At 40.1% G+C, this 271,126-nt stretch overlaps 11 protein-coding genes across 26 annotated transcripts; 7 read left to right on the top strand and 4 right to left on the bottom strand.

Moving 5' to 3' along the window:
* Window positions 1-10,996: 10,996 nt before the first annotated feature.
* On the bottom strand, window positions 10,997-37,631 carry LOC124271054 (lysosomal thioesterase PPT2-A-like). 6 transcript variants are annotated; one of them, XR_006896932.1, is made up of 12 exons: window positions 28,006-28,575; window positions 25,353-26,107; window positions 24,634-24,787; window positions 23,527-23,619; window positions 21,343-21,397; window positions 21,018-21,070; window positions 15,520-15,603; window positions 14,795-14,879; window positions 13,954-14,008; window positions 13,096-13,235; window positions 12,279-13,011; window positions 10,997-12,244 (listed from the first exon to the last, which is right to left on the bottom strand). XR_006896932.1 is itself a non-coding variant. In XM_046706118.1 (10 exons), exons 2-10 carry the CDS (start codon window positions 25,500-25,502, stop codon window positions 13,092-13,094), a joined length of 873 nt encoding a protein of 290 aa, XP_046562074.1. In that variant the 5' UTR covers window positions 25,503-26,107; window positions 28,006-28,574; the 3' UTR covers window positions 10,997-13,091. The 6 variants fall into 6 exon arrangements, 1 of the variants encoding a protein (XP_046562074.1); XR_006896934.1 differs by lacking the exon at window positions 28,006-28,575 and adding an exon at window positions 37,506-37,631 and having other exon boundaries at window positions 12,279-13,235; XR_006896931.1 differs by lacking the exon at window positions 28,006-28,575 and adding an exon at window positions 37,222-37,307 and having other exon boundaries at window positions 12,279-13,235.
* On the bottom strand, window positions 18,548-19,751 carry LOC124271055 (putative nuclease HARBI1). 2 transcript variants are annotated; one of them, XM_046706119.1, is made up of 3 exons: window positions 19,628-19,751; window positions 19,076-19,184; window positions 18,548-18,719 (listed from the first exon to the last, which is right to left on the bottom strand). In XM_046706119.1, the coding sequence occupies exons 1-3, from the start codon at window positions 19,726-19,728 to the stop codon at window positions 18,570-18,572; spliced, it is 360 nt and encodes a 119-aa protein (XP_046562075.1). In that variant the 5' UTR covers window positions 19,729-19,751; the 3' UTR covers window positions 18,548-18,569. The 2 variants fall into 2 exon arrangements, with proteins under 2 accessions (XP_046562075.1, XP_046562076.1); XM_046706120.1 differs by having other exon boundaries at window positions 19,076-19,172.
* Window positions 37,632-51,631: 14,000 nt separating the features above from the next.
* On the bottom strand, window positions 51,632-93,916 carry LOC124271052. Of its 3 annotated transcripts, none has more exons than XM_046706116.1 (15): window positions 93,744-93,916; window positions 77,303-77,496; window positions 74,478-74,666; window positions 72,509-72,670; window positions 71,727-71,826; window positions 70,779-70,901; window positions 69,131-70,229; window positions 68,230-68,355; window positions 67,839-67,979; window positions 66,448-66,518; window positions 65,278-65,342; window positions 55,570-55,759; window positions 54,439-54,513; window positions 53,660-53,730; window positions 51,632-52,119 (listed from the first exon to the last, which is right to left on the bottom strand). In XM_046706116.1, the coding sequence occupies exons 4-15, from the start codon at window positions 72,561-72,563 to the stop codon at window positions 51,896-51,898; spliced, it is 2,340 nt and encodes a 779-aa protein (XP_046562072.1). In that variant the 5' UTR covers window positions 72,564-72,670; window positions 74,478-74,666; window positions 77,303-77,496; window positions 93,744-93,916; the 3' UTR covers window positions 51,632-51,895. The 3 variants fall into 3 exon arrangements, with proteins under 3 accessions (XP_046562072.1, XP_046562070.1, XP_046562071.1); XM_046706114.1 differs by lacking the exon at window positions 65,278-65,342 and adding an exon at window positions 57,467-57,531; XM_046706115.1 differs by lacking the exons at window positions 65,278-65,342; window positions 93,744-93,916 and adding exons at window positions 57,467-57,531; window positions 80,422-80,614.
* LOC124271031 (extensin-3-like) lies at window positions 81,107-81,481 on the top strand. The gene has a single exon (XM_046706091.1). The coding sequence runs from the start codon at window positions 81,107-81,109 to the stop codon at window positions 81,479-81,481; it is 375 nt and encodes a 124-aa protein (XP_046562047.1).
* A 300-nt stretch (window positions 93,917-94,216) lies between the features above and the next one.
* Window positions 94,217-116,545, top strand: LOC124271051 (tetratricopeptide repeat protein 16-like). Its single transcript, XM_046706113.1, is given in 15 exon segments — window positions 94,217-94,319; window positions 96,113-96,536; window positions 98,389-98,415; window positions 101,279-101,448; window positions 102,048-102,282; window positions 105,749-105,849; window positions 106,309-106,438; window positions 106,795-107,009; window positions 107,179-107,426; window positions 107,955-108,106; window positions 109,080-109,118; window positions 109,120-109,173; window positions 111,032-111,234; window positions 112,316-112,490; window positions 113,815-116,545. Coding segments are annotated over 14 exon segments (2,322 nt in total). The 5' UTR covers window positions 94,217-94,319; window positions 96,113-96,170; the 3' UTR covers window positions 114,022-116,545.
* A 6,147-nt stretch (window positions 116,546-122,692) lies between these two features.
* LOC124271050 (zinc finger CCCH-type with G patch domain-containing protein-like) lies at window positions 122,693-210,453 on the bottom strand. Its single transcript, XM_046706112.1, is given in 14 exon segments — window positions 122,693-124,161; window positions 125,092-125,174; window positions 126,149-126,261; window positions 188,879-189,067; window positions 190,127-190,213; window positions 190,216-190,234; window positions 196,730-196,905; window positions 197,012-197,166; window positions 198,717-198,779; window positions 200,291-200,385; window positions 204,981-205,247; window positions 206,997-207,121; window positions 209,112-209,208; window positions 210,288-210,453. Coding segments are annotated over 14 exon segments (1,656 nt in total). The 5' UTR covers window positions 210,336-210,453; the 3' UTR covers window positions 122,693-124,022.
* On the top strand, window positions 131,730-182,883 carry LOC124271048. 8 transcript variants are annotated; one of them, XM_046706109.1, is made up of 3 exons: window positions 138,622-138,841; window positions 179,529-179,671; window positions 179,739-182,883. In XM_046706109.1, the coding sequence occupies exon 3, from the start codon at window positions 179,797-179,799 to the stop codon at window positions 181,918-181,920; it is 2,124 nt and encodes a 707-aa protein (XP_046562065.1). In that variant the 5' UTR covers window positions 138,622-138,841; window positions 179,529-179,671; window positions 179,739-179,796; the 3' UTR covers window positions 181,921-182,883. The 8 variants fall into 8 exon arrangements, with proteins under 8 accessions (XP_046562064.1, XP_046562065.1, XP_046562062.1 ...); XM_046706106.1 differs by having other exon boundaries at window positions 179,529-179,682; window positions 179,750-182,883; XM_046706107.1 differs by lacking the exon at window positions 138,622-138,841 and adding exons at window positions 162,376-162,387; window positions 178,922-178,925 and having other exon boundaries at window positions 179,529-182,883.
* Window positions 210,454-211,066: 613 nt separating the features above from the next.
* On the top strand, window positions 211,067-213,147 carry LOC124271047 (ladderlectin-like). Its single transcript, XM_046706103.1, has 4 exons — window positions 211,067-211,216; window positions 211,927-212,012; window positions 212,345-212,435; window positions 212,890-213,147. The coding sequence occupies exons 1-4, from the start codon at window positions 211,174-211,176 to the stop codon at window positions 213,117-213,119; spliced, it is 450 nt and encodes a 149-aa protein (XP_046562059.1). The 5' UTR covers window positions 211,067-211,173; the 3' UTR covers window positions 213,120-213,147.
* Window positions 213,148-218,099: 4,952 nt separating this feature from the next.
* LOC124271046 (ladderlectin-like) lies at window positions 218,100-221,674 on the top strand. The gene is made up of 5 exons (XM_046706102.1): window positions 218,100-218,255; window positions 218,476-218,561; window positions 218,814-218,904; window positions 220,027-220,252; window positions 221,602-221,674. The coding sequence occupies exons 1-5, from the start codon at window positions 218,213-218,215 to the stop codon at window positions 221,624-221,626; spliced, it is 471 nt and encodes a 156-aa protein (XP_046562058.1). The 5' UTR covers window positions 218,100-218,212; the 3' UTR covers window positions 221,627-221,674.
* Window positions 221,675-226,135: 4,461 nt separating this feature from the next.
* LOC124271025 (perlucin-like) lies at window positions 226,136-233,347 on the top strand. The gene is made up of 5 exons (XM_046706086.1): window positions 226,136-226,239; window positions 227,757-227,851; window positions 228,790-228,880; window positions 229,149-229,368; window positions 233,228-233,347. Exons 1-5 carry the CDS (start codon window positions 226,194-226,196, stop codon window positions 233,259-233,261), a joined length of 486 nt encoding a protein of 161 aa, XP_046562042.1. The 5' UTR covers window positions 226,136-226,193; the 3' UTR covers window positions 233,262-233,347.
* A 2,286-nt stretch (window positions 233,348-235,633) lies between these two features.
* Window positions 235,634-245,066, top strand: LOC124271024 (estradiol 17-beta-dehydrogenase 11-like). The gene is made up of 6 exons (XM_046706085.1): window positions 235,634-236,236; window positions 239,700-239,939; window positions 240,735-240,841; window positions 241,617-241,754; window positions 242,885-243,001; window positions 244,299-245,066. Exons 1-6 carry the CDS (start codon window positions 236,024-236,026, stop codon window positions 244,465-244,467), a joined length of 984 nt encoding a protein of 327 aa, XP_046562041.1. The 5' UTR covers window positions 235,634-236,023; the 3' UTR covers window positions 244,468-245,066.
* Window positions 245,067-271,126: the final 26,060 nt, after the last annotated feature.

The raw sequence follows: 271,126 nt of genomic DNA, 5'->3' as shown, positions 1-271,126 counted from the left end.
TTTATTTTTCTACACATTATCTGTCAACCTGAAGCAAATTGGTTTTGCTATGTTCCAGCCCTACGGTCCCCTTTTTGTTTGACTTTTCATCTTGTTTGACTTTTCATCTTGGTACCCCCCAAAAACGCAAAATCTGCAATAAATGCATCACAAACTTCAGGAAACAAAATATGCAAGGACATTTTGTGTTTTTGAGATAGGCAGAAGTCCGCTAGAATTTTAGGTATCTTAGGTGCATAAAAAGCAATATGTTAAAGTGACTCCCCCTTCATGTTTACTGAAAGAGCTTGTTTTGGAGACACTACCCATCCGCCTTTCAGAAGACGTAATGATAAGGACATAACTTATTCTAATGTTTTCACTTATTCATACATGAGGCCAAAGGTTAAAGCTAAATACTGAATGGTCACACAAGTGTCAGCTCTCGATATATTGTAAACAGTGCCAGCTTAAATATCTGGACACAATGTTCTTGAAAGATTAAAATGAGTCTGTCCTTAAAAAAACTGCCCCCGTCTAACTGTAAGTCAAGCAATCCAATTGTTTGAATGTCGATTTTGACGGGAAGTCATCCAATACTATACTGAACATATTTTATATGATACTATCTGAGGGCCATAATGATTATCTAAGAAGTACCAAATGACAGATCGTTTTTAATTATCTGCAATTTTTAAAGAAATATTATACCCCAATGTGTTGTGATGACTAATATCTAGTTAACCACATTACCCACATATGAAATTTTGGATACGGCTTTGCTAATGATTCCTTCAAAATAAAATGAAACGGTCTAATTGTTGATATATTCGGGACACTATTTAATTGGTAAAATCATTCATTTTATGTTTTCTCTAAACAGCCGAGACCTTTTATACAATTAATGGAAATTAGGTAAGATATATACTAATCAGTAAACCAATGTCGCAAAATGCATAAAACAAGTCATGACGTCAACTAAAATGTTATATTATTTTCAGTAATTTCATTACATTTGAAGATATGGCTAGTACTCCGTTAATAATGATGCAAAATTAGTCATAATACATCTACACAAACAGGAGAACATGGGAATCTAAGAACTAACTTACATATCGGATAGGGCCATCTAAATCGCTATTACGTGATTTCTCAAGTAGTACATTGCCATCTTTTCTTATAAATTGTGAAACTACCAAAACGTATCTGCTCACATTGTTGAACTTTGAATTGGAATAGTTTGGTTTACCGTGAACACAACATAACGAAAATATAGCGTCCGTATCCACAACAACTTTTCTCCAAGTGATCTGAGTTACATTGACCTAGTGTTAAGCATAGCGGAGTTATGCCCCGTTATCTTTATACGTGTATGACCTCTCTGTCGTCGGTTGACGTCACAGAAGAAAATCCATTATTGGCACTTATCGCGAGTCATTTTTAATGTTGAGGGTGTACCGTTAACGATTAGCACATAAACCCATTTCATATACACTTATGTCGTTCAGATATCAGGTTGTATTTTCTTTGCTCACACTTTCTGTAAAGATGCCAAATTAATAAATTCGTAGCAGTTTGCTTTTATCGGTGCACGACAAAAAGTGGAGAAATTGAGAGTTTTTTAACGCGTAGCAAAATTTTGGACAACATTTAACAGTACAGTGTCTATTTCTAAAACCGCCGAGGTAGTCGCACTTATATTTATACCAACGGATAGGAAATTAAATATTCTACATTTCTGTGTAATTTTATAGCCGTACGCAGATCCAGGACCACAAGAGCGCAATTCTCGCACTACGTTCACGTTTCAAACCTTTTGAAAATGTGCGGCTGAAAAAAAACCCTCGGCATCCAGTGCCGCCATTACAGGGCTACGCCTGGGACTCGTTTCACAAAGCCCTCGTAAGCCTAAGATCTCGTAACTTTCCTCGTAGCATTCGTACCTCCTATACTGTAACATAGGAGGGACGACGCTACGAGAAAAGTTACGAGAACTTAGGCTTACGAGAGCTTCGTGAAACGGGGCCCAGGCTTACGCCTGCTGGGTAGGTGGCGTAAATATAGAGCGCTACGACTGGCGTAACTTTAACTATGTCTAATATGTGCATACTGGTTTATGTTTCGTCCGGGCGCACATTTTACTTACGCCCGGACTAGAATTTACGCCCGACATATACATACGGCCAATGGAGTACGCTAGGAATCCCAGCTGGGTCGAGTGGTCCGCTACGTGAACAATATGTATGTGACTTAATCGGTCATCTAATCCCTGGGGGCCAGTGGGGTAGCCTAGTAGTTAATGCGTTGGCTCGTCACACCGAAGACCCGGGTTCGATTCCCCACATGGGTACAATGTGTGAAGCCCATTTCTGGTGTCCCCCGCCGTGATGTTGCTGTAATATTGCTAAAAGCGGCGTAAAACCAAACTCAGTCAGTCTAATCCCTGCAGTAAAGTCCTCACTGGGCACCATTACACAAAGCGCTATGGTCGTCGTAAGTAATTTTAGCACGTTAAAGTACAGAGGAAGGATCTCCTGAGTACTGAGATCTTGATGTTGCTGTAATATTGCTAAAAGCGGCGTAAAACCAAACTCAGTCAGTCTAATCCCTGCAGTAAAGTCCTCACTGGGCACCATTACACAAAGCGCTATGGTCGTCGTAAGTAATTTTAGCACGTTAAAGTACAGAGGAAGGATCTCCTGAGTACTGAGATCTTCCGTGGATTGGGACCCAGGGCCCCGTTCCACAAAGCGATCGTAGCGCTAAGATGTTCGTAACTCCCATACTTTAACATAGACTTACGACAGTCGTAGCGCTAAGATGTTCGTAACTCCCATACTTTAACATAGACTTACGAAAGACGAATAACCGTCTTAAATCTATGTTAATGTGAGTCAGTTTAGTTTGGAGCTGCCTTTAGCAACATTTCTGCAATATCACCAGAAATGGGATTCACACATTGTACCCATGTGGGGAATCGAACCCGGGTCTTCAGCGTGACGAGCGGACGCTTTAACCATTAGGCTACCCCCAACGCCCTGTTGTTAATGTACAAAGGCAGGATCACCTGACTGCTAAGATCTTTCGGTGGATTGGGACCCTGGACATCATTCCACAAAACAATCGTAGTGCAACAACCATCGTAAGTCTATGCTGAAGTACGCTGGATCACCTGAGTACTAAGATCGCTATTGGAAATGAGACTCTGGTGACTACGTGGCTAGTAGACATTCCTTTGTAACCATGGCTGAACTAACTGTCACGCCACCCTCGCCTTCCCTCCCTCAAATCCACAACAGATGTCACGGTGATATGCCAACAGGCCACCCCTTTCCCAGAATGGTTACTTGGCTATTGGGTTACAGAAGACAAAAAACCAGATTATAAGTATCAATAATTTATATTCTTCCTGTGTTGTGTCAGGGTGACATTTGGGTTCACTCAAATATCAAACAATCTAATCAGCTGCATACAAACAGAGAAAATATTCATGTCATGCAACATGAATAAGTCACACTTACTCATTTCACAAAGATTTAGTTTGGGTCATGTAACCAAACACTATTTGCAATCAATTATTGGGCAAACAGTGAATAAAATGAGTAGTTATGTAAATAAGCATTTACATCATTCCTACAACAGTGCAGACTTAATTTGTAACAAAAATATATCTTTGATGGTTTCATATTGAAAAACGAATTCACCAGGTTTCACATTGATGTTGATTCAAGGATTAAACTCTCTGTACATATTGTACTCTCGTGAAGAATAAAACCTGGGCCTTCAGTGATACAAGTGAACACCTTAACCACAAGTAAAAACACACACACACACACACACACACACACACACACACACACACACACACACACACACAACACTTTACACACACACACACACTACACCCACACACACACACTAATCAGAAGGGCGGTGGGATACACCTTTGTGGTTAAAGTGGGTAGCCTTGGTTTATCACAATTTATCAGACCCAGGTTCGATTACCCACATGGGTGCAATAAGAGAAGCCTGTTTCTGGTGTCCTTGTGATATTGCTGGAATATTGCTAAAAGTGAAGTGAAACTAAACTCACTCATTCTAACCAGGAGAGAGAGTAGGGTTGACACCAATTTTTATACAATTTTGGCAAGATTACCCAAGGCTTCACTCTTTGAACTCATGTGAAGAATAGAACCTGTGACAAGAGAACAATTTTACATAAGGCTACCCTGCTATCACCCAAAAGTGGAATACGTAATGAGGTCAAGCACTGACCCATTGGATGATAGCATGAGCAGGTGCTCTATTGGGATATCAGGCCACACAATCATGTGACAGTGACAAGCTGAGGACCAATTATTATACTGAATCCCTCATCAATTATGAATGGTCAAACAGGCGATGCTAAGCTTGTTTTTGACTAGTGATGAAAACAAAAGTATTGCTTCAAAAATGCAACGGTTTCTCAAATGCTTTTGGAGTTACCTCCACTGTCAAATAAAAATAAATATATATGAAACACACACAACAGACAAAATGGGAAGCCAGAGAGTCCATTGACCATGAAATACATTAAATTTCATTTCCGACAAATCTACAGTGGTACTCAATGTTGTTATTTTTCAAACCTGTGGCAGTTTCATATTCATGTCAGAAGTGAAAAGACCCCACACTTTCCTCCATGGACTATCATGCCCAGGTTCTTTTTGAGGTAGGCTTGATGAATAACACGATGCTAAGCCCTGAATACCCTCTAAACAGACCCAGAATCCCATGTACCACACTGCTAAGTCCAGAATACATTCTTAACATACCCCGAATTCCATGTACCACACTGCTAAACCCAGAATGCCCTCTAAACAGACCCTGAATCCCATGTACCACACTGCTAAGCCCTGAATACCCTCTAAACAGACCCCCAAACCCATGTAACTCACTACTGACTCTTGAATCCCTCTGAACAGACCCCGAATCACATGTAACACACTACTGAGTCCTAAATACCCCCTAAACAGACCCCGAATCCCATGTACCACACTACCGAGGCCTGAATCCCTCTAAACAGACCCCGAATCCAATGTAACACACTAATGAGTCCTGAATCCCTCTAAACAGACCCCGAATCCCATGTAACACACTGCTAAGCCCTGAATACCCTCTAAACAGACCCCGAATCCTATGTAACACACTGCTAAGCCCTGAATACCCTCTAAACAGACCCCGAATCCCATGTACCACACTACCGAGGCCTGAATACCCTTTAAACAGACCCAAATCCAATGTACCACACTGCTAAGCCCTGAATACCCTCTAAACAGACCCCGAATCCCATGTAACACACTGCTAAGCCCTGAATACCCTCTAAACAGACCCTGAATCCCATGTAACACACTGCTAAGCCCTGAATACCCTCTAAACAGACCCCGAATCCCATGTACCACACTACCGAGGCCTGAATCCCTCTAAACAGACCCCGAATCCCATGTAACACACTAATGAGTCCTGAATCCCTCTAAACAGACCCCGAATCCCATGTAACACACTGCTAAGCCCTGAATACCCTCTAAACAGACCCAGAATCCCATGTAACACACTGCTAAGCCCTGAATACCCTCTAAACAGACCCTGAATCCCATGTAACACACTGCTAAGCCCTGAATACCCTCTAAACAGACCCTGAATCCCATGTAACACACTGCTAAGCCCTGAATACCCTCTAAACAGACCCAGAATCCCATGTAACACACTGCTAAGCCCTGAATACCCTCTAAACAGACCCCGAATCCCATGTAACACACTGCTAAGCCCTGAACTGCTAAGCCCTGAATACCCTCTAAACAGACCCTGAATCCCATGTAACACACTGCTAAGCCCTGAATACCCTCTAAACAGACCCTGAATCCCATGTAACACACTGCTAAGCCCTGAATACCCTCTAAACAGACCCCGAATCCCATGTACCACACTACCGAGGCCTGAATACCCTTTAAACAGACTGGACACAGTTCCTACAGCAGAAACAAAAGACACTAGAACACAATTATGTAAACATAAAATAAATAAGCAAATGCAAATCCATGTAAAGCAATAAACACTCCTATATCATGCTCCAAGCACCTGCAAGTATCACTGTCAGTAAGCACACAGCTGACAGTGTTTGCTGATACAGAATGCAGTTTGTTGAGCTGTCATACAGAAATTGTGAACATGTCTCTTGGACACATGGTGAATATCATACCATAACAGACAATACTGCGCGATTCCAGAACTGTTCTAGCTTCCATCCAACCTCTGTCCATTACATCATTGCTGAGTGGTTGGCATCTGTGCTTGTGGTTACATTGTTTGCTCGTCACACTGAAGACCCAGGTTTGAGTCCCCATGGTTACAATGTGTTAAGCCGATTTCTGCTGTCCACCACTGTGATGTTGCTGGCGTAAAACCATACTCAATCACTCACTCATTCAAATGGTATTAGAGTTCACTCACTCACACACTCACTGAACCACAGTATGACATAAACTGGACCATAAATGTTCAAGGATTGACACATTTCCTTCTGTGCAGGCTTACACTGTTCCCAAAGGTCTGTAAAAGAATCAAAATGTTCCGTAGTCCTTATGCTTAAAGAATACTGAATGGTATGACACCTCAACACAAACCCTGTATCTCACAGCAACAAGAGACTTGGACATACCTACACTTCCGAGCATCACAAATGTAATTCATTGCAATACAGTCAACCAATGCCAGGTACAAAAATAAGTTAAGAAACCCCAAATGTTCAAAGATGAACTTCTCTGTATAATCTGACACTGAGCACCAGATAATTGCACCACCGGAAGGAAATGACACACGCTGTTAGACAATGTGGCAATATTAATGCCATAGATCTAAAACCACCATACAGAAAGACTTAGCATGTTACGAAAGCCATATTAGTGCCCGAAAGCCCTGTCATATCATTCGCCATCTCGAGCATATTGACTGCAACACTTTAAACAAAAGTTTCTTCTTAAAAAGTAGTTGTTGCAAAATATAAATTGAAGATATCAACATTCTTGTTTTACAAATTCTTTGAAACATAATGATATGATCCACTTGGGTATCAAGAGTCATCATAAGGATAGTGAATTAAAAAGAAGTTCTCAGAAACAAAATTTAAATTCCATTTAAATTGAAAAGGAGCCCCAGTGAGATGGGAGATTCAGAAAGAGTTTTAAAAAATCTAGACTTATACATTTTGGGTTTTCACACAGCAGAAAGGGATCGGCAGGATGGAAAATAATATGGTTCAGGAACCGTGAGACAGGTACACAGTGTACTAGTGTACTAACATACTGGTCACAGGTATGTACAGCTGATTTATACATACTACAGGGCAAATATTGGTGAAAAGTGGAGGTAATTATCACAGTTTGGTCCTCCACCAATCAGTGCTGACAACAATCAATGAATACATTTTGTAAAGTCGTCACGACGTTATTGAAACAGGATTGCATATTCAGTTTGACATAAATACAAAGTTCATGTTGATCTCAAACAATGTAGTCACAAACACAAAATGTAGATGATATAACCTAGAATCATGGGGAGATATAGCTCCAGAAATATAGCTGATATAACCTAGAATCATGGGAGATATAGCTCCAGAAATATAGCTGATATAACCTAGAATCATGGGAGATATAGCTCCAGAAATATAGCTGATATAACCTAGAATCATGGGGAGATATAGCTCCAGAAATATAGCTGATATAACCTAGAATCATGGGGAGATATAGCTCCAGAAATATAGCTGATATAACCTAGAATCATGGGAGATATAGCTCCAGAAATATAGCTGATATAACCTAGAATCATGGGAGATATAGCTCCAGAAATATAGCTGATATAACCTAGAATCATGGGGAGATATAGCTCCAGAAATATAGCTGATATAACCTAGAATCATGGGAGATATAGCTCCAGAAATATAGCTGATATAACCTAGAATCATGGGAGATATAGCTCCAGAAAATATAGCTGATATAACCTAGAATCATGGGAGATATAGCTCCAGAAATATAGCTGATATAACCTAGAATCATGGGAGATATAGCTCCAGAAATATAGCTGATATAACCTAGAATCATGGGGAGATATAGCTCCAGAAATATAGCTGATATAACCTAGAATCATGGGGAGATATAGCTCCAGAAATATAGCTGATATAACCTAGAATCATGGGAGCAGAAATATAGCTGATATAACCTAGAATCATGGGGAGATATAGCTCCAGAAATATAGCTGATATAACCTAGAATCATGGGAGATATAGCTCCAGAAATATAGCTGATATAACCTAGAATCATGGGGAGATATAGCTCCAGAAATATAGCTGATATAACCTAGAATCATGGGGAGATATAGCTCCAGAAATATAGCTGATATAACCTAGAATCATGGGAGATATAGCTCCAGAAATATACCTGATATAACCTAGAATCATGGGAGATATAGCTCCAGAAATATAGCTGATATAACCTAGAATCATGGGAGATATAGCTAACCAGAAATATACCTGATATAGCTCCAGAAATATAGCCTAGAACCTCATGGGGAGATATAGCTCCAGAAATATAGCTGATATAACCTAGAATCATGGGGAGATATAGCTCCAGAAATATAGCTGATATAACCTAGAATCATGGGGAGATATAGCTCCAGAAATATAGCTGATATAACCTAGAATCATGGGGAGATATAGCTCCAGAAATATAGCTGATATAACCTAGCTGAATCATGGGAGATATAGCTCCAGAAATATACCTAGCTGATATAACCTAGAATCATCATGGGGAGATATAGCTCCAGAAATATAGCTGATATAACCTAGAATCATGGGGAGATATAGCTCCAGAAATATAGCTGATATAACCTAGAATCATGGGGAGATAGCTCCAGAAATATAGCTGATATAACCTAGAATCATGGGGAGATATAGCTCCAGAAATATAGCTGATATAACCTAGAATCATGGGGAGATATAGCTCCAGAAATATATAACCTGATATAACCTAGAATCATGGGGAGATATAGCTCCAGAAATATAGCTGATATAACCTAGAATCATGGGAGATATAGCTCCAGAAATATAGCTGATATAACCTAGAATCATGGGAGATATAGCTCCAGAAATATAGCTGATATAACCTAGAATCATGGGGAGATATAGCTCCAGAAATATAGCTGATATAACCTAGAATCATGGGGAGATATAGCTCCAGAAATATACCTGATATAACCTAGAATCATGGGGAGATATAGCTCCAGAAATATACCTGATATAACCTAGAATCATGGGGAGATATAGCTCCAGAAATATAGCTGATATAACCTAGAATCATGGGGAGATATAGCTCCAGAAATATAGCTGATATAACCTAGAATCATGGGGAGATATAGCTCCAGAAATGATATAGCTGATATAACCTAGAATCATGGGGAGATATAGCTCCAGAAATATAGCTGATATAACCTAGAATCATGGGGAGATATAGCTCCAGAAATATAGCTGATATAACCTAGAATCATGGGGAGATATAGCTCCAGAAATATAGCTGATATAACCTAGAATCATGGGGAGAAGCTCATGGGGAGATATAGCTCCAGAAATATAGCTGATATAACCTAGAATCATGGGGAGATATAGCTGATATAACCCAGAAATATAGCTGATATAACCTAGAATCATGGGAGATATAGCCCAGAAATATAGCTGATATAACCTAGAATCATGGGGAGATATAGCTCCAGAAATATAGCTGATATAACCTAGAATCATGGGGAGATATAGCTCCAGAAATATAGCTGATATAACCTAGAATCATGGGGAGATATAGCTCCAGAAATGTAGCTGATATAACCTAGAATCATGGGGAGATATAGCTCCAGAAATATAGCTGATATAACCTAGAATCATGGGGAGATATAGCTCCAGAAATATAGCTGATATAACCTAGAATCATGGGGAGATATAGCTCCAGAAATATAGCTGATATAACCTAGAATCATGGGGAGATATAGCTCCAGAAATATAGCTGATATAACCTAGAATCATGGGGAGATATAGCTCCAGAAATATAGCTGATATAACCTAGAATCATGGGAGATATAGCTCCAGAAATATAGCTGATATAACCTAGAATCATGGGGAGATATAGCTCCAGAAATATAGCTGATATAACCTAGAATCATGGGGAGATATAGCTCCAGAAATATAGCTGATATAACCTAGAATCATGGGGGAGATATAGCTCCAGAAATATAGCTGATATAACCTAGAATCATGGGGAGATATAGCTCCAGAAATATAGCTGATATAACCTAGAATCATGGGGAGATATAGCTCCAGAAATCATATATAGATGATATAACCTAGAATCATGGGGAGATATAGCTCCAGAAATGTAGCTGATATAACCTAGAATCATGGGGAGATATAGCTCCAGAAATATAGACCTAGAATGATATAACCTAGAGAATCATGGGGAGATATAGCTCCAGAAATATAGCTGATATAACCTAGAATCATGGGGAGATATAGCTCCAGAAATATAGCTGATATAACCTAGAATCATGGGAGATATAGCTCCAGAAATATAGCTGATATAACCTAGAATCATGGGGAGATATAGCTCCAGAAATATATATGATATAACCTAGAATCATGGGAGATATAGCTCCAGAAATATATATGATATAACCTAGAATCATGGGGAGATATAGCTCCAGAAATGTAGATGATATCACCTAGAATCATGGGGAGATATAGCTCCAGAAATATAGCTGATATAACCTAGAATCATGGGGAGATATAGTTCCAGAAATGTAGATGATATAACCTAGAATCATGGGGAGATATAGCCTTGAGCAGCTCCAGACACAGCTGGAATAACCTAGAAATATACCAGGAATGTAACTCATGTAACTAGAAATATATACTCATGGAAATGAATAAGGGAACATATGAAAGTACAAGTGTTCCTTTATTCTTTTCCAGGTTTCTTTACAAGGCATGTATTGCACTGTGGATGAAATTCTGGAAATAACTAAAGGAACACTTGTATTTTCATGTGTTCCCTTATTCATTTCTATGAGTATGTATAGCAGAAACCTATACAACTTGCTATATAGTTGACCTAGTAACCTAGATATGTACCAGAAACCTAGCTGATATAACAGAGATATATATCACAAACCTAGCTGATATATCCTAGATATATACCAGAAACATTGCTGATATATCCTAGATATATACCAGAAACATTGCTGATATATCCTCCAAACATACCAGAAACATGTTGAAGCACAGGACCTATACTCTGCTTGGTAAAATTGGTTGATATTCTCTGCTCTTCAAAACTCTCCTTGGCCCCTGAGACAAATCTGCATGTTGTCCTGGCTAGCTGACACAAGTGATGTCCCTTGGATTGCATAGTACCGGTATTCATATCACATAAAGCCCACCACTTGGAAGACACATCTTTTGACACTGAAGTACCTCTTACTTTCCAAGGATGAAACCCTTTCTACAGTGAAGCTCTATTTGTTTTGATCCTATTATTCAGAATATCTTCTTTCTGGATGGTGCCCGTTGGAAATGTGTTCATTTTACTAACACTGTTTACTAACTTTCTGATTTAAACGAGCTTCTCTGTAGCAGGAAAACATTCTTTAAATGTCGACAAAAACCCATAATAATTAGGCAACAAAGCTTCACATCAAATTATTGTAAAAACATCAGAGGAAAAATTCAACAATCGACAATCAATAACTTTGCATGTATAACACCAATGTAGAAATCTCTTTTTAAAAGAGTGTTCTGCATTGGATTAATGCATGAACATTATAAATGTCATAGTTATACTATTGATCTGAATTCAGTGACTACCACAGGTATGATTAAAACAAACTCTTAAATTCTCAATTAAATTCAAACAAAAAATCAACAGCTTTAGACTGAATATATCTCATGAAACATGCTACTTGTCAATTCCTGTACACATTAAAAATATTGACAAATTATGATTAAAATCAACTTACTACAAACGTGTAAAAGCAACATTCACAGTATAAATAAAATACACTAAAACATGCTATGATATGAAAAATATCTCAGTTCCAGAAAACACAATAAAATAATTTACGCTTGTCAAGTTAATTCTTCTTAATACATGCAGTCTCCAGGGATTTTCAACACATTTACTACTTGACTGAAAACCTTGTTTTAAAGTGCAAAAACAGCCCACCAAAACAGTGTGCAAGCACTTTAATTCAACTGTTTGAAATTGAGCTGTATTTTTTATTAGTATGAAAATGTCCCTTAAACACGAAAAAATGTTTCATTTTGCACACATCAAAATATCGTAACCTTAGATAAAATGGTTTAGCTGTAACAAAATCACAGTATAAAACAATCAAATAGAAGCAAAGTAAAAACATGTGATGCAGAGAATACCTCTTGAAAATCAATATCCGACACGTCCCTTACGTGACAACATATTTTCCTAGTTTCATATTTCAACTGCAATAAATATAGACACAGTACCAATAGGTCGTCAGATCCCATACACTGACTATGTGAGGTATTGTTACACACTCAACTTGTACATATTGACATACAAGGTAAAGGCAATGATAAAACTCCACACACTGTCCATGTGAGGAAAGGTTCCACATTCTTCTTGTAGAAATCGATACACATGGTGAAGATTGCTGTCAAACTCCACACACTGTCCATGTGAGGAAAGGTTCCACATTCTTCTTGTAGAAATCGATACACATGGTGAAGATTGCTGTCAAACTCCTCACACTATCCATGTGAGGAATGGTTCCACAGTCACTGTTTTTGTAGACATCAAGACACAAGGCGCAGACAACAATCACACTCCCCACACAGTCTATGTGAGGAATGGTTCCACACTCACTGTTTTTGTAGACATCAAGACACAAGGCGCAGGCAACAATCACACTCCCCACACAGTCTATGTGAGGAATGGTTCCACACTCACTGTTTTTGAAGACATCAAGACACAAGGCGCAGGCAACAATCACGCTCCCCACACAGTCTATGTGAGGAATGGTTCCACACTCTTCTTGTAGACATCCATGTTGGTGTGCCACTTGATATGTGGAATCCCGCTGTAGGTGAAGGTCGTAATTGCCTTCCGTTCGTACAGTGTGCGCAGTCCAAAGCTGTCCTCTCTGTACCACTGGAAGAGGAACAGCGTGTGCCAGAATGGCATCAGTAAGGTGAGGTGAGGTGAGGTGAAATTGGGCTTTACGTCGTGCTTGAGAATATTTCGCTCATATGACGACATGCATGCATGTGTATGTGTATGTGCGGCTGCTTGTACTAGCCCAGACTTAAGCTGGTTTTATAGTGCCCACTGAGATACCATGCCGCAGTGAAGCATGAATACCCCACTCAGACACATTATACTGACTCCGAGCCGACCAGTCCTTGTTGTACCCATTAATGCCGAGCGCCAGGCAGGGACCAACAAGTACCATATTTTAACGTCTTTTTGGTATGATGCGGTCGGGGATCGAACCCGCGACCTTCCGCTCTCCGGGCGGACGCTCTAACCACTACACCACGGAGGCGGTCGGCATCAGTAAGTAATGTGTTGGTGTGGATGTATGGGTGTGTGCCTGTAAAGGTTGAGTCTGGTGTAACACCGCTTTTAACAATATTCCAATATTATCGTGGCAGGGGACACCAGATATGGGCTTCACACATTGCATTCATGTGGGGAATCAAACCCAGGTTGTCAGTGTGGCGAGCAAACGCTCTAACCACTAGACCACCCAGCGCTCTATGTAAGGGTCACTGAACACTACCCCTCATTTTTTTTAATGAAGTCTCATTGCATTTGAAGGTGTGATAATGTCTTTATGTCATATGGAGTGTAAAGGCTAGACACATACCCTCTGTTCTTGCATTGGGAGGACCACATCACTGCCGTTGTACATTCCAAAATGACTAAAATAAAAAAATATATATATATTTTGTACAAATGACAAGAGCTTGATCTTGTTTGTTGTGTAACACAGCACTTAGCAATATTTCTGATGTATGAACGCGGACGGTAAATAGGTCTGGACCAGAAAATCCAGTGATTGAGATCATGAGCATCGATCTACGCAATTGGGAACCGATGACATGTGTCAACCAAGGCAGTGAGCCTGACCACTTGTTCCCGTTAGTCGCCTCTTACAACAAGCATGGGTTGCTGAAGACCAATTCTTACCCAGATCTTCATGGGATCTTCACAAAGGAAGACGCCTATGATAATATCATGCAAAGATTAATTGTGGTGATCACATACTATTTGACAAAAACACATATATTCCTAGTCTGATCTCAAAATATACACCACTGACTTGAGTTACTATAACTAGAATGGGTATTGTCTATTTTATACCCCCATTTGATTAACTTTTGTCTCAATATAGAACAATTTTTTTATGGATAACAACTTCTTTATTTCGTGAGTTCGACGTTTCGATACAGATTCTTGTACCATTGTCAGGCAGGAGTTAGTTAACTTTTGTCTCTTTTAAAGCAAAGACAGACTTTACATGATGTCACTATCTATTATTGTGGCCACCCCAAAGAGCAATACTGACCTCAGGCAAGGTAAAAACAGGTACTCATGTCATGGAAGTCTACAATTGTTCAAGAGTTCTTAAAGACACATTGGGGGCACATTCGCAATGACATTCTACTTCAATAGAACATAACTGTAGGATGATGGTAGGTACCTACCTAGATTGCCAGGGGGTGATCACACCGTCATCTGGACCCCCAACAAGCACCATCTTCTTCAAACGAGAGAAGTTCTCCTTGAAAGCTGGAGATTCAAACACACAAAGGTTTAAAATATTGGCACCTGAAGGTTACATCTTAAAATTTCTCTCTTATCATGCCTGGATCAAGTCTTAGCTACAACCTTGATAATATTTAACTTTATTAAAAGCTAAAATGTTAACAAAAGCTTTCGTAAATTTCGTAACTTCCTCACATACTTTTTAAATACATATAGTTAAAAGCTTTCGTAAATTCATAATTTCATAATTACATATAGTTCAAAGGTTTTAGAACCTATCAATGTTGTTAATAGAAACTGTTGTAGTGGTAATCCCAAAGATGAATTTATTGACATTTTGTTAAACATATATCTTGTATAAGATGAAATTGTCTCACAAATTCATGTGATTGAGTGAGTGTGTTTGGTTTTACGCCTCTTTCTAGCAATATTCCAGCAATATCGCAGCAAGGGACACCAGAAATTGGCTTCAGACATTTTATCCATGTAGGGAATCGAACCTGGGTTTTTGGCGTCGTGAGCGACCCAACACCCCAGTTCATGTGAGTAACTCATATATCCAAGACAGTACTATAGGACATATGGACGGAAATACTGCATATAAATCTGTATCTGATAAAACAAGAGGCACTACTCATACATAAGAAAACATATAGAGACTTACTTTGACTTTGTCCATTAATAGTGTCATTGTTGAGGACGGCCAGATATTCGGAGAACTTGCGGTATTCATCTTGATGATGTGGATCTAGAAATATTTATCATGGAGTGAGTGAGTGAGTGAGTGAGTGAGTGAGTGAGTGAGAGAGAGACCCCATGGGGGACCTGGGACAACTTGCAATATTAGCGCTTTGACTATCTTAAGTTTATGTTGGTGTACATTACGATCATGTTAAGATTGCTTTGCGCCAAATGTGCCCTGTGCCACAATACACAAATCGACCACAGAGCTAAGACTATTCTAACTCATCACCATAGACTTACGACAGACATAGCACTATGATTACTTTATGAATAGCAACTTAAGACTCAGACTTAGCTAAGTCAGTTTTTAAAAACTTAAGTTTGGACTTAGGAAAAATCTTAGTTTCTTTATGAATACCACCCCTGGGGCGGTATTCATAAAGAAACTAAGATTTTCCTAAGTCCAAACATAAGTTTTTAAAACTGACTTATCTAAGTCTGAGTCTTAAGATGCTATTCATAAAGCTACTAAGTCAGAAACTTAGCTAAGTTTCCAAAGACAAACTAAGTTTTTTCAGAGTGCATACCAGCGTGATCACTAGGGTGAATCCGAAGTTATTTTTAGACTTCCGGCGGAACTCTTTTATAAAAAGGTGTGAAAATGGCTTTTCGTTGGGATCTCCCTTTGCTATTTACGCAGACAGGCGACACATTGCGATACCGCGGTAATACATTGTGAAAAATATGTCGGAGTCTGAGATAAAGAAGAGAAAACCTAATTGGACTAAAGGCGAGGTCCTGCTTTTGACCGAACTCTTGAAAACAAACGCCAGAGTGTTGGAAGGAAGTTTGGTCCGGCGTGACGTCGGGCGGCGGCAAGAGGCGTGGCAGGTAATGTAAACATTGGGTCCGACTGTCAAGGTGTAGTCAAGAATACAGAAATGTCTTAGACTACGTGCCACACATAGTTTTTATTTGTTTTGAATAAGTACGATTTTCTGTTCTCTTTTCTGAATTACATTGGTACGCCTATGAAACAGCCCAAAATGCATCAAACACTGGAAAAATGTAGTAGGTGTAGGTGATGATTAGCCGAGGTCACACGACGAAGGAAAGGAACATGTATGAACGAAAAAGTTTTTTAAGCGTTTAACATGACCTCATACAAATAAAGTTTGATGAGGCTGCAGCATGAAGTGTCAGGAATATTTGTAAAATTTCCTGTGTTTTGTTAACTAACAATGGAAAATTTAAAAAAATAGGAAATCCTACTTTATAATTTTTTTTAGGAAATCCTAGTTTATAAATATATGACTAAATATGAAAGCTTTGAGTGATATCTATTTAAGGTATTATCATCATAAGTGTAATCAACTTTAGAACAATTGATTTCAAGAATATATGGAAAATTAAAAAAATAGGAAATCCTACTTTTTATAAAAAAAATTAGGAAATCCTATTTTATAAAAATATCCTTTCTCCCAAATGCTCTGCCTCTTATTTGTCCACAATCATAATACATATAGTTGATTTCTAACAAGTTATGGTCATGACATAGTAATTCATAAGCAGATAGTAACATATGTATATCAAAATAAAGGTTGACAGTTTTCATTCAACTCAACAGGTTATTACAGCAACCATCAACTCCGCTGGTCTGCATCCCAGATCTAAAGAAGAGGTAGAGAAAAAGTGGAAGAACATAAAGAGTCAATCAAAACAGAAGTATTCTGAGTTCAGCAGATTGACTAGAGGAACAGGCAAGTACTTTTCTTCAGTTCATATATCTTGTATATGAGTCACGGGTATTAAATGACATCTATCAGTCTTCTGTCAATTGTCTTAACAAATAAGTTATAACTGATGGATCAATAATCAGTAACAATCGTCCTTGTGTTTTTGTTGTTGTATTTCTTGTATGAAGGGTAATATTTAAAAAATGTGATCCTGAATGGAATAGTGATTGTCCTATTCCCTATTCCAATGAACATATATATATGAAGTTATTTTAAATAAAAGAAATCAAATTAATGATTGTGATTAAATTTTAATGCAGGAGGTGGACCAGCACCAACACCAATCAGCCCAGTGACCGATGCTGTCATTGACATTTTAGGCCAGGACAATGTGGCACTGACAGGTGTGCCTGGGTCAGTCGACTCAACAATGCTGCAGGTACTTGACTTGGTACCAACCGATGACAGGTAAATATGAATGATATGAGGTACCTTTTGGTTAGAATATCATCACCTCACTTGTGCATAAATGTGTTCATACATACATGTATTTTTGGTATGCTTTAACTGCACTGTCTGTTATGATAAATATATGTAATGAACAACTGTTATTGGTTTTTTATATCTAATTGTAATAACACAAAACAACAGGCTTGTTAAAATTGAAAGAACATTTATATTAAAAATTACATGCACATTTCTATCATTTTATTTTTAGACAGATTTATGAAGCCATGTGTGACCCCCATCCACAGCCAGAGGGAGCCAGAATGGGTCCTGAGGAGCCACCAGTCCATCCAGATGCTCCAAGATGCCACACAGTGGAAGCTCTGTTAAAACAGAAATTGCAGCTGGAAATAGAATGCCTCACATTGAAAAAAGGAGTACCTAAAACATAAAATCATGAAACTGAATTAGCTTAAACTGCCATAAATGTACTTGCTGAAAATCAGAAATATTTACATATTTGGGTATTAGGTGTATCATTCTCTGTCTAATATAAGGATAAAACAGATTCTGTTAGAAAAACTATTGTGGGGCCTTTAGCCAAACAGAAATTAAATTGTCAATACTACACATGAAGATAAGGGAATATACAATATTACAAATAAATAAAGCTATCGTGTAGAATGTATTAATAGTATGAGTGATAAAACTTAATTTTGTTTTGGAGAGGATTGTCTGTATTAAATGTAATAACATAATCTACCATTTATAGTTCTAACTCTGACACTATGATAGAAGATCCTAAAATCATCTTACATGGAAAGTTTGTATTGGCGAAGTGCTCTCTTTATCTCAGTGCAGCCACTGGTGTAGTGATTGCTAGTAGACCTCCACTCTGCCCATCATGCCTTCCAAATCCATCATGCCCATCTGTGGGTGGTAATGGAATGTTCCTGTCCTTGCATATGTTGTGAAGGACAGCACATGCTATGATCACCTGAAATATGGAATAATTAGTGATAAATGGAAAATAATAAATTTAGATACAAAAGTCAGTATAGACATGGCCATGCAGTGTACATTTTGAGATGATGAACTACTGTATTGCCTTTTACATATTTTCAATAGCATCAGTAAATAGAAATTCATGACAACCCATATCATATTCGTGATATATAGTAATATATATATGTATATAGTTTCATATTTTCAGTGATTCATACATCTTGCAAAATTGTAATTTATTAATCATATTGCCATTTAGCTTTGTTACCTTGTCAATTTATTTGTATTATTTATGTGGCAAGTAAACAGTGCTAAAGAAATAACTGTTGTTGATTATATTTTTCTTACCTTGCAAGCCTTCTCAGGTTTTAACCTGATTTCCCCATGAAGAACAGGAAATCTGCGCTTGAATTGGCCAAAGGCCCTTTCAACACTGCTCCTTGTTCTTTTATGCGATCTGGGTTAAGAAATAAAATATCATAAACCTCCAGCACAGTAAAAACTGTTTGTGTTGTCATTGTAAACTGTCACTTATTCAGTAAATAACTCTGAAAAAAACCTAATAATACAGTAACACTTACATAGATTATTTACATTCTACATTGAACTCCTGTCACTGGGTTGCCTACTAGAGGGCGCCTATTACAGTGGTTTATGATGTTTTAAGAAAATAATTTCTAGTCATATTCAGCATACTCATAAAATGTCTACAACCTGATTACAGAATTCGTATTTTATGAAAACTGTATTTTGCTTCGGTTATCCAGACTAATGTAATAACGTTTGTGATCTATAATGTGTAATGAGTACGATTGCTCAATGTTTATTCGAGGTAAATACAAGGGACACCACTCTATGTTGCTGATCACAATTGGCAACTTTACACGGAAGTTTACATACCTGTTGTAGTTTGTTTGTGGTCCTGCCAATGGCCTTAGGAAAGGGGTTAGTAGCCACTTCTTACAGGGGTAACCGCTGTCACCGAGAAGGTGGCATCCCATGGGGACAACATTTGAGACCGCTGTTGGTCAATATGCGTGAATCGTGTGTCGATCCAGGCCACCGAGCGTCAATTATCCTGTCTTCGCTATCGAAAGCGATCTGTGTATTGATGCTGTGGTAGTGATGCCGGTTTACAAATTCATTTTCATTTACTGTTGGGGCTTGAATCTGAACGTGCGTTCCGTCGATCACCCCCACAACTCCGGGAAAGTTTGCAACCTGATAAAAGTTGGTCTGGTGACGCCTGATGTCACGAAGTTGTAGGGGGAAGCGAACGAACTGTTTGACAATCCTGTCAGATGACAAACTTCGTATGCAGTCATTCACAGCTCTGGAAATGGTTGGCTGGCTGACACCTTGATCGTCCGCATTGCACAATTGAAATTTTATGGTGGCAAAGTACCTCAATGTGATGAGCGTCTTTTGTGAGGCATCCAGTGCGTGGTTACAGGTGGTTGTGGGCTCAACGTCTGGCTATTAGACTGGCGGCGAATCTAATGCCATTCCCATCTAGGCGGTATCGCGAATTAATTCTTCATCGCTGTATTCAACGAGACTTTGTCTTCTTTGGTGAAATGAACGACGCCTCAGCGCTACGGCAGCCATATTGTTTACTGACTTAAGTCAAACACCTTCCAGTTAAGCCTACCCCTGCCCAGTCTTAAGATTTAAGTCGGAAATCGCCAAAACTTAAGCCTAAGTTGCTTTATGAATATGACTTGAGTAAAATCTGAAAACTTAAGTCAGAAAAAGTGAAAAACTTAGTTTTTTCAAAAACTTAAGTCATATTTCAGACTTAAGTTCTTTTATGAATACAGCCCCTGGAGTAGAGTCTATCAAGAACCCAGAAACTACTCATAAGATACCCGTGAAGATCCGAGTTAGAATTGATCTTCAGTAACCCATGCTTGTCGTAAGAGGCGACTAACGGAATCGGGTGGTCATCGTATCCCAATTGTGCAGATCGATGCTCATGCTGTTGGTCAGTGGACTGTCTGGTCCAGACTGGATTATTTAAAGACCGCCACCATATAGCTAGAATTTTGCTGAGTGTGGCGTAAAACTAAACTCACTCACTCACAATACGGATACTGGGTTAGAACTGATCCTTTGCAACCTATACTCCTTATCAGAGGTGACTTAATGGGTTACGTGTTCAGGCTCAGTGACTTGGTTGATAGCGATTTAGTATGACAATTGCTCATAATATCAATCACTGGATTGTTGATTCTTTACAGCACACAATCGAACAGCTGGAATATTGTGGTGGTGAACACAAACTACTTACCATACCAATAGTTTGCAACAGACCATCTTTGCCCCATGTCAGTGTAGAAATATCTGAAAGGGAACCACAGGTTAAATCTTAACACCTGACTGCTATATAATGATAACTGTCTAAACTTTTAATTTTACACATAAGAATTGTAAAATATCTTCAGCATATATTCTTAAAGAGTGCAATGCTGTTGCTTTGATTATTCATGTTAATAAGTACAGAATTATTCAAGACAAATTAATTTTCAAGAATACATGTGTTCTTTTTTTATTTAATTGACATATCAGACATATCTTTATTAGTAATAATTAGAACCTGACGCTCAATCACCCACCTGTAAATATTTGACTTGACATAGTTTGGGAAAAGGTACTTGAGGTAGTCGGTGTCTGGAACAACAAAAACTAGGTGTGACAGTGATTGTAACTGTATTCCAGCTCTATAACTAGAGGGAACACAAAGCATCTCTGTGCATGACTGACTGATTGAGTTTGTTTTTACGCCGCTTTAAGCAATATTCCAGCAATATCACGGCGGGGGACACCAGAAATAGGCTTCACATATTGTACCCATGTGGGGATTCGAACCCGGGTCTTCGGCGTGACGAGCCAACGCTTTAACCATTAGACTACCCCACCGCCCCCTCTGTGCATGAGTAGGATGGGATGCAAGCATGATGCAAGCCAGCATGACCAAATGATACCGAGCCTAGCATGATACAGGAAAACAAGGCGCTGCGCTTCGCATCAGCAGCTTACAGATGCCAAAGGAAGGAATTCAGTGAAATCTGCATTCAGTAAGGTATATTAAAGTATGATCAAGGATGCCAAAAGCCCACACAGACACAGTCAATGATGACACATGCACAATGGAACACGATCAGCCTGTCAGGTCCTACTATCTCCCATTCGTCTGTCAGTAAACCAAGAAGAGGGTGGCCTCTTTCTTAACCAGAATCATGGTTCTGTTTCTGGGGCCATAGAAGAATGATTGAGTTGGCCCAACATTCCAGTCATATCACGGAATGTCGTCTTAATGTGGTACTGAAGTACTGCAGGCCACTTTGGTGACCCCATGATCTCGGGTATGGTGCTGAGGACAGCTGGCTATTGATTTTGATCATATAGACTAATAATCATTAAGTAAATATCGTAAGCGATAAATATCGGAGAACTTTGAGCAAAAATGACCAAAAATATCTGAAAGAAATCAACCTATTGTTAGTGAGTGATGACATATTTAGGTTTGGATTACTAACAAAACACTGTCATGAACATAATTTAGAAGCAGTCAAAGAGGTGAGGTGAAATTGGGTTTTACGTCGTGCTTGAGAATATTTCGCTCATATGACGACATGCATGCGTGTGTGTGTGTATGTGCGGCTGCTTGTACTAGCCCAGACTGAAGCTGGTTTTATAGTGCTAGCCCACTGAGATAACATGCCGCAGTGAAGCATGAATACCCCACTCAGACACATTATACTGACTCTGATCTGACCAGTCCTTGTTGTACCCATTAATGCCGAGCGCCAGGCAGGGACCAACAAGTACCATATTTTAAAATCCGGGCGGACGCTCTAACCGCTACACCACGGAGGCGTTTGTAGCAGTGAAAGAATAAAGACCTCTAACTTGGTGTATTGTCCAAGTATAACTTCATTCCATCACAACAGTTTATGATATTGTCATTGACATCATATTCAGCCGTAGTGCTGCCAAACCTAGTGACATGATCAGGGCAAAGTGGGATATAAACCCAGGATCAAAGATTTCTGACTCTCTGTAAAGCTATATGCTGATCCATACTTAGGGTTGGGTATTGCCAAAATTTTTGTATTGCGATATATTGCGATATGTGTTGGCGTATTGCAATATGTATTGCAATATATTGTGAAAGTGTAACATATGGGTTTAAGGTAATGACATTACTGTTTCCTTTCTTTTGAAACGATGCCACTGGCCACTGTCAGGACTCAGATGTGATTGTGCAAAAATGACCAATTGAAAATGTTTCCAAATTGAAGACTTCGCTCTAAATTTGGAACTTGCGAAAAAGCGTACGCAGCGACGTCCGCCATTTTGGTTTGTGTATCATTGCAACGAGTACCGGTACCAATCTATTTGTTTTTATTTATATGGTTTAAAAGTCTTTATTTATATGGTTTAAAAGTCATGCAAATACAACTATATGACCAACAAATATTCTCAAAACTATTAATGTATAATAATATAAAGGAAATACAAACGGTGTTAGTAGTTTGACTACATGAAGAAAATCACCGATCATATCGGGTGAACCGTTTCACGAAAAGTGCACCGCAAATAACGTATTGTGAAGTTCGAATTGCAATATACCGGTTAACCAGTATTATCGCCCACCCCTATCCATACTGTACACAACTTAATTCTCAGTAGTCCCTCAGTAGTATGGGGTGTCCCCTGCTGTGATATTGCTGGAATATTGCTTAAAACGGCGTAAAACTAAACTCACTCACTCACTCACTCAGTAGTATGCTCACCTCCATACTGGCCAGCCAAGGGGCAGCTGAGACCGATGAAGGTGTCCACATTGTGTTGCAGCATGGACATCAGACCACGACACACCAAGCCACCTACAACATCAGCAACATCTACAACAGCGGCACTTCACATCATATATACAGAAAATCATTTTGTTAAAGACTAGGTGAAACTAGTACTATAATATCAATTGTCCTCAGAGTTTTGACTTATTCCTGCCTGAATGAAACAAATATGCTTTCTATGTTACTATTTTCTATCATTTTTATTTCGACCATGACTACCATATGTGAAATGCAGGAATTTGATTGGACAGTCAATAAAATTAGACACTACCAATTTGGACTAGATATGCGTTCAGTTTCAAATTAAACTTAGTGACTATGAATTGGGTCTGACATTCCTTTGATTTGAAGAAAATCCAGGAAACAGTTCTTGAGATAGCTTATCTGTGACATGCAGGTTAACATGCTGAAATCTTCAAAGTGTCGCCATGACCTTGGAAATTATGTGAAGGTCACCAAAATCGACTGGGCCCTGCACCTTCCCTAGATAAAGCTTGGTAATGAATATGAAGACAATCCAGTGAACAGTTCTTGAGATAGCTAATCTGTGACATGCAGGTTAACATGCTGAAATCTTCAAAGTGTCGCCATGACCTTGGAAATTATGTGAAGGTCACCAAAATCGACTGGGCCCTGCACCTTCCCTAGATAAAGCTTAGTAATGAATATGAAGACAATCCAGTGAACAGTTCTTGAGATAGCTTAATATGCAGGTAAAACATGAAAGTCCCCTTGTGACCTTGAAATGAAGGTCAAGGTCACCAAACCTGACTTGGACCTTTCTTATAGTGTGATGAACCTAGGTACCAAATATGAAAAGAATCTAGAGAACGGTTCTTAAGATATTCTAATTCGTACGTACGTACAGACGGACGGAGCCTAATACTATATCTCCCGCTAATAAAAATATGGGTTGTGGTAGGTCATTCAGGACCTGGCAGTAGAAATTATTTACCCGACCCAAGTACTCAGGGACCCGTTCCAGCCCACACTCATCCCATCGTATCCATGACAACAGTTATGTCACATGCCCTCACTCACCCTGAGAGAAACAGACAAGATGGATGCCATCAGGGTTGTCTGCCATAATCTGAGTGAACAAGATTTGAATCTTCTCCACCTGGTTCCACATCGGTTCCAGACTGTACACGTCCACAAAAGCATTGATCTGTGTTGTGTTGGTACCAGGGTGATCCTGAAACAGAGTGAGTGGGTCAGTTTAGTTTTACACCGCTTTTAGCGATACTCCAGCAATATCACGTCAGGGGACACCAGAAATGGGCTTCACACATTGTGCCCATGTGGGGAATCAAACCTGGGTCTTTGGCATGACGACCGAACACTTTAACCACTAGGCTACCCCACCGCCCTCCTGAAATCGAGATGTGCCAGAAATATACTAACAAGAAGTACTCTTATAGTGTTCATATATTCATTTAGAAACAGTAGTATATTCTTATCTCTGGGATTGTTTCTCTGAACACATATGTTTATTTCATTGTGTCTTCAACTCATGTCAAAAAGGGGCGGTGGGGTAGCCTAGTGGTTAAAGCATTGGCTCGTCACGCAGAAGACCCGGGTTCGATTCCCCACATGGGCACAATGTGTTAAACCCATTTCTGGTGTCCCCCGCCGTGATATTGCTGGAATATTGCTAAAAGCGGCGTAAAAATAAACTCAGTCAGTCAGTCAGTCAGTCATGTCAAAAAGAGATTATCAACTACCTGAATATATTTACATTGTTTTTTGTTATTACTTACGATTTTGATCTGCTGTGCAAACTTGTCAAATTCGGAAGGTCCAGCCAAAATGCCATGCATGAAGACGACATGTTTGTAGCCTGACACCATTGTCAGCATCATCAACACACACACCAACACAACCAAATTCATCATGGAAACAGTTTGCATAATATAAACCGGTCCTTTAACAAACTAGAACTAGGTTCTTTGATGACAAATTTGACAGGTCAAAAGTGCAGTTAACAATTCATTGATGAAAAGTCAAAATAATTCAAACCCTTATTATAATTTAGCATCAATGGAATCACAATCAGTCTCTCAAAGACATAAAGCTGCACCACAGAACTAAACTGTGAAACTTCCTTGTTTACTGCTGAATACAGAACTTTGGTACTTGAGCAACAATTACACAAAGAGAATCTGAATGACTATTATTCCGTCCACTTGATATAATTCCTCTAAAAAAGTCAGAAAAAACTACTTCCTCATCACGATGTTTTCCTTTTGTGTCTACTTATAAAACAAATGGCTAGTTGGACTTTCATAGCTCTATGAAAAACAAAACGCTAGTGACTTCATCCTTGAGGGACTAGTTTCCATGACAATTGGAAGTAGAAGGTGAAACCAGGCATGTGAAACAAGGCAGCTGAAGGAAGGCACAATGGCTGTTGGGACTCTTTCAGCAACGTCCAAATATCACAGTCTCTTTTCAGACAGGAAATATGTCCCCCAGTCCTGCAGTGGGATTTGTCTTCTCAGCTTTGTACTTGTCACTATGAAAGAAACAAAATTCATTTTATACTTAGGGTTATACAGTTTTTACATCATGATGAGGCCACCCATTGTTCTTGCAGATGAATCTGCACCACTCAATCAGTCACTCCTCACTCACCATGTTGAGTGAGTGAGTGAGTGAGTTTAGTTTTACGCCACACTCAGCAATATTCCAGCTATATGGCGGCAGTCTGTAAATAATCGAAGTCTGGACCAGACAATCCAGTGATCAACAGCATAAGCATTGACCTGCGCAATTGGGAACCGATGACATGTGTCAACCAAGCCAACGAGCCTGACCACCTGATCCTGTTAGTCGCCTCTTACGACAAGCATGGGTTACCGAAGGTTCATTCTAACCCGAACCTTCACGGGTTCACCATGTTGAAGTTTAAAATGGATAATACCAATATCAGTCAACATATTATACCAACTTAAGTCCTTGTTTTTGTTCCACTAATACAAGGCGGCAGGCAGGGTAATAACAAGTACCATCTTTTATCGTTATATGGTATGGTCTGCAAAAACAATCTGCACCCCGGACAGAAAATCTGTGCTCAACACCAAGAGGCATATTAACAGAACACAAACATATTGTGTCCAAAATATATATTAACTGAGAATGGAAGCAAGAGAAGATGACTGACTGAATTATCAAAACTACCAAGGTAATCAATTTTTTTTAAGTTGCAAATGTGACAAAAAATAACCCAGTGCTCAAACTTACAACGCTCTGTAACACTCCTTGTCTAAATCCTAACCACATTGATACAACATACAGATCCAGGGATGGAAAAAACTTTACAATTGATAGTGTACTCCTGTAATTTTTCCACTATACTGACTGTTTTCTTGCTGAAGTTTTAAATAAACAACATAATTAACATTGGAAAGTCAACTGGACACCGGTGCAGTGTGATATACAAATTTGCTTGCCTGACAGAAAAAAACACTGGACTCGGATCGGGCAATGGGTTATTTCCACCCCTGAGATCATGTACAAATATATCCCAAAGTATCTGTGAGTGAGTATGGTTTTACACTGCATATAGGTTTTCTATACCCGTGAAGATTCAGGTTGAACTGATCTTCAGCAACCCATACTTGTCTTGAGTGAGTGAGTGAGTGAGTATGGTTTAACGCTGCTTTTAGCAATATTCCAGCAATATCACAGTGTGTGTGTGTGGGGGGGGACACACTTGTCGTAAGAGACAGCGACAGCTAATGGGATCAGGTGGTCAGGCTCACTGACTTGGTTAACATGTCATTGTATACCAATTGATGCTCAAGCTGTTGTTCACTGGATTGTCTGGTCCAGACTTCGATTATTTACAGGCCGCCGCCATATAGCTGGAATAGTGTTGAATGTTGGGTTTTCAACATACAAACAAAACCAATCTTCAAGGAATATCATAGCCACGGACACCAGAAAGGGGCTGCACATACTATATGTACCCATGTAAAGCATTAAACCTGGGTCTTCAGCATGATGAGGGAATACTTAATTACCCCACTGTCCCCAAATGTATTTGTGTTTAGTTGGCATAAAAATAATTGATGCATGTGTGCAAACCAAACTGATATGAGTTGAATAGGGCTTCGTTATAAATGGTGCTCACATCAAACTGCAATAACATCACAACATAATTAAAACTACATCACAGCACTGTGACCTTGCAACAGAAGGCTCCACTGTATTGAAAGCACAACTCCCATATTTTACCATTTTGACAGTTTGATTAAAATCATCTCAGTGTTTAATATTCCTATCAACTTGATTACAAAAAAGTTAACTAAACTGAATGCAGAACAACAAACACATTCAAAAATGCTCAACGAGGAGGGTGTATATAAGTACAGTGATACAAAATTAACAAATCTCCTCCCTCCCTCCTACCTGATGTGCTGCAGGTGCCTGTAGACAGCAATCTGTGTACTAACACAGTATCACACGTGTGTCCATGTGATACTGTTATCATCCAGCACACATTGGTCCACATACAGAGATAACCATGATAGCTAACACCTGTTATCATAATGCTGTATTCTCCATGTTCAGCTGCCTGCTTATTCATCAGTTCAAGTTATTTCGCCTTTCAACATGTTGCGTTCATCGAAGCATGATAACAGTGGTGAACAATAAGTGTATGGCAGAAAGACTCATGCGTGGTATCGGGGGTTTCTAAACATGTTTATGTTGGAAAATAAACAAAATGCATGTCACAGGCAAATTGAGAGAAAACAATGATATTATTTATATTAATTAACTCATGAATAAGGTTATTTCCAAAGTTTAAACTTAACCATAATTATGACAGCTCTTACTTCCTACATTTAAATGTTAAAACATTTTGCTGTAGAAACGACCAAATATCTGCTTCTGGGAAGAGCTAGATAAATCCCTGGATGTTTTTTTATTTAAGTTTATATCACGGCAGGGGACACCAGAAATGGGCTTCACACATTGTACCCATGTGGGGAATCGAACCCCGGTCTTCGGCATGACGAGCCAACGCTTTAACCACATAGCTACCCCACAGCCCAATCCCTGGATGTAATACAGTACCTGGACAATCTTGATGGGCACTAATTCCAGCTTGTCCAACTTGGACTGTGTGACTCTCCCCAAACACTGACCAGCCTGACTGATGCGTGGTCATAGGTGGAGTAATTGGGTTATAAATAGAACAATAGAGATGCAGTTTATGTTATACGAGCCCTGTTATATACCACTGCTGTGACTTTCATTGACTGGAGTGATAATTGTAATTATAAAGGTGAGGTCAGTTGGGTGTGGCAGACAATGGGATAGCAGGAGGCAGAAGTGTTGGAGTGAGAAGTGTTGGGATGGAGATATTGTGGGGTGTAGGAGCGGAAGATTGTTGGGTGTAGGGGCTGGAGATTGTTGGGTGTAGGGGCTGGAGATTGTTGGGGCTGGAGATTGTGGGGTGTAGGAGCGGAAGATTGTCGGAAGTAGGGGCTGGAGATTGTTGGGTGTAGGGGCTGCAGGTTGTTGGGTGTAGGGGCTGCATATTGTGGGGTGTAGGGACTGGAGATTTTTGGGTGTAGGGACTGGAGATTGTTGGGGCTGGAGATTGTTAGGGCTGGAGATTTGTTGGATGTATGGGCTGGAGATTGTTGGGTGGAGGGGCTGAGATTGTGGGGTGTAGGGCCTGGAGATTGTTGGGTGTAGGGACTGGAGATTGTGGGGTGTAGGGACTGGAGATTGTGGGGTGTAGGGACTGGAGAGCGTTGGGGCTGGAGATTTGTTGGATGTAGGGGCTGGAGATTATTGGGTGTAGGGGCTGGAGATTATTGGGTGCATGGGCTGGAGATATTTGGGTGTAGTGGCTGGAGATTGTTGGGTGTAGGGACTGGACATTTTTGGGTGTAGGGGCTGGAGATTGTGGGGTGTAGGGACTGGACATTGTTGGGTGTAGGGGCTGGAGATTGTAAGAAGTAAGGAGATTGTAGGGGCAGTAAGGATGTAAGGGAGATACCTCTAGTGTGCTGGGGTGATTCCTATATTGCCATGTTTAACAGTGTAACAGTGACCACAGTGAAAACCCAGTAACAGTGCTGGAGTGATTCCTATATTGCCATGTTTAACAGTGTAACAGTAACAGTGCTGGGGTGATTCCTATATTGCCATGTTTAACAGTGTAACAGTAACAGTGCTGGGGTGATTCCTATATTGCCATGTTTAACAGTGTAACAGTAACAGTGCTGGGGTGATTCCTATATTGCCATGTTTAACAGTGTAACAGTAACAGTAACAGTGCTGGGGTGATTCCTATATTGCCATGTTTAACAGTGTAACAGTAACAGTGCTGGGGTGATTCCTATATTGCCATCTTTGTAACAGTTAACAGTGTAACAGTAACAGTGCTGGGGTGATTCCTATATTGCCATGTTTAACAGTGTAACAGTAACAGTGCTGGGGTGATTCCTATATTGCCATGTTTAACAGTGTAACAGTAACAGTGCTGGGGTGATTCCTATATTGCCATGTTTAACAGTGTAACAGTAACAGTGCTGGGGTGATTCCTATATTGCCATGTTTAACAGTGTAACAGTAACAGTGCTGGGGTGATTCCTATATTGCCATGTTTAACACTGTAACAGTAACCACAGTGAAACCCAGTCACAGTGCAATCATTATATAACATTCTACAATACAATGACCTCTATAACACATCAAGGGATGACGGGGTAGACTGTTTGATGAAAGGGTTATTTGTTATGCTGAAGATCCGGGTTTCATTCCTCGCATGGGTACAATGTGTGAAGTCCATTTCTGGTGTCCCATGCAATGACATTGCTGGAATATTGCTAAAAGTTGTGTAAAACCATACTCACTCACTTATAACACAATGAAATCCCTGTAACATTGAAACCATTATGTTTATAACACAATGAAACGTTTATCATCTTTATGAAACCCTGGTAACAGTGCAGCCTTTAAAAGATTAATACAGTGAAGTGCATGAGTGAGTTAAGACTTAAAGTCACATCGGCAATATTTCAACCATGTCGTGACTTTAACAAATTACAAATTCATAATAAATGCAATTAAATGATAAAAACCCTGTCGATGAAGGACCGTAAAGTAACTAGATTATCACAGATAGATAATTAAAAATAGCATGTAACAGTAAAATTAATCAAATTTTATGAGCAATACAGTGAAACCATGTCAACTCACCTCAATGTTAACTTATATAAGACAACGTACATAAGCTTTTGGCCCTTACCAGCACTGTGGGTGATAATGTACAACACACTGCTGGTGATGAATGTAGAATAACTTTACCCCACTCTTCCACTGTGTAGGGATAAACATGATAACTAGAATTGTGACCATATATCGTAGTATCGATAATCGTGATACTTTATCTGACGATAAATATATCAATACGTTTTTTCGTATCGCGATATGTTTTGTCGACCTTAAAATTGTTAATTTTCATTAGATATTGATGGTAACTAAAGAAAGCATATCGTGATCGTATCATTTAAAGATATCGCGATATGTATCGTATCGTGAAATTTCTGTATCGTCACACCTCTAATGATAACAACCTACTTTCCCAGTAGAAATGGAAAATAACAACACAACAAACATACTAGTCACCAAAAGGACAGCTTTAGCACTAGTTAAATTGCCTCAGGTGAGTTCTAGATGTTTTCTTTACAAACTGCAGTTTACAAGACTAAGAGTTTCAACTGTCTAGATTGCTTGGAGTCAGTCTGCTGGCAATGACAACCTTCAACAACAGCTCCAGGCTGTCCAATTATAGTTGATGTGGACCCCTTCTATTGTGTTCCACTGACCTGAGCCAAATAATATAGCACAGTACACGTGGAATACAGTGGTATTGTGGGGATTTAAGGTTTGTTTTTATATTGGAATCTAGACACCTCCATATTGTCAGCATTCCATAGTGTTAGCACTGCTCCCAGGCCATAAATTATACATGACACACAGAGGTTGAAACTAAACACAGTAAAGAGATGTTGTTAGGTTTCTCTCACATCATAATCTGGAAACCAACTGGATTTCAAAATTAATATTATCCATTAAACAACTGGACCTCTTAACTCCATGCTTAATTTAAAAAAACAAAACATACAAAGGTGATATTCAGAATTATATTATGTTAATCACTGTTAATTTTAGTTTAATATCAGTTAGTAATTTGAGACTGCATCAAACCCTGCCAACTCATAACAAGCATCAGTTTCTACAGGTCTATTATAACTGGGAATCTCCATGTTGTCATGCTTTTTGAGCTTTGTATAGGGATGTGGATTCTTTAGTTAATGCATATAATAAGCAGTCAATAGTTAAGAGTGGGTGAGTGAGTGAGTAAGGTTTTACGCCGCTTTTAATAATATTCCTGCAGGAACATGGCAGTGGACACCAGAAATGGGCTTCACACATAAAGTATCCATGTGGGGAATCAAACCCAGGCCTTCGGTGTGACAAGCGGACGCTTTAACCATTAGGATACCCCACCTCCCCCAATTATGATGTCTACTCAGACAATCTTTCACATCAATACTACTGACTGAGTTTGGTTTTACGCCGCTTTTAGCAATATTCCAGCAACATCACAGCGGGGAACACCAGAAATGGGTTTCACACATTGTGCCCATTCACATCAATAACAATATATGATGAAGAATTACTGTTATCACATCACACTGACTAAATACAAGACAAGACAGAGAGGATTGTTCATTGATCAGATTTATTTCTGTCAACTAGGATTATTTGCCTGCATTGGCCAGTATTAGTGTCAGAGCTAACTCTTATCATGCTTGTGAAAGCCTCCACTTACAAAATAGAACATACCATGAACAACAAGGTCAAGGGTATAGTGTGGTAGTTAGGGTACTGTTGTACAAAACCCCATGAAGATCTGGGTTAGAATCGGTCTTCAGCAACCAATGCTTTGTCAAAAAAGGTGACTAACGGGATCGGGTGGTCAGGCTCGCTGACTTCATTGACACATGTCCTTATATCCAAACTGAGTGTCATTGCTCGATGCTCATGCTGTTGCTTATGCTGTTGATCACTGGATTGTCTGGTCCAGACTCAATTATTTACAGACCGCCGACATATAGCTGGAATATTGCTGAAAGCAGTGTTAAACAACCAACCAACCTTTGTGCAAAATCATCTTAGTGCTGAGGTGCTTGTATATGAAATTTGCATTCTCAGATAAGTAGTTCAAAACTAGAACTTGAAAATATAATAACATTATAATGACATTATTAAGTTATAATTACAAACATTTGTGAATTCCCATCAGCTTAAATTATTAGATTCAGCAGTTTGGAGTTTTCAACCGGCTGCTTCCCTCTATATGTTTTGCATGGACTTATCAAAGCTTTTTGCGAGAACCATAATACTGAACCCCATTTCTGCCCAAATATATTAAATTAAATAAAACATTCTAAATTCACGTCATTATAATTTTATACTTATAGTTTTCCAAAGATCAGTTGTTTTTTCCTGATTTCAGGACTAATAATAAGCAAAAAGGTTTTGAACTTAGTTTTACATGATCAATAATTTGACAAAAAGGACCTAAGAAAATCTAATTTCAGACAAACTGAGGTTTTTCAGTTTGTCTGCCCGGGTCTCCTATATTTGAAAATCTCAGAAAAATCTCTAGGTCATGTATGAATTATTCAGATTTCCAGATTTGTGAAAGTATTGATTTTAACTATTATAATCAGTTTGATCATGTTGATATGAAGATCTGCCTACCTGTGCTACCATGGTTACCACAGTCATTACAAAAGTGGTATTACATTCTCACACGCCTTACAGTATGGGTAAAAACTTTAGCCTGGTCACAATAGCATCCATCTAACGATATGTGTCACAATACTATACTATCACGCTACACATATCCATGCCAAATCGTTAGGAAACTCCATTAAGCCAGACCAATTTATTTCCTGTTTTACGGATCCGCCAGTCGTATTTTTACAAGAATAAGAAAAGAAACAAAAATTAATTGTCCCCGCTCAAAAAATAAAATCCTAATGTTTGTATTGGCCAAAAATGTAAACTTACAAGATAGTATTTTTTAGATTGTTTTTTTTTGCCCCATATAGACTTCAAAAATAGCCAAAAAGTAAAATACTTTTAGGATTGATAAGGAATATTACTTTGAAGTTTGAATGGTGATTTTTATATTTTTATTTTTCCCTCCTGCCTTTAGGTTTTCTGAAGACAAAAGTCTGTAATACAAGAAATAAAATTGGTCTTGCCTTACTATAAATATTTCAGAGCAGGTTCCAAAGGAAATGTTTACTCTAGAACCACGTTTAACAATATCTGACACACCAAATATGGACGTGGAGTGTCACTTAAATAGTAATAAGTACTTTTATTAAGTGTATTGCCTTGTTTTGATACAGGGGGTAAAATCATTGGTTCGTATCACTGCATGAAAACTCACGATGTACCGTCACACTTGAGAATCATTTCTCCCCTACCAATAATTAAACCTACTGGAAAGATTTAAAGAATGGAATACATAGAATGTACACAGCTGGTACACAGTAATCAATACTGCACACAATGTGTTTGATTTCTCAGTCCAAACATGCAACATGGCCATGTTTGTGCAGCCAGTTTTGACATGACTATTTTGTTTGTTTGCACTTTAACGTTGGTTGGTTGGTTGGTGTTTAACACAACATTCCAGCTATATGGTAGCAGCCTGTAAATAATCATGTCTGGACCACACAATCCAGTGATCAACTGCATGAGCATCAATCTATGCAATTGGGATACGATGACATGTGTGAACAAAGTCCGCAAGCTTATCCACCCGATCCCATTAGTTGCCTCTTACGACAAGCATGGGTTGCAGAAGACTTTTTATTAGCAATATTCCAGCTCGGGGACAGTGGACAAGAGTCCGGACCAGACAATCCAGTGAGCAACATTATGACCATCAATCTTCTTCTTCTTAAATCCAAGTTTATTTGCAGTTTGAAACCATAGTGGAAATTATCTCGTAGCCCACGGACAAGTACGATACCATTATTTGATTGCCTGAAATGAAAACTGACTTGTCCCGGGCGTCGGGCGATGGGATTTTTGAACCCCTGAAAGTGTCATACTTAGATAGCAAAGTGCATGTACCTGTATTTTGTACATATGTATTTGTTAGGGCTGGGAAGATTTCAAATTCCCTACCCGGTAGCAGACACCTTGACACAGGACCCTGCCGTAGGTCTCAAGAGATGGGTACAAAGTGTCTGATTGAGAACTGTCTTAACCGGCCTTCACACGGCAAACTTAAGTTTGACTACCTGTTGTTAAAATTTGAAAAGTTGTCAAACTTGTGTTTTCACACGTCAAACACATGTTGTCAAATTTTCGTGCCATTTAAGCCATGCCATTTTGTAGGCTGAGTTGACCAGACGACCAAAATATCACGTGACAATTTAGATGACTGCGATTTGTTGTTTCTGAAGAACAAGAGTTTGACAACACTTCACATGTCAAACTTGAGTCTGAGAACGCTGAAAGTTTGATGGAAAAGATGGTAGGAATACTCTGAGACCGATCCTATTTCTTGACAACTGTTTGACAACTCTGAAATTGGTGTTGGTGGCGAGTTGTTGGAATGTTCACACTCTCAAACTCGAGTTTGACAACATGTGTTGTGTAACTTTAGTTTGCTGTGTGAAGAACGCTGTACTGGAGCCCTTCCAAAAACATTCTACAGACACGCCTAAAAACAATCTGGGCCAGTCTAAGTAAACTTAGCCTCAGTATTATTCGTTACACTGCTATACTGAGTCTAACCAAACCTTGTGGAAGGTCGAGTCAGGTAACCTTTTCAATTGACCAAGCAGAACACAGCTTACCAGATCGCGAAAGTTGACATTCGACATACCTTTTGAACTGTTACCTCGAAAAAGTTTTGTACCCGAACGATTCCGATGCTATTTTCCGTACGATCGCTTTCGAGTGATGCACATGGAGCATGCCACAACCGTGAGTAAACTATCTCTGTTTTATGCAGGTTTTCATTTGTTGTGAGATCAGTGTTGGCGACCGGGCAAAAGTAAATCCATTTTGTAAGTCCCGCCGAACCCTAAATAATAGCCTTTGTCTGATTGGTTAAATCCGTTCTGTCGTCTCGCATTTGATTGGATGGTCATAGGTCGCTCAAAGGTTACCTGACGTGACCTTCCAAACGGTTTTGTTAGACTCAGTCAGGGGTGGAAATAACCCATTGCCCGAGTCCAGTGTTATTTTCTGTCGGGCAAGCAAATTTGTATATCACACTGTACCGGTGTCCAGTTGACTTTCCAATGTTAATTATGTTGTTTATTTGAAAAAATCAACAAGAAAATCGGCCAGTATAGTGGAAAAATTATCAGGGCAAGTGATTTTACTTGTGCCACTGTACCGGAGTATACTAGCAATTTTAAAGTTATTTCCAGCCCTGTCAGTATAGCAGTGTAACGAATAATGCTAAGGCTAAGTTTACTTAGACTGTATCTGAGCCTGAAGTTGACTGAGGATCTCTTGTAACTCAAACTTATAAAAGTCAGTATAAAATGTGTGCATAGTCAAGAAGAAATGTGAACCAGTAGACTCATATAGCTGTTGTCATTAACAATATATATCACTTCAGTAACCATGGCAACCAAGGGTCCAGATAGTCTTGTTGGAAGTCTGGTCTCGCTCATGACCAATCTGAACCAAGTAGGCAGATCCAACACTAGTGTGTGTCTACACCCCTATAGTGCAATACTTTCTGGCGACCGGTTTTCACTATTTATTAGATGTAATTTCTGAAGCATTCAGAACTAAACTATCATTTTTTAAGGAAATAGTGGAGTTCGAGTTTATATAATTGTTTATTGATTAACATTTTCATTGGTTTTATGTCATGTCACATTAAGTAGTACTATTAAACCTTGAATGCCTATGACAGGGCACTTGACCTACTTGTGAAGTAGTGGTTTCCCCAGACAGCTACACCAGGCTTGTGGCCAATGACTTCCTCTTGAACTTTTTATATTATTATTCTAAATATAGCCACAATCACTAATACTGTAGATACATAAATATAACCGGGGATACATATATGTCACAAGATGTCACAAGAACATCCACCTCAAGGTTCATAATGTGCAAAATCTGACTTCCAAAGTTGCCTTTCTCCGAAACTCCATGTATTTTTTTGCTTGTTTTGTTTTCTGAATCAAGTTATCGATATATATTACAAATTAGCGAGAAGTTATGGAGGTCAACTTCTTCTTTATCGTGAGAAACATGTTCCGGAAAATAATATACTATTTTGGTCGTCAGATAAAAACATATACTCCGAAACCGTGTGTTTCTTATAATAAGAAGTTGCCATTGTTAAATTCTCTCCGTTATGTGAATCACTTCTAACTGCCATTCAAAAACTTGAAACATCAACTTGTTGACAGCTTCGAAGTTGTTTTGTTTTGTTTTGATTTTTCAAGTTTCCCTGCGAGGCTTACGCGTAAAAAGAATAATTTAAGAACGCAAACCCTGATTAGATTAATCATCCTCCAAAAAGGAAACGTTTCACTTTACCTGTCACTTGTCTGTGTAAAAAATCAAACAAACATTGCTTTCATTTTCGTGTCGTGTAGGGACATTTTATCTTACGCGGATGTGATTTTCAAGGGAGCTAACTCTATTTGCTTTTTCAAGGGAGGTGATTTTGAAAATCGCAACAAACGATTACACAGTTTTCAAGACAAATACACACAGTAATCTTAATCCCTGCATATAATACAAAGTTGAAAGATGATTCCAAGAAATAATCCTAATAAACAGAATACATTTTACGCGGGGGTTACGGGCGGAACTCTTACCTCATATTTTACCAGTGACTTGTGAAATGAAATGTATTGAAATTGCCGAGAATGCTGGAGAGTTGTGGAGTTGCTGAGAATGGGGGCGTCCTGCGAGGACTAATAGACATGCAGAGAGGTGCGCCAGGCCGACTTGCCGATGTTCTTTGAAGTAATTAACGCCAATTATCATTGTTGTGACAGTATGGGGTCGTCTCACCATTTCATTGAATTTAGCTCACCATTTCATTGAATTTAGCTCACCACTTCCATAGTTTGAGTTTGAGTTCACCACTTAAGTTTTAAAAAAAAGTTCACCACTAACTGAATTTACTTTGGAAATTAGTTGACGTTCGTTTTTCACAAAGAGTATAAATAAAGCAATGACACATTTACTAAACCATGCATTTGCAATCATGGCTCATGTGCAGACAGATCATCAGTTCATTCCACCCCACCACAATCTTGAATATTAGTGCATCAAGGTAACATGTTTAGAGCAATAAGAAGAGACATTCCTGGCAATCGTGGGGGAATGTATGGGATTTACAGGTAATTGATGGGAAAATATGTGCGTTAAGTTTGCTCAAAGTGTGTTTGTATCTTTGATTTAGATTGAAATGAGTTGAGTGTGTGTGTGTCTGTGTGTATATATATGTCAGGGTTGACACTGCGATCTGGTAGAATCGGAGATCTACCAGTAGAGATTGCGATCTGAGTCTGCTACTGGTAGAATCTCCTATCCTACTGGTAGAGACTCTGATTATATAGAATAACCTATACAATCGCAATCTCTACCAGTAGAAGCTCAAATGTGATCCTGCTAGTAGAATTGCAATCTAAGTGAATATTTAGAAAAACAAAATTTACTTTCATATATTGTAAAATGACATCTTCCATTGAAAAGTGCACACTGTTTGTCCAAATTAATGTTTACAAACAAAATGAAAATAAAACATTGTTACTTTGTTTTCATTTATGATTGTTATTGTAAATAAATGTTAACTCTAAAATGAAAAAAATTAAAAATTAAATGTTTATTTTAGAAAATCTCACACTTTATTGTGAGTGCTAATGACAGCTATGTCCATCAATAAATGACATTAGCAACGTTTAGGTCCATCATAAATGTGACATTGTTCGTTATCAATAATCACTGATGTGTGCACTTTTCAATGGAAGATATCGAATATAAACATAAAACATGTCACAATAGTGAGTTTTGTCAGATCCATGTCACCTAAGGATTCTTAACATGTCTCTGATCTCACCTCTCTGACCAGTAACTGGCTGGTGTAATTGTTCATCTCCCAGGAATCCAGTCATTCCCCCACCTGGTCAATTCTTCACCTACCATTTCCCCACCCGGACAATACCCCACCCAAATATATATCTAGCCGGTCATTTCCCCACCTTCCTGTTTTTTTGTTGTTGTTATTTCACTCAAATATAAGAATGAATGAACAAAAAAAGTGAATGAACAAGAAGTAGTGTAAAATACATTTCATTCTTTAATATTCAGGTCCCATCCGGGTTTAAGGTAAGGCTTCCAAAGTACTGACAATATTTTTGTGTTGGACACTATAAATCTCTAAATATTTAGCACTTCATTATTAAGGGTAGAATTTTTCGATTGTTTAAAAACATATATTTTAATGTAAAGTCTTGTGTCTCACTAAGTGAAGGCTTTACTGATTTCTTTGAGTGTATGTATGGCATTTGACAGGGCTGTCAGTTGTCACCCTAATCGAGGAAGGAGGAAAGATCGGCCTAGCACGGAGCGAAAGATTATGCCACTTTTGTATTGTACCCATTATTGAGTCTGAACATCACTTCTGCTTAGAATGTAATTTTTATAATAATCTTTGTCAGGCCCTGCTCCCTAAGTATTATTACACTTCTCCATCTCTCCATTAATTTGTACAATTGTTGACATCTTATAATGCTTCTCTTCTTAATAATCTAGCTAAATATGTATTTCTAGCTTTGAAGAAACATTCACAATTTCTCAACTGAATTGATGCAATGTGGTATTTTACCTTATTTTATCTCATCTCTTTTACATCATGTTCTATGTACCTGTATAATGGGCTGGTGGCCCCTGTACTGAAATAAACACAGTTTCACTGGAAACAGTCTAGTGTTACACAATGGAAATGCATATTAGTGTTATAAATCTTTGTTGTTTGAGATGAATCGGAATACCATGGAAACTGTACTGGTGAATTCATTGTACCAATAGAGACTCAATTGCAAAAGTGATCTTTGAATCTTGTTTGTAGCAACAGATGAATACCCTGACATATATATAAGAGAGTTTTTAAAAGAGTTCCAGCAGTGGTAGTAGTAGTAGCAGCAGTAGTAGTAGTAGTAGTAGCAGGAGTACTTAATAGTAGTAAAATGTTTATTAAAGTGTCACCCACATAACGTGTACTTTAAAATACAGAATCACATAAAACTTTTTTAAGCAAGTACGTCCAGCCATACACAGAGAATACTACACGAGGTCTCATTATACATACGAATTATATGAAACGAGTGTCCTTCCTATGGTATCTGACCGAGCGAAAGCGAGATCAGAAACCACAGGAAGGTCACGAGTTTTGTATAATTCATATGTTATGAGACCGAGTGTGGTATTTTATTTATTATCCACGTCTTACATGCATTAAATTGACAAAATAGCATATTTTTGTTATTGTGTTTCATAAAGAGGTTGCGGAAGAATTTTGTTCTGTAGTACACTTTTTGCATGACGTCACACTGTAATGACGTCACTACGCCTTGCTCATCTGCCCCCTTGGTAACCGAGTCAGTTGTCATGGCCTCGTACAGCCTCCTACATTAAACTACTCCGTAGCACTCTGTTTCTTAGTTTGCAGTTGCTTCACTCGGCTAACCTCACTCGTTGAAACTTTGCGTTTATGTTTTTTTAAGTATATAATGTCTCAGTTCGACTCACAATTAAACAGCGATACAGCAACGTTCGCAATGTTTACATATACGTTGTAGAATGAATGAATTCACGTTTTTGTTAGGAATGAAAAAGTAGTTCCTTCACAACGTGACCTAACTGAGAGGTCATCGGTTATCCAATCAAATAGCTAAAATCTCAGGTCAAGTCGTTACGACACAGGTCAATGCGATATGACACTCGTGTGGCGTACGAGATCAGTATGCAACTACCCATACATTGACCACGTGGTTAATAAATGGGCTTACGAGACACTATATAAATACATTATAACTAGGTTAATGATACACACATGATAGAATATAATATGGGAGATAGAAATTTAGGCAGATTGTAAATATGACACACTGATAACAACCGACTCCTCGATGAAGCAACAAAAGAGAAAGAATAACAGGAGATTCTTAAAATAATCATAATAAATTCAGTCCAAAAATGAAAAAGCATAAATAATATGTTAGATATACATTGCAATTATAAAATTAACATTATTATGTGTAAGACATTCTCCTAAAATAATTAGAGAGCGATTTTTTCATTATGTGTACAGTTGCTAAAGAAATAGTGGGTAGTTACTCGTAACGTTCTTGAAATATACAGCGATATATTTTGTGCATATTTTTTCAATATTATTTCATGTCTCTCCTTGACGTCTTATCAGTCGGTAGATTTCAATGTTAAATGTGCCTGTCACTGTTCAGGATTTAACAAAAATATGTGTTTCATAGACAGAAAGTCAGACTCATATATGGGTCAGTCTGAAAATACTGATTCTGGACAGACAATCCAATCAGTTATGGCAATTTTCCGCTGATCCACATATTTCCACTGATCAAATTGATCAATTCCTTTGATTGGGTCCTATTCTATTTCTCTGGAAGATTCCCCAGATGGGTACAATGTGTGAAGCCCACTAATCTGGTGCCCCCGCTGTGATATTGCTGGAATATTGCTGAAAGCGGCGTAAAACTAAACTCACACACTCACTCTGGAAGATTCCAGTCAGTGAAGATCAGCGATAGTATTTCCAGCAAAGTTCCTCTTAAAGTATGGCGTCCCTCAAGGCTCTCTGTTAGTACCCATTCTTTTTACCATTTACACAGCCACTCTTGGAGACATTGCAAGGGTACAATTTCATCTGTCATTCCACTTTTATACTGACGACACTCAACTTTATCTAGCATTTAAACCATCACAGAGGTTATCAGTCCAGAATGCTTTTGATCGCATGGTGCTATGTGTGGAAGATATCAAGGTGTGAATGACAACAAACTTTCTCCAGTTGAACAGTGAAAAGACTGAACTGCTCGTCATCTGTTCCAAGTCTGTCAGAAGCATGTAAACCCTCCAGACATCATGATTGGAGAGTGTGTTGTTCCTCCACATGACAAAGCATGCAACCTCGTTTTTGTCTTTGACTCATCTCTATGTGCAGAATCTCACATCAGAAACATCAGCCAAGTAAGAAGATTCCTGAATACAAAGACTGCTACCAGTAACTGTCTCTAGTCCAGTCCTGTGTGTTGTTGCACCTGGACTACTGCAATGCATTGCACTACGGTATCCCGAAACACCTTACCAACAAGTTTCAGCAATGTCAAAATGGAGCCACCCGACACATGACCAGGGCCTAGATTTTCTAAGCTCTCTTAGAGCTAAGATAGTCGTAAGTTAATGTTAATGTATGGCACTTACGGCTATCTTAGAGCTAAGAGAGCTTCAATAATCTAGGCCAAGGACAAGATAAGGACCTTACACTGGCTCAAGGTTGCAGAGAGAATCAAGTACAAGATTCTGGTACTAGTGTTCAAGGCGAGGCAAGAACTGGCACCACCCTATATCTACAAGACCTCATTAACGAGTATGAACCACCCAGAGCCTTGTGATCTGGAGAGAACATCTCCGTGTTCCAACATCCAGCAAAACACACTTTGGCCACCGCAGCTTCTCCAGAGCAGCCCGTTCTCTGGAACAGTCTTCCACAGGTGATCCGATCCATCACAGAACTGACTACTTTTCAGTCAAAGTTGAAAACCTATTTTTCACTGAAACCAGAGACCATATAATAGATTATATATCATCTCTGCTGAAACATATTGTTAGCTATTTGCAGTTTCTTGCAGGCTCCAAAAAGCGCTTCTGAACAGTTACTAAACTCGATACTAGCTATAGAAATATCTAGTTATTATTATTACTTCTGTCGTCTGAACCCTCCATTCAATGACACAATATTAAGTTTTCAGCTGGAAATATATTTTCCTGTTGCCATCCCTGTCCAAAGAACATCATGAGCATCGATATTCCCAACAGGGATATGATGACGCGTAAATGAAGTCAGTGAGCCTGACCACCTGATACCGTTGGTTGCCATTACAACAACCATGGGTTGCTGAAAACCAGTTCTAGCCCGGATCTTCAGGGGTGTATAGACAAAGAGGTATCCTTCATTCTGGTTATTATCCCATGAAGGATTCACTACATGGAGACTTCTTTGGATATTCCAATATCGCTAAAAGTGAGTGAGCGAGTTTAGTTTTACGCCGCACTCAGCAATATTCCAGCTATATGGCAGTGGTCTGTAAATAATCGAGTCTGGACCAGACAATCCAGTGATCAACAGCATGAGCATCGATCTACGCAATTGGGATATGATGACATGTGTCAACCAATTCAGCGAGCCCGACCACCTGATCCTGTTAGTTGCCTCTTATGACAAGCATGGCTTACTGAAGATTAATTCTAACCTGGATCTTCACAGGTCAAATATTGCTAAAAGCAGCTCAACAGACAATATAACAGACTATAGATCATGATTTTATTTTTCTGCATATTACATTATCTCCTTGATATAAAGCAAAAGTGTCAACATAGCAATAAACCTAACAACAGTGGATGGAATAATCACATTGTTTACACTGTATACAGCAACAATGATCTGCTCATAAACAGCATAAAAGCAACAAAATATGCTATATATGTACAAAACCGTATATTAAAAAATCATCTACTTTGTCTAAAGTATTGTCTCAAAACAACCCAGAGAATCTACTTTATAATAAGTTTTGTCACATCAGCAGAAAATATGGAATTAACATTTATAAGACATTGACCCCTTTGATCCTGAGAGGACAAGTCCGAGATACCTAGACATATGATATAGTACTCAAAACAAATGGAGGAACACTTATGATTGGAAGGCTGTGTCTTGCAATACCCATCAGCCGTGACAGATTAAATTAGTCCAATGAAAACATGTTCTTAACTTCTTTTGAGTACAATACATAACAATGTTTGACCTTACATGAAAATGTTGCACGAGTGAGTATGGTTTTGCACAGCTTTTAGCAATATTACAGCAATATCACGGCGGGGGACACCAGAAATGGGCTTCACACATTGTACCCATTGTGGGGAATCGAACCCGGGGCTTCAGCATGCCGAGTAAATGCTTTAACCATTAGGCTATCCCACTGTCCAAATGTTGCATGAAGGATCTTTTGTGTATACAAACATTTGACGAATGTCAACTCACAAGGAATACCGTATTCGCTGTATTAAATGCTATGCTCTTACTAACACATACTGAACAACTTCTAGACCAATCTCTGAGTAATCTTCAAAAGTACCACCTACTTAGACAGAAAATTTATATACCAGTCCACATTTTCATGTGTATTTTTACAGAAAACAGAAGCATGCAATGAGTATAAACTTAGGGATGAGATATTTTATTATTGGTACGGAACCACGGGAAAACGGAACCAATGAGTTTAGGAAATTCTCATCCCTGTGAACTTGTTTTGTATTTTTTTTGTAATTTTTAGTTTCATTGTAGTACTGCTCAATCTATGAAATCATTTTTAACGTGTGTATAGTTTTATTACCTCTTGTCGGTTTCTAGGTACCCAGGGCGTTTATTATGAGTCTTCAGAGGTGTGGACATGAAACATAACTTAAGACATTTGGCCTGTTGTTTTTTAAATGGACATAACATAGTTGGCATAAGTTTCACAGATATTACCAGTAATACAATTCACATACATATCAGATTGTTTACTGGACGGAAATTGATGCAGACTGTATTCCTACAGACCAAAACAAATTCACAACATAATTATTTTATGATTCATGTAAACATCAAGAATTGGCTTTGTCAACTTTATAATAATAATGATAATTGGTAATGCACCATAATCTACACATGTTTGCATGCTCATGCTAAGTTAATATGTAAAACATTTCAACTGTTATAAAATGTTCACCTGGTGAAACCTTGTAAAGAGAAACTTGAAGTTATCGATAGAAGTGAAACATCATCATATTCTTGAAACTAGTCTGTCATTACATCAGCAGTCTGTCCTCACGTCAGCCTGCCGTTACGTCAGCAGTATCAGTGTATACAAACATCACTGTGACGTCCGCCAAATCAGTGTTACCGTGGTAACACAGTCCCATTACTATACTGACAAAACAAAAATTAATATAAATACTACAAACAAAAAGTAGGGGAACAACCTAAACTTTGATAGTCATATAAAAACTTAATTCAACTTTTTGTGTGCTTAATAGGCACTTTAAATGACACGTTGGAACATGCAGTGAAGCAACTGATTCACTATTTGTTGAGTTTGAGTGAAATGAAACATTATTAAAAAGAGCAAAAAAAAGAGTGAAGCACACCAGCACCATGTTTGATTCAAATGTTGCCACAAGCTGCAACCATTGCCACAAGCTGTATGGAAAGTCTGTCTTCCACATGCACTAGGCTGTTGTGTTTGGACGTTTGAATCAAACATGGTGCAGGTGTGTTTCAGCACACTTGTGTTTCGCTGTTTTTGACAATGTTTCATTTCACTCAAACTCAACGAGTATTGATATCAGTTTATTCACTGCATGTTCTCACATGTCGTTTAAAGTGCCCATTAAGCCCACAAAAAGTTGCATTTACCTTAGAGTATAAATGACCTCACCACGTTTAAGTCTATATATGACTGTCAAATTTAGGGTGTTCCCAAACCTTTTGTTTGAAGTATATAATGTAGCTGTAATTAAAACCATATTATGTACCAGTCACAGATTAGGTTATTGATTATGGAGAGTAACAGGCAAACATATTGCCTGATGTTTCATGACAGTAACGATGCTACTCTCCTAACAAACAATTATATTAATACATCCAGGAACAGGCAATACTGACAAGGGTATAATACAAGGTCATGAACGCTCACTTATTGGTAACGTGGTTGTAATTACTACTACCTGTTTCAAATGTCCAATTATTAATGTAAATCAGATCAATATATATAAAATATCATATCATCGATAATGGACATTTACAAAGCAATTTGTATCAATTAAGCACATCGCTTTACTGATCAGCAGGCTCAATATTTCTCAATAGTGACATGAAATTAAAACTGTGGGTAGTCTGAAAAATAATTTTAATCATACAACATAGCTTTGACTGACTGAGTTTAGTTTTACGCCGCTTTTAGCAATATTCCAGCAATATCACGGCGGGGGACACCAGAAAATGGACTTAACACATTGTGCCCATGTGGGGAATCGAACCCGGGTTTTCGGCGTGACGAGCGAACGCTTTAACCACTAGGCTACCCCACCGCCCCCACATAGCTTTGATGTAAAGGTAGTTCAATAGAGAAAACTAACTTTATCCCATCAAATGTCAGTCCAATATGTATGTGTGTGTGTGTGTGTGTGTGTGTGTGTGTGTGTGTGTGTGTGTGTGTTTAGTGTCATCTGACTGTAAATTGAAGCAGTCAGTAAAAGATCATATCCTTAAAATTACATGATGAGCTCTAGCCCTCTTGTTTAGAATGAATGATACATGTAAACCAAATAATAACGATGCCTTAATAATGACTATACATTACATTTGTATCACACTACTGTTCAGCAGCTAAATAAAGCAATGCCACGTTCCAGGTAAATGAGAAAATGCAGCACTTCTGTAAAATGTATGGACGGAACAATATTAGAAGGCATACAAAATAGCATGATCAATAATGAATACTGAATTTCAAAACAGCAGTAATATAATTATCACAGCTGTGGACAAACATGAATGTCAATGTAAAACGTTTACGTATAATGACTCTTAAACATAATGTTTCCACCCATCATGACCACACAACATTTGTTGCAGTTAAAACACATTAGGTTCATCATCATCATCATCATCATCATCATCATCATCATCATGCCATGAGATTAAGTAGCTTCACAGTTACAGAAGCAATCCTCTCTTTCTCTGAAAAGAACAAATCTGACCTATCTGATGTATTCACATTTTACTTGCTTATCTGACAAACTGTAACCATGGCAACCAGTTTGTAACCATGGCAACCAAACAATAAATCAGCACGTTAATCAGCAGAAAGTGATGTGTTTTGGGTTCTGTCCATAGTCTTTGAAATAAAAGAAATGCAGTGAAAAGCTAACCATACAAAATATAGGAACATTCAACAAACTACCATGGCGAAATCCGCCAACTGAAGCAACCTTACGGTGGCGGAATGTTGGGAGTGAGTGGATGTTGAGTCACGGCATGGTCAGCAACATTCCAGCTTAATGACAATGGCCTCACACAATTATCAGTGACGGCTTGTTAATAAAGTGAGTAAGTGAATGAGTTTAGTTTTACGCCGCACTCAGCAATATTCCAGCTACATGTCGGCGGTCTGTAAATAATTGGGTCTTACTAATGAAACTTGATAAGGGTTTGATAGTATGATACAAGGAGACAGTCAGCAGTGACCCAAAATGTCATGGTGCTAAACTAGGTTCTGGTCTTGAGACAATAGCACTATCCATACAATGTTCATATATCACATGTGGCTTCAGAGGCCAATAAGCAGTCATGGTTGAACCAGCAGACAGGTTAAACAATAAGCCCTGTGTTACCAACAGCCTGTATACAGCTCAAGGTTAAATCAAGAGACAGTTTAACAATAAGGTATGTGCTACCTACAGTCTGTACAAACAGAGACCATAATATAATATCTATTATATGGTCTCTGGTACAAACCAGGAGACAGTTAAACAATAGCTCTGTATTAAATATAGCCTGTATCCACATCATGGTTGAACAAGGAGATCCTTAAATAATAAGCTCTGTATTAACTACAGGCTGCTCTGGGTTAACTACAGCTTGTATACAGCTAATGGTTGAACCAGGAGATCGTTAAACAATAAGCTAGCTCTGTATTAACAACATTAACTTGATTACAGCTGATAGTGGAACTAGGAGATCATTAAACAAAAAGCTCTGTATTATTGCTGCTCTGGGTTAACTACAGCTTGTATACAGCTAATGGTTGAACCAGGAGATCGATTACAGCTGATTAACTAGATTACAGCTGATAGTGGAACTAGGAGATCATTAAACAAAAAGCTCTGTATTATTGCTGCTCTGGGTTAACTACAGCTTGTATACAGCTAATGGTTGAACCAGGAGATCATTAAACAATAAGCTAGCTCTGTATTAACTACATTAACTTGATTACAGCTGATAGTGGAACCAGGAGATCATTAAACAAAAAGCTCTGTATTAACTACAGCCTTTATACAGGCTGCTCTGGGTTAACTTATATAGTAACAGCTCATACACTGTCTGTACTAACTAAAGCCTGTTTCTAACTTACATCAGGAGACAGGTTAAATAATACACTCTGTATTAACTCCAGGCTCATCTAATACAGAACCATAAAACTATAGTCATGGGGGAAGAAAAAAACAGAAAGTGAGTGAAAATCAAGTACCAATAATCTAATATCTCAGCATAACAACCTCAAGCTCTATCAACTTCTTCCAGTGCCTTCCACTGTCTCCTGCACTAGATTACAGATATTGTACCTTTGTCAGGCTAGGCAATGAGTGTGAACTCCACTGATCCCAGGTTATTGATAATCTTACAGTTCTATTACAAGTCAAAGATCCTTCCTAAACGCATTACAGTGTATGGATGTAAACTTCCTTATATTGAGGAACAGAGTTTTTTCTTATTAAACGCCGTGTTCCTCAGATTAAGAAGTTAACATCCATCAATTCTTGCCTTTACTTGTATCACTTCTATCATGCCATTCAAAGAAGATGCTTCCAGTCAGGGACATTTGCTGCAAATTGCACAGGAGTACTATTGTCACAAAATAATGCCTTGATAGTCATCCCAACAGACAGCCATTCTATAGATTGCACAAAGTATAAGTTTTCTTCCTACTTTTTTCTTCCCCTCTATATTTGAAACTGAAACTTCTTCCCCTTTCCTAAATATCTGAAACTGCTGATACAGCATAATGATGAACTTACACATTTCAACATTGTGTGACATATGTCCCTATCACAAGCTGAGTACTATATATTCCATCCTCGATAATCTCCAGGGTATATGTTACGATCACTCTCCACTATACCCTGGATGCATCCACGGCTTGGGGCGATGATTTTATTACCTCCCTTGGCTGGCTCCGCATTCTCACATTAGCCAATCAGCTAAGCCGCCGTTACAACCGAGCTTGCCAGTGTCAACAAAGATTGCGGTCGCAGTTGCAATTTTAGGTTTGTTCGCAGTGCCACTCAGATTTTTTGGGAAATAATAAAGACAAATTCACAGATCTGAAACTTTAAAAAGAATATATGAAAGAACTCCTTCTACTGCTTTCAGAGTACCTCTGCATCAATTGTGTTGCCAAATTTAAACGGTTAGATAATTTAAGACGTGAAAGTGAGTAGTGATTGCTACGCTCAACTTCCCAGCGTTGGCACCTGACTGGATAAAAAGCCAGCCAAGGGAGGTAATAAAATCATCGCCCCAAGCCGTGGATACATCCAGGGTATATAGGAGAGTGATCGTAACGTATACCCTGGAGATTATCGAGGATGTATATATTCATGGTTATTTTAATCTAAGTCTTAACAAAATCTGCAAACATGTTTGAATACAAGCTGTTACTGTGACCTAAATAGATGTGTATCTATGAGGAACTGGTCACTTGACATCATATTGGTCCGGCCATTACCTCCCCCCACCGATGAATGAATGTCCTCCCCTCTTGGCGATGACAGATCATTATGGTTCCTGATCCACGAAGTGTTCGTAACGTAAAGAGCTATTGCAACTGTATAGTTTGTCTGAGGCTTAGGAATGACACAGAGCTACGAATGCTTTGAGGATTAGGCCCCAGGAATCTTGAATATTTGACACAATTTTTATCCTTAATACGCCTGATCACATTTTAATGATTCCTATTTGACAACACATTTTTCTGTTGGCACTACTTACAAGTGAGTAAACTGGATTTAATATTGCTTTCAACTGTATATCAGTCATCTCACAGTGTGTCAACTATGGGAGAAAGTCCACAGTGATGAGTGAGTGAGGGAGTGAGTTTAGTTTTACGCCACACTCAGCAATATTCCAGCTATATGGCAGCGGTCTGTAAATATTCGAGTCTGGACCAGACAATCCAGTGATCAACAGCATGAGCATTGATCTGCCCAATTGGGAACCGATGACATGTGTCAACCAAGCCAGCGAGTCTGACCACCCGATCCCGTTAGTCGTCTCTTACGACAACCATGGGTTACTGAAGGTTCATTCTAACCCGGACCTTCTTGGGTCCCACAGTGATGAAGTACATAAGTGTTCACCATCTTGGTGAAACCCATGAGTACAGCAAGCCGAGAAACATTATTGGGGCAAACTGGGATTTGAATGCATGATCACTGGTTTCTGGCACGCCGGGAGACAAATATCAGCACCTTAGACAAGTGGGCCATTCATATCCCCCCCACTTCCAATAAATGCACACAAGGGTCTAACAGAACTTTTATCTTTATTACAACATGTCTTCATCAACAGAATGTTTGATGTAGACTATGACTAGCTTTCCTCATTCTCATGTCAGGTGATCTAAAAATCACCCTGGAAAAGTATACAACTCAGACATTACTGAGGACAAACTTATTCCTTTAATAATTAATAAATAGTAACTTGATAATGGGAATAATACTTAGTAACAGCCACTACGTGAGATCAATCATGGTCTGAGTCTGACACTCGCGTCATGCAAGGATTGCTCTCACCGACAAGTTTTCCATCACCAAAATACTGGGTTTAGGAATCATAAACAAACAAATCTTCTCTCAATACTGAAAAATGTAGTTTTTTGGTTCAAAAATACTGATTGTTGTTTTGACAAGCAAGGTTTGAGATCTGCAAATTCACATAAAAATACCTGTGGATAGAAACTCTATCATGCTGAAGGGTGAAAATCTATGGAATATATATGAGAAATATGCTTCGAGAGTACATTCTTACTCCTCCACTTGAGTGACTAATGATTTGTCTCTGGATATATATAAAGGTGACAGAAACAAATAATTCCTTTTAAGAATAAAACAATCCGTTGATTGGTTTGTGTATTTTGATTTAAAGGAGCTGCAGTCAAAATGTTGGAGATTCAGACACAGTGTGAACCTGAGGAAGTCTAGTCACTTAACCAAGATAAATCTAATCACTGTATAATTCAGACTTTTTAATTGGTCCCAAGCTGGTCCGAATTAGACAAAGAGCACTGTATATATAATTGTGACAGAAACAAATAATTCCTTTTAAATTGAAAAGGAGCTGCAGTGTTATGGGAGATTCAGAACCTGAGGAAGTCTAGACTTGTTCATATAGCGCTTTAGCATTGCAGAGAGGGTTGGGCGGACAGAAAATAGTGGGATTCAGGGACTGTGAGACAGACTCTCATCGGGTGGTGAAGGAGTAAGACTAATACCCTGAAATGTTGTGTCCTCATATTACACAAGTTGACGTGCATAAAGTTTCACCCTTAATCAGTGTGCGAAATAGCCACTGACCCACTAGCCCATTGCAAGTAAAAATCCAGTCGGGCCAGTAAATCTCCACAGTAACTGGCCCGACTGGCTGGTGAATTTTCAAGGGGCCATTTTGTAAATATATCACTCTCTCCGACTTGTTAAGTTAGAATACACTTTTAAATCATGCAAAATTATGATAAAAATGTTCATCATATTAGCAGCTTAATGATGAAACCCATGTCTACATTCAATTTTTTTTAGTTTAGTTTTACGCCGCACTCAGCAATATTCCAGCTATATGGTGGTCTACATTCAAAGTTCGGGCTAGTGAATTATCTTGTGGGCTAGTAACTTTCAGGCATAGCTTGCCCGACTGAATAGCAAGATTTGGAAACTATTTCAGACACTGCCCTTAATGTGTATCACTTTTATATGCTGGTCCAAGACTCCATCATGCCAGCCAACCTTAATACTACTGGTCAAATATATACTCTACTCAGTGGCTGTAACCAATCTATGCAAGTACAAATACCACTAACAGCACCTGATGAGGCTTTGAACTACGGCCATCACCAAGTACTGGACCGGAGTCTTAGGGTGCCATGTTTATATTTCTTCTCCCTCTACTGTTGGAGTGAGGTGCTGTGATCCAGGTACTGCTAACAAATGCTATTACTCCTGGATGATTTTCCCTTCTTTTTCCCTTTGGTTTTCCCTTTCTTTTTCTTCTTTTCCCTGGTGTCTTCAGCTCCATGGCACTCTTGGTGCGCCTGTCTTCGTCTCGCTTCTGTAACCACAGGAGGTGGTCAGCCCTCGCTGTTAACAAACCAAGGCAAGAACATGTTAGACGGGAAGAAAACTTACAGCATGTCAAACAAGGAAACAGTTACAAAATGTCAGACGGTCAAATACAGTTGTAACATGTCAGTTATAACATGTCAGCTGGTCATCTACTGTCAAACAGTTACATCATGTCTGGAGGTCAACTATTGTTATAACATATCTGATGGGAGAAACACAGTCATTACAGGTCAAACAGTTATAACATGTCAGAAGGGAAAATACAGTAATTACAGGTCAAACAGTTATAACATGTCAGAAGGGGAAATACAGTCATTACAGGTCAAACAGTTATAACATGTCAGAAGGGGAAATACAGTCATTACATGTCAAACAGTTATAACATGTCAGAAGGGGAAATACAGTCACTACATGTCAAACAGTTATAACATGTCAAAGGGGAACATCTTCTTAACATGTCAAACAGTTATAACATGTCAGAAGGGGGGAACATCTTCTTAACATGTCAAACAGTTATAACATGTCAGAAGGGAAACATCTTCTTAACAGGTCAAACAGTTATAACATGTCAGAAGGGGAAACATTTTCTTAACATGTCAAACAGTTATAACATGTCAGAAGGGGAAACATGTTCTTAACAGGTCAGACAGTTATAACATGTCAGAAGGGGAAACATGTTCTTAACAGGTCAGACAGTTATAACATGTCAGAAGGGGAAACATCTTCTTAACATGTCAAACAGTTATAACATGTCAGAAGGGGAAACATGTTCTTAACATGTCAAACAGTTATAACATGTCAGAAGGGGAAATACACTCACTACATGTCAAACAGTTATAACATGTCAGAAGGGGAAACATCTTCTTAACATGTGAAACAGTTATAACATGTCAGAAGGGAAATACAGTCACATGTCAAACAGTTTATAACACGTCAGAAGGGGAAATACACTCACTACATGTCAAACAGTTTATAACATGTCAGAAGGGGAAATATCTTCATAACATGTCAAACAGTTATAACATGTCAGAAGAGGAAATACAGTCATAACATGTCAAACAGTTATAACATGTCAGAAGGGAAATAGTCACTACATGCCAAACAGTTATAACATGTCAGCAGGGGAAACACAGTCATTACAGGTCAAACAGTTATAACATGTCAGAAGGGGAAACACAGTCATTACAGGTCAAACAGTTATAACATGTCAGAAGGGGAAACACAGTCATTACATGTCAAACAGTTATAACATGTCAGAAGGGGAAATACAGTCATTACATGTCAAACAGTTATAACATGTCAGAAGGGGAAAAACAGTCACTACATGTCAAACAGTTATAACATGTCAGAAGGGGAAACATATTCATAACATGTCAAACAGTTATAACATGTCAGAAGGGGAAACATCTTCATAACATGTCAAACAGTAAGAAAACTGTACAGGCCAGATGACAAAGTTGTTAAGTTCTGGGACCAACATCGTTAACATGAAGTGACTATTACAAAGATGTCCAGCTCTGTCAGAAGACCACAAGGGGGATGGACACTGACTCACCTAATTGTTTTTCTGCTAGTTTGAACTTATTATATTCTTTAGGCAGCCAGAATCTTGGGTGACTTAAAAGCCTGAAATCATCAAAACAATAAGTGAATTAGTGAGTGAGTTATAATACTTTTAGCAATATTCCAGCATTGTAACAGAATTGGTTTACACGCCCGCCATTGGTTCTTTACTTTGTAACCATATTGGGAATTGAACATGTGTCTTTGGCGTGATAAGCAGGTGCTTTAACACTAAGCCTCCCCACCTCTCCTCACAAGGAAAAGTCACAACCTTCAGAATGGTGTACCATATTTTCTTTGGGAAAATATGAACTTGAACACGATGTGCAAATCCCTTCTTCGTGTACAAGTAAATCAGTCATAAATTTTTCACAATTCAACTTGATGGCATAGATGCCCCAAAATATAGATGTCACTGCAGCAAATATCAAGCTTCTTACAATGCCTGCTGCCACACGGTGGTCTGGATGATGCAAGGTGACGGACCTTCATCTCCCACTCTTACTTTCTGTATCATTTTTCATGGCACCCTCAAATAGATGTGACATTCTGCCCCACCACTCCCCACCATAATGATCTTTGCAATGAATGGGTACCGCTTGGGATAAGTCAAATGACTATTGACCTTCTAGAACCTCACAGGCAGCTTGGGTTATCCGGGATAATAATGTCCATTTTGTTGTCAGAGCATGCCGATGTGGCGTGGAGTTCTGTGACATGTAAGTCGCCTTATTATAGTCACTAATAATGAACCTTCTGCTGTCAACTTACCCATCAGATGGTGACATGGGCAGCTCGGACGGGAGATCGTAGTACAGGGTCTTTCCTGTAGGTGGGAACAGCGCTCTGCAGAAACAATGAATGTTCAAATCATATGAAGAACTCTGTGATCTGTTTCACAGTCACATCTCATCACTATGGTGACGATAAATCCATTTTCTGTCACAGATATAAAAGTGTAAGCACTATTCATACACAGGGGTGGAAATAACCCATTGCCCGACGCCCGAGTCCAGTGTTTTTTTCTGTCGGGCAAGCAAATTTGTATATCACACTGTACCGGTGTCCAGTTGACTTTCCAATTTGAATTATGTTGTTTATTTAAAAAATCAACAAGAAAAGGGCCGGTATAGTGGAAAAATTATCAGGGCAAGTGATTTTACATGTGCCACTGTACCGGAGTACACTAGCAATTTTAAAGTTATTTCCACCCCTGATACACAGAGTTTATCTAATACAGTACATGATTACACAATGCCATTTAGAAAGCGGACAAATGTAACATATGTTATATTTGGGACTACAGTTTCTTAGTAAAGTACAGATTCTAGTACTTTTCTTGGGTCGAGGTCCACTGTGGAAGTCACAGTGGCTGAGTGGGTTAGGCGGCTGACTTTGTGTCCTGGCGATTAAGTGCCTGACTCTGAGGGTGTGGGTTCAAATCCCGGATGGGACTCAACCCAACAAAAGTACTAGAATCTGTACTTTACTGAGAAAGTGTAATCCTAAATATAACACATGTTAATACAGTCCACACTGACAGATCATAGTGATCAAAATACAGTCAGAGTAACAAGAGTTGCTTCCCTTGGTATGCCAAGCAATTGTTGATTTAGCTGAATCTTCCTGACAATATAATGTGTGGGTGGGTGGGTTTTTTTGTTTGTTTTTGAACAAGGCAAGATCACATGACCAGGTGATATGATGATCGTAACTCCCATACTCTGGCAGAGATATACGATACAATCGCGAATTCCCATACTCTTGAAGATATATACAACAGGTATGATAGTAACTTCCATATATACATTCATGTTGGCCTCGGCATTATGATCTCTAAGGATCAAGGTCTAAAGTAGATGACGACTTGGTGTGCAAGGTCCAAACAGTGACAACACCCACCTCTCAAGCGTCTCCGGCTTGACATTGCAGCCCAGCTCTGCCATTCGTGTGTGCATCTCCTGGCACGCCAGGTTCTCCTCCGTCTCTAGGTCATGTGACGGCTTCTTGGTGTTGATGTAGATGACGCTGTCTGGGTCCCAGCTCTCCTTCTTCCGGGACAGGTTGGTCTGTGAGTAGTTGGCGTACCGCTCTGAAACAGAGAGAGTAAGGTTTAAAGCCAGGCCACTCTTTTAGCAATATTCCAGCAATATCACTGCGGGGGACACCAGAAATGGGCTTCATACATTGTGCCCATCTGGTGAATTGAATCAGGGTCTTTGGCATGATGGCAAACACCTTAACCACAAGTTTACCCCACTGTCCTTCTCTGTAACACAAGGTTATCATACTATGGAGAACACAAGGTTATCATAGTATGGAGAACACAAGGTTATCATACTATGGAGAACACAAGGTTATCATAGTATGGAGAACACAAGGTTATCATACTATGGAGAACACAAGGTTATCATAGTATGGAGAACACAAGGTTATCATACTTATGGAGAACACAAGGTTATCATAGTATGGAGAACACAAGGTTATCATACTATGGAGAACACAAGGTTATCATAGTATGGAGAACACAAGGTTATCATGCTGTGGAGTTGGAGTTTTAGCATTGTGTCTGTACAACCAGTACCTTGTGTTGCAGCCAGCCAGTAAGGGAGTGGTTTGGCTGGGTGGTGGTGGTGGCGGTGGTGGAATTGGGTTTAAAAACGCCGTGCTTGAGAATATTTCGCTCATATGACGACGTGCATGCGTGTGTATGTGTATGTGCGGCTGCTTGTACTAGCCCAGACTGAAGCTGGTTTTATAGTGCTAGCCCACTGAGATACCATGCCGCAGTGAAGCATGAATACCCCACTCAGACACATTATACTGACTCGTACCCATGAACCAGTCCGTGTTGTACCCATGAATGCTCAGTTGTTTTCCATGGGATGTCGGTATATTACTTGTCTTCTTTGTTGCTTAATCTCTGTGGTTCGTGAAACCATCAGTCAAGACCAAACAAACCAGTGATTGATATTATGAGCAGTATGCCATGATGTAACGAGAACAGGAAGGCACCAAGCAACAAAGTCTGACTACTAGTGGTGGTCCGATTAATTGTAATAATGGAATTTGGTCGCGCAGCGTCTAACCGACCAAGCAATCGATCATGTTTTCTCATAATCAAAGAAAGTCAATTTTGGGACACTTGTTTGCATTAACAATATTTTTCACAAAGTTGGTTTTGTCTGTTTTCATAAGCACTACAAGCTTGTTCCAAGTCATGATTGAATTTATCTGAAAGACTCCAGAAAATTTATGTTCCTAACATGCTAGTCATCCTTTAAAGATGTGATATTTGCAAATGCATTTTGTGCAGTTTGAAAGAAAACAAACCCCCAAAACTGCATGTTTTTTTTCTTTATTTTTTAGTGCATTAACAAACAAAACCAGGGAAATTTGATAAACGACGCTAACCAATTATTTTCTATGATTGAATCGGTTGTAATGAACCAATCATCAATTATGAGATTTGAACCAGTTCCCAACACTACTGACTACCCATTCCATTTAGCTGACTAACAACCAATAAGTATCACAATCATGACATCATGATCAAATTTGATTTAAAGAGTATTTACCAAATGGAATGCCCACAGCGATGCTGTCTTGTGTTGACCACAGATCATTAGAGACTTCTAATACATTGAGAATGTATGTGTTAAAGATAATTAGTAATCATTCTATTTCAAGCGATTGATAACTATATATAACTTGGTTCGAAGTGATATTTTGGGCAATGCGCTTCAAGACAGTGTCCATTATTTATATACATAAGTCTGTTCTAGATTTGAATACTTACTTTTACTGGAGCGAGGACCTCTCTCTGCTGTAGCGGCAGACTGGATCCTGCGAGTGTCAGCATTCCTGTAATATTAAGACAGCATAAGGGTGGTTGTTGTTGAGTCAGGAGTTGTCTGCCCAGGGGAGGAGTCAGGGGGTATGGATACAGGAGTAAGGAGAGGACGTGTGTGTTTCCTTGGGAGTAAGGAGTCCCCAGAAATTCAGAGAGGTTGAAATAAGGGGAAATGTCAGTAGGATCAGGAAAGAGGGGCGAATTGAAGAGGGCCTGGAATCAGGGGGGACGGCAAGAAGGTCTGCAATTAGGCCAGGAGTCAAGAGGGTTTGGAATACAGGGGAGGGATCGTGTGGATTATAGAATATAGGGGATGTCAAGAGAGTTTGGGGCATAGTCATCAGGGATGGATACAGAATGGAAAGGTCATTGAGGTTTTAGATTAAGGAGGGAAAGTTGTAGGGTCTAGAAATTTGGCAGATGTCAGTAAGAGTTGGAAATGGTGAGTGAGTTATGTTTTAAGCTGCTTTTAGCAATATTCCAGTAATAGCATGGTGGGGACACTAGAAATGGGCTTCACACATTGTACACATCGGGGAATTGATGCTGGGGCTTTAACCATTATGCTGCCCCACCGCCCTGATCTGGAAATTATAGGGGCAGAGATAGGAGGGTGTGGATGTAGGGCATGGAAATATGGCAGGAGTCAAGACAGGATATAGGGAGGTCAGGAGGGTTTGGAGTGAGTGAGTGAGTGAGTGTGGATTTCACGCTGTTTTAGCAATATTCAAGCAATATCACGCAGGGGAACACCAGAAATGGGCTTCACACATTGTCCCCATGTGGGGAATAGAACCGGGTCTTGGTGTGTGAGCCGAACACTTTAACCACTAGGCTACCCCACACGCCCTCAGGAGGGTTTGGAAATAAGGGAACGGGTCATTAGGGTTACAGAACAAGGGAGGGTTCACAAATGGGGGATGGGTCTAGAGGGTTTAGAAACAGGGGAGGAAACAAAAGGGTCTGAACAAAACAAACAAGGTCACATGTGGTACCATTAAACAAAGGCTGAGAGATAGAAGTATGATTAATAAATTTTCAATAGGGTGGCATGGAATTGTCAGAGTATTGCAGCAGTGAAAAAGCACTACATCAATCTTGTATTTTGACAACTAGTGAAATATGCTGAGACTCACAGTTTCCTGTCCGAGGTGACAAGGCAGGAGGTCGGCCGGAGCATCGTCGTGTTGTCCTCTGCATCTGTCTGCATCTGCAGAAACCAAGTAGAAGTGTCCTCATTGCAGTAGGTCTCCATATCAGTGTTTCCGCTGGCTTTTTCACAGCTGGACATTGTGACCGGCTAGTATTTCAAATACCAGTCATTTGTAAATTTAACCAGTCAAGTGATCACGCTTTTCATTGTGCGTGAGACCTTGCACCCTAACAACCAATCAGAAATGTAGAGGGTATGTGTCAATGCCACTATTTTTAGCCTGTTTTTTCGCCAAAACTGCTACTTTTTATTTGACACGACCTTGATGTCATTGTGAAAACATAATCTTTTTCGAGGAGAAATAAAATTGACAGAGGTAATTAGAAAATTTATTTTAAAATTTGCGGACCACGATGACATTCTAACTTTGTACCAGTCAAAGTACGGTATATACCAGTTAAAGGAAACACTGCATACAACATACAAACTGAACAACCTGGGTCACTTTAGGAAACAATACATCCCCTGGTCAGGCTAGAACAGACTTCAGCAGAATGGCCGAAACAAGGGAATAATTTGATCACATGTATTGAAGTACAGTCGAACACTGCTGAATGGACCTATGTAAATACTTTATGTTATCCAAAGTTCAATACAACTGAACAATAATCGAATGAAGAAAGAATACAAAGAGAACAAGCATTTACATGGAGACAACAATATGTCTGACACATCAAAGTTTGATAAGATAGTGTTGATTGTATCTGCCATTTACTACATAGAGAACATGTTTGCTCTCTCTCTGTAAGCCAAATCACTTGCCTGACAAAGATTAATTTCTGAATAATTTCACAAACTCTTTGGAGCTTATCCAAAAATTTGGCACAAAACCTAAGGCAAAAATTCAAGCTTTGATTTAAGATATTCCCAATATGTTAATCATGTTAATATAGCTATAACTAATATATCAGTTTGAACGCATTGACTTGCTTGTCACTGATAACAGAACCAATATATAGGACAATAGTAAGGCCCATTATTGTTTTGGATACAGTGCTGTAACACCTCTGAATTACCTCAAACATAATTCTAAAATTTGTAATTATTGGCTATTTGTTAGATAAATCCCTGTAATTGTCAGTAAACATAAAATATGAGTCTAGTAAACATAAAATAAGACCAGGCCAATTTGATTTCTTGTTTTACACATTTTCTTTGTCAATTACAAAAAGATATGTGCATAAATACAGAGAAAATTATCAGCCAGGATGATTCCAGCCAGCATTTTAGACATTTTTGATAAATACACATATTTCTAGTTTTATAAGACATGTCTGTAACAGTAAAATAAATCGACAATTATCCGGGCTATTCAATAAATTTGAGTGATCATATTTTTAAGTTTATACTGACGCGTTGGAGGAGAGATGACGCTTGAGGGAGATGGCTCTCTGTGTGAACCTTGATGATATTTTCATCAGCTGTGGGTTCTGGCTTGTGTTTTACTCAGCTTTGTGTTGGCTGACCTTCCACGGCGCTGGGGAGCCGGAGGCGCCAGGAACATACTGTTGAACTGGAACCAGTCAAACAAACCACCTCAAAATAAATCCTGGCTCCGATTTCTCTAAATAAACTTAAGTTTTTACTCAAATGTCAAACTGACATATGAAGCATAAAACATTTTGAATAACAACTTTTTCTTCACTGCTTAAAGCAAGAAGTAGTTATCCTAAAGTCATATGCCTCATTTTTTGACTCACCGACTTCTAGAATAACGATTAAAACAATTTGTTTGAAAGTCCTAAAATAGGACAGTCTGTGTACCTTTTCTTCTGACTTGGCTGCAGCCTTAGCAAGGATCTCGAGGTCCTCTGGGGACAGAGAGGCTTAACCCAAGACTCGGGCTGGGTGGTTCTGGTTCAGGTTCCGCTCCTTAGGCTTGGCGGGAACCTGGATGAGAGTGAGTGAACATGCTGTAATGCCTCTCTTTAGCAATATTCCAGCAATATGATGGTGGGAGATGCCTGAAATAGGCTTCACACATTGTACAAAGGGGTAATCGAACTCGGATCTTGATTGTGAAGAGCGGACACTTTAACCCTCCACCCTGGATTAATAATAACTTTCAGTGGTGTTAGTCCAAAACAAGAGAGAATGAGTTTTACACCACTTTCAGCAATATTCCAGCAACAACAGGAAGCATCAGAGCTTCACACATTGCAGGACTGACTGACTGACTGAGTTTGGTTTTACCGCTTTTTTAGCAATATTCCAGCAACATCAATGCATGGGGGACACCAGAAATGGGCTTCACACATTGTGCCCATGTGGGGATTCAACCCGGTCTTTACGGCATGACGAGCCATACGCTTTTAACCATTAGGCTTCCCCACCCCACACATTGCAGGAGAGTCAATCGCGAGGATTTTAGGGCTTAAAACAACCACGTTAACCAGTAGGTTAACCACCACTACTTTATGAGCTTGTGTGTAACGTGTTTTATCTCTTACAGATGTTTGTGGAAGCATTAGGTTTTCAGTGCAATTTGAACACAACAGCTTAAGTCTTATCAAAGCAAGAAATATAACATTGTATCATGTGTTGGTAAAACAACCTTAGCTTGATATGTTTACTTGTCTGCTAAAATGACAGTTGTTGCTTCCAATATCCAGTTAAGCTCTATTTCATCAGCAGCAGATCCTGAGCATCAGTAAGGGAGGCAAATCCTCACCTTGATAGATACAGCACTGTTCCTGGGAGACATCCTCTTCTGTTCCAGATAGTCAACGCCACGGCCAGCTTCTCCCGGTTTTGGTGCTGGTGATGAGGAGTTCCAGGAATGATACTGCGCTCAGTCTTCCACTGGCATATTGTCGCCGAACTCAAATGTCTTGATGGTTTTGTAGACAAAATTCTCCTTCTCCTCACTGCAGTTCCGCTCTGGAGATTTACGGTCGGTTCTCATCGCCACTTCATAGTAATTCTTTTCCGTTTGAGATTTGTATAGCTTTGGGTTAGATGGTGGATGTAGAAATTTAGTGATGTTTTTACGTAGATGTGAATTATTGGTATTGTTCACGGAGAGAATGCTTGATTTCTCGTCCGCGTCATCTTCATTGTTGTCTTCACTCTGTCAAACTGACTTGAGATACCATGGTAATTAAATCAATTTCTTTACTTAATCTTTTTCTTTTTCCTGTGTTTCTTGGGTGCTGCTTTTATCGCTTTCTCGTGTCATCATGAGCTTAACTGTTACTGTGGGGACAACAGGAGGAGCTGGGACATGGTTTTTTCGAGCCACTGGTCTCATCATCGTTCAAGGCCAAGTTTGTCGTGAATCATGAGTGACAGTATCACCCTGCACCATCTTTTCTCGACTAGCATCAGAGACGAATCAATACCGAATTAATCCGACTTCTCACATGACTGTAATCAACGCACTTGAAAATTTCTTTTAGCCATTCCTCCTGCCCGCAGAAAGACTTGCCACCTTCCGTCCAGCGCTCCTTGGGGTGATGTCAAGCGGTGACGTTACGATCCTCCCCTAATGAGCACTCCAGCGCGACCTGCACTCCGCGACGCGAAGCCGACTCATGTGCTGCACGGGAGTGGCTGTCGGTGGAGACACACTGGCAGAGTCGCGGCATTCACATCATACAAACTTGGACTCTTTTCTCCCAGAAACCTGTTCCTCGCCATGAGGTGACAGGTTCGAAAGGTTCTCTGCGGGCTGCGTGTTGATGTAAGAAATTCCCGCCTTCGTTATACTTGACGTGTCGGGTTTGGTTTGGTGGTAGTGGTGTTTGTGTGACTCTCAGCCTCACGGAGCAGTCTGGAATGAGATAAAGTATCACACATTCAAAATCAGTGGGACACAGCTGGGATTACCCAGTTTCAGAAATATCACATGGAGGTGTTGCAAAACAAAAAGAAGGATCAACCAGATGATGTATTTTATCACTTTTGGTGTCAGAGGCGGGGTGGGTAACGAATTGTTGACTTTGTGTGCTTGTGCACAGACATGTGTCCATGTATTCATACACAGAGAGACCCGTGAAGATCCGGGTTAGAATTGATCTTCAGTAACCCATGCTTGTCGTAAGAGGCGACTAACGGGATCAGGTGGTCAGGCTCGCTGACTTGGTTGACACATGTCATCCGGTTCCCAATTGCGCCAGATCGATGCCCATGCTGTTGATCACTGGATTTGTGTGGTCCAGACTCGATCATTTAGAGACGTCTGCCATATAGCTGGAATATTGCTGAGTGTGGCGTGAAACTAAACTCACTCACTCACTCATACACAGAAAGACAGACAGAAACCTACATGGTGACACACACAGGATACACTCACACTCATGGAGGCACATACACACACATCCCCTTACCTCTCAGTGTCCAGCTCATCCATGTCTGCCTCCTCATCTTCAGCTTTAGGCAGAGACAAATGGATGGGTTCCGTGTTGGCTTTAAGAGCAGGTAGGACTTCTGACTCTCACATTGCAGAGACCTGGTCAAAGGTTAGAAAATGGAGAACACAAGGTAATGGAGAACAAGGTTATCATAGTATGGAGAACACAAGGGAGTATGGACACAAGGTTACCATAGTATGGAGAACACAAGGTGATCATAGTATGGAGAACAAGGTTATCATAGTATGGAGAACACAAGGTTATCATAGGAGAACACAAGGTTATCATAGTATGGAGAACACAAGGTTATCATAGTATGGAGAACACAAGGTTATCATAGTATGGAGAACACAAGGTTATCATAGTATGGAGAACACAAGGTGATCATAGTACGGAGAACAAGGTTATCATAGTATGGAGAACACAAGGTGATCATAGTATGGAGAACACAAGGTTATCATACTATGGAGAACACAAGGTTATCATAGTATGGAGAACACAAGGTTATCATCGTATGGAGAACACAAGGTTATCATAGTATGGAGAACACAAGGTTATCATGCTGAGGAGTTGGAGTTTTAGCATTGTGACTGTACAACCAGTAGCTTGTGTTGCAGCCAGCCAGTAAGGGAGTGGTTTTGCTGGGTGGTGGTGGTGGTGGAATTAGGTTTAACGCCGTGCTTGAGAATATTTCGCTCATATGACGACATGCATGCGCGTGTATGTGTATGTGCGGCTGCTTGTACTAGCCCAGACTGAAGCCGATTTTATGGTGCTAGCCCACTGAGATACCATGCCGCAGTGAAGCATGAATACCCCACTCAGACACATTATACTGACTCCGAGCCGACCAGTCCTTGTTGTACCCATGAATGCCGAGTGCCATGAATGTCGTAAACCATGAGTCAAGACCAAACAAACCAGTGATTGATATAATGAGCAGTATGCCATGATGTACGAGAACAGGACGGCCACCAAGCAACCGAGCCTGACTACTAGTGGTGGTCCGATTAATTGTAATAATGGAAGATTGGTCGCAGTGCCTAACCAACCAAGCAATCGATCATGTTTTCTCATAATCAAAGAAAGACAATTTTGGGACACTTGTTAGCATTAACAATATTTTTCACAAAGTTGGTTTTGTCCGTTACATTTCATAAGCACTACAAGCTCGTTCCAAGTCATGATTGAATTTATCTGAAAGACTCCAGAAAATTTATGTTCCTAACATGCTAGTCATCCTTTAAAGGTGTGATTTTTGCAAATGCATTTTGAGCAGTTTGAAAGGAAACAAACCCAAAGAACTGCATGTTTTTTTCCTTTATTTTTTAGTGCATAAACAAACAAAACCAGGAAAATTTTATAAACGACACTAACCAATTATTTTCGATGACTGAATTGGTTGTAATGAACCAATCATCAATTATGAGATTTTAACCAGTTCCCAACACTACTGACTACTAGGGGTGGGTATTGCAGAGAATTTTCATATTGCGATATATTGCGATGCAAAAGCATGTATTGCGATGTGTATTGCAATATATTGCAAGATGTTTTTATTAACAAAAAACTACTTATAATCGAGTTAATGTTTGATTTATAAAGCAAAACCACAACAAAATCACTATGCTTGATTCACCTTACTAAAAACTTTTAATGACAAAGTACAAAGGTAAATAATATTTGGCACAAATGAAACAAGGAAAAGAACTTAACAATCCAGTTAAATGTAAATTTCACCACGATCATTCCCACCACCCTTACCACAATCATCAAGATTACAGAGTGTTACGAAGTTCTCCGAATGCATGTCAAAATACCGGTTTTCGATCAGCGCATCGCAATATGTATCGTTTTCATGTGTGAACCGGTTATATTGCGCAGCACTACTGACTACCCATTCCATTTAGCTGACTAACAACCAATAAGTATCACAATCACGACATCATGATCAAATTTGATTTAAAGAGTATTTACCAAATGGAATGCCCACAGTGATGCTGTCTTGTGTTGACCACAGATCATTAGAGACTTCTAATACATTGAGAATGTATGTGTTAAAGATAATAGTGATCTCTCTGTTTCAAGCGATTGATAACTATATATTAGTTTGAAGTTATATTTCGGGCAATGTCCTTCAAGACAGTGTCCATTATTTAAATACTTAAGTCTGTTCTAGATTCAATACTTACTTTTACTGGAGCGAGGACCTCTCTCTGCCGTAGCGGCAGACTGGATCCTCCGAGTGTCAGCATTCCTGTAATATTAAGACAGCATAAGGGTGGTTGTTCAGGAGTTGTCTGCCAAGGGAAGGAGTCAGGGGGGTATGGATACAGGAGTAAGGAGAGGACGGTGTGTTTCCTTAAGAGTAAGGAGTCCCCAGAAATTCAGAGAGGTGGAAACAAGGGGAAATGTCAGCAGGATCAGGAAAGAGGGGCAAATTCAGGAGGGTCTGGAATCAGGGGGGAGGTAGGAAGGTCTGCAATTAGGCCAGGAGTCAAGGGGGTTTGGAATACAGGGGAGGGATCGTGTGGATTATAGAATATAGGGGGATGTCAAGAGGGTTTGGGGCATAGTCATCAGGGATGGATACAGAATGGAAAGGTCATTGAGGTTTTAGATAGGAGGGGAAAGCAGTAGGGTCTAGAAATTTGGCAGATGTCAGCAAGATTTGGAAATGGTGAGTGAGTTATGTTTTAAGCTGCTTTTAGCAGTATTCCAGTAATAGCATGGTGGGGGACACCAGAAATAGGCTTCACACATTGTACACATCGTGGGGAATTGATGCTGGGGCTTTAACCATTAGGCTGCCCCATCGCCCTGATCTGGAAATAGGGGGCAGAGATAGGAGGGTGTGGATTTAGGGCATGGAAATATGGCAGGAGTCAAGACAGGATATAGGGGAGGTCAGGAGGGTTTGGAGTGAGTGAGTGTGGTTTTACGCTGTTTTTAGCAATATTCCAGCAATATCACGGTGGGGGACACCAGAAATGGGCTTCACACATTGTACCCGTGTGGGGAATAGAACCCAGGTCTTCGACGTGACGAGGCTTTAACCACTAGGCTACCCCAGCGTCTCAGGAGGGTTTGGAAATAAGGGAACGGGTCATTAGGGTTACAGAACAAGGGAGGGTTCACAAATGGGGGATGGGTGTAGAGGGTTTAGAAACAGGGGAGGAAACAAAAGGGTCTGAACAAAACAAACAAGGTCACATGTGGTACCGTTAAACAAAGGCTGAGAGATAAAAGTATGATTCATAAATTTTCAATAGGGTGGCATGGAATTGTCAAGAATTGCAGCAGTGAAAAAGCACTATGTCAATCTTGTATTTTGACAACTTGTGAACAATTCTGAGACTCACAGTTTCCTGTCCGAGGTGACAAGGCAGGAGGTCGGCCGGAGCATCGTGTTGTCCTCTGCATCTGTCTGCATCTGCAGAAACCAAGTAGAAGTGTCCTCATTGCAGTAGGTCTCCATATCAGTGTTTCCGCTGGCTTTTTTCACAGCTGGACATTGTGACCGGCTAGTATTTCAAATACCAGTCATTTGTAAATTTAACCAGTCAAGTGATCACGCTTTTCATTGTCCGTGAGACCTGGCACCCTAACAACCAATCAGAATGTAGAGGGTATGTGTCAATGCAACTATTTTTAGCTTGGGTTTTTCCAAAACTGCTAGTTTTTATTTGACAACACCTTGATGTCATTGTGAAAACATAATCTTTTTCGAGGAGAAATGTAACTGACAGAGGTAATTAGAAAATTTATTTTAAAATTTGCCGGACACGATGACATTCTAACTTTGTACCAGTCAAAGTACGGTATATACCAGTTAAAGGAAACACTGCATAAAACATACAAAGAGAACAACCTGGGTCACTTTAGGAAACAATACCTCTCCTGGTCAGGCTAGAACAGACTTGAGCAGAATGGCCGAAACAAGGGAATAATTTGATCACATTTATTGAAGTACAGTCGAACACTGGTGAATGGACCTATGTAAATACTTTATGTTATCCAAAGTTCAATACAACTGAAAAATATACGAATGAAGAAAGAATACAAAGAGAACAAGCATTTACATGGAGACAACAATATGTCTGACACATCAAAGTTTGACATGACAGTGTTTGATTGTATCTGCCATTTACTACATAGAGAACATGTTTGCTCTCTCTCTGTAAGCCGTCACTTGCCTGACAAAGATTAATTTCTGAATAATTTCACAAACTCTTTGGAGCTTATCCAAAAATTGGCACAAAACCTAAGGCAAAGTTCAAGCTTTGATTTAAGATATTCCCAATATGTTAATCATGTTAATATAGCTATAACTAATATATCAGTTTGAACGCGTGACTTGCTTGTCACTGATAACAGAACCAATATATAGGACAATAGTAAGGCCCATTATTGTTTTGGATACAGAGCTGTAACACCTCTGAATTACCTCAAACATAATTCTAAAATTTGTAATTATTGGCTATTTGTTAGATAAATCCCTGTAATTGTCAGAGTCTAGTAAACATAAAATAAGACCAGGCCAATTTGATTTCTTGTTTTACACATTTTCTTTGTCAATTACAAAAAGATATGTGCATAAATACAGAGAAAATTATCAGCCAGGATGATTCCAGCCAGCATTTTAGACATTTCTGATAAATACACATATTTTTAGTTTTATAAGACATGTCTGTAACAGTAAAATAAATCGTCGGCTATTCAATAAATTTGAGTGATCTAAGTTTATACTGACGCTGAGGGAGATGACGCTCTCTGTGTGAACCTTGATGATATTTTCATCAGCTGTGGGTTCTGGCTTGTGTTTTACTCGCTTTGTGTTGGCTGACCTTCCACGACGTTGGGGAGCCGGAGGCGCCAGGAACATACTGTTGAACTGGAACCAGTCAAACAAACCACCTCAAAATAAATCCTGGCTCCGATTTCTCGAAATAAACTTAAGTTTTTACTCAAATGTCAAACTGACATATGAAGCATAAAACATTTTTGAATAACAACTTTTTCTTCACTGCTTAAAGCAAGAAGTTGTTATCCTAAAGTCATATGCCTCATTTTTGACTCACCGACTTCTAGAATAACGATTAAACAATTTGTTTGAAAGTCCTAAAATAAGACAGTCTGTGTACCTTTTCTTCTGACTTGGCTGCAGCCTTAGCAAGGATCTCGAGGTCCTCTGGGGACAGAGAGGCGAACCCAAGACTCGGGGCGGGTGGCTCTGGTTCAGGTTCCGGCTCCTTAGGCTTGGCGGGAACCTGGATGAGAGTGAGTGAACATGCTGTAATGCCTCTTTTAGCAATATTCCAGCAATATGATGGTGGGAGATGCCTGAAATAGGCTTCACACATTGTACAAAGGGGGTAATCGAACTCGGATCTTCGGTGTGAAGAGCGGACACTTTAACCCTCCACCCTGGATTAATAATAACTTGTCAGTGGTGTTAGTCCAAAACAAGAGAGAATGAGTTTTACACCACTTTCAGCAATATTCCAGCAACAACAGGAAGCATCAGAGCTTCACACATTGCAGGACTGACCGACTGACTGAGTTTGGTTTTACGCCGCTTTTAGCAATATTCCAGCAACATCACGGCGGGGGACACCAGAAATGGGCTTCACACATTGTGCCCATGTGGGGATTCGAACCCGGGTCTTCGGCGTGACAAGCCAACGCTTTAACCATTAGGCTTCCCCACCGCCCCACACATTGCAGGAGAGTCAATCGCAGGATTTTAGGGCAAAAAACAACCACGTTAACCAGTAGGTTAACCACCACTACTTTATGAGCTTGTGTGTACGTGTTTTATCTCTTACAGATGTTTGTGGAAGCATTAGGTTTTCAGTGCATGAACACAACAGCTTAAGTCTTATCAAAGCAAGAAATATAACATTGTATCATGTGTTGGTAAAACAACCTTAGCTTGATATGTTTACTTGTCTGCTAAAATGACAGTTGTTGCTTCCAATATCCAGTTAAGTCTATTCCATCAGCAGCAGATCCTGAGCATCAGTAAGGGAGGCAAATCCTCACCTTGATAGATACAGCACTGTTCCTGGGAGACATCCTCTTCTGTTCCAGATAGTCAACGGCCACGGCCAGCTTCTCCCTCGGTTTGGTGCTGGTGATGAGAGTTCCAGGAATGATACTGCGTTCAGTCTTCTCCACTGGCATATTGTCGTCGAACTCAAATGTCTTGATGGTTTTGTAGACAAAATTCTCCTTCTCCTCACTGCAGTTCCGCTCTGGAGATTTACCCCGGTCGGTTCTCATCGCCACTTCATAGTAATTCTTTTCCGTTTGAGATTTGTATAGCTTTGGGTTAGATGGTGGATGTAGAAATTTAGTGATGTTTTTACGTAGATGTGAATTATTGGTATTGTTCACGGAGAGAATGCTTGATTTCTCGTCCGCGTCATCTTCATTGTTGTCTTCACTCTCTGTCAAACTGACTTGAGATACCATGGTAATTAAATCAATTTCTTTACGAATCTTTTTCTTTTTTTCCTGTGTTTCTTGGGTGCTGCTTTTATCGCTTTCGGTGTCATCGTAGCGAACTGTTACCGTGGGGACAACAGGAGGAGCTGGGACATGGTTTCGAGCCACTGGTCTCACATCAAGTTCAAGGCCAAGTTTGTCGTAATCATGAGTGACAGTATCACCCTGCACCATCTTTTTCTCGACTAGCATCGTAGACGAATCAATACCGGAATTAATCCGACTTCTCACATGACTGTAATCAGCACGTGAAAATTTCTTTTTAGCCATTCCCCTCCTGCCCGCAGAAAGACTTGCCACCTTCCGTCCCGCGTTCCTTGGGGTGATGTCAACGGTGACGTTACGATCCTCCCTAATGAGCACTCCAGCACGACCTGCACTCCGCACGTTTAGCCGACTCATGTGCTGCACGGGAGTGGCTGTCGTTGGAGACGCTGGCAGAGTGCGGGCATTCACATCATACAAACTTGGACTCCTTCTCCCAGAAACCTGTTCCTCGTCATGAGGTGACAGGTTCGAGTTGTCTGCGGGCTGCGTGTTGATGTAAGAAATTCCCGAGCGCTCGTTATACTTGACGTGTCGGTTTGGTTTGGTGGTAGTGGTGTTTGTGTGACTCTCAGCCTCACGGAGCAGTCTGGAATGAGATAAAGTATCACACATTCAAAATCAGTGGGACACAGCTGGGATTACCCAGTTTCAGAAATATCACATGGAGGTGTTGCACAACAAAAGAAGGATCAACCAGATGATGTATTTTATCACTTTTGGTGTCAGAGGCAGGGTGGGTAACGAATTGTTGACTTTGTGTGCTTGTGCACAGACATGTGTCCATGTTTTCATACACAGAGAGACCCGTGAAGGTCAGGGTTAGAATATTGATCATCAGTAACCCATGCTTGTCGTAAGAGGCGACTAACGGGATCGGGTGGTCAGGCTCACTGACTTGGTTGACACATGTCATCGGTTCCCAATTGCGCAGATCGATGCTCATGCTGTTGATCACTGGATTGTGTGGTCCAGACTTGATTATTTAGAGACCGCTGCCATATAGCTGGAATATTGCTGAGTGCGGCGTAAAACTAAACTCACTCACTCACTCATACACAGAAAGACAGACAGAAACCTACACAGACACACAGATACACTCACACTCATGGAGGCACATACACACACATCCCCTCACCTCTCAGTGTCCAGCTCATCCATGTCTGCCTCCTCATCTTCAGCTTTAGGCAGAGACAAATGGATGGGTTCCGGTGTTGGCTTTCGCAGCAGGTAGGATTTCTGACTCTCACATTGCAGAGACCTGGTCAAAGGTTAGAAAATAGGTCAGAAAAGTATAATTTTGATCCAACAAACAGAACTTTGCTCCCACTTGGGCCTTGACCTTCCTGGTGGAATAGTGTTCGGTAAGTCAATGTTAAAGAAGTACATTTGTACTCATGAAACAGTTGGTGCTTATAATGGTTTTTCTAGTTTCATCAGAGACCATCTGGTCTCTGGTTCCATGACATTTATGTGGCAATAGAGGTGTCATCATTGGAAAAACTATTTTCTGTAGGTGTTTTATATCATTGGAAGGATTTGAAGCTCTCAGAATATTTTAGAACTAAACCTGAATTGAAATTTGAGTCAGTGCAGAGAAATCAGACCAAAGAGTTATTGAAAATCATATTGGACTTTATCTTACCTCACACATAAATGTCGCTTTCTGATTGGCTGAGCTCTTCTATTATTTTCAATGTACCCCGCTTACAAGCGAGTAACATTTCAATGTACCCCGCAGTCAATGGCAACTCATTTGGTACTTCGTGGTAGTAATTCTTTATCTCGAATAACATTGAATCACTTATGATGTATGGAAATTACCGATCTTTTGCGAATGCAAATCAATGGAAGGGAGATAACTCTAAGTCTGTTTTTCTTGTCAGCAAAATCTAGTGATGGTTACAAAAAGATTTGTTCCCTTGCTTCAAGCAATTCAAAATTAACATTGAGGTGTTCGGTAAGATAAATAGGTTGTTCACTGGTCCCTAGGGGCCCATGGGCTGATGTACCCTCGATGTTTGTTAATGTTCCCTGAGCCCGAAGGGAACCAGTGAACAAATTATAATGTAAACTTTGGACTCACTCGACATCACTGACATTATCCAGAGTGCCCTCCCCTGGTTCTGGTGACACACATGGGGCAGGGGGCGCTCCACTGTTGGAGAACTCATAGTGACCATATTCTGAAAAGGAAGAGAGTTTTCATGGATGTCAACTTGTTTATTATGAGGAACACAACATTTCGGAGTATATCCTTACTCCTTCATCAGGTGAATGAATTGTATGGGGCAGAGAGCATATATATATACACATGTAAGGGATACATAAGTCCCAAAACATTCAAAGTAAATTTAAACGCTCCACTTTTTTAATCGTAGAATATGTGTATTTGTCTCAATTGCTAACATCTGAAGAGATGATGTAAATCCAGCTTGAGCCAATGCAGGAAGCAAATGTACTGTAAGTCCCCATGGTCCCTAGTATGGTGATCTATCTTCAGTTGTTGGCAATCTATAGCCTGTTTTTATATTGTATTGTCATGCATAAATAAAATATTTTAGATTTAATTACTAGTTTTAAATTTCTATCTGTGATAATATAGTTGTTTTACCTTTAATTATTATTAATCTATAACTTGATTTAGTCATGATATGGCTGAAATATTGCCAAAGTGACTTTAAATTTTAACTCACTCACTCACTATACATGTAAGAATAACAAAAGTTATAAGACAACAAAGATGCAGGTTAAACAATGGAAGCCAACAGTTAACTGGCGTTGATGTGACTGGCAAAGGACAAATGGAAACCAGCACTTAATTGTTAATTAGTGCTGAACGTTAGCCTAACAACAGAGAATACTAACCTGACTCAATGGTTGTGTGTGAATCTGCAGCGATGTTGGGGTTGATCATGTCCATGTCGATGCGCAGTCCGGCAGGTGGGCCAACCCATCCAATCCCGGTCGCCGACCCCACAGCCGGTCTGCGTGGGGGGCGCCCGTTTGGATCATACTTAGACCCTTTCACTACAAGATAAGTGTTCACATGCAATTAATTTCAATTTTCAATGACTTTTCTGTGACTTCAGCATATGAACACTCTTAATTCACATAACACAAATTTGATTTTGATTTTGAAATGGCTATCATCTGTCACAGTTAAAAACAAAAACACAGCAAACTTTCAGATATAAATTAGTTATTATCCAGCTTAAGGTGGAATATTGCTGCGTTGCGTAGTATATAAACCCAGCAATAAGATGATGGCCTGTACATAATCGATCCTACACCAGACAATCTAGTGATTATCTGTTTGATGGGCATCATACTTTCTTAATCTAGTGATTGACCTTTCATTGATCGCATGTTTCAACTGTGATCATAACACGCATCAACCAATCAATCAGTGAGCATGATTAGCTGATCCCATTTGTTGCCTGTTACAACATGTGTGGTCTTCTGACCAATTCTAGCCAGCATTTTCAAAAAGGATTCTTCCTTTTGTAACTGACATTTTCATTCAAAACAACCCTGTTACAGAGAAAGTTTTTGTTGCAAAACAACCCTAAAAGTTTTTGTTGGAACACAAAGATTCCAAAGGGCACATCTTTAACAAGTTGTCAACACTTGAAAACCAACACATTTCTATCCTCATCATGTGAGCCAGGATGTATTGCCCATTATCTTGATTATAGCAATTATGAAATAACATAGCGACATGATGTGATGATGGTATCTTCATCCTGACAACCAAGAAGTATGAGTGAGTGAGTGAGTGAGTGAGTGAGTTTAGTTTTATGCCGCACTCAGCAATATTCCAGCTATATGGCGGCGGTCTGTAAATAATCGAGTCTGGACCAGATAATCCAGTGATCAACAGCATGAGCATCGATCTGTGCAATTGGGAACCGATGACATGTGTCAACCAAGTCAGTGAGCCTGACCACCCGATTCCCGCTAGTCGCCGTTTACGACAAGCATAGTCACCTTTTATGACAAGAATGGGTTGCTGAAGACCTATTCTACCCTGGATCTTCATGGGTCCCAGGAAGTATGACGATTAAGAACCAATGTCAATACTTTTTGCATTTTGGGAGGTATGGAAGTAAACATCCATTTGCATACTTGGCATAAAATCTGTTGGGAGTTTGTTTTAGCTAAATAACTCCATAAGCACAAAAACATCATGCAATCAATTCTTACGCATTTTATAGATCAACAATAACAAATATATACAACACCATGGACAACAACACATAATTGGTTTTCAGTGCAATACTACAACACAAGCCCCACCCATTCTGTTATCATCCAATCAGAAAACAGTAGTCGGTTGGTAGATGTGGTCATATTTCCTTATGGAAACATGGAAAAAATTGTTGGGTTGGACAATCAAATGCCAATGAAACACTTGCATTGTATTTTTTAATATGTGAGATCTAACAACTTATCAGAGGGGTACACAAAGTCTGCAGTCTAGACTACCAGTTGTCCGACTTCCATTTGTGGAAGCCGCAGTGGTTGAGCGGTCTAGGCGTCTGACTTTGTGTGCTGGCGATAAGGTGCCTGACTCTGAGGGTGTGGGTTTGAATCCCGGATGGATCTCAACCCCAAAAGTACTAGAATCTGTACTTTACTAAGAAAGTGTAATCCCAAATGCAAGATATGTTACATGTGAGATCTAGTCATAAATGTTACCATAAACCCTCCTTCAGTGGGATTGATAACCATCTGACTATACTTGTGAAATTAGTAATTCAGAATGATTTAAAGTGATATCCCTAAACTGAATCTGATTCCTTCTAGAAGTGGAGTGATATGATGACTGCCTCACCTGCAATGGTTGTTGGTTCACTGGCGGTGCCGTCGGCGGCAAGTCTTTGGCACTCTGTGGTCGGTTCTTCCTGCCGCTAGGGGGCGAGTACATCCAGTGGTCTTGGCGCTGGCGGGACGTTTCCTGGTCGGGGCTTTTGTGGCCTCGCTATGATGTTTGATCAGATCTGGGATGGATGAGTTACTTCCCCTGAAGACAGAATGTTAAACATTTTTGAGTTCTGGACTGACTGACTGAGTTTAGTTTTACGCCGCTTTTAGCAATATTCCAGCAATATCATGGCGGGGACACCAGAAATGGGCTTCACACATTGTGCCCATGTGGGGAATCGAACCCAGGTCATCGGCGTGACGAGCCAACGCTTTAACCACTAGGCTACCCCACCGCCCTTTGAGTTCTGGAGTTGTGAGAGAGATAGGTTTCACACTACTTTTAACAGTATTTCAGTTTTATCATGGCGTATGACCTTGATATTAAAGGAAAGCCAAAAGTAATACAGGTCATAGCCATTTACCACTTTGGTGAAATCCATGAGGACAACACTTAACCTGGAAACAGTCATGGCCAATTAGGTTTCTGAGACCCATGAACCCTTCAACTCATTCTTCATTTCAAAGATTGATACCATTCGACAAGGACTTTCAGCCAAGGAAGTCGATAGGTGTTTCAGTGAGCCTCTCTTGACAGGCAATCCACTAACGCAGTTTGCGCCCTTCATCCTCAAGGACATTGAATCAATTTTCTGCTCTTCAAAGCCTACCACCTGTGACTCCGACCCCTATTACCAACTAAACTTCTGTTTCAATATCTTGACTTGTTGCTGCCAAGCATTACCAAAATTGTAGTGTATTTCCAAACAGATTCATGCATGCTGTAGTCAAACCTCTGCTAAAGAAACCTGATCTTGACTCTCAGAATCTTCAGAACTTTCGACCTGTCTCTAATTTATCCTTCATTTCCAAGATAATTGAGAAGGCTGTGCATGTCAGACTCAAAGACCATCTCTCTAAACATCTTCTGCTTGATGAATTCCAGTCAGCGTATCGGCAATACTATAGTACGGAGACTGCCTTACTGCAAGTGACGAATGAGCTTCGTTGTCATGTCGATGATGGTAGGATTGCTGCTCTAGTGTTGTTGGACCTCCCTGCAGACTTCGACACAATCGGCCACCATAGACTCTTGTCCAGGCTCAAACAACAGTACAGACTTGAAGGTCAAGGTCATTCCTTTCAATGGGTGACGTCTTATCTATCTGACCGACAGCAATCTGTTGTCGTTGGTACTGAGAGAGCAAAAGGCCCTGTAATCACATGTGGAGTGCCACAGGGATCAGTCCTTGGTCCCGTCCTGTTTGTGTTGTATACCGGATATGTCGGAAGGATTACTACAGACCACACAGTTTCTCACCATGGCTACGCTGACGACACCCAGCTCCTGAAAGCATTTCATCTGTCAGATCTCTCCATGTCTCTTCAGTGCATCGCTGAATGTACGCAGGACATTAAGTGCTGGATGACAGCAAACATGCTTAAACTTAATGACACAAAAACAGAAGCAGTTCTCATTGATACAAATCAACAATTTAGCAAGGTCAAAACTGACTTCCTTACAGTCGCAGACGCAGACGTAAGTTTTTCTGACGTTAAGGATTTGGGTGTCCACATCGACTCTTCCTTGACTCTGGATGCTCATGTTAACAGCCTGAGCAGGACCTGCTACTTTCACCTAAGATCCATTGGTAACATTCAGAAATATCTGACAACTGCTGCAACTCAAGCCCTTGTTCAAGCTCTTGTTACATCGAGGCTTGACTACTGTAACAGCATCCTTTCAGGCCTCAGTTCTAAACTCCTTGTTAAGCTTCAGAAGATCCAAAACACTTCCGCCCGCATCATCAGCAAGACTTCTAAACGTTCCCATATAACATCGGTGTTGAAAGAACTGCATTGGCTACCAGTTAGGGCCAGAATTGACTTTAAGATCCTCTGTCTGACATACAAGTGCCTCCATGGTTTGGCTCCCTCCTACTTGTCTGAACTCCTACATCCGTATGTCCCTGCACGCAACTTGCGCTCAAACACACAAAATCGACTGGTCATCCCATCCTACAAACTGAAATCCTTTGGACACGATCGTTCTCTTACTCTGCACCTGTGCTTTGGAACTCTCTCCCATGTGCCATTAAAAGCTCTGACACAATTGACATTTTTAAGTCCAGACTTAAAACCCACCTTTTCTCAGTATATTACGTATAATTTCAGCTGTAAATACTCCAGTGTAAATATTCTGTAGCGCTTTGAGCATGACTTAGGGTGTGGAAAGGGCGCATTATAAATATGCATTTATTATTATTATTATGAACATAGGTTTCTTGCATGCCCAAGAAACGTTATATACAGCTAATTGTACAAATAGGGCACAAATCCTGGAATAAAACATAAGTTTTAAGTTTCATTCCCACACAAGCTGGAGAAAAAACATTTATCAATTCTGGTGGGAAATGAATTGTTTTCCTTGGAGACAAAACATATAAAGATCAGATACTTGATGGGCATGTAGAAGTTGGAAGGTAACATAACAATGAATGGTATGGATGACCTGATGAAGGGGCAAGAAGTAGCCCAGAAACGTCAGGTTGTAAATATTAAAGAAGTTGTAAATCCATACCATACCTTGTTATGATTAGTTCTTTCAACTAGTGTTAAATATGTCATTTGAAATCCATCAAATCTGAAATTATTGAAATCTTAAAAATACAACTAAACTTTCAGTCCTAAATGGGTCCAGTGCAGAAATTTCTATGTTTGGGATGTATTTCTTACCATGCATTCTTCTGTAGGTTTACTGTTGACAACGGCGGGTCTGTCCCGATTTCTGACAGGAACTGGTTTCTACGGTTACGATCATACACAGATGGAGCCTTGAGGTCACGCGGGTCAGCAAGGCCAAGGTTATAGACAGTGGTCTTCACCTGGTCAAGACGGGCCAAGGACACACTTGCAGGATGGGTCCAGTTCTGTGGGACAGCGAACAGGAAGTGTACATTAGTGTTGGAAATTGGTTGAAATCTCACAGTTGATGACTGGTTCATTACCAATGAGCAATGAAAAAGAATTGGTTAGCATCATTTTTCAGATTTTCCTATTCTGGTTGTTTTCGCAGATAAGTATAACATGGTTCTCTGGTTTTTTGTTTTGTTTTTGTTATTAATTTTTAGTTAGAAACTTGCAAATTGCATTTGCAAATGTCACATCCAATGTAAAATGATGCAACTTGCTACTTTATGTACTGTACTTTATTGAGTGATGACTAATATATCATGAACATAAACTTCCTGGAGTCTTCAAGAAGTATTCAGTCATGACTTTTCAGTAAGTGAAGTGAGTTTTCTAAGAATTAAACACGTTTTCAGGCCCTGACAGTTTCTAAGATATGTTCCATCATGAAGTGTTTCCAACACTAAAAGAGCAGTTCCAAAATTGTTTGTGTTTGATTATGAGAAAATGCGATTGATTGCTTGGTCGTTTGGTCACTGTGACCAATCTTTGATTATTTCAATTAATCGGACCACCACTAATGGACATGCCAACTCATTGATGTGCTACATCAGATACAGGGTCAATGAGATTCTTTGTTTGTTTATTTGTTTGTTTGTTTGTTCATTCATTTCATGAGTGTGTGAGAGTGATTTTGCGAGTGGAGAGGAATGATTTCAAGATTGAGTGAGTGAGTGAGATGAGTGAAAGTGGAGAGGAATGATTTTGTGAGAGTTTGTGAGTGATTTTGTGGGAGTTTGTGAGTGATTTTGTGAGAGTTTGTGAGTGATTTTGTGAGAGTTTGTGAGTGAGAGATTGCTAGAGAGTTTTTGAGTGAGAGATTCATAGTGGAGTTCATGAGTGATTTCATGAGTGATTTTTGAAGTGATTTCATGAGTGAGCACATATAGGTTGCTGATGACCAAATCTAACATACATGATATACCCAGTATGGGTGACATGATACACTGAGGCACCACAAAACAATTCCTTGATACATATGGATGTGTATTTTTTTTTTTAAACTCAACTGGAGTTTCACTTGACGACAATTAACAATCTGGTAGCAATTGTACTTTTATTTCATCATCAAAATGCATACATCAAATAAGGCTGTAACGATTCACTCGCATATTTGGTGAATCGAACCATAGCCCTTCATGAATTCAATTCGTTATTGGTGGTCACCAGAACCGAATATTAACGAATATTTACGATTTTTTTAAGGGAGCATGTTTTACTTGAACCCTTATGTCCTTTCCAAAGTGAGATATGCAAGAATAAAACATGTACTAGCATTGCAGTAGTGCAAGTCATGTTTGTTTGCCAAGACTGCACATGGTACTGTCGATTATAACTATTACATACCAAATTTGAGTGTCATGAGATCACTGGTTATGGCTGACAAATTAACACTGTCAACATGTCCATTCGATACTGTACATCAATCACTTAACTACAATATTGTATTCGTGAATAATTATTTGTATTCATTATCCAATATTCATGATACGCAACATATTTGCCACATAGTGTATTCATTGCAGCCATAATATCAAAGCATTTCACTATTTTCAGTAGTTTAGCACTGCTGTACCATGGTAAAGTTTAATGTGGATATTTACTTGACCAGCCGGAGAATTCCACTCGACCCGGATGTCGGGCAATGGTATTTTTCAACCCCTGCTAAGAGCTAAGAGAATCTGTTAGCTCACCAAAACACAGGGATGGAATTTATCGCCCACATGATCGCCAAGACCAGATTTCTTAATGTTAAAGGTATCCTATGGGTCAACAGAATTTCAAACATATTTCTCTTTCACATGATATATTTATGCTATTGTCTTTCTAAATATTGAACCAGTAAGATAAGCTGCACACGCCATAGATTTCATAATGGTGACCACAAACAAATTCCAACAAGTCTTAGATCAACAAGAAATGAGGTGAAAGAGGCGTCTTGACTAATGCCACTTTTATAATGCAAGCTTACAAAGATACTATACCACAGTTTAACAATGAACATCCTACTCAGAAATTGTATACTGACCCGACCAGTCCTGGTTTTATCCCTTTAATGTCTAGCACAAGGCAGAGTAACAACAAGTACCGTCTTTTAACATCATTATGTATGGCAAGCTAGCAATGAACCATCAACAGTCAGCATTCTGGCCAGATGTTCTACCAGGGATTGGGAAAGCTGGGGCCATGGGCCATTTTGCACGTTAGAATAAAATATGGCCCATTAAAATTTTTAAGTTTACAAGGGTTGATACAAGGGTTTTGGCCCATTCTAAATTCAGAAAATGGCTAATAATCCTGAAAATGACCCATTATCAAAGTTCTCTATCCCGATCAGTGTTCTACCCAAACGACGACAGCGGTAACTGACCAATAACAGAATGTGTCCACATAATTCAAGTAAAGCTTTGGTATGTGGTTGCTATTCTAGACCCTCAATGGTATCAGCAGGTCAGGGACAAGTAATGGCATCTATCATCTTCAACTGATGAGAACATTCACACATTACCGGTAAATCAGTAACATGAGAAAATGTATCAATTTTTTACTGGAAATTGATATTTAGAAGAAAGACATAAAAATCCATATTTGTAAATAATATGTCTCAAACAGGACCATTAAAATGAACATTCATTCTGACATCACAGCATCAAATCAGAATTGCTGAATAAATTCCTGAACACAAATAACGACGATCATCAAACACCACCCACCTCATTCAGATATTTCCCCATAGAACAGCCCTAGAACCATTGTCACCACATCCAACAGTACATCACCTGACACCACCAAAATCCACGACTCCGACTCTCTATGAGACGGAGTGTATATAAATGACCCTGTACACAATCAGTTGCTAAGACAAGGCCTCGCAATGAACTCACGCTGTTTATATGTATGGGAGAGAAGATCCTCAACGGAGGCCCACATTCATAATTAATCTGCTGTTTCCGCGTAACTTTGCTTGTGAATAATAAATGCTCCCTGATTGAGCGGGCTCCACAGTCAGTTGAGAATCAGATGAGATACAACTCAGTGGAATATACAATACTTAGCAGGTGCTGCCTTGTTGTAACGACATCATAACATCCATTATGACATGTCAAGCCGACACAGTTGACTCTTAGTCTTACTTTCTGTCCTATGTTATGTGATGATAAATATTTACTTGTCAACTGTATCTACATGGGATGGAACCATCAATGCCTGCATCAGGCCAGTTTCAAACAGGTTTTATGTTTGTGAGAAGTTCACATGCAGATATAGTGTGGGTGGGTTTAAGAAGGCCGTGGCCTGCCCAAATTACATCTTTTCCATTTTTATTTAAATGTGTAGTTGGGGTAAAATTGAGTCGATTTAAGCAGGAGAATCATCTAAAAATAATGTAATGTACATTTCACAAAATGGACCAGATAAATTCACAAATGACGCTGTGCTCTCAAACAGTACATCTAAACCTGCATATCTCACAATACAAAGAACCATCCCCACTAAAAAAATGTAATGTACATTCACTCACAAAGAACACTGGACCACTGGCATAAAACCAGTGAACCAACATCTCACAATATGGACCACCCCCACTGCCACTGGAACCAGTACATCTCACAATATGGACCACCCCCACTGAACCAGTACATATCACAATATGGACCACCCTCACTGAACCAGTACATCTCACAATATGGACCACCTCCACTGAACCAGTACATCTCACAATATGGACCACCTCCACTGAACCAGTACATCTCACAATATGGACCACCTCCACTGAACCAGTACATCTCACAATATGGACCACCCCCACTGAACCAGTACATCTCACAATATGGACCACCCCCACTGAACCAGTACATCTCACAATATGGACCACTGCACAAAATGGACAAAACCAGTAAATCTCACAATATGGACCACCCATCTCACAATATGGACCACCACTAAACCAGTACATCTCACAATATGGACCACCCCCACTGAACCAGTACATCTCACAATATGGACCACCCCACTGAACCAGTACATCTCACAATATGGACCACCCCCACTGAACCAGTACATCTCACAATATGGACCAGTACATCTCACAATATGGACCACCCCACACCACCCCCACTGAACCAGTAAATCTCACAATAGTACCCCATGAACCTCACAATATGGACCACCCCCACTGAACCAGTACATCTCACAATATGGACCACCCCCACTGAACCAGTACATCTCACAATATGGACCACCCCCACTGAACCAGTACATCTCACAATATGGACCCCCTCACTGTACCAGTAAATCTCACAATATGGACCACCTCCACTGAACCAGTAAATCTCACAATATGGACCACCTTCACTCCCCATCCCTTATATCAGTACACCACACAAAATGGACTACCCCTTTAATAAACCTGTTCATTCATTTGATGATAAAAGTACTTTCTACAGTTTGACCACATACTTAGTTTCCATGTATAATAAGGTGATCTTTAATTAGTGAGTGAATGAGTTTTAGTTTTACGCCGATTTCAGCAATATTCCAGCAGTATCATCACAGGGGACACCAGAATTGGGCTTCACACATTGTACCCATGTGGTGGATCGAACCTAGGTCTTCTGTGTGGAGAGCGAACGCTTTAACCACTAGGCTATTCCACTGCCTCAATCTTTAATTAACACTGTAACATAAAATGCATAGAAATATCACTCAGTCCTTCTAACTATCTGCCATGACAAGCCATTGATCACAAAAAATTTTTTTTTAAATTGTCACTGAAATGATAGGTAGTTTTTCTGGGAAGGGTTTTACATTTCACTAAGAATGTTTTCATGAAAAACACTGGCAATCAAGCCATGTCTACCTCCATGCTTGTCATGCCACACATATCACAAGTTGTCATCATTTATTCATAACTAGTTAAGGTGCACCCTGTACATATGGCTGGGAAATCAATTGACATTGTGGCCATCAGAGAAATGCTTTCTCAACACTTTCTTTTGCTATGATGACAATTAAGCAAAATTAAGCATCAAAGTCAAGTGGTCCAGGAATTAATCCTAACATAGTTCAGATTCAGAAATATCAAACGACTTAAATTATGCACATTTATTAAGTTTATGACGTGGATCACTAATTTTTTGCATTCTCAATTTCAAACACTATTTTTGCAAGTGTAAATCCACATTTTTGATAGTACACAGATACAGCTGGAATATTGCTAAAAGCTGAGTAAAACTAAAACTCACTATTATTTTCAGGGTACTATTATGATAAGGGTCTTGGGTCCAAGAGAGGGTTCCAGTGAAACCCCTTATCTAACTGGCGTGCTGGTCTGCTTGGGGGAATTAACTTAATTAATAATGAATTTTCGTATGAATTATTATTCCATGATAGTACCAAGCTAACATGGAAGGTACATTATTTTTATGTACTCTTCTCAAATTGCCTAAATGCTGGCACCATGATTACCATAGTTTCTTGTGCACATTACTTTCCAAAACAAACACCTCTGTATAGGCGTGTGTAAATTATACATGCAACAATGAATTTGGATCATTTTTTAACTAAACACAATCTTTACCGTGTGAACTTTACACTGGAAATACCATGTGAATAAATCTAAAATCCAGTGTGCAACTTAATCAAGAAATTATACTGTCTGGTTATACTCTATAGTAAACACAGATCAATCATCCTAAACACTCTAAAACAGTATTTTTTTACCTTGCAACAAGAGTATTCAACCACCAAAGAGTCTGAAGTGTCATCTGATATTCTTAGAACTGAGACAACCCACCTTCTACTCTATTATTTCCCTGAGTGTATCAACAGCTCGTTAAGCCTCCCCAGCTTACGAACACAATTAATTATCCATAAAAGCTGGACATCAGAAAGTACCAGTATATTATACTGAGGACTACCAGTAGTAAATATCCAATGATTTAGCCCTTGTATCAGGTACCTTTGAGGGTTGGAATCTGGAAACATTTCTCAATGTTTAAATTTTAAATTTAAATTAGAACTGAGTAAAACTGGAGGTGATGCAGGGAGTGAGTGAGGGTTGGGGTGTGGGAGGAGGGGGATAGGGTGGGGAAGCAGGGGGGTGGGAAGTGGTGGTGTGTTTGCATGGTAGAGAGGATGCAGGTTATACTGCACCAAATCAGATACCGTACGCTTGTCGTTAGGAGCCTTCAGCGCAGGCAGAATCATCTGGCAGCAGTGATTGGATCATATTGGGTACGATTTTTGTGTTTGTTAAATGTACATCCATCCAGTAATTAAAACTGACCACAATTTTCAAAATTTAGTGCTGTCTAATGCTGAATGTGTGCAGATATATTTTCAAGTAGGTTTCAACTTTGGTGTTCAACTTCCTGTACTCGGAAAAATTTGTGTTTTTATTGTGGCTCTAAGGCCATACTGTGCATATTATACATTTAATGGCTACTAACAACCTGGGCCCTTATTCTTGAAATATTTGTAGCCCTAAGAATTCTTAACTTTGATCGTAGCCAATGTGTTAAGAATGGGCTTAAGAAGTTCGTAGGGCTATGAATGTTTCGAGAATAGCTAGTCTGGTTATGTTTTTAAGACATTGTAACTTTACTATGAAAGTCTATGAGAAAACATTTGGTATTGTGTAACTGGTAAGGCAAGGGACTTTTAGGGAGTATGGGAGTGTTGAGGGGAAGGAAGAAGCGGCTGGGATTTGAACCAGAATATCTATGGTTCAAAACATACAACTGTTTTATCCCAAAAAAAGGAGATAAACAATTCTTTTGTTCCAACATATCATTTTTGACAGACTCTCAACAAGCAAGTTCTTTTTTGGGGTGTAGATCTAAACCCAAAGGCAAAATAATGTTTTCTTGTATTTTCCAAAACAAATTGTTTTAAATTTAACCCCAAGTGCCTCCTTACCCCTAGATTATCAAATGGTAAGTCATTTGGCTCTGTGGGGTAGCCTTGTGGTTAAAGCATTTGCTCGTCATGCCTAAGGCTCAGGTTCTATTCCCCAAATGAGCAAAATGTGTGAAGCCCATTTCTGGTGTCCCCCGCAGTGATATTGCTGGAATATTGCTAAAAGCGGCGTAAAACCATACTCACGCATTTGGGTCTGTGGGGTAGTCTAGTGGTTAAAACGTCTGCTCATTATGCCGATGGCCCGGTGTAACAGCCCAGAGTATACCCCTGTCCCAGACTATACCCGGGGTTAAACTGGGCTAGCCCAGACTATACCCCAGGTATAATCTGGGCTAGCCTAGTTTATACCCCAGGGTATATTCTGAACTAGGCCATAGTATACCCCCCTAGCCCAGATTATACCCCTACAGAAAACAAGTGATTAAGGATACTACTATAATTTTATTGTACTTCTCACAATTAAACACTGGTTACAACATTGAAATGGTCCGATTCATTTTCCAGATACAGAGCATAATCAGTGTGAGTTTTCAAGCTGAAGCTGGCAGGGTTCGTTGCTTCGAATCACTGGGGCTTTCGGCGTTGTCGCTAGTGGGTGGGTCATTGGAGTAGATTTTGAGGTTACTGGCGTGGTATGTGTTGTTCAGGATCTTGTTGGTTTTCACGTTCTGTCGCTTCACACGACCTTTGGTCAATGTCTGGACGACGGAGTATGGTCCAGTCCAGCATGGCTCCATCTTGGCTCCCATCCTCTGGACTCGTTGGTTATTGTTGATGTACACTCCAACAGCTATCTCCTTGTTGCTGGTGTGTCGTCGATCATAAGTTTCTTTCTGGCGATCCTGTGCATTGGAGATATTGTTGGAAACAGTGGAACAGATGCCTTTGTGTAGATCGATGATGGTTTCCAGCACTTCTGGGCATGCCGTATTAGGTGAAGATGCTGTAGCTGTGCTGTCATTCCCCTCGGTCGGTTTCAGGTCTATCGGTAGCTTGGCTTGGCGGCCTTACATCACCTCGAATGGTGTGCATTTCGTCGAAGCATGGACTGATGTGTGGTATGCGAACAAGACGCCAGGAATGTATTGGTCCCAATCATCAACTTGGTCATTGACGAGTTTACTCAGAGCCGCCTTTAAAGTCCTGTTGTCATGTTCCCGCTGGCCGGTTGACTGAGGATGGTACGCCGAGGTTATGCGATGATCCGTCTGGAAATGGTCCATGAGTGAGTCAATCACTTTGTTAACGAATTTACGTCCTTGATCACTGATCAATGTGATCCAGGTCATAGATGTGCTGAGGAGACTTCTTATCAGAGTTGGTGTAGAAGTTCAAGATCTGGGTATAGAGGTTGTCATCCATGTTGAAGGTTGAATGCGATATAGGATGTGAAATGAAATGCACTTTTAAATACCTTTACATGACACCGAGATCAGTCTCCAGAGTCACTTATTCATATTAATAAATAAATACCAGCCCCTACTCACACCATCACCAGCCCCTACTCACACCAGCCCCTTCTCACACCGGTTATCTCCCATTAGTTAGACAGCCAGTTGTTAGACAGTGGAGTAGGGTATTAATTAAGACAACACCCACCTCCATAATGGTAGAGCTCTAATTAGATTGATGAGTAGAGTGTGCCCGTAGTTAATCTGTTCATGTTGTACTACCCTGTTGCCGAAATACCTTAGTTGTGTGTGCGACGCTAAATAAAGCAAATAACTAACTACTAACTAACTACTACTAAATTTTGTATTATGCAGTAATGTAAATGAAATGCACCTACAAATTCCTTTAAATGACACCAAGACCATTGCCCGAGTCACACACTCATATTGAGTGAACTGTCAACATAATTTTTTAGGGGTATAGTCTGGGTTGGAGGGGTATACTTTGGCCTGGTCCAGAATTTACCCCCGGGGTATAAACTGGGCTAGCCTATTGTTTACCCTGGGGTATAATCTGGTGGGGGGTATTCTGGGCTGCTACACCGGGTTTGATTCCCCACATGAGTACAATGTGTGAAGCCTATTTCTGGTGTCCCGAGCTGTGATATTGCTGGAATATTGCTAAAAGCTGTGTAAAACCCAACTCACTCACTCACCGGTGAGTCATTTAGTACATTCAGGAGTTTCAAGGAAATGCACAAGTCCCTGTTGACGGCTTGTATTCAATCAAACGTCACTCCCTCCCCTCAGCCCCATTACCCTCCATGCACCTAACTGAGAATCTCCATGGTGTGTGTGAACTTTTTCTCCTCCGAATCAAACCCTCATCAAATATTCACCCATCAGCTAATGAAGACTTTAACCAAAGCTCTAAGCTTCATCGCAGATCACTGAACCTTTGTATAACAAGCACGCTCAATCATTTTGTGTATAACATTATTCACTTGCTATAGTAAGGAACTGAAGCCCAGCTATGATGCGATCATGGACTGACTGACTGAGTTTAGTTTTACGCCGCTTTTAGCAATATTCCAGCAATATCACGGCGGGGGACACCAGAAATAGGCTTAACACATTGTGCCCATGTGGGGAATCGAACCCGGGCCTTCGGCGACTGACGAGCGAAAGCTTTAACCACCAGGCTACCCCACCGCCCCTGCGATCATGGAAACATCACTGGACATCAGAGTACATAACCAAGGAAGCTGGAAGGTGAGTACCTAAAACGTTTCAGAGTTATCAGTGATTATTTTTATCATTTATGAGTGAAATTTTTAATCAATATATATAAAAGCCATCCATTCATAGATTACATTCACTTCAGCCTATATTAGTTGAAGTAGAGGAGATTTGTGTGGCTAAATTGTTTTACTTCATGTGAAATTAAGTTGTTTTGGTTTGTCCAATGGGATAAAATAAATGCTAAAACATGTACTATTTACAAAAGAGGGAAAATGAATACTTAGTATTATGCTTATCAGTGGGGAATAGCTGCCATATAGTTGGAATATTGCTGAGGGTGGCGTTAAACAACTAACAACAGTGTCAAATAAATAACGGGTAATACTTGTACTATTTGCTTAAGAGAGCATGACAGTATATTCACTATGCTCTCTCTGTGTCTCACTCATGAACTCACAAACTGTCACACATTTTTTTGGAGCGATGGGGTAGCCTTGTGGTTAAAGCGTTCGCTCGGCACGCCGAAGACCCGGTTCGATTCCCCACATGGATACAATGTCTGAAGCCCATTTCTGGTGTCCCCTGCCGTGATATTACTGGAATATTGCTAAAAGAGGGCTAAAACTAACTCACTCACTCACACATTTTTTTACTAATGAGTAGCTTTGGTCTGTGTTTAATATGACTTCAACAACAAGAAATAAACATATACATATGATACATAAATCATTTTAATTTTGCTCTGATTCTGGCTTAATTTTGCTCTAGTGAATCAAATCTAAAAACCAAGAAATTAGGGCTGGGACGGGATACCCGGGACGGGCGGGTAATGAGTTGGACCCGGATACCCGTCTCAATACCTGGACCCGTTATGAATATGATCATGTGACTAATAGATTAAACAATGTAATATGTTATTCTTTCATGATTAAAAGGTTGTATTGTCTTTGAAGATTTAGACATAATTTATAGTCACTTCTTGTGAATATAACACATGGTTAATATATTGAAAAAATTCGAAATTTTAACCTCCGAGCTGAAGAATATATTGCCATTTCTTTCAAATTTGATGTCAGGAATTAACATAGCGGGTATCCGGGTATGGTAGGGTAATAGGGGGTGCCGGGTAGAACATTTGGACCCATCCCAGCCCTACAAGAAATATGTATTATAAGTACTGTATCATGGGACATTTTAAAATCACTATTTTATACTAGGCGCTGTGAGCGGAATTACGTAGAAATAAGCCTATAAGGTACCCTGTAATAGAAACCCCATTATATAACTACTACCGCGGTATTTTGCCTTCGGTTCGATATACCAATCGATATACCAATCCAAAAATTCGGTATTTTCGGTTTTCATACCGTCATTTATTAACCTTTTAAAACCTTTTCTAAAATGTCTACAAATCGAATCATTTTGTCAAAATCTATGCATTTCTTTGCCAGACGGACGCTATTTTCTTGGAAGTAAATTCTCATATACCGAACCGAAACGGACCAAACCAAAGGTCCTGTACCGCAATACGTACCGTACCGTGGTAAGAGTGTACTAATTCACCCATATTACATAGTCTAATCTTATACAAATTAAGATTTCTTACATTTAAAATTTTTTGTCGGTGGGGCGGGTTGGAGTGGGGTGAGATTAATCAATTCCTAAAAGGATGAATTTATAGAAATACATCAACAGGGTCCCAATCCACAAAGCATTAATAATGTTACAAGCTATCATAAATGTATAGTTTGTACTGTATAAACGTTTTGTGGATCAGGCCCCAGGTCTTTTAAATGTTTACACGTAACCTATCCTTTATCAAACATGATGTGGAATTTCAAGAAACAAGGCATTTAATAGAAAAACTTTATGAGAAAACTGTAGCAGCTCTGGGAAATGTTAATGGAAACTGGAATGTTGAAAATGTTGAGTGAGATTAAATTATTTACAACAATCACATTTTCTTAGAACCAAGTCCTGTTTGCTCATGTCAGGAATGAAACTGTTCTAAAGAAAAACAATATGGAAACGGAAGTAACTAATTGGCTTGCTGGAAATTCTTATGAGATGAAATGTTTGATTTTTGCTTTATACATACAAGGCATATTTTGTCTTATATATTAAAAACATGAATTTACAAGTACAACCCAAACACCCAGTAACCATGGTAACAATGAAAAAGATGCTAAAGCCCTCCATGCCATGAAAGTTTGCAATTCATGAAGCAGCTATGATAGTGAGTGAGTGAGCATGAGTAACAGAGTGAGTGACAGCGTGAGTTTAATGCTGCGCTCAACAGTATTCCAGAGCCATTTCCATGTGAGTGGCAGTCAGTGACAGAAGTCATGTAAGTCTGAGACAGTTAACAGTTTGGTAAAAGCAGCACCATGGATATGGTACTGGCAAACCTTAAACCACAATGGGGGTAAACAGGGAATCAAGGTTTCTGGTGTGTCCAAGGCCCACAACTCTGCACAGTGAATTGTTGCACTACAGATGACTGGGCCACCTGTGTCCCCATGCATGGCAGAATATAAATGTACAATATAGAATATAATTTGTCTGACCACTTTTGCTGGAGAGGAAAGAAAACATGATGTTTTAATGATGTGCATTGCAACTGCCTTTAACCATGAAATAAACCTAGTAAACAGATTGGTCAAACAAAAATAATACAGCTTTGGAACACAACAACCATTTTGCTCAATACACTTTTAAAATAGTAATTGATTAGCATGATTACACAAAGGCATGTATGTATATATATAAAGCTTAGATTCTTTAGCCACATCACTTTGTAACCATAATAAAATGAAAGAATGTGACTGACGGTACAATGCCAACCCGAGACGTTATCAAGCATGGTTACATCATGACAAATACTTAACAATGATTAATGCAATTGGCAACAAATGAAAACAGTCAACCTTGATAACATCTTATGCACCAATACAATTGAAGTGCTCGAGATAACTTTAAAAAATTTTGAGGTGAGGTGAGGTGAGGTGAAATTGGGTTTTACGCCGTACTTGAGAATATTTCGCTCTTAGTCATATGACGACGTGCATGCATGTGTATGTGTATGTGCGGCTGCTTGTACTAGCCCAGACTGAAACTGGTTTTATAGTGCTAGCTCACTGAGATACCATGCCACAGTGAAGCATGAATACCCCACTCAGACACATTATACTGACTCCGAGCTGACCAGTCCTTGTTGTACCCATTAATGCCGAGCGCCAGACAGAGACCAACAAGTACCATATTTTAGCGTGTTTTGGTATGACGTAACCGGGGATAGAACCAGCGACCTTCCGCTCTCCGGGCGGACGCTCTAACCACTACACCACGGAGGCGGTCTTAAAAAATTTGAGTACAGTGCTGGTCATTATCAGTCCTGATGAGTACCAGACATAGTTTTTCAAACCAATATGTGCGATATTGCTTTGTAAAATAGACGAGTACTAGTTTGGTTGGTTGGTTTGTTGTTTGACGCTGCACTCTGCAATATTCCAGCTATAAGATGCCAGTCTGTAAAATAATCGAGTTTGGACAAGACAATCCAGTGATCAACAGAATAAGCATTGATCTAGCAACTGAGACATGTGTCAACCAAGTAAGTGTGCCTGACCCTCCAATCCTGTTAGTCACCTCTTACGACAAGTATGGTTAGCTAAAGACCAATTGTAACCTGTGTATCTTCATGGGTAGATGAGTACTGGCGGGACATTGGCCTGACATCATTTATAATCTTTGTGTTGTAGTTCTGATTTAGTGCCAAACTAACTTATATACATAACAGAAATGACAGATGCTGAGAGATTACCTCGCGTACTCAATATTCGCGCACCTAACACGTTTCGGCACAGTATGCGGAATTAAGAAGGTACATGAAAATCAACAATTATACAAACCTTCATCAATATAAAATGTTTACAAAAACATAAGTTTCAGCCTTTGACACATCGCTATCGTAGCGGGACGAAGCCATCATCCACACCACAGTATCTAGGTCAGTTGCGCGCAACGTCACCAATATTCGTGATAGCTAAAATCCGGACAAACAGTATGGTGAATAGTTTACGCCAAAAGCTGATACCAATGTAATATTGAAGCTCATGCCTCACATTGCTGATAAGAAGGTTTTTGTCAGGAAATGTTCAGAATTTGTCTAATTTTGTCTATTTTTATAAAAAGGAGCACTTAAACAAGTAAAAATTCGAGTAATCTTGAATGAAAATTTAAAAAATATTCTACATCACTTAGGTGACTTTTACTGAATAAACACAAGCATATTTTCTTAATTCATTAATAAAAACTATTTGATTTGATCATATAAAGTCATTATAATTCCTTTAACTTAGTAACATTTCATGAAAATTCTGTTGTAAAGTTTTATAGCTAAAATACATGGAATTATCATGAAACGGCCCTCTCGCTATCAGAAATTTGCGGTCCGCTGCAAATGATATTGGACCGCCAACCTTAATGACAGGCCACTATCAGTTCTGTTGTCAAGTGACGTCATAGTTTGACATTAGTGGCCTTCGTCGGGCAGTTAATGGAAGACCTCGGGCTTCTGCAAATGATAATGCCCTCAAAAATAGCATTACCCTTATAATAAGGATTGTGTCTAAAATGGGCTTCCATAATTATTTTTCCCGGGCAACACCCCACCTTTTGGGGTCATGACCTTTCAGCGTTACCATTCACCAATGCAGACGACCGGTAGATCGGTGCTGTCATAAATGAAAACTATTTTTTAGGGCTCATTTTCGTCTCGATGTTTTTGCATTAGTGCAGAAGCATAAAAATATGTTTGCTAGAAAACTTCGGTTAAAAAAGATTTCCGAATCGTGACAGCAGGAAAACGAAGACGACTTCTTGTTTACAAACACGAAATCTGACATCACAACTTTGTATGTAGCGACCGCGTAAACCCGGAAATGATAGGTGCGCGAGAATAGATGTCCGCGAATTTACATTATGCCAAGATATATTATCAGACAATTACAATGCTGCATTTGCTGACAGGATTTGTGGAGCACTTGATTATTTATTGTTTAAGCCACTAATTACAACTCAAATGTGTTGTTGTGAAGTGTATCCCAAAGCGAGCTGAATTCGACGTTCTGGTGATTTCGACGATTGCATTGCTCGCGCTATATCGGGGGAGTACGTGCGCGATTGGAGAGCACAAGCAATTTCATCGTCGTGAGAAGTTTTATTGACAATTCTAAGATGCCTAGCTGTTAGAACAATCGAAAAAAAAATACATTATGAGACAATAAAGGTATAGTTTTTTGATGACGTAACAATTGAAGGACGTTATCCCCTCACTGCGCCATTCTAGTGTGCCCCCTCGTAATCGAATTATTTTACATTACGTCACAATGTAAGTGATGTCACGATGCATGTCAGTTGTCATCGCCTCGTACGGCCTCCTACAGTAAACTACTCCGTTGCATCCCGTTTCTTGGTTTGCAGTTGCTTCATGCAGCTAACATCACTGGTGGAAACATTACGTTTATGTTTCACGACGGTTAAAATGTGTCAATTCGACTCACAAGTTTTCAGCGACACTGTAACGTTTCGCAATGTTTACATTCCCACAATGCAATCGTGGAATGTCGCTTGACTACTCCGCTTCATCTGGATGTACTGATCTAAACTTACGTTGGTAGAAGAAATGCGGCGTTGATATTGCCCCATATGGTTTACGTTAATGACAGATGTAATTAAAATAATTCAGAAGATATTTAATCGAGCGTAAACCGTCATCAAACTGTTATCATTTGTTTTTCTGGTAACGTTAGATCTTAACCTTAGGGGGCAGACACATCAATAGAACAGCACACCAGTTAGCCCTGTCGCGAGGATTCTTAATTTAGGTCTATACTTTATTACAAAAACAGAAGTTTTACTTGACAATTGAAAACCGGAAGTTAAGTTTTAAAAAGCAAACAACATCAATATTATTTAGCCGAGATTGTTAATACCACTTCAGATACAAAATCAATTGCCTTTATAACAAAAAATAGCAAGCGAAAATTCAGTAAGATCAGTCGTCTGCTCGTCACAGGCAATGTATAAATAGAAAGCCACGTTATCACAACACTCCCTCGTAATGCGGAGCGAAAAATATGGCTCATTGTCGAAAACCCATACAAAATACCTGGATGTGGCGAACGGCAATAGTTTCGCCGATACGATGTCATCAACCTTATTTTTGTAGGAAACACTTGATATTTTTGTGTGAAATAGATGAATATATCCTTTATCACCCAAGGTTAGTAAAATTAAAACTTCAAATGATATTACAGATAAAAATTACGTTTTTGTCTTACACCGTCGAAAACCCCTAATACCGGGATACTGTTATCTGATGACATACAAAAAGGCACGACTAGTAATATATAGTTTGATCACACTGACACAATCCCCATCATAGTTCCACCTCCGATAAACAGTGATGGATCTCTCAGATCACTATTTTGTCACGTAAAGACATTAGTAAATAATCTCAACTGTGCAATTACCAGCTGAGAAACCTGTATCGAGTTTTTAAATATTTGACATTTCCTCAGTGATCATGAACTGATCGGCATAGACACATACAATGTTTTGATCGAAAACAGAACAAAATGTAAGCCTACCTTTGCAGCAATAGCCCTGATTTCATCACATTGGTCTATCAGGTCATCACCTAGGCCTAAATCCCCGTCATCTTCAACGTCTTCCATGTCAGCGGCCAAACACTGAAGACCAATCTCTTTACAACCAAACCCAACACCGATTAAGTTTACATCGGAACATGTTATCCGCCATGATAGCGCTTCACGCACTAATTCCTCAGCCCATTAGTAACGACACATTTCATTGGCCAACTGAATTCATAGGTAACACGTCCCAATAAATTCTTGTAGTTTTGCAAATGTATTTTCCATTTTCTATTCGCATTTGTTTGCAACAGTAGCAATAATTATATTTAATCTGAACTGAAACGAACGAGTTCAAAGCTAGTCTTATTTTAGAAAACAGATATAAAGGATTGACCCAAATCTCTGATTAGCCAATCAAATTGTATTTTACATCGTGTCCGTTTCAAAGAAACCGGAAGCTCCTTCTCCATGGAAATATGTAAACAACAAGGCGTCAAGACGGAACTGTATCGTGACTTCTGAACTTGTTCAACCATGTAGCAATCGTATGGAAATAATGAAAAAATAAAGGTACAGGAAATACACTTTACATTTTCTGATCGTGTTGATATTGTGGAGAATACATTTGCTTGATGTGTAATTGTTGAACCGTAAATTTGATTATCAATCTCTGGATTTGAAGATTTATTTTGTTTCTCTGACGGAGATCTTGTGAACTCATAATTTCTGACGTAACTGTCATTTGACGAACTGTTCCTTGATTGGTGACTGTTCAGGTAATTTACCAAAGTACGACAGACAAAGTCAGATTTAGTTAACATTCACCTGCCTCCATGATGATTTTTATGGAGATCGTGTACAATTTAACATTAACTTAAAACCTAAAATGGACAAAACCCAAAAAAACCAAATGTACAATGCAAAATTAAAATGTTCTTGTTTCATAACACACCTTTCCAAAAAATGAAATGTACAGTGATCAATAATTTGGATTCCTGTTAGTCTAGATGCTATATCATTTGTTTGTCTGCATTATGACAATTTTTTCTTCGATTAATAACAGTTTAACGTCAATCCAGGTAGGAATATATATCAAATGATTTTTAGGCAGAATTTCTGCAGAGTATGAAAAATATGTGTTATTCTAATTATCATTTTCATAGATCAGCACCTTCTCTTCCCACAGAGGTTACTTGTCATATCTTCCTACGAACCTCTGTTCTAATACAGCCCTTTCATGGTGCGAGTGTTCAGGATTCGTGATTGGTTGCAATCAGATTTAGTTGTGCAATCAGCGACGTTGTTTCAAATGTGATCAATCGCAAGGCCTCGGTAATTTCCGTATGCTTCGGGAAAACTAGAACCTCTTCCCCTGTGCGATGCCCAAACGTTTCTTCTAGACAGAACTTAGTCGTGTAATGGCGGATCAATGGCGTCTCCATCGCCCTCGTTGACAACGGACAAGCTAGCCATTAGATGTCTTGTGTGTCACATTAACATATGTCCCCGGCAGAGGAGGGATATTTGTGGCCCCATATTTACTTGCATTAGTCCAGTTAGATCTAAGTCGATGTAACACGTGTTCTGATTGGATAGAAAGAAGGGAGATAATTTGTGTTGCGATTTTTTTTGCAGCTAGGGAGAGGTTTTATATGAGAACTGTGGGAAATATGTCCAGCAGGAAAAGAGATCCGTATTAGAACAGAGGTTCGTAGGAAGATATGATAAGTAACCTCTGTGGGAAGAGAATGAGATCAGCAGGAAAAGAGATGATTATTTGTCATCTAGATTGGGGCTACCGGGTATTGGTGCTACACAAGATCTGAAATAACATAAGAAAGCTATTAATAACATGGAAAAAGGACTAGTAACATTTCCTTGTAGACTTTTGCTCAATGGCAACAACTCTTTAGTTTGATGTATTTTTTAAGTCTGTTAAGTATAAATTCAATATGACAGTTTTTAGTTCACTATCAAACAGTCTGGAGGGACTAGTTCATTTCTGATATAGGTTAACACAATAAAGTACATTTGTAATGTAACATATGTTATATTTAGGATTACCATCTCTCAGTAAAGTACTTTTGCTGGGTTGAGTCCCATCTGGGATTCCACCCCACACCCTCAGAGTCAGGCACCTAACTGCCAGCACACAAAGTCAGCAGCCTGACCCGCCATCTCTTGTTCATTATATCACAGCAGATTTTGTGTCATGAATTCAGATGAGCTAAAGCAATATCACTTTATGTGACTTTATTGAAATATATTTTGCAAAAGAAGAACTAAAATATTAACTCATTTGAGATCGATAATCCATAATTTCACTTTGCACAAACTTAGTGTTTATATTATCTTGTTTTCAGTGAGAGGAATGGAAGTCTCAGGAGGCGAGAGTGTTCATCATCAGAGGCACGCTTGAAGATGTCGACCACCAAGAAACCTGGTGAATTAGAGAAGGTGGCCCCAGGGTCTGGCTTCCCAAGTAAGAGCACTCATGAGAAGTCGGAATCAGGTGGCGGGGAAATGCAGCCTTACGTACACGAACCCAAAAATGTCAATGTCCACCAGTTCTACCCGATATTGGAGCACACCTTCACGAAGACTGCGAGCAAGTTTGCTGAGGAACAGCAGCATCAGATGGAAGTTGCTATTAAACAGTTCGTGGAGGAGGAGGACGAGGACAGGGGAGGCCTGAGGGCTATCACAAGTGGCGGGGATGATGGGGATGGTGCTGATGGAGGGGAGCTCCAGGCTGATGCCAACAACTGTGCTGAAAATGATCCCCAGGTAATTGTGATGATTATTGCCCGAAACTAATTTAAATACACTGAACCCCTGACAATCTAGGTTAGAATTGGTCTTCAGCAACCCATGCTTGTGTTAAGAGGCAACTAACGAGATCGGATGGTCATGCTCACTGACCTGATTGACACATGTCATTGTATCCCAGTTGTGTAGATCGATGCTAATGGTGTCAGTCATTCGATTGTCTGGTTCACCCGTGACTACCGATTATCGGTATTTACAGGCTACCTTCATATAGCTGGAATATTGCCAAGTGCAGCCTTAAACAACAACCAAACAAACAAATGTAAACACACTAAGAAATTTCACCAGGTAAATGATGTCCTTGTGTCTAAAATTCATTCAAAGATGCCATGCCTCAAGGTTTGAAAAATTGTTAGGAGCCATCAGCTCCTAATGTTTGTTTCTTTTAGCAGTTTTACTGGGGCCAACATAGTTTCACTAATCATCACAAGAAGCCAAATTATGAATGAAATGATAAGTCTTTCCATAAGGACCCGTGAAGATCCGGGATAGAATTGATCTTCAGTAACCCATGCTTGTCGTAAGAGGCGACCAACAGGATCAGGGGGTCAGACTCGCTGACTTGGTTGACACATGTCATGGTATCCCAATTGTATATATATCAATGATCATGCTGTTGATCGCTGGATTGTCTGGTCCAGACTTCATTATTTACAGACTGCAGCCATATAGCTGGAATAATTGCTGAGTGTGGCGTAAAACTAAACTCACTCACTCACTTTCCATAAGGTTCATTTCACATTCATAACAGTGAAGGAATATAATTATTTGGTCAAACTGAAAAAGCAAGAATGTTACAATTTGAACCCCATTATGCTATGTAGAGCCATGACAAGTCTTCAGGGCTTACACGTCCAAGTCCAAATTATTATTTCATTGCAAAACCAAGGGCCTTGTGAAGTTTGTATTAGACATGTTAGTGTTTGAAAGTGTTGAAACTTGAATTAACAAATAGCTGTCATCGTTTTGAAAAAGTGGTCTATATTTAAAAATAATGGTGAAAGAATATTTGTACTCAGGTTTTTACTAATCATTTGAGTTGTTGGGAAGAGTAAGAGTGGTTTTAGTAGATTGAGTTGAATTAATTGATCTTCTTTGTAGAGAAACAAAATGAACGTCTTGAGGTGAACTGAAAAATATTCTTCCACAAAATATCCTGATACTCCTCCCCCCAAAACGTGAAAAACATAGTCAATCCCCAAACCTAATTGTATCTGAAGGACATGAGGCAAAGATGTGCAACATGCCACAATTTGCTGTGCAGAGTTGCTTCCCTTGGGCAGCATGGCAGAAACCTGTGATCATGAGTTTGAATCCTAAAGTTGGTAAATGCCAGACACCTACATCACTAATGCTTATCTTCACACATTAAGGGGCAGTTTGGTAGCCTAGTGGTTAAAGCATCCAGTCGTCACACTGAGGACTCGGGTTCGATTCCCCACATGGGTACAATGTGTGAAGCCCATTTCTGGTGTCCCCCGCTGTGATATTGCTGGAATATTACTAAAAGCAGCATAGAACCATATTCACTCACTCACTCTTCCCACGCTAAGCTGTCTCTTGGTGATCTGTTTGGTATTTTAGAAGTTGATGAGTAGCCATGAAGACAAAATACTTTATTAATGGCAATTTCTTTATCATGTTGTGATGGGAAACATCGATATAGATTCTTATAACATTATCAAGCACTCTTGTTTTCATTGCCTTCATTTTGACTCTCTGAAGTAACTGAGACACTTTTAAAGTGGAATAAAAACCCAACTCACTCACTCGTTGTCTGTGAAGGTTTAAGTTATTGAACTGATTGCAGCTGTTCCGTGCTATTTGGGGCAAGAAGGTAGGTACTGTAGGCAGCCAAGCGTACAGACATCCATTGGCCAAATTAAGCAATTTCACTAAATGTATTTCTCCATGTTGGTTTTCATCATTTGAAGAAGTGAAAACAATTTATTTCCAAAGTTATTTCACTTATTTTTGTAATGTTTTTCATATTTCAAACAACAGGTTCCACAGGAATATTATAAATTGGTGCTTTAATACAGGGCACTAGAGATTTACTGAAATGGTGTAAAATTTAAACTAGTCTGAGGTTTTGGACTGATAATGATGTTCTCAATAGAAGATCACAGGATGGGTCAAATTTTGAATGGCATTCTTTGAGAAGAAATGCAGTGGAAAAATAATTATGAATATTGAATTTTCATACATGCAAGAAGTTCTGAAAGTTGGATGGAAATGAAATATTGAAAACAGTTTGTGGAGTATTGACTGGAGAAGTATGGTTTGAGAACTTGCTTATGGCCAATGACAATTTATGTTGAAACGTGTGTTTTGTAGTAGACTGTGTTTATAGATGTGCTGAAATATATATAGCATGTGAACAATGTGTGTGTAGATAGATGATGCTGAAATATATATAGCATGTGAACAATGTAGTGTGTAGAATGATACTAGAATGATAATGATGATGATGATGATGATATTCATATTAAGATACATCAATTCAATATCTACAATCCTGGCGTTGTCCGAAAGCATCATTTTCTGATGTTATCTATGTTTAATCAATATATTTATCTGTGTCCTGAAACCTGTGAATGTAGTTAAACTGTATGCAGCATGTAGCAATGCCTGTTTAGTGATTGAAATAGTTTGCCCTAGATGTGACCTGTAGCCAGTACTCATCTGTGTGATATGTCTAGAAGTGGTAGCCATTATTTTTCAGAAAATAATGTATGTTTTGGGGACCGATCATAATTCATGGCTAGGGGGTGATGATGATTTTAAATGGGGGTCACCCATTTTTTTCTGGGGTGGTAGGGGGTTCATCAATTTAGTACACATGTACTAGGGGGGATCATCAATTTTGTACATAAAAATATTAAAAAAATTATGCTTAAAAAATGTGGGAAGGGGGAGGGGGGGTCATTGATTTTGTACATGACATGCGGGGAGAGGGGTCACTTACTTTGTCCTTAAATTTTAGGTGGGGAGGGGGTCCACTCACATTGTACATGCTTCTCCATAAAAAAATCATCATTCCCCTAGCCATAAATTATTAACGATCCCTTACGTATAAATGATCGTTGAAGAAATGTTTTTGTTTCTTATGATCCTTTTAAGTCAAAGTTCATTTTTGTACCAGGTTCAGTTTTCAGCTTTTCGTACACATCATGCCATTCATACTGTATACAGATTAGCAGGGGAGAACCTAGGAGCAGTCACCACAGATCTCCCACAAATAGTCATGCTGTACATTAGAGCCAAGCTTTCTTTTACAGATTTGTAACCTACTGAGGGACCGTGTATAATTTATGGCTGGGGGTGGGAAATGATGACTTTTATGATGAAGCATGTACAATGTGAATACCCCAACCCCAACCCCCACCCCACGACCACCCCATGTCATGTACAAAACAAAAGCAATTACCACCCCCACCCCTCCCATAATTTTTAAGCATGGTATTTAAATATCTATATGTACAAAATTTATGACCCCCTACCTCCCCAGAACAAAATGTGTGACTCCCCCCTTAAAATCATCATATCACACACACACACACACACACATGCACACGCACGCACGCACACGCACGCACACATGCACGTTTGTACGTGCACACACACATACACAGCCATAAATTATGAACTGAACGGTCCCTAAAATAATTGTAAAAAACACTCTCCCTACCCTGTAAGTTTTGAAAAAATCTTGAAAAATAATGTATGTTTCAGAACTGTACAATATTATTACATGTTTAGTCAGATGGCCCCTCAACACATAACCAGAATGGCTGTATTCAGTTGGAAAAACAAATTGAAATGTAATCAAACAATAATGTCTACATGTTTGATATGGTTTTCAAGTGAAGATAGTTCTGGATCTAGAGTTTGAAGTAGCTTTGGCAGGCCAATGGGAAATTTTGGGAATTTTTAATGACATTTGCCCGAGACTTAAGGCAAAATGCCTCTGAGCAGGTTTAAATTAATGCCTGAAGAGACTGTTCTTTTGTGTATAACTGTTGTGATGTCTATGAAATGGTACATGTTGTATGTGACATAATCAGTATGATGAATGTTTCCAGCGTTTGAACTGTTCATAAGCCTAAGTGATATCAACAAGAATTGGTGGGCTAAATCAATGTTATTTATTGTATTTTACTGACATAATGCAAAGTCCATTCCATAACAGTACACATTGTAAACACATGGTTTCAGTATCTGTTATGGTCAGATGTTAGTTTGTGGACTTACGGATTTCATAGTGAAGGATATAGTTGGTTGTAAGGTCTAAAAGGAATTTTTAAAGAATATTGGGTCCTTATAAATAAAAGTATGATCAATCTGAAATCTGAGTTATTTTTGGAAAGATATCTGTTTTAGTAATACAAAAACCTTTGGATTGTTTCTTTTGTCAGTGATATATACTCTGGGTGGTATAAATAACCCTTGTCAATTTGATTTATGTTGCTTTATGAATTTTCAACTTTTAAGGTTAGTGGATCTGTGAACCAAGCAGGGTGATTTTGTTGAAGAATATGCATGAGTTTCACTGTGAGGTCATGTGGTCCAGAAAACAAGAAAGTATTACTGGTCCACTGCACCATTCCACTTAGTGATGTTGACAGAAAGACAATTAACCTGTTGGGTGTAATCCACCCCTGTACTTAGTGTCTATGTTGCCTTTGTTCCCTGTCCAGCCGGAGCACCAGCCAGAGCCAGGTGTGTTCTCCACGGCGGTGGATGAGGAGACACTGGAGGCAGCCATGGCCAGGAACAAAAGTATCTACACCACAGAAGAGTGGGAGACAGAGTCCAAACCCGCCATGCCCAGTGCCGGACAAATCATCACTGATAGGGTCATTGAACAGTGAGTTGGTTGGGGTTGGAAGCCATGTTTTAATGAATTTCTTGTCAAGTTTTGAAAAAGTTGTTCCTTTTTGAGAGGTGTTTTGACGAGAGTAATTGATCTGTTGGACCAGTCAAAATTGATGGTATAAGTATCCATTTATGGAAATGCTAAACAAAAAGCATTTTCCATCCATATAAACTTTGAAACTATTATCATTAGCATTGTTGTCTAACAATAAGTCATCATCGAAGTACTTTCTGAAATGGACATTTTAGAAATGTCACTCTTTAGCCCCATTTAGAAAGAAACTGGTTTAAAATTGTGCTTAGTTTAAAATGATAGAAAAGGACAAAGTTTTCAATTAGCTCCTGATAACTAGTTCTGTGTTGTATGGAGAACAAAATTGACAAATTCCTAAATTACCTCCCTTTGTGAGTGTTAAATTGTTGTATACACATTCCGACTGGAGGAGAAATAGATCTAAATAGATCAAAACTATTTTAAGTGTTATGAATAAAGGAAACTCATACATAAATGACTCTGTGTATTTTCAATGGATTTGACAAATCTGGTTCCACTCATGTCCTGTTTATCACTGCAGTATTCCACTTGTGCAGCATTGACATGGCCGAGGAGTTGAAGAAGTCTGGGAAGTATGTGGCTGCCATCAAGTGTCTGACCAGGGCGATTGGCCTGAAGACCGATGACCCACTGTTGTACATGGAGCGAGGCGAGTGCTACGTCCAGCTGTGCGACTTCCAGTCTGCTGTGCTCAACTACAAGAAAGCGTGTCTCCTGGGACCAAGCAATGAGGTGTTCTATATTCGGCTGGCGTTCCTCTACTATTTCCAGGTGAGCAATAAAAGTTTCTAAACCCTTCAATTAGGCTTCTGCTGTGGGATAGTATTCCACAACTACTTTTAGTTCAGCTATAATTGTTCTGGACCCTGCACAATAAGGCATTCTACTGTTGGCTGGTGTTCCACAACTACCTTTAGTTGAAGGTACAACTTGTTCTGGACCCTGCACAATAAGGTGTTCTACTGTTGGCTTGTGTTCCACAACTACCTTTAGTTCAGCTATAATTGTTCTGGACCCTGCACAATAAGGCATTCTACTGTTGACTGGTGTTCCACAACTACCTTTAGTTGAGCTACAACTTGTTCTGGACCCTGCAGTAAGGCATTCTACTGTTGACTGGTGTTCCACAACTACCTTTAGTTGAGCTGTTATTGTTCTAGACCCTGCAGTAAGGTGTTCTACTGTTGGCTTGTGTTCCACAACTACCTTTAGTTGAGCTGTTATTGTTCTGGACCCTGCACAATAAGGCATTCTACTGTTGGCTTGTGTTCCACAACTACCTTTAGTTCAGCTATAATTGTTCTGGACCCTGCACAATAAGGCATTCTACTGTTGACTGGTGTTCCACAACTACCTTTAGTTGAGCTACAACTTGTTCTGGACCCTGCACAATAAGGCATTCTACTGTTGGCTTGTGTTCCACAACTACCTTTAGTTGAGCTGTTATTGTTCTAGACCCTGCAGTAAGGTGTTCTACTGTTGGCTTGTGTTCCACAACTACCTTTAGTTGAGCTGTTATTGTTCTGGACCCTGCACAATAAGGCATTCTACTGTTGGCTTGTGTTCCACAACTACCTTTAGTTGAGCTGTTATTGTTCTGGACCCTGCACAATAAGGCATTCTACTGTTGACTGGTGTTCCACAACTACCTTTAGTTGAGCTACAACTTGTTCTGGACCCTGCACAATAAGGCATTCTACTGTTGGCTTGTGTTCCACAACTACCTAGTTCAGCTATAATTGTTCTGGACCCTGCACAATAAGGCATTCTGTTGACTGGTGTTCCTGCACCTTTAGTTGAGCTACAACTTGCTGGACCCTGCACATAAGGCATTCTACTGTTGGCTTGTGTTCCACAACTACCTTTAGTTGAGCTGTTATTGTTCTAGACCCTGCAGTAAGGTGTTCTACTGTTGGCTTGTGTTCCACAACTACCTTTAGTTCAGCTATAATTGTTCTGGACCCTACAATAAGGCATTCTACTGTTGGACTGGTGTTCCACAACTACCTTTAGTTCAGCTACTGTTCTGGACCCTGCACAATGGGCATTCTACTGTTGACTGGTGTTCCACAACTACCTTTAGTTGAGCTACAACTTGTTCTGGACCCTGCACAATAAGGCATTCTACTGTTGGCTTGTGTTCCACAACTACCTTTAGTTGAGCTGTTATTGTTCTGGACCCTGCACAATAAGGCATTCTACTGTTGGCTGGTGTTCCACAACTACCTTTAGTTGAGCTACAACTTGTTCTGGACCCTGCACAATAAGGCATTCTACTGTTGGCTTGTGTTCCACAACTACCTTTAGTTGAGCTACAACTTGTTCTGTACCCTGCACAATAAGGCATTCTACTGTTGACTGGTGTTCCACAACTACCTTTAGTTGAGCTACAACTTGTTCTGGACCCTGCACAATATGACATTCTACTGTTGGCTTGTGTTCCACAACTACCTTTAGTTGAGCTGTTATTGTTCTAGACCCTGCAGTAAGGTGTTCTACTGTTGGCTTGTGTTCCACAACTACCTTTAGTTCAGCTATAATTGTTCTGGACCCTGCACAATAAGGCATTCTACTGTTGACTGGTGTTCCACAACTACCTTTAGTTCAGCTATAATTGTTCTGGACCCTGCACAATAAGGCATTCTACTGTTGACTGGTGTTCCACAACTACCTTTAGTTCAGCTATAATTGTTCTGGACCCTGCACAATAAGGCATTCTACTGTTGGCTTGTGTTCCACAACTACCTTTAGTTGAGCTACAACTTGTTCTGGACCCTGCACAATAAGGCATTCTACTGTTGGCTTGTGTTCCACAACTACCTTTAGTTGAGCTACAACTTGTTCTGGACCCTGCACAATAAGGCATTCTACTGTTGGCTTGTGTTCCACAACTACCTTTAGTTGAGCTGTTATTGTTCTAGACCCTGCAGTAAGGCGTTCTACTGTTGGCTTGTGTTCCACAACTACCTTTAGTTGAGCTGTTATTGTTCTGGACCCTGCACAATAAGGCATTCTACTGTTGGCTTGTGTTCCACAACTACCTTTAGTTGAGCTGTTATTGTTCTAGACCCTGCAGTAAGGCGTTCTACTGTTGGCTTGTGTTCCACAACTACCTTTAGTTGAGCTGTACTTGTTCTGTACCCTGCACAATAAGGTGTTCTACTGTTGGCTTGTGTTCCACAACTACCTTTAGTTGAGCTACAACTTGTTCTGGACCCTGCACAATAAGGTGTTCTACTGTTGACTGGTGTTCCACAACTACCTTTAGTTGAGCTACAACTTGTTCTGGACCCTGCACAATAAGGCATTCTACTGTTGGCTTGTGTTCCACAACTACCTTTAGTTGAGCTACAACTTGTTCTGGACCCTGCACAATAAGGCATTCTACTGTTGGCTTGTGTTCCACAACTACCTTTAGTTGAGCTGTTATTGTTCTGGACCCTGCAGTAAGGCGTTCTACTGTTGACTGGTGTTCCACAACTACCTTTAGTTGAGCTACAACTTGTTCTGGACCCTGCACAATAAGGCGTTCTACTGTTGGCTTGTGTTCCACAACTACCTTTAGTTGAGCTACAACTTGTTCTGGACCCTGCACAATAAGGCATTCTACTGTTGGCTTGTGTTCCACAACTACCTTTAGTTGAGCTACAACTTGTTCTGGACCCTGCACAATAAGGCGTTCTACTGTTGGCTTGTGTTCCACAACTACCTTTAGTTGAGCTACAACTTGTTCTGGACCCTGCACAATAAGGCATTCTACTGTTGACTGGTGTTCCACAACTACCTTTAGTTGAGCTACAACTTGTTCTGTACCCTGCACAATAAGGCATTCTACTGTTGGCTTGTGTTCCACAACTACCTTTTAGTTCAGCTGTAATTGTTCTAGACCCTGCATTAAGGCGTTCTACTGTTGGCTGGTGTTCCACAACAACCTTTAGTTGAGCTGTACTTGTTCTGTACCCTGCACAGTAAGGTGTTCTACTGTTGGCTAGTGTTCCACAACTACCTTTAGTTGAGGTACAACTTGTTCTGGACCCTGCAGTAAGGTGTTCTACTGTTGGCTGGTGTTCCACAACTACCTTTAGTTGAGGTACAACTTGTTCTGGACCCTGCAGTAAGGTGTTCTACTGTTGGCTGGTGTTCCACAACTATGTTTAGTTGAGCAATGATACTTCTGGAGTTGTCAATACCTGAGAAGAATTCCTCAGTGACAACCCACTACTGTCCACTGTTTCAGGGTCAGATGTTGTTTGACCAGCACCTGTACGCCGAGGCCCTTGAGTCCTTCTCCAGGGCGGCCGAGATGAAGCCTGACAACATCAGCTACCACATCAGAAGGTGAGTACATCAACTGGCACGAACCTCAGCAACTAGGGCAGAGACTGGGGCCTCTAGCATATACTGTACACGATATGGACCTAAAGTTAATGTCTACTTATGTTCCATTACTACATTAGACTTGAAAAATTTAGTCTATCAAAAATTCCCAGTTAAGTATGAATAGCCAGATGTTTGGTTTTTACTTTTTAGTTTATTTTGTCTGGAGTCAGAGAATAACATTACTTTCAATCCAGTCATGATCAACCAGTAAAAGGTTTTGAGAAATGATGCCAGGAGACATATGGCTCAGGGGCTCCTTTCGCTAAAGCAACCTTTACTAAGGTTAACCTTAACTCCCATTCTTGAACATTGCACTAAGGCTACCTTAGTGACTTACGATCACCTTAGTGCTTTGTGAAAGGAGGCCCAGATCTTGAGACAGCAGTTTTAGGAGCAGTCTTCTTTGATGTGTTGCAGTATCTCGTGTCTGGCAGCGCTACAGCGGCATGGGGAATGTCTGGCTTTGGTCAACAAACGGCTGGAGATAGACAACACCAACGCAGATCTCTACATCATGAGGGCCAGGCTGCACGAGATGTTCAGAAATGTGAGTAGTACTATGAATGGCCAGGAGGTAAAATTATGGCCATTACCTATATTTTCAGACAACATTGTGCCCCTGTGATGTGAATGATGTGTATGTTTCAAACAACATTGTGTTACTTCAGTGTGAAGAGTGTTTATGTGTCAGATGTTTTGCTACCATGACATGAAGGTAAGTTATGTTTCAGGCAACGTTGTGTTAATTCAATGTGAAGGATGTTATTGTTTCAGACAACCTTGTGTTACAGCGATGTGACAGGTGTTTATGTCTCAGACAACATTGTGTTACTACAATATGAAGGATGTCTATGTTTCAGACAATGTTGTGTTATTACAATGTTACGGGTGTTTATGTTTCAGACAACATTGTGTTACTATGATGTGAAAGATGCCCTGGCCCTGGACGGAGAGCATTCTGAAGCCCAGATGATGATGGCGGCATTGGAACGTCGAGCAGACGACAACAAGAAACAAGCCATGCATCTGAACGTGCTCAGCAAACACAGAGAGGCTCTGCAAAAGATTTCCATCGCCATAGAAACAAACCCCTCAATTGCAGGCTACCATGTTCTGAGGTAATATTACAGCTATATCTCAAGAAACTTAAAATAACCCTCGCGAGTTGAGAAGCATGGGGTACTTGGGACCTCATTCTATTCTGTCAAAGCTGGTGAGATTGACACAGAACTGACATGCTGTTTCGTTTATGTTAGTTTCATACCATGCTTTCAATCCTGCTTTCAGAGGAGCCCTGCACAGAAAGCTTCATGACTTCAACGCGGCGATAGATGACTTCCTGTTGGCTCTGGACAAGTGTGATCATGATGAAAGCAATCCAGTGTATGCCGACTCACAGCGACAGCTGCTGTTGACGTACAACGACTTTGCTGTGGAGTGCTTCTCCAAGTGTTTCTATGATGAGGCCATCATTCTGCTAAACAAGGCCATCAAGGGAGAGAAGCATGAAAAGGGACTCTACATCAACAGGGGAGGTAAGCAAGGACTTCAAACTGAAACAAAAGACCTCTAAGGTCTGATTTTCATGTGCCGGAGACAAATATCATCCATTGTTATATCAGTCAGTACTGAAACAACATCTATAGTGATGTATAGAAGACTGTGGTTACAACATACTCAATGGGACCATTAATTTTTGTTCATTAAAAACCATAGTTTGTAAATGCAAATTGTCTGTCCCAGCTGAATTCATTTTGTAAATTATGAGCCATGGCAAGATGTTGCAAGAAGAATATTTTTTTCTGAAAAAAATGTGAAGGAGAGTTGGCTTCTTGTTCAAGTTCAGGCATTAAATTGGTTAAATTTGTGTTTGGACCTAAAAAGATTCTTACCTGTGTCAGGATCCAAGGTCAAACCTTTGTCTGTCATGCCACTTACATTCTACATGCAGGCAGAAAAATATGTTATTACCAGACAGTTCTCTGTTGAAGTAATGTTGGAACTCCATCAACCTTTACTGCTTGGTAGATTGGAAATATATGAAAGTATTCTCCACATTTCAGACTGTTTCTTCAAGCAGAACGAGTTGAACTTTGCCCTCCAGGACTATCACCAAGCCATGGAACTGGATGCTGGTGACCAGGCAACCAAGTCACGTATTGCTGTCATACACAACGAGTTTGGGGTCGGCGCCTACCAGGATAAAAACTATGCTGTAAGTTGTCACCTCAATTAATATACATCCAGTTTGGTGTATGACTTGACTGGTTGTTTGTGTTTTTGTTTGTTCTTTGATGCTACACTTAGCAATATTCCAGCTTTGATATCGTTTTCTGTAAATGAATGAGTCTTTACTGCACAATCCAGTGATGGACATGGCAATAGGGCTGTAACGATGCATCAAACTATCGATGGATTGCAATTGTTGAGTCTTCTATAGCAATAAATCGATGGTTGAAACAAACATCTATAAATGCTTCGATAGTATGTGTGACTATCGATAGATTAGTAATTGATTTCCGTTGATAAATGCACAGCGCAAACTACAGGAAGTACCAGATACATTCACTTTGATTTAGAGTTATCCACCCCTGTTACCTCTTAAACAAACTTGATCTGGGTGTCAAGTTTCTTGTCAGTTATTAAAAGAGACTGAAACTACTTCAGCTTGTTTTTATTTCATATAAACTATACATTCATTTGGGAAATGACTTCAAATGTGACAATTCAAGGAGAAGGTCTGTTGCGACCAACTATGTCAATAGAATTGCAATAGTTGGTCGCACTAGACTATCGCTATTTCAATAGTATGTTGCAATAGACTATCGTTATCGCAATAGTATGTTGCAATAGACTATGGCTATCACAATAGTATGTTGCAATAGACTGTCGTTATCGCAATAGTTGTTTCCCCCTCAATAGTCAGCCCTACATGACAAGAATCAAATTTAGCGATTGAGATATGATGACATACATCGATCAAGTCAGCAAGCCTGATCACCCGATCCCATCAGCCATCTCTTGTAGGAAGAACAAATTTACAGTGGATCTTTGTATGAGAAGAGTTGACCGAGTAAAGGTTGAGGTGATAGCAAACTTGGTGGAGTGGTTGCCATCTTGAAACAGTCCTGTAGCTAAAAAGAATACAGATATTTCATGATCGTTTTGACCCTACATTTACCTTACAGGAATCGGAGGTGAAATTCACGATGGCTATCCAGTACAACCCCCCATGTCGGTCAGTACTACATTGCTCGGGCACGCTCCAGGTACATGCTGGAGGTGAGTAAAGGAGCCTGCATGGTTACAGGGAGGTAACTCTATTTGATTGATTAAAGGGAGACAACTCTAGTACATGTACTGTGGGAAGCAGTTGAGTGGTGATTTTATAAACCATGTACAGCCAGATCATATCACATGCAAAATGGATTCCAGCCAGTGATTGGATTTAAATGAACCAAGAAAGGTGGAGTACAGGGAGATAACTCCTGTTTAGGCCTTCTGGCACATTTGTCAATGTTTGGGGTGTGTGTGATGATTTTTATGGAGAAGCATGTATGATGTGAATGACAGCCCAACCCCACCAAAAAAGAAAAGAAAAAAATTATGTACAAAGTAAGTGCGCCTACCCCATCCCCTGCATGTCATGTACAAAATCAATGTCTCTTCCTCCCCCTCCCCTCCCATGTTTAGTATTTTTATGTACAAAATTGCTGACCCACCTAGTTTACGTGTACAAAATTTCTGTTTTCATGGCAACAATTTGTACTTTTGAAGGGTAAAGTTTGGTACCGGAGCAAAATTCTGAAACTGTTAACCCATTTTCACCATATTTGCTATAGTGCCTCTCCATATCATGTAGATTTGCCTTTTGTGGGTTTGAGGGTTTTTTTCTAAATTTTATTTTTTTCCTGTTTTCATTGCAACAATTTGGACTTTGTCTTTTTGAAGGTTAAAGTTTGTTTCTGGAGCATAATTCTGAAACTAAATGACCCATCTTCACCAACTTTGCTATACTGCCTCTCCATATCATATAGATGTGCCTTTTGGAGGTTTGAACTTTTCTTTCAATTTTATTTTTTGCTGTTTCAATGGCAACAAATTTGGACTTGGTCTTTTTCAAGGGTAGGGTTTGTGTATGAGCATAACTCTAAAACCACTTCACCCATCTTCACCAAATTTGTATACTTAATACCAATTATTGGTAAGCTTAGAAGCATCAACCATATACATGTACTACTATAAAACACCATGAACTTTCACTCAACGTTGAATATGGGGAACGGGGAGACATGTTTTTACAAGTAAAAACACTTTCTAGTTTAATCTCCCATTTAATTTTCTTAACCAATTGTTTCAGTTCTATCTCAGATAAGACAAACCAATGAAATTCCTTTAATCTGAATAATCATGTTGAAAATAGTTCCCATCTCGAGAAGGGTGGAGATGAAAGAGTTGTCTCCAGAAGTGTAATGGTAACAAACCTATCTAGTTAAATATAGGACAGTTCATGAACAATTTAATAACCACATGTTTCAATACCTTTGTAAAGTTGGAAAATATGATTCATATTTATCAGTCCTTTTCAAAGTAGTAATATGAACTTAGACCTGATAATTATGTTGTGGAACCTTGTCGCCATAGTTGTTCTTTTTTTCAAGATGATGCATATATTTCTAGCCAGTTTAGTAGCAGACAATTTGTGTTGTACCAAGATCATGACTTAAATGTGTCATGAGTGGAGTATATATTCTTTCAGAAGCGGAATTTACTTGTACATAATGATATCAAAGAATAAGTGGTTTAAACAGCACATCTCGTAAAGTCATGTACACTACACTTGTAATGTAACACAATTTGTCATATTTTGTTCAAGAGGTATTTATTGTTGAAATATTAGTGCAACTGATGTTAGGCTTTTAGAATGGTAACTTGTAGTACAAAGTGACATCCCTACAAAATTTGTGATGACATGATATCGATACTGGCCAAACATTTAGCAGGATTTTGATGACAGATGCACATTAAGATTAAGATTAAGATTTATTATTGACAGAGCTGTTAACCAATTTCTGTATGATTCCTATATTTTGTCACCATGACAACACAGCATCCCTACACACTAGTCATCTGTCTTCAGAACTCGACTGGAGCCCGCCAGGATCTCATCCTAGGCCTTCTGCTCGACCCCACCAATGAGGACGTAATCTCCATTCTGTCTCGCCTCTTCCCAGGCAAGTCTGTGGCTCACGTCGTAAACAGCCCAGTTGCTGATGCTGCCCGCCAAACTTTGGAAAATCTCGTGGCCACAGCTTCACCCATTAAACTCCAGCCACTGGACAGGCAAGTGATGGACAGTGATGCCCTAGCTCTTATCAGTAGTAGCCATTCATCCATGGTTGCCCAGTTGACATGGTCATCCCAATTTGCTGAGCAGACTTTTGTCACTTATCTTAATGGAAAGAAATTGGATATTAGGGCTGCAATGAATACACTATGTGGTGAATATGATACGTATCATGAATATTGGGTAACAAATACGAAAATATATTCATGAATACAATATTGTAGTTAAGTGATTGATGTACAGTATGGAACGCCCATGTTGACAGTTTTGATTTGTCACAGCAATAACCAGTGATCTCATGACACTCAAATTTGGTATGTAATAGTTATAATCGACAGTACCATGTGCAGCCTTGGCAAACTAACATGACTTGCACTACTGCAATGCTAGTACATGTTCCATTCTTGCATATCTCACTTTGGAAAAGTAAGGGTTCAAGTTAAACATGCTCCCTTAAAAAAATTGTAAATATTCGTTAATATTCGGTTCTGGTGACCACGAATAACGAATTGAATTCATGAAGGGCTATGGTTCGATTCACCGAATATGCGAGTGAATGATTACAGCCTTATTGGATATGTATCTCACTTTGTCCTGATAATGTTCCTACAAAAACGAAGAGACAAATGCAGAGTTTGAATGAAAATGTGCCTATTTTGAATATCTTGTAGTTAATCTTGTTTCATATTTTATCGATAGTTCAACTTCTCAAATCACTTCTGACAATTGTGTATGTCTGTCTTGCCTTCTGACAGATTTGTTCAGTGAAGGTCCCATTCAACAAAGTGATCTTAATGCTAGGGTTATCATAACTCCTGTACTTTTAATTCCAACATTGACTTATGATGATCATAGCACTGAAGAGTACTGTTGCTGAATGTGGCCCTGACAATTCTTCATGAAATCAACTTTTGAATACTATGAGTTTAGTTTGAACAGATCACCATAGAATCCACATGTAGCACAGCTGTACATTGTCGACGGTATGTTTGTTTATTCAATAGTGTTCGATGAAGCATTAAACCCAACTCACTCACTCACCCACTCAATTCATCAGTGATGTAATTCCCGTTGCAGGTTGGTGGGTGGCAAGGCACTGGGTCACGATGACTCCAGGCCAGACACAGGGGAGGAACGAGGGTTGTCTCCCCCTGACATCCAGGTCTGGCGGCCAGGAGGTGGAATCCCAGCCCTGGCACTGTGTATTGAGGAGAGAGACTTCAACTTGAAGTTTGCCCACAAGAAGAAGAAGGTGAGATCTGTGATGTCTGTAGTTGCAACAAGGTTTGATTCCCACACAGGCAGTCTGTAAGTTTACTTGCCCAACAGTGGAGAACATTCCCAGTTGATTTCTGTGTTTATGGTCAACTTCTTAGAGAGAATATTCTGCTAGACCAAGGCTCCAGATTAGCGGCCAAGGTACAGGTTAAATGTTAGACTTTGTATCCCTTGCTGTGAAATGGATACAATAATGGCAAATGAAGCACTGAACCCTCTTTTCTCAGTTGTACTTGGAAGGGTTTGATTTTGAGAGACATTTCAGCATCACTGCAAAATTAAATGCAGGTTCACATAATTGCTTAGTCACAAAGCTAATGACTGACTGACTGAGTTTGGTTTTACGCCGCTTTTAGCAATATTCCAGCAACATCACGGCGGGGGACACCAGAAATGGGCTTCACACATTGTACCCATGTGGTACTTATGGGTTACCCTGCCTGCTGCTTTAACCATTAAGGTGATAAAGCTAAAGAATGTGCTGGATAAAGCATTTTCTCAGTGGCAGTGAGCAGAAGCTGAAGGTTAAGTGCCTTGCTGCAATTCATACCTAAACACATTGACAGATGGAACTTATTGTTACCCTGCCTGTGTTTGGCATTAAGGTGATAGAGCAAAGACTGGCTGGCACTCAGTGGGCTGGCATCCATATGCACCCTCAACACACATGTGCATACATGTGGGGCGGTGGGGTAGCCTAGTGGTTAAAGCGTTGACTCGACGCTGAAGACCCGGGTTGGAATTTCCCCACATGGGTACAATTTGTGAAGCCCATTTCTGGTGTCTCCAGCCATGATATTGCTGGAATATTGCTAAAAGCGGAGTAAAACTGAACTCAGTCAGTCAGTCAGGCATACATGTAAGCGCATTAATCTTGAACTTGACGTTAAACCAATGTTTACCCCAATAGTAATATAGTTATATGCTCTTGTAAAATTATTAGTTAGCCAGCTACCTGTGAGGATCTGGGATAGAATAGGTCTTCAGCAACCCATGCTTGTTTCCACCCGTGAAGATCCAGGTTAGAATTGGTCTTCAGCAACCCATGCTTGTGGTAAGAGGCATCTGGCAGGATTGGGTAGTCAGGCTCGCTGACTTGGTCAACACATGTCATCGTATCCCAGCTGTATAGATTGATGCTCCTGCTGTTGATCACTGGATTGTCTGGTCCAGACTCAATTTTTAACTCACAGCAGCCATATGGCTGGAATATTGCTGAATGCAGCATTAAACAACAAACAAACAAACAAACAAAGTAAGCCCGCTTGTAAACTCATGATTTTTTATTTCCTCTACAGGCAAACACACGAGTGAAAGATGCAATGTTCAACCGGAAGACCCTCAAGTACAATGGCCCCCGCATGGCCCCAATGCCTCCTCCCTCCACCCAGCCCCGCTATGGCAGTCTCTCTATGAGGAAGCATCATGTAGTCACACCGGAACTCGGTCAACAGAAGGGGTACTCGTGGCGGACATTTAGTCTGGGTGTTGGAACCCAGATCTGATGTTACAATAATGGATATGTGCCTTCATCATCAAAACCAATTTCTGTGTGATTTTATGAGGGGTCTTGTTACAACTGTTGAAAGAATCTGACAAAAACATTTTTGGTAAAGATGTTATTTTGATGCCCCATGTTCCTTCTAGCCTAAATTTGGAAACCTTGAAAATTGTTGAACTACATATGAAGTAACAAAACTGGCCAAAAAAGGAATGATGTTTTGTTGTTTCTGAAATATTTACACTTTAAATACAATAGAATCATTTGTTTTGTTGTGACATGATTCTGAATCCTCAATCAGTGTTTTTCGAGTGAGATGAGTTACAGTGGTTTCAGCTGCTGCATCTTCCTTAGATACCATCCTCAGCATCATGGGGTGTAATCACAGAGATTCACATGTTGATGGTTCAGTGGGATTTTTTACTCTGTTTTACTGTTGATTATTGATCATATGCAAAATATGAACTGTGCATTGAGTAATGTCTGTCTGCAGAAATATACAATCAGTACACCACAAATATACAACCAGTACACCACAAGTAGAACACCAATGCATGACACAAGTACATCACAGATACACGAGTACACCAAAGCACCACCATTACAACACCAATGTACAGCACCAACAGAACGCCATTCTTTGTGGATCACAAACAAGGTACATACTAGTAGTGTTCATGCTGATGTTGAAGGTTCTAGGGTTTTACGAGTTATATAAATACTTGTATTATTTGTCAACAGTTTTGACAGCAAAACTTTCTGATCAACAACAAGAAGTCCCTATATGCTGTACTTCTGCCATGTTGAACAGCTCTTGCCAAAATAATCCATTCAGCATTCAGAACACAGATTAATTTACACAAACAGTATTAAACTTCCAAATGGTAAATATTAGCTGAATTTTTCATATCATATTAAGAATTCTGCAGTTGTTGCTTTTTTATAGTCACCTTGGCTTCCATGTTAAAGCTTTACAGTTGTCTTGTGGCTGGAGAATCGTGCCCTGTAGGATCTGTATACATGGTGTTGATTGTCATAGGTGTGTGTTTTGTTATACATCATTGGTTATAAGGACCTCATAGTTGTTTCTTTATCATAAATCCAACATTGCCAAACTGTGAAGATTTGTATTGCTCAATTTGGGTGAAATAAGAGAGCAGACTTAATGGATTGGGGTTGTCAGTTGGTGACGGGAGAGCAGAAAATTATGTTATCTTCTCCCTGGTCTATCTCATACTACATCCCAATCTAATGCACATGATCCCCCCTTTTGGGACTTCTGTGCATCAGATGCACCGCTGCACAGCTGATACGAACTCATTCCAATTGCATAGATCGATGCTCATGCTGTTGATCACTGAATTATCTGGTCCAGACTTGATTAACTACAGGCTGCTAAACTGTCCAATATTCCACCCCCTCCTGAAATGTATCCTATCCCCAATCTGCAGCATCATGTGTTACCTCAATACTGTGATATTACTGTGAGTATACCACTCAATATGGATGAAGGTGTCCAACTGCACATCTTTTCAGTAATTGTAAATAGTAGAACATATGTTCATATCAGCAGTAGAGTAGTACATAAATAATGTATGTAGACATTCATACTAGGGCTGCTACAATTCACTTGTGTATTCAGTGATTTGAACAATATTCCTTCATGAATTTAATTAATTAATTACATTATTTACAACCACTTGAATCAAACGTTCATGATCTGTTTAAAGAGTCTTTTTCACTTGAATCGGTTATTTATCACAGTGAGACATGCAATATGTCCGAGGCAGGCAGGATAATAGTCACCACTCATATGTAAAAAAAAATTGATTTGATGGCTGTGTTGTCACTGTTGTGACATATTAACACTGTCATCATGGTCAAAACATGTCAAATAATGTATTTTGTTATCATTTGACTGAATGTGTAATGGTATTCGGGAGAAATATTTGTATTTGTGACCCTATATTTGTGAAATGTATTGTAGTTGCCACATAGTGGACTCATTGCAGCCCTAGTGTATGTTCCAGAGAAGAATAGAGCGGTAGGGTAGCCAAGTGGTTAAAGCATTCGCTCGTCACGCCGAAAACCCAGGTTCGATTCCCCACATGGGTACAATGTGTGAAGCTCATTTCTGGTGTCCACCATCGTGATATTGCTGGAATATTGCTAAAAGCAGCGTAAAACTATACTCACATACTCACTCCACAGTAGAATGACTGGGACAGTGTCCAGGTTGTGGACATATAGGGTGTACCTGGTTTATTCATGTTTGTTTTGTTTCATAACTGACAAGTATCGTTTTGGTTATCCTGACATTCAGGTGATCTTGTATACACTGCTTAAGTTAGATATGTAAAATTTGGCGTGCATGATTGTACACCAGAGTTTATATTTATTATTTATTATGGTATATTCATCAAATCTTGTTACACTATAAGCCAAATATGACATCACAATTGCACTGTCGATGTTTGAAATTTATGTGATTGAGCTGTGTGATTGAATAAAGACATTTCAAATTGTTAGTGTCCGTTTATACCTTGTAGTCCTTTAGAACTGTTATATGTGGCAATGTGTTTTGTGCTTTAGAAGGAATGGTAGGAGTGTAGTAGTGATAAAAGTCCTTGTGTGGAATCTGAAGTAGAATAAAGAATTAATGCTACTGCTATCAGTCACTATTTTTCCTGTCCAAATGCAGTTATTATGGGGGGCGGTGGGGTAGCCTAGTGGTTAAAGCGTTTGCTTGTCACGTCGAAGACCCGGGTTCGATTCCCCACATGGGTACAATGTGTGAAACCCATTTCTGGTGTTCCCCGACGTGATGTGTGGAATATTGCTAAAAGCGGATAAAACCCTCACGTGATGTTGCTGGAATATTGCTAAAAGCAGTGTAAAACTACATTCACTCACTCACTCAGTTATTATTGACCTCTGTGATCTATATATTCCTGACACAAATATTCATTCATCTAATGTCCCAGTTGGCATTGTGCACTTTTAACAGTATTGATCTTAAAAACACTACTCATATTTTGATAAGGATAGTCAGATGTATTCTATTTCAATATACACTATCAGACATATACATATCTGAATCAATTTTGTACATCATAGACAAAGTTATCCCTATCAAAATTGGAGCTGTATATGTCAACTGGAGGAAAGCCACAAGTGATGCAGGAATTTAACAAAATTGTCGCAACTATGCAATAAAGACGTCTATCCATAAAATTTATTCTGGTTCATGTGAAACTTCTCACAACCGTCAACCCATTTTACCAGATCCTGTTTCTCCCATGACCCTCAGTATGCAACATATAAGCTCATCACTCTCCTGTTGAACCCAGGTTCACAATGTCACTGTTAACTCCACCAGACAATGCTCAGGTTGTCTAATATCAACTGTGGGAAGAATCCCGGAGACAGGGACACAATGTCTGTTTTTCATTGGGCCAGTGTTTATGACTGTCAGGGTCTATTTCCGATCATAAATCATGCACATACCATGGCTGATGCAGTAACAGCAGCCTCGTCTTGTGCACACATTTACATAATTACCTCAGTAAAGCATTAGTTTTTTGGGGTGTTGAGGATATCTTTTCTGCACATGTGAGATAAAATTTCTTTTGCATTGAAGCTCATGCATACATTGTGTCAAGTAAATGATATGCTGTAGTGGTTCTTAAACAAATGATTTATATCATTTGAGCACATAATTAGGCATTGTCAGTGTCACAGAACGTCATTGTCAGTTTCAGTGTTAATGTCACAGTGTCATTGTCAGTTTCAGTGTTAATGTCGCAGTGTCATTGTTAGTTTCAGTGTCAATAACAGTGTCATTGTCAGTTTCAATGTCAATAACAGTGTCATTGTCAGTTTCAGTGTTAATGTCACAGTGTCATTGTCAGTTTCAGTGTCAATAACTGTCATTGTCAGTTTCAGTGTTCATGTCACAGTGTCATTGTCAGTTTCAGTGTCAATAACAGTTTCATTGTCAATAACAGTGTCATTGTCAGTTTCAGTGTTCATGTCACAGTGTCATTGTCAGTTTTCAGTATCATTGCCAGTTTCATTGTCATTGTCAGTTTCAGTTTCAATAACAGTGTCATTGTCAGTTTCAGTGTCAATAACATTATCATTGTCAGTTTCAATATCAATAACTGTCATTGTCAGTTTCAGTGTTCATGTCACAGTGTAATTGTCAGTTAAGTGTTAATGCCACAGTATCATTGCCAGTTTCAGTGTTAGTGTCAGTTTCCGTGTTAATGTCACAGTGTCATTGTCAGTTTCACATAGTGTCAACACAGAGTGTCACATTGTTAAAAACAGAGACAGTGTTAACGTCACTGAGCCACATATTCACAAACAAAATATGTCATTATAACAATCAACCACTCATTCACCGGATGTTAAGGTGAGCTAAGTGGGGGCAGTGCTTTAAGACCCCTCATTATATACAGCTTACAACATTCCAAGGATCAATTTGTCAGTGTGAATGTACTTTCCCCAGTTAGCCTCTGCTCCTGGTCAATCCAACCAACTAATACCCCTGTACATGTCCAGTGTTACAGAACGTCCACACAATGCAGCTCAAACTGGCCCAGGGCGGTCAGTTATTCCTGATCAATCGTCCGTGTAATACTCTGACCTTCAACTTGCTCGTCCAAAACATTAACACAGGTACAGCCCTGTATTCATGAATAAACTGTTCAACATTGCTGTCTTGTTGATAATCATAACTCAGTTTCTATAACTAGGAAAAATCTGGCTCTCTTGAAACGAGTGTTGGACTCATATTTGGACAGAATGAATGTCATGTATGATGTATAGCCAGATCAAGTTCCTATATCAAGATTGTAAACATGGAAATATAAATTGTCAGGTGAATCAACATACATGACCAAGATAACCTTGTGTCTAAATGCATGCACGCAGAGAGAGGGTAATAAATGTAAGAGTGCGTGAGTGAGTGAGCGAGGTTTTATGCCGCATTAGCAATATTCCAGCAATGACAGCAGAAGACACATGAAATTGGTCACAAAAATGAAATTTAAATTATTCAATTACATTTTCCTTTTGAAACTGGGCCAGCTGTTCACAAAAACAAGAAACACATTTATTTTGGACTGTCACTGTACACTGAATTAAGAACCTGTTCGGCTCACTACTTCAGGCGGAGGGGTAGAAAAGTGCTTAAATCAAAGCACATCCATCCCAAACACCTGGGTTTGAATCCCATATGGATGCAATGTGGATCCCTCACTGTGTCCCACTGAACCTTTGAATGGATGGCGTAGGACAACAGAGTTACTTTCATGTTTGTATTACAAAAATATTGACATGAGAGTTAATATCCAATTTATTATTTTCTAAAATTAGTTTACTGTATGAAAACAATAAGCTACTGTCAGAATGATGTCGGAATGCCAGTCCCTAGACCTTGTAGTTATGAAAGGACACCCTTCTTTCATGGAACCATCCGCAAAATGTGATCAAAAACACACCACCAACGACCACGTTTATGGATAAGCTCCCCACAATGCACCAGTGTCTAGAATTATGCTATGTCTAGGCTGCCCAACAAAGCCATCCTTTCATGACAATTATCACTCATATTACCTAAACTTTTCAACAGAGTTTTATTATCTCTTAATGTACGTTTATACCACGCCTGACTTCACAGGCTGATCACTGGAGCGTGTTGAGTGGACCGATATATTCGCTATACATCCCTCATGAAATCCCGCCACGAGGACTGCGACACAGACGAGGTAAGTGCATGTCACAAGCGTGAAGTGAACAAGTTTTTATCTTTGTGAAATAAAGTTATGACGCAGGTTGAAATTAGATACTGGTAAACACGGGATGCTCTGGTGACTGTACAGTTTACATACATCATGATCAGTCTACTTGATATATATCTTGAATCTACTTTACATATACTTCTTCTTCATCAACACCATTGAATATAATCAGGCTTTTGCAGAAAACAGAATTCTGTATTTTCATTCACATCTTTACGTCAGGCTTTTGTATAACACAGAATTCCGTATTTCTCGCTAACTTAGACCTACCAGTACATCTTGATAAAAGTACTTCAAAGACATCTTTGTACACTGCATTGTAGTGGTGGTCCGATTAATTGAAATAATTGGAGATTGGTCGCAGTGACTAAACGACCAAGCAATTGATCATGTTTTCTCATAATCGAACACAAACAATTCTGGAACACTTGTTTTCATCAACAATATTTTTCACAAGGTTGGTTTTGTCTGTTACATTTCATAAGCACTACAAGCTTGTTCGGAAGTCATCAATGAATTTATCTTAAAGACATCAAGAAATTTATGTTCCTAACATACTAGTCATCCTTTAAAGATGTGAAATTTTGCCAAAAAAACCCCCAAAATAAGTACATGTTAATTCCTTATATTTTTGTGCATTAACAAATTTCATAAATGATGCTAACCAATTATTTTCAATGATTGATCGGTGGTAATGAACCAATCATCAATTATGACATTTTAACCAATTCCCAACACTACTGCATTGTTATCAACATCATTGTACATGCTACTGAAAATAATTGAAAGAACACTTTAATTTCTTTAGAGTATGTATAACAGATTAACTATTGTATAGGGTAATATCAAAGTGAGTGAGTGAGTTTAGTTTTATGTCGGTAATGTCAAAGAATCCAGTGCTTTTTCATTTCTATTGAGTGGTATATTCAGAATTCTGCTTTTCATACTAACTTAAAACCTGCCTGCATCCCAGATATTCTGCAGTTTCCAATCACAAATATTAGATCGTCATTTAATTTTCTAAAAAATGATGAGAGAATTGATATATTCAAAATTAACTGATCAAAGCATCAGTGAATTTTCCAGTTGATGGAGGTGTTTCATTTTGAAGCATGAATGTTTTGGAAGTCTTGGTATATTAAAGTATGTCATGAAGTGAAACAAGCAAGAAGAGAGCTCACAGCCGGATGTTCTTTGTGGACATTTCAGGCTAACAGCATGGGGTCTGGCAGCAAGGCAGGCCGAGATGAACCTCATTTATTTTGGGCATGACTAAAATTGATGAGGGTGTAGAGTGTACGCTGACAACATCTACTTGTATCGTGTGACCTTTTGTCAAAATATGAAAATGCTCATGGGTACAAGGTCAGGTGAACTTCCCGTCTCCTACTACATTCAGCCTGCCCTACATTTGTGAGGAGTGAGTGAGTGAGTGAGTGAGTGAGTGAGTGAGTTATTTCATGATGATAGATGTTCTCATTGCATAGGTACAAGTAATAGAAGAGATAGAAGCGTAATTGTATAATTATAAAACATGGTTGTTTACCGAGAAAGACCTTGATCTCGTCAATTTGTATGACCCTCTGTTAACCAAGCAGAACCCATGCTGAATACAGACACTAGAACATGAAAATATTCTTTCTGAAACACACTTTGCATGATTGTTGCTGTGTGTGAAGAACCGTTGTTTTGGGAGTGAGTGAGTTTAGTTTTACGCCGCACTCAGCAATATTCCAGCTATATGGCGGCAGTCTGTAAATAATCGAGTCTGGACCAGACAATCCAGTGATCAACAGCATGAGCATCGATCAGCACAATTGGGAACTGATGACATGTGTCAACCAGGTCAGCGAGCCTGACCACCCGATCCTGTTAGTCGCCTCTTACGACAAGCATGGGTTACTGAAGGCACATTCTAACCCAGACCTTCACGGGTCCCGTTGTTTTGGAGGTATATCCAAAAATAGGTGCACTTATAGAATACACGTTGTTAAGGCTACTCTATTCTCAGTCTACTACTACATTCAGCCTGCCCTACATTTGTGAGTGAGTGAGTGAGGGAGAGAGCGAGCAAGGTGAGTGAGTGAGTGAGTGAGTGAGTGAGTGAGTGAGTGAGTGAGTGAGTGAGTGAGTGAGTGAGTGAGTGAGTGAGTGAGTGAGTGAGTGAGTGAGTGAGTGAGTGAGTGAGTGAGTGAGTGAGTGAGTGAGTGAGTGAGTGAGTGAGTGAGTGAGTGAGTGAGTGAGTGAGTGAGTGAGTGAGTGAGTGAGTGAGTGAGTGAGTGAGTGAGTGAGTGAGTGAGTGAGTGAGTGAGTGAGTGAGTGAGTGAGTGAGTGAGTGAGTGAGTGAGTGAGTGAGTGAGTGAGTGAGTGAGTGAGTGAGTGAGTGAGTGAGTGAGTGAGTGAGTGAGTGAGTGAGTGAGTGAGTGAGTGAGTGAGTGAGTGAGTGAGTGAGTGAGTGAGTGAGTGAGTGAGTGAGTGAGTGAGTGAGTGAGTGAGTGAGTGAGTGAGTGAGTGAGTGAGTGAGTGAGTGAGTGAGCTAGGGACACCAACGTACTTACGTGTACACATTGCTTGATGCCGAAAGCCAGACAGGGACCAACAAGTACCATATTTTAACGTCTTTTGGTATGACGCGGTCGGGGATCGAACCTGCGACCTTCCGCTCTCCGGGCGGACGCTCTAACCACTACACCACGGAGGCGGTCGCTGCCCCAGTGAAGAAACAATGCCAAAATGTGCCTTTGAAAATGTGTACTCTCAACATGTTAACTGAAGTCTAGAAGTCAATGAGTAAACAATAGTCTTCAGAATGATATAGGACTCTACATTAAACATCGCTAATGAAATAAACCAGTTGTTACCCATAAAGTTATTTGATATTTTTTATTTTCTTTCAGTGGTACATTGCTGAAAACTTCTATTTCCCTTCAATTTATAAAATTAACTTCAAAACCAACCTGATATTCCATTTATTTAAAATAGTCTGCCTCTTAGCATATTGATGTAGAACAGAAGATGAACTTGGCATGTACAGTGGCACCATTATATTGTGGCTATTTCATATTTCATACATCCTGTAATTTCTGAGTGCCATGGCATGTACACCCAAATGGAATACTGTCTAAGGTACGAATGGACAAGAATTTGTGTAGGTTTTCATTGGTTGCGATGACAATTTGCAAACTGAGGTTGCAATCAGCAGTTTTCAAGTTATCTGACAGTGGCCTGTACATGATGAAGTCTGGACCAGACAATCTAATGATTGATATTATGAGTAATGATATATACCAGGATGAATTTGACCATCCAATCCACGTTACTTCTTACAGGTGAGTATAGGTTGCACGGAACAAGTCCTAACCCGGAACCCACATGGGCTCATTTTGTATAATCACAAATCACAAATTATGGTATCAAGTTGAACATATATTTTCTTCCCATGAAAATACTGTGCATAAGTTATCATAGCTTTTATAGCTTCATCCACAACCTGACACCATCTATGACAACTCTTGATCATTCAACACCAGATACTCCTCTGTACAGTTGACCAATCATAGGGTATTCTCTTACTTTAGGGAACAGGTTGATATTTGCAATTGGGATACAATGATATTTGGGATTTTATGTACTCTATATCTGCGGGTACATATATTCTTGTCACGGACAGTACTGGATCTTTGACACAGGCCACACTGGATATGGGGTAACACATTCTTGTTATGGACAGTACTGGATCTGTGATGAAACATTCTTGTGACAGACAGTCCTGGATCTGTGATACTACATTCTTGTCACAACAGTACTGGATCTGTGACACCACAATCTTGTCACAAACAGCATTGGATCTGTGACACCACAATCAGTATTGGATCTGTGATGACACATTCTTATCACAGACGGTACTGGATCTGTGATACCACATTCTTGTCACCAACAGTACTGGATCTGTGATACCACATTCTTGTCACCAACAGTACTGGATCTGTGATACCACATTCTTGTCACCAACAGTACTGGATCTGTGATACCACATTCTTGTCACCAACAGTACTGGATCTGTGATACAACATTCTTGTCACCAGCAGCACTGAATCTGTGATACCACATTCTTGTCACCAACAGCACTGGATCTGTGATAGCACATTCTTGTCACTAATAGCCTTGCAGCAGTTTGTCGAGCAAGTAGAAGCAGACGTCAAAACACCATGAGTTTCTTGCTGTCACTCCGACTCTGCTTGTGTTTTTCCAGGGTGACCTCAGATGACCTCAGTTTTGCAAGGTAGGTTTCTGCAGAGGAAATCTTTTGCCGAACTTGTTCTGCAACCCTTTTGTCCCTGGGTAAAGACAGAACAGAAGTTCAAGATAATTTTCTGACAGCTAAAAACCCTATTATATCCTTTGTCATATTTATCTGGCTGTGAATGTAAGCCATGTTAGCACTTGAAGATGGACTTAACACTCTAGTAAGTTTAATTCAATTCATTCTAACATTAATATGAGTTGGATGACATATCTCCGTCTGGTGCAATTTGCCACTGGAGTTTGGCTACTTACACCTCATTTTTGGTAATCATTGTCATTTGAAAGCTTCAGTTCAGTGGAGAAACAAATAATGCAGTTCAGCACTTTTCAACATCCCAAATCATCAAAAGGCACCAGTTCACAGTTATACCAATCCCTACAGCAAGTTTCATCAAGGTAATATTCCCAGGAAATATACAGATTTGGAGTTATGGTCCGGACATGAGCACAAACCTTATTTTAAGTGTATGTCAAAGTCATCAAAGCCAAAAATGTTTAAAAAATAAAAATCTCAAATCAAATGGCTCCAGTTCACTGCTACACTGATCTGTATCACAAGTTTCAGCAAGAAACATTCAACAGTTCAGGAGTTCTGATCCAGAAAGGTAAAAACAGACCATTTATCAACAGAGAGGATAATAATACAGGAAATGATGGCCACTGGAGCACAGTCAAAAACATAACCACAAAAGTAACTAGTACTAGTACTTCACAGAATTTTCTCCACAAACTTTCATTTTTTGCAGTAAATATCCTGCTTAAATTTAAAATTACTGATGAAATTCATGTAACTGTCAGTCAAAGGAAATATCCAAGTTGAATTTATGTCAAAATGTAGCTAAGTTTATTTCTCACTGAGTGTTTTAGATATCACGAACAGATATCTCTGCATGTTTGTCATAAATTAGTTTTTCAACCATCAAAATATTTAAAACCAATAACTGAGAAAAAACTCTTCTCACCTGTCTTGGTTGCGTGCAAGAGAAGCACGTAGCCGTGTCAATTCCTTTTCCACTTTACGAATCTCTTCATATGTTTGGAAAGCCTGCAACATACATATGCCATGAATTACACTTGACTTCTGGCCCGGTGGTACAAGCCACTTCAATGTACTGAATTGTATCCCTTAGTCATGCCAGGATCTGCTAATTGGTGTTTCAGATATTACATTTGTCATGACCAGGATCCTCCACTACCTCTGTTTGTGGCTTTCACCAAAGCCATAAATGTCTCAGGCTTTCTTCTAAAAATATAACCAAACCAAATTCACTCCCTCACTGACAGATCACAGAGAGACTGCTGGAAGCACAAACCCTTTCTCCATCCAGGTGATTTGTTTGTTTGTTTGTCATTTTATTGTTGAATGCCACACTCAGCAGTATTTCACCTGAATGGAATAAAAGTCGGGACCAGTCAGTCTAGTCCCTGACATCATGAGCATTGATCAACACATTTTTGTCAACTAAGTCAACAACATGATCCCATTAGTGACCATTTCTGGTGTCCCCCGCCGTGATATTGCCGAAATATTGCTAAAAGCGGCATTAAACCAAAGTCACTCACTCACTCACCCATTAGTGACCAATTACTACAAGTATGAGTTGTTGAAGATCCATTGTAACGCTGATCTGCATGGGCAAGGAACAAGATCCACAATGGCAACAAACAAGCTTGAGTCAGCTGAAGACCGATTTCAACCTGTATCTTCATGGGTTGGTTGGTTTGTTGTTTAACACCGCACTCAGCAATATTCCAGCTATAAGGCAGTGGTCTGTAAATAATCAATTCTGGACCAGACAATCCAGTGATCAACAGTGTGAGCATCGATCTGCACAATTGGGATACCAAGTCAGCGAGCCTTACCACTGATCCTGTTAGTCGCCTCTTATGACAAGCATGGGTTGTTGAAGACCCATTTTACCCCGGATCTTCACAGGTTATCTTCATGGGATACATTTAAGCTGGCTCTATAAACTGTATTCATACAGATGTATCAGCTGTCAAGCTCCACACTCTCACCTGTATGTTGAGGTGCTTGTCCGACTTCTTGCGGAGTTCTGATTCCGGGATGTGCTGACTTGTCTTGGACTTGTTGCCACTTGCATGATGGGATACAAGCTCACTCAGATTACCTGAAAACAAAATTCATTTATTAGAAGAACATCCAGTTTATCCCAATCATCTTTGAACAGATGATAAACAACATTCACACATGAAGGCATTCCTTATGACAGGAGCAAGCCAATGTTCATAACACATGAACAAGAGAATTTTGTTTTCTTAAGAGGAGAAAGTTATGGCGAACTAGGGGTTGTTAGACTAAACATCCCATGGAGGAAACCAAGGGACCTATTCTGCCCTGTAATCTCCACATGGAGACAGTATCAGGTAAAAGGAAGTGTGCCCTAACATTCCCATTAGAGACAAGAATAGGACACTGTATGAGGACCTATTCTGCCCTGTAATGCCTACAGAGAGACAACCATTAGGTACTGGGAGGTGAGGTTTGGCTTAACAGCTCCCTGCATTACAAGACAAGAATGGAATACTGCATGAGGACCTATTCTGCCCTGGAATCTCCAGAGACAACCATTGGGCACAAGGAGCCCAGTCTGCCCTAACATCCTCATGTACAGAATAGCATAGGGCACTGAATGGGGATCTACTTTGTCCCACAATCCTCACAGGGAGTCTGGGTACTGAGGACATATTCAGAGTGTCCTGGAATCTCCACAGTGATACAAGAATTGGCTACAATTGGTTGAAGTCTAGCCTAACATCCCCATGACAGACAAGTATATGACACTGCATGGGGACATGATGTCTACTCAGAATGCCCACAGGGAGACTGGGTACTGACGGCTTATTCTGCATTGGAATCCCCACAGTGAGACAAGAATTAGGTACAAGGGAGAGAAGTCTGCCCTAACAACTTATTATGCTTGAACAGATAAGATTAGCATACCAGAAGACATTTTATTATTATTATTGTTATTGGATATTTATATAGCGCACATATCCACGCACTAGTGCATGCTCAAGGTGCTGGTATTTCTTTCCTCGATCATTGGATGTCAATCTCAACAGCACATCTTCTTATCAATCTCAACTCCCTGGGGGAGCATACAACTCTTGCTGCCACAAGGTGCACCGAGTTATTGCAGCTTTCACATCCTTACGAGGTACCCACTCACAGCTGGGTGGACTGGGACACATAGTCACAGTACTTTGTCCACGTTTACTGCACGTTGCTGTACCAGCAACTAGGTGTTTGCACGAATTCATGGGGCCACTATCTGGTCATATACTAACATTTTCTGCCCTGGAATCCATGCAAGGAGACAAGAATTGGGTAATGAAATCTGGTATAACATGCCCATGAACATGCCCATGAATTACAAGACAGGAATGGAACACTGCATGACAGCCTATTCTGCCTTGGAAACCCCAGAGAGAGAGGTGAGGTGAAGTGAGGTGAAATTGGGTTTAACATCGTGCTTGAGAATATTTCGCTCATATGACGACGTGCATGCGTGTGTATGTGTATATGCGGCTGCTTGTACTAGCCCAGACTGAAGCTGGTTTTATAGTGCTAGCTCACTGAGATACCATGCCGCAGTGAAGCATGAATACCCCACTCAGACACATTATACTGACTCCGAGCCGACCAGTCCTTGTTGTACCCATTAATGCCCAGCGCCAGGCAGGGACCAACAAGTACCATATTTTAACGTCGTTTGGTATGACGCGGTCGGGGATCGAACCCACGACCTTCCGCTCTCCGGGCGGACGCTCTAACCACTACACCACGGAGGCGGTCACACCAGAGAGAGACAACCATTGGGTACTTATAAGGGGCTGAAAATCTGACCTAACATCCCCATGAAGACACAAGAATGGGAAACTGCATGATGACCTACTGTGCCCCAGAATTGTCACTGTAGAAAGATTACCATGAGGTACTGAGATCCCACGTGTTCTGCACCAGAATCCCCACAGAGCGACAAACATTATGTGTCAGCTTAATACTGTGTGCCTATCACAGAGACATATTTTTTACATGAAATCTCATCTCCAACTTACAGCCCCTTAGATGATATAATCAAATCTAAACATGTCACCTGCGGCTCCAGATAATTTTCAGGATAATTACAACCATATTTCAAGGATGCTTCATCTGAAAATTTCAAACCAAATCCTTTCAGAAATAACAGAAGTTTAACTTTAGATTACAAAGCCTTTTTTGTCATGGCATATGAGAGCCCCATCTCTCTAGTCGCACATAAATCTTGATGTCAGGATATCATATAAGCCTTCAATTCACCCTGTCATGCCCACAGCGTGGTCTGTGTGTCTGTCTGCTGAGCCATGGACTCTATAGAGCTGGCAAAACATGCGAGTCAGCAGTTTTAGCCAACACAGCAGGTACAGGGTTTGACAAGCACACACTACACAATGAACATGTACAGTACAAACAGTGGCCGGGTGCATGTAAATCTTCTGATTTTATTATGCAAAAAAATATCTATTAAATCCATCAAGTGGCTCCTCATTCGATTGTTTGCCATGTTATATAAGGCTGAATGGTACATTATAATTTGTGAAGATCGTATCTGCAGGTCCATGTTTAAGATATGCTGTAATATCTTATGCTGATGTTAAAGTGTCACAACATTATGGGGCTGGTTGTGTAGGAGTGGTCTCGCTTTTCACATGTTGGTTTGTGGGTTTGCTGGTTGGTTGGTTGGTTGGTTGGTTGTTTAATGCTGCACTCAGCAAAATTCAAGCTATATGGCAGTGGTCTGTAAATAATCGAGTCAGGATCAGACAATCCAGTGATCAACATCATGAGCCTTAATTTACGCAATTGTGATACAATGACATGTGTCAACCAAATCAGCAAGCCTGACAACTCGATCCCATTTGTCACCTCTTACGACAAGCATTTTTCATGTTGGGACGAGTGAGTGAGTTGAACTGTTTAATGTAACTTCAGGCTATATTTCAGCAAAGTCATAGAATGGTGAAAGACAAATTACACAAGAGAAACTGCTCACATGTAGGGATGAATCTTGGCCATCAGGGTGCCTATTCTCGAATGTGTCCCAGCTAAGACATATCCTAACCAGTTAGGACAGGAGTTAGGACATCCTACCGTTAGGATAAGACCCATTCTCGAAACGATCCTATCCCTGTCCTAACTTGAGCTACTGATCCTAGCTAGGATAGCGAGCTCTTCAGGTGAAACAGAAAAACCTTCATTAAGTTGGGGAATCCCCTGAATATTACCCAAGATTCATTGCATGAAAAACACATATAAGGGCAACTACAATCTCGTTTACAAGGTAATGAAAGACTAAAAGTCAAAGTAAAGAGCTTGAAAGCGGTGAAATTCAGCTTTTGATGGACTTAGTAGATCTAGAAGAAATTATAAATTATTATAGTTATAACTAAATTTCATATCTTGTATGAAAAATACTCGAATAGATTTAAAATATTGAATGAGATTTTTTTAATATCTATTTGTTCAAATTACCATACTTCCAGAAAACAAATATTGTTATACGTTAATATATATGCGATATTTTCATCACTTTATATTAGTTAATGAAGTTTTTGAAAATTCATTTATTGAACAAGGAGATAACATTTTTCTTCAGAGTTTGAAAGTGTGCCAAAAAAGCAATCAGATTTGTGCAAAAAATATTTTCATTTTATTTTTTTAATGAAAATCATTATTTGAACTCCCATTATGCGTCATCTCACAAAGTGAAAATTCACTTCTTAAATAAACAGGAGTTACTTCCCTTATCAAGTTGGCCTTGACATTGAAATTTTACAGCAATGTGACAGAAAAGAGCAATGTTGTGAATAAAAAGGGTTAGAATAGGTAAGAATTGAACAAATCTCTTTTGTAGATCTAAAGAATATGTGTATTGCAATAAGTATGTCTATTCACTACCGATACATTCATAACATAAATTAAAATAAAGTTTTCTTAAAACTGATCAAAACTGTGTGCTGTTATTTGTTTGACGTCAAAATTGGTGATCAAACAAGTACCACACCATATTGATTTCTATGAAGATAGACTTAGGACAAGTCAGAACCTATCCTAGTATTTGTCCTAAGTTAGGATATCCTAGGGCTAGGATCCTTTCGAGAATTTGGGCCCAGTTTGATACGTAAACACTTCAAACACTGCCTCAGCTTGGGATCAGTATTGGCAGATGACACAGTAACAGATTACAATACATTTAGAATTACTGAAAGCAAATTCTGTAATATGATCAAGTAATGTGTTAAATCATGCAACCCCTCTCATCCACTAGTATGCCATGTGTATTTGTTTTGTGTTTGTACCATATATGCCATATTTCACCTGAGACAAAAACAGTTCCGTGCCAATTGTACAAAGCGATCTTAACTTTAAGGTGATGGCAACTCACATACCTTAACATAGACTTATGACTGTCAGAGCTCTATGCTACTTTGTATAATGGCACCCTGTTCTGTTCCGAACAATTATTGTGCTCATAATGCTTTGTTAAAAAAGGAACTACACACCTCTGACACTCTGAATGAGAATCATCACTATTAAATGCACACATTATTTTTAAGCAAATATTTATCTCTTCTTATGTTATTAATTTCATATTTTATGTTGTTAATTATTTGTATTTTTGTCAAGCTCTGTGATCCAAAACGAAATCCTTTTAAGGCAATAAAGTATTGTCTGTCATATACACAATAATGGTGAGTGAGTTTAGTTTTAGGCCCCATTCAGCAATATTCCAGCTATATGGCAGCGGTGTGTAAATAATCAGGTCTGGACCAGACAATCCAGTGATCAACAGCATGAGCATCGACCAACACAATTGGGATGCGATGACATGTGTCAACCAAGTCAGCGAGCCTGACCCCGATCCCGTTAGTGGCCTCTTATGACAAGCATGGGTTACTGAAGATCAATTCTAACCTGGATCTTCATAGGTTACACAATAATGGAGCAAGCTGACAAAGTCTGCCTATATCAATGAACTTAGCAGCACTGCAACAGCCTATCCCTGGACATGACTGTTTTAATCAAAGCAGCTTGATCTCCGGAAAATTCAGCCTTTAGTCTTCAGGTGTTTTTAACTGGTTTTATGAGCTTAAACTGTGCCAAATCAATCTGAACGAATTGAGATCATGCAAGAGCTCTCCTAAACCTGGCATGTCAGCTCTCCCAGACTTCAAGTACAAATTCAAAGAGAAACATTAATGGCCAGTACCATAGTTACCAGAATCAATTGTGTTAGCGGAACTTTCCCTCTATAACATCAACAACAGCAATATACAGACAAAACAAAAATAGAAACCGGACTGGAGCCCTCGAGATCAATAACATGCACATGAACAAGATCCTCACTGTGTATTACATCACTGACCAGAAAAACATATTGATTATCGAGTTTCTTTATAATGAAAAGGATTAGGATAACGTCAGTCTCCCCGTTTGATATAAACATCAGAGCGGAGCGTGCACAATTATGGAACTGTACTCGATCATGTGGAAACTGTTCTGTCCCGATACACTCTGACGGACACAGCTGATCGACTGACGTTGTGTAGATGGGGATGCTGTGAGCTGGTTAGCAGATCAGGGGATGTTACAATATGTGGCATAATGCTGACAGATGGGATATATGACACTGAGATGTGATATCACGCTGGAAGAAAGGACTTATAAGACAAAGATGTGATATAATGCTGAGAAAAGGGATATAACAGACAGATGTGATCTTATGCCCGAGAGAAGGGATATATAACACAGATATATGTTATAATGCTGAGAAATTGTATATGTATGACACACAGATGTGATACCGCTGACAGAATGGTTTTATAAGACAAACATGTGACATAACGCTGAGAAAAGAGATATAACAGACAGATGTGATCTAATGTGGAGAGAAGGGATATATAACACAGAGATGACAGTTCTCAGAAGGGAATATGTGAGAAGTTATTTGTATAAACACAAAAATGTGACGTAAATCTTAGAGCAGGAATATGATTGAATGCTAAGAGATGACATCCATGACAGAGACGTGTCATAACAATCAATAAATGGCTATAACAGACAGAGGTGTGAGGTAACAGCAAGACAACGGATATAACACAGTATATTACAATGCTGAGACAGAGATTAGATATTCCACTCAGCGAAGGAGCAGCAGAGAACGTGAGACACCACTGAATGAAAGGATATAACAGATGTGGTATAACACTGAAAGAACAGATATAACAGATGTGGTATAACACTGAAAGAATGGATATAACAAAGGAAAGAAGAATATATACAGATGTATGCAGAGACAGACAAGGTCTATCACTCCATCACTTCACAGTAAGTAATGTTTTTTTCTTGATTAACATTGCACTCAGCGATATTCCTTGGTGGAACTTGGATAGAATGATATGTGTCAACCAAGTCAGACAACCTGACCACCCGATACCGATCCCGTTAGTTGCCTCTTATGACAAGCACTGGTTACTGAAGACTAATTCTAACCCAGCTCTTCACGGGGGCGGCGGTTCAGTAAGTAAACAATAGCTGGCAACTGACGCGCAGTCGAAACCAGGCCAGATGTACAATGAAGGATAGATGTTATGTAGTCCATTATATAATGTACAAGTAGGATAAATGTGACCTTTGAGCTCACAGCATGCTACGAGAAGGTGTTTTTAAACTAAGACTCTAACCACTCATTGCCTGAACAACTGGATACTAGATTCTTCAGAAGTGACCACTTTCATGCACCTGCACACTGACAAGCACCTCAGCACCTTCACACTGACAAACACCTGCATACTGACATGTAACTTCACATTTTCAAGCACCTCAGTCCATTCACAGCAACAAACATCTTCACACTAACAAGCACCTTTGCACTGAGAAACACCTTCAAACTGACAAGCACCTGCACAACACACATTTACACACACCACCTGTCTGTACATAGCAATCAGAGACAATATCTGACCCAGTTCTACTGACAGCAGTATTCCCAACAGCTAGAACATAGCAAATCAATAAATACGTAAATACCAACACACCAGCCTGAATTCCACAGACTGCTGACACTGCTGACACAAAACCAGGAACCTGATACATACTAGTCTACCAATCACAAGATTGCACCAGTATTTTCTACTCTGACCTACATAGTGATGGTCAATACCTGTGCTCTGCATTGAACCGAGGCAGTGGGGTAGCCCAGCAGTTAAAGCGTTCACTCGGCACGCCGAAGACCCGGGGTTCGATTCCCCACATGGGTACAATGTGTGAAGCCCTGATTTCTGGTGTTCCCTGTCATGATATTGCTGGAATATTGCTAAAAGCGGCGTAAAACCATACTCACTCACCCCTCATTGTTCCAGACATTTACAGCACTGAATTTCCACAAATAATCAGAGGTTTCAAATTACCATTATTATAGCCATATCATTTTTGTACCTTTTTTCAAGGTCTTGGTTGTTTATTTCACTGTTTGAGGTATTACCAGACATTTATACAAACTTATACTATGATTCAGAAGTTTTCAATCGCAGTGGTGATGTGATGTGAGTTTGGTTTCATGCCACTTTTAGCAATATTCCAGCAACATCACAGCTACCCCACTACACCTTCAAATCACAGTAAACACATCTACTCTGTACCTATTTTCAAGATGTCGGCATTATCTTGTGTTAATTGTTTGAGGTACAAACACTCATGTATTACTGAAATTTCTAATACAAATCGGAAGCTTCAAATCTGGGTAACCACCTCTATTTTGAACCTTTGTTCAAAGTGTCAACATAATCCTGTGTTGTTCATTTAGTTGTTTTAGGCATTAAAGAAAATTCTACCACGAATCTAGACTAACGCTTAGTCTCTGAAGATATATAATTTTGATAGTAACAAACAAACCCATTTAAATTGAAAAGGAGCTCCAGAGAGAACCTGAGGAATTCTAGAGTTGCTTCATTTACAGCTTTAGCATTGCAGGGAAGACTAGACAGTAGGGGAAATAATATGGTTCAGGGACTGTGAGACAGACTACCACAGATCAAACAGTAACCATCTCTATTTTGACAGCTGCATGTTTGGTCCCAAAATCAATCTAACATGGCTGAATTGTGTTTGAGTGGCATTTTAGAAGTTGGGACGCACAATATTCAACAAATTCCTGCTTGACAACGGTACAAGAATCTGTTTCAAAATGTTGCACTAACGAAATAGTAGAAGTTGTTATCTATAAAGTTTGTTCAATATGGTTGAATATGCATGTAACCTAGCTGTAAGTAGAAGGCACAGTCTGACCCAGTCTGCAGATCCCTGGCTTCCATGTCAGAGTCACCTTCTGGTGCTGTATTCTCTACATCAATATTTGCCTCGTTACATATCAACACCATCCTTCATAATGGAAGGTGACTGTAAGATGTCTGACATAAACATCACCAACATCAGAACTGATCATCGATACAAGTGATTTTATGTAACCTAAGCATTTTGCTTGTGCATCATTTACAACCTGTTCACATTTGTCTTTCAGGACCTAGATCTTTTAGCATTTGTATTTTAACACCAAACATATCACCATCAACAGAGTTGATCATCCATATGGGAGATTTTATGTAACCTAAGCATTTTGCTTGTGCATCATTACAACCTATTTACATTTGTTTTCTATGACCTAGATCTTTCTGCAGTTTTAATTTAACACCAAACATACCCAGTCGTTAATTCAAATCTGATTCTGTTTGAACACTGACGTATTGATCGCAACAAGGATTCTCTGTGACCAAGGTTGCCTAACTTTAAGAGCAAGACCAAATACCACCACCAATTTCCTACACCCTTTTTTTTTTAAAGAGACAGTTCCAGACAGATGGTGTACAACTGTGGACATTACCAATGGTTTAGTTCATGATGAATCTCAGGGGTGTGTGGGTAGCCTAGTGGTTAAGCGTTTGCTTGTCATGCCGAGAACCTGTTTTCGATTCCCCACCTGGGTATATTGTGTGAAACCCATTCCTGGTGTCCATCGACGTGCTATTGCTGGAATATTACTAAAAGCCACGTAAAACTCACTAACTGAATCTTTTTCCACAAAGAAGGGAACTGGGAAAGGGATTTTTGTTCATTTTTGGATAAGTTGTGGTGATGTGACACATTATTACGGCCTTAATGCAAATGTTCAAAACCAATAATAACCATTCCACGAATATTTGAAACAATTTTTAAGAGGACGAAGGATTGTGTTGAAAACCAGTATTGTCCATTCTGTGAACATTTGCAACAAATTTTAGGTGTATGTCACATTGCATTCTAGCTTTCTGTGATATCGCTCACTGAAGCATGCTTCTTATGTTAACAATAACAAAGATTTAAAAAGATTATTCACTTAATCTTAACTGTATCACTTTTTTTCCTTACTTTCAGAGCTTATCATTATTTTACCAATAAACAAATAATGATCTGGTCTGAATATCACCCCCATATATCACCCCCATAGTTCTACATTTAAGCAAAGCCTTTGAACACCATGAGACATGACCACATACCCTCTGCTGTGACTTTAGACTGTGTATAACAGACAGACATGAGATCCACCACACCCCTTCTTCACACACGCCCCCCGGCCTGTGTCAGTCTTTGATGCATCATGTACATGTGTACACATAAGGCGTTATCCATTCTGGGTATGCAGTTCACAGTGAGTGAGTGATCTGGGGTTTTAGCAAACATAGAGGAAAGATAAGATTGATACACTGCGTGTTAGTCGGTCTCATAGTGCCTGAGGTTATTTTCCCTTCTGCTTAGCCCTCTCTGCCATGTTTCAGCCCTAAATGAAGCAAGTCTAGATTTCCTCAGGTTCTCAATCTCCCTTTTCACTTGGGCTCCTTTGTCAAAATTATATATAGTCAGAGACTAACTGCATGTTAATGGACAACATTCTCAACCAAGGTTCTTTTTTCAAATATACCACTTTGGCATCAATTTCACATCTGTAAGGCCTGGGATTTTGCCCAATCCATTAAAAAAATATAAAGAAAGGGGTGGGGATTTTGCTCAATCCAGAGAGAGAGAGAGAGAGAGAGAGAAACAAAGTAAGAGAGAGAGAGAGAGAGAGAGAGAGAGAGAGAGAGAGAGAGAGAGAGAGAGAGAGAGAGAGAGAGAGAGAGAGAGAGAGAGGGAGGGAGGCTCACCAGAACTGCATACATTGTACCCATGTGGGGAATTGAACCCGGGTCATCAGCGTCACGAGCCAACACTGTAACCACTAGGCTACCTCACCGCCTCCATATGGCATGACAGATTAACAATAACGATATAAAAGTATGAAGTGTTCCTTAACCCTTTTGCCAGCATTGCAGATCAACTACATTAACATGACAGAATCTTTAAATTCAATTGAGTAGTATAGATCCTAGCCATTATCTATATTACTGATTTAACTTTATTAAATCACTTTCTCTGCTGATGGAACATGACTTTCTGTGCCATGACCTCAATATCGAGATCACAGTGATTTTCCAATCAACCACAACCTGTAACCTCAAATGTGGAATTTGGTATGATGAACTAGGGGGATAGTTCTATATATGTGTACAACTTTTTTTTTATTACAATATGCGATGATTTGTGTTTCACCTGCTTGATAATGGCGTTAGCATCTACACTGAAATGTCGCAAATATTGTCATATAGAAGTTGTATATCCATAGTACTCTTCCTTGTTAACCACAACCTGTGCTTTAGCTTTCACAGAGGGCGATAGAAAAGGTCATGAACCGTTGAGTATTAACTCACAAATAATCATTAAGGTTGGATATTGATAGTTTTCTTTGGGTGTTCAACAGGTTTCTACTCCCTTGGGTTAAGATTAAGATTAACTGAGTATACATTTTTATACACCTCTGCCTTTAAAGGCACACTCTCATGCCACACTTCTCTAAAAATCAGTATTGCATTTCTCTCATTAATACTAAGTATCAGCCCCTAGCGAAAATACAATATTATTTATTCGGAAAAAAGGATTACAATGTGAAATTAAAAAGTTTGAATGAATTAATACAACATTGCATTAAATCAACTCTCGCGCCCTCTACTTACTGAACTTTATTTCAAGCGAACCCCATAGAGTTATGTCCCTTGGAACGCTTTTACGACTATCCTATAACGCAACTTGTGATTGAGACCACTTCGGCAAACACCGACAACACCAACAGTTTTCGATGTACGGAACAATCGTTTACATTCCATATATGGCAAGTGTTATCTGTTTGGGAGCTGTTCACCTCGACGTTTCAATTATCGATTTCAGGCAAGTCGTAAAGGATAATAAGTCTTTTATTATATCAATAGGAAGCTAAAGTGAGTCCATATGCCCCAATATATATATATAATAGACCAAAATATTGTCAAAAGAGCATGACATTGTGCCTTTAAAATTGCATCTGTTCATGTCCTGCATTATGTAACGTTGCATAAACACACATCAATATATCTCTAATTAACAATAACCTTTTCATGCATGGTTTACTCCTGCAGCAGAATTCATATATGTGTGATGTGTGATGCTTTGAAAATATAGATCTGCGAAGAAATACAGGTACGCATGTTGAAAAGGAAATTATGGGTAATCCTGCATAGTGTTGAGATTCCACTGGGTTGACATATTTCATGCATTTGTAATTTTGTATTTGTATGCAAACAATTCATAATTTGTTATGTAATGTACCTTTTTGTGTGTTTTACACAAATAAGCTGTTTATCTCGAGCAGGTTGTCTTCACAAAAGAATATGTTCGATATTTATTACCTGAAAGTCATTGTAATTATCAAAATATCATTATTATATCTATCAAAGATGACCTGATAGTGAGTGAGTGAGTGAGTATGGTTTTACGCCACTTTTAGCAATATTCCAGCAATATCATGGCGGGGGACTCCAGAAATGGGCTTCACACATTATGTCGATATGGGTAATCGAAGCTGGGTCTTTGGCGTGAGGAGCACACACTTAAACCACTAGGCTACCCCACCGCCCATGACCTGATAGTATACATTTCATTACATTGTTACATAAAGGTACATAACATCAGATTTATTTATAGACACATTATTTGTCCTGGAATGTCACATTCATTAAACAACAACTATTGTAAAAATATGTTATTTCATGACAGATCAATGTCAAAGAAAAACAAAAAATAAATAAATACATGTCAATCAGTAACCAGGGTTGTACAATGATTAGTTTTAATCACAGATGGGGACAAACCTCGTACTCTAGTGAGATCGGCAGCTTCAGGTGAATAGGCTCACAGCATCCTGTATTGTTGTTTATCAAGCGTGCCTAGCCGTGGGGGGTGTATTGTGAGGGGTGGCAATGGAGGATGGGGTGCATTGTGAGGGGGACAGGGGGAAAGGAGGATGTATACAGACACTATCAGCTGACTGGGTAGGGCAGTATAAGTGTCGGGTTTCACGTCATGAGGTGGAGATGGATAAGCTGTTTAAGATTCTGTTGACATTAACTCTGACAGCCAGGATATAGACAGCAACATAACACTACACAAGTGACGATTGATAAGAGAGTCCAAGTAGTATTTGACACTGTAAAATTGGATATAACATGATAACTATTATGTAAAAGAATTTCAGGGCTAAAGTGGAGGTAAGTGTTTAAGTTGCTTTATTGTTAACTGTTAAATGATACATGAGATATTTGCCAATAATACATTGTAATATATTCACAAAATAAACTATTGATGTCATGTCATGGACAAGTTCAGGCCATATGAAAAGTTTGATTTAGTCTAGACTAATGCTTAGTCTCAGAGTATATATAATTTTGATAGAAACAACTAATTCCTGTTGAATTGAAAAGGAGTCCATTTAGAGCTTTAGCAATGCAGGAAGGGGCCGTGGACGGGAAGGAAAATAATGTGGTTCAGGGACTGAGACAGACTTCAAGGAGAGTCATGTCAACATATCTACTGAATGCCGCAAACCTTTGTGGGTCAGATGTACATGTGTATCATTCATTGGACAGTGTACATATGATGAACGCCAGTTAAACCACATCGTGAACATTGTTATACCATACAATGTGTCCTTGTTAAGAGATACCATGTGCCACCATATCATGTACCTTGTTATGACATACCATGAACCTAGTAAATTATGACCTACCATGGCCTCTTGTCATACATGGGCCTTGTCATGACATATCATGGATCCTTGTCATACCATTATGTGGACCTTGTCATGACATACCATGGATCCTTGTCATCTTGTCATACCATTATGTGGACCATGTCATGACATACCATGGATCCTTGTCATACCCTTACATGGACCTTGTCATGACATATCATGGATCATTGTCATACCATTATGTGGACCTTGTCATGACATACCATGGACACTTGTTATACCATTACATGACCTTGTCATGACATACCATGGATCCTTGTCAAACCATTATGTGGACCTTGTCATGACATACCATGGATCCTTGTCATACCATTACATGGACCTTGTCATGACATACCATGGATCCTAGTTATACCATTATGTGGACCTTGTCATGACATACCATGGATCCTTGTCATACCATTACATGGACCTTGTCATGACATACCATGGATCCTAGTTATACCATTATGTGGACCTTGTCATGGCATACCATCGATCCTTGTCATACAATTACATGGACCTTGTCATGGCATACCATCGATCCTTGTCATACCATTACATGGACCTTGTCATGACATGTCATGGATCCTTGTCATACCATTATGTGGACCTTGTCATGGCATACCATCGATCCTTGTCATCTTGTCATACCATTACATGGACCTTGTCATGACATACCATGGACCCTTGTTATACCATTACATGACCTTGTCATGACATACCATGGATCCTTGTCATACCATTAGATGAAACTTGTCATGACATACCATGGTTCCTTGTCATACCATTACATGGACCTTGTCATGGCATACCATCGATCCTTGTCATACCATTATGTCATGACATACCATGGATCCTTGTCATACCATTACATGGACCTTGTCATGACATACCATGACATACCATGGATGGCATACCATCGATCCTTAATCATACCATTACATGGACCTTGTCATGACATACCATGGATCCTTGTCATACCATTACATGGACCTTGTCATGGCATACCATCGATCCATACCATCATACCATTACATGGACCTTGTCATACCATTACACCTTTGTCATGACATGTCATGGATCCTTGTCATACCATTACATGGACCTTGTCGACATACCATGGACTTATTATACCATTATGTGGACCTTGGTCATGGCATACCATCGATCCTTGTCATACCATTACATGGACCTTGTCATGGCATACCATCGATCCTTGTCATACCATTACATGGACCTTGTCATGACATGTCATGGATCCTTGTCATACCATTATGTGGACCTTGTCATGGCATACCATCGATCCTTGTCATCTTGTCATACCATTACATGGACCTTGTCATGACATACCATGGACCCTTGTTATACCATTACATGACCTTGTCATGACATACCATGGATCCTTGTCATACCATTAGATGAAACTTGTCATGACATACCATGGTTCCTTGTCATACCATTACATGGACCTTGTCATGATATACCATCAATCTTTGTCATACCATTACATTGACCTTGTCATGACATACCATCGATCCTTGTCATACCATTACATGGACCTTGTCATGACATGACATAGACATCTGATGGACCTTGTCATGACATACCATGGACCTAGTTATGAAATATACATTGACATGGACAGTAGATATACCACAACACTGACACTTGTTATAACATATCGAACATCCCAGTTATACACATAATAGACCCTAGTATGCCATACCATGAACCTTGGTTATGACAAACCATGAGCCCTCAGGTAAATAGAATTGATGAGTGGGCAAAGAAATACGACCCCTGTAATTATTAACTTAGTGTCTGAGCCCTAAATGCCATTGACAGTGTTAGCCATACCCATCTGTCCCCAGAGATAACTGAGAAGTGAGTGGTATATCAACAAGGTAAACCCACCAGATTACCTGCCGACTACAGAGATTTGTACCTGTCTCCTCGTTATCTCACCTGTTCACTCACAATACTACAGAAACCATAAATGCTAGGTTGTAAGTAAACTCTCGACAGTAAATGAATAAAACCAGTTGTTTGTATAATGGTTTTATGAAGATGTCTGGTTTATTTGATGTACCCTGGATCTCAATGATAGTAAAACATTTATGTACCTGTATACAGGTAAGTGTCACATGTAAGTAAGCTGCTGATAATGGCTGTATTGGGTGATGATACAGGTGTACAGTTTCCCATACAGTAGTCCTTCATCTCATTTCACACTCCATACATTTCATGAATAAAGATAACTATCTTAAGTCGGTACTGTTTTCCTAACAACATTTCACACACATCATGCTGTTCATCACACAAGGAAACACTCAGCTGACATGAGCAAAAAAGTATTCATGAATATTTTTTGCATATTTTGACGCTATACTACGATCCAGTTAGCTGAACTCGCCAACTTTGACAAGACAGTTCGGATTACACACATGGTTAAAGGTATTAACATTACACCACATGAATTCATTGATGCTTTAATCATGACAGGCAGAAAATCATAAAAAGGATTTTACACAAATTCTCACTATTAACATATTTTCTGTGGGTTTCAAAAAGCAATTACAAAAAGTTGCTTTAAGTTCTAAACTATTCTGCTTATATATGTAGGCTTATCGACACAAAACTTCATTGGCATACAAATCTTTATTTGGTGTGAATACTGACACTTATGCAATGGAATTTGGGAGCTGTACAAATTCATGATGATGATGATGATGATGATGATGATGATCATGATGACTACAGCAATCTAACATGATTATATCAATGATAAAAGTAATGTGACTACATTGATGATGATGATGATGATGATGATGATGATGATTACATTAATGATGAAAATAACGTGACTACATCAATGGTGGTGGTGACAGTGATGGTGATGATGATGATGATGATGATGATGCCGAAGATGACAACGATGATAACGATGATGACGATGATGACAACAACTACGAATGTGACTTTACATCATTGGTACTGCTGGCCTGCACCTGATGATATTATCTAATCCTCAACTGTAAGCCATTCAAAATCACACATGAACTGCAGCTCATGAAGCTGTTCCAAACCACAGGACAATTTCAATAGAATGCATAACCACACAGCCATCTCACTTCACCTCACACTTCACGGCCTCCGGCAGAATATACTGCACGCCCTCGTGTCCGCACTTGCCTGCACCCATATCACCATTATGGCCTCCGACAATACCGACACTGCAACGGCTCTTGTCAGGCCACGGAGGCACTTACCACTATTGATAAAACACTACACACGATGTATTGAAGATCATCCAGCACACCTACTGTCAGTCCTCCTGTTACAAAGTTCATCCTGAAGAATCACCTATAACATCACAGTATTCATTATACCATTTACCTGGTGGGCTTTCATATACAACAGCCATGTACTGCTAATGCATTCATGACCGCGTCATTTTACATCTGAATCCTATAATGAACATGTGCAGTCAATCAAAGCGTTAGACTTTTTATTTAACTTATTTCATGATGATAGATGTTCTCATTGCATAGGTACAAGTAATAGAAGCGTAATTGTATAGTTATAAAACATGGTTGTTTACCTGGGAAGACCTTGATCTCGTCAATTTGTATGACCCTCTGTTAACCAAGCAGAACCCATGCTGAATGCAGACACGAGAACATGAAAATATTCTTTCTGAAACACACTTTACATGACGAGCTGTTGTTTTGGAGGTATATCCCAAAACAGGTGCACTTATAGAGTACACATTGTTAAGGCTACTCTATTTTCAGTCTCCAAGGCCATGAGTGAGTGAGTGAGTGAGTGAGTGAGTGAGTGAGTGAGAGTGAGTGAGTGAGTGAGTGAGTGAGTGAGTGAGTGAGTGAGTGAGTGAGTGAGTGAGTGAGTGAGTGAGTGAGTGAGTGAGTGAGTGAGTGAGTGAGTGAGTGAGTGAGTGAGTTTTAACACAGCAGCTTGGGCCAGCAATTGTCCAGTAATATCAACACAGGCATGAGCAAGAATCAACATTCAGTGATTCAGTCTCACCCGGTATTCTAAACTGAGTGCCCTTGACAGGCAAATCTGGAACAAAACCCCATTATTTTGCTGAAAACAACGATTTCTTCTCTATTCTCATTAACTAACATTCAAGACAAAAATGTCAACCCAAGCAAAAAGACCTATGCATTCACTTGATGTTGCTGAAATAATGCTAAAATTGGAGAGAAAAAACCCCAATGTTTCTTACAAAGAAAGCTATCGGTTGATTGTACCCAGAACAAAGTAAAAAATAGGAAATAAAACGAAATGAAAGTTACAACACACAACTATTTGACAAAATATATCACAATCTGCTTGTGAATGTCAGGGCTTTTATGGAGACCCTGACTGGCAAAGAGGTAGGAAGTTAGCTTCATGGATGAACAGGTATGGGGTCAAGTTCAGTCTGGTCCACAAGGCACTGATTTATGACCAGATAAGCCAGAACTGACTACAGTGCTTAGAAAACAGTATGTCCATGAAGAAGCCCTGAGCTCATTCTGATTGTTTATAGTACTGTGAATATTCCATGCCTATATTACTGTGAATATTCCATGCCTATATTACTGTGAATATTCCATGCCTATATTACTGTGAATATTCCATGCCTATATTACGGTGAATATTCCATGCCTATATCACTGTGAATATTCCATGCCTATATTACTGTGAATATTCCATGCCTATATTACTGTGAATATTTCATGCCTATATTACTGTGAATATTCCATGCCTATATTACTGTGAATATTCAATGCCTATATTACTGTGAATATTTCATGACTATATTACTGTGAATATTCCATGCCTATATTACTGTCAATATTTCATGACTATATTACGGTGAATATTCCATGCCTATATTACTGTCAATATTTCATGACTATATTATGGTGAATATTCCATGCCTATATTACTGTGAATATTCCATGCCTATATTACTGTGAATATTCCATGCCTATATCACTGTGAATATTCCATGCCTATATCACTGTGAATATTCCATGCCTATATTACTGTGAATATTCCATGCCTATATTACTGTGAATATTTCATGCCTATATTATATTAGTGTGAATATTCCATGCCTATATCACTGTGAATATTCCATGCCTATATTACTGTGAATATTCCATGCCTATATTACTGTGAATATTCGATGCCTATATCACTGTGAATATTCCTTGCCTATATCACTGTGAATATTCCATGCCTATATTACTGTGAATATTCCATGCCTATATTACTGTGAATATTCCATGCCTATATCACTGTGAATATTCCATGCCTATATCACTGTGAATATTCCATGCCTATATTACTGTGAATATTCCATGCCTATATTACTGTGAATATTTCATGCCTATTACTGTGAATATTCCATGCCTATATTACTGTGAATATTTCATGACTATATTACGGTGAATATTCCATGCCTATATTACTGTCAATATTTCATGACTATTATATGGTGAATATTCCATGCCTATATTACTGTCAATATTTCATGACTATATTACGGTGAATATTCCATGCCTATATGTCTATATTACTGTGAATATTCCATGCCTATATTACTGTGAATATTCCATGCTTATAATTACTGTGAATATTCCATGCCTATATTACTGTGAATATTTCATGCCTATATTACTGTGAATATTCCATGCCTATATTACTGTGAATATTCCATGCCCTTGATCAATCTCTCTTCAACCTACATCATGTGAGTTCCCCACTGGAATACTGTTCTCATTTGTTCATGTTTGACTCAGTCTAGAAAACGTTGACACTGACACATGGAGAGAAGCAGAGTCAGAGGTACGGGCATATTCAGAGACACAGAGACACAGAGAGACTGTGACAGACATACAGACATGCACAGGCACACACACAAGCACAGACAGGCACACAGAGATACCCCGACAGACAGACAGGCACACAGATACACAGAGAGACTGTGAAAGACAGATAGACAGACAGACAGGCAGGCACAAAGATACACAAAGAGACTGTGACAGACAGATAGACAGACAAGCAGGCAAAAAGATACACAGAGAGACTGTGACAGAGATAGACAGACAGACAGACAGACAGGCAGGCACAAAGATAGACAGACAGATAGACAGGCACAAAGATACACAGAGAGACTGACAGACAGATAGACAGACAGATAGACAGACACACAGATACACAGAGAGACTGACAGACAGATAGACAGACAGACAGGCAGGCACAAAGATACACAGAGAGACTGACAGACAGACAGACAAGCAGGCAAAAAGATACAAAGAGAGACTGTGACAGACAGATAGACAGACAGACAGACATGCACAAAGATACACAGAGAGACTGTGACAGACAGACAGGCAGGCACAAAGATACACAAAGAGACTGTGACAGACAGGCAGGCACAAAGATACACAGAGAGACTGTGACAGACAGATAGACAGACAGACAGACACAAAGATACACAGAGAGACTGTAACAGACAAATAGACAGGCACAGACACACCAAACACAGACACAGACAGGCATACAGAGACACAGACAGACATACAGACATGCACACAGAGATACACAGGCAGACGCAGACATATGGAGAGACACAAAGACAGAGTCACAAACACAGACCATATATCCAGGTGTCTGTATCAGTGTTCAAACTAACAAAGTTTGCCCAGGCAACAAATCTACCCACCGAGCAAGCAACTAAATGTTCCATAAACATGCCAAACAAACAATATCTCGGCTCCAAACAATTCATACTGGATATGTTGGAGTTGCTGGACATGCTGATAAAATTACACGTAGTGAAATGGTGACGGAAAGACTCCTGTCTCAAACAAACATTTCACGTCTTTAACCTCACATGGGGTTAAAAGTGCACAATATTTCTAGCCTAATTTTTGATAAAATCAATTATCTGATATAGAAAGCCCTCCTTCACATACTAGTGAGTGATTTATCACAACAAGACATAGGTCATCTGATAGACAGTGAGGTTAAGACCACGCTGCAAGCACTTAAGCAGTGCCTGGGAACTCGATGAATAACAAGGACTGATTTATTATGACTTACAGCTAAAGAGATAAAACATACTCTCACACAGTTAAAGATAGCTGAATGCAGTCTTTTAGTGACAAAATATTATGAAAACATAACTTCTGATACCTATGCCTAAATTTAAAACTATTATTTCAAGAGCATATTTGGAAGAAATCAACTGAAATACAAAAATAACTTTTTTGCTTTTCCCTTCGTGGCCAAGAAATTGTAGAAACATGAAAAATGGTCTGATCTGGTCTGGTGTGATCATTATCATCTGCAAAATCATCTTTGTCCCCACTCGCAGCAACTCCAACAACTACAATTTTGACACTGATTTTAAGGGTCAAGTTTGGGGGTCGTCTTATCCATGGGTTCGTCTTATAGACGGTCATATACGGTACATCCACACTGGGCATCTCCATTATCATCTACAACACCTCCCAGCAACTCCACCGACCACATCCACACTGGACATCTCCATTATCACCTGCAACACCTCCCAGCAACTCCACCGACCACATCCACACTGGACATCTCCATTATCATCTACAACACCTCCCAGCAACTCCACCGACCACATCCACACTGGACATCTCCATTATCATCTGCAACACCTCCCAGCAACTCCACCGACCACATCCACACTGGACATCTCCATTATCATCTGCAACACCTCCCAGCAACTCCACGACTACATCCCAGCAACTCCATCGACCACATCCACACTGGACATCTCCATTATCATCTGCAACACCTCCCAGCAACTCCATCGATCTCCATTATCATCTGCAACACCTCCCAGCAACTCCATCGACCACATCCACACTGGACATCTCCATTATCATCTGCAACATCATCTCCACCCACCTCCAGCAACTCCAACTACATCCACACATGTGTTCATTAAAAAAGTTCCCCTGGCTATGTTTGAGGTTTTGTCCAATCACACACTACATACAAAGCAGGAATTCCTTCTATTCAGACATTAATTTTGATGACAAATGTACAGATACTTCATTTTCATTACTGACTGTACCACATAAATACAAAAAATATCATAATTTATAATGTTAAATATCATACTCTTTTGTGTTCTTACAATAAACTGAACTACAATCAGTATGGGCTGGCACGGGCCTGGGTCTCATCAAGCAGACAAGCACTTGCAGGTTAACTGTTTCAAATGGAGCTGGAGCCAGTTTCAAATGGATCCGTATTCAATTTAAGGATTGACCATTTAGTAATCCTTGGGGGGGCCTGACATTTGAGTTTGAAACTGAATATTTTACAGTAGCATTTAAAAAAATACAACTCTCTGAAAAGAGGAAGCAATCAATATTTTTTACCCACAAACAATTTTTTTAAACATTCAGGATTTCCCATGAATGAATTATTACATTTTTGTTGAAACCTGAGGAGAAAATATTTTTACCACAATTTTCAGGTAATATTTGTTCTGTTTAAACGTCCAGGTCCTGCGCCTCTTCCAGAATATCAAATGCTCGTTCCCCTCGCTGAGTACAAGACTGACTGACTGAGTTCCGTTTTACGCCGCTTTTAGCAATATTCCAGCAACATCACGGTAGGGGACACACACTGTACCCATGTGGACTGAGTACAAGAGTCTCATGACCCAAGATCTGAAGAAACAGTTAGAAAGAAAACTCTGAATAACAGTTACAATGCATCTACTGGATTAAATACATCAAAGAAAACATCTAAAGGTATTATGCGCATTCAAATATTTACTGATAAAAAATCCACTTTAAAGTCAAGTGCCACTGACACTCACTGCTCTTGATAAGAAAAAAAGTTGTTGGTGAAATTACATCTGGTATTTGCTTGGTCTCAAGAGAGAGCTTCTCAGTAGAGATCAGTTACTTTTCTGGATTAGTTCATGCTGTATCAGAGCTAGCACAGGCAATAAGAAGCATTGCTGAATCAGAGCTTCTTTTGAAGTTTACAACCAGCCCTTTACACATGAAATAATATATCAATCCCACTTGAGCTGATGTAGAACACTGATATATAATGAGCTGACTTGCTTAGAATCCCCTTCAATACTGATATATCATGAGCTGACTGACTTGCTTAGAATCTCCTTCAACACTGATATATCATGAGCTGACTGACTTGCTTAGAATCCCCTTCAACACTGATATATCATGAGCTCACTGGCTTGCTGAGAATCTCCTTCAACACTGATATATCATGAGCTGACTGACTTGCTTAGAATCCCCTTCACCACTGATATATCATGAGCTGACTGACTTGCTTAGAATCCCCTTCACCACTGATATATCATGAGCTGACTGACTTGCTTAGAATCCCCTTCACCACTGATATATCATGAGCTTACTTTCTTGATTAGAATCCCCTTCAACACTGATATATCATGAGCTGACTGACTTGCTTAGAATCCCCTTCAACACTGATATATCATGAGCTCACTGACTTGCTTAGAATCTCCTTCAACACTGATATATCATCATGAGCTGATATATCATGACTTGCTTAGAATCCCCTTCAACACTGATATATCATGAGCTTACTTTCTTGCTTAGAATCCCCTTCAACACTGATATATCATGAGCTTACTTTCTTGATAAGAATCCCCTTCAACACTGATATATCATGAGCTTACTTTCTTGCTTAGAATCCCCTTCAACACTGATATATCATGAGCTTACTTTCTTGATTAGAATCCCCTTCAACACTGATATATCATGAGCTTACTGGCTTGCTTAGAATCCCCTTCAACACTGATATATCATGAGCTTACTTTCTTGATTAGAATCCCCTTCAACACTGATATATCATGAGCTTACTTTCTTGATTAGAATCCCCTTCAACACTGATATATCATGAGCTTACTTTCTTGAATCCCTTCACCACTGATATATCATGAGAGCTTACTTTTCTTGCTTAGAATCCCTTCAACACTGATATATCATGAGCTTACTTTCTTGATTCAACACTGATATAGAATGCTTAGAATCCCTTCAACACTGATATATCATGAGCTTACTTTCTTTAGAATCCCCTTCAACACTGATATATAGAATCCCCTTCAATCCCTTCACACTGATATATCATGAGCTGACTTTCTTGCTTAGAATCCCTTCAACACTGATATATATACTCATGAATCCCCTTCAACACTGATATATCATGAGCTTACTGGCTTGCTTAGAATCCCCTTCAACACTGATATATCATGAGCTTACTTTCTTGCTTAGAATCCCCTTCAACACTGATATATCATGAGCTGACTTTCTTGCTTAGAATCCCCTTCAACACTGATATATCATGAGCTTACTTTCTTGATTAGAATCCCCTTCAACACTGATATATCATATCTTAGAATCCCTTCACCATGATATATCATGACTGGCTTGCTTAGAATCCCCTTCTGATATATCATGGAGCTGACACTTCAACACTGATATATCATGAGCTGACTGGCTTGCTTAGAATCCCCTTCAACACTGATATATCATGAGCTTACTTTCTTGATTAGAATCCCCTTCAACACTGATATATCATGAGCTGACTGACTTGCTTAGAATCCCCTTCAACACTGATATATCATGAGCTGACTGACTTGCTTAGAATCCCCTTCAACACTGATATATCATGAGCTTACTTTCTTGATTAGAATCCCCTTCAACACTGATATATCATGAGCTGACTGGCTTGCTTAGAATCCCCTTCACCACTGATATATCATGAGCTGACTGGCTTGCTTAGAATCCCCTTCAACACTGATATATCATGAGCTTACTTTCTTGATAAGAATCCCCTTCAACACTGATATATCGGATCATGAGCTTACTTTCTTGCTTAGAATCCCCTTCAGCACTGATATAGCATGAGCTGACTGGCTTGCTTAGAATCCCCTTCAACACTGATATATCATGAGCTTACTTTCTTGATCAGAATCCCCTTCAACACTGATATATCATGAGCTTACTGACTTGCCATGAAGGTGTCTGCCCAGGAAAGTCACATTTGAAAAATACCAATCGCTGCGAAAGCCACAATGAGTAAGGGAATCAATACCGTTTTTTCAAATAAGCGTCACCCATTGATCACAATGGATTAAACTCTTTTTAGTGACTTGTCCTTTGTTTGCTCAGTTAACCTATGATCGGCAACTTCTTTATTCTCGTTAAAGTATTTAGTTAACATATGATCGGCGACTTCTTTATTCTCATTGAAGTATTTAGTTAACATATGATCGGCGACTTCTTTATTCTCATTGAAGTATTTAGTTAACATATGATCGGCGACTTCTTTATTCTCATTGAAGTATTTAGTTAACATATGATCGGCGACTTCTTTATTCTCATTGAAGTATTTAGTTAACATATGATCGGCGACTTCTTTATTCTCATTGAAGTATTTAGTTAACATATGATCGGCGACTTCTTTATTCTCATTGAAGTATTTAGTTAACATATGATCGGGCGTGACTTCTTTATTCTCGTTGAAGTATTTAGTTAACATATGATCGGTACTTCTTTATTCCGACTTCTTTATTCTCGTTGAAGTATTTAGTTAACATATGATCGGCGACTTCTTTATTCTCGTTGAAGTATTTAGTTAACATATGATCGGCGACTTCTTTATTCTCGTTGAAGTATTTAGTTAACATATGATCGGCGACTTCTTTATTCTCGTTGAAGTATTTAGTTAACATATGATCGGTATTTAGTTAACTTCTTTATTCTCGTTGAAGTATTTAGTTAACATATGATCGAAGTGACTTCTTTATTCTCGTTGAAGTATTTAGTTAACATATGATGTGACTTCTTTATTCTGGTTGAAGTATTTAGTTAACATATGATCGGCGACTTCTTTATTCTCGTTGAAGTATTTAGTTAACATATGATCGGCGACTTCTTTATTCTCGTTGAAGTATTTAGTTAACATATGATCGGCGACTTCTTTATTCTCATTGAAGTATTTAGTTAACATATGATAACATATGTTCGGAACGAAAATACAATGATACATGGTAATGGGTCATTATATGGAAAAGAGCAATTTCAGCTTTTGCTGTTGAGAAAAGTTTGTATTTTTTTTATGTCATCATGTAAACTACTTTGGTTTGTATGACTGGTATATTGCATCAGCAGAGAAGTTTGGACAAGAATTTTCCATCAAATTTATTGTGACGTTTGCGAAAATACTGATTTTGGAAAATCTAGTAATAAATTTGTCTTAAAAACAGCTGTGGAATGGAAAGAGTTAGGTGTCACATATGTGGCTGTTTATAAGTATATTTGTGCAATAAATGGTCATTCTTCTAAATTTTGGGTTGCTGTTGAGTTTTTATCATGAATGTAAACATAATAACTGAGGCAACCATAGCTCTTGTCTCAGTTATCAGAAAAGAATAAAACATCAAACTGACCCTCCCATAAGTTGAAATGCTTCAAAGAAATAATTGGTTGCATAATCATAAATAATTTGTAAAAGGTGTTTGAGTACCTACGTGAGGCAGCTAGTTCACGTGATCTGTACTTTTCTCCACGAACAATTCAACTTGATTTGTAGATTTTACATCATGAATATTTCACATTATTTACGGTAACATGGATTAGCTAATACGGCATTGCAGGGAGAGCCACATTCACAAGCCTATTGCCGGTCGAGCCACACCATTTTCAACTCGGTTTTTCTTAAATGTGGCTTTCCCTGGGCTATAACTGCCATGAATCAACTTCAAACACTGATGTATACCATGAATATATCCAGAGCTGATCACTTTACATATAATCCCACTGAATAACACTGTAATGATCAACTTAAACAACAGTGACATGCTCAATTCAGCTATATCCATGTCAAACAACTTACAAAGTAATCTTTTGCTAAAGAGCACCTGACAAGCCCTCACATGATTTATGTTAAATTTTGGGGGCATGAAAAAACTAGGAGGTAGTTCATTATCATTTGAAAGGTATTAGGTCACAGCGACCCAGGTCTATCCGGCAACTGACATTCAAATCAACACATGCGAGATGTGACAAGCGAGATGGCCATTGTAGCAATACCGCGTGTTGTGGAACGTCGGGGGTACAATATTGTCAACGCTGTTGTTGCCAGCTACACACAGGTCAAGGTAATATGCAGTTTCTCTTTAAGAGCATAAGGTTAAATTAAAGTGATTAATATGCAGTTTCTCTTTAAGAGCATACGGTTAAATTAAAGTGATTGTTTGCCAAAAGAGGGGTAACCATATCATTATTTTTCCAGTTTTAAATGGATACAACTTTAAATTATGAAACTACATTTAAGTAAAGTAGTGAAGTTTTGTGATCCTTAGCAAAGTGTGAGTAGTATATATAGTTAGTCTGTTGCAACATGACCTGATTTATTTCATATGACTATATTCAATGTACCGTAATGATATAGTCATATGACAAGCAGTCTTCTTTAACTTGTGTTGAGTAGTATATTAATAAATACATTAGAAACAGATTATTTTGAGTAGAGAAGAAGATTAACATGTTTGATAAACAAGTAGCATTGATTAAATTAATGCATCTTCTATTGTTTCTTATGAAATGAGCAGTCATAAATATAACAAAATGGCAAATTCTGTGCAGATAACAGTTTAAAGAGACATGTATGCTGTTATCAAATAGTATTTGAAACATATGCTGACTTCTAGTCTGGGGCTTGTGTTTCATTGGATGGACTAGCATTACTGAAATTCATCAAAACGAAATAATCAATATTGCTGTGTTTAATTTTTATCTATTCGTAATATATTGACGAGAGTTATTTAGGGATTTATGAAATGATCTGTTGACATAACTTCATACATACCAAAGACATTAGCTTCTATACAAACTACACTGGTTTTCTTTGACAAAATGGAAACAATGGCCAGTTTGGTGAACAAGTCATACATGGCCAATAAAATCATTATATTTTCTGCTGGTCATGTTTTAGATTCACATGCCTCTAGTGTTGACGTAAACACAAACAGCATTGTGCTGTCATTCTTGTTTACACACTGATTATCTGTGATGCACCATTACCTTATGTCATTAATGTCAGTATGATATCAAAACCAAACTTTTCGACATTCAGTAATTTCATTAACAGTGTTTAAAGTATTAGAATGTACCAGCCAGCACTGCCTCACCTATTCATCTTAATCAATGTGTGGGGAGATTAAACTTCTATATTTAGATGCCCTAAGCAAACTGTCACCGCCCACAAAATAAATTGAGATAATTTGACATTCATATTCCCTTGCCCCTTGCATCAGTTTGGGAATTTTATAGAAATATACCACACAGCAACAAATGTAACTGGAACAACTGTAGAGACTCCATATGTTTAATTGAGAAATACAGTTCACTCTACCACCATGTACAGTGTAACAAAGCACACTTTTGTGCTGAACTATTATAGTTAAAGCACGAGGACACTTGCATCCAAGTGCTTTAACATTATAATAGTTCAAGGCGAAAGTGTGCTTTATTACACTATACATGGTGGTAGAGCGAACTGTATTTCTTTTCTAAGATGCCAAATTTAATACTTTCTAAGGATAATTACGAGTAATCTAAGGCAGAAAACAAACGACGGTGTCGGTGACCTTAATTAAGAATCCTTGCACAGGGCTACCTGGTGCGCTGTTCTATTGGTGTGTCTGGCCCCCTACGTTAAGACGAACGTTACCAGAAAAAACAGATGATAAACAGTTTGATGACGGTTTATGTTCGGATTAAATATCTTCTCTAAATCATTTTGATTACATCTCTGATTAACGTAAACCATATGGGGCAATATGAACGTCGCATTTCTACTACCATCGTGTGTTTAGATCAGTACATCCAGATGAAGCTGAGTAGTCAAGCGACATTCAACGATTGCATTGTGGGAATGCAAACATTGCAAACGTCACCGTGTTGCTGAAAACTTGTGAGTCGAATTGTGACATTTTAACCGTCGGAAAACATAAACGTAATGAATCCACAAGTAATGTTATCTGCGTGAAGCAACTGCAAACCAAGAAACGGGAAGCAACGGAGTAGTTTACTGTAGGAGACTGTACGAGGCGATGACAACTGACATTCATCGTGATGTCACTTACATTGTGACGTAATGCAAAAGTGTTCGATCACGAGGGGGTAGACTAGAACGGCCTAGTGACGCAAATACATTGTGACGTAATGCAAAAGTGTTCGATTATGAGGGGGTAGACTAGAATGGCCTTGTGACACCAATACATTGTGACGTAATGCAAAAGTGTTCAATACAGGGGTTGTGACGTAATGCAAAAGTGTTCGATCATAAGGGGGTAGACTAGAACGGCCTTGTGACGCCAATACATTGTGACATAATGCAAAAAGTGCACATTATCGTCTAATAAAGTACTGTCGGCGCCTTTGATCGTTCACCGAAGCATCTTAGAATGCATGATGCAATAGCTATAGCTGCTAAACAGTGAAACTAGCAGAAGCTTGAAACAGATCGGATTATGTGGAAAAAATGGAGACATCATCACTGGGATTATCTATGTGAAGTTTACGAGATTTCAGAGATGTCAAAACTGTGTATTTCTTTTCAAATGAAGGGATTCGTGTAGACTAATGCTTAGTCTCTGAATATATATAATTTTGATAGAAACAAATAATTCAATAAGTTTCCTGCAGCTTTTCGAACCGTGAAGATAAAAAGCTGCTATAGTAATAACACCATGACATAAGTTCCCATGAATTTGGTTCAAAGATATGCTAAATAACTTCATGTACATATAAATATTCTCATCTAAAAACATAATGTCAGCTAAAGAGAATAATGACCTAGATTATCCGCCGAAACAAATTTCAGTGGGTGTAATGACAAAATAACAGTGAAATTATATGAGCAGTTCACTGAAAATCAGTGATACCTTTAGATGTTTGCCAAAATGGCAAGTATGTAATTGCTACAGAATGTATCCAAAGGGTTTAGTGTGAATTTTCCATATGTATTTTAAAGACATTCACTGCCCACTGTAGTGCTGGTATTGGCATAGGACCTGCGATACGATACATCACGATACTAAAATTTTAGTCACGACGATATATTGCCAAAGTATTGTGCACTGAAGCTGCGATACAACATGTATCCCAATGTAAGTGTGGCAATACGATACGTATCATGATACTAAAATCTTTCATTCTAACATCAACTATAAAACAGTTTCCGATCAAAACAAAACCATCTTACAGTATTTCCTCGAATTACGCATTGTTCAATGTTCATTCGGAAACGAGATAATTACGTTTATACACAGACTTTGTGAATGTTAATACCACATGCCTGACACAGTTCTCGACGCAAGAATTTCCGAGAAAACGTTTACTTATGAAGGGAAAATATGTAAGCATATACTTTAATCATCAAACAAAAGTAAGTCTTTTTTATTGATATATATCCCGATTCAGCAATATTCAGACTTAAACATCGATATATTGTGGCCCATTTAAAGTATCGTATCGGGATATCTGACATTGTAAAACTTTGTATCGATTCATTGTATCGGCGGCCCATGGATCAATGCATCAATGCGTATCGATGAATCGTCACACCACTAGTCCACTGTCCACATCGTCTATTTTGTTCAGTGTCCTAATCTTAGAAAGAAAACTGTAATGATTGGAAACATGATACAGTTTAAATTAGTTGTCCAGATCATAATATATATATTACAAGTCGTGTGGAATACCTGACCAGGTGTAACCTTGACCAGTAAACTGTCATCAGAATCAGCTGTGTTTCTGTTTCCCTTTTGTCATGGCCAAACTTTACACTTTTACTATAACAAACACACACAAAATAGTGTTTTTCTTTGAGGTAATGGGAGAGCATACTCTGTGATCATAAAATTGAGTTATATATATAATAAGTCACATGTTCGTTGTAAATCTGAACCAATGACCCAAGGAGTTTGCACCTATATCCGGTAAAAGACTGTACATTTCTTTTGTCAGATGCAAAATTATCTATACAGGTTGAACACAGGCTCTAACACCTGAAAAGCATTATTAATACTGAAAATGAAGCAAGTTTGAGTAGCTTGTGTGTACACAAAGATAAAGATTGATAACATCAAAATGAAGTTTAATAACTTATGATTTTCAGAGACTTAAGTTGTTTACATGAACTTGTTTAAAGCCTTGAGAATAGTTTTGATTGATGGAGAGAGTAGTTTGCTCACGTGGTTAGTATCTGATATTTGCATTTTTCATAAGCAAATCCGTTTGTGAAGTGGCCTCATACACGGCTTTGAAGTTTTCCATAACGACACTTTAGATCTTTTATAATTCCTCCGTTTACATCCCTTTAAATAACAACATAGTCCTACCTTTTTCCATGTTAATAAAAGCTACATTAAAATGTTTTCATTCAGGAAATCAGTATTTAGATTCAGATGAAGTACAAAGATTTCTCAAAAGTTAATTTATTTAACACTTCTAATCACATTTGGGAGATATGTCATGGTACAAATGTGTTGGCTAATGGAATTACTTTTCATGCTTCCTTTTACAAATACAATGACATTGTTACACCAAAATATGGTACTATTAACCTAACAACCAATTCCCTTCAGGGTAATAAAGTATTATTATTTTTATTAAACATAAATTTAAAGAAAGCAGTAAGTGGACCAACAATATAGGAGCAGTTAATATGATAAATATGGTACTATTAACCTAACAAAGAGTAACAGAATGTCTGGTTTGAGAGGAGGCTTGCTTATTGTCATTCATGATGTTGAACTACTAGCCTACAACTATCTCTGTTCTCCTAAACCTACTGACCCATAAACCCAACCTCAATGTATCTAAATCACCAAGGATACAAACATTAAATAAATGTGCATTCATCTTTAATGTAAATCTTCATGGGATGCTTTATTGTTACTGATAATGTTTTCCTACCAACAAATCACATTTCGGATTTCAAGCCACAATGATAAATGGATGAAACAAATTCCTGACAAAACATTAACATAACCAACAATGGCTTCACAGGACTGGATGTAATTCAATTTCACACAATGACAGGTCAGTATATGTGGTTATGAATGTAAGTTGTGAGGTAAAGTGTATTATTCCATGATTGATAGGCCCTCCTCTATCATACTGATGACTGATGCACCTGTGACATGAGTTAGGTTTCAGAATGGACGCAGCATGCTGTATGTGAAATGCTGTGTGTTATTATGTTTGTATGAAGTTGAACTGACGCCTAGACTCCAGTATTGGTTGTTACTTATGTTTGACTCAAGTTGGTTTCTAAATGAAGCAGACCTGTGAAGTTCTTGGGATCTTCAGTAACCCATGCTTGTCGTAAGAGGCGACTAACGGGATCGGGTGGTCAGGCTTGCAGACTTGGCTGACACATGTCATTGGTTCCCAGTTGCGCAGATCAATGCTCATTCTGTTGATCACCGGATTGGCTGGTCCAGACTAGATTGGTATTTACAGACTGCCACCATATAGCTGGAATATTGCTGAGTGCCGCGTAAAACTAAACTCACTCAATCTAAATGAAGCAGCACCTATGTACATTTACAATCTTCGTAAGGGTTCATGTAATTCGGACATGCTTAGGAGAATAGCATGATGAAGAGCTACAACAGGAAGAGTGAGTGAGTGAATATGGTTTTACGCCAATTTTAGCAATATTCCAGCAGGGGGCTACACACACTGTAACCATTTGTGGAATCAAACCTAGGGCTTCAGCATGACAAGCTAACGCTTTAACCATTAGGCTACCCCACCACCCCTACAACAGGAAGAAGTTCTAATGCCTTTGAATGTGGATGAGTTGGGTTTATAATCAATATTTCAGTTATATCATCCCAGAAAGTCACCATGAAGTTCTAAAGTGACACCGTTCATAGACTCTTGTCACTTTAAACACACGCCAACCACTGAAAGAACAATTCTAAGTCAGGCAAATTAGAGATTCAAGCTCATGAACACATGATCCTGGCAAGGATAGGGGACAAAACTCTGTACAACCATGACTGTATTTTAGATCACTGGACAACCCATGCCTCCTTTTACCCAGGGTTATCATTTGAGCTCTAGAAGGGTGCATAAAGTTGAACAAAGCAGTTATATGTACAGGTTAGGACTTGCCAAGCTCTTAGCGTCTGTGCATTATACTCTAGCCTGCACTTTGAAATGAGAAAAATGAATTGAACTGGGTTTCAGAAAACAGTACTATAGATGCACAATGCCATCTGAATGGTGCCCACAAATGTTACACACAGGGCATGTGTTGTAAGTACTTTAGTGAATGAGTTCCCTCAGTTTGAAGAAGGGTGTACCTGTGGTGCAAGTTGGGTTTCAAAATGGAGACATGCTGATGAGGAACACAGGGGTACTGTGTACACGGTACCCTCAGTGGAGACTCTGGGGTAGATGTTATGTTTACTCAAGTAGGGGGGTATTCTGTCATACAGAACAACGACAAATACTGAAACTATTAAAAAATCTGTAACAAAACAGATATTTCAGTACGGTCAAGGCCATATTGGGGAGTTGTGATGCGTACCAAGGTTGTATGCATGAGAAGGCACATCAAACTTATGCACATAAAATTCAGGTTTAAGAAATGGTGGATTAGAAAGATTTTACCATCATGAGTTAACATGACAATTTAATGCTTTGTCGACATACTATGAAGGAATTTGTTGCAGAAGACAGTAAATATTCACCACTACCTCATACATGTAGGCGTAAAAACTAACGGGAACATGGAGGACAAGTCACACCATTCATCCTGTAAGTTCTTAAAGAACCACTAAACTTTGTTTTTGTTACTCTTTTAACCATTACATATGAAAGATTTGTGGTTAGTCTTATGCGGAACACCAAATTTATTCTTTAAAAAACTTGTGGTTAATTAATACCCGGCGATTAAAAGTTGCCAAAAATTCGCCTGCTTCACTCTAAGCCATGCGAAAACCACAGAGAGGTTACGTAACTCTGTCGCCAGAGCACTGCAGTGGCGTCATATGAGGAGCGATTTTCAGTTAGTTGTATAGAAAGTGTGTAGCGGCTCATCATTTTGATGATTTCTCGACATGAGCGACGACATGCCGAATCGTTGCTTTGTCGTCAATTGCTCCTAGGGGTCGGGTGATGGTGTCACCATGCACAGATTTCCACAGGACCCTGCAGTTCGTGCTAAATGGGTTATGTTTGTGAGTGCTTGAAGCGGCGTTAGGGAAGCCTGAAGCGATATCTTACTTGTGTTCAGATGGCTTCACGGAAGTTAAAGAATCAAAACTACTTACTAGTTATAGTAAAATATGTATATGATTGATGACCATAAAGATTTTCCATAACACAACTTGTAACATAACGATTTCTTCCTCGGAAGTGAGGTTGTGGTGAAGTAACAATAATATTGTAAGTAGTATTATATTGACACCCACCTAAGCTGCCAGGAGAGAAATTGTTATGTTATCGCTATGTCATGCAAAATCCTATTGGCCATCAATAAAATACATATTTTACTACCAGTAGAAAGTAGTTTTGATTTTGTAACTTCGGTGAAAACAGACCTAAATAGCATTTATCCACAGACTGGCGGATGTTCCAGACAGGGCGCGCCATTTTGAAAATCGTAAAGTCTGTTAGAATTAATGAGATTATAGTTTGTTTTCATCAAGTTAGAAAATCAAAACTACTTTCTACTAAAGTAGTTAAATATGTATTGGAATCATAACCAAAAGGTTTTGCATGACACAACTTATAACATAACGATTTCTTCCACGGAAGAGAGGTGGGGGTCGAGAAGTCACAATACTGCTTGCCGATAAATTTCTTGCTACATTCACATGGTTAATGTCCACTCACCAGTATGTAGATACTAGTCAGTAATGCGTCTTTATATTTGGTCTTATAATCCTAATTAGTTTATTATCATACTTTTATGCATTTTGAAACTAAATAAAAGCTGACGATCTGCTGATACTTATAGTGAATTTATAACAGAACTGTAATATCTAGACATTTTATAGTTTGCCAGTGTGAATCATAATTCGCACACACACCCTAGTGTATGTTGTCTGTCTCATTACACTTCACGGCGAAAACAATGATTCTGTTGAATGCTACGACAAATGAATAAAAAACAAAATGCAAATATTATAAATTAAAACAGATTAAAGTTATAGGAACAATATCAGGCCATTACCTTGTTTGAGGAATGTATCCATCAATATCCACAAAACTGTTCCAAATGATGTGTCTTTTAACAGTTTAATATACGAAAAAGTGATAAATCTTTTTCAGGTATTGGTGTATAGTCTCATTGGTCACCCAAGATATCACACCTGGCAACTAATTGCATAATGTCCGCCTTTCATTAAAAACAGTAATTTAGTTAGCCAATAATGGGCAATCAATCAATGTATTGCGGTTAATCCTTTGAAAGAAGGGCGTTGTTTTTCGCAGACACCGACGACGCGGCAGAGTGTATTCAGTATAGATTAGTAAATCTACATACATAAACACTACCTTTTGACAATTCCGGCTGTGTAAGATAAAAGTAATTAATCAATCAAGCGTGTTATCGGTTAATCCTTTGATCGATGTTTATAATGTTGAATATTTACTCCAGACACAAGAAATGCCAAATGGGAACCTTTGTCGGGTAATCTAAGTGTGTTACCACTAATTATACCTGTTATAAATTCATTAACTGACCATCAAGTGAATGATGACAAATAACATGTGTAGGTTTATACCACCTAACACGGGTTACAACAAGGGAGTATTAATTGCTGTATTGCATGTGAAAACTTATGGGCGACACAGTTTTGAGAATACAAACATATTTTTACATGACATGATTAAATATCGAGGGTAAAAAACACAGAAATGGGATCAATTTGGATCAGTCATTATACAAATAGGGCCCTAACGACACCAATCAATTGTGACAGAAGCGTCTATGAAAACAAGTTGTAACTTCGAACTAGGCAAAGCAGGAGACAAAATTAAATGCCAGTAGATTGTGAGAACATAAGCTTTCATTTTCCACAACAATTGTCACGCGATTTCAGGTTTATACATGCCTGTAAACAAGATAATTTACCCCTAAAATGTAGATGAATTCTGCATCGACCCTCAAAGCTATTCCTCATATGACGTCACAGAGTCGCGCTCTGATTGGTTGAAATTTCGTTGTGGGTGAGAATTGTGCACTGTTGTCAAAAGGTCGATTTAAGTCAATTAAAGGTCGAAATGAGTAGTTTTAATGACGAGGTTTCATTTATAACGATGCCAGTTAGTGATTTATGTATTTTTACCCCTAGGGTTTATGTGACCTTTAAAAACAATGGAAAGATTCATTTCATCATTGTTCTTTCTTCTAAGTAGCGATGACGAATTTACGACTCTTGAAACTGGAGAATAAAAGTGTCCCTTGTTAAAACAGCTCTCTATATTTGTTTTCTTAATTTTTCTTTCTCAATGCCCAGACAATCTTTGTCTGAAACTTCCCCTGATCACGTAGTCAGTTGTTGATGTGTTTTCTTTGTCGATTTAGATCTGCTTCAAATGTTTATTCTTGTGCTAACACCAAGAGTACTTCTATAATGTGCACAGTTATAACGTCAACAGTGTTGTGTGAGGTACAGCGATATAGTTATGAACTGCAGAGCAATCAAATGAACAGTGGCAAAGTGTACAATAGGTGTATACAGATGTAAGTGTACAATAGGTGTATAAAGATGTAAGTGTCCAATAGGTGTATAAAGATGTAAGTGTCCAAAAGGTGTATAAAAGATGTAAGTGTCCAATAGGTGTATAAAGATGTCAGTGTCCAATAGGTGTATAAAGATGTAAGTGTCCAATAGGTGTACAGTGATGAAGTTTACAGTGATAAAGTGTAGAGTCCAATCATGCACAATGATAAAGTTTAGAATAAGTGCACAATGATAAAGTGTACAGTGATTAAGTGTCCAGTGATAAAGCGTACAGTGATTAAGTGTACAATGATAAGTGTACAGTGATTTAGTGTACAATAAAAAAGCGTACAGTGATTTAGTGTACAATGATAAAGTGTTCAGTGATTAAGTGTACAATGATAAAGTGTTCAGTGATTAAGTGTACAATGATAAAGTGTACAGTGATTTAGTGTACAATGATAACGTGTTCAGTGATTAAGTGTACAATGATAACATGTACAGTGATTAAGTGTACAATGATAATGTGTTCAGTGATTAAGTGTACAATGATAAAGTGTACAGTGATTAAGTGTACAATGATAAAAGTGTACAGTAATTAAGTGTACAATGATAAAGTGTACAGTAATTAAGTGTCCAATGAATAAAGTGTACAGTAATTAAGTGTACAATGATAAAGTGTACAGTAATTAAGTGTACAATGATAAAGTGTACAGTAATTAAGTGTCCAATGAATAAAGTGTACAGTGATTTAGTGTACAATGATCAAATTTACAGTGATAAAGTGTGCATTGATGAAGTACCATGAAAAAGTATACAGTGACAAAGATGTACCATGATAAAGTGTACACTGTTAAAATGCACAAAAAGTGTACAGTGATAAAGATGTACCTTTATAATGATTAACGCCATGTGGAAATGTAGAAGAATTCAAGGCTGCTTGCATTGATGTGTTAAGGCAATATGTGTTCCTATACACAAACAGCAGATAATTTATTGCAGAGAAAATCTTTGTCAGGTGTTTTAGGCATGTCACAATGCGGTTCGTAATTTACTGAAATATTTCAGCATTATATCTTATTGAATGCCATTGTTTTCAATCCTGTGTAATGTTTGTGAATGAAAACTGTTCACCTGAATACACCATTTGCTTGTCCCGAGTGTAAGGGAAATTTGTGCTCAGCCCTGAATTTACATTACAAATCTTTAGGTTTGTTGCAGGGTAGAATAAATCTTCGGGGGAATATAACAAGGTTCACAGTTACACACACTATAGCTGTATCTGCTATCCAACGTCTTGCCTTACTCCCTGTAACCCAGCACTCATAAAACATAAAGTGTGACACCTTCAGCCTCACAAATCACAAGTAACAACAGAGGTGAGAGTTATCTGCCCTTGGTCTTTGATCAGCAGACAATGTGAGTTCAGACATGTATGAGGAACCTTAGTTCTGTCTTAAACACTCGAGGGTGGATAAAACTCAACAGGTTGTATTATGTAGCCTTGATCAATGATAAGCATGTTAACACCACATACTGCCTAAGGTACTGGAGCTTACCTTTCACAAAGTGTCACAATGTAGAGATTATTTGTCACAGGCAAGCTAACTTGCATTAAAATATTCTATCCAACATTCGGGTATGATAAAACAAGCTTCAACAATAGTTTCAAGTTTTCTGAAAAATCAGAACACCTTTCTATGAGAGATTTAAATGTGCAAAATGTTATTTTTCTTCCCTGATATTTCACTTAGAGACTAGTCATATAATACATGGGTGGTAGGTGGGTGGTCAGTCCTGGAAATATCAATCATTTCTATTCCATCTTATAAGTTTTTCTTGTAATTGTTCAGAAATTATTAATAATAGCTATGTACACTGGCCCCTTGTGGCAACTGCCTATACAAATATCACTTCATACTTCTTTCCTACAAAAATGAAAACAGATAATCATCCTGATTTTCATACAACAACAAAAAAATGAGAATTTATGGATGTCAACTTCTTTATTATGAGAAACACGGCATTGCAGAGTATTTTCGTACTCCACCACCAAGTTGATATCAATAAATTCCCACCTTTTATGTGTATCACTTCTAAATGCCGTTCAAACACTTTAACAAAAAATCAGAACAATTTTATTGGTCAGTGTGAGGAAAGAAGGGTTAATAGAAATAGACATGTCTCTTGATTAGGAAGCTGACAGCACAGAAAAGGTTAAGTATACAAACGGATAAACACAGAACTATACAACAGTTAGAAGTAAAGGGGTTAACCCAGCTCCACACGACCTATCCCCCACACAATGTTGTACAAACACACGCTACCAGAGTCAAGGGATCTGTGCATGGGCTGTCAAAGAGGTGATGTTGACCCATCTCATTACACTCTCTTTACCTGATCCCTTCCCTGGATACCTATCTACCTGTTAATTAAAGGTGAGACACTGGATGAATGGATCAAGGATTTCGAACATATTTCCACAGTTAAATCTCACTGTTTATGTGCACCGTTACATTAGGGGCGGAACCTGGAGACAAACAGTCTCAGAGACAATGAATGATCAGCAAAGGTGTAATGGCTGTTGATTACAGGTAAGACAGGTACATTTACCTCCGAACAGAGCTGAATTATTCTGATGCATTGTTTGAAACATAATTTTGTGTCAGCTGAAAGAAAGTTGAGAATGGATTACTATAAGACTGGTAGCTGATTGTCTAGGAGTACAGGTGTGAATACCTGTAGTCAGCAGGTGAGTAACAGGAAGGAAATACCTGGGAACATGCATGTTTAGGTAAATCAGTGTGATGCTGTTACGCCCTTTGTGGATTAACTGGAGGTATTAACATGGGATGACAATGTCTAGAGGAAAGTTACATCATGTACATACCCGTTGTTCAATGATGATGCATACATAAAGGTGGCCATTCTTGGACAGGTAACACAGGTAAGTCAAAATAATGTTTCAATGTCTGTACGGAAAGAGGAGAAACTATATAAGTCAAACATGGCAGGTTAATTATTATCAGATTACAAATTCCCTACACAAAATGTCACCTTGACATTTATTTCCATTTCAATTTTATTTTATACAAGGTTGTTTTCTATTCTGTTCCTTTCTCATCATATAGTGCTTTTATCCCTTGCTTTTTATCATGACATCATGAGATACATTCCTTTCTGGACAATGGATCTAGGAAAAACAAGACTTGCATGTGTTAAAAAATTATAATGTAAAAATATCACTAAAACGACTTTGAAAATTGTAGGTACTATAATTGTATCACTGGTGTCACAGTGAAATCCTATTTTACATAACCTGTTCGGAAATGTATTTAGTTTTGTTCATAGAGCAAAACACACATAAAGTCCCTTTATTATAGATTACATCTTCTCAGGATAAATTTTATAGCTGTTGTTAACCTTTATGTGAGAAAAATACAAAAACAGAAATCTGACAGTTTCAGCATCTAATTATTCTGTACCTGTGTGTTTATATTCGATAAATACACCTTGGCCCCTCAACTGTATCAGTTAGTAAGTACATACATATGTACCAGGTACGCTTACCTGTTGATTACAGGTATGCCTACCTGTTGATTACAGGTTAGAGAAAGTGAAATACGCCTACACTACAAAAGTCTTCACAAAGAAACTGCCATGGCTTTCTAGCATTGTAAATTCAGGGGTGAAAGTACATTTAAAATGTCAGGTGGGTTTACCTGTTGATTACAGGTGCAAGAGGCAATAAATGCCAAACACCTGAAAATGCAGATACTGTAAAGCATCACAGCTTAGTCGACCATTACAGGAAACAACTTAAAAAATACTTATTACATTTGAAAGAAGTTATGTTTTCCTTACCAGTATTAACAATTTCATATTTTTCTAAAATTGTAATTTCAAGGGATTTCTTGTTGATATTTTGTCTCCAGCCTATTGAACTGCCAATCAGTCTGGCTTCGTCAGACTACTGCACATCTAACAAACATCACACCTTTACAAATCAAGTGCAACTAAAATATTTTCTTAAAGCTTGAATTGGAATATTACGTGCTCAGTTGCTACCATGGATCCCATTTCCCACGATGCACAGCCCGGAGGGTGGCTATAAAACTCAACTCTGAAGGATATGTTTTTAATGAAAGTTGCTCCAGGTGTTGCAACATATATCTAAACAGGAAATCTGTTAAAAAAAACTTAAACTTAATATTGCTGTATTTCCTCTATTTGTTGCCCATGGCTCTCATGACTGAATATTTATGACCTCATCAAAAGGAAAAGATAGAAGTAAAGTATGACACCGGACAAGATGTGTGTTACTTTATCAGGTCACTGATTCCATGTGAGAGACTAAACTAGAATGATACTTCAAGTGTGGGACTATTGTGTCATGGTGTGACTGGAACTGTGCCATGATGCACCCTGCATTGTGTCATGGAGTGACTTGTACTGTGCCATGATGCACCCTGCATTGTGTCATGGAGTTACTTGTACTGTGTCACAATGCACCCTGCATTGTGTCATGGAGTTACTTGTACTGTGCCATGATGCACCCTGCATTGTGTCATGATGCACCCTGCATGATTGTGTCCATGATGCACCCTTCATTGTGTCATGATGTGACTTGTACTGTGCCATGATGCACCCTACATTGTGTCATGATGTGACTTGTATTGTGTCATGATGCACCCTACATTGTGTCATGGAGTGACTTGTACTGTGCCATGATGCACCCTACATTGTGTCATGATGTGACTTGTACTGTGCCATGATGCACCCTTCATTGTGTCATGATGTGACTTGTACTGTGCCATGATGCACCCTACATTGTGTCATGATGTGACTTGTATTGTGCCATGATGCACCCTACATTGTGTCATGATGTGACTTGTACTGTGCCATGATGCACCCTTCATTGTGTCATGATGTGACTTGTACTGTGCCATGATGCACCCTTCATTGTGTCATGATGTGACTTGTACTGTGTCATGATGCACCCTTCATTGTGTCATGATGCACCCTTCATTGTGTCATGATGTGACTTGTACTGTGCCATGATGCACCCCTGTCATGATGTGACTTGTGTCATGATGTGACTTGTACTGTGTGACTTGTATGCACCCTTCATTGTGTCATGATGTGACTTGTACTGTGTCATGATGCACCCTGCATTGTGTCATGATGTGACTTGTACTGTGTCATGATGCACCCTTCATTGTGTCATGATGTGACTTGTACTGTGTGCCATGATGCACCCTACATTGTGTCATGATGTGACTTGTACTGTGTCATGATGCACCCTACATTGTGTCATGATGTGACTTGTACTGTGCCATGATGCACCCTTCATTGTGTCATGATGTGACTTGTATTGTGTCATGATGCACCCTTCATTGTGTCATGATGTGACTTGTACTGTGCCATGATGCACCCTTCATTGTGTCATGATGTGACTTGTATTGTGTCATGATGCACCCTACATTGTGTCATGATGTGACTTGTACTGTGCCATGATGCACCCTTCATTGTGTCATGATGTGACTTGTACTGTGCCATGATGCACCCTTCATTGTGTCATGATGTGACTTGTACATTGTGTCATGTGTGATGCACCCTTCATTGTGTCATGATGTGACTTGTACTGTGTCATGATGCACCCTTCATTGTGTCATGATGTGACTTGTACTGTGTCATGATGCACCCTTCATTGTGTCATGATGTGACTTGTACTGTGTCATGATGCACCCTTCATTGTGTCATGATGTGACTTGTACTGTGCCATGATGCACCCTTCATTGTGTCATGATGTGACTTGTATTGTGTCATGATGCACCCTTCATTTTGTCATGATGTGACTTGTACTGTGCCATGATGCACCCTTCATTGTGTCATGATGTGACTTGTACTGTGTCATGATGCACCCTTCATTGTGTCATGATGTGACTTGTATTGTGTCATGATGCACCCTGCATTGTGTCATGATGTGACTTGTACTGTGTCATGATGCACCCTTCATTGTGTCATGATGTGACTTGTACTGTGCCATGATGCACCCTTCATTGTGTCATGATGTGACTTGTGCTTGTACATTGTGTCATGATGTGATGATGCACCCTTCATTGTGTCATGATGTGACTTGTACTGTGTCATGATGCACCCTTCATTGTGTCATGATGTGACTTGTACTGTGCCATGATGCACCCTTCATTGTGTCATGATGTGACTTGTACTGTGCCATGATGCACCCTTCATTGTGTCATGTCATGATGATGACTTGTATTGTGCATGATGATGCACCCTTCATTGTGTCATGATGTGACTTGTACTGTGCCATGATGCACCATGATGTGACATTGTGTCACCCTTGATGTGTCTTGTGTACTGTGTCATGATGCACCCTTCATTGTGTCATGATGTGACTTGTACTGTGTCATGATGCACTCTTCATTGTGTCATGATGTGACTTGTACTGTGTCATGATGCACCCTTCATTGTGTCATGATGTGACTTGTACTGTGTCATGATGCACCCTACATTGTGTCATGATGTGACTTGTACTGTGCCATGATGATGCACCCTACATTGTGTCATGATGTGACTTGTACTGTGCCATGATGCACCCTTCATTGTGTCATGATGTGACTTGTACTGTGCCATGATGCACCCTACATTGTGTCATGATGTGACTTGTACTGTGCCATGATGCACCCTACATTGTGTCATGATGTGACTTGTACTGTGCCATGATGCACCCTACATTGTGTCATGATGTGACTTGTACTGTGCCATGATGCACCCTACATTGTGTCATGATGTGACTTGTACTGTGCCATGATGCACCCTTCATTGTGTCATGATGTGACTTGTACTGTGCCATGATGCACCCTACATTGTGTCATGATGTGACTTGTACTGTGCCATGATGCACCCTTCATTGTGTCATGATGTGACTTGTACTGTGCCATGATGCACCCTACATTGTGTCATGATGTGACTTGTACTGTGCCATGATGCACCCCATTTCATTGTGTCATGATGTGACTTGTACTGTGCCATGATGCACCCTTCATTGTGTCATGATGTGACTTGTACTGTGCCATGATGCACCCTACATTGTGTCATGATGTGACTTGTACTGTGTCATGATGCACCCTACATTGTGTCATGATGTGACTTGTACTGTGCCATGATGCACCCTACATTGTGTCATGATGTGACTTGTACTGTGCCATGATGCACCCTACATTGTGTCATGATGTGACTTGTACTGTGCCATGATGCACCCTACATTGTGTCATGATGTGACTTGTACTGTGTCATGATGCACCCTACATTGTGTCATGATGTGACTTGTACTGTGCCATGATGCACCCTACATTGTGTCATGATGTGACTTGTACTGTGCCATGATGCACTCTACATTGTGTGTCATGATGTGACTTGTACTGTTGTACTACATTGTGTCCATGATGCACCCTTACATTTGTGTCATGATGTGACTTGTACTGTGCCATGATGCACCCTTCATTGTGTCATGATGTGACTTGTACTGTGCCATGATGCACCCTACATTGTGTCATGATGTGACTTGTACTGTGCCATGATGCACCCTACATTGTGTCATGATGTGACTTGTACTGTGCCATGATGCACCCTACATTGTGTCATGATGTGACTTGTACTGTGCCATGATGCACCCTACATTGTGTCATGATGTGACTTGTACTGTGCCATGATGCACCCTACATTGTGTCATGATGTGACTTGTACTGTGTCATGATGCACCCCACATTGTGTCATGATGTGACTTGTACTGTGCCATGATGCACCCTACATTGTGTCATGATGTGACTTGTACTGTGTCATGATGCACCCTACATTGTGTCATGATGTGACTTGTACTGTGCCATGATGCACCCTACATTGTGTCATGATGTGACTTGTACTGTGTCATGATGCACCCTACATTGTGTCATGATGTGACTTGTACTGTGCCATGATGCACCCTTCATTGTGTCATGATGTGACTTGTACTGTGCCATGATGCACCCTACATTGTGTCATGATGTGACTTGTACTGTGCCATGATGCACCCTACATTGTGTCATGATGTGACTTGTACTGTGCCATGATGCACCCTTACATTGTGTCATGATGTGACTTGTACTGTGCCATGATGCACCCTACATTGTGTCATGATGTGACTTGTACTGTGTCATGATGCACCCTACATTGTGTCATGATGTGACTTGTACTGTGCCATGATGCACCCTTCATTGTGTCATGATGTGACTTGTACTGTGCCATGATGCACCCTACATTGTGTCATGATGTGACTTGTACTGTGCCATGATGCACCCTACATTGTGTCATGATGTGACTTGTACTGTGCCATGATGCACCCTTCATTGTGTCATGATGTGACTTGTACTGTGCCATGATGCACCCTACATTGTGTCATGATGTGACTTGTACTGTGTCATGATGCACCCTACATTGTGTCATGATGTGACTTGTACTGTGCCATGATGCACCCTACATTGTGTCATGATGTGACTTGTACTGTGCCATGATGCACCCTACATTGTGTCATGATGTGACTTGTACTGTGTCATGATGCACCCTACATTGTGTCATGATGTGACTTGTACTGTGCCATGATGCACCCTTCATTGTGTCATGATGTGACTTGTACTGTGCCATGATGCACCCTACATTGTGTCATGATGTGACTTGTACTGTGTCATGATGCACCCTACATTGTGTCATGATGTGACTTGTACTGTCTCATGGTGTGACTTGTACTGTGCCATGATGCACCCTTCATTGTGTCATGATGTGACTTGTACTGTGCCATGATGCACCCTTCATTGTGTCATGATGTGACTTGTACTGTGTGATGATGCACCCTACATTGTGTCATGATGTGACTTGTACTGTGCCATGATGCACCCTACATTGTGTCATGATGTGACTTGTACTGTGCCATGATGCACCCTACATTGTGTCATGATGTGACTTGTACTGTGCCATGATGCACCCTTCATTTGTGTCATGATGTGTCATGTGCCATGATGCACCCTACATTGTGTCATGATGTGACTTGTACTGTGCCATGATGCACCCTACATTGTGTCATGATGTGACTTGTACTGTGCCATGATGCACCCTACATTGTGTCATGATGTGACTTGTACTGTGTCATGATGCATGTGACTTGTACTGTGTCATGATGCACCCTACATTGTGTCATGATGTGACTTGTACTGTGCCATGATGCACCCTACATTGTGTCATGATGTGACTTGTACTGTGCCATGATGCACCCTACATTGTGTCATTGTGACTTGTACTGTGTCATGTGCACCCTACTTGTCATGATGTGACTTGTACTGTGCCATGATGCACCCTTCATTGTGTCATGATGTGACTTGTACTGTGCCATGATGCACCCTTCATTGTGTCATGATGTGACTTGTACTGTGCCATGATGCACCCTACATTGTGTCATGATGTGACTTGTACTGTGCCATGATGCACCCTACATTGTGTCATGATGTGACTTGTACTGTGTCATGATGCACCCTACATTGTGTCATGATGTGACTTGTACTGTGTCATGATGCACCCTACATTGTGTCATGATGTGACTTGTACTGTGCCATGATGCACCCTACATTGTGTCATGATGTGTGACTTGTACTGTGCCATGATGCACCCTACATTGTGTCATGATGTGACTTGTACTGTGCCATGATGCACCCTACATTGTGTCATGATGTGACTTGTACTGTGCCATGATGCACCCTACATTGTGTCATGATGTGACTTGTACTGTGCCATGATGCACCCTACATTGTGTCATGATGTGACTTGTACTGTGCCATGATGCACCCTTCATTGTGTCATGATGTGACTTGTACTGTGTCATGATGCACCCTACATTGTGTCATGATGTGACTTGTACTCATTGTGCCATGATGCACCCTACATTGTGTCATGATGTGTCATGTACTGTGTGACTTGTACTGTGTCATGATGCACCCTACATTGTGTCATGATGTGACTTGTACTGTGCCATGTGCACCCTACATTGTGTCATGGAGTGACCATGATGCACTCTGTCATTGTGTCATGATGTGACTTGTACTGATGCAGTCACTTCTGTTTGTGATGCATCGCGGTGTAAGTTCAGTCTAACCCACACTGTCAGGTAAGATATTAAAGAAGACTCACTCTCACTAGCACACCAAGTTGTGCATCTACAGGAGTGCAATCATCATGTCATATACGGTATGTCAATGTTGTACAAGGTAACAGAGTTGACAGTGAGAGGAGGGCCAAGTGAGTGTTGAGTGTCACGTGGTGCAAGGTCGTCCAGCGAAGGATCACACAGTCTGAGTCAATACCACCCACAAACAAATAAAGTCTATCCTTAAGTAAAAAATAATCACTTCTCTGTCTGACAATTTGTCTGAATAAAATGGAAAAGAAATGTGAGGCTCATTTTCAAAGTTATTTTGTTGCCAAACACATACCAATCACATGCACTTTTATTCTTTAAATTAAATGAAATTTCAAATGTTATGAATATCATAAGAATGTCCCTAAATTGCCATGCAGCATAATCATTGCAACATCTTGAAACTCTCATAGTCGGTAGTCAATATATATAAAAATGCTGATTTATCATTTATCAATATTCACACACAAACACATTTCAAGTCACTAATGATTACAAATTCAATGCAATTGAATCTCTTCATTTTATAAGAACACCTCATAATTAAAAGTAAGGTGGGAGTGTTTTTGGCATGAAAATCAACAGCTTATAACATATATCCACTTATCTTCAGTGATGCATACATAATTTTCAATGCTATTTGAGGGACGGTTGGGTAGCCCAGTGGTTAAGACGTTCGCTCGTCACGCCGAAGACCCGGGTTCGATCCCCCACATGGGCACAATGTGTGAAGTCCATTTCTGGTGTCCCCCGCCATGATATTGCTGGAATATTGCTAAAAGCGGCGTAAAACCATACTCACTCACTCACTCAATGCTATTTGAATTCCAATGGAATCTCAGGGCATGATTTAAGTATTTAGAACTTGCACTGGTGCAACCTGAAACTGCTGAATGTAACCTTGATTTAAACCAACTTGCACCCTGTGCATGTTAACATTTTGCTGTTCAAAGAACACAGACTTCAGCTGGAAAACAGAATGATGAGGAACTGACTTGGAACAGTGACTCCAATGGCTACGCAGACAGTATTTGAATGACTGTTACAGTTCATGTCATGGAATTCTATGAAGTAAAATAAAATGATCTTATCAGGCCCAGAATAATTTTCTTAAGATGTTGTTCTAAATAATCTTTACCAAAATTCAAACATTATATACAATGTTAAATTCCACAGCAGATGCAGTCTGTTTTATCAAGTGCAACAAGGACAATACCTCAGGTTGCACCAGGTGCAAGTAGGTTTCTTTCCATGAATGGAGCCTCAAGACTCCTTTCTAACATCAACATTTTATGTTTATAACCTCTGCATACAAAACAAGCTATATGGATATATATGTCCTGTTGTATCACACTGCTTATCACATATTTCTTTAACTGTTACATATCTTGCCTCCAGAAAAATCCATAAACTGAAATCAATTCATACTCTGCTCAAACGCAAACCAAGAAAAACATGAACACCTGCACACACGCACAAAAACAAAGATATACATCATGTAAAAACCTGGCCCATCTTTTGACAAGGACATCTTTTTCCCATTCCGGAAAAGCTATTCAGGATTCATCAATGCTTCTACACATTTCAGATTGCTTACTGAAGTGACATTTGAAGGTTACTAGTTTGCATGTGAATGCATGTCCTCGTACACCGTGCAAAGGTCCCACAATGCAAAACTGTGTAACTGGCCCCCCCCCTGTAACCTTCCATGTGATATGTAAATTTATTCCGCTCCAAATGTTGAAATACAGGTGGCCCATTGTCAGCACAGGTGGGGGTTAAGTACTTGCCTGTCAGTGGGATGGCAACTTTCATAAACACTTTACTACTGATGTCAGTGCCTATGATCTGGGGCATGTAGAAAATGTACAACTTTATACAACTTATATTTTTATCCTGTGATGATAACTTTCATAAACACTTTACTACTGATGTCAGTGCCTATGATCTGGGGCATGTAGAAAATGTACAACTTTATACAACTTATATTTTTATCCTGTGATGATAACTTTCATAAACACTTTACTACTGATGTCAGTGCCTATGATCTGGGGCATGCAGAAAATGTACAACTTTGTACAACTTATATTTTTATCCTGTGATGATGATGATGATGATGATGATGATGATGATGATGATGATGGGACGACGATGAGAGTGGTGGTGATGATGATAATTATAGTGATGATGATGATAGCTGGAAAATAACTTTTACATGTTTCACACATTCAGATAACAAATGTAAAGAGGCTTGCTTTAATTTACCATCAACACTGAACTAAAATGAAATCCATCTAACATCTACTATGACCAAGAGCAGTCACAGCCTACACGACTGAGCTATCTACAAACTGAACATAACTAACAATTTGTGAGAGGATAGTACCTAGACTAGACCCAAGAGCAGTCACAGCCTATTCCATAAACTACCACCAAACCTTTTAGACTTCATTAACAGCAAATACAACACTTTGACAGGAGAAACAGACCTCAGACTATTGTGCCCATGGAGCATTAACCACCTAGAGGTCTAAACTACTGATCTGTTTAACCATTAGGCTACCCAACAAACAACTTGACCCAGGAAGCAGTACCTAGAATAGACCATAAGAGCAGTCACAGCCATTCCATAAACTACCACCAAGCAATCTAACTTTAGACTTCATTAACATAAAATACAACACTTTGTGGGAGCCAAAACAGACCTCAGACTATTATTTTGCAGAGTAACCACCTAAAAATAAAAAGTAGTTTGATCTGTTTTGCTTCAAGACACAACAAACAATGTTTTGATTTGTGAGATATTTTATGCTTTATTACCTAGAATAGACCCAAGAGCAGTCACAGCCTATTCCATAAACTACCACCAAACCTTTTAGACTTCAGTTAACAGTAAATACAACACTTTGTAGGAGAACAGACCTCAGACTATTGTATGGAGCAGTAACCACCTAGACCACTAAACTACTGATCTGTTTTACTTCAACTTACATTAGACACAACAAACAATTTGTGAGAGATAAGAACCCGCGATCAGGTTCGATCACAGCCTGTCCCACTCAACTACCTATGACCTTGTTGACTTAAATGCATAGTAAACACATGTAATACTTTGTGAGACGTCACAGAATCCAGACCATCACAGCCTTTATCACAGTAACTAGAACTGGTTATTGATACAGATCAAAGAGATCAGTAATCGTTAACTAAATATGGATTGATTATCGATAAATATTGAAGACATAACCTTTTATGCAAAAATACCAAAAATGTCTGAAAGAAATGAATATTTCACATCACTGGTGAGTGGTGACCTGTTTTTGCATGGACTATTAACAAACCAGCATTCTCAACATTACTTAGAAGCAGACCATGAACAAAGTCCTACATTTGCATATTGTGTGTGAAAATTAAAACACAAAAGCTAATGTGTGATATTATAGATAACACAATTTTCATATCGATAATCATTAATAATTTTTCCGATAGACGATATTTCCAATTACCAATCATTTAAGCCAGCCCGAACAGTAACAGTAGAAACAACAGACCAACATATTGTGTCTGAGAGGTGGGAGTTCAAGTTTCACTATTTTTACAGTCTAAGTAAACTTATGCTCAGTATTATTCGCTACACTGCTATACTGAGTCTAACAAAACCTAGTAGAAGGTCGCTTCAGCTAACCTTTTGGACTGACCAATCAGAACACAGCTTACCAAATCGCGAAAGTAAACATTCGCACATTCCGTTTGAACCTTTACCTCAAAATCTCGAACGATTCCGAATGCTATTTTCCGCACGATCGCATCCGAGTGATACACGCAATGAGTAAACAGTCGCTGAAAATAGCGTTTTTGTCAATATTCAAGGATGTCATCTTGCGAAAATATAAGCAAATAGTAACCATGTCATTAGAAACCCATAAGCGTATATACTGTAGGTCAAATATTTGTGTTTTATGCGGATTTTCGTTTGTTGATAGATCAGTGTCAGCGACCAGAGAAGAGAAAATCCGAAAACTGTTTTGTAAGTCCCGCCGAACTGTAACAAGTAGTCGTTATCTGATTGGTTAAATCCGTTCGGCCGTCTCACATTTGATTGGGCGGTCATAGGTCACTCAAAGGTTAGCTGACGCAACCTTCTACTAGGTTTTGTTAGACTCAGTATAGCAGTGTAACGAATAATACTGAGCCTAAGTTTACTTAGACTGACTATTTTTATGACCCTTGAAGACAACCAGGTGTAGCCACACTGCCAGTCTCTAATAGTAGAGGGGGCGGTGGGGTAGCCTAGTGGTTAAAGCGTTGACTCGTCACGCTGAAGACCCGGGTTTGAATCCCCAGATGGGTACAATGTGTGAAACCCATTTCTGGTGTCCCCCGCCGTGATGTTGCTGGAATATTGCTAAAAGCGGCGTAAAACCAAACTCAGTCAGTCAGTCTAATAGTAGAGAGTGTAGGTAATGTTGTACATGTCCATAAGGCATGAATGCACCCACTGCATGTTCATTTAAGCAAAGAGACTTACATGAGCAGTGAGTACAAACTCATTCCACCTCTCGTAACACTGAATGCGATGTGATCGACAAACCTGCCACACATACTGTGACGGATCAAGCATGAATGATGAAGCTCCAGGTCACACCTTGATAACATCAGAAGTGATTTTTTTTAATGCACATTCAGTTCAATTTGGACCTTTTATCGACTTAGGAACGATCACATAAGATCACTTCAACCAGAAAGTCATGGAGAACCCAAATCAAGTCATAAAGAGGGAGTGTGACATATGACTCCATTCATGGGTGACCTCCATCTTTCACTCAATGATTTCAGATTATTTTACGATGGGTGTGCTGTGGTTCATATGTGTCATTTACTCCAAAATCCATTAAAAGACAATACAGAGCACAATGACTTAACTTCCTTAACATCATGACCCACCCTTTCAACACCCCTCTACATTCACTCCTCGCCCTTTTCCTCATCATTGGATATAGATGAAGGAGTAAGACTATATTAGGAAACATCGTGTTCCTTAGACTAAAGAAGTTGACATCCATAAATTCTCATCTTATATAGAGTGAACAAGAAAACTAGGGGTCTTAACAATTTTGGGGTTATACTTTCACAGCATAAAGACTCATTTCATGAAAACATCCCAAAAATGTTCATGATCCCTAACTTTTCTGTTCAGTATATAAGAACCTTGATGATTTATGACTTACTGTTTCTTCATTACCTTGATTAATTGCTTTTTTAGATATCTTTAGAAAATATATGTCTTTTTCTCTGCCCAAAAGTATCCCAAGGTGTGTACTAAAACCAGACTATTTGGAATTTAAAACTAAGGAGTAATTCCTTGCATTTATCATTTGTGAGTGTGTGAGTATGGTTTTACGCGGCTTTTAGCAATATTCAAGCAATATCGGGGGGACCAGAAATGGGCTTCACACATTATTTGTTAATTTGTAATCAATGATAGATTAACTAAGTGATATTAAGAATAGGGTGTTCATTTGAGTAGTAAAGTTTTGGTTCATTTAGCTTTTCTGTTCCATAAATCAAAACAAAACACCACCCACTCTTTAATTTCCTGACAGAAATAAAGCGAAAGCCAAAAATCGGAAGTGTGATCAGGATAATTTCAGATTTCCTCTGGAAAGTCAGTTTTGAGTTTTGAGACGATCCCTCACCACAGACAGTCTTGAATGAACATTAGCATTATTAAATAATAATGTCAACACAGTGACAGTGTGCTCAGGAATGTTCCCCTAACAAACAGTTCTATACCTACAAGCATGTAGAGTCGTGTGGTGAATAGGCTGTTTACTGCATGTGTATGCAGCATTCATTGAATACTTGTGAAAACTGGAGCTGTATAATGATGGAATGTGTTTAACATGTTTACAGTACCTGTATCTATAGCCAGGCAGAGATCATGCATGCAAGTGTAAGACACATGTTGTAAATTGTGTATGAGTTATATGCCCATTGCCAACCCATCTGTCGTGTCACCCACATTTATAAGGTATGTGTGTGTTCATTGTTTCGTGTGTCTCATTTTGACAGGGAAATTGTTTTCATTTAACACATTTATAAGAGAGGTTTGCATGCATGCATGCATGCATACATGCATGCTTCCGTGTGTTGTTTCATTTTGACATCAGAGAAATTGTTATCATTGAACACGTTTATGAGTGAGTGAGTGAGTGAGTGAGTGAGTTTAGTTTTACGCTGCACTCAGCAATATTCCAGCTATATGGCGGCAGTCAGTAAATAATCGAGTCTGGACCAGACAATCCAGTGATCAACATCATGAGCATCGATCTGCGCAATTGGGAACCGATGACATGTGTCAACCAAGTCAGCGAGCCTGACCACCCGATCCCGTTAGTCGCCTCTTACGACAAGCATAGTCGCCTTTTGTGGCAAGCATGGGTTGCTGAAGACCTATTCTACCCCGGATCTTCACGGGTCACATTTATGAGGGAGGTTTGGCAAATGCATGCATTTGGCTTCCGTGTGTTTGTCTCCTTTTGACATCAGAGAAATTGTTTACATTTACCGCATTTATAAGAGAGGTTTGCATGCTTGCATGCGTGCTTAGATTGCTTGGGTAACTTTGAGTGGGCGAGTGAGTGAGTGAGTGACTTTTAATGCTGCTTTGAGTGAGTGAGTTAGTTGGGTTTTACGCCGCTTTTAGCAATATTCCAGCAATATCATGGCTGGGGACACCAGAAATGGGCTTCACACATTGTACCCATGTTGGAAATCGAACCCGGGCCTTCGGCGTGACAAGCAAACGCTTTAACCACTGGGCTACCTAACGCCCCCTTAATGCTGCTTTGAACAGCATTGCAGTTTGTCATTTTAATGAGGGAGGAAAACCCTAAGTGATACAGTATGTCAAATCTAAAGACATATTTGGAATGAATTGGGATTCGAACCCACAATCATTGGTAAATGGCATGTTGATGCAGACTAGCAAAGAGAAGAATGGCCGGGGCATGAGACACAGAGAAACATACAGTGAATATGAACCCATGCGTCATCTTGAAACTGTATATAACTGAATCGTTTTCTGTTTCATTTCAGGTACCACAACTAATGATGAGCTGGCAGGCTGCCAACCAAGAAACCACAGACCTACAGGATTTGGTTTTGTCTGATGATATTCTTTGAAATGAGTGACTGCTATAAGGTGTGATATATCGGGGAAATCAAGACAAGATTGACAATATTCAGTGACATGAGAGACTGCTGTAAGGTGTGATATCTTGGGAGGAATAAAAACAAGATTGACATTATTCAGTGACATGAGAGACTGCTGTAAAGTGTGATACCTTGGTGGAATCAAGACAAGATGATGAACCCAAGCCAGCCACCAATGACTCCGGTCTGCTGCCTCTGTCAGACAGTGTTCCAGGATCCAAAGGTTCTGCCCTGCCTCCATACATTCTGTTCATCATGCTTACAGAATCTTGTGACAGGAGAGGTTGGATTAGGGGAGATAACTTGTCCTACGTGTGGTTGTCATGTGACTCTCCCTGTCAGAGGTGTGCCTGGTTTGGTTACAAATACACATGTGAAGCGACTCGCAGATAATTACTTAAATGACATAATGAAAAGTCTCCACAACGAACACACAGAGACTTCTGAACCAGACGAAGGGTTTGGGGAACAGTCGGAAGTCCATGTTGGTCACATGACCAGATCTGAGACCTGGCATGGTCATACAGATGTCACTCCACAGACCACTGTTGTGCAGTCAAAGTCGCTTGATGGAGACAAGCAGTCTGGACTTTCCACAGCAGTTTCAAATCCCGATGCTACACAAGCGGAAAAACACGAGAAGAAGAAGGAAGCTTGTCGAGTGACAGGCAAACTCACGTCCAAGCTGATGCACCTGCAGGGCGAGGCTCTGAGGATTACCTACTCCATTGATTCAGTGAACGAGGGAGTTCGTCAGTGGCAGGAGAAGAACATCGAGATCAAGGCTAACATCATGGACAGGTCCCGGATGCTGCAGCATCTCATCAAAAGACACGAGCAGAAGCTTCTAGCAGAGGTGGACAACCTGGAGAACCATGAACAGTTCCTCAATGAAGCTGACAGGACCAAGAACGAGCTGAGGGTGAATCTGAAACGTGTTCTTAATGCTGTGGAGTTCCTGAAACAGATGCAAAACTTTGGGCAGGATGAGGAGATTCTGGAGATGAAGGACTTTCTGCTGGGTGATCTAAAGATTTTGTGCGGTGTTGAAACCAACCACAAAGAATATAAGTTGAAGGTCCCAACAGTGACATCATATGAGAATCTTGATGATGAGTTTGGCAGTTTGATCCCTGTTGAGAAGCAATCTGTTGTGTTTGAGCCTGACACTGGCGAAGGACTAGGTGACATGAAACTTACACAGCTGGAGAAAGTCAAACAAATGGAGTTCACGAAAGCCTCAAGTACAAAACTAAGACGAAGAAGAGCCAAGACACAGCAGATTCGTTTTTCTTCTCCTCAAGGGAGGGAACTGAGGTTCTCATCACCCCAGAGAAGAGCAACAAGGATCATCACCTCCGAGGACAGGGATCTGGAAGTGGAGAAGACATCTCCAGAAGATGATCCTGACGGCCCTGAGGACATTAAGGACCTGCAGGAAACTCTGAAACTGAGGAGGAAGGAGCTGTTGGAAGAGAAACACATGGAGGATAACATGGAAAACATCCATGATGTTCACTTGTTCAGTGCCCACAGACGTCCAGCCAGGGAGAAGAAGAGGAGAGTCCAGTCCTTCAGTGGCAGGCCATCCTCACAGACACGGCTGATGGAACAGGCTGCAGCAGGATTAGAAGCTCCCAATGAAACTGAACAACCCAAGGGACACCAGCAGACAGCCACGCTAGACAAAGCTGGAAGTATTGACAGCATAGAAGGGGAGATAACTGCAGGTCATGACGATTCCCAGGAAAATCCAGCCAATGAAGACATGACCATGAAGTTGAAATATCTTCGTGACAACTGGAGACGGAGAAGAGAGATTCTCAAATCCAGCGAGAGTTCCCAGACATCATTCGAAAAAGCCCCAGGTGATATGAGTCCCATATCACCTGATTCTCCTAAATCACCAGAAGCAAAAGTGGGAACTGAGACCAAGTTCCAGATGTTCCGAGACCAGCTCAGTTCCATGAGACATCACCACATGCCAAGCGGCAACTCTCCACCACCAACATCACAACACATCAGTCCATCGCGCAGGATGTCGGACAGTATGGCCGCTCGCAAATCTTCAACGGGATCCATCCCAGAAGTGTCTGGCGAGATGGACTTTTTATCCTCGCACAGTACCTTTGAGAACGGAACAAATGGCAGGCAGGATACAGAAGGGCAAGTGTTTGCCACGAACGACAGCGGTCTGACCCGTAGTCGACTGCAGCAACTCCGAGCAAATGCCAGGAAGAAGAAGGAAAGATGGAGGTCCCAGACACTGTCATAGACACTGTCATCAACACTGCAACAGAGGCATACAGGTGATCACAGAGGTGTGGTATGTCATGTAATACTACAACTGACTGGAAAATTTGGACATGTACTAAATCAAAGTACTAACGTAATGTGTCATGACAGTCATACTGGATACTATTAATACTGTGTGTTGCATAACACATGTATACCATGTCACACAGTGTTGTAGGACATGGCATAAACTTTGCATTTTCTCGGATATAATGTAAATACCCAACCTTGATCATCCAGAACACAAAATCTCCATTCTGTGACCTATTGGCCACCACTGCTCTGAACTATAGGAACAGAACCAACTGAAGTGGAGGTCGTTTGTGAATGACGAGAAGGAGTTAAACACAAGGGATAGAGCATGGTGAAAAGGCACATTATTGTACTGACAGGACAGAAACTGATATCTGCTCATTCTGCAAACTTCAGCTTGTGTGAAAGGCAAGCCTGGACTGCAGAGAAACATTGGTACTGTATAATCTCATCACTTCAGAAGTTTCCTGTCATTCAGACATCAACCACATGTCACATACAGTCATATGACCTGGTTACACTACTATTCATTGTACATCATCAAACATTTTCATGGAATTTCAAATGTGCTAAAAATGTGTGTACATACAAATGCATGCACCGTCAACTCTCGTTCAGAATTAAGAATGATTTGTACAGAAGGTACAGCAAGGACACCATGACATGGGACAAGGAGGTAGTGTTCTGGAACTGGGTGGTTCGTTCCTGTTTTATTTGTCTCATAGATGTCATGCAGAAAGAATAAATGTCCCTTAACTTCTTTTGACTGGTATATTTCAGGTCAACAGTTCAGAACATACCATTTTGCTCTGAAAGGAGGTAAGGCCAGGCCAATTTTATGTCTTGTTTTATGGATCCGCCGGTCATATTTTTTTAAGAATAAGGAAATTTTTTTTTAAAATTTACCCACTCAAATTGTTTTTTAAAAAGTCCTCATGTTTTAACTGGCCAAAAATGTAAACTTACAAAATAACATTTGGATTGTTTTTTTGCCCCATATAAACTTCATAAATTGCCAAAAATAAAATACTTTTAGTATTTAAAATGGAAAATTATTTTAACTAGTGATTTGTTTTGTTTTGTTTTTTTTCCCTCCTGCCTTTAGGTTTTCTGAGGACAAAAATCCATAAAACAAGAAATAAAATTGGTCTGGCCTAACAAAATATTTCACAATTACAAAAAATGCATGGATCTTTTTGGAACATCCACTATGTCAATTTCTTTTCGTAAGATGAGAACAAATCATTTATATTTTAAATTCATATTCCACCAGAAGGCTTTGGATCAGTCTGAAATACCCATTTTGTTTTGATGAAAGCAGCGACGAAGCAGTTGAAATCCTGGTATGAAAAGACATTTGGCTTGAACCTACGCCATGTTCCATCGTCACTTGAAGTGAGTTGACGGTATATAACACAAATTTCAAGATGAGCTCAAAATATTGTACAGGCTCAATTATTGTTATTGATTGTTAAGAAATGTTTTAGAATAGGGAAATATATGTACATAAGTGTATATAGGCATGTTAACTGTTAACCCTACAATGATACATTAATGCATGTTATCATATAGCAACATACATGATCTCTGCCATGAAGCCTAATAACTTCTTGTGGTGCAAATCACACCAAAATCTGATCTTAGTGCTGTCTACTCCTGCACCAAACGTCTGAGGACATCCCATCATGACAACTTTCAACACTAGCCAATCAGACTGTGGCATTCGCAAGCTTAATAGCTGCAGTTACAAAATGGCGCCTTCCATTCCAGGCTATCCTTTCAAAAACTTTTGATAAGTTTCCCGATTCAAATACTGTGAAACTGAAAAGAAGGGATTCTGGAATAAGCGAGTATGGTTTTAAGATGCTTTTAGGGACCGTTCATAATTTATGGCTGGGGGTGAGGAGGTGATGATGATTTTAAATGGGGTTACCCATTTTGTTCCGGGGATGGTAGGGGGGTCATCAATTTTGTACACATGTACTAGGGGGTTCAGCAATTTTGTACACAATATTTAAAAATTATGCTTAAAAAATATCTGAAGGGGGAGAGGGGGGTCATTGACTTTGTACATGACATATGGGGGGTCACTTACTTTGTACATAAATTTTAGGAGGGGTCAGTCACATTGTACATGCTTCTCCATTAAAATCATCATCATCCCCCCCCAAGCCATAAATTATGAACGGTCCCTTATCAATATTCCAGCTGTGGGGGGGGTCACCACTTTTTGTGAAAGCGGCGTAAAACCTTACTCACCCACTCAATCACTCACTCACTCACTGAGTGGTCAGAAGAATGGTCTATCTGATGTCAGTGTAATGGGATGTCCACAGACTTTAGTGTAGCATAGTGAGGAGTAACACCAGGATGGGGGGAATCGAACCCGGGTCTTCAGCGTGATGAGCGAACACTTTAACAACTAGGCTACCCCACCGCCCTGTGAGGAGTAAGACCAGGATGGGATATGATTGCTGTGGTTCCAATTACATGTCAATATATGTGCCATTAATCATGTCAGTATGGTAAGCATAACAACTTTGAACATAAGGGGGGCAAAATTTATGGATGTCAACTTGTGCATTATGAGGAATGTTTCTGAAGTATATTTTAACTCCTTTCATCAGGTGGAGTAAGAAAATACTCCAAAACGTCCTGGGTGCCATTCCACTTACTGATCTTAGGACTATGCCAATCGTAAACCCTTAAAATCCCAATCTTAGCATGAAGTTATGATTGGCAAACTGTTTCACTATTTAACCGATCTTAACCAAGTCAATTGTAAAGTAAAGATCCAAAGTCTAAGTAGCTCATGGCCAACTTAGGATCACTAAAATCAATCGTAGAGAAACCAAAAAGGCAGCTTTTATTATTCTATGTGAAGAAGAAGAGTGAGCATTACACTGTGACCGTGTTTTTCGAGAATGCTCACAGATTCTAGATACATTATCAGATTATGAGCATTTGGCGTGGTACAGACAAAGGGGAATGATGGTGGACCCCTTCGTCAACCAGAATTGATATTTCCTCAGGAGAAATATTGCTCTTTCTCGCTCGTGGTTTCTTCTCCATGTTTACACTTGGTTCAAAACTACTTCCATCGTCTGCTAGACTATGCAAAGGGAGATAACTCATGCCTCACATTTTTCTATCTCTCGACAAAAAGTCTCGATCTTAGGTTGGATAGGATTGTAACATTGGGACCGGCTACGATCAGTCTAAGATCAGTTAACAGGCGTAACTTTAAGCTAAGACGATTGTAAAATTGGCGTACCTTGCTAAGATTGATCTTAGATGAGATCGGTTAGTGGCATAGCACCCTGTTCCTCATGACACAGAAGTTGACATCCATAACTTCAACCCTTAATGTGTAGCACTTCAGAATGCCACTCAAAGCCTTTGAACATATTATTATGTAATAGAGTTTCTCGAGCACTGGATGAACAAAATCACTATACAGGTCAATGCACATAGACTTGACAGAATTGCTCAGGTAACCACAAAAGTTTGTCTTTTTGAACAATTACAATGTGCCTATTCAGTATATGTACAGTATAGCATAGCTGTTGTATGGGTGATGTCTTAGGCATTGTCTATCTGGCTGTAACAGTTGTATAGCACTGTATACAAGCTGAAGCAATTATCTTTGATGATGATATATGCCTGACATTTCTAAATCTTTATCAATAAATCCACCCATATTTTTTAAATGTGACAAAATATATGCATTAAACAATATTTTTCATTCCAACTATAAATTGATTAAATGTTAAAGATAACTTGATAGGTCACTTATGTACAAAAACAATTAAAGCCAAATTAAACTGTATTTTGATAACAACTTCTGATGTTCGAAATTGGATTTTTTATTTTGTAAGTTTTGGACCAACAACCAGAAATGGGCCAAAATATGTAAAGCACCCCTAAAGTCTGACTTTGCTTTGTACAGTGTGCTGTATGAGAGTTGTTAGGTTTTTTCCTATTTTAGTGATGTTTTTTTTTGTTTATTGTAGCTTTGTACAGTATTTCTGTTTTATCCTGGCATGTTTGCTTCATGTGACAAAAATGGCTGACATGTTTCTCTTTGATGAAGCGCACAACTATCTGACCAAATGCAGAACCCCAAGTTGTCATGGTTACTGGATAAATTAAACATTTCTGAATAGCAAATTGCATTGGTGAAAACATTTGTGGTGGGGATAATTACCAATCTGATAACAACAATTTGGTGATAAAGTCAAATCTGGCCAAATGTGATCCAAGAAGAAGAAAATCAAAACACAAACAAAATGTCTAAAACAAAAGAAAGAAAAAAGGTTACTATTTGACTTTTTAACTGTTGAAATACCAATCAAACTGAACCTGAATTCAAAACCACAATATTCCCAGATGTCTGGCTAATCTAAGGGACGCAACTCTGTTCAGCAAATTTCAGCATTGAAGACCACTTCAGCAACCACAAGATTAGTGATGTTGTTCACTGGCTGAAACTGTTATTTAGATGCTGCCCTGATACAGCTAAATAAATGTTGATGGCGGAATTATATAACATTCACTTGATCACCCAAACTGTATTCTCGCTTCAATGTCCCTGAATCAAGAAAATGTGATCCTTGTATCACATCCGTGTATCACCTTGCATCACATGTTATGCATTTATATATACTGCCAGCGTACACTAATATGGTTCATATTGTACTCTCCATATTTTGCGAACAACATCCATGGCATTATAACATCAAGGGTCAAGGCCTTTGACTGCCGATAATGAACTATGATAGAAAGTTCCCTTGTTTCTGACGAAGAAATCTCATCTATTATGACACTGAGCTTACAAAAAACTCAAACTGAATCACATTTGCATTTTAAACAATACAAAAATACCTTTGCTGAAACATGTTTCTTTGTTTTAACTGCAAATCCGAATTAATAATCAATGTTTTTAAACCAACATTAACAAGTCATGGCTAGTTTTAGTAGGAGAGGGTAATTACTTATTACAAGCTATCCAAATGCTAAAATAAGACATGACATCCTGCTAAACTAAAACTAAATTTTTAACTAATAGATTATTAATAAACTATTAACCAAATTATTGTCAATTGTACTGGTTCAACAAACTAAAAACAGCATTTTTGCTTTGTTATACTTCATGTTTGGTGAACATCAGAAATATGACCTAGCTGACAAAATGGAGTTTAATGGACTTGAACATAACTTGCTGGGACTGTCAAAGCCTGTGTCTGACTACCGGTATGTCTGCAGTAAGCTATGCTTGTTTAACAAAACACTCTTCTACCACGTCGATAGTGCGAAGGCCTGACACAGTACGTCTACCCAATGCGTCGTCCCTTCTCTTTCTATATTCCTAAGTGTCTTCCATGATATCAGTCCTCTTGAAGTCTTTTGTAAGACAGTATTTTCATAATTTTTCTGCCTTTCAGGAAAATATTTCCTCATTTTATAATAACTATCAATATGCAACGTTTCAAGCAGTTCTGTTCTCTCGTTTGTAAAGACTAGTGTATTTTTATGAGTTTTATGTTTTGTTAACATGTTTTTTACATAAACTGAGTTTTTCTTAATATGTTTTCTACTATGTTAACTAATGTGAGATTGAAAACTATATTATCTATGCTTCTACAAATAAAATATAAATTGTATTCTTGTCTGTGTTTCTTTCTGGTCTGACTGGAGTGAGCTTCATGTCCAAGGAAGCTCTCCACCTGTAGTTTATTTTAACAGTATTTCAGTGAATTCTGGGATTCATATCAGCTTCACGTGGAACAAAAAAATGTTAAATAATGCAGTTCAGGAATCCCTAAAGAGAGACAAACATGAGGTACCGGTATTGGGGACCTATTCTGCCCTGATATTGCCAAGGGAGACAAGCATCAGATACTGAGGAATAATTTCGCCCTGGGTGCCTAGTCTCGAGAGTGTCCCAGCTAAGACAGATCTTAACTAGTCAAGACAGGAGTTAGGACATCCTACCATTAGGATAAGACCCATTCTCGAAATGATCCCATCTCTGTCCTAACTTGAGCTACCGATCTTAGCTAGGATAGCGAGCTCTTCAGTCGGCGAGATAGAAAAGCGAAGGGAATTCCCATATGACGTCACAGTTTGTTTTTAAATCCCCAAGTAGATGTCAAAATGTCAAGTTCAAGCGAGATGGCGACCGTAGAAAAGACACCAAGAAAAGTCAACTGGACACGGAACGAGATCGATTGTCTAGATGACGAGGTGCAGAAACAACAATGTATTTAATTTAGCTCCTTCTCATCCGTTGTGACCAACAGCAAGAAGAAACAGATTTGAAGGACATATCAAACAGGTGAATCTAATTATAGATCGCGATCAGCTCGTAAATGTCAACAATGCAATGTCAAAGTAGGACTCATTTGCTCTGTGATTATTTTGCATGAACAAACAAGTACGTTTTCGTCTAGGATTCATTTAGGACAAGTCAGAACCTATCCTAGTATTTGTCCTAAGTTAGGATATCGTAGCACTAGGATAGTTTTCGAGAATAAGGTAGGACACCTATCCTAGAGCCTAGGATCAAAGTTAGGATATCCTAGCGCTAGGATCATTTTGTGACAGGGAACCAAGCATGGGATATTTTTAGTATCTTTTCTGCCCCGAAATCCCAAACAATCACTGGGTAATGGGAATCATATCTATTCTGGAATCATGAATGTTATGAATAGCAGCGATGCAGTAATTATCCAAGCAGTTTGATGAACACAAATTTCATGAAAACAATGGAAGTAGGAAAAGAATACACATCACAATGATCCACAATATACAGACTATCTGGAAAATAACATCTGCAAACAAACAATAAACATTGTCACAGACATCAGTCGAGCTCACATAAAATCTCTCATTTGTTGTCCTACCTTTCTTTCCCCTCAGCTTCTTGTTGATAAAGTCAAACACATTTGGCGGTGTCTCCCTGACAACAGGAGTTCCTGATGCTGCTTTCTTTTCCTCCTTGCGTTTTTTCCTCTTCAGTTTCTTGAGTGCGTCAAAGAGATCCTGATCTCCTGCGATCTCCTTCAGTTCCATGATCTTATCCAGAGACTTGCCTAGAACACACAAACATATTTATTTAGGATATTTGTATAGCGCACATATCCATGCAACTAGTACATACTCAAGGCGCTGATTTTTTTCCTTGATCATTGGATGTCAATCTCAATGGAACATTGTATTATTAATCTCAACTCCCTGGGGATCATACAGCTCTTGCAGCCACTAGCCGCACCAAGTTATTGCGGCTTTCCCCTTTCACAGCAGGGTGGACTGGGACACATAGTTACAGTACTTTGTCCAAGTTTACTGCACGTTGCTGTACCTGCAACTAGGTGTTTGCACGTATTTATGTGGCCACCATCTGGTCATATACCAACGGATTCGTGGGTTTTTTAAGTTCACAGGGTTGTCTACTGTACACTAGGGGTTGTGACAATACTGAAAGAGTCTGCACACAAAGCTGACTCCAATGTTTTTCAAATAAAGGAGAGTGTTACTGATGCGGCTATCACATATCAATCATGATCTTATCAAGACACTGGTCTACCCATAGTGTTATCAAGATGATAAACTAACCCTTGAAACCTGGTACTATGATTCGATAAATACTGACTGACTGACTGAGTTTGGTTTTACGCCGCTTTTAGCAATATTCCAGCAACATCACGGCGGGGGACACCAGAAATGGGCTTCACACAATGTGATTCGATAAATATGCAAAGGAAGTCACTTTAAGCTCCAAATATTAATACAAAGTCTGCATGCTAAATGAACTATATGTAAAACCAGAGAACATATGTAATCAGTGGACATACATAATCCTTAAAAATTTCATTACACATATTCTTTGTGAGGAATGTGTTAACATTCCGCCGGTAATACAAAGTCCAAGATCTGAAGCATGGTCTGAGGTAGCATTGGCGGATCCAGAGGCGGGGTTCAGAGGATTCAATCCCCCTTTGAAAATGACTTATGACCACATTGAAGATTTTTTTTTTTGCTTTGGCCAAGACAATAGGGCTGAAAACACCCACCCACCCCCCATCCCCCTTTCAAAATTCCTAGATCTGCCCATGGTAGAACAGGACATTTGAGACTCATGCTTCCCTCACCTTGTGGCAGAAGCTGAATTGGGACGGGTTCAGCTCGACCTTCACCTCTGACCCCAAGACCTTGACCTGTAATGTAGCCCATTTTGCCATCAGCTTAGAACCAATGCCCTGGAAAACCAAATCATAATTCACATGACAATAAATTCACTGGTAACTGTGAGTCAAGTACTGGTGGCCTTGAAGGGTGGGTCTTTAAAGTTTTGCTCAGGTATTTGCGGCTAGTTTAATTTCTGATAAAGAACTAATGAAACATTCAAGACTGGGTACACAGGCATGTAACACCATCCCCAATGTTTGTTTAATGCTACTAAAAGAACTACAAATGACATCATTACTATTTTGACAAAAATAGGGCGATAAATCAACAAACAAAGCAGACAAAAACATTCTAACCGTAAACCATGTTTGTTTAAATCCACTAAAAGAGATGAAAGTGACAGTGTTTTTTTGTAAAAAAATACAGTAAATTAAGGTTGAATAACCTAAGCTAAATATGTACATAGCCCTAGAACTCCGTGGAGTTATAAGCTAGATAATATATGCATAATATACATAATAATCTATTGTGGGGTGAATATTAGCAGCCTCGAGGGACTGTCAGTTGCTGGCGAGGGACCAAAGGACGAAATGGTGAATGCCAGAGAGGCGTCCTCGGGTGGTGATATCTCTCAGATAGTGATTAGCAAACACCATGTTAGATTTCCAGAAGCATCCTTCCATAATTGTATTTAATGAACAGTTGCCGTGAAGGAGGCGGGGTGGAGGCCAATGCCCTGATTTCGTATGGATTAGATGTGTTGGAGGGTCCAGTCCTACTGCCTTATAGGCGTAGAATGACAGTTCTTATCCATATAGATATGGTGAGTACAGAGAGACTTCTGTCTGATTTGTGCTTGATAGCGGGATGAAAAAATCTTCTGGCTGATCAGCCTTGCTTTGGAGCAGCGTAAATAGATTATGAGAGCTCGTACTGGGCATAGAGATAAGTCCAATGTATCTTGAGATCGAGAATGTGGATGGCGCGGGGCGTGAAATAACCTGTCTGGTTGACCTGGTAGTTGATTTTTTGGCGATGAAATCCCATCTTAATCCCAGATGCTGTGTTTGATTGTCATCAAACTGTATCCTCTCATAATCTAGGCTGGTGAATTCTGGCTGCGTGGCTAGCGATAACAGGAAAACTGTTTCTGTGAGAGAAATTCAAAAGTTGTCGATTCCAATGGTTCATAATCCTCACTTGTGAGGGTGTTGTAACACTACATTCAGATCCCAAGCTGGAAGTGGAACTTCGCTTTTGGTCCTCAATCCGAGGAAAGCAGTAGTGGAGCCAGTAACTCTGGTGACTTTTTGTCAATTTAACACCCGTTCTCATGAAATCACAGAACTAAAAGCGGCAAGATATGTTGATAATGTCGAGCCTTTTAAATGTTTGTTTTGCCGTAAGTAACACAAATAGTCTGCCACTTGAGGATCGCGTAGCATCTCTTGCTGTCAAAACTTGTTTGCTGCATAATTTTGAAACTTTGCCACTTGTCATGCGTACAAGTTACGAGTTGAGTATCGATAAGGCAAAGCAAGTGCCAGCTATTGCGCCCTGGTAAGAATATCCTCTCTTGTTTAAACACATTTAATACAGTCCATCACGTGAAGTTTGAATACTTCTGGGTTTCTGTGCACCTGTTTGGTGTGTGGATCATATTAACAGGTTTGGCTAACAGGTAGCTCTAGTGCGGTTGACCCGATTTCTTGTATTAGGCGAGAGGCTTGCGTTCTGTACACGGCCAGTAGAAGCGACCAAAATGAGTTGTAGGCTCTGTGTTTGGCTGATTTTCTGCCATACTTGAGGTATTATTGCTGGAAGTAGAAAGCGTGCGTGCGCGTGAGGCCTTCCCATGATATGCTTAAATCCGTTGCCCATGCTTGTGGGTCTGGCACTGGTGACACGAGATATGGGTAGTTGATTGTTGAACCTTGTGGCGAATAGATCTACTAGCGGCTCCTGCTTGCTTGATTATCTGTGCAAATATCTCTGTATTGAGCATCCATTCTGTCGGCGGCGGCAGATGTGGCGAGAGTCGTCTGCTAGTATATTCCTGGCTCGGGAATGTGGCATGCTTTGACATGTAGATTTAGATCTTGGATTAATTTGAACAGTTGAAGGTTAGAAGTCAAAAGGTTAAAGTCGATCTAGATTGAGCCTTGCCTGTTCACATAAAGCGCCACTGTCGAGTTGTGGGGTATGTATCATCGGAGTGGCATTCTGTAGAATGTTGCTCCAATGTCTTATGGCGTTGATTACAGCTTTCATCTCTAATGTGTTTTATGTGGAGTTTTCTTTCTAGCTGATTCCATAACCCTGATGCCGTCCGGTTGGTGAGATGAGCTCCCCAACCTTGGGGCGGCAGCGTCTACATATAGATGGGTTTTGAATTCCTGCTCTGCTAAACAAATCCCTTATGAACTGATTAGATTTCTTTGTCCACCATAGTAGATGAGGGTCTGAGATGTTCCGGTAGACTGAATGGTTGTAGGTACCGTCGAGATGTGTGTTGATGAAGACCTGTAAGGGGCGTAACTGTAATCTGCCTATGACTGTCAAGTCTTGGGCTGATGTTAGAAACCTAGTAAGCTCTGCCATTGTCGAAGTGGTAGCGGAAGGTAGAGCTGGTGGAATGATCTGTTGGATCTTGAGCCAGCGGTCTTCTGATGCGACTATCACGGTTGAGATTGGTGATAAATCCCGAATGCCTAGGAGTGCAGATCTTCTGCGATGGTACTAGGTCCGACTTATTGTAAAGTTTACTAACCATCAGCTGTGTTAGTAGCTTTATGATGTGGATTTAACTGTAGTTTGAGATGCTGTGGATCTTGATCTACTTGTATCCGTCGTCGAAGAAGCGCACTCTCATTAGCCCTTGGCCGATGTAGATATGTGACAATCGGTTTAAGTTATCTGCATTGAATAACCATGGGGCTGATGCTATTCGAGATGGGAATTACTTTCCACTGGTAATGTAACCGATCTAAGCGTAAACCGTAGGTATTTCCTGGATTAGGGATGTATAGGGATGTGCAGATAAGCATCTTGTATGAATCTATACTGCCCATGTAGTCCATGGGAGCCCGAATCATGTGCGTAACTGCGGTAGATGTATCATGCTGAACCTGGGTGGTCTGCTTAGATAAAGTCTTGTTGAAGAAGCTCATGTTGTAAATGAGTCTGTATTTCTCCTTGGAGTTTTCTTGGGTACTAGGAAAACTGGGGGAGTAGAAACCTGGTTCGATGTTTCCTTGCTCTATTACTTCTATGGCCTGCTTGGTTGGGAGTAATGTAACAGCCTCTCTTAACTTTAGTAGTTGCTGTGTCTGTACCTCGAACTTGTGAGGGTTGACTGTTAGTGGAGGCTTGGCCTGTGGTGGGATCACGAAATCAGCGTTGAAGAATGTTGGAGACATAGGTGTCTTGAAGAATTCCCCAGTTTTCCCAGTGTGGTGGGAAGCGTCCACCCACTTGTGGCCGGTTATGGCTGGAGCGGCTGGGGTGGAAGACTCCCAGTGCGTTCGAACCTGTCTTTCAGCGTTTATAGTTCTAGGGAACCTCTGGGAACGATCCTGCCTCTTCCTGACCCTCCTCTATAGTTGCCATATGGGCGTGAAAAGAATCTCTTCCCCTGGAACTGGCGAATCTTCCTGTCTCTTGCTCTTTATGAGCCGATGGTGAATTTAGATCTCCCTGAGTATCTTTGTGACGTCTGTCGAATGACACTAGCTAAGCGTGTCCATCGATTTAATCATCAGGACTTCTCTGGAATCCTTGGTGACTTCCTTGGAGACTCTGTCTATTGCTCCGTCAAAATGGATGGGGAAGACCACAGGGGCTGTATATAGTGGAGCTGTAAAAGTTCTCACCCAGTTGCAGGAAAGGCGAGGAAGACCTTGACGACGAGCTAAAGGTCGAATGCTGCTGAGACAGATGTGAGATGATCTGTTAAGAACTGCTGGTCCTTCTTTTGCATGAGTAGGGCGGTAAATCATTCTATCATCTTCAGAATTAGGTGTTCGAAATCTGGTGATAAGTGTCTCATTTATTGTTCTAGATCTATTTAGACCCAAGAACATGCACCTTCGTCATGGTTTCTATCTGAACCAATTTCCGATCATCAATCTTGTAGTACTTGTTCTTGGCATCCGGAGATCAGCTTGTAGTTCTCATCGATGTCTTGCGCTTTGAAGAAGGGTCCATATTATCGCGTTGAGAACTTCTTGCGTGGAAATTTGGCAGATGTGGCGTCTGAACAGCCATTGGCTTTGTTAAATGCTGTATCTAGGTTCTGTGGCTTTTTGCCTGTAATCCGTCAGGTCGATTGGGGGCCAGTGTAATAGCATCTGCATCGTCTTCTTTCATCAGATAAGTCTCGCGCGAAGTGCCACTCTTGGAAGGTGATGAGAGATCTAGATTATTGACCATCAATATCTTATCTCTGCATCTGAGAAAATAATTCCTCCATCGTCTTCCATTCCATCATCATAAATAATAGAGGTTGTTGCTCTTCTGATGTAGGGCACAGTGTGGCTCTATCTCTATATCGTTTGGCGGCTTGTGGAGATCCCTAGTTGTGAAGCTTATGTGCAGACCTGTGAGGGTGATCGGCGTGGTGATATGCGTGGAGATGGCTGCGTGGTGATGGTGATCGTCTTGGTGATCTACATCGATAGGTTGATCTTCTTGCTGCGACCTATGAGGGGACTGATGGTAGCCATGGCTCTTGTGTAGTCCCTCGATGTCGCTTTTAGATAATGGCGATCTGGGTTTTCGGTGTCCTTAGCGAAGCATCAGCGAAACCGTCTCGTCGGTCTGGGGAGCGGTGATATGACCAACCAGAAGGCTTCCGTGTGGTCTGATGATCAGATTCATTATCTGAGTATGATGCGAAGAAGGTGATGATCTTTCCTTGCCGCCAGCGAAGGCCTTGCCGTGAAGCTGTACATCTGGGTCCTTACCGTCGAGGGTGGTCTGTGACTTCCCCGGCTGAGCTGCATCGTCGTGGCTGCTTTCGTTGACGGAAGGGGTGCCCTCTGGGGTGCTGTCGTTGGAGCCTTCGCGAAAACTCGGACACCTGGGATGGCTGCTTCTCCAGTCTGTAGTGGCCTTCCATCATGATCATGATCTGCTTCATAAGATCGTCTGGGATGATCTGCGGCGTAGTAGATGCCACCTCTCTGCGGTGCTAGCGGTTGGAGCCCTCAGCGATCTCGTCTGACATCAGTGTAGAGGCATCAGGCTGCATGGTGATCTCTGCTGAAGTCACTAATAAGCTGTCACTGGTAAACTTCTTGTGGCATTATGTCGGGTATGATGATAGGCTGGTCATCGTGTAGAGGCCCAATTCTGCTGCTGGAGCGATCTCGGCTGAAAGTTCTCGATGACTTACCCGATAGATTTCCCTTTGGAAGATGGCTGCCCTGGGAGTCTACGAAGTCTCGTTGAGAAAGCGTTGAGGCCCTCTTGACTTTGTCTGGCGATGTCTGGGAGGCGGTCGCTTCTTAGAGGTGAAGCCGGACTGCATCCCGATCCCTCTTCCGATGGGGTCTCAAAGCAGAACACCAGGCGGGGAGGATATTCGACAGCAGCTGACTGGATGGTGCAATCGAAGTATCGGCCATGTCTACACCTAGTTTCGTGACCTATCTGCAACCTGCGTCTCAAGGCATAAAAATGATATTTATTAAAGGCAGAATTGGTTAAATTAATGCAGTAACTGCAGCGTGAATCAAAGCGCACAAAGTAGTACAACTAGGGCATACTACATGCTTGGATCCGCGGGAGCGTAATCTACAAATGAGTACAGTTTTTCATCAGCGTAAAACTAGCTGAACAATCGCGAACTCCATTGAATAAACAGTAGAAACTCGATTAATTATCAAAGCAAATAACTGAAGGATACCCAGCTATGCCTTTATGGTAAACTATAATAGGTAACTAACTAAGAAAAAAATACTTTTATAACGAACAGGGGATATGACAAACTGACGGCTATAGCTTAACTGTTTTAAAAGTCCCTAATAAACCTTATATTATCATATAAAAAAGTGAATAGCGAACTACGGATATAACGAACTAATTGCAGTGGTCCCTTGGAGTTCGTTATAAAGGTATTTTACTGTAAGGCGATACAGTGAAATCGTAATTTTAAAAATGTTTCCTTTTGCATCGTATGGTTAAATATAATTAAACCTTAGAATTGAATATAAAATACAATTTTTATAAACACTGAAAATTAGCCATTAATATTGAAAAACGCTTTCAAAACAGAAGTTCCATAATGGATGCACAAATCTTGTCAGTTACATCCATCAGTGCACATTTCAACCAACACTCAGTCTTTTCGCTAATGTTGATACCTCAAAATGATATTGACTTACAAAACCATAAATTTCAAGTGTGGGTAAGACTAAGAGGTGAAAATTACAAGGGTCTTGTGATATTATCATGACTTGAAATTACAATTGAAACTCAACATATTTACAACACTTAGATAAAGAAAGGCACGACTTTGTAATTGGCACACAGATGATGACCTTGACCTATAAGCTGTCACTGACCTTGGTGTATTGTTCCCATTCTCCTAAAGCTGCAGTTGTTTTGGGTGGTTTCCATAGAAACACAGGCAAGTCATCCTCTGAATCTGAATCCTCCCTTTTGATTGGCTGAGATGATGTTGAAGGCTCCTCCTCCTCCTCATCATCATCAGACAGAAGACTGTCATCAACATGTTGCTCTGCAAGGTGCAGAAAGTGGAATGAGTGCTAGAAGATGTAATCTTAGAAATGTCAATTGTTGGTTATGTGTTCAAGAAATCAAACTTTTGACAAAACAGAACTCACCCTGAGGCAGGATGTCCTGGAGCTCCAGAGTCTCTGAGTTCCCGTGAGAGGTGAAGGTCACAGTCACCTCACCGTCTGCTACATCGTCAATGGAAGCAGGATGCCAGACGTCGTCCGAGTAACGGGCAAAGCACTTCCCTCCAACCTGCACATGGCTGAAAGATTGAGTTTTGTTTTAGTTTGTGTATTTATTGCTTAGTTTGAGTGAGTGAGTGAGTGAGTGAGTGAGTGAGTGAGTGAGTGAGTGAGTGAGTGAGTGAGTGAGTGAGTGAGTGAGTGAGTGAGTGAGTGAGTTTAATTTTATGCCACACTCAGCAATATTCCAGCTATATGGCTGGCAGTCTGTAAATAATCGAATCTGGACCAGACAATCCAGTGATTAACAGCATAAGCATTGATCTACGCAACTGGGATAAGATGACATGTGTCAACCAAGTCAGAATTGAAACCACAGACTGTACACACCTCAAAGAAAGCAGTCTGTAAATTATCAGCTTTGAACCAGACAACCCAGTGACTGTCTCAAGAGGGAGGGGCGTGGGTAGTCTAGTGGTTAAAGCGCTGGCTATTCGCCACAATCCGGCGACCCGGTTGAATTCCCAATATGGGTACAACGCGGAAGCCCAGTGTGATGTTGCTGGAATATTGCTAAAAGCGGGCAAAACCACCTGATCAAGTCAGTCAGTCTACAGGGTCATTCCATGCAAATGAGACAACATGCAATCAGTCAGGTCACCAAGCCAAAACCACCTGATAAATTTACAGTTTGTTTGTTGTCAAGCTACATAACGGTGGTATGTAAATAATCGATTCAGGACCACACAATCCAGTGATCACAGCCATGAGCATTGATCTATCAATTGGAATACAATGACGTGTTAACCAACTCAGTGAGCTTGACCAAAGGTGGCACCTGATCCTGTTGGTCGCTTCTAACATAAACATGGGTCACTGAAGACCTGGATGTCTAACCTGGATCTTCATGATCTTCATGGGTTGATCCATTTACAAGCACAGGTTGGTTTGGATACACAACACTGGTGACCTATATTCACTTCCCGAATCCCCATATTTGAAAAAAACAGTGGGTATAATTTGAATTTATAACACATTATAGTTGATCGATTTTGACAGCTTGAGAAAGAGTTTCTGCACCTGCAGCAATCTGAGTCTGTCTTTGTCTCTTAACAGTTTCCAAACGCAAATCAGTAAATATTATTTTTCCAAATTACATATCATTCACAAAATACTTATTTACCAGATGGTAAATGATTCATTGACTCTTGCTTTCTTGTCAAAAAGTAAACTATGTTTATAACAAAAACGCTTATAATGAAGTGACAGATATAACAAATTGCTTTTTGGGCCTGACCACTTGTAAAATTGTGCATTATGAACAGTCATAACAAACTATAATTAGTGGTCACTTTGAATTTGTTAAAACCAAAGTATGTATGGAAATTTCAGTTATATGGCAAATTTTTTTAAATCAAACCAATAAAACAGTCAAATTCAACAAATTAAGAAGAGTATTTTGGCACCCATGGTTGTTATTTATCATGCAACTTTCTGGAATTACTGATAACTCAGAAATGAATCAGAGAATCATGATCCGGTCCACAACTCTAGTTGTCCCTGCTCATGAACTGAAATTGTCAAACGCAGGTGGCCATTAAGGGCATCATCTGTCAAATCCATGTCTTACCTGTAATCAGGGTCCTGATATGCCTGGAGGTCTTGTATGCTGACCAGGTGTCCGTGGGAGTATCTGGAGGAGGACACACCAGCATCAATAACAAAATGAAACACACAAATACTGTTTGTTGGTTTGTTTGGAATTGGGTTTGTTTCTTGTTCAGTTAGAAATATCGGAGTTGATTAGAATTCACAACATTCTGACAGCAGCATAAATAACCGAATCTGGAGCCAATGATTGATATTAAGACCATATGAACCTTTAAGCATCTCTTACTACCAGATGGTGGCCAACCTAATGTCAAGACTGAAACTCACTTGCTAAATGAACAGAGACACACTAGGGTCATCGATGGTTGGAATGGGCAGTATCAACAAACATGTCAAAAGTATGATGATATACTAATAATTAACAATTAGTTACTCTGTATTTGCACAGATTAAAACATCCTATCTGGATATGTAATTCATGAACTCATCACTAAATATGAACAAGGCTTAAACATCAAATGTTCATAATTCAAATTTGCCACTTAATGATCAACTTGAACCATGAGAATCCTTAGAAATTTTCATTTAGCATAAATAGTTATTTTATCAAACATACATTTGTATCAATACTGTATCAAGATTAATAATATAAGTTTATTGATACATCAATATCGAAATATACAGAGACATTTACACGTGTAGTGAATATTCTTCCTAGCCCTATCATGTCATATGTTGAATAAAAGACATCTCAATTTAAAAATTGCTCTACTGCTATCACAACACAACAAATAAGTCCTTAAGAATACTGACTAGCCTTTTTTGAATTTGGCAATATATTTTAAGTTCTTATAACATGCCAAAGATAAATAATGATAAACTTTACAAATTACATTTTATGTCTGCTTTGGATATGCATAAATGTATGAAACAGAATATAAAACAAAACAAACAAACCCAACAACACATTACAATTAGGAGATAAACATCATGTGTTGGCCAATTTCCGGGTGTTATTGAGTATTTGAAGCATGGGAATTCATTTGGAACCGATGGCGTCAGCCGGAGGTTTCAAATGGAATATTCTCGTGCTTCAAATACTCAATAACACCCGGAAATTGGCCAACACATGATGTTTATTGACATTGTAAACATAAAAGTAAACCAAAAGGTCCACACACGTTTTTGTATCTGCACTCATTGACATGGAGTACGGGTACAGCAGTGAAATATCATCAGCCGGACGTTTCGGCTGTCTCCCATGGTAGCATCTGGAACTGCTCATTTGTGACGTCATTCAGACTTTACGTCACAATATGATTTGAATGACGTCATCTCAGCTGATGACGTAACAATACAATGGTGTGAGCGATGTTTGTATGTATTAATACGCAGCGAATTTCCGGGAATCGAATACCATTTGATCACGTTTTTCAACCAATCAGATTAAAGAACACAGTCACTTTTGGTTTACAATTAATTGTAATATATGAATAATGAATTTAAATGTACAAATATACACTCGTGTGCCATATTAAAGTTCACAAAATGGCCGCTATAAAATTTTCGCTAACTGTGATGAGATGTACTTACTTGCACTTTTCCTCTGAGAAGCGACATCTACCATCCAGGAAGAATCTGCAGGGCACCATAGACACATGGGTTGGGTTACAGAACATCACACTCACCTGTCATAACAACAAACAGAACCTATCACGTTACCATGGAAACACAGAACATCACACTCACCTGTCATAACAACAAACAGAACCTATACGTTACCATGGAAACACAGAACATCACACTCACCTGTCATAACAACAAACAGAACCTATACGTTACCATGGAAACACAGAACATCACACTCACCTGTCATAACAACAAACAGAACCTATACGTTACAATGTAAACATAGAACATCACACATACATATCGTACGTACCTACCTACCTACGTACCTACACACACACACACACACACACACACACACACACACACACACACTGCTCAAAGGCGCTTTGTTTTCCCTCGATCATTGGATATCCATCACAACAGCGCATCATATTTTTCAATCTCAACTCCCTGGGGATCATGCAACTCTTGCTGCCTACTAGGCCAACCGCGTTAATGTGACTTTTCCATCCTTACGAGGTACCCATTCACAGCTGGGTGGACTGGGACACATAGTCACAGTACTTTGTCAAAGTTTACTGCACATTGCTGTACCCGCAACTAGGTGTTTGCAGTCGTATTCATGTGGCCACCATCTGGTCATCTACCAACGGATTCGTGGGTTCTTTTAAGTTCACAGGGTTGTGTACTGTACACTAGGGGTTGTGACAATACTGAAAGAGTCTGCACACAAAGTTGACTCCAAGGTTTTTAACACCTGGTCACAGGTGGGCTCGATCCCGGCACCTCCAAGCTAGCTGGATTACTAGCCTGGCGCCTTACACAGCTCGCCCACCGCGCCCCCAACAAACACACTCACCTATCATAACAACAAACACAGAACCTATAGGATACCATGGAAACACAGAACATCACATTCACTTGTTACAACAACAAACACAGGACCTATAGGTTACCATGGAAACACAGAACATAACACTCACCTGTCACAACAAACATGTAATTTTCTGATTAAAATTGATATTTTATACTTATCCTGACTCATGCTTAATTGCTTGTCTTCTTCTTCTTGCGAACTATAGTGGAACACTTGAATCCCCTTTTGAAGCTCCCTTCAAAAAAGTGGACGTAAAATCACTCATCCCACGAGTAGCCTCCCTTTGATATTTGGTGCCAAAACCGTCACATGATCAGACATGCTCTTCACTCTCTCCGCATATGAGCCCGACAACCGGATCTACAGGGAAATCCAGAGTGCCATGAGGGGAGGTTGGGAGGGCTGACCTCATGAGTCAGGATAAGTATAAAATATCAATTTTAATCAGAAAATTACATATTTTTCCTTATCCTGGCTCATGCTTAATTGCTTGTAGAATGCGACGGAACCGGTGGTGGGTCAAGCCACTCTGGATTCTCTGCTGATTTACGTCCTGCATACCCCCCCCTAGGGAACTTCTAATGGCACCGTGTCCTTTCTTCCAGCTTCATCTGATGAGTCTGGGGGGACCACAACTTGTCAGATTTCTCTGGAATCGTCTTCTCCTGACATTATGTATGGATTTATGCAACTCCATATCTTGATGCTCGCATCAAGTGGAGAAGCGACCCTTCTTCATGTACAAGTAAGTCCTTACAAGTACAGGGTCTGTCACTCATGCTAGCCTGTCCTAGACGTGCGCATGGACTCTAAAGCTCTAACTCTTCCGAGTGATGGCTTTTTACAAGTCACGTGATAAATAGGGTGAGATTCATCTCAGCGTCTTTGAGGAACTGTCAATTGTTGTGCTACAACAAGAGGCCCAAACTGGTGAATGCCGGAGAGGTCCTCGGTAGCCATGTCTCTGAGGTAGTGGTTGGCAAACACCGTCTCCGACTTCCAAAAGCAGCCCTCCATTATTGTGGAGATGGAGCAGTTCCCATGCAGAGCGATTGTCGACGCCAGTGCTCGGACTTCATGAGGATTGGAGGCTCGTGGAGGCTCAAGTACTGCTGCTTTGTAGGCTCTCAATATGACGGCTCTCATCCATAATGATATTGTTGTATGAGACCTCTGTAGGCGTCTCCGTAGATAGAGGGATGAAAAGGCACTTGAATTTTCGTCTCCTCGTTTTCGACCTTTGTAGGTAGATTTTCAGTGCTCTGACTGGGCATAGGGATAAAACTTGAGTATCCTGTGGCCCAAGGATTGACGAGAGTGCTGGGATATGGAACTGTCTGTCTGGTTGACCGGGCAATTGGTTCTTTGCTATGAAGTCCCATCTCAATCCCAAATGTACAGTGTCACGATGTGCGTCAAATCGTGTTCGTTCAAAGTCCAGAGCATGTATTTCCTGACATCCGTGCTGCTGTTGCCAAGGCGATCAGGAACAGAGTTTTATGAGTTAACCTCTCATAGGATGTCCTTTCTAGTGGTTCGTAAGCTTCACCCGTGAGATGCTGCAAGACCACGTTGAGATCCCAAGCAGGCGCCTTAAACTTCTTTTGTTGGTCTTCCAACATAAAGGAGCGTAGTAATGCCAGTATCTCTGGTACTTTGGTCAGCTTCACACCCGTCTTCAAGCAGGCTGCCATCTTCACTCGGATGTGATCTGCAGGCTGCTTGTCCTTCGTGCAGGTTCGTCGTAGATGGTGTCTTCACCGCAGCCTTCTCCTGCGCGAACCTCCGTTCCATCAGGTCCATCATCTGCTGAGTAAACTGCTGCATGAAGATACCCGGGTTGAAGGTCTGCGCTGACAACTGCTGCTGCTGTAAAGATGACGACGCATCTGAGAGTTGAGGCTCCTTCCAAGGACTGCCTGTCATCTCTGGTCTCTGAAGTCTGCGTTGATAAGACGTCTGACTGCGTTGATATATAGATATGGCTGCTGACGTCACTGTAGAAGAAGACCTCATCTTCTTCCTAACTGTTACTTCAGGAATCAGGATGGGTGGTTCATTGTATATGTCTGCTTCGTCCGGTGGGGTGATATCTGCGGCGAAGGACCTCGTCTTCTTTGCTGCCCCAAGGGACGACTTCGATGAAGTCTTATCTGTAGACGATTTCTTCTTCAGAGCAGACGATGTCCTGGTCTTCTTAGACTGCGACGAGGGTAGTTGAGACGATGACAATCTCTTCATGGACCCGGAGCTGCCATCTGCCACAGTCAACAGCTCCGTAGTAGCCACCGGCAAATCACTGGAATGGTGAATCTCAGCAGACAATAAGACACGGTTATCAACGCATTCACTCTGTTTAGACATGACTTGTAAAAGTCGTCTCGACCTGTCCTTGGCACGTCTAAGAATGGAATATAAATAATTAGTAAATTCAATTTCAGATAAATGCTGACAAAGTTTACAGCGGAGGCTGGAAGAACATGTAGAAGTGCAGTTAGGACATAATGAATGCGGATCAGCAGCCGACAAACGAAACCTGCAACAAATGCAAGTTTTCATCATATGTAAACAAGATGAAACATCATGTCAACAACGTGAATAAACGGAAAATTTGGTACAAATTTCAAACCATATTGCTAAAGACCGTATACAGCTAATTTACAGTCAAAGCTTAAAATAAAAGGATATAATGCCGTATAGGGGACCCAGGCGCTCTCACAACCGTCCTCTAGGGCGAATAAGCAGAGAGTGAAGAGCATGTCTGATCATGTGATGGTTTTGGCACCAAATATCAAAGGGAGGCTACTCGTGGGGTGATTTTTCGTCCGCTTTTTTGAAGGGAGCTTCAAAAGGGGATTCAAGTGTTCCACTATAGTTCGCAAAAGGAAGGAGACAAGCAATTAAGCATGAGTCAGGATAAGGAAGAATAAAGAACCTATACTATAGGTTACCATGGAAACACAGAACATCACACTCACCTGTCATAACAACAAAGACAAAACCTACAGGTTACCATGGAAACACAGAACATCACACTCACCTGTCATAACAACAAAGACAAAACCTACAGGTTACCATGGAAACACAGAACATCACACTCACCTGTCATAACAACAAAGACAAAACCTACAGGTTACCATGGAAACACAGAACATCACACTCACCTGTCATAACAACAAACACAAAACCTATAGGTTACCATGGAAACACAGAACACCACACATGCATCTCATGATGACAAACAATGAAATTATGCTGACTTTAGATTGTCATGGATATATGAATTTCAAAATACACTAGTTCACCCATGTCATGCCATAACACTTAGTCTGAAGTGGGAATCCAAACAGTGCTGGGGGAGTTGGGGTATCCCAGTGGTTAAAGTGTCTGCTAATCAAGCAGAAGATTTGGGTTTGAATCCCCACATGGGTACAAAGTGTGAAACCCATTTCTGGTGTACCCGTCACTGTGATATTACTAGAATTTGCTAAAAACAGCGTAAAAACATACTGACTCACTGACTCACCGAACAGTGCTAAGATTGTTTAGTGAAAGGGCCACTTGTCATACCGAAGACGCAGGTTCGATTCCTCACATGGGTATGACGTGTGAAGCCCATATATGGTGTACCCTGCTGTGATTTTGTTGAAATTATGCTAAAAAAATGGCGTAAAACAATAGTCTTTCACTCAATTCAGTATATTTCCTGGCACCTATCCTGACCAATAGTTACACAGAGCTGGTAGTTCATGTACCAGAGGGAGGTAGCCCTACCTTGGGTATTTCGTCATCAGTGTTGCCGGGCTCCACTTGAAACACCAGTGCATTGTGGTAAGCAAGGCCACCCCAGTCATGTGAGAAAGGGGCTCGACATTTCATGCCAACAAGTTTTGAGAAAGACTCTGCAACTGAAGCATCTGCCTCTTCTTCATCATCTGATTGGTCGGATTCTTTTCCTTGTAGTTGGTTGCCTGTAGGTGGTGGTGATCCACTGGAAGTGCCAACTGGAGGAGCATCAAATACATCCCCTCCAAGTGCTGCCTGAGGATTCAAACAGAAATACCTATCAGAATTCAGTCAGGGGATTCAACCTGAAGACTGGTACTGTCAGAGTTTGAATAGGCGGTTGAAAGAGAAGACAAGCACCTGTCAGTGTTCAATTCAAGGGTTCAAAGAGAAGACAAGCACCTGTCAGTGTTCAATTCAAGGGTTCAAAGAGAAGACAAGCACCTGTCAGACTTTGATTAGGGGGTTCAAACAGAAGACAAGCACCTGTGTGTGTTCAAGTAGGGGGTTCAAACATTAGAGTTCAGTCATGGGTTCAAATATTCAAAAAGCACCTGTCAGACTTTGATTAGGGGGTTCAAACAGAAGACAAGCACCTGTGAGTGTTCAAGTAGGGGGTTCAAACATTAGAGTTCAGTCATGGGTTCAAATATTCAACAAGCACCTCTCAGACTTTGATTAGGGGGTTCAAACAGAAGACAAGCACCTGTGAGTGTTCAAGTAGGGGGTTCAAACATTAGAGTTTAATCATGGGTTCAAATATTCAACAAGCACCTGTCAGGCTTTGATTAGGGGGTTCAAACAGAAGACAAACAGCTGTGAGTGTTCAAGTAGGGGGTTCAAACATTAGAGTTTAATCATGGGTTCAAATATTCAACAAGCACCTGTCAGGCTTTGATTAGGGGGTTCAAACAGAAGACAAACAGCTGTGAGTGTTCAAGTAGGGGGTTCAAACATTAGAGTTCAGTCATAGGTTCAAATATTCAACAAGCACCTGTCAGAGTTCAATCAGGTTCAACTATTAAACAAGCACTTGACAGACTTTAGCCAGGGGGTTCAAATAGCATCTGAATCACATTATACAGAACATCACATTTCTAATTCTAAAAACCTCAGAATTATCCACATATATTATATACAACATTTGATACAATGCGAACACACCTCAAGACCTTGTTTAAGTCCTGATAAGAAATTCTTATCCCTGTAAATATTTGTCTCCTTCCTTCAGAAGTAAGAGAGCAAGTTTAAAAGAGTTTAAAATCTGATCATTGAAGATAAGCTGTGGCCAGCTTGGTTTATCAGTCAGAATAGAACTGACCGGGGGCACTGGATTAAAGAGTGTTGTAAGCATGCAGTGGAGGTTGAACTGAGAGTAAAGCTTACTGCGCAGAACTATGGAATAAATGTTTTAAAGGCACAAAATGTTAAGACATAAAACATAACTAATATTCTACCAAAACAATAAGTAATATTCTAACTAGTGTTCTACTCCTACTGACAAATTCAGGTGTACAAGTGATTAAATGGCAACAAGGGCATACACCTTACTACTAAATATTATCTCATTTTAATCTACATAATCTTAATCAAAAAAATAAGTACATATACTGAGGGAAACAAATAAGGGAAAATCACTTCATCGCAGTGTTCCTTTAGTTATTCTCAGATTTTCACCCGCAGTGCAATACAAAGCTTGTGAAGAAATCTTAAAAGAATAAAGGAACATTTGTACTTTCTTGTGTTCCCTTATTTGTTTCCCTCTGTATATATACACATATTTGACTCTGCCACAGTGGCTCCAGGGAGATGGGAGAAACAACAAGTGTAACCCTTGTGTCCAATCACTTAGACATTTTTGAGAACATTATAGGTTTATACTGAGACAAGGACATGTCAACGTTCAATCAGTTTAATTCAGACCCATGGGGATCAAACAACCAGATTTCACCTTTAACATATGTAATTTATAATCCATGTAAAAAAGATGAAAATTTCCCTGACCTGAAACGCAGAATATTCATCATCGATTGTGTTCGCTGCGGATGTTCCTGATGATGCTGGTGGTGTAGCTGCAGATGCTTCCAGAGATGCAAGCAACTTACTTTTCTTCAAAGATAGTAAACTCTCTGCAGGAAAAAGTCAACAGTAACCATTGTAAGTAATTTGAAATTTTTGTCCTAAAGCGATTCTCATTTATCAAACTATATCTTCTATCACACATAAATTAAAAGCCTGTCAAAACATACAATAAGCAGGGTACAAGTGACCACATCTCTTGTGGACCTTGCTGCTTTGCTACAGATGCTGAACTATGTAATATCGTTGGATAAGTAAAACAAATATTATTAATTTGATGTGTCCTTTTCCTGTTAGTTTGTTCTCTAAATCCACACTGAGCAATATTCCAGCTAGTCGGTGGTCTGTAAAAATCGAGTCTGTACCAGACAATCTGGTTATCAACAGCATGAGTATCTCTATCATTCTATGCAGTTGGGATACAATGGTGTGTGTCAACAAAGTCAGCGATCACCCAATCCCGTTTTCGCATTTATTGACAAGCATGGGTTGCTGAAGACCAATTCTAACCAGGTTCTTCACTTGTAACAAGTGATCTGTATGGCCGCATCTCATATCGACTGGCCACACCATGACATGGAGGCCTTGGAGAACCAGCTCCTTTGATATAGATGCAGAACATTGTAAACCAAAAGTCACCATATTCTTTAATCTGATTGGTTGAAAAACATGATCGAATGGTATTCGATTCCCGGAAATTTGCTGCATACTGATACGTACAAACATCGCTCACACCATTGTATTGTTACGTCGTCAGCAGTGATGTCATTCAAATCATATGATGACCTAAAGTCGGAATGACATCACAAATGAGCAGTTCCAGATGATACCATGGGAGACAGCTGAAACGGCTGGCTGATGACATTTCACTGCTGTACCCGTACTCGATGTCAATGAGTGCAGACACAAAAATGTGTGTGGACCTTTTGGTTTACTTTTGTGTTTACAATGTCAATAAACATCATGTGTAGGCCAATTTCCGGGTGTTATTGAATATTTGAAGCATGGGAATATGTCGGTTCCAAATGAAATCCTGTGCTTCAAATACTCCATAACACCCGGAAATTGGCCAACACATGATGTTTATCTCCTAAATGTAACATCGTCAGATTAAACATTTTCGGACGGCAGTGTTTACTCTTGCTTCAATGAGGCGGCTTATGTCAGCCTGACATTGTATATACTTGGATAGTGGCTCATGCTTACGATAAAGTTCAAGAAAACAACAGATGTTCTAAGTGTCCCAAATCTTACAACACAAAGATACTAATACTACAAGAATTGATTCCATGAGGGCTAATGACGAAACTAGTATCTCTTGTACTTTTAGATATCATTTCGACAGGGTGGTTGGGTAGCCTAGGGGTGAAAGCGTTGGCTCGTCACGCCGAAGATCCGGGTTTGATTCCCCACATGGGTACAATGTGTGAAGCCCATTTCTTGTGTCCCCTGCCGTGATATTGCTGGAATATTGCTAAAAGCTGTGTAAAACCATACTCACTCACTCAATCATTTCCACAAAAACAATAAACACAATAATATTATTTACAACCACGTTAATACCAAGGAGAGATAATTTGGGCTGCAACGTTTCACCCTGATTGGATTCAATTAGATTTTCGATATTGGACCCTCGATTTGTTCATTTTCGAACTTGGCGATGTCTACTTACGACAATGCTCATTGGATAATTAGCCCGAAGTCAACCAATATGGCGCTCGAAACTGCTCGAGTTGGATTAAAAATTACGTTTTCGCTGTGTGGAAACAATTGAAATTTATATTCAAATATCAAAACGAAATAGTGATAATGGTTATCGAAAAATTAAACTAAGATGTCAGATTTTATTTTCAATGAATCGAATCGAATCGTTGCAGCCCTAATGATAATATGACATGCAATACTGAAGGAAAGAGAGAGACACATAGGAAAATTCTCCTACTGGATAATAATCTTAACTTTTTTTCATAAATTTACATTTTAAATAGACATGATGATGATTGTGTGTCTTGGATTGTGGACATAAGCATGGTGTTTCACCTTGTGTCAGGTTGATAAGCTCTGTGAGATCCTCCTGCAGTTTGATCAAGTCATCTGTTGCACCAGCTGCTTGTACCGCCTGGCTGACCTGAGCAAGCTGTGGGTTAAAATAATAATTATCAAAATTGTGGGGATAATGGGTAAAAATATAGGTCCATAAACAACTTTTGAGGACACAAGAAGCAACTCAATTCATTGGGTGGTTAGGCTTTGTGGTTGATTGCATATCATGTGATCTCAAATCCCTGTATCATGCTGTATGCTCATTAAGTCAGTCACTTGATTGTCCTGTTATTTACAGGTCACTATGACATAGCTGAAATATACTGACAGCTGGAGTGCAGTTAAACTAAAACTAAATCAGTGTTATGATTTTGGACATTTCTTTCATGTTTTTGTATGGTAGTAACACTGATGATATCAAGTTTATTTGTTTGTTATGATTTAAGCACCACAGTTAACAACAGTCCAGCAACATCACAGCACTCTGTAGTTAAATCTTAACCACACAATCTGATGATTGCTATAATGTCTAATACTATATCCTAATTGAAGTCTGGGTACAATAAACTGAATCACAAATTCTGACAACCTGATCACACATGATTAAGCTGCCTCTATAGGTAAATCATCAGTTACTCAGGACCTTGCCTATCCTGGAACTAGGACTGGGCTACAAGTTGATGTACTTGATTTTTTTGTTTATTTATTTTACCGAATGTTACGGATTGGGATGAGTTATTTTTATTAGAAAAGGGTTCTAATTAACCCTTAGGATCGTAGACACTGGAATAACCTACCCCAATCCAACTTAACCCAACGATTAACTCAAGATCAGTGACGCCTATGCCAGAACTGTCAGCCTGTGCCAAATAACCAATACGGCAATAGCCATCTGTCAATCAGACAGCAGAGTAATAAACAGGAACATGGAATCTGCCTTAAAAGTCGTCACACCCGTGAATGACCCTGACTGGTGGGTGTGGTTATATTCACTTCGGTGACATGGTTATAAACGAAGAAAGCTGCAGCGTTGCTCTGACTTCTCACAAATATAAAATCCACCGGTAAACCACATTGCTAAGCGGAAAATGTCCACAGTTTTCGCGCAATGTGTAAGTCGAGCATATATAATCTACGGTTATCATATGTCAGAATTCAGGATCCAAGATATACCTGAGTTCGATACATTTCCAGCGACTGCTCAAGGCCTTCTTCGTCCATATTGCTGGTCGGTTAAACAAAATAATCGTTATTGTTTACTTTCTAGTTCACAAACCGGTACTGTTCATGGGCGCCGCCATATTGGTAAAGCTAAGCAAACTAGCTCTTTTCGTATAACTTTGAACTTACGTACAAAATACGTTCAAAATAGTTTCCTAAAGCTATTAATTATCAACTCCACGTTTCCCTACTTGAATAAACCATTCACTGGCTCGTGAGGGGACCATCGTATCACAATTGCGTACATCGATGATGTCAATCACTGGATTGTTTGGTCCAGACTCGATTGTTCTACAGATCGCCATTACACACCTGGGCTTAGATTTTCGAAGCTCTCTTAGCGATAAGATAGTCGTAAGCTAATGTTAATGTACGGCACTTACGACTAATTTAGCGCTTAGAGAGCTTCGAAAATCTAGGCCCTGGGATATTGCTGAGTGTGGCGTGAAACAATAAACAAACAAATATAGAGGGCAATTTAGGATTTAAACCCGAGCACCTGATATATATTCCAAAACAAATGCCAAAACAAATGCATAGTATAAAATTTATGAAAATAAACATGATTGAAAACGCAAGCATGACACGGTCGTTATTCTTTTAAAACTCATTAAAATGTACATGTATGTTTGAGTCGTTGTCCTACACTCTGAACAATATATGGAGATTATCTAATTAGCCTCGTTTATAAAATACAAATGTTGCACCGGAGCTATAAAAAATATAAGATTCCATATCTATCTGGCTTATCTTGAACCAAGACACATAATTTAACACGCGCATTGTCCAGTGTTCCAGATAATACACAAGGCGAGAAAACAGCCACACAACAGTTGCAATGTTCCTCGTCCTTCTCTGTCTCTCCATCAGCGTGACGCTCAGTAAGTTTATGTCCTACCTCGAGACTGTCTCAGTAAGTTCATGTCCTGCTTTGAGGAAGTCGTCTCTTATTGTGTTCATCTTCTTTTCACATTGTGTTCATCGTCTCTCTACATTGGGTTCATCTTATCGTCTAACTGTTGCCACGTCTTTAGCTTAGCCATAATATAAACACTAATTAAAGCGGCTCTGTCAGCGTTGTTTCGTGTGTTCATTCAAAACCGATTTGACTCCAGCTATTCAGTTATGGCAACCTATATTCCAACTATGAGACGACGGTTTCTAAAACTTCGGTTCTGGGCCAGATAAGCTTTTCAACTTGTGTAATCTTCCCTTTGCTTTGTATTTACCTAATATTTGACTTATTAACTTGAATTAAGCTCTTACATTTAATTTATTATTAGTATTCAATTTGTCTTGGCGCTCTCGTCCGATACCGGCCACAGGTGGCCCAGTCGTTTCAGGCGCCGGAATTGGCCGATGAGAGTTGCGTCCCTTGGGCAAGCCAGGGACCTATGATCTTGGTTTGCCCCAGTATGTTTCTATGTTTGTCGACAAGATAACCGTGCTCGCTGGTTCAACTAAAATGGGAAACATCTGAGAAATGTACCCTTGGGGCCTTGCGCCAACACTGACCCGACGCGCAGTGATATAACTTGAATACTGTTCAAAGCAAAACCCATCCACTCACTCACTTACTCCTATTCCACAGGCGCGTCCTGTGACAAGGGCTTTGTTCAGTATGGTAGTTCCTGCTACATCGTCCTCCCTGAGACCGGCACCTGGCTCACTGCAATGGTAAACCGGGGTATACAAACATATAGATTTTATTCCACATGGGTATACAACGTACACAGGTCATAAACTATATACTGCCCAAAGGAAGTTAAGGACCATTGGAATCTTTCATATTAATAACATTGTTAATTTATCTCTAATGCCACCAGAGATGATCATAGTACTATGAAAGAATCGTGTTTTTCTAAACTTTTGCAGTGGCATATTATTGCCAGATACATACCAGATGGATACATCCAGGGGGTGGGGGTGCCCCCGTCACCCCCGAAACAAAATCCCTGAGGAGCACTTCCTCCTAATCTTTGGACTTTATGATTTTCACTATAACACAGGAGTACTGCAAGGCGTTCGGTATGAGCTTGACCATTGTTCAGAGTGCTGACGAGAACAAGTTCCTCCAAGACTACCTCTACACACACAGAGGTGAGTCTAGTTCCGACGTCATCATAACATATATGGTAGCTGATGCTATACTCCAGTCCTCCATCATGCTTATGCATCAGATCATTGTATCGCTTGTATTATTTTTGTATTAAAATTCATTCAGTTTCCAGATTTTTCAAGAGGATGTTCCAGTCTATTCATAGGATAGAAATAGAGGAGTGAGTGAATATGGTTTTACGCCGCTTTTAGCAATATTGTAGCAATATAATGGCGGGAAACATCAGACAGGGGTTTCACACATTGTACCCACGAGGGGAATCGAACCCGGGTCTTCAGCGTGACGAACGGAAGCTTTGACCATTCCGATATTTTTGACAATCCATACATTTCATCACTGATATTATTAAAATTAAGCACAGATAACATTTATATTTGATTTGAATTCCTTTACTTTTTATCATCATCATAATCATCATCGTTATTATTATTATAGGTACTTATAATAAAGCTCAGGACTTTTGGACAGCGGGGACCAACATGATGTCGACCGAGTGGGCGTGGGCAGGGACGGATGAGGAGATTGAGACGTTCTTCTGGGGCCCAGGGGAACCGAACAACTTGGGCAGCGGCGAACGATGTCTGTCATTCTATGCAAGGGCCAATTTCACGTGGGACGACGAGCACTGCACGTACAGCGGTTACCCGTTGTGTGAGAAACAGTGAGTGTAGCGCGTCCTATGCCGTTCAATTCAAACCCATGAAGATCCGGGTTAGATTTGGTCTTCAGCAACCCATGCTTGGCGACTAGCAGGATCGGGGCGTCCGGTTCGCTGACTTGGTTGACGTATGTCATCCTAACCCAATTGCGTAGATCGATGTTCATGATGTTGGTCACTGGATTGTCTGGTCCAGACTCGATTATTTATAGATCGCTGCCATATACCTGAAATATTGCTGAGTGCGGCGTTAAACAACAAACAAACGTTCAATTCAAGTAATGTTCAACATACCGCATGTTTCCATGTGTTCATAACTGCTGGAGCCACTATCCATGCTATATAATACTAATTTCGATATAATTTGACAGCAATCGTCATCAAGACAATTCCTATTTTGGAATCCCATTTATCATGTCGTGGTTGTCGTGTATTGCGCTCAAACGCATCACAATGTGTTTGTAAACGTTTGTCATTAAAAAAAGGAAACGATACATGAAAAGTGCATGCAGAAAACGTTTTCCACATAATGCACGTGTGTCGGAAAGACGAGTAGAGACATCGATTATGAAAGGCCACACCAAATTCATCATTTCATGACGAAATTTACGACGTAAACGAAGATAGAAAAATGCCAAGATTGAATGTTCTACTGACCGAAATATCGCCATAGAGAATACCAAGAGTCACCACTCCTGCTCCGGAATGATTAATCCGGGTGTATCACCTACGTGACCGATTTGCTACAGCAACGGACATTACAGGCTAGGTGCCTGGTCTTCGAAGAATTTCCGCCCAAACCATCAGAAATCGTCTGAGAGAAGTGGGAATGGGAGCATATCGACCAAAAGTTGGACCTGTAATGACACGCCTACACCGACAACGACGTGTCCAATGTTGCAACAGGGTACAGGCAGGGAACCTGGGGAACGCATGGATCGTGTTTAGTTCAGCGATGAATCGCGTTTTCTCCTTCAACGACGGGATGGGAGACAACGTGTCTATCGACGTCAACACGAACGTTTTGCGCCGAACTGCGTTCGACAGGTCTACAGATGTGGTGGAGTGAGCGTCATGGTGTGGGGAGCCATGTCCTACACGGGTAGATCAGAGCTAGTGGTGGTTCAAGGCAATCTTACAGCAAATCGCTACATCGACCAAATCCTGCGACCGCACCTCCTCCCACTTTCTAACCACCAGAGAGAGCTGTTTCGACCCGACCCCACGCAGCTCGAGTGATCTCGCCAATGCAAACGTCAGTGTGCTTCCTTGGCCTTCCAAATCGCCTGATCTGAACCCGATCGAGCATCTATGGGACGAACTTGATCGACGCCTCCGTAAAAGTCACCATCGTCCTTGGACACTTGCAGAACTTGCCAACGCCTTGCAGGAGGAATGGCGAAGAATTCCCCAAGCAAAAGTCCCACGAATTCTGCAATCCATTCCAAGGTGGTGTCGAGCAGTGACAGCTACAAGGGGTGGTGTCACCAAGTACTGACCTGAACGCCCCTTGTGTCCACATATGTACAGTGAACTGAATTAATACTGACAATTGCAACAATACATATCTTCATCCGTGTGTCGAATTCCCTTCATCTATGTTCAAGCTTCATCGACTTATGTACACTTAAATACGTTTAATACATTTCCTTATTTTTGACCTATGCGTTTCTTTTTGAAGAAGGCATGCAAACAGGGTGCACGTGACCAACGCAGTAGCCCCTTACACGTACATGGGTGTCATTCTTGATTTTGATAATTTTCAAGAAGGTCAATAAATCACTGTAGTGAGTGAGTATAGTTTTACGCCGCTTTTAGCAATATTCCAGCAACATCACGGCGGGGGCTTCACACATTGTACCCATGTTGGGGAATCTGTCTTCGAATTCGGCGTGACGAGCGAACGCTTTAACCATTAGGGTACCCCACCGCCCCGATAAATCACTGTAGACCATTAATTTTGACAATCATCTTGCATCACACAGTTGTTGGTGTTTGTTTCTAGTCGGGTTGTTTTTGTTTGAAAATGACAATCGTACACATGCAAATTTCCCGTCATACACCAATCATCTTTCAAGAGCGGTGAGGTGAGGTGAGGTGAAATTGGGTTTTACGTCGTGCTTGAGAATATTTCGCTCATATGACGACGTGCATGCGTGTGTATGTGTATGTGCGGCTGCTTGTACTAGCCCAGACTTAAGTTGGTTTTCTAGTGCTAGCCCACTGAGATACCATGCCGCAGTGAAGCATGAATACTCTACTCAGACACATTATACTGACTCCGAGCCGACCAGTCCTTGTTGTACCCATTAGTTCCGAGCGCCAGGCAGGGACCGACAAGTGCCATATTTTAACGTCTTTTGGTACAGTACAACCAGAAATTATTGAGAATTTAAGGATTGTAATTTTTTTCACTCATTACTCACGTATTAAATGTGAATATTAGCGGAACTTAACTCCAGATTCAAAGACAGGTGAACAGTTAGTATTTTGTCAAGTCACCATGGGCAGCAATGCAGGCTTCAATGCGACAGGGCATACTACTGATCAAAGAAGTTAGAAAGTCGTGGTCCATGCTGTCCCAATATCGGACCACCTCTTCTTTCATTTCAGCAATATTTGTCAGATTTTTCTTACTGACACTTTCCTTCATAAGTCCCAAAACATTTTCTATTAGATTTAGGTCAGGGCTATAGCTTTGCCAATCTAATAATGTCATATTTTGGGTCTAAAACCAGGCCTGTGAATGCTTTGAACGATGTTTTGGGTCGTTGTCCTGCTGGAAAATCCAAACATTTCCATAGAACACGTGAGCAGATGGAAGTAAATGTCCCTCGAGAATATCTGTGTACCGCTCACTGTTCATATTCCCTTCAAATACACAGAGGGGCGTTGCCCCTAACACAGACATGCCACGCCACACGTTAAATTTCGGACTGTACTTTGGGCGCTGATACAAACGTTTTTCAGTTTGTTTGGATCAGAATTTCAGTGTATTAGGAAACAGCCACACAGAACTTTCATCTGAGAAAATCACATTGTCCCAGTTAAAATTTCTATGCTGTAAGCACCAGTTCAACCTTCGCTCCTTTTGTTCAGGTTTCATGATCGGTGATGGAATTCCTCGACTTTTCTGCCAACCCATTGCATGCAGCTCAGATCTAATTGTCTCCTTACAGACAGCCACAGTTCCTCTATCAATCATATCCAGCCTTAAGTTTTCTAAACTTCTTCGTTTGTTTTTAGAACCAAGAATACCAAGCCGCCTCCTGTCACCGACAGTCAATTTTCTGGGCCTACCTGCGCCTCCCTGGTGCTCAATGCCATATCCATTTGCAATATTTTTCAAAACACGATAAACAGTGGACAAAGGGATGCCTGTCCTACTTGAAATAACTTTAGCTGATCTGATGTCCTTGTTATAATACTCTAAAATCAACTTCCTCTTCTCTAAATCATCCATACTGAGGATCACTGAAAATGTCGTCTGCTAGCAAGTAAACAAAGGGGGATAAATCTTCACAAACTAATGAAAAAGGATTAACGGAGTTGTCTCTGTTGAATGAAACCAAGCACTTGATAGCTGGTCAAGGTTGTTTATACTAGAAATCCAATTAAACATATTCCTAAAATTCTCAATAATTTCTGGTCATACTATATGACACGATTGGGGATCGAACCCGCGACCTTCCGCTCTCTGGGCGGACGCTCTAACCACTACACCACGGAGGCGGTCTGTTTCAAGAGCGATTACTGTACCAACAACTATGGTCATTGATTGATTCCGATGATATATCTCCCAGTTTTTTCAATTGTAAATTAAAAATGAAGTTCTTCTACTTCTTTTGAAGCGTATATATACTATTCAGAAAAAGAAACGCATAACCCAGAGATCTGTTGCGAAAATGTTGTATTTTCAAACATGTATAACTCGTCCACGACTTTAAGAAATGAATTTTGGCATCAGTTTAGATGTAGGAAATGTCTATACAACCCAGTGGATAATTTTAGATAACGGAGACGGTGAGCGCCATGGTGACGACGTAGCACGGGCCCGACGTCGGATCTCCTGGCTCTCAGTCCAATCTCTCTCAACCTGTTCCGTACAATTTGACCGGATATCCTCCGAAGTCCAGGCACCCTGGCTGCTGTGCTCTCACCCGTGGCAGTACGATCACGTAAATGTAGTACCCGGATGTACTCATCTTGGGCTGCAGTAGTGACTCGAGGTCTGCCTGTACGGGGACGGTCATTTGTTATACCTGTTTGGTTGTAACGAGCTGCAAGCCGTGATATCTTGGTCAGACTAACATTCAGACGCCTGACAACAGAAGATTGGTAATCCCCACTGTGCATTCTTTCAATGGCGATGTTCCGTGTCGCAGCGTCAAGATGTGGCGTAGTGATTTGACCTTGAAACTCCCTCAAAACGAATGCCGATTTCCGAAAGTAATCTGGATTTTTATAGCCAGACATGTGCAGTGCATGCTCTTTGCTGCACAGTTTCAACTGGAAGGTGATGCCTTTTTAATCCTTGTAAGAAATCTCATCAAAATCAACATTTTCAGGTAACGTCGATTTTTTACTTGTGCAATTGTGTAAAATCATATTATCAACCCTTTTGTTACATATTTTGACGATTGTTTGAACACAATAGGTAATTAATAGATTTTAAGAAATACATAACGCCTATGCGTTTCTTTTTTGGGATAGTATATAATCTACCATTTAATACGTAGGCCACACCTCACCTCATCCGTGAAGCATCCTAACGCCATCCCCCTCCTCCCTCCGCCATACCTCTATGCTTACGATTTTTCACCGTTTTTGAAATTCCAGACTTCAAACCCGAGCACCAAGCAAAGTCCAAACATATTATCTTATCTCATGGAATTTTCATAATAGTCCAGTCAAACGCAACCCACCTTCCGTTTTACGTAACATAAGGAATTGGGCCGCTGGCCTATATTCTGAAAAACATATACACAACTTAGCTACTCGCTTATCTTGAAGACTTACCCCAGAGATTTAGGTTAACACGCTGCGTTCAGTGTTCCTGAGCTGGACAATACACAAGGCTAGAAATCAACAACAGTTGCAATGTTCCTCATTCTTCTCTGTCTCTCCATCAGCGTGACGCTTAGTAAGTTCATGTCCTACCTTGAGACTGTCTCTCTATCTCTATTGTATTTGGCTTGTATACGCTTGTCTTCATCTTGTATTTAGCTCTCCTTACCGATATATTCAGTTTGTCTTCGTCTTGTATTTGGTTTGTCTTAGTCGTGTAATCCGCTTGTCCTTATCGTCTATTGATCATCAGTTGCCTATATTTTCCTGTTCTCGCCTCCTACTCTTCATGGCAGGTGCGTCGTGTGACAAGGGATTTGTTTCGTACGGCGATTCCTGTTACATCGTCCTCCCGGAAACCGGCACCTGGCTCACTGCAATGGTAAACCGGGATAAAAAAAATATTCCAGAATATCGCCATTTCTAGCTTAACCATATTACAATTTTCCACCAAGCCATACTACACTATAGTACCATTGATATACTGCTTAGCGAGTTGCCGTCTTGTGATGAGTGGGTTTGATAAAATACTTATTGACAGAACGAAATAACTGCGCATCAAGATACCAAGACTAGTTTTGCAAACGAAGACCACTTGGAACTTTGGTGACACAAGTTTTGCTTTCTGATACAGGAGTACTGCAAGGCGTTCGGCATGAGCCTGGCCATTGTCCAGAGTCCTGGCGAGTACAACTTCCTCAAGGACTACCTCTACACACACAGGGGTAAGTCCAGTTGTGACGTCATCAAGGGGGTGAAGCGGTTCATTCTATGTTTTATCGATTTATTGTATCAATGCATTTTGATTTTTTAAACTTAATTTTGTTTGTTCCCTTCCTTAGAAACAGATGTTGTAAGTACATGTATCTGCAATTATTACATGAAAGGTGATACAAATGATTCTGTTGCCAGGAGAAAGTCCATCCAATGTCAAAATGAATATTAGGAGCACTGGAAAACATTTGTTAGTAAAAGTATCAATATCATTAATTCTCTTTGAGATGAATCTTATAAAATTTTCTAAAAAACCCCAACTAAAACTACATAAATAGATATGTATTTTTGGAGAGTATATCAAGTCAAAACATTTATTACACAACAGTCTCGTTTCCTGATGACTGAGTTCCGTTCTATTGCGCAACTTAGTACAATAACCAGTCCAGAATTTTGAGGCCAATTCATTTAACTGGATACATAAATATTAACCAGTATTATTTGATACATCCAAGCACTTGCATAATTGTATATATATTGCAACACTACGCTCCTTATAATCCCTGCAAACGTGTCGTGCAGCGTGCTCTGTCGTACAGCGAGCACTGACAAACAGAAACCTGGAAATCGCGGAAATCTCAAAACGAGGCTCTGCCGCTAGAAAAGTTTGGTGATCTGGTACGAACTTGCTATTATCTCAATCACATTGTGCTTTAGAGAACTACACTAAATAAGCGCAAAGAACGCATAACAGGTGTAACCAGTGAGTCAGATGCATTGTGAATCATTTTACGACCTCATCAAACGCGGGCTGTCTGTGACGTCTTAGTTAAGGTCATGCTGCCTACACCTCGCCATAAAATATAGCAATACGATGTTATTAAAGTTTAAAATTAAAATTCCTTTGTAAAGACCATTTTCTTATGAAACAAGGAATTGGAATTCAGTGCAACCATAGTTGTTCGTGATGTCTATTTTCACTTTCTCACGAGAAAATTCGGATCGGCTGAAAAGTAGGTCATTGTCTAAATAGGTTAATGAGACTTATGTTTGGTTTGTGGTTCAGTAATATATTAGTCGGTAATAAATAAAATATTTTATGATTTTTTTCGTCGTCTGTTCTATCCTTACAGCCAGCTACACACATGCTCCTGACTTTTGGACAGCTGGCTCCCACATGATGTCGACTGAATGGGCGTGGGCAGGGACGGATGAGGAGATTGAGACGTTCTACTGGGGCCCGGGGGAGCCCAACAACTCGGGAGCCATTGAACGTTGTCTGTCATTCTATACGCGGAAAAACTTCACCTGGAACGACGAACACTGCTCGTACCCCGGATACCCGTTGTGTGAGAAAGTGTGAGTGTCCATTAGATCTCAGGTTCAAGTATCATTCAGTACCAACATGCGGCAAAAAACAACACCTTTACCACTTCAAGAATGAAACTGCAAAATGTTTAAATGACCCAAGTGTACACTAAACCAATCCAAAACACGTCGTGTAACACAACAGCGCTCCGTGCAGAAAGTGCAACACCACTACATCATGTTTCGTTAAAGAATACGTGAAAATGTGAAAAAAGAAAGAAAAAAAAAGAGAAGAAAAAACACATGCCGCTTCGGCAGCAGAAACTACACAAGTAATCAAAGTGTATAAATGATACAGACGGCATGCGAGACACTCCCATGACAAAGAGGAGAAAAAAAAGAAAAAAAAAAGACAAAACATAACTACAAAAACCCACAGCACTGAACTGCCACGATTGACACCCCATCAACGTTAGCAAGCCCTAGGTATGATAGCTGATGGGGGCCATCCATGCCCACATTGCTAGATCGTTTGTAGTATATATATAGTTAGTCGACAGGGGGCAGTTACTGACAAAATAACAACGTCGCCAGAGATTGAGGTAGGCCGAGACTGTACGCTGTTGGCAGCGACGTGACTGGCTGAGGGATGTATTCACTGATGAAAGCCGGCTCTGTCTGTTCAGAGCTGGCGACAACGACCACATATACCAGCCAACCAACAAGAGCTGATCCTAGTATTCCAGATCGCCTCCGTGGTGTAGTGGTTAGAGCGTCCGCCAGGAGAGCGGAAGGTCGTGGGTTCGATCCCTGGCCGCGTCATACCAAAAGACGTTAAAATATGGCACTTGTTGGTCCCTACCTGGCGCTCGGCATTAATGGGTACAACAAGGACTGGTCGGCTCGGAGTCAGTATAATGTGTCTGAGTGGGGTATTCATGCTTCACTGCGGCATGGTATCTCAGTGAGCTAGCAGTATAAAACCAGCTTAAGTCTGGGCTAGTACAAGTAGCCACACATACACATACACACGCATGCACGTCGTCATATGAGCGGAATAAAGTACGACGTTAAACCCAATTTCACCTCACCTCACCTCACCTCACCTCAAGACGGTGTGAAAACACAACGGTCAAGTTTACACTTTCTTTTTCCAAGCATTTAATAAATCATCACCATCATCATTCTTCATAATTCAACTAACCTTGGGTATGCCAGGATCACATGGACCCTGTTTTGAATCAGAGTAGCACTCAATATTATCCTGTGTTGGGAGGACCAAAGCTGTTTTAGTTAGTTGAAAAAATAAGATTATGTCTGAGATTTGTTCTGTGTGATACATTTATTTATTCACATTTACATTTCTGATGTCTAACGGAACTCCTTGTTTTCGTTTACAGACTTCAGCTCATGCCTGGAAAGTGAATTTACCATTCTGTACCAAATGAAATAAACCTTGTCTTCAAAACGAAATCGCTTTTAAGTAGATAACTACACTGAAAGGCAAACGAAACGTAGTAATATTGGAAATGCCATTTAAGTATCAATGGAGTGTTTGAACCTATTTTTAAAATATACATCGGAAGTCAAGTTTGAGGAAAACATGAATCGTGGTCGTACAGCCTGTTTTGCCCCATAAAGTATTGTTTGAGATTGAGGGTTAGAAATGTTTTTGTTTGTGTAAAGGGAAGAGTTTACACACACACACACACACACACACACACACACACACACACACACACACACACACACACACACACACACACACACACACACACACACACACACACACACACACACACACACACACACACACACACACACACACACACACACACACACACACACACACACACACATAGATTGCCGACTTGAATGGCAATCGTTCACTTGTTTTCTGAACACAGCAGCTATGGCTAGGTTAACGAGAGATAACGACAACAAGCCATTGGACGTCTTCACGCTGGTCAGCGTGCTCGAGTCATTGCTGATGACTTCAGTTGCAGTGTGCGAACTATAGAACGTCTTAGACAGCGATACAACGCCACCAACAGCACTGATGACCGTCCAAGTAGTGGTCGACCCCGTGTAACAACACGTCGCCAGGGCCGTCATATGTCGCCCGGACCGTCATATCCTCTATGAACAGAATAGGCCTGAATCCTGAAACGTGATTTCGATTAGCCGTCAATCTTTTCCTTGAATTGTTCAATCCATACCAATTTTAGTTATGCTGTTTTACAATATCCTATCACAGAGGCCAACACAAGAAAAGTACCTCAAGTCATGAAGGAGATCGTACCCTAGCCTTTGGCGGGACGATCGAACTATAGTCTGTTTGCAGTGAAAACTTACCGATGAATTTCACTTTAAACTAAAATGTAAATCAAATAAAGTGAAATTACGATTGCAAATCCTCGTAATTTTACCTTTACCTTACCTAGTTTCAAATCGCTATTATTGATTTGTATTACAAGGGGGTATACACATTAAATGAAACACCGAGAACAAGTTGGGTTGGTCTAAGCTAACGCTCATCACGTACCGCACGTGCATTTGTTTCACTGTTCCAACTACTGCGCTTACCCCCTTGTAGTACAAACCATATGCATTCAAAGCGATTTGAAACCATGATCGTTTGTTAAACAACTTTTATCCGAAGTTGAATAAAATTCTGACTTTTATAAGTGCAGTTGACAAGGTAAAATTATGAGGAATTGCAATTATAATTTCTCTTTATTTGATTAACTTTTTTGTTTAAAGTGAAATTCATCGGTACGTTTTCACTGACTATAGGCAGCATTCGCGATATCCCACTAAACATCCTCTGTGTGCGTGTACACATGCGTTGTGCTTGTGCGTGTGCATGTGCGTGTGCATGTGCGTGATTCATTATATACTAGTCCACACATCTGCCATCACACCTTGGTTTATCACTCTAATGCCAGGAAGGCTAACAACAAATACCATAATTTGGAATGAGGCGGCCACGGGATCGAACTACTGATCTCCGCTCTTTGGACAAACGCTCAGTCCACTAGGCCACGGATGCGGCTCCACATTGACAAAACGATACCTTACCTATTCAAGGTTGTTATAAAAACACTCTTCAAAAAAATAAAAAAAGAAGAAAAACAAAGAAACGCACAAGCCATTTTAGAAGTATTTATTGCGTTAGTTTAAGAGCAATTATTTCATGGAATTTCATTGGTAAATATGGTGAAATGGTGAAACTTCACACGTCTAAGACAAGCAGTTCGCCAACACAACAGCAGCCTTTATTGTTGTGTTTCTGTGTTACGTGAGTCCACAAGATGGCGTCAAAGTCAATACTTTGTATGGCCACCATTGGCAGCAATTACTGCTCGACACAGACTCGGTACAGACTTGATAAGTCGACGAAGTCGCCCTTGCGGATTTCTTCACCACTCTTCCCGCAATACGATGGCCAGTTGTGAAAGTGTCTGAAGCGTGTTTTGACATACACGTAGTGTTCACCATATGGATGTTCTATCGGGTTTAGATCTGGTGATCGGGAAGGCCATGACAAGACATTGACGTTAGAACTGGCAAGGTAGCCGATCGTGACGCGTGCTGTATGTGAAATGCGTTGTCATACAGGAATACCTCCCTCTGTTGGTCCATAACCGGAAGCATGTGACGTGCAAGGACTTCGTTGATGTACCGATTTGCTATCAAATTCCCTGAACCATCACTAAATCAGATCTTTGTGTGGATATCGAACCCTACACCATGACACTGCCTCCACTGAATCTGTCGACCTGTCTCCGACGGTAAACAAGCTGTCGTCCATCTCGCCGGTGAAGAAAAAAAATTCATCACCGAACCAGACTCGCCTCCAGTCTCTAAGGTTGCAGTTCCTGACTCTATAACACCACCACAATCGATTGAGCCGATGGAAGTCTCTTAAAAGAGGGGCAACAACCTGCCTTCTTGGTCGAATCCCCACTTCACGCAATCGACTCCTGACAGCTCAGTCAGAAATTCTTCTGAAACCAGGGATGCGTTGTGCAGTCTCCACATCTGTGGCAAGACGATGACGCAAGTGTAGCCCGGATGTAGACTCCCCAGCTTCAAGGGGTCCTATGGCGATGTTTTGATTGGCGGCACTCAGTCGTGGCGTGATGATTTCCACTTTTCCACGCCCGTGAAGATCCGGGTTAGAATATTGATCTTCAGTAACCCATGCTTGTCGTAAGAGACGACTGACCGGATCGGGTGGTCAGGCTCGCTGACTTGGTTGACACATGTCATCGGTTCCCAACTGTGCAAATCGATGCTCATACTGTTGATCACTGGATTGTGTGGTCCAGACTCGAATATGTACAGACTGCCGCCATATAGCTGGAATATTGCTGATGTTTGCACAATGTGTGCCTCTTTACAGTGATTAATACCGCATGCTTTTCCGCTTACTTGCACGTGCATTTTGCTTTGCAAGTTTTCTTGGTGACGTTCGGGCGAATATTTCTTCAAACGCTTCTGAAAAGATGACGTTTTGGAAAGAAAGAGTATATTTGTATTGTTTTTGCCGCAGCTACATGAGTTCAATATTCATAAAATCACCTATGCGTTTTTTTTTGAAGAGCAAGTCTGGCTCAGGCAAACCAACGGTCGATAGCATGACCAACGATCCATGCGACCATCAGCCACAATCCACATTTTAGGACAATCAGTAACACTGACCGCGTCGGGTGGAACAAAGCGGTAATGATACTGTTAACCTTATCTGATCTTATTGTGCCTTTCATACCCAGAATCATCACCTGGAATCACTCCTTAGCCACACGGACTGTTGACCTTTCACGGGTTTATCAAGATTTGGTTATTGGTAAAAACAACAATAATAATAATTATTCATTCGATACGGACTGGGGGACAGACTACCCCAATTTGAGTGGACGTAAGCATCAACATCAACGTTAACATGTCCAAATACTTCGGGCGTCTTTGGATAGCCTAGTGGTTAAGCGTTCCCTCGTCACGCCGAAGTGAGACATCATCAGAGTTACGAAGATTATAGTTTTAGATGCTACGTTCCCTGGAACAAGATCATTCAGGTACGATGGTGCCATATTACTCTGTATTTTGTTAAAAAGACAAAGGTACAATGCGTGAAGCCCATTTCTGGTGTCCCTCGTCGTGATTGCTGAAATTGCTGAAACATTGCAATGAATGGCATAAAACTAAACTCACTCACTTACACAAATACCTATACAAAAAACAACAACCAATACATCACAAGGTCAATGTAATTCCATTACCCTAATTTAACATGTTTACGAAGGTTTTCGACCCCCTCTGTTTGTCTCGTGTCCTCATTACTTTTATGATACATTTTCTTCCTCTGTCGAAAAAGCAGTTTCACTTCCGCTCACTAACTTAGTTCTCTCGCTTATGACCATAAGTTGATTGGATGGCATTAAATCGATCCCGAAATTGGACAATATAGTGACGGTTGGGTCAAGTCTCGGATATGCATATATTATAGTCGGTCATAGAGGATGGTATATAACTAGGGCTGCGCAATATAACCGGTTTACCGGTATTTACCGGTTCAGACATGAAAACGATACGTATTGCGATACGCTGATCAAAAACCGGTATTTTGACTTGCATTCGGAAAACTTCGTAACACTCGGAAATCTTCGGATATTTCCTTGTTTCATTTGTGCCAAATATTATTTACATTTCTATTTTGTCATGATTAAAGGTTGTTGTTAAAGCTTAATCAAGCATAGTTTTTTGTGTGTGTTTTTGCTCTAAAAATCAAGCTTTAACGCGATTATAAGTAGTTCTTTGTTTAAAAATACTTCTTGCAATATATTACAATACATATCGCAATATATGCTTTCGCATCGCAATATATCGCAGTATGAAAATTCTCTGCAATACCCACCCCTATATAACACAACATGACCTCGGTAGGTTAGCATGTCCGAGTCTATTAGTGGAGGCTATCTTGTTCAAGATGGCGGCGTTCTTTCCACACCTGTTGTTTCTGACTGCGGCGAGTTGTAAGTAGACATGATGTTGTTGTTTACAGTAGGTGTTTTGTTTATTGTTTATTGTACACTGAGCAGTGCCCCATACATGACGGCGACCTGAAAATATCGGAATCAAACCCAGACAAACCATTGATGGATATTGTAAACAACAGCCCCGTCGGGCAATTTCGAGCTAAGTGAGGGGAGGTGAGGTGAGGTGAAATTGGGTTTAACGACGTGCATGCGTGTGTATGTGTATGTGCGGCTGCTTGTACTAGCCCAGACTTAAGCTGGTTTTATAGTGCTAGCTCACTGAGATACCATGCCGCGGTGAAGCATGAATACCCCCCACAGTATACTGACTCCGAGCCGATCAGTCCTTGTTGTACCCGTTAATGCCGAGCGCCAGGCAGGGACCAACAAGTACCATATTTTAACGTCTTTTGGTATGACGCGGTCGGGGATCGAACCCGCGACCTTCCGCTCTCCGGGCGGACGCTCTAACCACTACACCACGGAGGCGGCCTTCGGGCTAAGTCAATTCAAGCGCTATAAGGATTGACTTGGAATGAGACCGCACTGAGTGACAGCTGAAATTAGTACTAGCTGACAAATAATCGGCGTAGACGTAAGCAGTGTGCGAAATTGACTCTGGCCCGCTAGCCCGTGGATAGTAAAAATCCAGTCGGGTCAGTAAATCTCCACAGTCACTGGCCCGACTGGCTTGTGAATTTTCATGGGGTCATTTTGTAAATATATCACTCTCTCCGACTATTTAAGTGATAGTACACTTTTAAAACTTTTTGCAGGATTATGGCCTGATAAAAAGTGTTCATCATATTAGCAGCTTAATGAAACCTTTGTCTACATTCATATTTCGGGCTAGAGAATTATTTTGTTGACCAGTAACTTTAAGGCATAGCTAGCCCGACTGGCTAGCAAAATTTGGAAACTATCTCGCACACTGGACGTAAGTATCGGGTATTGTTCTGTCCGTCTTATCGACTTAAAAGGCTTCATGCTGGGCCACACTGTAATTAGCAGCTAAATGAAACCTTTGTCTACATTCATATTTCGGGCTAGAGAATTATTTTGTTGACCAGTAACTTTAAGGCATAGCTAGCCCGACTGGCTAGCAAAATTTGGAAACTATCTCGCACACTGGACGTAAGTATCGGGTATTGTTCTGTCCGTCTTATCGACTTAAAAGGCTTCATGCTGGGCCACACTGTAATATGCTTGTTGGCTTACAGTTCATGTGCAGTGATGTAAGGCTTTCCTCCAGAGGTGAGAGCTCGGAAAGCTTGTTCGACATGGTGAAACCCAGAAACCTGCTGAACGACGGCAATGAAGTGGGCGAAACTGGGGTTCGATCTTCTATTCCTGTCACTGTTAAGGGACACAACTCTGTAGCGACTGAAGCGCCTGTTGACGATAAAATTGTATATAGAGCAAATAGCGATAGTGAAGGTTCATCTTTACTGGACGGCATCTGTCGTAACTCTATCAACCATTGGAATCTCTTTAATGGACTTGAGTGATTGTAGTTTCAGTCGTCTTCGGCTGCCCCAACGGCTTTGTCCGCCATGATGACTCCTGCTACAAGGTGTTTCCTGAGAAGGCCACCTGGCCGGCAGCTGTGGTACGTATGACGTCATCAGGGTACCTACAGCCAAGCTGCTATTAAATCGACATACATTCGGCTTTGATTAGCATGCAGGTTTGACAAATTGATTTTCTCAAGTATTTATTAAGCAGTAAAGCAGAACCCTCGAGAAATTGAGATTATCTCCCCTGCTTATCATGCAGTAAATAACATTACTGAATGACCCTTACTCAGTAACATACGGGCGCCGTTGGGTTTGGGGGCCAACCATAGTCACCTTGTCTCGAAGTATCGTAGCAGGGAAACAGTGTCAACTATTGACCTTGGTCATGTCAACTGAGCATCTGGAGGAGACGTTTACTGACATCCTGCCCCCCAAAAATTAAAAAATATAGCATCTAGAATGAAATTACATGTACTTGCATTGCAACTTTATTTTTTTCAGTGGCCAATTCTTGACAGTTTTTGTTCGAAACACAATTTGTGTTGGGCTCAAAAGACGTGATAACTCTGAACATCCTATCATCCTTTGATTGGGTGGTGGGGTAGCCTAGTGGTCAAAGCGTTGGCTCGTCACGCCGAAGACCCGGGTTCGAATCCCCACATGGGTACAATGTGTGAAGCCCATTTCTGGTGTCCCCCGCCGTGATGTTGCTGGAATATTGCTAGAAGCGGCGTAAAACCAAACTCAGTCAGTCAGTCATCCTATGATTAGAAGTGTCCAAAACAATCCCAGAGAAAATGTTAACCTCGTCACAGCACCCTCCCACTGAGAACTACCCTTCCACAAAGACCCACCATCGCCATCATCTTAAGCCTAACCCTCCCCCTACCCAGAGTATCCAACAGTCGACCCCTAAAGACACGGGGGAGGGGTTGGGTTGGTTGAAGGTAGCTATCTGATCCACTCCAGTCACTAGGGAACACGTATGTAAGATGCACTGCCTGCTACTCAAACGTTGTCTTCACTGTAGGCGTACTGCAAAGACTTCGGACTGAACCTGGCAAAGGTGGAGAGTCAGCGAGAACACGACTTCCTGAAGAACTATGTGACATCCATCAAAGGTGCGTGCAGTCTGGCAGTAGCTGGATATTATCTTAGGAAACATTTCACGTAGCATTTTTCAAATCAATCTGCGTTTTTACTTGCGTCACGAACACTCTCCCTGACACCCAACCCGATACTGTTAGTCGCCTCTTAAGACGGGCATGGCTTGCTGAAGACCAGTTCTAACCCAGATCTTCATGGGTTCCTGGCATTTCACTGTAGATAGCGAAGAAGGAATATAATTGTGATCTGAGACCTGATTTCCCTCACTCACTCTCCCGACAGCGCTGTACCCAGGCTCCGTGGACTTCTGGCTGGACGGGACCAACATGCTGTCCGGTGATTGGATATGGGCGTCTACAGGGGAGACAATCAAGCAGTTCTTCTGGCGCCAAGGGGAACCCAACAACCTGTCTCCAGGGGAACGCTGCCTCTCCATGCATGCCGACTACTCCTGGGATGACGAGCACTGCAGCTATTCAGAAGCCTTTATATGCGAAGTCGAGTGAGCTTATTTACAGCAACAGTGAACTACGTTTGTAACGAACTAACAGATATAACGAACATTACTTGGTAATATGTTGCATATTTTAATATAAATGCGTCTAATGGCTAATGAACTAAAATCAGTGGCCCCTTTAAGATCGTAATAACCATAGGTTAATGCATATGATTACAAGGCACATACGCGCATTAATTGCCGGAAGACAACGAAGGGAAGGTGCACGACAATAACTCATGGTGGCTTAAATATAAAACAAACACGAATTGGTTATTCAACGGTAATTATTTACACTCCAATAAGATTCTAACGGTTGCAATATTTCAGCGACTTTTACCAACCTAGTAAAGTTTGGAGAATGTTTGTACATTTCAATTTCCATATTCAAGTGTACATCCGGCCGTCAATATAGGAACGCACAAATGTCATTGTAATCCAAACAAAAAGAAATCTTTACAGATCTGGTTTTCAAAATACTTAAAATTTTGAGCCCTACCGATTGAAAATATTAATATTGTATCACGCCAAATATAGCAATATCGGTGATGTTATCTCGGGTGTTGGGTTACCAGGGTTACCAGACCTGTGACCACCATGTTTACCATTTCCTTGAGGACCTACCTCCCAATTCACAGAGTTTGATCCATTCATCTTGGAAACGGTTAAGCGCCACACACAGCCCGCAGTGTTGTGTTCAGTGTGCAAAATTGCCACTGGTCCGCTATCCCGTGGCTAGTAATAATCCAGTCGGGCCAGTAAATCTCCACTGTCACTCACCCGACTGGCTAGTGAATTTTCATGGGGTCATTTGTAAATATAGCACTCTCTCCGACTACGTAAGTGACAATACACTTTTATATCATGCAAGATTATGGCCTGATAAAAAATGTTTATCATATTACAGCTTAATTATGAAACCCGTGTCTACGTTCATATTTCGGGCTAGTGAATTATTTTGTTGGCCAGCAACTTTCAGGCATAGCCAGGAAAATTTGGAAGCTACACTGGTTGTATTCAGCATGGAAATATATACATGCAGCGTTAAGAATACTTTTAGACATCATATGCAACGTCCCAGGCCGTCAGTGTATCACAGTATCAGTACCACAACACCCAGGACCAGTACCACAACACCCAGTACCAGTACCACAACACCCAGTACCACGACACCCAGTACCAGTACCACAACACCCAGTACCAGAACACCCAGTACAGTACCACAACACCCAGTACCAGTACCACAACACCCAGTACCAGTACCACAACATCCAGTACCAGTACCACAACGCCCAGTACCAGTACCACAACACCAAGTACCAGTACCACAACACCCAGTACCAGTACCACAACACCCAGTACCAGTACCACAACACCCAGCACCAGTACCTCAACACCAGCAGCAGTACCACAACACCCAGTACCAGTACCACAACACCCAGTACCAGTACCACAACACCCAGTACCACAACAAACAGTACAACACCCAGTACCAGTACCACAACACCCAGTACCACGACACCCAGTACCAGTACCACAACACCCAGTACCAGTACCAGAACACCCAGTACCAGTACCACAACACCCAGTACCAGTACCACAACACCCAGTACCAGTACCACGACACCCAGTACCAGTACCACAACACCCAGTACCAGTACCACAACACCCAGTACCAGTACCACAACACTCAGTACCAGTACCACAACACCCAGTATCAGTACCACAACACCCAGTACCAGAACCAAAACACTCAGTACCAGTACCACAACACCCAGTACCAGTACCACAACACCCAGTACCAGTACCACAACACCCAGTACCAGTACCACAACACCCAGTACCAGTACCACAACAACCCAGTACCAGAACCACAACACCCAGTACCAGTACCACAACACCCAGTACCAGTGCCACAAACGCAGTACCAGAACCACAACACCCAGTACCAGTACCACAACACTCAGTACCAGTACCAGAACACCCAGTACCAGTACCACAACACCCAGTACCAGTACCACAACACCCAGCACCAGTACCTCAACACCCAGGTACCAGTGCCACACACCCAGTACCAGTACCACAACACCCAGTACCAGTACCGCAACACCCAGTATCAGTGCCACACACGCAGCACCAGTACCACAACACCCAGTACCAGTACCACAACACCCGGTACAGTACAACACCCAGTACCAGTACCACAACACCCAGTACCAGTACCTCAACACTCCAGTACCAGTACCACAACACCCAGTACCAGTACCACAACACCCAGAACCAGTACCACAACACCCAGCACCAGTACCTCAACACTCAGTACCAGTACCACAACACCCAGTACCAGTACCACAACACCCAGTACCAGTACCACAACACCCAGTACCACAACACCCAGTACCACAACACCCAGTACCAGTACCACAACACCCAGTACCAGTACCACAACACCCAGTACCAGTACCACAACACTCAGTACCAGTACCACAACACCCACTACCAGTACCACAACACTCACTACCAGTACCACAACACCCAGTACCAGTACCACAACACCCCAGTACCACCAGTACCACAACACCCAGTACCAGTGCCACAACACTCAGTACCAGTACCACAACGCAGTACCAGTACCACAACACCCAGTACCAAATTGCCACAACACCAGTACCAGTACCACAACACCCAGTACCAGTACCTCAACACCCAGTACCAGTACCACAACACCCAGCACCAGTACCACAACACCCAGTACCAGTACCACAACACCCAGTACCAGTACCACAACACCCAGTACCAGTACCACAACACCCAGTACCAGTACCACAACACCCAGTACCAGTACCACAACACCCAGTACCAGTACCACAACACCCAGTACCAGTACCACAACACCCAGCACCAGTACCACAACACCCAGTACCACAACACCCAGTACCAGTACCACAACACCCAGTACCAGTACCACAACACCCAGTACCAGTACCACAACACCCAGTACCAGTACCACAACACCCAGTACCAGTACCACAACACCCAGTACAACAACACCCAGAACCAGTACCACAACACCCAGCACCAGTACCTCAACACTCAGTACCAGTACCACAACACCCAGTACCAGTACCACAACAGTACCACAGTACCAGTACCACAACACCCAGTACCACAAACCCAGTACCAGTACCACAACACCCAGTACCAGTACCACAACACCCAGTACCAGTACCCAACAATTCACAACAGTACCAGTACCACAACACCAGTACCAGTACCACAACACCCAGTACCAGTACCACAACACCCAGTACCAGTACCACAACACCCAGTACCAGTACCACAACACCAGTACCAGTACCACAACACCAGTACCAGTACCACAACACCCAGTACCAGTACCACAACACCCAGTACCAGTACCACCCAGTACCAGTGCCACACACCTCGTACCAGTACCACACCCAGTACCCCACTGCCAGTGTACCACAACGCCCAGTACCAGTACCACAACGCCCAGTACCAGTACCACAACACACGGTCTATCTGGATGATTAAGTCATGGAGTACATTTAGTAGGTTCTTCCAAACAGCATAGGCTGTTTGGGAACCCGAACGAGGTTATGATGAAGGTAACGAATGATACTCATGGTTTTGTTAAACTATGGCCATCACTATACAGATTGACAACAATCTTACGATATCTTATGGCTACGATGGTTTCTGAAATAGGAGTCTACGGTTTCCTTACGATAGCTTTGAGATCATTTTAGGTTTCGACAATCTAGGCCCAGTACATCACTTACAGCAAGGATGCATTCTGTCTGTAACTGACTATCACCTGAGCATGGTTTATATTGCCTTGCAGTGCGTCAGTCAACCCGGGGAATCTGTTCGGCTGAAGGACATACTTTACGAAGACGTCTTCCGTCTGTTTGTTTGTCGAATAAAACACATGCAGCATCGGTACGCTGCTGTTTTGAATTAACGTCGTGATTGTCAGTGTGTTCCATTATGGAAGCGTATTAGTGCAACATTCTCAAAAATAATATAATACTTTCAGTTACGTAAAGTTAAACGAGAGTAGGCGAGAGTAAGGGCAATGAATTTAGCGCTAATTGACTACTGCCTTTCCTGAAATGCTGGAATATTGCTAAAATTGGCGAAAACCCAACACATCGGATAATGCAACTGAAGGAGCCCAAACAGCTCAAATCCAAAATCACACGATATTAAAAAAGTGTTTAACTTTGGTTTTTCTCCGTATAGAGAGAACATCAAACGGCATGGAAAATATTATGTCATTGTTACTATATTTAGTTTACGAAATCCTGTTGTGTTAGTGTTATTTAAGAATTACAGTTCGCTCTACCACCATGTATAGTGTAATAAAGCACACTTTCGCCCTGAACTATACACTCAAGGCCCAAAAAGAGGCCCATTTTATTTTTGATATATGAAATTTATTCAACATTGATGAAATTTATTTTCTATTGTTTAACAATCGCCAAAACACACCAATAATGTTGTCATTAGGAAAAATTGACTTCGAGATAAAAAAAATCGTGAAATTTGTGCAAATGGTCAAATACACATATTTTAAGGAAAAAGGCCACACTACGTCAGAAAAAGGGGCATTTAACGACCGTTGGCATGACACGGACGTTGTGAAACAGGAAAACACTTTAGATATGCCTAGACTGTATTCAGAACAGCGTTAAAGAGTCATAGGAATGATAAGCACGGGAGCTTCTCATGCCCATGTCACAAGAACGTTCGGTTGTCACAGACATACCATCTATAGACTTATTAAACGTTTCAATGAGACTGGCAGGACTGTTGACCGACCAAGGGCAGGTAGACCAAAGGTCACTACCCCCAGGAAGATCGATATCTACGAATTCTACATTTGAGGAATTGGTTCCTGACAGTTTCGGAATCGGCATCAACGGCACTCGGTCGAGTTGTCAACAGACACACAGTTAGACGACGACAACAGCATGCCGGAATTCGAGCCCACAGACCATTCTTGGAGCAATGCTGACACGTCAACATCGCCTGAACAGGTTGATCTGGGCACGTCGTGTTCGACGATGGCAGCTTCGTGATTGGCGTAGGGTTCTATTCAGTGATGAGAGTAGATTTTGTTTATACCATAACGACGGTAGAACACGTGTGTATCGCCGTCGTGGTGAACGTCATGCCCCGTCATGCGTTGTGGAGGTACAGGCTCATGGCGTTGGAAGTGTTATGGTTTGGGGAGGTATCCGTGGCAAAATGAAGACGCAATTGGTTACAGTTCAAGGCAACCTGACAGCACACCAATACACTGACAAGGTGTTTCGTCCAGATGTGTTTCCTGTCGGTAATCAACACCAAGGGACATTATTTCAACAAGACAATGCTCCTGCACACACAGCTAGGATTGTGACAGACTTCATGCGAACCAATAACATCAACGTTTTGCCTTGGCCGTCTCGTTCCCCTGACTTATCACCCATAGAGCACCTCTAGGACTTTCTGGGCAGGCAAATCAGAATGACACTTAACCCACCAGCAAACCTGAGACACCTGAAGCAGGCCATTCATGAGGAATGGAGGAATATCCCAAATGCCTTCATTAGACGTCTCACAACGTCAATGAGACGTCGAGTACTTGCATGTATCAATGCAGAAGGAGGACACACAAGATACTAAGTAATGCACTACTAAACGTTGACAAATGTGTTTTAATCTGGAGTTCACAGATAGTGTTCAACACAACTGAAAACATGTAACTTTGCCCTTTGATACCAGTGTCATTTAATTCATTTTGCTTGAACATTACTTAGTGTTTGACGTGGTAATAGCCTCTAGATGTTTAGCAAGTGGCCTTACTATCAACATAAACAGATATGATATCAATGTTTTTGTCTGTGTTGATTTTTATTAAGATTTTAAGCACGGGCCACTTTGTTTTGGCCTTGAGTGTATATTATAGTTAAAGCACGAGGACAATCCTGTTGTGTTAGTGTTATATTAGTTCAACGATTTAACTTAAACGCTGACAATATCTACTTAAGTACCCTTTAAATACAGAGAAGTGTTTCCAGATTTAGACAGTGTCAGATAATGTTGTCGAGTATGGAGACCCTAGGGGTATATTTAGCGACGGGTAGAGATTGTATAAAAACAAAACACCACCACTATCGCCCTAACTCCGATAACAACCAGTACAGGAAGGGCAGCAGTCCTGGTGTATTTCTGACCCTTACCCTGAACGGATGTCGTCTGCTTTCACTGGACCACTCACCAGCGTCGGTCGCCTGACAACTGCAGTGGGTTTCTGAATGGTGTAACGTTTAACCATATAAATAGGACATGACGATTGATGAAGACTATGATGACTTGCTTTCTCAACATTCACGGCTTTCAACGGAAACTGAACTGTTACGATCGATATGATTGAGCTTTTCATCGGAGGTGTTTAGTTATCTATAGGACAAGGTGTATTCTTATCCGCTTGAGGTTTTATTATTCAGGGTGAAGCAATTTCGACTGATTTGAACGCATCTCAAGTGAAGTCTATGTTTAAGTGACTTTTCATCATCAACTTCAACAGCGACGTCGGAGATTGCTCTGAACTTCGTATTATATTTATCGTCTGCAACTTGTCGTCTGAGTTATGGGTTTGTCACTGGGAGAGGTTTTGTATACGTGTGGTCAAGTTATCTACTTATACTGGGAATCTTTCTGTAAGCTGTTGTTTCCCCCTGGACGCCGTGACGTCACAGGTTGGCGCGTGCTCATCACGGGTGGTGGTCATGGAATTGGCCGTGAGATGGCGTTGGAGTTTGGACGTCTTGGAGCTGACGTCATTCTCTGGGACATTAATGAGGTAAGTGTGTGAGAGAGAGAAATGGTAACGTATTTGATTGTGGTATAATACTTTTTCAGCCTAATAACTCGTTATAATGTTGTTGTCAATTCAAATTTCAAGCTTACACGGGGCGTTTGGGGTAGCCTAGTTGTTAGTAAGCGTCAGCTCGTCACGCATTTTAGCCGGGTTGGATTCTCCACATGGGTACAGTGAGTTACGCCCATTTCTCGTGTCCCCCGCCGTGATGTTGCTGGAATATTGAAAGCGGCGCACGACTAAACTTTCTCACTAACACTCCTGTTTTAAACAACTCACTCACTCGTTCACGACTGCTTAAAACTGACATTGTGTATTTTGTGAAAATTCCATGACGTCAGTCAATCCTGGAACGATGCATATCAAGTTTGCTTTTGTTATTCACTGTTTTTCCAGAAAGTGTACGGGTTAGGTGATGAAAATGTTTGGAATTGTTTTCCCAAATAACCCGATTATGGTGTACTTTCTGGTTTTTCTTGCACTTAGACTATTTCAATGGAGTATACAATATTTCTGCTCGATTTTGTTTGAAATGTAAAAATGGCAGTAGGTTCATAATGCATGCATAAATAGCATCCTGACCGTTGTGTTCTATGGAAATTATTCATTGATGGACACGTCTCGAATTGTTCGTCACGTCTCAAATCTTGGCGTCACATTAGTCTATTAAATACCTCATATAAAGTTGCATCTGCAGTAATCGCTAACAGAATTAAACCAATACTTCCAACAGTCATTAATGAAATTCAAAAGGGATATGTCACAGATAGATATATAGGGGAGGTAACTAGACTTATTTATGATATTATGGATTACACTGAAACATTTCAGGTCCCTGGATTGCTATTATTAATAGAGTTTGAGAAGGCTTTCGACTCAATAGATAGAAATTTTATTATGAATGTACTCACTTTCTTTAATTTTGGACCAAGTTTACAAAAATGGATTTCAATTCTCCTACATGATATAGAATCTTGTGTCCTCGTAAATGGTTACGGAAGCTCTTTTTTAAGATTACGAGAGGATGCAAACAAGGGGATCCGGTCTCGCCATTTATATTCAACCTTTGGGTAGAAATCTTAGCAATTATGATAAGAAAAGATAAGAAGATAAAGGGTATCAAGATGGGAAATATTGAAAGTATTCTAGTTCAGTTTGTGGATGATACTTCGTTAACACTAGATGGTACTGAAAAATGTTTCTACGTAGTGCTTAATGTTTTAACTGTTTTTGCAAGGTTTTTCTGGACTTAAAGTTAATACTGAAAAGACAAGACTAATATGGATAGGATCCAAAAAGGTCAAGGTACAAGCTTTGCAAGGAGTATAATCTAGATTGGTCACAATCAGAGTTTAATCTTCTAGGTATCAAATTTGATGTTGATCTAGAATCTATGGTAGACATTAATTATTCTGACAAGCTTGGGAAAATTGAGAGAGATATGAAAACTTGGGAATTAAGATTGTTAACACCTATGGGAAGAAACGTTGTGCTGAAATCACTACTACTGTCAAAATTAAATCATCTCTTCTCATCTATACCAAGCCCACCAGATGATAGGGTTCAATCTTTTCAGAAGAAATGCTTTAATTTTATTTGGAAGGGCAAGAAGGATAAAATTAAAAGAAAGGTTACTACTACCATTGTTGAATATGGAGGTTTCAATATTCCAATAGTGAAAAATATTATAAAATCCCCAAAACTTGCATGAATTTAAAGACTGTTATGTAAAAAATGTAACACTATATATTCCAAATATTCAGAAACTATGGTTCGCTGATGCTGTTTATATTAACAAATGTATGGTACCCAATGTTTCAAATGGATTCTGGAGGGAGGTTGTGGAGGCATGGTCTGACTGTTTAACAATTTGTTATCAGAATGAAATTAATAATACACAGGTCCTAAATCAATCACTTTGGCACAATAACAATATTTTGATCGGTGGCAAAACAGTCGATCACAGGAACTTGGAAGAAAAGGGAATAACATACTTGAGAAATATAGTTAATGTGGACGGTAATATACTGTCTTTGGAAGACCTGAATTATAAATATGATATAGAAGTTGATTTTCTTACATACCAAGGACTTAAAAGAGCAATCACTGGATATATACAAAAAAGGAATTTCACCTTTAAACATGTGGAGAACATACTTGCCTACCCTAGTTTTTACCTTATAATATCTCCAAAATAGTTAGTAGCAAACAGTTCTATAAAACACAATGTCAATTTTGTTTTCATAAAACAAATGGTCAATTAAAATGGGAAGAAATATTGGATAAAGACCTCCAACAGAAGGAATGGGAAAATATTAATTTGATGGCTAATCGATAAACCCAAAGCGTCGATCTAAAATGGTTTCAGTATAAGATAACTCAGAATATTCTGACAACTAATAATCACTTGTATAAGATTGGTTACATTGATTCACCTATGTGTTCGTTTTGTAAAAAGGTGCCTGAGAGTGTTATACATTTATTATGTGACTGTACCCATTCAAGCAAAATGTGGAAAGAGATGTCTAAATGGTTAGAGAGGTTGACTGAAGGATACATTGATTTAACACCAGAACATATTATTTTTGGTTTTAAGGGGAGAAATAAAAATCCACTTAATGCCATTTGTCTCACGGTGAAACAAAATATTTACAATATGAGCAGAAAAGGGAGAAAACCTAATTTTAAAAGCATCCGAAAAGAAATATTAAGTTACTATTAAGCATGCAAATTTATGGCCTTTACAAACGACAATCAACAATTGGTCCTCTTTTCACACGCTATTTTTAGACTTGTAGCTTAATATTTAATTGTAAATTTTACACATTAATGTAAAAATGATTTATACCTTGCAGGCGATTAGAAACAGTCAAACATGCAGTAGACGTTTTCATACACTGTACTATGTATACTTATGTACATGTATATGTAAACATCTGTTGAGAAATAATGGGTAATGTTAAATGACTTATACCTTGCATGTTACCAGATGCAGTCAAACATACACAAGTTGTAATTCATATACAATACGAAACAACACTATGTACCGATGCCTACCTATATATTATGTAGTTACCCAATGTTTCAAATAGATTCTGGAGGGAGGTTGTGGAGGCATGGTCTGACTATTTAACAATTTGTTATCAGAATGAAATTAATAATACACAGGTCCTAAATCAATCGCTTTGGCACAATAACAATATTTTGATCGGTGGCAAAACAGTCGATCACAGGAACTTGTAGTTATGCCTACTTATCTATATGTAATATCTGCAAAGAAAGAATGGCCAATGTAACACCGACTAAGGCCCTATGCCAAGCCTGTAGATACTACCTATTTATGTATGCCTTGTATATGTGAACATCTATTCATAATTATAATGTCATGTAAACATGTACTGGGAAATGAAAACATTGGTGGGCACGTCTCGTATTGTTACGACAGGAAAATATGGAGAACACTGCTGATGATGTTCGAGCCGTTGGCGCCAAAGTGTCTACCTATATATGTGACGTCAGCAGCGAAGACGCCATCAAGAGTGTGGCGGAAGTCGTGCGAGTGGAAGTCGGAGGCGTTGACGTGTTGGTGAACAACGCCGGGGTGTTGAATGGAGGCACCCTCCTAGAGATGACATCAGCAGACATTAGGAAGACGTTTGAGGTCAACACTTTAGCTCAGTTCTGGGTGAGCACAAGATCGGTTTTGGTTTTACTTTAAATTTTCAGCAACTACTGCCCATATCGATTGTTTCCTCTATAATTTAATTTTAATATATTTTAATAAAAAATAAATAAAAAAAAAATAAAAAAATGTTTTACGAATGGTAGAAGTATAAATGGTTTAGGGTTTGACGGGCATTGTTTTAATAGTGGAACATTAAAGAATCACCCTGGTCTGAGCACCTGATCCATCTGACCCCTCTTAACCAGTATATGTTTCTGGAGAGCTATTCTTCACCCAAACCCACGCGTGGGTTGACGTGAGACGATTGCGGGGCCGGTCACGACGTGTGACAAGTCTGATGGTGATGTATCGTACCCAACGCGTGGATCAATCAGGTTTCGACATGGACCATTTCTAATCTGCCCGTTCCACAAAAGAGATCTTAGCATTGCAGCTGTCGTCATCCCTTTTTTTTAACAAAGACTTGTCATCGTCTGGTACAAGGCTCTCTTCTTGTGTTGTTTGACCCGTGAAGACCCGGGCAAGAATTCATCTTCAGTAACCCATGCTTGTCGTAAGAGGCGACTGACGGGATCGGTGGTCAGGCTCGCTGACTTGGTTGACACATGTCATCGGTTCCCAGTTGCGCAGATCGATGCTCATGCTGTAGACCACAGGGTTGTCTGGTCCAGACTCGATTATTTACAGACCGCCGCCATATAGCTGGAATATTGCTGACTGCGGCGTAAAACTAAACTCACTCACTCACTCTTGTGTTGTTATGTGTGTATGGACGTGTCTTCTCATTCCTTGTAGACAGTTCGGGAGTTTCTGCCCGGGATGATAGATCGCAGCCACGGCGTTATCCTCAACATAGCCTCTGCTTCGGCAAAGTCGGGCACGGCCTACCTCGTCGACTACAGGTAAAACCTGGTTCCTAACATCACACCACTACTGTTACACGTTACGCAAACTAGCCATTCACGAAGCAGTTCTCAGTTCTAACCATATTTTGATAAAACCCGAGGACACATCATAATAACTTTCAGTCCTGTATAATGTGAAGGTATACGCTTGCGTGTGTGACTGAATATGGTTTTACGCCGATTTCAGCAACAATACCACTGCGGGGCATACCAGAAATAGGCTTCGCACATTGTACCCATATGTGGAATCGAACCCGGGTCTAATACATCACAATTTTTTGTTTCATTTTTAGCCACCATCACATTCTTTTGCCTGTCAGGTGATAGTACTATTGTGTGACTTTCCACTGTGGAACTGTTTACACATTTGAACACCTAACTAAGGATTTTGTCGGTAACTCTTTAGTGAGTGAGTGAGTTTAGTTTAGTATTCCAGCAATATCACGGCGGGGGACACCAGAAATGGGCTTCACACATTGCGCCCATGTGCCGAATCGAACCCGGATCTTCAGCGTGGCGAGCGAAAGCTTTAACCACTAGGCTACCCCACCGCCCCGTAAATCTTGGGACATCATGTAACACCATGTAAGCATGGAGAACGAGAAGCATGGGAGCATGTTATCTTTTGCATTTTGTAGTAATAACTAAAATGATTGGTGATGTTTACAGTTAAACTCAATTTCCTGTGTTTGAGAAATTGCCTTATATACCCTGCACCCATGGTAACCATTGTATATCCTGTCGCTTGGTAACAAGTAAGGTTCTATTGCAGTTCCTCCAAGGCGGCAGTTCTGGTGTTCTCCGAGGCCCTGGCGGAGGAGATGGCGTTGCTAGGTTACAGTGGGATACAGGTGACAGTCGTCTGTCCCGCCTTCGTTAGTACAGGATTGTGCCAAAACCCAAAAGACAGGTGGGTCGAACTTCCTTGTTAGATGTGCTGGAACTATTGGTTTTGCATTATTTATTGAACATAGGCCAAATCACCTGAGCCAGGTTTCATTATAACCCTTTCGTACAGTGAGTGAGTGGTTTAATGTGGCTTCACAATGTGCTTGAACTGCTGGGTTTCATTATAACGTTTTCGTACGAGTCAGTTAGTGAGTGGTTTAATGCTGCTTCACAAGGTAAACTGATATACAATAGAAAGTACACACCTTGGTAAATAAACTGACATACAAAAGAATGTTACACACCTGGTGCTTTTGAATTACCTTCCAAAAAGTGACGTAAGTGTTTTGAAAAGAGCTTTCACAGTGATATATAAGTCACAGACTTCCCTAATATGCTGCGAAAACACCATAGATATCGTGCCCAATTGCGAAGTTGCCAGTCAAAATCACAACACTTTTCAAATAATCCCTACACACCAGGTGTATACTTTCTTTTGTACGTCAGTTTATTTTGAAAAGTGTTTTGATTATGACTGACAAGTTCTTTTGCCAACACTGCACAGCGTTTGTTAGACACAATCAAAACAGGTATCAAAATATTACGTTAGTGTTTTTCATAAAATAATCCCAAAGCACCAGATGTATACTTTCTTTTGCGCCTCAGTATATGTACCGAGCTAGCATTCCGGGTTAGAACTGATCGCCAGCAACACAGAGGTCATTACAGGCGACAAAAACAACCAGTGGTCAAGCTTGTACCCCGAAGACGTTATTTATTATTTTTATTATTGGATATTTATATAGCGCACATATCCTCGCACTAGTGCATGCTCAAGGCGCTGGTATGTTTTTCTTCGATTACTGCACGTTGCTGTACCCGCAACTAGTTGTTTGCACGTATTCATGTGGCCACCATCTGGTCATATACCAACAGATTCGTGGGTTCTTTTAAGTGCACAGGTTTGTGTACAGTACACTAGGGGTTGTGACAACACTGAAAGAGTCTGCACACAAAGTTGACTCCTAGACGTGGACCGATGTTCACAATATCAATCACTAGATCGTCTGGTTCAGACTGGATAATTGACAGGACATCATCATGTAGTTGGAATAAACAAACAAGGTAAACGTTTACCGTATTTTCTTTCAGAATCAACCGTCTGCTGACTCCAAGGGAGACGGCCCTCGCCGCCATAGACGGCATGTTGAGAGGAGAGTTTGTAGTGCATGTACCGAAATCTCTATGGCTTGGACTGAAGTTTTCTGAGTAAGTGACCTTGTCGATAAAGATCAACTCGTCTCCCTGAGAGGTCCTCCAAATGTCATGCTAGTTTCCACTTCGGGGCTTCCAGAGCACAACAGGTACACGTTACCCCTCACTTGTCTCTTTTAGGATACCTGTGCAAGGTAGGTTCCTATAACTTATATATGTCTTTGTTTGGGTGGATTAATGACCAAATAGATCACCAGCTCCAATGCTTTCTCACCCCGCTGGTGGGGATTCTGACAATCAATGGAAAAACTGCACAATTATGGTGGCTTGTAAGTAAGGGTAAAATATACTTACGTTGTTCTTTGGAAATAATCCCCAAAGCACCAGTTTTACGTTGTCCTTTGAACATAATCCCAAAGCACCAATATTTACGTTTTTCTTTGGACATAATCCTAAAGCACCAATATACGTTGTCCTTTGAACATAATCCCAAAGCACCAATATTTACGTTTTTCTTTGGACATAATCCTAGAACACCAATATGTACGTTGACCTTTGGTAAAAAATCCAAAGCACCAATATTTCCTTTTTTCTTTGGAAATAATCATGAAGCACCAACAATTTCGTTGTTCTTTGGACATGATCCCAAAGCACCAATATTTACGTTTTTCTTTGGACATAATCTCAAGGCACCAATATTTACGTTTTTCTTTGGAAATAATACCAAAGCACCAATATTTACGTTTTTCTTTGGAAAAACCCAAAGCACCAATAATTTCGTTGTTCTTTGGACATATTCCCAAAGCACCAATATTTACGTTGACCTTTGGAAGAAACCCCAAAGCACCAATATTTCCTTTTTTCTTTGGAAATAATCATGAAGCACCAATAATTTTGTTGTCCTTTGGACATGATCCCAAAGCACAAATATTTACGTTTTTCTTTGGACATAACCTCAAGGCACCAATATTTACGTATTTCTTTGGAAATAATCCCAAAGCACCAATATTTACGTTGTTTATTGGAAATAATCCCATAGAAAGACGTAAATATCATTTTTCTTGACAAAACAGCACTATGACATTTCAATGATTCTACCTTTTTGGATTACTGATGAGTAACCACAAAGTAACCTGTAATTTAGCATCGCATTTAACATCTGGAATACCTGAGTCGAACATTTCAGTTTTCTTGCCTTTGAATTAGGAGCTTTCTCAGGTATTGTTGCAAATGTTTAAGCAAGACATGAGATCTTCACAGCATCATGGTAACATGAATTAATAAAGCCTGAAGAATAAAATGTCCCACTTTATTCAATGACTCATGTATATATGAAACACCTATCTTTCAGAATGCTACCAGAAAGAGCCCACATGAGGATCAAATCTTCCCTGAATCTGGGAATCGATCCCCAGTACTCATCTTCTGTCGCCACCAAGGTCAAGGGCAAAGAAAGATGTCAATGCATTAATGATCTCGATAACGTTCCTGCCGAAGATAATATTCATGGCCTTCAATAGATGGGTTCCCAGAAACTTGCCCCTCATGTGAGCATAATCTTCTGGTGTCCTTCAGAACACTTATCAAGGAGGTCATGGGATCGCCATGTTCAACAGTATTGTCATAGGCAGTCAATGGTACTGACAGTATTTGAACAGTATTTCAGTAACATGGCAAATGTGTGAGGCGAACCACGAATAGTGCAAATGGTTGATGCAAAAACTTAATGCTGGACACGTCATGGGGTTCCACATCATCAGGGCGTGAGTTGGACTTACCACTGTTTTGAACACAGTTTCAGTCATATCTGCTCCGATAGGTTAAATGTGCATTGTGTATGAAGGACAGAGCGTGGTATTGTCATGTTCACCATCTTGGGTGAGTTGGATGGTCATCTATATGGGGATGAAAGACATATGCATAGCAAGAGGTCATGAAGGGCATTTCATCCTGTGGACACATTCAGATGTCGTCATTAACAGCAAAATTGGGAAGACTGGGTTTGATCATGTCTGTAGCTGTAGAAATGCAATAATAGTCAAAAGTCTTTTAGGATCATTGCTTCATGAAAGCTCAAAATAGTTTTTAAAACGTACATTAAAAACTCGTATCACGTGTAGTTTGGAGTCTGTCCTTGTTTAACGCCACTCTTGGTAATGTTCTTATTGTGTGGTCGTAACCGATAATAACCGACAGAAACTGATGTAGCCAAATTGATGGTAGACTAGATGATGAATCCTTGAGCTGGGGGATATGTTGTCAGACCTGATATCAGTGCCCCCGGGGCTCTGTAACGCCAATGCAGGGGCGGTGTGGTAGCCTTGTGGTTAAAGCGTTCGCTCGTCACGCCGAAGACCCGGGATCGATTCCCTGTATGGGTACAGTGTGCTAAGCCCATTTCTGGTGTCCCCCGCCGTGATATTGCTGGAATATTGCTAAAAGCGGCGTAAAACTGAACTCACTCACTCACGTAACGCCAATGCATCAAAGTTGTTGTTACAACAATGGGCGAGTGAGTTGGATTTAATGACCTATTGAAAGAGTTAGACACTGTACCCATGCGGGGAATCGAACCCGGGTCTTCAGCGTGACGAGTAGACGCCTAACCATTAGGCTACCCACCGCCACTTAACGACCTATTAAAACGTATTTCAGTTATATCATGGCATGCCATCTTCATGTTGGATGAAAGGCTGCCGTGATGCTGCTCTTTGTCCTTTCACCGCTTCATGCTTCACTGCGGCATGGTATCTCAGTGTGCTAGCACTATAAAACCAGCTTCAGTCTGGGCTAGTACAAGCAGCCGCACATACACATACACACGCATGCACGTCGTCATATGAGCGAAATATTCTCAAGTACGACGTTAAACCCCATTTCACCTCACCTCACCTGTTGTCCTTTACCATTATGGCGAAGCCCACCAGCCCAAGTATGGTGTTGACAACGTAGAAACACAATCGTGTCGAAGCGTGATTTCAACCCACCATCATAGGTTTCTGTTGCGCTCAAGGCCCACACTGCTCAGCGAATTGCGGAGCCATTGACGACTGAACCAGCCAGATCCTTCTATAGTTGTTTAGGTTACACGTCACTCCAGCTTTTGTTTTCAGTACTGACCGAAAAGACCGTGAATATCCGGGTTAGAACTGATTTTCAGCAACCCATGCTTGTCGTAAGAGGCGACTAACGGGATCAAATGATCAGGCTGGCTGACTTAGTCGACATATGTCAATGTATCTCTTTAGCGTAGATCGATTTCCACGATGTCAAACTCTAGATTGTCTGGTCCAGATTTATTAGCAAACCACCCTCCTATAACTGGAAGATGCGTCGTTAGACAACAAAGTTGATGGAAAATCCAGTGTTCCAGTTTTCATGTTTGACACTTTGTGTTCACCCAGTTCCTATACTAATGGGTTCGAATCTCATATTGGTTTTGCGACTGATGGTTTGTAAGCAATATCACCCGCAGTCTTTAATGTCGGCTTTTATCCATCTAAAGCTGCATCACTTCAACTGGAAAGACTTCATTAAATATCACTCATCATTTTAAAGCATATTGGTCACATAAAGTCAGTGTGTCTTCAATTCAATCAAACAAATCATGTTTTTATCATCAATTGAAAGATATTTTATTTTTCAGGTTATTTTTTTCCCCGAGACTCTAAGAGATAAGATAAGATCAGACTTTATTATCCACGGAGGAAATTTGGATTACATTCATAAGAGCTCTGGAGCATTTAACGGGCATAAAATATGACATTGACAATATTAAAACACAATAGTAATATTAAGTTGACAACAGCAATGTACATTATTAACACAAATATTAAACATGTAAAAGTTATGCTCATGCACTTAAGGCAATGTACGCAGTAAAAAAAGGGAAAACACGTGAGGAGTAAAATGTTAAGACTTATTAAGAAGTTTGATGTTGGATGGTACAAATGATTTGGAGGTTCTGTTACTTTCGTAAAGAGGAATTTTGAAGCGGCGGCCAGAAGAAAGTAGTTCAAAATGATTATGTAAAAGTGGGACGTATCAGCCAGAATTGCAAATGCTTTCTTTTCAACCCCGGACTCATGTAAGGCAGTCAAATTATGGAGGGAATGCCACAATTTTTGCTTGGAAGCAAAACCAGACACTATCAAGCTCCATAAGCCTCATTACAAAAGCAGACACATAAGCTCCAGTGCCCATGCCTTTAAGCAGACACATAAGCTTCCCAAGCCACATAACTTTACAAGCAGACACATAAGCTCCCATGCCTTTACAAGCAGACACATAAGCTCCCATGCCTTTACAAGCAGACACATAAGCTCCCATGCCTTTACAAGCAGACACATAAGCTCCCATGCCTTTACAAGCAGACACATAAGCTCCCATGCCTTTACAAGCAGACACATAAGCTCCCATGCCTTTACAAGCAGACACATAAGCTCCCATGCCTTTACAAGCAGACACATAAGCTCCCATGCCTTTACAAGCAGACACATAAGCTGCCACATGCAGACACATAAGCTCCCATGCCTTTACAAGCAGACACATAAGCTCCCATGCCTTTACAAGCAGACACATAAGCTCACATGCCTTTACAAGCAGACACATAAGCTCCCATGCCTTTACAAGCAGACACATAAGCTCCCATGCCTTTACAAGCAGACACATAAGCTCCCATGCCTTTACAAGCAGACACATAAGCTCCCATGCCTTTACAAGCAGACACATAAGCTCCCAAGCAGACACATAAGCCATGCCTTTACAAGCATGCATAAGCTCCCATGCCTTTACAAGCAGAGACAGACACATAAGCTCCCATGCCTTTACAAGCAGACACATAAGCTCCCATGCCTTTACAAGCAGACACATAAGCTCCCATGCCTTTACAAGCAGACACATAAGCTCCCATGCCTTTACAAGCAGACACATAAGACCCATGCCTTCACAAGCAGACACATAAGCTCCATGCCTTTACAAGCAGACACATAAGCTCCCATGCCTTTACAAGCAGACACATAAGCTCCCATGCCTTTACAAGCAGACACATAAGCTCCCATGCCTTTACAAGCAGACACATAAGCTCCCATGCCTTTACAAGCAGACACATAAGCTCCCATGCCTTTACAAGCAGACACATAAGCTCCCATGCCTTTACAAGCAGACACATAAGCTCCCATGCCTTTACAAGCAGACACATAAGCTCCCATGCCTTTACAAGCTCCCAGAGGCAGACCATAAGCTCCCATGCCTTTACATAAAATGCCTTTACAAGCAGACACATAAGCTCCCATGCCTTTACAAGCAGACACATAAGCTCCCATGCCTTTACAAACAGACACATAAGCTCCCATGCCTTTACAAGCAGACACATAAGCTCCCATGCCTTTACAAGCAGACACATAAGCTACCATGCCTTTACAAGCAGACACATAAGCCATGCCTTTACAAGCAGACACATAAGCTCCCATGCCTTTACAAGCAGACACATAAGCTCCCATGCCTTTACAAGCAGACACATAAGCTCCCATGCCTTTACAAGCAGACACATAAGCTCCCATGCCTTTACAAGCAGACACATAAGCTCCCATGCCTTTTACAAGCAGACACATAAGCTCCCATGCCTTTACAAGCAGACACATAAGCTCCCATGCCTTTACAAGCAGACACATAAGCTCCCATGCCTTTACAAGCAGACACATAAGCTCCCATGCCTTTACAAACAGACACATAAGCTCCCATGCCTTTACAAGCAGACACATAAGCTCCCATGCCTTTACAAAACACACATGCCTTTACAAGCAGACACATAAGCTCCCATGCCTTTACAAGCAGACACATAAGCTCCCATGCCTTTACAAGCAGACACATAAGCTCCCATGCCTTTACAAGCAGACATAAGCTCCCATGACAGACATAAGCTCCCATGCCTTTACAAGCAGACACATAAGCTCCCATGCCTTTACAAGCAGACACATAAGCTCCCATGCCTTTACAAGCAGACACATAAGCTCCCATGCCTTTACAAGCAGACACATAAGCTCCCATGCCTTTACAAGCAGACCACATAAGCTCCATGCCTTTACAAGCAGACACATAAGCTCCCATGCCTTTACAAGCAGACACATAAGCTCCCATGCCTTTACAAGCAGATGCGTGTGGCCGATTCATATGAGGCAACCGTCGGCTTGCGAAACAATGAATGTTGGCTCACAGTTTGCCTGTTCTTGACAATCTGAATAAGTTCAAAATGGAAAGAGTTCACAGAGGATTTGTATATGTTTGATTGGGACTGTTTAATGTATCTGGTAAGATGTTAACACCTCCGCCGTAACGTCGCTCCTATAGTAATAAAGAAGATGTTCATCCATATATTCTTAACCTTTTCACATCGTCCAGAATCAATACTTGAACTATGATTTCAACGTCTCTAATCGTTATTTATTACATGGTCATTCGACATGGATACGTATTTTACCCACAATCACAACAAATATAATTAAAAGGCTTTATTTTTATTTCTAACAAATGCAAAGGGTTTGAGCTTCCCTGATCTTGGCGTTATCCACTCTGCATTATGGATTCCTTATCAGCGAGCGATGACAGTTATAACTCGCGGGGGAGGAAATATGAGCATGCTGTGGAAAGATCTTGCAAGGTAACGCTTCTCCTGGACGTCATAGAACATCACACGACTGAAACAATGTAGGCATGTTTATCATCCCAGACTGTGTTCCACGGGAGATATCGCTTGTTCATATGATATCTCCTAGGAGATATTTTTTATCAGTAGTTTTTGTATAATGCCCTGACAATGCTATGGCGTCATGAACTTGATGACGTCACAATGCTATGACATCGCTCCAATGCAAGTCTAACGGTAGTACAGTGTTGAGACATGTTCATTTTTCATTGAAAACTACATGGAGAATGATTTTTGATAATAAATAGAAACTCATCCTCGTGTCTACTGATATCAATTATATCAACACTCGTTGATAAAGGCAACAATTTGTAACTTTATCAACTCGTGTTGTGTCAGCAGACACTCGGGTGAGATTCTCTATTTATTGACCATGCATAATTTAGCAATGTAATTAAATTGTCTGTTCAGTCTTCATTTAAAAGTATATGAAGGAAATTACAAACGTATTCCCGAAACAATTGATGGTGCCATGTTCACATTCAGTATATAATGCTTGTATAGTCATACACAATAAATGACAATGATAGTGCGACTAGCAATAGTGTGTATTTGCAATCAAGCTGAAATTCAATGATATAGGACAATTGTTATGGATAACAACTTCATTATTTCGTAAGTGCGATGTTTCGATACATGAAATTCAATGACTACCAACTCACTGTTTGTCGGGCCAGACCACATGCACTGTGTTCACTGCAAATAATATCTTCGTATTTGGCCATTTGAAGAAATTGAGAACTTTCAGGACAGTTGATTTCGTGGGAGCATTCTCTGTATGTATGTCTCTGATCAGACTCAGCTTCCTGTCATCAGTCAGAACATACATCACGTGACCTAGAAGAAATAGAAGGTATTATTTAGATTTGTTTACAGAGTGTTCAAATGTCTTCCGTTACAGATGGCGGACAAATGCAAGAGTTGTCAAAATGGTTTTGAAATATTTTTAGATGTCCAAATGGAATGGGCTATTTTGACCATGCGCTGTTCTATTTTTTTCTGTGGCCTCTTTGACCCTTTTGACATGCATATGTCAGTTTCTGCATATATCGGTACATCTTATATCTAGGTCTATATCATTATATCTAGGTCCCAGTGTCTGTGTTAGGTGTTACCACTAACAACCTACCAATCGGATCTATGGTGAAGGTGAAACGGTTGCAGCTGATCTTTACAGGATCCATGTGTTTAAATTTCTGTTTGTGTGGGTAGTTGACAATTCGTCCTATCCGTCCTTTACTTTCCATGCTATAGAATATCATGCTGAAAAAGATAAACAGTTGGATTTCACACATTACAACCATGCGTGAAATCAAACTACAGTGTTTGTCGTGACGAGCGAACGCTTTAACCAATACACTACCAAACTGCCTACTTCAGAAGAATAGTTTTGACGTTATGATCAAAGCACCATAGTTGAGAACTGAGAACTCGAGCCCAATGTGAGTAAATTAGTTTTTTTAGTGCATCTTCTCTTAACTCAACTTCGAATTCCCTGTACAGTTTCCCAGCAAAAGTGTCTTATTGATATACATCTTTTTCATATAATAAAACAAACATGCTATAAAGACGAATTTGATATTGTGTTGTAGAATTTACTGGCATGACATCAGTTCGTATTTGCATCTTCATAAAGTTGTAAATTACCACACCTCCAGGAAATAGGTTATGGAATACCTTTTCCGGTTGAGTAGATCCATGGCAATCTCTGAAGGGGTATCCGGTAGGTTCATTACAAGCTGTGGGTCTGACAGTTTCCTATATTTTGAATCCCTTTTAATCTTCAAGCCGAACAGTGATTTTCCAGCAGACACATACAAGTAACCAAGATGCAACTGCATTCCTCCAATAGTGTCCCCTGAAAGATTAAAGCATTGTTATGGACGCTTTTAACGTTTTTCATTTATATGTGATATAAAAACTGCCACTTTCTCTTAACAGTGATTCTTCTTTTGAGACCAACATGTATCGGGGGATATCGGGGGATATAAATTTACTCAATTTCTTCAAATGACGCGAGGACACTGGCTTTCTTTAGACATTGAGCCTCCCTTCATACAAGTGATGGTTGAACGCAAATTTACCAGTCATGTGACTCTAAACTGTTTCGAGTTAATGCATTTTGTGAATTGACACGTGAAGTTCCAGGTTAAATTTTAGACGGCTATTCCGCATATTGACCATATCAACTTACAGTTTGAAGGCACTTGCAAACATGTAAACTTTCCGAAGATCTTCCCAGAACACAACGTGCGCGGCTTCTCCAGAAGAAGAATGACAACTTGTGAAGAGCCAAACAGAGATGAAATCACAGCTTGACTTGCATCTGTTAAAGACGTCAATTCTATTTTCCAGTGAACCACTTTTCGTCTTTTTGGTTCAAACCATCTGAGCTTCACTTTAATGCTCTTTCCTTTTTAGCCCACGCCTTTGGCGAAATGTGAGCACTTAATAAGTATGCCTTCTTTTTGACCCTCTTGCAAGTTTCTGAAAATGAACACCCATTTAATGACAGTTTTAGAAATCATTTTTGTTGGAAATGTTTTCACACCAAGCACCTGATACACACGCATGGGCATATAACGTTGTATGGTGAAAGGACAACCTCCCCACCCTGTTCTTTTTATGTTTTCAAAGCATTCTTGAATAAGCGTTACCTTTTAATGTATTGCTAACATTCTTGCTGACTGAATTTAGAAACAGCTAAAATCAAACACGTTTATCACAAAATGATACCTTTCACTCACTTCTCCATTCAGGAAAGATTATTGTTAATCCAATTTCAATGACTGCGGTGGAAGCAAACGTCTGAAACGTTTGTTAAACGTCATTGCTGTTGCTGGTACCAGTGAGTATACTTATCCCCTCTAGCCTTTGCCAAACACCATAAGATTTGTGATAAGAGTTTTCAAGATTGCCTGTTGCTGTTCTTTCAAAGCAACATCTGGACGATTTGAGGCCTTTTTCGATGTGACTTGCCGCTTATCTTCTTGCCAAGTTCAGATTCTGGATTCAAGAATCTAGACGGGCCTGTTTCAAAGCTTTTGATGTTGACAATATTCTGGTCATTTGTGTGTGTGTTTCCATAATTCCCATCACTTTACTTTGTCATTTGCTGGGACAGTTGGGTAGCGAGGTGCTTAAAGCTTTGTCATGTCCAGTTCCCCACAATGTTACAAGGTATGAAGCCCATTTCAAGATAGCTTAATTCTCTGTCTCTGTCTCTCTCTCTCTCTCTCTCTCTCTCTCTCTCTCTCTCTCTCTCTCTCTCTCTCTCTCTCTCTCTCTCTCTCTCTCTCTCTCTCTCTCTCTCTCTCTCTCTCTCTCTCTCTCTCTCTCTCTCTCAACAAAAGAAGTCAAAACTCAATTACCTGCGACTGAAGTACCTGACTTCCGTATCCAGACATAACCAACATTGGATTTCTTCGCCAAGGTCCTACACTTTCCCTCGTTTTTCTCTTCTTCTATACCAACACATTTGTCATCTTCCAGACACCGAGCAGCACACAGAATACGCTGAGTAGTGAAGGTATTGGTTACTGAACGTTTTGTCCCTGATATTGAACTGAAGACGCTCGAACGAAACTGATCGCCATGGTGACCAATTTTCTCGCATTGTGATGATTCATGATTCCTGCAGGTCTTCCACAGGACAAAGAGGCAAAGAACCCAAAGCGAAAAGGTCTTCATTGGAACGTTTGCGAAACTATTCTTGATGTTCATAAAAATGGGAGTGCCATGTCAATCCAAATCTTCTTAAACAAAAAGGCAAAATGGAAATAGTATTTCAATAAATAAGTAATTCAAAGTTGGACATTTGGACATCTCATTTTACAGCCACTTGTCAAGAATGAAATGGTTGTCTTTCTGTTTTTACATTAACAGGATAAGAAGGATGGGTTTTTAAACATTCAAGGAACATTTAATTGATGGATATCTTTTCACACAGTTGATATGTGCCCTGACATTTAGACTTTTCCTGTTATTGCCGTGCACCGCTTACTTCTCGTAAACGCGTTCTCTGCGCCGGTCCAACCTATCCTTGTTTGCCAGTAGTTCGTTATAAGTATGTTCGTTTGATACGTTGTTCACTATAGCTGTAAGCAAACTGACTCGACTTAGCATGTAAAGGTTCCAGAGTAGCTACAGTGCTCGTCATCCCAGTAGTAGTCGGCATGCATGTAGAGGCAGTGTTCACCAGGAGACAGGTTGTTTGGTTCCCCTTGGCCCCAGAAGAACTGCTTGATTGTCTCCCCTGTAGACGCCCATATCCAGTCACCTGACAGCATGTTCGTTCCGTCCAGCCAGAAGTCCAAGATGCCTGGGTACAGTACACTCGCAGAGAGTGAGGGAGGGAGTTCAAGCATCAGACCACAATTACATCCCTTCATAGCTATCTACAGTGAAATGCAAGTAACCTGTGAAGATCCAGGTTAGAATTGGTCTTCAGTAACCCATGCTTGTCTTAAGAGGCGACAAACGGGATCAGATGCCAACGTATCCCTCTTGTGTAGATCGATATACATCATGTCAAATACTAGATTGTCTGGTCCGGATTTATTTGCAAACCGCCGTACTATAAATGGGAGTGTGCTGAGTGCGACATTAGACAAATGGAAAATGCAGTGTCCCAGCTTTTATGTTTGTTTGAAACCCGTGAAGGTCCGGGTTAGAATGAACCTTCAGTAACCCATGTTTGTCGGTAAGAGGCGACTAACGGGATTGGGTGGTCAGGCTCGCTGGCTTGGTTGACACATGTCATCGGTTCCTAATTTACAGACCGCCGCCATATAGCTGGAATATTGCTGAGTGCGGCGTAAAACTAAACTCACTCACTCATTATGTTTGTTTGACATATGTACGTGTCTTGTCCCGAGAGTCACCTCAAGCATGTGTCACAGATTCAGTAATCCATACACCTACAACAGTGCATCTCATTTAGACAACTTACATGGGACGCTGAAATTGCAGCGTATGCAAGCATATAGCATTTCACAATGCAACCATAGACGAGGTCCACTTTGTGTTTACTAATGGGTTCGAATATCATATTTGTTTTGTGACTTATGGTTTGTCAGCAACAACACCGCAGTCTGTTTTTTAGGCTTTTATCCATCTAAGGCTGCATCGTTTCAGTGGAAAGTATATAACATCTTCAATATCACACCGTCAGTGTGTGACCGCTTCCGCAGTGGTTAGAGCGTCCGCCCGGAGAGCGGAAGGTCGTGGGTTCGATCCCCGACCGCGTCATACCAAAAGACGTTAAGATATGGTACTTGTTGGTCCCTGCCTGGCGCTCGGCAAGGCTCGCAAGGACTGAGTGGGGTATTCGTGCTTCACTGCGGCATGGTATCTCAGTGGGCTAGCACTATAAAACCAGCTTCAGTCTGGGCTAGTACAAGCAGCCGCACTTACACATACACACGCATGCACGTCGTCATATGAGCGAAATATATTCTCAAGCACGGCGTTAAACCCAATTTCACCTCACCGTCAGTGTGTCTTCAGTTACAATCAAACAAACTCTATGCTTTATCATCATTTAATGATATTTGTCAGGGTCGTTTTATCAGAGATTCTTGTGACGTCTACGTCAAGGAATTTAAGATCCCATGCCTTGACAAGCAGGCACAAGTGACGCAACCATCGGCAAGCGTAGCCTAAAACAATGAATGCTGGCTCACATTTTGCCAGTTTCTGGCTATTCAACACTGATAATTATCTCACCGACAATCACAGAAAAAAATGGTTTAAAGGCTTTGTTTACTTCAAACAAATACAAAGGGTGTGAGCTTCCGTCATCTGGGCGTTATGTCCTCCGGATTGTGGATTTCTTATCAGCGAGTGATGACAGTTATAACTCGTCGGGGACGAGATATCTTCTCGTTGCTTAAAAGACTGGTACGGACACGTTTCTCCCGGACGTCAAGGAACATTACACCACTGAAATAATGTAGGCATGTTTTAATATTCTGAACAAAAAGAAGTTATTGACCATGCATAATTTATGAAAACACTCATGAAGCATGATACAAATATCCCCCAAACTATTCATGTTGCCAATTTCTAAATCAGTATGTAATACTAGTATAGTCATGCACAATACATAAAAAACGACAATGGCTGTACAGCTACTAAGGGTGAATATTTGAAATCGAGCTGAAATTCAATGACTGCCAACTCACTTTTACGGGCCAGACCAGATATATAGTGTTCACTGAAAACAGCAGCTTCGTAATTGGCAAATTGTAGAATCTGGGAACTTTCATGACAGTTGATCTGATGGGAGGATTCTCTGTATGGATGTCTCTGATCAGACTCAGCTTCCTGTCATCAGTCAGAACATACATCACGTGACCTGAAACCACGAACCCAACATTAGGAGAAAACCACATCCCTCTCTGTGAATATTCCCCTGAATTTAAAACAACAACATAATTCCTACAAGTTAATATAACTCTAAATTACAAGTGCATTTAACAATATTATATCGAGCAAACTAGTATGGTTTTACGCCGCTCTTGGTAATATTGTAATATTCCAGCAATATTACGATGGGGAACACCAGAAATAGGCTTCACACATTGTATCCATTTGATGAATTGAACCCTGGTCATTCCGAGCAAACACTTCTACCATTAGGCTACCCCACCGCCCGAAGTAAGTAGAAAAATATAGGTATTATTTCGAGTTGTTTTCTTTTACAGATAGCGGACATGGCCGTGAGTTGTCGTAAAATGGTGTAGGAAAAAGGTTTTTGAGGTCCAAATGGAATTAACCGTATTGAACAAGTGAACATTTTTCTGTGGCCACATTGACCCTTTTGGAGGTAATTCTGACATGAGGCCAAATTGACATGCTCCAAAGGTGCCATGCAGCATATAGTTTCTGCATTTATCGGTACATCTTATATCTAGGTCTATATCATTATATCTAGGTCCCAGTCCCAGTGTCTGTGTTAGGTGTTACCACTAGCAACCTACCAATCGGATCTATAGTGAAGGTGAAATGGTTACAGCTGATGTTTAAGGGATCCATGTGTTTAACTTTCTGTTTGTGTGGGTACTTGAGAATTCGACCTATCCTTCCTTCACTTTCCATGCTATAGAATATCATGCTGAAACAGATAAACAGTTGGATAAATTACATGACTTCGTTATTTGTCACTCAGTTATTACTTTCGGCGATTCCCAGAAGAAGAGCGAGTGAGTATTGTTTTACAAAGTATAGGTGAAGGACATGACCAATGCATTTAACACATTACAACCATGTGAGGAATCAAACTAGTGTGTTTGTCTTGATGATCGTAAGCAATCACCACTAGACTATATAATAGTCTTCTACAAGAGAATCGGGTTTGACGTGATGATCAAAGCACCATAGGTGGAAAACACTGACACACAAGGAGTCTGAGAACTCGATCCCAATGGGAGTAAATCTGTTCTTCATAAGTCAACTCCCCTTTACAGTTTCACAACAAAACATTCTTATTGATAAACAACTCATTGGTAAAACAAACATTGCATAAAGATACATTTTATACATTTTTGTGTTATAGAACATACAAGCATAAGTTCGTATTCGCGTCTTCATAAAGTTGTAACTAACCACATCTCCATTAGATAAGTGATAGAATACCGTTTTTCGTTGAGTACATCAATTGCAATCTCTGAAGGGGTATCCGGTAGGTTCATCACAAGCTGTGGGTCTGACAGTTTCCTATATTTTGAATTCCTCTTAATCCTCAAACGGAACAGTGATTTGCCAGCAGACACATACAAGTAACCAAGATGGAACTGCATTTCTCCAATACTGTCCCCTGAAAGATTAAAGCATTGTTTTGGGCGCTTTTAACATTTTTCATTTATATGTGATATAAAAACTACGACTTAACTACTCTTAACAGTTATTCTCCTTTTGAGACCGACAACGCATCATTCCGTAATGTATTAAAACATTAGAAAATTGGCTTTCTTTGGACATTGAGCGTCCAGGGTTGGTTGAGAGCAAGTTTGTGAATTGACCCGTGACGATGCAGGTTAGTCATAGATAGATTTCAGTGTAATTTTAGACGTCTTTTCCGCATATTGACCTCCTCAACTTACAGTTTGAAGGCACCTGCAAACATGTAAACTTTCCGAAGATCTTCCCAGAACACAAAGTGCGCGGCTTCTCCAGAAGAAGAATGACAACTTGTGAAGAGCCAAACAGAGATGTAATCACAGCTTGACTTGCATCTGTTAAAAGCGTCAATTTGATCTTCCAGGAATCCGCTTTTTCTCTGTTTGGGTCAAACCATCTGAGCTTTTCTTTCATGCTCTTTCCTTTTCTGGCCCATTTCCTTGTAAAAACATGAGCGCTTAAGAAGTATGCCTTCTTACTCACTCTCTTGCAAGCTTCTGAAAATGAACATCCATTAAAAAAGAATAATAATTAAGAAATCAATTTTTTGTTGGCAATGTTTCCACACCAAGCACCTGATACACATACATGGACTTATTACCCTTACCTTAAGATAAATTTGTCGAACTCTGATTGGTCAATAGCCAAAGCATACCAAACCATGTAGGCGGAGGCGAGGGATGACACAGCTATATAAAGGCACACATCAGACCGCATTACTCGAGGGAGAAGCTTACAACGTATTGATCTATTTAGCTTCCTGCCATGTTAAACGTACAAAATGCCATTTGATTTTATGTTAAAGATTGCTACCGACTATATGACATGTAAACAAAATGGCGTCTGCCTCTCGACTGGATTCTTAAAATCAGTGAAAGATATTCTGACCAGCTTAAAACTGCTATAAAAATGGTTAATAATGTTTATGTCGAGTGTGCAAACCACTCAATGTATAAAATAGCTTAAATAAAGCGGTGAAAGTCAGTAAAATAAATCTGTACAAAGTGAAGCCAAAATCAGCTGATCGAACGGTTTTCGAACTCCGGGCACGGTATGCATCATATTATGATGTTCTGGGCGGAGAGCTTTGCGGTTAACGTAGCCGCGGTTATATTGTTCCAGTTGTCAAAACTTGTTAAAGCGTCCAATGAAATTACAGTATTTTACTGGAAGGTAAGATAAAATGTTGTATGACAAAAGAACAACCTAACCACCAGTTTGTTTCCTTCATGGATCTTCCATGCATATGCCAAAGTCTCAGGTTCTAGTCCCCACATTGGAGGTGAGGTTAGGTGAAATTGGGTTTAACGTCGCGCTGGAGAATATTTCGCTCATATGACGACGTGCATGCGTGTGTATGTGTAGGTGCAGCTGCTTGTACTAGCCTAGATTCTAGCTGGTTTTATAGTGCTAGCCCACTGAGATTCCATGCCGCAGTGAAGCATGAATACCCCACTCAGACACATTATACTGACTCCGAGCCGACCAGTTCGTGTTGTACCCATTAATGCCGAGTGCCAGGCAGGAACCAACAAGTACCATATTTTTAACGTCTTTTGGTATGACGCAGTCGGGGATCGAACCTGCGACCTTCCGCTCTCCGGGCGGACGCTCTAACCTCTTCACTACGGAGGCGGTCCCCGCATTGGAAGGAGGCCCATTTCTGACTGTTGATCACCTCATTGTGTTTTTGCTGGAATGCTAAAACCCATACTCACTTTGCTGGGGAATGCTGAGAAATAAACGAACCAGATACTCACTCGCTGATAAGAAATCCACAATCCGGGGACATACAGATACGAAGCTCACGCTTTGTATTTGTTTGAGTAAACAAAGCCTTTAAACCATTTTTTCTGTGAACGGTGAGATTAAGAGTGTTGAATGTGGCAAAATGTGAAATTCATTGTTTTAGGCTACCCTTGCCGATGGTTGCGTCACTTGTGCTTGTCAAGAATATTTCTGCTCACAAGAATCTCTGATGACGACAAATATCATAAAAGGATGATAAAACATAGAGTTTGTTTGATTGTAACTGAAGTGACGTGATGTGAAATTGGGTACGACGTGCTTGAGAAATCACATGACGACGTGCATGCGTGTGCATATGTATGTGCGGCTGCTTTTACTTAAGGATTTATAGGCATAGTGTAAAGTATGGAATGGAGTTTGGAATGGAGTTTGGATTGGAATGATGGAATGGAATTTGGAATGGGAATAAATGGAATATACTCATCTTGTATTATACAAACCAAGTGTTGTGCCTACCTTCAAACATAAATTCAATTGACAGTTTGTAAACAGTTGGGGGTATACTTCCTCCTGCTCCCAATTTCTTTCACCCCTCCCCTCCGGATGTAAGATAAGGCTAGTGGCAGACAGAGGTGTGTTCGTGTAGCCGTTGGCAGAAATCGTGTCACGTAGGTGACGTAGGACGATTTGAGTTCGGTCTTCTGCTCGTGACGTCACACGTGGACGACCCGACCTTGGGCTATCAGAAACGGTGCCAGTTGTAGACGCAAGTCGCAAGTCATACACAGTACGACGGCTGCATCCCATTGCTCTTGCGACGTCAATAACTGATCTTCCCTGGCTTGCAACATGCCAACGGTTCACGTTGCACCCATTTGACAATCGTGGCATTTCAATTGCACCGTTAGAACTGTGGTTTCAAAAGGTTACAATTTTCAACCGTTCTTGAGGCCAATGCAAACACGTGCATATGAAGAAAACTTCGATGCGAAGATCACGTGATCGACTGCACGTGCAAAACCTGATTTGGCACTAACGTCATTTGCACGAGGAATGGATGGGTTTGAGTGGGTTTTGCTAACGTTTTTCTAGAGTCGAAAGATAGGATCCCATTTCGGATACATAGATGTATCATCAGAGAAAAATTATTCATTATTTTTCAAATTACATTTTGTGAAGTTTCTTTTTTGACTCAGTATATTAGTACATAAGGTTTTGATTGTACCTTGGTAAATATAGTCATCTGCATCTCTGTCTGTGGACACAATAGGTGAGTGAACAACTTCTTATTTTGTATATAATCAAGTAATTGTGATTTTAAGTGACAGGTATTGAGACTTTGTAACATTTGTGATAATATAGACATTATGCATACGGGCATGTAGTTAGCCTTACTTCAAAGACGTACAGAATAATAATGGCAGGGATATAATTAATTCTATGCCCATAATAAGCAAATCTAGATACATAGACCGTGAGCACGTGCCATCGGCCTTTCTTCGATACATCTTGTTCTTATTATCTACATAACCTAGAAAATATTATTTAAACTCAAAACCTATTCCCCCAGAGTCATGTGCCTTTGAGTGTGTGGTGCATGGGTCATGGCTGAAGAGAGAAGCTGACACCCACGTCTCTTAGCTTACATGCCATATGTCAGTGACCAGCTGGGTGTTTTTTATAAACTGTCTTAGCATATTATTAGAGTGGAGACTTCTTTACAAATAGCAAATTTGTGTCACTCAAAATTCCATTCCAAATTCCATTCCACTGTTCCATTCCAATTTCAATTCCAAAATCCATTCCATACTTTACACTATACCGGATTTATAGTGCTAGCCCACTGAGATACCATGCCGCAATGAAGCATGAATCCCCACTCAGACACATTATACTGACTCCGACCAGTCCTTGTTGTACCCATTAATGCCGAGTGCCAGGCAGGGACCAACAAGTACCATATTTTAACGTCTTTTGGTATGACGCAGTCGGGGATCGAACCTGCGCCCTTCCGCTCTCCGGGCGGACGCTCTAACCACTACACCACGGAGGCGGTCAGAGTTATGAAAGTGATGTGTTATGAATTCTGTATACATAGATTGATATTGCTAACAATTACATAACTTAATAAGTGAAGTCAAAACTCAATTACCTGCGTTTGAAGTGTCTGAATTCTGTATCCAGATAGAACCAACATCGGATTTTTTCGCCAAAGTGATACACTTTCCTTCGTTTTTCTCTTCTTTTATACCAACACATGTGTCATCTTCCAGACACTGAACAGCACACGGAATAAGCTGAGTAGTGAAGGTATTGGTTAATGAATGTTGTTTCTCTGATATTGAACTGAAGACGTTCGAACGAAACTGAACGCGATGGTTACCAATTTTCGTGCATTGCGATGATCCATGATTCCTGCAGGTCTTCCACAGGACAAAAAGGCAAAGAACCCAAAGCGAACCGGTCTTCATTGGAAAGTTTGTGAAACTATTCCTGACGTAGTTAGTGAGGCTGTTGACACGTCAATCCAAATCTTCTAAAACAAAACGGCAAAATGCAAATAGTATTTCAATAAATATTTGAATAAGTCTTGGATATTTAGACATCTCATTTCACGCAGTCGCTTCTCCAACAAAGGAAACACTAAAATTAGATTCTCGATAAGACAATGAGAAAACAATTTGGCTCCTTAAAATTTAATACCTATAGTCCATACCGAAATGGTTGTTTTTCTGTTTTACATTAACACGATAAGAAGGATGGCACTTTTGAACATGAAAGGAACATTTAATTGATGAATACCTTTCCAAACAGTTAATATGTGCCTTGATATTTAGACTTTTCCTATTATCCAGAGACAATGAGAGCACTCACATTTGAATGTCAGTCATGGCCAGTGACATTTCTCCAAGTGCACTGTGAACGATGATTAATCCTCTTGAAGGTGGACAATGGCTCCATCATCTATTCTGGGGCCTCAAGTGGACCCTGAAACTGCTTGATCATATGCATAAATAAAGAGTGCAGCGCAAGCCTTTTCTGTGAAAACATAACATTTGAGGTACACAAAGGATGCTGTTTCTACTCACCAACTCGAACCTTGATCAAAATGGCATGTGTCGGGGTTCCAACATTAGAGGCCTGAGCAAACGTTTCGAAACGTTTTGTTGTTGGCGAGCTGGCTAAGGCGCCAGGCTAGTGATCCAGCGAGCTTGAGGTGTCCGGATCGAGCCCACCTGTGACCGGGTGACATGCTTATCTCTTGCCACATAGTTTCCGTATAGTTCTTTCAAACTACAATATGCGATAACTGGTTAATTTATCAATCCTTGCAATAAAGACTCGAGACAATTTCCTGTCACTACTGTTTCATCTTCATTAAACAAAGATGGCTTGTGAACGCAAAGATCACTCATGGATTGGCTTCATCAATTTATTTGATGGGTAGCCATATTGTATACATCAATGTTTTTTACAAAGTAGTATGGAACAGAGTTTGATTGGAATGATGGAATGGAATTTGGAATGGGAATAAATGGAATATACTCATCTTGTACTAAGCAAACCAAGTGTTGTGCCTACCTTCAAACATAAATTAAATTGACAGTTTGTAAACAGTTCGGGGAGTCACTTTCCTTCTGCTCCCAATTTCTTACACTCCTCCCCTCCGGATGGAAGATAAGGCTAGTGGCAGACAGAGGTGTGGCAGTAGCCTGTCTCACAGTCCCTTAACCATTTTATTTTCCATTTACCACTGCTAATAATTTGCATTTAATGACATGACTGGAATATTATCTACTAGCTGTGTAAGTCGAAAACATGGGCATACAGAATGTCAAAGTCACAAGAATAAAATACTTGACATTTCTCAGTTCAATATCGTGTATGGCCGCCCCGCGCCATTCCTGCATATGACACCATCTCCTTATCGACTGCCTGATGCTTGTGAACGCGCGTGGTTGGGGATTCTGCCATTGCTCTTGCAAGGCAGCGCAAGTTCCTGCAAATTCTGAGGTTGGTTCCTAAGACCACGGAAACGCTTCTCCAAGTGCATCCCAAACGTGCTCTATTGGATTAGGGTCAGAGGGACCTCATTAGCCCAGTCCATGACGTTGGTTCCAGCGTTTGAAGGAAATTTCGTGTCAACATCGCGGTATGCGGCCGAGCATTATCATGCTGGAATGGTTAGACCTGGGACATGAGCCGCCATGAAAGGAACGAGTTCAGGGGTGAGCACCTGATCGCGGTAAGCAGCAGCTGTGAAGTTTCCACAGATGACCAGGAGTCGGGAACGGTTGTTCCACAGAAAGCACCCACACCATGGTTGGAATGGTTATGACTAAAACGGAATATGATTGTTAAGTACCATATATTACAACTACCAAGGTCAAGGGCAAAGAAAAGAAAAGTGTTCAGGAAGTATAGATCGAAATAAAGTTCTTGCCGAAGATGATATTCACAGTCTTCAATAGAGGATTTCCCCTGAACATTGTCCCTCATGGCAACAAAACCATCTGGTATTCTTTATAACATGTCTCAGGAGGTGAGCCACAAATAATGCAAAATGTCTTTGCAAACGTTATGCTGGACACGTCATGGGATTCAACATCAAAGGGTGTAAGTTGGACTTACCACTGTTTTAAACAGTTTTAGTCACAACCTACAGTTTGGAAAGTTAAATGTGCATTGTGCATGAAGGACAAATCGTGGGATTGTCGTCATGTTCACTATAATAGCCCAGTTGGTTGGTCAGCTGTATGGGGAAAGAGTGAGTTAGTTTAGTTTTACGCCTCACTCAGCAATATTCCAGTTAATTGGCGGCGGTCTGTAAATAATCGAGTCTGGACCAGACCAGTGATCAACAGCATGAGCACTTATCTACGCATGCACTTAAGATACGATGACATGTGTCAACCAAGTCAGCGTTCCCGTTAGTCGCCTCTTACGACAAGCATGGGTTACTGAAGATCAATTCTAATCCGGATCTTCACGGGTGAGTGAGTGAGAGAGTTTAGTTTTACATCACTTTTAGCAATATTTCAGCAATATCACGGCGGGGGACACCAGAAATGACATATTGTACCCATTTGGGGATTAGAACCCAGGTGTTCGGCGTGACGAGCGAACACTTTAATCACTAGGCTAACACACCGCCCCAGATTGGGGAAATACATATGTATAGCAAGAGGGCATGAATGGCATTTCATCCTGTACACATTCAGATCTCGTCATTAACAGTAAAATTGATCAGTTCTGTAGCTGTAGAAATGTATTAACAGTCAACAGTGCCTTTAAGCGCCATTTATACTTTGGAGGTCAAAATATAACATCACAATGTAAAAACAAAATACATTAAAACTCCTGTAATATTTAGTTTGGTGCTTGTACTTCTATTTGATCATACTCTCGGTAATATTCCTGTCGTATGATCGGAACCGATAAATAATAGACAGACATTGATGTAGCCAAATCGATTGCATAACTACTAGATGATGAATCTTTGAGTTGCCCGGACTAGGTAAAGCCGACGAATCAAATTCGTTTTTACAACAATGTGTGAGTGAGTGAGAACGACCAATTGAAACGTATTCCAGTTATATCATGGCACGCCATCTTCATGTGGGATGGAAGGCTGTCGTGATTCCAACAATATCACGGCGGGGGGACTCCAGAAATGGGTTCGACACATTGAACCTATTTTGGGAATCGAACCCGGGTTTTCTTCGTGACGAGCAAACACAATTAACCACTAGGCTACACAAGGACCAACTGAAACTTATTCCAGTTTTATCATGGCATGCCAGCTCTTTTGTCCTTCACCATTTTGGCGAAGCCCACCAGCCCAAGTATGGTGTTGACAACGTACAAAATAAAACAAGCCACCTCAAGTACGTGACACAGAATCAGTAATACACTCTTCATTTGGATATATTTTGACAGCAATCATAATTAAGACCATTCCTATTTTTTGAATCCCGTTAATTATGTCGTGGTTGTTGTGTATTCCGCGCAAACGTGTCCCGAAATGTGTTTGTAAACGTTTGTCATAAAAATGAAAACGATACATGAAAAGTTCAAGCAGAAAAAGTTTTCCACGTAATGCACGTGCGATGTGTCAGAAACATGAGTAGAGACATCGACTATAAAAAAGTCAAACCCAATTTATCATTTCATTACGAAATTTACGAAGATAAAATATGACAAGGTGGAAAGCTACTGACCTAAATATCGCCATTGGACGTTTGGGTGCAGAGGAGTCCCAGTGTTCTGTTGCAAGACTATCTCGATTATGGCATTGATATACCCCCTTCAATTCGACCCAAGAACGTCCCAAAAGTGAAAGACCAAGAGTGACAACTCCTACTCAGGACCGACTGACTGACTGACTGACTGACTGAGTTTAGTTTTACGCTGCTTTTAGCAATATTCCAGCAACATCACGGGGGGGACACCAGAAATGGGCTTCACACATTGTACCCATGTGGGGATTGGAACCCGGGTCTTCGGCCTGACGAGCCAACGCTTTTAACTACTAGGCTACCCCACCGCCCCCTCAGGACCGATTCATGCAGGCGTTTCACCTACCTGCTACAGCAACGGACACTGCAGGACAGGTGCCTGGTCTTCGAAAAATGTCCGACCAAAACAATCAAATATCGTGGGATATTGACCAAAAGTTAGCCCTGTCCTGACATGACGTGTCCAATGGTGCAACAGGGCACAGGCGTGGAATCTGGGGAAGTGGCGACACGTTTGGTTCAGTGATGAATTGTGTTTACTCCTACAACGGCGGGATGGGAGACAACGTGTTTATCAACGTCGACCATGACCTATACGGGTAGATCAAAGTTTGTTTTGTTTGTTTTTTTATTGTTCCCAATGTGATGAGTACAAAAACATGATGAGTACAAGCATATAGAGGAATGTGTGCACATACAAGCTAGTGAGCTCAATAGCGTTATAGTACACTAAGTGCATTGAATATCAATGTTAGTGATATGTTCTTTGTTTAATAGTCATTCAGGGTTAAATTCAGGGATGAGAGGAAACCATTTGACTAAAAAGCTTTCAACATTATTATTTCTTCTGGCGATGAATGATTCAGTGGTAAATATGTCTTTCAATATCCTTAAGTAATTATCAACTTTTGGAATTGTTTTTGTCAAAGAGCAATTGTAAATATATCTCTTAGCAGATAAGATTATGTTGTTCAATAACGGGTTCTTACCTAAAAACCCAAACCAAATCAAAGATGTTGTCAAATTAAGTGTTTGGATACGTTTCGTAATCCACTGTTCAAGTTTCTTCCAGAAAGTTTTGGTTTCATCACATTCCCAATATACATGGCATAAAGTTTCAACAGAATCATTACACAAAGAACATATTGTATTGTCCACCAGATTCATTCTAAAAAGTTCTTTTTTGGTATAAACAATTCCGTGTAGAAATTTATATCGAAAATCTAACAGTTTCACATCTCTTAAATTTTTTCTACAAGTATGAAAAATCAATACAGTCAAATAATGTTTCCCATTTGTGGCACATGTGAGGTTTAACATTTTCAGATAACAATTTATCATAAAATATTCTTGAACCTTTTCTTGGGGATATGAAATCCTTTGGGGGTGAATTTATTGTGAGGTCATTAATGTTTATATATCTATATTCCTTTAAAGTCTTTTTCCAAGGTTCAGGTAAAATATATATAACATATCCAAGATCTAAGTGAGTACCTTTTATATCAAATTTAAGCTTCAATTGATCAAAGGATATAAACCCATGTTCAACACAGAGATCTTTGACCGTCAAGATTCCACTTTTAGCCCAGTGACTAATGATGTGATTTGAGTTTTTAAAATTGTTATTCAACCATAAAGGTTGGGCTAAAATTTCGTTAATGTTTTCTGCATCTATGGTATTTTGATACAATATAATTTCCATGCTTTTAATACGTCTTTCCAAAAAGGATTATCAACTGCAACTATATTCTGAAAATTTGCTCCATATTTTAGCATATCCTTAAAAGGAAAATTGCATGGGTTATCCGTATTTGTTTTTTAAAGTATAGTTTGAGGGTAGATAATTTCATGGCGTTAACAAAGGTTTTGATATCAATCATCCGTATTTAAAGTGCACCGTTTGATTTTGTCATTTTTGTCATTCCAGATGAATTTAAAAATACTCTCTCAAACGCGGTGAGAAAATCATCTGGAGGGTTAGGTAAAGTGTTAAAGATATGAAAGTGGTTCATCTTATGACAGTTAAAACATTCCACACCTTCGGCGGGACATTTGTCAGACCCTGGCATGTTGCATATCACATTTTGGGCAATGTGGTTGTAGGTTCTCACGTCTACCATAGTTTTGTCTTTTATTCACTTGTGTTGGGGTCTACCAAGTCAGCGTTCCCGTTAGTCGCCTCTTACGACAAGCATGGGTTACTGAAGATCAATTCTAATCCGGATCTTCACGGGTGAGTGAGTGAGAGAGTTTAGTTTTACATCACTTTTTAGCAATATTTCAGCAATATCACGGCGGGGACACCAGAAATGACATATAGTACCCATTTGGGGATTAGAACCCAGGTGTTCGGCGAGACGAGCGAACACTTTAATCACTAGGCTACCACACCGCCCCAGATTGGGGAAAGACATATGTATAGCAAGAGGGCATGAATGGCATTTCATCCTGTACACATTCAGATCTCGCCATTAACAGCAAAATTGATCAATTCTGTAGCTGTAGAAATGTATTAACAGTCAACAGTGCCTTTAAGCGCCATTTGTTCTTTGGAGGTCAAAATATAACATCACAATGTAAAAAAGAAAATACATTAAAACTCCTGTAATATTTAGCTTGGTGCTTGTACTTCTATTTTATCATACTCTCGGTAATATTCCTGTCGTATGATCGGAACCGATAAATAATAGACAGACATTGATGTAGCCAAATCGATTGCATAACTACTAGATGATGAATCTTTGAGTTGCCCGAACTAGGTAAAGCCGACGCATCAAATTCGTTGTTACAACAATGTGTGAGTGAGTAAGAACGACCAATTGAAATGTATTCCAGTTACATCATGGCACGCCATCTTCATGTGGGATGAAAGGTTGCCGTGATTCCAACAATATCACGGCGGGGGACTCCAGAAATGGGCTCGACACATTGAACCTATTTTGGGAATCGAACCTGGGTTTTCTTCGTGACGAGCAAACACAATTAACCACAACTGAAACTTATTCCAGTTTTATCATGGCATGCCGTCTTCTTGTGGGCAGCTCTTTTGTCCTTCACCATTTTGGCGAAGCCCACCAGCTCAAGTATGGTGTTGACAACGCACAAAAAAGAACAAGCCAACTCAAGTACGTGACACAGAATCAGTAATACACTCTTCATTTGGATATATTTTGACAGCAATCGTAATTAAGACCATTCCTATTTTTGAATCCCGTTAATCATGTTGTTGTTGTTGTGTATTCCGCGCAAACGTGTCCCGAAATGTGTTTGTAAACGTTTGTCATAAAATGAAATCGATACATGAAAAGTGCAAGCAGAAAAAAAGTTTTCCACGTAATGCGTGCAACATTGAACATTTGGGTGCAAAGGAGTCCCAGTGTGCTGTTGCAAGACTATCGATTATGGCACTGGAGCTTCAATTGACCCAAGATCGTTGGAAGACTAAGAGTGCTCCTATTCAGGACTGATTCATGCAGGCGTTCCACCTATGCTACAGCAACGGAACTGCAGGACAGGTGCCAGGCGATGAATTTCCGACCAAAACCATCAAATATCGTGGGATATTGACCAAAAGTTGGCCCTGCTGACATGATGCGTCCAATGGTGCAAAAAGAGCACAGGCGTGGAATCTGGGGAAGTGGCGACACGTTTGTTCAGTGATGGTGTGTTTACTCCTACAACGGTGGGATTGGAGACAACGTGTCTATCAACGTAGATAAAAGTTAGTGCTGGTTCAAGGCAGTCTTACAGCAAATCGCTTCATTGATCAAATCGTGCGACCTCTCATCCTCCCAATTTGTAACCGCCAGAGAAAGCTGTTTCAACACGACAACACTCGACCTACAGTTCGCCAGTTCAAACGTCAATGTCCTCCCCTGGCCTTCCAAATCGCCTGATCTGAACCCGATGGAGCATCTATGGGACGAACTTGATCGACACGTCCGTAAACGTCATCCTCGTCCTCAGACACTTGCAGAACTTACCAACACGTTGCAGGAGGAATGGCGACGAATTCCCAATGAAAGAAATCCGACGATTTGTGCAATTCATTCTAAGGCGGTGTCGAGCAGGGGGTGGTGTCACCACGTACTGACCTGAACGCCCCCTTGTGCCCACACACGTGCAGTGAACTGAATTAATGCTGACGATGACAACAACACATCTGTTCATCTTATGAAAACTTAAGTATGTTTAAAACATTTCCTTATTTTTGGCTAGTGCACTTCCTTTTTGAAGAATTCGTGAATGCCTTCAACAGAGCATTTCATTTAGTCAGGTGAACCATTTCGTGGTACATTATGGTTTACCAACAAGAATCCATTCAGATCAAGGTGCCAACTTTGAAAGTCGTCTGATAGAAGAACTTTGTACAATTACCGGAATGAAAAAGTCAAGAACAACGCCGTACCATCCCATGGGTAATGGTCAGACGGAGCGCTTCAACCGAACACTTTTGAACATGCTTGGAACTCTTCAACCTGACCAAAAGAAGGATTGGAAAATGCATGTGTCTCCTCTAGTTCATGCCTACAATTGTACCTAAACATGAAACTACTGGGTATTCTCCGTTTTATTTGATGTTTGGACGTCATCCACGATTGCCGATAGACCTTGCATTTGGAATTGACCGGGATCACACAAGCCAGTCATTACAATCCTACACAAAGTCTCTTCGTGACAGACTGAAGAAATCTTATGAACTAGCCACTAATATCACTCAAAAGTCTAAAGGAAAACAAAAACAGAACTATGATCAAAGAGCAAGAGGAGCAGCTGTACATATTGGTGATAGAGTGCTAGTGAGAACTCTTGCCTTTGAAGGTAAACATAAGCTAGCAGACACATGGGAAGTGGATGTTTATGTTGTCAAAGGACACCCAAACCCTACTATACCTGTATTTGTTGTGGACCTGAGTGTGGGTTGGGTCAAGTAAGAACTTTGCATCGGAATCACCTTCTCCCCATTGGAAGCGAGGATACAATACCAGGGAAACCACAGCCAAAACCACGAAAAAGAACCAAGATTCAAACTGTACCGAGTAATATGAATGACATGCAGCAACAGGATGATTATGACGAAGTCATTTTGTCTGTTTCAGCCAGTGATTCTCCCACAGGTAACATGGCTGGTGCTGAGGTTAAACAGATGGAAACACAGAAACAGGATGAAGGTAGTTTATTCCTTGTTGATGACGCTGTGCCAGATGTAACTGAGCAAGTAACTGGAACAGTGGAATACATCAGTGGTGATTCCCCACCAGAATCAGAGTCCACATTGTTGACTGAAGATCAGGATGCCACAGATCTTGTTGATGTCACTTCTGTTACAGATAAAACTGTCATTAATGGTTCTGACGTCACAGAGCTGGCTGTTGCCCCTGACGTAGACAACGTCACAGATGTTGCAACTGGTATTGACAGTGTTTCGGACACAGAGACTAATAGTAGCCACGAGAATGCACAAGTGAATGATACAAGGATTCAAACTCCTGCTCAAGGCATTCCACATGCTCAGATCAGACGATCAGAAAGAGCTAGACGGAAACCTGCATGGCAAACTAGCGGTGTATTTGTAATGTCAGAAGC

The sequence above is a fragment of the Haliotis rubra genome, unplaced genomic scaffold (genome assembly GCF_003918875.1).
Source record: "Haliotis rubra isolate DU_JTF1 unplaced genomic scaffold, ASM391887v1 Scf157, whole genome shotgun sequence".
Taxonomy (NCBI): domain Eukaryota; kingdom Metazoa; phylum Mollusca; class Gastropoda; order Lepetellida; family Haliotidae; genus Haliotis; species Haliotis rubra.
Note: the sequence above shows the minus strand (reverse complement) of the source record. Positions and strands in the feature narration are given on the sequence as shown.

Bases quoted from the DNA above. Each gene is read 5' to 3' on its own strand.
- LOC124271055 (XM_046706119.1), bottom strand. From the start codon at position 19,728: ATGGGATGCCACCTTCTCGGTGACAGCGGTTACCCCTGTAAGAAGTGG. The intron at 19,185-19,627 runs GTATGTAAACTT...TTCTTAACCCAG, and splicing joins CCACAAACAAACTACAACAG to ATCGCATAAAAGAACAAGGA. The intron at 18,720-19,075 runs GTAAGAAAAATA...TCCATATTTCAG, and splicing joins AACCTGAGAAGGCTTGCAAG to GTGATCATAGCATGTGCTGT.
- LOC124271047 (XM_046706103.1), top strand. From the start codon at position 211,174: ATGTTCCTCGTCCTTCTCTGTCTCTCCATCAGCGTGACGCTCA. The intron at 212,013-212,344 runs GTAAACCGGGGT...ACTATAACACAG, and splicing joins GCACCTGGCTCACTGCAATG to GAGTACTGCAAGGCGTTCGG. The intron at 212,436-212,889 runs GTGAGTCTAGTT...TTATTATTATAG, and splicing joins CTACCTCTACACACACAGAG to GTACTTATAATAAAGCTCAG.
- LOC124271031 (XM_046706091.1), top strand. From the start codon at position 81,107: ATGGACCACCCCCACTGCCACTGGAACCAGTACATCTCACAATATGGA.
- LOC124271052 (XM_046706116.1), bottom strand. From the start codon at position 72,563: ATGGACATGATCAACCCCAACATCGCTGCAGATTCACACACAACCATT. The intron at 67,980-68,229 runs GTACACAGACTG...GACTGGTTCCAG, and splicing joins CAGCCAAGTCAGAAGAAAAG to TTCAACAGTATGTTCCTGGC. The intron at 55,760-65,277 runs GTAAGTATTGAA...TCTCTGTTTCAG, and splicing joins AGGTCCTCGCTCCAGTAAAA to AGCGGTACGCCAACTACTCA.
- LOC124271046 (XM_046706102.1), top strand. From the start codon at position 218,213: ATGTTCCTCATTCTTCTCTGTCTCTCCATCAGCGTGACGCTTA. The intron at 218,256-218,475 runs GTAAGTTCATGT...TCTTCATGGCAG, and splicing joins CTCCATCAGCGTGACGCTTA to GTGCGTCGTGTGACAAGGGA. The intron at 218,905-220,026 runs GTAAGTCCAGTT...CTATCCTTACAG, and splicing joins CTACCTCTACACACACAGGG to CCAGCTACACACATGCTCCT.
- LOC124271024 (XM_046706085.1), top strand. From the start codon at position 236,024: ATGGGTTTGTCACTGGGAGAGGTTTTGTATACGTGTGGTCAAGTTATC. The intron at 239,940-240,734 runs GTGAGCACAAGA...CATTCCTTGTAG, and splicing joins ACACTTTAGCTCAGTTCTGG to ACAGTTCGGGAGTTTCTGCC. The intron at 241,755-242,884 runs GTGGGTCGAACT...ATTTTCTTTCAG, and splicing joins TGCCAAAACCCAAAAGACAG to AATCAACCGTCTGCTGACTC.
- LOC124271054 (XM_046706118.1), bottom strand. From the start codon at position 25,502: ATGCAAACTGTTTCCATGATGAATTTGGTTGTGTTGGTGTGTGTGTTG. The intron at 21,398-23,526 runs GTGAGCATACTA...TTGTTGTTCCAG, and splicing joins CTTGGCTGGCCAGTATGGAG to ACACCGACTACCTCAAGTAC. The intron at 21,071-21,342 runs GTGGGTGATTGA...GTTCCCTTTCAG, and splicing joins GTCAAGTCAAATATTTACAG to ATATTTCTACACTGACATGG.
- LOC124271048 (XM_046706108.1), top strand. From the start codon at position 179,797: ATGATGAACCCAAGCCAGCCACCAATGACTCCGGTCTGCTGCCTCTGT.
- LOC124271025 (XM_046706086.1), top strand. From the start codon at position 226,194: ATGGCGGCGTTCTTTCCACACCTGTTGTTTCTGACTGCGGCGAGTT. The intron at 227,852-228,789 runs GTACGTATGACG...TCTTCACTGTAG, and splicing joins CCACCTGGCCGGCAGCTGTG to GCGTACTGCAAAGACTTCGG. The intron at 229,369-233,227 runs GTGAGCTTATTT...ATTGCCTTGCAG, and splicing joins GCCTTTATATGCGAAGTCGA to TGCGTCAGTCAACCCGGGGA.